This window comes from Brachycentrus maculatus, unplaced genomic scaffold (genome assembly GCF_059751285.1).
Source record: "Brachycentrus maculatus isolate JH-2025_06_01 unplaced genomic scaffold, ASM5975128v1 h1tg000077l, whole genome shotgun sequence".
Taxonomy (NCBI): domain Eukaryota; kingdom Metazoa; phylum Arthropoda; class Insecta; order Trichoptera; family Brachycentridae; genus Brachycentrus; species Brachycentrus maculatus.
The window spans coordinates 1,038,605-1,326,962 of NW_028280831.1; the positions used below are offsets into that span (position 1 = coordinate 1,038,605).

At 31.9% G+C, this 288,358-nt stretch overlaps 4 protein-coding genes and 1 long non-coding RNA gene across 12 annotated transcripts in view; 2 read left to right on the plus strand and 3 right to left on the minus strand.

The window, feature by feature from the left end:
• Positions 1 to 51,346: 51,346 nt before the first annotated feature.
• On the minus strand, positions 51,347 to 100,542 carry LOC148311089 (progestin and adipoQ receptor family member 3). The gene is made up of 6 exons (XM_088257244.1): positions 100,099 to 100,542; positions 60,400 to 60,638; positions 57,736 to 57,892; positions 55,324 to 55,476; positions 53,292 to 53,480; positions 51,347 to 53,117 (listed from the first exon to the last, which is right to left on the minus strand). The coding sequence occupies exons 1-6, from the start codon at positions 100,183 to 100,185 to the stop codon at positions 52,884 to 52,886; spliced, it is 1,059 nt and encodes a 352-aa protein (XP_088113370.1). The 5' UTR covers positions 100,186 to 100,542; the 3' UTR covers positions 51,347 to 52,883.
• Positions 100,543 to 103,800: 3,258 nt separating this feature from the next.
• On the plus strand, positions 103,801 to 113,638 carry eff (ubiquitin-conjugating enzyme E2 eff). Its single transcript, XM_088257287.1, has 5 exons — positions 103,801 to 104,119; positions 104,741 to 104,804; positions 108,730 to 108,761; positions 110,833 to 111,016; positions 112,743 to 113,638. Exons 1-5 carry the CDS (start codon positions 104,096 to 104,098, stop codon positions 112,880 to 112,882), a joined length of 444 nt encoding a protein of 147 aa, XP_088113413.1. The 5' UTR covers positions 103,801 to 104,095; the 3' UTR covers positions 112,883 to 113,638.
• A 1,576-nt stretch (positions 113,639 to 115,214) lies between these two features.
• On the minus strand, positions 115,215 to 181,788 carry Cad88C (cadherin 88C). Its single transcript, XM_088257289.1, has 28 exons — positions 181,549 to 181,788; positions 147,219 to 147,819; positions 140,170 to 140,321; positions 139,035 to 139,253; positions 138,018 to 138,309; positions 137,000 to 137,172; positions 136,119 to 136,316; positions 135,174 to 135,367; positions 134,532 to 134,732; positions 133,625 to 133,902; positions 132,555 to 132,712; positions 132,035 to 132,190; positions 130,981 to 131,160; positions 130,722 to 130,856; positions 129,767 to 130,046; positions 129,098 to 129,262; positions 128,249 to 128,412; positions 127,331 to 127,498; positions 127,088 to 127,245; positions 124,961 to 125,142; positions 124,072 to 124,301; positions 123,579 to 123,767; positions 122,514 to 122,800; positions 121,514 to 121,766; positions 118,843 to 119,028; positions 117,461 to 117,796; positions 116,362 to 116,560; positions 115,215 to 116,022 (listed from the first exon to the last, which is right to left on the minus strand). The coding sequence occupies exons 2-28, from the start codon at positions 147,595 to 147,597 to the stop codon at positions 115,667 to 115,669; spliced, it is 5,868 nt and encodes a 1,955-aa protein (XP_088113415.1). The 5' UTR covers positions 147,598 to 147,819; positions 181,549 to 181,788; the 3' UTR covers positions 115,215 to 115,666.
• Positions 137,031 to 187,654, plus strand: LOC148311092 (uncharacterized). Its single transcript, XR_015837313.1, has 4 exons — positions 137,031 to 137,964; positions 140,546 to 140,689; positions 187,086 to 187,162; positions 187,234 to 187,654. It is a non-coding gene; the product is annotated as an uncharacterized LOC148311092 (long non-coding RNA).
• Positions 187,655 to 194,347: 6,693 nt separating this feature from the next.
• The window catches only part of LOC148311093 (tyrosine-protein phosphatase non-receptor type 13-like), a 325,348-nt gene continuing 231,337 nt past the window's right edge, over positions 194,348 to 288,358 (minus strand). For 3 of the 8 annotated variants that reach the window (XM_088257290.1, XM_088257295.1, XM_088257294.1), the window contains exons 4-17: positions 238,970 to 239,216; positions 235,763 to 235,938; positions 231,829 to 231,993; positions 210,255 to 210,469; positions 208,710 to 208,967; positions 206,634 to 206,648; positions 205,859 to 206,011; positions 203,962 to 204,146; positions 203,068 to 203,210; positions 202,275 to 202,535; positions 201,505 to 201,798; positions 199,969 to 200,108; positions 197,983 to 198,138; positions 194,348 to 196,431 (exon numbers count right to left, since the gene is read on the minus strand). In XM_088257290.1, coding sequence (XP_088113416.1) covers positions 196,333 to 196,431; positions 197,983 to 198,138; positions 199,969 to 200,108; positions 201,505 to 201,798; positions 202,275 to 202,535; positions 203,068 to 203,210; positions 203,962 to 204,146; positions 205,859 to 206,011; positions 206,634 to 206,648; positions 208,710 to 208,967; positions 210,255 to 210,469; positions 231,829 to 231,993; positions 235,763 to 235,938; positions 238,970 to 239,216 — 2,507 coding nt within the window. In that variant the 3' untranslated portion in view covers positions 194,348 to 196,332. Of the gene's footprint in view, positions 196,432 to 197,982; positions 198,139 to 199,713; positions 199,778 to 199,968; positions 200,109 to 201,504; positions 201,799 to 202,274; positions 202,536 to 203,067; positions 203,211 to 203,961; positions 204,147 to 205,858; positions 206,012 to 206,633; positions 206,649 to 208,709; positions 208,968 to 210,254; positions 210,470 to 231,828; positions 231,994 to 235,762; positions 235,939 to 238,969; positions 239,217 to 288,358 lie in introns of those variants that run through there. The other 5 variants (XM_088257293.1, XM_088257296.1, XR_015837312.1 and 2 more) reach the window with 4 other exon arrangements.

Consider the following 288,358-nt stretch of genomic DNA (forward strand, 5'->3'; position numbering starts at 1 on the left):
ATCCGTTTTATAAAAATAGGTTTTAAAAAAAAAGAAAATGTGAACACTGTATTTAGATATAAATAAACAATACAAAACACAAATGAAAATTACTGTCTTCGAACACCCGTCGTGAAGTGACGTTGCTGTTTGTTATCGACGCGCTTGCTTTCGGTAATCCTGCTTTGGAAAAAGAATCAAGTTTTGTTTGCACTTAAGAAGTTTGTTTTATTTTTGTTTCGTTATTTACTCCCTAAAATTAGTTAAATGCGTAAATATATTAAAGTTTGTTATCTGACGAATAGTCAATAAATGTTATAAGATGATCAAGAAACACCCTTGAGGGCGCTTCTTGATCATCCTATAACTGAGCCTTAATCAAACTTGCCTCTTTTACAAGGCATTAGGTTCGCACTGCCGAGGACGACCACTGCTGACAATCCGTCGGCAGTTCTCGTCTGAACTTCGTGACGCGGACCTGACTTGGGAAGATGCAAGGGAGCTGGCAGCCGACAGAAAAGCCGAAAAAGACTTTGTGGACTCCACATGCTTCATATATAGGGAGCGGATATGGTAAAAGAAGGAGAAAAAGATATCCGTAGTTTGTGAAAAAGAGGTCCGTTATATCGAGGTTTTACTGTACGCCTTTTTCCATTCAAGAATCTTGAATCGTATTTGAATGAGATATACACACAAACAGACCTAAATACGCCGAGCCTGAGAAACGCGCTATTGAAGCGACAATCAACTGTAGAAAATATTAAGAATGATGGATGACTGTTGACAAGACGGTTATACGGCGGATAAATAAAGCAACGAACTGCTGTTTTCCCGCCGAAAATTTCAACTGTTTTATTCTACTCTCGCGTTAAAAAATACCCCCCCCAAAAATAGAAAGATTTTCTTTTAAAACTCATAATAAAACTTATAGCGCGTCGCTCAGAATACTGTAGTTACGGACCACTGACGCCACCTCTTGACGATTTTCATCCCTACAGAGGCGTGACGTCACAAGATGCAATTTTTCATATATCATCATTATCTCCGACTAAAGCTGACAACAGGGCTTTATATTGGGAAACTGAACCTCACGGGATATTGATGACTTTTTAATGGGTCAGAAAATTGTTTCGTATGCTTGGATATTTTCTTTGAATAAAACTTTTAATGAATCAAACTTAGGCATACGTACAAATATAAAACATGCTTGGTACAGTTATAAAATATTTTCGAATCTTATTTATGACTGTATTTCTTCCATAAATTACCTCAAAAAAATTCTTGTAAAATATTAATTTTTATAAACTTAACTGAATAATAAAAATGGCCTTCGTAATGTAGCGATAATAGCAATAGAATGACGAAGAAAATTACTTTTATTCAATAAAATAAATAATAAAACCCTTATCTGCACCCCAATGGTGCATAGGGCACTGCGTCATATAAATGCAGTGTTATCTTTATCGTTTTACACGTGAAGGAAAGGTGATCAGCCCTCCGCTTCAGGTACCAGTCTAGGGTAATATTGAATAAATATTACAGTGAAAAAATCACTTATATTTATTTTACCACCCTTACGAATCGAACCCGGGACCTCCAGAACAGTAACCGAGCATGCTGACCATTACACTACGGAGGCGGACATTAAGAATAATAATTAAATAAAACTAATTAAAAAACATCTACAATAAGGACACTCGAGGTAGCATACCGGTATACGTATAAGCTCGTTAATGAGTACAACTCCGTTGGGGCTAATTTAAATGTATATTAATATTTATCATAATAAATTTATATATTACTTATATAAAATCAAGAAAATATATTTCTATACAACAGCTGCTTTGATTTGTAAAATTCAATTAAGAAATAAATAAATAGTTTAAAAAAAATAATTTGTAAAACTTTAAACAGCTCTTCCAAATAATTATTTCAGTGATGATTTAGTTTTTGTACAATCAGAAAATACAACATTTTGAGTGTGTCCAAATATATTTTTTTTAAATCTCACAAATCTGGATTATCTCCAATTAAAGGGGTTATTTTAGTATGATTCGATATAATCCACATTTGTAAATATGTATTTGAGAAAACTTAAAATGTTCTAAATCAATTAACTGGTCAAATTATGAGCTAAATTAATAAAATGAAAATGAAAGAGTTTCTCCTCAATGAAAAATCTTACTTCATCTCACCATAGATGTCTCTAGTGAAATTCTAGTGATTCAAGCACTATGATTCGAATTTGAACAATATATGTATATAGAAGTTCCAAGAATCTAGAATAGTATGGTTGTCAATCATGGGTGAAATTGGTGAATCTTACACGTGTGAAAAGTGATCACTTAAACCACCATATGATGGTCGTAAGCCCCGTTAATGCTCAGACTTCCATATTCTTCTTCATTTAACTTGAGATGTCAAAAAAATACAATCAGAGTTAATTTACACGTCTGCCAACCGTAATCTATCCCAATTCTAATGACGCAATCGGTGGTCAAAGTACTGTTTTAAAAGTTGATAGATTAGCTCCACGTATAAAGTATTAGAAGTATACACGTTAGTATATTAGGTATACAACGTTCACATGCATAAAGTACAAATTTGGCTTGTTGTCCAGCCTACAGAAGCAGCCTTATAAATACCGTGTACGGAGGCAGAATACAGAGAGAGGGGTGGGGGTAGCAGACATGATTGCATTACATCATGAGCTGACAGGGTGGGAAGCAGGAAGACTGATGTTCGGTTGCCAGGCAACCCCGCCGTACGTACTTCGGTCATCTTTCAAGGGCCTATGAGTACGTAGATACGAAGGGTGTTTTAACGTGGAACTGCGCAATAGATTACCCGGGTAGGAAGGTTAAGATAATTTAGTTATAAATATATTTTATTGGGATTATTTTTTTAATTTTTAAGGGCCTATGAGTACGTAGATAGGAAGGGTATTTTAACGTGGAACTGCGCAATAGATTACCCGGGTAGGAAGGTTAAGATAATTTAGTTATAAATATATTTTATTGGGATTATTTATTTAATTTTTAAGGGCCTATGAGTACGTAGATAGGAAGGGTATTTTAACGTGGAACTGCGCAATAGATTACCCGGGTTGGGAAGTTAAGATAATTTAGTTATAATTATATATTAATTTGAGATAATTTATATATTTTTTGACATCTCAACAAAGATGAAGGAGAATATGAAAGTCCGTTAATGCCCAGACTTCCATATTCAGAATTTGAAAATTGCGAGTTTTCCCTTAATATAAATACCTATCATAGCTAGGTATCACTCAGAGGGGTAACATAAAGTGAAAGTTTTGACATCTCTACATAGACGAAGAAGAATATGGAAGTCTGGGCATTTACGGGGCTTACGACCCTCATAGGTTGGTTTAAGTGATTACTTTACACACGTGTAACATTCAATAATTATATATATATATATATATATATATATATATATATATATATATATATATATATATATATATATATATATATATATATATATATATATATATATATATATATATATATATATATGTATATATATATATATATATATAAATATATATATATATATATATATAAAAATATATATATATATATATATATATATATATATATATATATATATATATATATATATATATATATATAAAATCCAATTTTCAAGAATCAATAGAATTTTCACTAGTGATATCTATTGGTGAGACGAAGAAGTTTTTTTATTGAGCAGAAACTCTTATATTTGTATGTGAGGTCTGAATCCTAGATTATAATCACATACATGAGAAACGCCAGAAAATATCTAGTGAGACAATTTAGTTATAAAAATCATGATATTCACCGCTTCTACATTTGTGTATCTCTTTATACATGCTAGCCGATTATGTATTTCGACTACTAATTCAAGTCAGGAGTCGATAATCGAATAATCGACGGGTATCTACGAGTATACCAGTAGTTAGACACTTTCAAGTGCTTGAAATACTTCATCATACTACGTTCCGTTCTTCCTCTGCTTCTATTACTAACCACATTCGCCTCATGTTTTACTATTCTTTACTCATTTGATTCACATTCCCAAACCATCTCAACACATCATTCTTCATTTAATCGATTGTGATTATCCTTAGCCTTACATTATTTCCTTATATCAGCATTTGAACATCATCATACAAAGTTTTCCGCACCTTCGTCTGAGAGAACGCATTTTAACTGCATTCAGTGTTCTTCTATCCTTTTTTAGCCAACTTCATGATTACTCCATACATTAGCTTTGGAACCAAGACTCCATTTAGCTTAATGAACGTAATTTAACTAACCAGTTTCATCTCACCAATAGGTGTCTCAAGTGAAATTCTAGTGATTCAAGCACAATGTTTCGAAATTGGATCATATATATAGAACTTCCAAGAATAGGTTGTTAGTCATGGGTAGAATTGATGAATGTTACATGTTACACGTGTGTAAAGTGATCACTTAAACCAGCGTATGACGGTTGTAAGGCTTCCATATTTTTCTTCGGCTATGTTGAGATGTCAAAAAATAATACAATGTACTTAAAATGAAAGTCAAGTGAACAGTCTTATATTTTATATCCCAGTCCAGGATAATCTCCGGTCAGTCATGGCAGTCAAGTGTTGTAGTGATAATAGTCCATTTGATGTTATTACTTACCTTAAAAAATGATGGATAAAATTCAACAAAAATTCCAGTCATCAGAAAACCTGCTTTACATAAAGTCTCTTATTTTACGCCGTCCTAAACTCCAGTTTAGTGCGCTATTTCACAAAAAGATCCTCGAAATGTAATATTTTGCTCTCCACCGTCGGTAATGAATTTTAGGAATAAACATTTTAATAGAAGGAGAGAGAAAACTAGACAAAGAATAAATTAGTCTCTCGTATTAGAGAGCTTTCGCAAATACCGTAGATATTTGTACCGAGAGAAAAGCACTGCCATCTACCGTAATCAAATCACAATAAAAGCGCGCCATGTCAATATTTACGCGCTCTTTTTTCCCGCGCTATCCTCTATGGTCGTAAAAAAGGAGATGAGGGTTTAAATTTAAATGAAAAAGACCGAAGCGAAACGCAAATTTGCCATATGAAAACGAAGACTCCGGGAAAAGCGCGCGAATGAATTTAATAATGGCGGATCGAGGATTTCGGGTTTTAAACTCTGAGCACACTCATTCGGGAATATTTATTGCTATTGGAGAGCTTATTGAATCATTTAGAGAAAATTATTTGACTTAAAAGGAAAAAAAAACACTCAACGTTTTTTTAGCGTATTTTCGAAGATTATTCAAATATGGTAATATGTACATCGTTATACTCCATTTACGATTATTTGCAAATAAATTTATTTCGAATATGTTAATATTTTTAAAATTATTTTGAAACCTTTTTGAGCATCTAGATAGTGCATATGGCACTGTATCGATTGAACTGGTGTTACATTCATCAGATTCTTGCATGTTGAGTGGAATACAAATGACGGAAGTGAAAGAGCACAGGGTGAAGGACATGACTGTTATACGGAAAAGGAAATAGTAGAGGAAAAGCAGAATATAAACAATGGATAGAGTAGCCGGATACTAGTACAACACTAAATTGAGTAACTTTAACACTACTTATACGCGCCAGGTAAAATTACTAATATTTTGAAGTATTTATTTTATTTCACCAGTGACCGGGTTTTGTCGTTATCGACATTGTCAGACTGGTGAGAACTACACAAAATTATATGTTGTAAATGTTAAAATAAAATAAATACGGTAAAAAAGTATACAGTTGTTTTTTTTGTATACATAAATTGCAGTTCTACCAAGAAATGTCAGTAGAGCATATAAATTGTATTTTGTATTTATAAAACGCAGTTCAACTTAAATGTAACCAAAATACTCGTTTATGATTTGTAAAATTAAACCATTGAAATGTGTTGCTTCAAACAAAAAAAAACTGTTCGCTCGTTGCAGTCATCTAAGTAAAAGTACTTTACTGTCTGTATTTAGTGCTGTGTTGCCATGTTTTTGTAAATAAAAGTCCCCATATGGAATGATTACATTGTGAAATAGGGGACACTTCCTTGGATAAAGCAGCACCAATGGGAGCGAACATAAAAGTGACGTTCTCGCACTTAAAAAAAACTATTCACCGCTGTGATTTTCTCTGTATCAAAAAAGGTTTTAGTATTTTTTACAAATGTTTCGTTCTCTTTAAATATTTGTGACAAATAAATTCAATTAATTATACTTTGTATATTAAAAGCATTGTTAACATTGTGGTATGGTAATATAACACTCTCCTTATCATTCATCGTTCGCTTTCTGTAATACCACTTTTATTAATGTGGTATAACACAAAGTGAACGATGAATGATAAGGAGAGTGTTCAATTAGTCATTGTTAAAAGTAAACTAAGCAATACAACATATTTCATAAAACGCTTTTAAAAGCTTTTTGCCTTTTTTAATATGTGTCAGTTAATAGTAACCATTTTTTAAACATATTTTTTTCTGATATTCTCAATGCTAACATTGATAATCAAAGTTACTGATATCTAAGATTGCAAGGAATAATATTTTATTTTAAATATTAAAATCAAATACTGATTTAAGTCTACTAAGTTGCATATTTTATATTTTACAAAAAACATTTTAAAAAAAAATTCATTACAATCAATAAATAATACATTAATAAATTTTACCTGTTACGTATTTGAATAAAATTATTTTGAATTGTTACATATACTAAATATAAATGTTATTTTTACTCTTACATTTATTAAATATTGCCCTGGACTGGAGTGGTATAAAAGCAAAACCTTGCCACTATACAATTGACGATCAACTAAGAGACAGAGAAAACCCTTATCCGCACCCCAATGGTGCAAAGGGTACTGCGTCATATAAACGCAGTATTATCTTGATCGTTTACACACGAAGGAAAGGTGATCAACCCTCCGCTTCAGGTATCAGACTAGGGTAATATTGAATACATATTACAGTGAAAAAATCACTTATATTTATTTGACCCCCCTTGGGAATCGAACCCGGGATCAGAACGGTAGCCGAGCGTGCTGACCATTACACTACGGAGGCGGACGATCAACTAAACATTACATTAACTTTACGCAGTGCGGATATAGGTGAATAGTAGTTATAAATGTCGACATTAATAAGTAGCATTATTATTTAGAATCTCTCTAGAAGATTACAATCTACTCAGTTTTATTAAAAATATTAGAAGAACCTTGTACCGATTTACAGAAATAATATTGAGAGGAAAAAAGAAAAGGAAAAGCGTGTGTATTTGTAAGACGTAAGAATGGGGGATGGAAAATTAGGGGAGGGGGGAAATATATAACAAGACAGGTTTGCGACATGATTATATTGTCATATTTTTCCATTCCCGTATTTTTTCCTCTCTTGATTTTTTTTCGTGATAAAATATTTGAGAGTTTTTCTCGACTAGGGTGACAACACTGAATTTATTTGTCGGGAAACAAAGTTTTGTTAAATATATACATATTCATATTTAATGTGCAAAAATTACTGAATCATGTCGACGCGTGTTGTGCTTTCTTGAAGTGATTTCTTGATTATTAAATACACGAAATCAAGGTAATAAGTACAAGTTCGGGTAGAAAGGGAAAAGAGAAATCATTTATGTATTTACAATAATCTATCATAATTATTTAAATCCAAGAAAATTGAACTCAGGCCACAACTCGCTAGCTAAACTTTCTAACAACCGTACTAAGGAGGCCGACCTTTCATTAATATATTATACGAGTACATATATTAACATAAACATATCGTGTTTAAATAACTAAAAATAACATAACTTTTTGATAAGATTTAGTATGTTTAGTATCGTATAGTATAAATTAGGCGATTTTTTTCAGTTCAATTTTTTCATTGGTATTTGTAACAATTTATATGAAGTTATATAAAATGTCCATTTCATTTTTTTTAATCTTCGAAATGATTACAGACCTACAAACATTTATTTAGGCATACAATGTATTTATAAAACAAGCATTTCATTTAGAATACTTGAAGAATGTCAAAAAAACTACTAACATATGTATTATTATGTATGTACTTTAGTTTTCTTTTGGTAGTATTGTGTTCTTAATTTCATTTAAAAAGTAATTTTACCAGCCATATACTTACCCTAGCAACATAAACATCCCACAATACGTCTGGCGCACGTTTCCTTGTGTTGCCAACAATAAGTAAATATACGGGGTGGAATTTTTATGCCATTTTTTAATGGAAAACGCAAGCAATGGTAAAATACTTGAAGAGAAATGGGGAGGCACACAAGTGCGGCGCGAATCGTAAAAAAGTCACGAACTCGTTTCACAAAAATGTTATTTTTCTTTAGACAGACGTGTTGAAATATATGGCCTCAAGATTTACAAGAAAAGCAGTGAATATTATATTTTAAGATGGAGCTTACCTGAATACGGAATGTGGAACTTTACTTGTCTTATTCAAGGATATAACAGTCCTTTTAAACCTTTAAAATATCTCTTATATATTTCTTTAGGTGCATTTTATTAACAGATATCTTATATTCTTAAAATGATCCCACAAATTACAATTTTTATCGGAATATCATACCATAACACATTTTATTTCATGCAATACCAAATAATAATGTAAACTTAATGGTTCCTCCATTAACTTTGTCATTCTGATTACAATTTATATAAAATAAATAGAATAAACTAACATAAATAGGATCAAAGAAGTGTACTCTGTTATGCATTTAAATAAACTTGGAGAAAAATACAATAAAACACAACATCCATTTTAAGTTCTAAAATCACATCTAAATTCACGCAATCAACACTTTTTTAACTAATTTACTTTTACTTAGGTACTTTTTAAACATATCCAAAATAACAAATGCGGTTTTTAAACAGCTTGAAAGTGAAGTTTATATTTTAATAATTACAAGCATTTTTTTAAAAATCATTGGTGAATCAAAATATTACAAATATATTTTTAAAACATTTTACAATTTATATCCTGGTAGATAAACTTACGTTACTGTTTTTTTTTAAATACTTTATCATTTGGTGGCAAGTAATTTATCACTCGGATAATATTAAGGCATTTGCAAAACCAGACAGCATTTCATCACTTTTGCATTTTTAATTTATTAACTGATTAGATTAACGATTTGAACCTTTATAATTTTACCGCCTCACCGAAAGATTAACGTTCACGTTTTATTTAATGACAGTTTTCTCTTTAAGATAGATTGATTACTTAATTGAATAAACTACTTGAAATCATAATATATGTATACTAAAATATGTACTATTATTCCTTCAAATTTGATGTATGAAACATACTTTTACATACTTAAAAAAAATCCTTCCCTACTACTTAATTTGTTTTTAATTTTTTTTTAAATACGCACATATTTTCTATTTAACTGTTTCAAGTATGCCTACCTACCTACTCCATAGCACCTACTTTAGGCAACTAGAAACTGCTGAAATGCGAATGCTTAGATTTTAGATGGTCAGCTGGAGTGTCCCTTAGAGACAACATAAAGAGTTCCTTTATGTTGTCTCTAAGGGACAAGAAGCCTGGGTGTAACTGACATCAATAGTAAGGTAGAGGAAAGGCAATAAGATAGTATAGACACATAGGATGTAAAAACCTGAACATATTGTTAACTAAGCGATTACAAAGGATCTTCCTCGAAAGATCTTGGAAGACCAAAAAATAATGGATGCTACAGAAGGTAACATAATTCGAAGGCATGACCTAGGTAACGTTGTATATGATAGAAGAACCGACAACCTGAGGACGAGATGAGCTGACTCTAACAGTCTACAAATATGATAAGTTGGGATCGAGCCAGGAAGAATAAGTATTCCTACCCACCACCACCTACAGTAGTGAAGTGGTTGGTTCGTTTGGCGACAGTGATTAAGGTCTCAAGGTTCAAGCGAAAGAGATTGATCTGCATGACATTCATGAAGAAATTTCCACATGAACTTTGAAGTTACCAATACTTTTTTTGATAAATCTCTCATATTTTAACCTAATCTCCATCCAATGGTGCATAGGTCACTGCATATTACAGAAGCAGTGCTTTCTTGATCGTTAAATAGTTTTATACCTTAATGAATATAAATACATAAAAAACAATAGTACCATATACACCAATGGGTGCGAATGAGGGTGAGAAGAAAAGAAAAATAAAGTTTATCAGCCTTGCGCTTCAGGTACCTTTTCAGGGTTATAATATTTTTTTTTCAGGGTAATATTTATAAATATTGAATAAATGATGGAAAATCACTTCCACTTACTTTTATCCCCTTAAGATTGGAACCCGGGACATCCAGCGCGGTAGTCAAATGTGCTGATGCGGAAAAAATCCAAAAAAGCCATTAGGCTTTATTAGGAATTATCTTTAGTAAAAATCTGACATGTGTCGTGTGTTGCATAAATTACGTTAAAGACTTTCGCGTACGTCAGTAGTTTGAGCTTTAGCTAGTTTAGTTTTGTAAATCTTCGATCACTTCTTAGTTAATACTCGGAACGTTGACATAATGAAAACATGGAGATAAAGAGATTTGTAATAATGAGCCAAGTGCAGCATACATTATGATCCTTTTACTTAAGCCAGAGACTGTAAACTTTTACAGTTTGTCTGAGAGGATATTTTATTTTATTTGACGGTTGGCCTTGAGTTATTAAAGTCAAAATTTATTTAGATCTAATTTAACGGTATTTATCAGGTATTTTTATTTATTTACTTTTTTTTATTAATATAAAATATTTATTATACAACTTTCGAATGAATTTTAATGCATTTCTCTATATTCATTCATAACCCTCTTTAATTTTCAAGTGTTTACTGTATCTACAAGAAATACTGACAAATATGGGTATTTTATGTACCATGTTGGATGATTGGACCACTTTAAAGTCTCTTAAAACGTATGTTTTTAGTATGTGTTTTTTATGTTTTTTATATCTATATGATACATTTATTCAAATATGTTGACATATATTTAATTAGGAATGCATTCAAACATATATTTCAATTAACATATAGAACGCAAACTAGTAGTAGTAACTAACTAAAGTAGTAAACAAAACAGCATGAAAAATTATTGATATCTTGAACAGAGATGAAGCACATTATGTGTTACAATTTCGACTCCACTAAACGTCCTTAATGTAAAAAGTACTTGGATATAAATTAATTAAATTAATGTTGTACATTATGTTCGATGATGGGTAAGTTTAGTTTATAAAGTCTATGAATTTATCACAAGGCAAATCGTAAGCTCTGTAAATGTCAAAAACTTCTATATTCAATTCCCTTTCGAAAATGGCAAAGATACAACAGAAAATATCTTTTCTTTTGTTAATATTCGTTTTTGATTGAGCAAATTACTTTTATGAACTGTTGTATGCAACATGGATGGCTGCATTATTTAATCCTCTTTTTTTTACGATTAGTATAAACTTAATAATCTCTTAAGAGAATGTTTCAAACTGCTGATAGTTTTGGTCATTCTGATCGAGAGAAAAAAAATCATTAATCGAATCTCGATATTTTTTCAATCGATTATTTCTCTTAAAAAATCAAAACAACTAGCCGTCTATTGGGTTAACTATGTAGATCTATTCTTACAATACAATTCGCTTGTTAATCTACAAACAAACAAACGAAACAATTTAAGAGTCTGCACAAAAAAGTATCGATTTATCTAAAGAAGTAAATATGTTTATTCAGATTTTTTGCTAGGTGGCCGCGGCTGAATGGAAAAGTTTTTTTATTTGATCCTTCGACTTTCAAGACTGCTGACTGCGTGGCGGGAGTTAAGACTTAATCTTTTTAAGCGTGCCCTTCCCGCCGAGGAGAATCCTTTAAGAGCCAACTGATCCTGCTAAACCTTATCCTGGGCCCTGCGAGCTGTCGGAAGAGCCCACCTTGAAATTTACAGACTACACACCTGGCCCTGGCGACATTGGGGATGGTCGCGGAGTGTCGCACTGACAACAGAATGACAGGGAATGATGCATCGCGAGTGTTGCACGCGACCAAAAAAGAACATGAAATATGGTACACTCACGTACCTATTTATTTTGTTGATATCGCTCACTCCTTTCATGAACGTCATAAATCAAAAATCGAAAATTTTCAGTTGTGCATGTTTTCGAAATGCCCAGAAAATGTACTATATCCCAGCAAAAGAGACATTTTAAACTTAATATTTATCCGCTACAGGAGAGAAAGTGTTGCTTTTGCATTTTGAAGAAAAGGTATTGTTTAATAATTTTTTTAAATATACTTAATATTTTTCAAATGGAGAAAAAACATTCATGTTTTACCTAAAAAGATATGTTGCACAGTAAAAAGTTCAATAAATGGCTTGATATTTATTTTTCATACATTGTAAAATATTTTTAAACTTTAAAAACGATCTCCTAAAAAATCAAGTTTTTTGATTTATGAAAGCAAAGTATTAATTTAAGTTTTGAGAATGTAGGTATTTTGGAAATGTAGGTATTTACAGGGCTTAAGACCTGTAATAGACTGGAGTATCAATAAAGGGTCAGGGGTCAGGAGTCGAAATAATCAGCAGGTATGTATGAGAAGATGCATGAACGTGGAAGAGGCTAAAAATGCTTGCAAAGACAGGGTGGTATGGCGTTCTATTATCTCTGCCTACTCTCTGCCAGCGTGATGGTTAATTAGTTATTTAGTTAATAAAATATTTACTTTATAATTGACTTGTCATTATGAACAGCCAAATTTAAACGCAACTTTTCTTTTAAAGTGTGCAGGATTATTAAAATAATTATTTGAAATATCAAGAACATTATATCCAAAGTTATCTGATAAGAAATGTCTGAAATAAATTATATCATATCTACGAACAAAAAAAACCCCGAGAAAGAGTTGCTAATCCCGTAAAATACTATCAAACAAAAAAAACTGCCATTAATCACGCGAGCAGTGTTGTAAAAAGACCGGGAAAATTATCAATTGGAAATTTAAAATGAAGCTGTGTTCCATTATCGTCGAGTCGTCGCCGCTAGCGCCATATTCTCACCTGTGTGCGGCGCGTAATGGCGGCGAACATCGCGCGCTAATCTGGCTAATCGATACACAATTGAAAAATAAAAATGCAGATGGCGCCCTTATAACACAGTTAGCGGGCATAAATGCCCCGTAAGCCCCACCCCCGGGCACGGAACACCTTTCCCAGCCGCGGGAGCTAATATTGAAAGCAAATCCGCGGCTAAATCCTTAAATCGCGCCGCTTCACCCACCTGGAAAATTCGAATCGAATCGCAATTCTTTTACAGTCGGTTTTCCCGCGTGTGTAACGTATTTTGGCGCCGAATTTATGGAGTGCGCGCTATTTTCTGGATGTGTTCAGATTGGTTCGTATATATGGAGTCTTATTCCAAACCAAGCTATAACGTAAATGACCTTTAAACGCAGTCTTAAGATTTTTTAAATGATTTTAATTGAAAGAATGCATTTTTTGATATATGTTTTTATTAAATACCACTTTTTCTTGAAATCTATTATCCATTTCTAACAAATCTATTATATCAAATCATGCCTAAAACCTTTGGCATAACTTACATGTAATTATTATTATAATACAATACTTAAACTCATTCAATTTAAATTAATTTTGTCAGAAAATTTATATAAAATCATGGTTTCCCGGTAATTTTAATATACAAAATCTTATAATGACCCTTGTTTTGATGTATTCCGCATTATTTTCAAACACCGGATTTGAAGCTCGAAGCCTGAATTTTAGAATTGTGTCCTTTTAATGAAACGGTAAAATGAATCCTGAAATATTTGTTTATATATAAAAGAATACAAAAACAATAAACCAAAAAAGTTAACTTTATATGAGAAGTATATTAAAGATGTAGTTTTTCAATAAATAACCAAATACAACCCGTTTTTTAAAAATATGTACATTAATTTTTTTTTTAATCATTACTTTTTAAAACTATTTATTAATACAACGAAAACATAATTTGATGATGATTCATTCATGAATTATCTTATTAAAATCAAATGCATATTTGTAACTTTTTTTACAAATGATTACAATATCATATATTTACTAACGTATTTCCCAATATACTGACTTCGTACAAAAAAAACACATTCTAACTTTGTTTGGTTGTAAGACCCACATCAAATATATGCATACTTAACCAGAATCTAAAAATGTAAATAAAGTTATACTTTTTCCTATTCAATATCCTTCCTGAACGTATTGATAAATGAGAATTCCTTATTATTAAGTTATTCAAAATATACATATATTACGGAAAATATTTTTTCTAGCTCGATTTATCTTTTAGACTGATGTAAAAATTATTATCTATTACAATCAGTCTTCTATTCATAATATTACGATTGATGATTTTTATAATTATTTTTCAGCCATTTATACCTCAAAAACAATATAAATGGTCATAAAATGAAAGTTAAAACCTACAACATTTTGTATGTCGCTCACTCCTTTCAAGAAAGTCATATATCAAAAATCGTCAATTTTCAGTTGTACATGTTTTTGGAATGCCCAGAAAATGTACTATATCCTAGCAAAAGAGGCATATTTTAAAATTAATACTTACCCGCTACAGGACAGAAATTGTTGTTTTTGAATTTTGAAGAAAAGGGTTTGTTTAATTATTTTTTTAAATATAATAAATATTTTTCAAACCTTTAGGTTTTACCTTAAAAGATCTGTTGCACAGTAAAAAGTTCAATAAGGAGCTTGATATTTATTTTTAGTACATTGTATTATATTTTTAAACTTTAAAAACGTTCTCCTGAAAAATCAAGTTTTTTGATTTATGACGTTCTTGAAAAGAGTGAGCGATGTGACCAAATATATGGAGTGTATACATAAATAAATTGGTCAAATTATAAGCTAAAATAAATTAAAAATCATGTTTTTAAGCGTTACTCGAGTATGTGAATATAATCCTGGATTCAGACCTCTCAAACAAATCGATCTCAAAGCCTCAGCATAATAAAAGATTTCCTAATCCCACCATAAATGGCTATTGTGACTTGCGCATACTGTTTTACAAGTTTGATCAATATATCTAGATGTTTTGAAAATTTGAGTAGTGTGGCTTTCAATCATGGGTAGAATTGTTGAATGTTACACGTGTGTAAAATGTTAACCTAACCTAACCTAGCGTAAGACGGATGTTAAATGCCCAGACTTCTATATTTTTCTTCGTCTTTGTTGATATGGCAAAAAAAGTGATTGTTTTTAATTACCTAACGTCCAAGTGACTCTGAAATCTAGCTAGGGCTTATGCAACACCGTTTATCATGTCCCTACTCAGGCTTCAACTTTATAAGTTTCATAGCCTATCCCAACTTGTGAGTGGATTTACTCTTTATGTTTAAAGTTACTATAATTTCATGTAATTCATGAGTAAAAAATTCTAATGAAAGTTACTACAATTTCATGTAATTCATGAGTGAAAACACTCGCTAAAAAAGAGTGAAAACAAACAGTTTATAGTATACTTTTTCGTAAATGAGTTGTTTACCGGATTTCAGTAAAATCGTTATACCGCTGTATCCAAATTTCATTGAAAATCCAATCGGTTGTCTCCAGTAACAATTATTGTAATTGCGGCGGATTACAGACCGATAACGGCACTTTTACATCTCCGCGCGCTAATATTAACGCGATAATTTCATTTTTTACCTGCCCCGACTCGCTTCCGCCGGACCGTTTTTTTTTTCAATTTTTTTCTCCTCCGGCTTAAAGGCAATTTGTTTTATTTGTAGGAATTAAGGTATCCGCGCTGATTGTTTGCGGTGTTTATTGGCGATACAAGCTTTTCGCTGATTATTACGAATGTCAGCGACCGTTTGATTAATTTTCTGAATGTTTTTTTTACGAAATAAAGTAAGCACATTTTAATTTTAATTTGCTGAAGTCTTTTATATAGTTTATTACTCCTTACATAATAATCCGCCTCCGTAGTGTAATGGTCAGCATGCTCGGCTACCGTTCTGGAGGTCCTGGGTTCGATTCCCAGGGGGGTTTAATATATATAAGTAATTTTTTCACTCCAATATTTATTCAATATTACACTGGTACCTGAAGTGGAGGGCTAATCACCTTTCCTTCATGTGTAAACGATCAAGATAACACTGCGTTTAAATGAAGCAGTGCCCTATGCACCATTGGGGTGCGGTAAGGGTTTTATTTACATAATAATAATGACTTGAAAAATATAATTTATTTGAAATCTTACTAACGATTGAAATGAATAACATCTTGCATATGATTACCCTTTATATTTTTAAGCGTGCTCTCTATGTCAAGTTAGTTAAAAAGAATCCTTCCTTTACATCGATGCTTTAGACTTTAGAGAGTAAAAATACTATTTTCATAGTTTGGGTTTACTATTTATTGTTTCAGAAATGCTCTTCATCTATTTTTTTATCAAAAAAATTTACAGCCTTTTTTAAAGGAATAAGTACATTTAAATTAACGTATACGTAGGAGAATTTTTTAGCGAATAATTTCTCTGATATCATTAAATTCTATCGGAAATGTAAAAAAACACTGCCGTTTAATACGAGTGTCCTGAAAAAATGCTTAAAAATTTTACACAACTCGGTTAAGTGATATTTCTTTCATATATTTAAAAGTCTCGTCTCTTTTATGTAGTTATTACTTACTTAAGTAATATATTTAATGAAATGTAATATATTTAATATATTTATGTAATATATTGAATCATCACATTAGCATTCCTTATTATTACTAGTATTTTAAATTCCTCTTTTGGTAAATTTACAAACTTTTCATTTTAAATTTCTCTTCATTAACATCATTATCAAATACTGAGTCACTATAGATAGATTTTAATAAAGAGTTGTCGTTGCCAATATTTTTATTTTATTAAAAATACTGAATCAATTAATGAAATTTGCCCTCTTAATCTATGATTTATCATCCTAAGTAATGTTGAAAAAATTCTCTATGATAAATAATAACTAACTTGACTTTCACGATAGTGCGTTTGCAAATATTTGTATCGATTTATTAGAGAGATAAAAAAAATCAATCTTTAAATGTAAAACGGTTTTGTTTGATGTTTTCTAGTAGTTCAAAGTTACCCAAAATTGAATGTGACATTTTTTTTTAAACAAAGCTATTTGAACTTTTTAAATAAGCAAACAATCATATATGTACAAGTATTAACTACTTAGCTTTAAAAATATTTTAACGCCATAAGACTATTACTCTAATAAATAAAAATATACATTAACGTAAATCCATGTATTTAAAAATGGTAAAAAAATAACAAACAGTGTGAAATAATTACTTCCAAAAATGTAGTATTGAGATAACATTAAAAATTTTCACTCGGTAAGTTTAACAAGTTTGTTTTGATATCTTTAATTTAAATTATTATAAAAATATTCCGGAAAAAAATGTCAAACAGCATTCCGTAGCGAGACGAACTTCATCCGACGGCGGCGGCATCGCAGATAGGTATTTTCAAGATCTCTAGATACAGTTTTCCACTCTCACTTTTCTGCGTACCTGCGATGAAAATTCTTATATACGGAGTAGATAGTATAAGGTTAGGGGCGAGAGAGGATCGGGTTCAGTCGGGTTCATTCGGCTTTCCTCGGATCCGTCTGGAGTAGAGCTAAACGAGCAGAGAAATCCCGAGCACATTATTCTCGTATACAACATGTGCCAGTAGCTTTCCTGTCTTACTTACCTATTCCTGTGCCCTTCGTATGGGAAACCCAATAGATTTGTTCAACCGAGAGGGACCCTAAACACTTCCATTTCTTTTTTCCGCAAAACGAAATTGTCATAAAAAAATACGTTCGTAATTGAAATGCTAAAATGCATTTTTATTAACTTATAAATAAATAAAATAAAACATTGTTTTTTAGTCAGTACATTGAGTAAAATATTGTTTAAAAGTACCAAAAGGTTACCATCGAATGTTAATAAAGTAAGTATTTGTTTTTGCTTACATACTTTTAAAGTAAAATTTAATTAATCTACAATATGTACACAAAGTCTTTGTAAACCCATCCCTGGAACTTAGTAGGCACTTTTATAAATACGTGTTATATGTAGCATTAATATATTTAATTTTAGTAAAGAAAAATCAAATAAATGGACAACCAGTTTAAAAATAGCGAAGTTATCAAAAATAAATGTCAAGAATGACGCAAATAAGGTTGTTCTAGTACAACGAGTTCATAATTTGGTTTAAATTTACGAGTTACAAATTACACCCTATTTAATTGAACTTCATTTTTTTCAATCTATATTGTTTTTGTTTGTTTTCTTTCTGGTTGCATCGCACTCTTTCGATTCACCCACCGTACATTGTTATTGCCTATACCCCTCCCAATGGTTGCAAACACCTTTTTCCCTCACTGTATAGCCGAACAAGCTTTCAGGCCAGTAGGTATATATTAATATAACGGAGGTTTGCCTTCGAAAATCTCTAGGGATTCGAAAGGATTTTGATATAAGGTATATTCGTTTTTTCATCCTCCCTCCAAGGCCAGTCCCGATTGAATTTGAATGCGCTTAAAATCCGATTGTTCCATCGCGTACTTTATCGGGTATTTTCAGTGCGTCAATACAGAAACAAGGGCTGCAATTATTCATACTTAAACTCCCTTCACATTTCTTGTCTATTGCTGTAAATTTATTATGTATCTCGAAGGATTTCACTTCGTTTGATCAAATATCTCAAGAATTTACCATGCACAGGTTTATACTACAATATTAATAAACAAACCGCGTTTTAGATAAATTATTTTAGAGGAAAATGTACTTTTGAGTAACATATTTTCATAACATTTCAAAACCAATAGTTTGAACGTTGCACTTCATAATATTTAATACCGAAGATGTAAATGACCTACCTATGAATACCTTTTTTTCTATTAGATACACGTATTACGGTGATATGGTAAAAACCCTGAAAATATCTCTGAAAATCTTCCGAAGCATTGATAGTTTTACAGTTTAGTATTCTGAAATGTAGTTATTAGTTGAAACAGCTATTCAACTTTCAAGACTTCAAGTTTGTATTTTTCTTTTACTGTATTTCTTTAAAAGGTTTTATAAAGTTATTAAACTTCTCTTAAATTATTTTTTTAATTAAATCAAAAAAATATGTATTTAAGATGTTAAAATGATGCTTTGATTTATTACCGGAATTAAAATATATGAAGATCAGGAATTAGAGGAATCTATGATGTATATCGAATTGCGCTGGATAAAGATGGATTCGCCGTGATGACCAATAGCCAATATCTTGGTGACTGGACTTAAAGAAGAAGACGAATCGTGTGATAAAAATTTACGGCAAACAAACATGAAAACAAATTTCAGGCAATACGAGATACTAATTTTTTATGTAGTTGTCATATTATGGTTCTCCCTTTATTTGTTTAAAAATCTAATAACGCATGTATTTTCGTATATCATTGTTTGTCAGTAAACAGATCCGAAGCAATACTATTTTAGTAGGGAATGTATAACATTCGTTGGAGCACTTGAGATAAATCAATTATATTAATTTCCCATGTACCAACACTAGACATATTGCGCTCGAGTGTCGAGGCAAATAATAAATTCATATCCTGTGCCGTTTTCAGGGAATTGTTACTAACGACACTTTTAATTAATCGAGGGATCGTTCCCACTTGTATATTGCTTCATGAATCAATGTATAATTGTATTAATTACAGACATCTGTACGCTAAAATGTTCCTGTGCTATTTTTATTTATCCGCGTGATATATGAACAAACACTTGAAAGAAATATATTGATTTAGACAGATAATTCATTAAGGATATTAATGTTCAAAAATACAAATTTTACCGGTAAACTAACAAGGAAATAACTAAAGCGGATTTTATTTTAATGTCCTTTTTTCTCATATTGTTTATCAAACCTGCTTTATTTTATTTATTTCATTTGTTCGGGAATTGTACAGCTTTACATTTAAAAAAGTATATAACAAACAAAAGTTACATTAACAATAATAAACATTACATTACATTAACAAAAATAGTTACATTATTAAAAATAAAGCCAATTTTACATTTATGTTGTATTACAATACTTTGTTTTTTGTAAAATAATATGGCAGATTAAATATTGGTCCCAGTACTTAGTCAAGCCGGAGTGAACTGTTACTACAAATTATGATTGCAACAGTGAAAAGTACGTGTTAATTTATTCACGTTACTGTCATGTACCAAATGAGCACCGACAAAATAATAAACACAAAATTACTATCGGATTGATAAACTGTGAATTTTTTTTTTTTTTCATCATACACATATATTTTTATTTATTTTTAATTATAATGTTTTAATAATAATGCAACATAACTGGGTTTTCCCATGACGAAGGCACATTTTACAATATTTGAAGTTACTTTTCTATCATTAGTCTTGCAATCATGGATTACGTGGCCGATTGACACAACACAGTTCATATCTACCCACTTCCATTACCCAATCATTAATAACTCTTTTATATGTATTAAATCCGTTATTTAATGACTTTATGGATAGTGGGTACAGGATAATAGATTTTGTAAAACGAATCCATACAAATTTCAGTTTGTTTTATCGTTAAAATCGTTTTTTAAATTCTATACGAATAAAAATGCTCGCTGGACCAAAACCTCAAATCTCCTTAAGTTATCAAACGATTGCTTTGAAATTTGACACAGCATTGCATTATGATGTATGCGAATTTTATTAAGTTCTTCTCTTTCTATTCCATTTAACCACAACAACGCGCAGCTAGACACAGCTAGTTATAGTAAACTTTTTTCTGTCATTTGGCAGAAATAAAACATGAAATGAGATGACAATTCCATTATATGTAATTACAATGTGATCATTAAATATAAATAATGCATTACGACCCTTTTTCGTATTAAATACTACCCCGTTATCGATAAAATAACTCTTAACTAAGACGTTAAGGATATTAAAGGTCACGTTAATACCATCTTTGTTGTATATCAATTTATCTTTTAATTTAGAAAGTCCACCATGTTTCTGACTAATTAGCATAATTTATTATGTAACAAATTATATTTTGAAAATTAAAAATTTTTTGAAATAATTTATTTACTTAAAATTATTTAAGAAAAAATAAATGTAATATAACTACATAAATATGTTTGATAAATATTTTATATTTTAATTTTTTTATTTCTACTTTTATTCTTTTGTCAGATAATTGTATCTTTCCGGTAATGATAGGTTCATATATTACAATGATAAATATTTATCTTTATGATGTTGTGCTATCAAATTTAATCAACACTTATGACAGTTTACATAATTAGTTACATTTATTTATACACACATTTAAGCACAAACAACATATTTTAGACATTTATCAAAAGTATAAATTTAAAAGCACCAACTTAGTTTGTCAGCAAATATGAAGAATGTTTGAAGAAGATTTTTAAGACTCTGCTTTCTCAAAACATACATAATACTTAGGAAATCAGTCTACATAATATACATAACGCTCACTCCTTTCAAGAACGTCATAAATAAAATAAAAAGATTTTTCAGGAGAACGTTTTTAAAGTTTCAAATCATAATACAATGTATTAAAAATAAATATCAAGTCACTTATTGAAGTTTTACTGTGCAACAGATCTTTTTAGGTAAAACCTGAAGGTTTTTTCTCCATTTGAAAAATATTAAGTATATTTAAAAAAAAACAATTAAATAATACCTTTTCTTCAAAATGCAAAAACAACACTTTCTGCCCTGTAGCGGTTAAATATTAAGTTAAAAATATGCCGCTTTTGCTGGGATATAGTACATTTTCTGGGCATTTTGAAAACATGCACATCTGAAAATCGTCTATTTTTGATTTATGACGTTCTTGAAAGGAGTGAGCTATAAGTCACTAACTCATTTTTTTCAAAAATGACGGGATACTCTTTACACACCTGTCTTTGGTAAGAATATTTTCTAATAATATTATTTATTACTTTTATTAATTGATTTGGCTGTCACATAGTGGTAAAATCAATCCATTTTTAATTTAAGTTTTACTTAGTAAATACAGCTATTTCTTAAAATCATTTCGATGCATTTCGCATCATTTTTAAGCACTGTATTTGATATATCGTATTATATACGATGATTGAAAATGATGTGGAATGCATCGAAACACGTGTCAAAACAGATTTTTGGAAATATTGGCATTTACTATGTAAAACTGATTAAATTAATTGTTTATTCCCTTAAAATTCTCTTTCGATTTTCGTCACCCAAGATTATTAATCAAATTTCTAAAAATCCTGATATCAATTTTGTTAAATTTTGTAGTACTACAGTTAAAAAGTTGAAAGATCGTAACGGGTAGATGGCAAGTATTATATTTGTTACAAAAAAGTACGAAAATATAAGCAAACAATACTGAGAATTCGTTTTTCCTTATATTTTCGATATAATACTTACATACATTCAACAGCGTGAACACGTGAATATATATTATTTTTTGACATTTCATCAAAGATGAAGAAGAATATGGAAGTCTGGGCATTTACGGGGCTTACGACCGTCATAGGCTGGTTTGAGTGATCACTTTACACACGTGTAACATTCACCAATTCTACCCATTATTGACAACCACACTACTCAAATTCTTCGAAGTTCTATATATATGAACCAATTTAGAAACTTTGTTCTTGAATCACTAGAACTTCACTAGAGACATCTATTGGTGAGATGTAAAGAAGCTTTTTTACTAAGCAGAAACTCTTATATTAGTATGTGAGATCCGAATCCCGGATTATGTCAAAAAATAATATGAAAATAACTCCTGTAATTGGAGATAATCCAGATTTTGTGAACAAGTATTTGGACACACTCAAAATGTTGTAAACGTGAATATATTTTAACAAACAAGTCAATTAACGCGTGTATTTACAAATTTTTAAGACGATGTATTACTTCTTCCTATATACTACAACAAATGAGAGTTTTCCTGTTCCTGCACTCCTTAAATCGGCTTAAGTGGTGGGTATATATGAATTACTGATGATAACATATCCAATTTTAAACATGACAATTATTAATAATGAATAAAAACATGAAATAGAACTAATTGTATTAAAAAAAATAAAAAATGTTTTAGAATCACCAAAGCTACTTTAGACAATGTTTAATGTCTTGATACTTACACAAATATGTCGTATATACACATATATTAGGTTATAAATATTCATATTAAGGAAAGTTTTAGACTTAATTAATATGTTTTGCTCAATGTTTGCAGTTTATGAGAAAGTTTAAGCATACGCCCTTGCATGTTCTAATTTGGTATGTACATATATAGTTTCCACTGAGAAGTCTCCCGCCCCACGTCTAAGGGAAGTTGTGTGTATTATCGGAGCCTCCCCTCCCTTCCAAGGGGTGGGATTAACGTGATGACGTCACTGGACGACGCAAGGGTTATAGTATAGATATGTCTGTCCGTATATTCGTGTTTTCATTATTCGACTCCATTTAACAATACACTTTAATTATAATTTAAGAAGCGTGTCATCGTATATATATACGATAAAGTAACTATATACAGTTGGAGAATTCAACCAAAAAAAACGGGTTTTTTAAATTATCTTATCCAAAAGAAATACTTTTAACGTCGATATCACGAATTTCTTGAATAAATTTTGTATAAAATTTTTAAAACCAATCAGTAGTGATTTGTAAAAAAAAATTCTTGTTCAATATATTCCGATGGAAAAATGACAATCCAATGATTTTCCAAATCAGGTTTTCCTATTTGTTGCTTGATTTTTCCAACACAATTTTTTTTATAAATATCTTGAGAAAGATAATGAAATTATTATAAAACCTGGTTACAAGATATATATTTAGAATGTCGTTATTTCAATGTTTTATCTACACTTTCTATGTTCAAAACATTTTTAGTTGGTTCAGTCTTTGTATAAGATTTTTATTGATATAAGTATATCTCCACAAATAAAGAAAATATGGCGATGAGAATAGAAAAGTCTGGGGATATACGGAGTCAATTAATTTGTACAACAAATAGAAAATAAAACCTTTTCACGTTTTCCTTAAAGCGTGAAATATATCTGAAAGAATCTTATATGCATAAAAAAAGTTTCAGGTTTACATTGAAAGTATAAACAATTTTGAAATAAACATAGAAATTAGTATGTTATTTTTTAATTTTTTCCAAATGGAAAAATCGTGTATACACTCGTAATATAATTAATCCAGAAATGTCAAATGATGTTTTAAGTACAAACGTACGCACAAGGTTGAAGTTTTTCATTTCCTTTTTTGTTTAATTTAAAATTACAAATTAAATATAAAAAAATACTCTCTGTAAAAGCGGGAAGAGTAAAAAATTGGTATTCTAGTTAGTGATTCGATTAACCCTATAAAATATGTGATCTTGTTGACTTGTTTTTTAATATTACCGTATACTACAGTTGATTGTTTTTACAAAAGACTTTTTCGGAATTAATCAAGCAAATGAGACGAAAACTGACTGTCAGCGACTTTCAAAAATAACACAAAGCTTTTACAGAAAATATAGTAAGAATACCAAAGAGTTAGCATGCAAGTTTGTAGCTTTGCCAAGCAAATATGATATCAAAATTTTCATGAATTCAAAAAATTTTATTTTTTTAAAATATAATTAGAGTTTGGTTATTATGAAAAAATAATTGAAAAACTAACTTTTAGTGAAACCCTTACAAGTTCAACAAAAAAATGCAATTTCTAAATAAAAAAGTAGGATAATTTTTAGTCGCTCGGTTTTAATTTTCTCTACTATTTTTTTTATATAAAGGTTACCTTAGTGTATAATTTTGTATACTTGTAAAAATAATTAAGTAGAACTCAACCCGAAGCTGGTGATCCCAAATACAAACATTTTCTGTCTCATTAACCATCCACCAGAATTCGGTTATCTTACTTATTACAATTGCAGTAGCTCAGAGAGCCAGACCAAACAATCAGAAGCGGCCAGATATGGAAAAGGGACCACCCTTGAGGGCTCAACTAGGATTAGACCAACGACAACCAATCAAGGATAACTGGACCGTATATTACTATCTCGAACCTAAGAGACGAGAACGAATTTCAGCAACTTCCTGCCCTAAGAACTGCGCCGGATGGTCGCTTTTCCAATTCACCCCCTCCCCGACAGCGGGTGACCAGTTTTACGAGGGTCGCAAACATCGGGTGAACTCTGCAAGACTATAGTTGTACGTCGTAACACAAGTAAAATACCGCCATTAAAATTAATTCCACGGAGTAAAAATGGATCAAACAAAGCCCAAGTAACAACGATCTTACTAAGAAAATGATTTAATTTTATGATAAGCATCTAAAACTCCCGTCGGCTTTAAGTTTTACTTGCAAAGAGTTAGGCTAGATGAAAATTATTCGAGTATATGTCCACATATTCTGTGATCCGTCTGTCTGCCGCCGACTGAAAATATATAGAAAAAATGATTTTTGAAAAATATACAAACATATGTGTATGGTATCAATATTACAGTTGACAATATATTCTATATATTTATAATACGTATCGCAGGCTTAGACCGAATAACTCATGAGAAATTTGATGGGAATTCATCGTTCCGAATTAAAATACTCGTATACGTTTCTTATTTAAAATAAGAGTATTATGGTGCACAGTAAACAATAAATGAATAAAATTAGCTAGACGTACAAAATTTAAAAAAAATGTATGTTAAAGTATTATTATGTATCTTATATTTGTTACAAAACAAAATTTTTGTGAATTACAAAAAAATCTGATACAATTTTATCAATCAATTTATTTAATATATAAATATATATATAAATATATATATATATATATATATATATATTTATATATATATATATATATATATATATATATATATATATATATATATATATATATATATATATATATATATATATATATATATATATATATATATATATATATATATTTATATATATATATATTTATATATATATATATATATATATACATATATATATATATATATATATATATATATATATATATATATATATATATATATATATATATATATATATATATATATGTATATATATATATATATAATATATATATATATATATATATATATATATATATATATATATATATATATATATATATATATATATATATATATATATATATATATATTTATATATATATTTTTTTATTTAATTGTAATATTGATACCATACACATATGTTTGTATATTTTTCAAAATTTTTTTTTTCTATATATTTTCAGTCGGCGGCAGACAGACGGATCACAGAATACGATCATAATACATATGGACATAAAAACCTTAAAAAAACGAATCCATCGGTTATAATATAGATTAAACTTTAACGTGACAGTATTTAGTATGATTATCATTTACATACTTATATAGATATCATTAATATGGTAGGTGATGTACATGTCAACTCCATTATTTCGACTTCTAAAACGCAAATCATCAAGAATCACGACTTTCATTAAATAATGAAAATATTTATACATGGCAGTGTACTTTAAAATACGAACAAACTTAATAGTTTATTGGTTGATGTCGTAAAGAGACTTTACATATCGCTCACTCCTTTCAAGAACGGCATAAATCAAAAACCGTCAATTTTCAGTTGTGCATGTTTTCGGAATGCCCAGAAAATGTACTGTACTCCCAGCAAAAGAGGCATATTTTTAACTTAAAATTTACCTGCTAGAGGGCAGAAAGTATTGTTTTTGTATTTTTAAAAAAAGGTATTGTTTAATTATTTTTTTAAATATACTTGATATTTTTCAAATGGAAAAAAAACCTTAAGATTTTACTTAAAAAGATGTGTTGCAAAGTAAAAAGTTCAATAAGTGGCTTGATATTTATTTTTAATATATTGTATTATATTCTTAAACTTTAAATACGTTCTCCTGAAAAATCAAGTTTTTTGATTTATGACGTCCTTGAAAGCAGTGAGCGATATATTCGTAGATATTTATTAAACCAAACACATTAATTGATTCCCCAGTCACTTTGTGGTAAAATCTATTAATTTTACTGTACATTTTACTTGATTTACTATTTCTTAAAATTAATTGTGATTATATGATATAGAACACACGATATTGAAAATGATGCATTTCGCATCATTTTCAAACACTGTATGTGAAGAGACTAATTCTAAATATTAAAATTACATTTAAATACGGTATAAATACTGTAAACAGCTTAAAAAAATTACCTCGGATAGTGAGAATAATAAAAAAATGTATGAAAACTTTACGTATAAAATTAGTCATTTGTACAATACATTTTTGGTCGATGTTGATAAATATATTACTCGGATATTAAAAGTTTATTGTACAAGAAATACGAATAAAAATACATGCATTTCTGCATTACCACTATCAGAATGATACTTAATTTTTCATAAAAAACTAATTACGTTCATTTAAACACATAGCAAATAATATGTTATGTATTTTAAAATTGTATCTTTAAAACAGCAAATCTCTTCTCTGTAACTGAGCCAATTTGGTTTATTTTTAAGTGAAATAGTTTGCCATAGTTTTACTGTCATCCTTAGCGACAGGAGCGAAGGAATAAGAAAGGAGAAATAAATAGAAGAGGACGTAGATTTATTGCAAACACTACACACTCACGAGATATATTGTTCAAGAAACAGACTGCACGGGGTAGTGAGGCGGAGGAGTGAGTAGGGGTGAGAGGAAGAGGGCACTTTTCCCTAAAATACCAGGGCTTGGAAAAGAAAAATTATAAAGCATCCCACTGAACCAACTTATAAATACAAATAATATTTATAACATAAAACAACTTTGTTTTAAACACTTTTTATTGGTACACTTTGTCCAATCGATTTCGACAAGAACTTCATCGACAAGTCATCATCAGGGTTTATGTACATTGAAATACTCATAGTTAGGTTATAATAAATTACCCTTCCCCTACGATACCAAAAACTTCCACGCACTCCGTACACCATATGAAAATATGATTTGAAAAATATGTTTTAAAAAACTCTTAGGAGTTGCTTTTATCAATAAAATAATTCGTATTCGCTGCGCAATGCTTGAGCATTGCGCAGCGAATACGTCAACTCCGGATGACAACTTGTGAGCTACGAATGGAATCGTCCAAAACAGTAAGGTTATTAATTATAACCTAACTATGAGTATTTCAAAGTTTTAGAATTTAGTACATAAACCCTGATGATGACAAGGTTCTTGTCGAAACCGGTTGGATAAAGTGTACCAATAAAAAGTGGTTAAAACAAAGTTGTTTTATTTTATAAAGTTTATAAAATGTGCCACACAGTATCGGCTAAAAACATTCAAGAAACGAATGATGTTGACCATATTTTCAATCTGTTTATTCTTTTATCCTTAAATGTCAATTCTTCAGAAATTTTGGATTTAACCCTTCTTAAAAGTTTTTAAATGAAGATGTCATTCAATAATTTATTGAGAGGGGAATGTTAAGATACTTTTTTTAATAAAACAATACCACTACAATATTGGGGTAAAAGCCAGCGTTGTCAACAAATTGCATATTATGATAATCGAAAACAATTTTTTTTCAGGCGTTCCCTAGTATATGAAACAGTTTTGTAAGAATTTTGCATTCATAAATAGTTTTTTTGCTCAGTTACTGCCTTTACTAATTAACAACTTTTAAAAATATATGTCGATCATGAAGAAATTTAAATTTGTTGAAATTGTGAGTGTGTGTTGCTGTTAATCGAAAATATGAACAATTTTCCGAAATTTTGGTATTATGATTGTCAATCATAATTAGAATAGTGAATGATACACATTGTATAAATTAATCATTAAAACCACCCAATAATTGGTATTAAGCTTTGATTACGCTTAGGTTTCCAAATTTTCATTTCAATATAAAAATTCCTTAAAAAATAAAAATAGTTTTAATCGTAATCGTTTTAATACTTTAATTTACCATATACTCGTATTTTGTCTTTTGTCGTTGTTAAAACATCTGAGATACATATTTTAAAGTCAAATAAGAAGAAATAAATACCTCAATGTGTTTTGTTTCGTATTAAAATTTTAAACTGAAAATCATTTATTAACAGACTGCACCCATTATTGTTAGAACGTATGTGATTAAATTATCCAGACATCAGTGCCCTATGCACCATCGGGTGCGGATAAAGGTAAGTCTAATAGTTGGTCACATAGGCTGCTGAAGGAAAAGCACTGTCGGCAGCCCTGTCCTCTGCAAGAATGGAAGGAAAAGGACAGAATGGAGATTTATGAGGCTGCCATAACGAGACAGGCGAGTACCAACCCCCCCCCCCGCTCCCTGGTGCCCGCACCCATCCCCGCCCCCCGCCCCGAGAGTGCCGTAAAGCCTGGGAGCTAGTCCCGATGATGAGGAATTCTCAGTTTAATAGCCAACCATTAGTGATTTCTGGGCGCCTGGTAGCAACCGGCTCTATAAGTTAAACCAGCGCAATATGAGTGCCTTAAATGTTTTTTACCAAATTGTTTCTTCATTTTAATTTTTATTTTTTAATTATTTTTCTTTGAATAAAAATACAAATAATAACAGATTCAAATAAAATACTTTTTTTAGCTGGAAGAAACTGAAATTTGCTTAGTAATCTATAAGCCTTGTACATAGTAAGAAAAGTACACCATAAATATAACTTCCATCTAAAAAAATATAAAAATCTGTAATTATTTATTGTCCGCCTCCTTGGTGTTATGGTTAGCGTGTGTAGCTACCGTGCTGGATTCCCGGATTCGATTCTTAGGAGAGAGAGGTGAAAATAAATACAGTAATAATTTAATAAGTTTGAATAAGTTAATTTACATTATAATATTTATTTAATCTTACCCTGGACTGGTCCCTGAAACGCAGGAGTTATCACCTTGCCTTTATGTAAGTAACGATCAAGATAACGCTGCGTTTATATGATGCAGTGCCCTTTGCACTATAGGATGTGGATGAGAGTTTGAAGAAGAAGAAGATGAAACGAAAATCACTAAATAATCTGTAAGCCTTGTACATAATGAACAAGGTAAATAATAAATTCAAATCCCATAATTTTTATTTGATTTTTTATTTATTGCATCATTAATATAATTGTGCGTCATGTGCCCTTACTGAGTAATCCCATGCCGATGACACATTTCACAATATTTATTTATAAAATTATAGTGAAACATTTTTTTTGCCATAAAATACAACATGACCGAATGATACGATTTATTTCAGAAATTTTTTCCCCGTATTTTTCAAAACCCTTCTGTTTGCCACTCCTTCTAGTGATTGTTTCGTTACCACAATAGACTAACCTTTACTCAAGACATTTGATTTAGTAATTATATACTAAATAATATTAACTTAGAATTATAAAATTAAACATTTTAATAGATAAACACAGACTACCTCTTAAAATAATGAATTTAGAGCATTCAGAAATTTATCAAATATTCACTAATTGTCCTTGAATTATTTTCTGACAAAAAAGTTAAGAAATTTAAATCTCTGAATGTTTCTTGATAGTTATTATAACATAAATGTGGAATTGTTTAATTGGCTTTATTTTTATTAATGTAACTATTTTTTGTTAATGTAATGTAATGTTTATTATTGTAAATGTATCTATTGTTTATTCCATACTTTTTTATATGTACAACTGTACAATAAATAAATAAATAATAAATTGTGCAAATAATAATTGTAAGCACTTTATAGTTCATCTTAACTAATCCAATTAATCAGAGCTTACAGCCCCAATTTCGTCTATTGTAATTCCGCGGCTGACTGTCTCCTTAACTTTTATTGTCGCCTGGTAGCGTTCGCCGAAATTCGCTTAGCGCAGAGCGTATAATTTCAATTATTTTTTCACTAAGTTAAGCAAACATTGACCGTAATCGCGTCACGCCGCTATCAAGATCCAATTTGATTCGTAATCATTGTGCGGAAGCTGTGGAGCGCCTCTAGTATCTACCGGGAGCATGTTACGGAAGAGGGATTATTCCGCCTATACCCAGCGCAGAGTGAAGAGACCGGGTTTCACAGCTTAGGAGGAAATTTACTCTTTCAATTTATGTAGTCCCGATATATTCCACCTATGAGAAATTGAAGAAAAAAATGTTTCTCGTGGAAATTTATCCAGAAATTTAAAATTTAGTTATAAGGCACGAAAAATAAATAAAAATACAAATTTTCGATGACTTTTCCGTATCTTCTTTAAACCTCACAGTATTTGTTAAAATATCTATTAAACCATAATTGAAGACATATAGTATATCATTTAATTGTTATTCATATTTTAGGAAACATATTTTTTTCTCGTATACTCATATATCGTAGTCGTACAGGAGAAAGTGACCAACTAACAAAAGGTAAAATGTTCAGGAGGGCCATTTAAGGCACTTTTGCTTGGCAAGAAAATAAACATCAATGCAGTTAGTCATTTTTAACAAGTTAATATTATACTCCAAGTTTAAAATCTTTTGGGATTTTTTCAGGGCAATATTAAGCTGGTAAGATAGCAAATAGTTAATGATCACGTCTTTGTAAAAAATGCACTAAGTCACTTTCTCCTGTATGACTACGATATGTACATTATATAAATAAAAATACAATATTTTTTTCTTACCAGCAGATCATACCAGTAATAGAAAATCCTCACTTATCCCATGTCTTATAATAATTATTATCATTTATGAATCCATATTATATATATATATATATATATATATATATATATATATATATATATATATATATATATATATATATATATATATATATATATATATATATATATATATATATATATATATATATATATATATATATATATATATATATATATATATATATATATATATATATATATATACATATATATATATATATATATATATATATATATATATATATATATATATATATATATATATATATATATATATATATATATATATATATATATATATATATATATATATATATATATATATATATATATATATATATATATATATATATATATGTATGTATATATATGTATATATATATATATATATATATATATATATATATATATACATATATATATATATATATATATATATATATATATATATATATACTACTACTACTACTACTACTACCATCACGTCGTTTCCCACACTCTTCTGTCCTGACATACACTCCTTGCCTCCTTCACATCCATACATCTAGTCATACATGCCCTCCGATTACGCAGACTTTTGACACCACCAGATTTTAGGTTTCTATTTCATCATATCATATTTGATTGCTGTTTTATGTAGTCTATGTAATTAATTAATTAAATTAACTAAGTCAATGTAATAAATTTTTACGTATTCCACTATCGTACCCTCCAGTATAGGGACCTCTTGTGCAGGCAAACAAAAGCGTTCACCACTATGCCACATGACACTATACACCAGGATTAAGGGAATCATTATAAAATAATTATTTTCTATCAGGAATGTGTGCAATTAATTTGAACAACAATGGTCTCTTACCTAATGAGTGAAATTCTTCAGGTTGGTGTAAGTGACTTCCCCAAATACCAGAAAATGATCTCAATCAATCGTACCCCAATCCCCCGTCTTGCGAGTTCCTTCTACCGTCTTCTATTTTCCACCTTCCACCCCCCTATTCTCATCCCTTAGATGGCGCTAGTTTGGGATTAATGGCGCAGAAACTAGATTATTATTGCCGCCGACGAAACGCCAGAGCTAACTTTATGGAACTTGCGTTTACTAACTATACGAGTACCTATTGCAACCATATTCACTCGAGCGACAGTTCTAACACCCAAGATCAATAATTAAAAAAAAGATATTGGGTTTTTCAAAATAAAACTATGACACAACTTTATTGGTGACACAAAAAAAAACATTTTATTAATACTCGTATTTATTTATAAACTCGTTTTTAATTTAACGTTTTAAAAAGTAGGTTATTCCCTTCTTCTTTAAACCCTTATCCGTACCCCATGGTGTTATCTTGATCGCTAGCATTTGAAGGAAAGGTGATCAGCCCTCCGCTGAGAATTCATGGTTAATATTGAATAAATATTAGAGTTAAAACATCACTTATATTTATTTGACCCCCCTTGGCAATCGAATCCGGAACCTCCAGTACGGTAACTGAGTGTGTTGTCCATTACACTATAGAGGAGGACTGATGATGAAAAATTAAGTCATATTTACATACAATGTTTACATGTTTCAAAAATACTTTTGTACATTGTATTTTTCTGTCAGTACGGAATTTTCGTTTGAAAAATAATATATGGCTTTGCCAAAACAAGTTTAAATGTGGGTACATTTTTAGCACAAAAGTTTTTGAAATACTCATTTATATCCTTGAACAAATAAAAGAAAGACGAATAAATTAACCAAATAATGTTTCGTACAATCTCAAAATTAATTATCACATAATAGTTGTCATTATCACAAGATCGAGATACGTGACAACAAGCAGGTTCGCCTCCCGAAAGAAGACTGAGATAAATGCTAAAGTTTTACATCAAATAAACTGATTTACAATCTTGTAAAAAATAAACGTACATTGTAAATTATTTAAAGCTTCCCATGACCGGCGAGATTTAATCGGACAGTCCGACGAACAAAATCTCTGATGTGACAAAAAAAATACAAAACATTTTATTTTAGGAATTTTGTTAAAACCAGTCACATCTTGAGTCTGTGGGATATTATTTACATAAGTGTAAACGGTACATTTACTGGACACTAAAGGAAATTTTCTCATTCGTCAGTCGTTATTGAAATGTATTTTCTCCGAATATTTAATATACTCTTATCGATATACAGGTAACAAAAAAAATTCTATCAATAAAAAAGACACCTCTTTTTTATTTAGAGTAAGAACAATAAGAGATTAATGTTTCGGTATTTGGTTCGCAAACAAGGAAAAACAATATAACATTAATTTTAATTATTTTTTAAACAGCCAATTCTCATCAATTAATTACATTTGAACATAGATTGAAAGCACACAAATAGAAACAACATAAAAATGGATTTATAATTTTTATTTGAATTATAATAAAATAAAAATAAAATCATAGTGACACGCCGCCCGACAAAATGCGAGTCATTTTTAATTAATTTTTTTAAATTTGTGTGAAGATATCGTAACGCCATTGCCAGAGGGAAAGACTGGGGGTGTGAGTAACAACCCCAAGATAAAGCTTGCCAGGAGTTTGGTCCACTCCATTTTTCTCTATGCTGCTGAAACATGGACCATAAAAGCAGCAGAAAGGAGACAAATTGACGCGTGTGAAATGTGGTGTTGGAGGTGCATGCTCCGAATTCCATGGACAGCTAAACACACCAACGAGTCCATTCGTCAGGGTTACACTTGGATGACTTGACTCTGGCCAATGTCTGTACAGGACGGATACTTCAGTTCTTTGGACACGTTGCGCGTGGCAATGAGGATAGCCTGGAACGACTGGTTGTGATCGGTAGCTAGGTAGGGAAGAGAGGGAAAAGAAGATCCCCTCACGATGGACCGATCAAGTTAAGGCAGCAGCAGGTGGTTGGAGCGCTACTTGAAGCGCAGTAAAGGCATAACTGGAGAAGGGTCATTGCTTCGACAAGGGTCACAACCCTCAGTAATGAGGACTAAGACGGGGTAGAGAAGTGTGTGAATGGTGCAACGGTAGTGTCGAGTAATATTTTTAGCACGTTGATTGTCCCGACGAAGAGACGGGTGCGTCTTGAAACCGGTATTTTATTAAGCAAAAACCCTTCTATTAGTATGTGAGGTCCATATTCTTCTTCATCTTTGATGAGAAGTCAAAAAATAATATGAAAATAACTAGTGTAATTGGAGATAATCCATATTTTGTGAACAAGTATATGGATACATTCAAAATATTGTAAATAAATTATCTGGTCAAATTATAAGCTTAAATAATAAAAATGAAAATGATATTTTCTTGCGTTTCCCAAGTGAGTGATTATAATCCATGATTCGGACCTCACATACTAATAAAAGAGTTTCTGCTCAATAAAAAGCTTCTTTTCATCTCACCAATAGATGTCTCCAGTAAAGTCCTAGTGATTCAAGAATAATGTTTCAAAATTTGTTCATATACATAGAACTTCCAAGTATTTGAGTAGTGTGGTTGTCAATAATGGGTTGAATTGGTGAATGTTACACGTGTGTAAAATGATAACTTAAACCAGCCTACGACGGTCGTCAGCCCCGTAAATGCCCAGACTTCTATATCCTTCTTCATCTTTGATAAGATGTCAAAAGATATGAGATAATCCAGATTTTGTGAACAAGTATTTGGACACACTCAAAATGTTATAAAATCATGTAGTTAACTAATAACGTGTCGATATTTTAGTAGTTTAGAGTCGGGCGGCTTGCAGCGGGCGCTGACGGGAGCACGGGAGTTATGGCGGCACTTTCCGCGCACCTAATTGTGCCTCGTGCCGTGCGGAGAGTACACGCTACATTATTTGTAACACATAACACGTTTTACATTAGTCGTCCCGGTGACGGCGCCCCCCTCCCCCGCGCCCCACGTGACTAATTTGGGGATTAAACAGTTTTGCAACTCAATTTGTATTCACTAAAGGGCCTCGTCTCCAGGGCAACGGGTGAGGGCTTTTTTTTAAACAAAGCCCGGGAAGACGCCGGATAGCTATTTTGAGTTTTGAATCGAAATTTTCAAGAGCTGAATTCTTAATTGTTACAAGATGTCCGCTTGACTATGTACCTCTTCTTGATACCTGTTTGAAAAATGTTTTTTTCAACAGAAAATCGAATCCGCAGCAACAATTTTGATATTTTTTTTACGAAACAACACCTGACGAAGAAAATTTATTTAAAAAAAATGTATAACAATTCAGTGAACTTTGATTGTTCAATATTTTATTTTAGTATACCCGGCCCCGCGTTGCTGAGTTTTACTAAAAATATATTTAATAATTTTCCATTCAAATATAAAAAAATGATATTAATCTTTAGGAAATCACCTTTATTTTACTTTTTTTTCTTTTTTTAAAATTCTTTAGCATTACTTGACATGAATTCAAATACAAAAAAAATATGAATAAAATATAAATATAAATACAAAAAAAATCCCACAAAGGCGTGGCATGTGTGTGGATATAGAATATAATTTAGGTCGTAGTAAAATTAATTATAAGTCATGTGTCACAGAAAGGTAAAGATGTGTTGAGATGGTTTGGCTATGTGAATCGAAAAAGAAATAATAATTTAAATTTATGAGGCCAATTTGGTTGGCAAAAGAAGTACAGAAAGATTGAAGAAAACTAGGAATAATCAATTATTTCAAATACTTGAAAGTTGTCAGGTAAGATAAGATTAGGATATAGTCGTGGTAATCGGCGGGCATATATGAGGAGATATATGAATGTAGATTGTTTGCAAAGCTAGATTAGTGTGACGTTATATTCTCTCATCCTACTCCTGCGCAAATGGAGATGGTAATTTAGTTAGTTAGCTTTTTAATCGTAGAAAATGGTCGATAATGTAATAAAACGACATGTTCGCGTATAGCCGAGGTTTTAATTTTAATCAACATCAAATCGTACGAGAAAGTAACTTGTGAGGATAAAACAAATGAATGAAGAGGCAATAAAAAAATAATACTACAAAGTTCTTACCTCTGGAGATAGTCGGGAAGGGAGGAAAGGGGAGTTATGTGCTGAGTTAGTGCAGAGAACGGCAGAGGCAATCATGCAAATTGGACCGAAGTGGAAAGAAAGTTGTATTAAACGCGCGGGATAATGCCCCTTAATGACCGCAGCCTTAGCCGGCCAAATCCCGTACATCTCTATTGCTTCGTGGTTATTTCATTAATAGGGGGTTTCTTTATAAAAAAAGAAAACTTAGTGCTCTCGTGGAGAGTGCCAGATTTTGAATAGAAGCGGTTTTTGCGATATTTATGCGCCACTTATTTGCTCAAGAAATTGTAATGAAAAAGCTCGAGGGGGAATTATCTGAGTATTCGGCTACTGAAACGGAATTTATAATTTTACGAATAAACTTATTCTTCCCTTTATTTTCATATTTGGCACATTTTACACGGAATTAGATGGTTGCCGAATAGTTGAGGATAATTACAAATACCGAAGAAAATAATATTCTTATTTGTAAAACAATTAAATTTTCTAATTGAAATGTAACTTTGTTTTAAAATTTATGGTGATTTTAAAACAAAGTTACATTTTAATTATAAAATGGAAAATCACAAAGTTAGTGCTTTAAATATAAATTATAATTAAACTATCGTTAATTGATTTAGCAGTTACTTTGTGGCAAAATCTATTAATTTTTAATTTAAGTTTTATTTAATAAATACCACTATCTCTTAAAATCTACTGTGATACGGTGTTTCAAAATGATGCGGAATGCATCGAAAAACGTGTCACAGTAGATTTTAAGAAAAAGTGGTATTAACTAAGTAAAATTTAAATTAAAAATTAGATTTTTATTCGAAATGTTGGTATGTGTTGCGTGGTCAGGTGGTTTAAGATTATCGGTGAAAGATTACTAGTTTTTTTTTTTATTTCGGTTCATTTAATATTTAAGGTTTATGAAATAAAATAACTTTGCTTTAACCACTTTTTATTGGTACACGTTTTCCTACCGGTTTCAGTACCGATAAAAAGTGGTTAAAACAAAGTTGTTTTATTTTATAAAGTTCATAAAATGTGCCACAAAGTATCTGCGAAAAATATTCAAGAAACTATATTTAAGTCATTAGGAGCTCTACGTAAGTGACTGCTTGTAAGGAGACACTATTCTAGAATGTATGTATGGTATATACATATGTACATTCTAGAAAAGAAGAGATTATTCTAGAATGTAAATACAGTGCAGTCTTCACCATCTAGGTTTTCTGAGGTGCCATTGAAAAAATCAATATTTTACCCAATTGAATCGCAAAAAAGATAACCCAAGGGAGGAAGAAAGACTGACAGATTTTTTTATTTTTAAAAGAAAGAAAGAACGAATATATCATTGATAATACAGTAAAGTATATTGAAGTATACAGATTTTACACATATCTCTGTTATAAACCTCGAGTGCCGAGTATTAGCAAAGCTCACATGAACAGTACTGTAAAGTTATATAGAAAACGTTTTCAAAAATTTATTCAAACTAACGTTATTTGTAGTGATCTTCTAAGGAACTAATTACGTATAAAATAATATATTCCGACCGATTTCAACCGACTGGCGTGTTTGTTTGTTTAAGGTACAAAATTACACAAATCTCTTAAATTCGCGTAAGCTCCGCTCCGAACAATAGTTAAGTTTAATTTACACCGTGATCGAGTAATGAGGATTGCATTACAAGCTACGAGCTTAATATAATATCTTTCATTAACCTATCTTTCGCCCGAGTGAACTACAAGTGGTATTCCGTTCTACTATTTACCTTCTCAATCTACCGTAAGATATTTCCGCTCCGGAATCTTACGCAAGGGAAGCTTATTTGCGATTTCTATTAATTAGAACAGGTTCGGCGATTTGAATAGTCTAGGGAAGGTAAAGTAAATACGAGACTGGAGGTACACAGAACAGTGCTGGGAGGTTTAGGAAAGTAATCCTCGTAGCTCTGTACCTAATTGTTCTATCCGAGTCGATGGTATTACACCTGGAATACGATGTTCCCCTACACATACCTCTGAAGAACGACGCTTTTCTGGAGATTTACAGTTGACTTTATAAGCATAAGAAGCACTGCTATCCACTTAACAAATGTAATAATATTTATAAGTGAAAATATGAATATTTAGTATTTAAAAGACATGTTACGTAGAATTACTCTTACATACATATAACAAGAAAGCAACATCCAGCAAAGCAAACAAATCATAATTAACACACTTTATGGAATTATACTTTTCTTTTTTCAAACCTTTATTCGCATCCAATGGTGCATAGGGCACTGCATCGTATTGACTCAGGTCAGGAGTCTAAATAATTGGCGGGTATCTATGATGAGATGCATGAATTCGGAAGAAGCGAAGATTGTTTGCATAGACAGATTGGTGTGCGCATAGGACATTGTAATGACGCAGTGTTATCTTGATAGTCACTTACACGAAAGGAAGGTAATCACTCCTGCGCTTCAGGGACCAGTTAATGGTAATATTAAATAAATATTAGAGTTTAAAATTACTAATATTTAATTTCATCCCCCTTGGGAATCCAACCCGAGACGTCCAGCACGGTAGCTAAACACGCTAACAATTACACCACGGAGGCGGACATAGACTCTAAAATATCACAAGAAAGCACTTCTCAGAAAAGCGCACAATTAACACACTTTATGAAAATTATTGATCCACATGATCCAAAACACATCAAAGCTCAAGCATCAAATACACTTACCTCTTTTGGTCAAAAAAACTTCGATTATTATGCAATAAAGTAGTACAATCTACTTCCATTATCCATAAAGTAATTAAATTACGAAAGTAAGTATAAAAGAGATTTTTATAAATAGATCATGGAAGTAAGTACGTCTGAAATATCGCTCACTCCTTTCAAGAACGTCATAAATCAAAAATCGTCAATTTTCAGTTGTGCGTGTTTTCGGAATGCCCAGAAAATGTACTATATCCCAGCAAAAGAGGCATTTTTTAACTTAATATTTACTCGCTACAGGGCAGAAAGTGTTGTTTTTGCATTTTGAAAAAAAGGTCTCGTTTAATATTTTTTTTTAAATATATTAAATATTTTTCAAATGGAGAAAAAACCTTCAGGTTTTACCTAAAAAGATCTGGTGTACAGTAAAAAGTTCAATAAATGGCTTGATATTTATTTTTAATACATTGTGTTATATTTTTAAACTTTAAAAACGTTCTCCTGAAAAATGAAGTTTTTTGATTTATGACGTTCTTGAAAGGAGTGAGCGATATGTTAGTTCACATCATTCGGCCATGTCTTAATTGATGACATTTCATATAATTTAATATCATTTTTTAAATTTAAAATATAAATTTAAAAAACAATTATTGTAAACGTATAAATGTCTCCTGATGCAATTGCATTTGGTTTACGAATTTACTTTTTATTATTATTCTTTTATTAAGCCTCTACTCGTATACGAGTTATTTAAAAAATTTAATTGATTAAGATATCATAATTCTTGTGATTGTACAAAAATGATATCCTCGTTACTTTCAATTAGGATATCATTATTTTTACAATCGTCAATCATAGGTGACTAGCCTATGACAGGTGGTAAGCCCTGTAAATACCCAGACATCCATATTCTTCTCCATCTATGTTGTGATATCAATATCATTATACATTATATTTATCCGTCTCGGTCAAGCGGGCAACACTTTATTGTCCAGGATAGTGATCCAGGTGCTATTAAGCAAAAAATAAATATAAAGAATTCGCAAGGTTAAATTAATAATAGGTAGGTTGTTATTTTATTAGTTTTCATATTTTATTTATTGCCATTGTTATGGAATAAAACCGACTAACCCAACCGGACAACCTATATTAATGTAACCTTAATGAGAAACAATAGATAGCGCTGAACGCTCTCAGCTAAATGGTTAAATCTTTACCGAGGAGAAGGGGGATTATTGTGTACAACGAGAGAACAAAAAACAATATAATGTAACTAACTTGAAGGTAAGGAACATGATTAATTATACAAAACTAGTTTACATAAATTGTCCATACTCGAGATAATAAAATGAAGTTTATTTAGCTAAATGACGTCTGAATATTTATTCCTTAGATTAAATATTCATATGTAAATTACATATGAATATTTAATCTAAGGAATAAATGGTATGTCGTTTAAAAGGTGTGTTTTTACATGTCTAAGAATTTTAAAAGATCAAATTCCAACTACATCCTTTGGTCACATTAATTGATTCGGCAGTCACTTTGTGACGATATCTATGTATTATTTCATTTAAGTTTAACTTGGTAAATACCACTATTTCTTTAAATCTATATAAATCGTTTTATATATATATATATATATATATATATATATATATATATATATATATATATATATATATATATATATATATATATATATATATATATATATATATATATATATATATATATATATATATATATATATATATATAAAACGATGCGAACCACTCGTTATGAGAGGATCCACTGTATTTAAATTGAAATAAACCTTGTAAATTCCTCTTAAATATTTTTTTCGACGCACTAACATTTAACATTAGGTAAATACACTTGAAACTCTTAAGATAAAAATTATCATATTTGCCCTTCAGTGGGCCTTGCCTCTCCTTCCTCTTCGTAACTTTCTCTTGCCCGCTCCTTGCGTTGTTCCTTTGCCATTCACATAATTAACTTGCCCCACTCCTACCCCTGGTATTAAGGGCTCTACGCCTCCCGCAGGCGCACCCCGCACCCGCCCGAACAACTTGAGCGCAATCACTTGCTGAGAAATTATAAGGTCTAAAAGGGTTATTTGTTTGGTGGGTGGAATGTAATAGGACTATTTAGAGAAAGGAGTCACTTCAGTGTAGATAAAATAAATCGGATCCTCTTTTAAACACATATACTTTAATAAAATTCCAACAAAATGTATTGTAGTTTATGAACAGTATAACAATGCGATTATTAACAATAAAGTAGTTTTAAAATTGTATTTAAAATAGGAAATACTTTATTCAAATGTATTTAATTTTATTTGGACATTTTACATAAAACACGACATAAATAGATACATTTAAATTAATAAGTAACAAAAAACTGGTATTTGGAGCATTCCATTTACTAAATTTCACAAATCTCTCACTCCTTTCAACAACGTCATGAATAAAAAAAAATGATTTTTCAGGTGATCGTTTTTAAAGTTTAAGAATATAATCAAATGTATTAAAAATAAATATCAAGCCACTTATTAAACTTTTTAATGTGCAAAAGATCTTTTTAAGTAAAACCAGGATGTTTTTTTCCATTTGAATGATGGTAATATGAAATAAATGGTCCAGGGTAATATGAAATAAATACTGAAGTGTAAAATCACTCATATTATTTTCAACCCCCCTGGAAATCGAACCCGGGACCTCCAGCACGGTAGCTGCTAACCATTACACCACGGAGGCAGAAAATAAATTAATGCAGTAGTATTATATTTGCAATCATCAGTTATTTTTCATGGTTTCATATTCGAAAGTTTGAGGTGAATAAACTACATCAGATTTGTAACAGATTCAAAGTGGGATTCAAGAAAAAAGCCGTGCGAATGGGGGCTTGCTATAATGATACCAACTTTATAAAGTTCTCGATTTTCAAAGACAATACATAAAACAATACACATTACACATATCTAAGGTGTATTACATTAAAATTAAATTACTGTAACGCAGATTTTCGGATAGTTATAAAGATTTGTATTAATTGTTAAATCAAATACAGATTTTTTAATCAGCTTAGTTTGATTTTATTGTTAAAAATCACATAAAAACTCCTTTTGTGACTGCCAGTCCTTATATAGTTATACAGTGTTAGGTTGATTTAAAAGCTAAAACATAAATTAAAATGGAGTTTAGTCTACAAATGAAGAGCCAAATGAATAAATAAGTTATAAAGATATTTATTCAATAAAAAAAAAAGTAAAACATAAATCAGTTGAATTGTTGGTAATATAAATTATATGATTCAGTGCCCTATGCACAACTGGGGTGCGGATAAGGGTTTGAAGACGAAAATATATTAGTAATATAAAGTGCATTTTATTCATATATGAAGAAAAAAAAACCAGTTTGAAAACCAATATCCTTCACCTAACCAAAAACTATGAACGTATAACGTTTATGCATTACTTTATACAAACTAATTCGTTATGTTTTAATTTTAAAGGTTTTCATATTATTTTTTAAAAATTATATTTCCAATATTATATTTTCTTTCAGGGAAAAGGAGAACATAAAACAGATAGCCGTTTACCATCTTAACTTTTCAAATCGATGTCTCTATTTTCTTCCCAAGTTATTCTTCCTTTACTTGAGACCATCAGAGTGGGCTTTACAGGCCGCACTGTTCAAAGCTAACGGAACGCAAAGCTTTAAAAAGCTTCGAGTTTTAAAGATTCGCGCTTTCAAATACCAGTTGTCTATTGGCAGTTTCTCGGAAGCACTTTCTATCGCTCTTCAGTATATAAATCAATATTCAATATACTCGGAAGCGTTTAAAATTCGCTGTACATTTACTCCGCTTTTTTTTAGTGATGAAACTTCATAATATGCTAAATGTAATTTAATTTTTATTATAATTTGAATTTTGCTACTAAATCGAAATATTTAATTCATATAATGATTATAAATGTAATTTTTTCCTTAATAATAGAATTTTTAAATTCTATTATTGGAAATCGCTCACTTTTTTCAACAACGTCATATTTAAAAAAAACTCGATTTTTCAGGAGAGCGTTTTTATAGTTTAAAAATATAATAAAATGTATTGAAAATAAATATCAAGCCACTTATTGAACTTTTTACTGTGCAACAGATATTTTAAGGTAAAATCTGAATGTTTTTTCTCCATTTGAAAAATTTTCAGTTTATTTTTAAAAAATAATTAAACAATACCTTTCCTTCAAAATGCAAAAACAACTCTTTCTGCCCTGTAGCGGGTAAATATTAAGTTAAAAATATGCTGCTTTTGCTGGAATATTGTACATTTTCTGGGCATTCTGAAAACACGCACAACTGAAAATTTACGATTTTTGATATTTGACGTTGTTGAAAGGAGTGAGCGATATGTGAAAAATAAAGGTACTTTGACTCGTTTGAGAAATTAAAGACGATTAATAATTCGAAGAAATAAAAGACGATTAATATTTTTTTTATTTAAAGGTTATTTTTTCCCAAATAATAGAAGTTCAAAAAACATTTCTTCAAATATAATGTAGGGCGTATGAGAATTTTAAATTGATATTTTAAATCAGTGGATTTTAATAATGTATTTAATTGATTTTTTTTTCAAATAATATGAGGTTAAAAAATGTGTGTCCAAAATATTATAGAATTTAATAAGTATAATAAATAAAAATGGATTATGGAAACGAAATATTGAATTTACCTGTATGTATTAAATATTTTAGTTATTTTTTCCCAAATAAGAGATGTTTAAAAAATAATATTTTGAATGTGCAAAGTATAATTTGGCTAGTATTAGAATTTAAAGTCCCAAACCTTTGACTCATTAATTCATTAGTAAGGCAAAAATAAATTTAGGTGATTTTTATTTGCGAGCCATTAAAAAGATCCGGTGGCGTCTGAAATAATTTGAAATAAATTCAGTATTTAATTAGACGCCATGCGCCGCGCTGGCCCGCGTTCCCCATTTCACTTTATTCTTTTTAATGGTATTTTTTAATGTGCGTCAATTAATTTACCCTCGTTGTGGGGTTCTTATTTCTTACCTGCGCCCACCCCACCCCGCCTTAAGATCTATTGCTCGCAAACAAAGCGGTAAACATTAATTTAACGATACTGGATAACTAAAATTTTTGCGGTTACCACAGCTTCCATCGGAGTACTGAGTACTGAAACCTTTTTTTCACAATCATTCCTGATTTTTAATACACCGTCAATATCTTTTTCACTCGCCCATTTGCGAATATCGTTTTGAAGAAGAATACCTTCACCACACATTCTTTGTTTGCCCAACATACGACAAAATGCCAACATTTTTCAAGACTTTGGCCCCGATCATTCCTCTCCCGACAAATATCCAACTTTCTTAAGTATTCAACCTATTACTTACTTTTTTATTTATTTATTTATTTAATGGAGTCAATTTAAAGTCAAATAATAAGTTTAACGTGATTTACAATATAATAAAACAACATTATTTAACTTGACATTGGCGAAAGTATTAAATTCTATATGCATATCATTAAAAAATATGTATATTTGTATATACATTCCTTTGTTGTTGCAGACCAATCAACAGTATTGAGACTACAAAAGAAGAGGACATTTAGGTTTCATTTTTTTGTTGTTGGTAGAATTGCATTTTAATTTTACAATCCAATATTAATAACATTAAGTTTACTAAAACTCACAGACGGCTTTTTTAGATGTATCTGCACTTGTATTTTTTTCTACTTTGTTAACATAATTTTAATTTAATTATTTTTAAATGGGTTGTAAAATCTTTATGATAATTAATTTCATCCTTACTAAAAGAATAAAATAATAAAAACAGAATTCAGACTTTTAATTCATCAATCATTAATAATTTACATTAAAGAAAATTCAAAGAAGGTAAACGTATGTATGATATACCACAAGTACCTACTTGAAACAGATTTTATAAAATATAATAAATTTTATTTGGTTTAGATTCTTTTGTTTATCATATCGCTCACTGCTTTCAACAACATCATATTTTAAAAACTTGATTTTCCAGGAGATTGTTTTTAACGTTTAAAATATAATAAAATGTGTTAAAAATAAATATCAAGCCACTTATTGAACTTTTTACTGTGCAACAGATATTTTTAGGTAAAACTTGACGGTTTTTTCTAAATTTGAAAAATATTTAGTACATTAAAAAAAAATTAAACAATACCTTTTCTACAAAATGCAAAAACAACACTTTCTGCCCTGTAGCGGGTAAATGTTAAGTTAAAAAAATATGCCACTTTTGTTGGGATATAGTACATTTTCTGGGCATTCCGAAAACATGCACAACTGAAAATAGACAATTTTTGATATATGACGTTGTTGAAAGGAGTGAGCGATATATCATTATAGTTCGAACCTTTAGACAAAAGTTGTTTTAAGCCGGAAAATAACATATTGCAACATATTTAAATGAAATATATAATTTGGTATTTTATCTATTGGTATTCTCAAAACCAGGCACAAATAAACTAAGTGCGATTTAAAATGAGGCACAGAGGAGCGTGCACCATTCTGATCTCGGTTATCCTTACCACACGCACAGGGCTGTCTTACCCCTCACAGGACAAAATGGCGCTTAAGGGATGGCTCTGGCGGAGGGGCGGGGGAGGCGAGGGAGGAGTGCTGTTGCCATGGCAACACCTGCAGCAGCCTGCATTTCGTAGGGGCCAAGTTACACCTATGTTTATACTAGACTTGTACCTACTTTAAACCCACCAAATATTTTCAAGGTAGGTACGTGGAGAAGGGTGAAAATGTACGGAGAAATTTTGGGGTAAGGAATAAATAGGCAGTATTGCATTTTCTTTTTATCATAATCGTATGATTCCATTTTCGTACAATACATACAGTACAATACATATGAATACGAGAATCATTTAATATTTTTATTTAAACATCTATAAATCCATGGTAAACAAATTATTCAGCTAAAATATATACTCGATGTATAAACTTAATGGTCAGCACGTTTGGCTACCGTACTGGAGGTCCCGGGTTCGATTCCCAGGAGGAGGTCCAATAAATATAAGTTATTTTTTCACTCATATTTATTCAATATTACCTTGGACTGGTTCCTGAAACGGATGGCTGATCACCTTTCCTTCATGTGTTAACGATCAAGATAACGGTGCTCTTATATGGTGCAGTGCACCATCAAGAGCGAATGAAGGTTTGAAGAAAATACAACCTCGATTTACGAACGAAATAATATTATTAAACAGAAAGTTTGTTAAATTATAAAGTAGGTTTTTCAAATATGTTTTTTACCAAGTCGGAGCAGCAGAGCTAAGAATGTTTCCGATTTTTTTTTAAATGTAGATGAAGTGAACATTTTTTTTAAAAAAAACAGTTAATTAGTTACCACATGTCAAAATTTGGACACTTTATATTAATAACTTTGCTTCAAATAAAAAATATGCATACCATTACATGTCGACATTTTCCCTGGGAAAACGTCGTAAACGCCACATAGGTACTTATTAGATTATTTACTTTGGTAAATGTGTTCATAGTCTTTACTTATATATGCATAATTTTGAAAAAGCCGTACACTTCGTAGGAATTTAAAGATACCCTTAGGATACTTTAAAGTGTGTGATTTTTAGCAGATTTATTTCAACAAAATAATACTAACATAACCAACGTTTACAATGTTTTAACAAGAAAGGGTTGATACATATGTAAGTACTGATATATGTTATTTATTGATTTGGCACCAACTTACAGGAATAACATTTTGATTTAAACATGAAATAAAACTGTCGGTATTTTCACCTGTTGATAAGAACATCTATCGTTCTAAAAAATAATCGTATTTTCATTGATAAACTTAAAAAATAGCCTTAGACAAGTTATGTTTGTTTTATTTTAACATTAAAATGCTAATTAAAGTAATAAACAATTGTATTATTGATTGATTGTATTATTGATGATTCGATTATTGTACATTTAAGATTTATTGACACCTGAAAATTGTATTAAATGTAACCCTTTGTGTTATACCACTTAAAAACTCTGTCTACCTTATGATTACCGGTTTCGGAATAACATTTTATTATCAGGTCAATTGTAGACTACATTTGACCCGATGATCGAATAGTCAATCCTAAAGCGGTAGTCAAGAAGTAGTGTTTTTAGGTGGTGTACATAAATTAAACGATGAATGATAAGGGGAGTATTTTGCATTTTAAAAGCGTTGTGGTATAGTATTACAACCATCTTCTTTATCATCCATCGTTCACTTTGTGTAGTACCATTTCTTTAAACACTCCCAGACTACCGGTTACTGAATAATCGTTCCATTATCAGGTCAAATGTAGACATTTTATGAAGTTCACACTTGACCTGATGATGTAATGATTATTCAGAAACCGGTAGTCAAGGAGAAGTATTTTTTAAGTCGTACTACACGTTAGCGATAATTGGTAAAGAGAGTAATATACTTATGTCTTTAGAGATTCTTGACGATTATATTTTGTTAGAGTCAGTACGGATATGTAAAATATATTTCCCATTCTGGACACTGGTCCTTTTATCAACCACCATATTATTTAATGTAATTGCGTTATTATTATTTGGTGAAATTCACGATTCACAGAGTGAAAGTAGAGTAAATCAGCCGTAAGACGGAAAGAGCGTAACATAAGTCCACATTTCGCTCGAGTACGGCGGCGGCTCGGGCGCCGGTATCGCAACACGCTACCTGCGACACCAAGTGGCTTTCCGGCGGCGGGCAATAAAGAAGAGTTATGGCTGGTAAAAGGAAACCCGCCGCCTTATCCCGGCTCCTCGGGAACATGAACATCCTTACGGGAAGGGATCAGGGGATCAAGAGATCGGCGGAGAGGGGTGTTAATCATCATTCCGGGCTGACCGGCGCGAGGAGCACTCGCTTCTGCAAACTGGCTCATTGTCTATGCCATTGTATTGCCATAACAACTAAATACAAGTAGGTACTTTTTGCTTTTCGCATTTCTGCATTTCGTGGGGGCCAAGTTACACATATGTTTATACTAGACTTGTACCTACTTTAAACCCACCAAGTATTTTCAAGTTAAAAACGTGGTGAAGGGTGAAAATGTCTGGGGTAAGGAATAAATAGGCAGTATTGCTGACCGCCGCGACGAGCACTCACTTCTGCAAACTGCCTCATTGTCTATGCTATTGTATTACCATAACAACTAAATACTCACAAGTAGGTACTTTTAACATACTAACTTGTTCATTATGCGCGTGTGGAGAGGAGGATGAGACTGCTGATCACATATTATTTAACTGCCCCTTACTCCCTAACCTTGAGTTCATTCAGGACATTCGCTCGGAGGGTTTGTTCTTCCCGCTGAATGTCCAACACCTCTTATCAATTAACTCCCAAAATATCAATAGTGCGATCATAAAACATTTAAAAAAGTATGGCAAAAACGTTTAAGTCACCTCAATATATTATACAACCATAATGAATTGAAAATAATTTTAAATTGTGAAATAATAAAGGATTTTAATATTATATCCTGAGATCCTTACAGTACTTATTCGCAAAATATAGCAAACCTTGGTTCCCTCCCGCGCGCATATAAAAAATTCGGCTGCTATATTTTTTTACTACGACTTCAAAAGTTTTAGTTTCAAAAGAAAATTCAAGCAAAAGTACGTAAATGTGTTAAATTTCACATCGATTCCACGAAGAAAGTTTGTCAAAACGGCTATCATTTTTGGACGATAGGAAACCCACTGTGAAATAGTTTTAGTAACTTTTTTATATTTAAATTTTTTTTAAATGTTGCAAGTGTCCGGTTAATATATAAACCGGATATAAATATAATATTTTAAAGGATCACGCATAATCGGGAGTGTTTGGCACACTATTCATTTTACATATTAACATTTTCTAAGTATGAAGCACGTGACAGAAAAAGATTGAACCGCATACATTTATTCGATTAGAATGTAATATTTGAAAGTTCGTGCGACTTTTAGCCATCTATCGGTGAAAAAGTAGAACTTATTTTTATATTGCAAGAATGGTTGGAATTGAGAATCTCTTGATATTATTTTTCAATAAAATAAATAGATGTCGCTAGTAGTATTATAAAAATGAAAATAATTTTATTTGCAAATATTTGGTATTACACATTCTATTTTCCCCCCTTTTTATATTAGCATATCAATGACTGCCAAATTATACACATCATAACATATTTCGAAAGTAAATAACGATGTCGATGGAAACTTTATATGTAAATACATTATTTTGTTTAGTCATATTGTGCCACCGAAATATCCTAATTACAATAAATGTAATAGTCGTTTTTACTGTACATATAGAAGTATTTATTTTTTTAATTCTTCAAATGTGTGCATTGGTTTCTTATTATTTTAATGTTCCTTACCATATCTTTTCCCCCTACAGTTCAACAGTATCAACTCTTATTAATTATTTTTCTATACTATACTTATTATCTTATTTCTCTTTTGATTATTGAAATTCCTTTTTTTCGACTGCTGTAATAATTATTATTATGTGACATTATTTATTTTGATTTGGGTAATAGATCTTCCTTTATTATGGTTATTATAATTATTACTTTTATGGTGTTATCATTTGTTATTTATTATTTATATGTGTATTTTTGTAACATTTATAAATAAAGGAATTTCGGTCCCTTGAGGATGTTGCAAAAATTATGGATTTTTTACTCAAAAGTAGCAACAACATGGTAAAGATATACATGTATAATATTTATGTATGGAAAGTCCACAAAGGAAATAGTGCTCCACATGGTGTTATGTTACAAATGAAGATAAATTACTCACATTTTCTCATGAATGTATGCTAGATACAGTGTTCACCCAAGGTCTGATGGTCTAAAATGTAGCAAGTAGTGGTAGCAAGTAACACAATTTGTGAAAGCCAATACAGTTACAGGTAATCTCACATAATGCAATTGTACTGTGTGAAGTTAGCTAAAGGTGTGCAAAATATTTATCTGCATGCAGAATTGGTAAAAACAGTAATTGTAACAAGAATTTCATTTAACAGAATAATGATTTTGTAGATATATAAAAAAAAATCACCAATTTGTAAGCTACAACGACTTGGAGATCTGGACCATTCACGTAGAGATTGATTTAATCTAGACAGATTAACATCGAGGAAGTCCAATCTTGTCTCCAATTTATAATATGACACACAGAAGGCATAACTTGATAAGTAAATAACATTAATATGACAAGTGCTCTCAAAATTCAGACATGCTAGAATACTTTCGGTTGTATAAATATTAAGCAATATGATGCACAAAACAACTCCGCGCATTCTGCAAACGTTACAATCATAGTGTACCTTTGTAGTGATAGAATCATATGTAGACTACATTCTTTATTCATCGATGTAATTTTTCTCATCGCTTGTAAATTTTTTTTTAAGTAGTTATACCTACCTACATCATCAATCTTAATCATACCAAGGTATTCAGCATGATGATGAATAACCTTCTTTCTATTCTTTTAAAGTGGTTTATGATGCAGCTTCCATTTGTAGGAATTCATCATACCTGTGAGATCACTGAGGGACACCACATATTTTTTATGGTTCATATATTCTTACTTGTAATAAGATAACTATAAGTATTTCAGTAAATAAATTGGCAGTAATAAATTTGCCATGTTAGTAAAACAGTTTTAAGGTTCCGATAAATCGAAAAACATACAAAATATAATCTTTAATTTTTTTATTAAAACAATAATCAATAATGTAACAAACAAAAAAATAGGTAAGAAGGAAAAAGGTGTGAATATAAATGAAGTGGTAGTTATTTAAATACAAAGAAAAATCGATTTTGAAAGATTACTTAAAATAATGTCACTTAAAATATGTTAGTAAATTAAATAATTTAAATAGGTAGGTACAAGCATTTTACTAAAAGTAACAGAAATGAATTTTTTGAAAGATGTCATATGCATAATTGCTTCTATATTTCCGTAAGAAGAAAAATTATTACATTTTGTATATACAGTTCACCCTGTAAGTATTTACTAGTATATATCCACAACAAAATACGAAATTGCATTTTTTACACCAAATACCTTTATAAGAACGAAATTAATCAATTTTATTAAAACAAAAAAAAGTGAGTTAAATAAAATAAAAACTATGACACCACAATTCTCTTTTTTTATTGTGATTTTTTATAAAAATCTGTTTCAAGTAGGTGATATAAAACATTTTTAATCTATAAAACATACTTTATAACAGAATTTTGAAAATGAAATAAAAAATAATGATTCTCATAAAATAAATAATTTTAAAAAAGTAAATAATAGGTACATGGTTCTTACATCAATGCCGTAGAGAAAAAACATATTTTTTAAAACTTTATTGGTATTTTAAAAGTTAAAAACAATTTAAAGTTGAACAAATAGCAACAAAAACTGCGCTTAGCCTTAGTGTTTATTCATTGATCATTGAATATAGTACTTAACTAACCACAAGCATCCTAACTATTACTGCCGTTAAGTGGTTCCTACCTACAATTTCTCCTACATTTCCTTTCCTGTACAGCAGTAATGTCTTTTCCACAAAGATCCTTTATTTACACTGTCTATATTCTATTAAATAAACTCCTCTCCAGGCTGGACTGATTGCCTTGAATTTATGTTATAATTTATCAAGTTTATTCATGTTATTCCAAAGCAGTTCTCCTTGCACTATACGGATGCAAATAATGATTAAATAAAATAAATAAATTTTTGTCAAGGGAAAATATCTATAAAATGCAAAAAATTGCAACAATTAAAATAAATACCACCAAAAAAAGTTTTATCACTAAAATGCTAAACGTTTCCATGCACATAAGTATTTCTTGTTGGTAAAATAATTGATAGATTTTGTTAAATTTGTGCAAATATTCAAAGAAACATCTTTATGCTGAATAATTATTTGTCTGTAGTAAAATAAATGTGCTTCTGCTTTTTATGCAGAATGATATAAAATTTTAGCATTATTACATACATTGAGTAGAGAGCGTGAATGATTTTTTTTCAATATTTATAGGTTGAAAACACTAAATCATTTAACTACATAGTATGTTTGCCTCGTTAGGCATCGATGCAAAAGAGAGGTAATTTGCGTTATGATTTTCTAACGCTTTGAGATTCTATGCCATTTTGATATGTGCCATCTTTATAAGATTTTGTAACTTTAATAATTTATCACAGAATAGAAGTTCAGGTATTTTCAATTAACTAATGGTTAAAATATTCTCATACTATGGGCGCAGCCGTGATTCATTCTGTACTGCACGTACATCATTCCAGAGTTGTGCCAATAGTAGAGGGCAAGAACCACAAACAGGTGCCACCACTGATGGGAGTGGCCGATGAAATCAAACTTCCCGGCACACCACCGCTCCGGGATTTTGAATAAATAGATCACAAATGCCATCCCGCTGATTGTGTACATTCCAATGACTCGAGGGAACAACAGCTGGAAAGAAATAAGAAGTAGATGAGATTCGTGATAGATTTAACCACGTCAATGCTTTTGAACAAGCAGTGTTGTTTGTATTATATAAGACAAATAACCAAACTCAGCTTGCCAGTTGCCACTTGACACATTTTATTGGAACATATTTGTATAATAATTAAATAATAACAATACCTGAACCATTGGATTATCGAATCCTCCCATGGCAACAGCCCAATGGAATGTAGGCAGTACTCCATATGCAGCCCATGCAACAAATATCAGCATTTTGATGTTCGCATGGATCTTGAACTGTGGAAGTTGTACAACCATGGCCACCAAAAAGATAACAGTGACAGTGATCATGTAAAACCATTTTAACTCCTGGAAAATAAGGAAAAATAATTTTAAAAAATTATAGTAAAACTATAAGACAACAATGTACTATTGACTACTGGTAAAACATTCCTTCACAAAGATTTCCTTAACTTTTCTCAAGTGATATACTTCTACAGGGAGCTACTGTGGATAACTCAGTAACTAAAAAAAATACTTCAAAATTGTTTGAACAAAAATAATTGACATAATTTATTAACACTATTACAATTCATTTTGCTTAGGTATGAAAAAATATATTCTGAGGATGGCATTAATAAATAAACCTTAGTTTATTTTCAGCATATTGTAAGATGAGTCGCAGTGTTTCCTCTCACACTACTGAAATCATAATTTTTAGATCAGGAAGACACTGACGCTTCAAAACGCAATGAACATACCGTGATTTTCAGATAATACTATGAAAACATGTATATCTATACAAGTATATCAAATCAGGCGACTAGGAAGGCTAAGTGGCCATTCGATATCACCAAATTTCAAAACGACACGTTCACAAAACATTTTATCCAAAACTATAGGAAAATAATTTAAGGATTTCTGCTCATTGTTTTGCTGTATATCGATTCATAATCTGGAGGTGTTGTGGTGTACAAACTGGACTAAGAAATGTCAAGAATTGTGAACAAAAATCACAATAATTTTTGATCATTTACTTAAAACAATGGCTCACCCTGAAGGTTTATATTTTAAACCTTTTCAAAACTAGAATCTTATGAAACAAAATAGACTTCTCTATTGTTAATTTGAAATAACCATTTCTTATGATATTGTCATACTGAAAGCAGCGATGTAGTTGGAGGTATATGGAGGAATAGCCCATATACAGTAAAGTAATTAGTTAGTTAGTTTTTAATATAGTATAGTAAACCCTCTGTTATATTGGGCGGATTTTGGAAAACTCAAACAGATTCTACAAAAGAAGGAGATTCCGACAAGAAAAAGAAAAGTTTATGAAGCTTGCATACTGCCAGTGAGTACATATGCACTAGAGAATATGGCTCTGACAAAGAGAAATGCAGAGAAGCTCAAGTGCACACAGCGATCCATGGAAAAATCCATGCTTGGTTTTAGCCTGAAGGATAAAATTAAAAATGAATATACCAGGAAAAAAAACAATGTACAGGACATCATGGATCGCGTGGCAAAACTCAAATGGCAGTGGGCAGGACATATTGCGAGACAGGACCCCACAAGATGGACCCCAAGAACTCTACGATGGAGACCTTGGGAGAACAAAAGAGGTGTCGGAAGACCCCAAAAGAGATGGTCTGACGACATTGTCGCTGTGGGGTGTAAAAACTGGCTGCAAGCTACAACCAACTGGAAGAAATGGAAAGAAGGGGAAGAGGCTTATATCCAGCAGTGGAGGTCAGAGGGCTCATAAAGATAAAGAAGAAGAAGAACACTCTGTTATAGTTGTATAAATAGCATATACCCTTTTAGATTTATAGTCACAGTGGTGACAGATTTGGTAATAAAGTGCATTTTTGGCACTTTGCAACTATATTAGTAGCTACAATGACCAGAAATGTTACATAAGTACCCTTGGGTAAGTTAAAATTAATTTCAATATGATATTGCACAAAAAGTGAGTACACACTTTGCGAGACATATCACTACGGCACTATTGATAAGTTATGTTTACATTATGGATATGAAAGTCAGAAATGGCAAGTCTATCAGCACAATACAAATATGCTTAAAACATGTTTATGAGTTAATAACAGCACGGTGCCTATAACAAGAATGATCAATAAGCATCTAAGAGCAATGGCTAACTTTCTTACAAATCCTAATGTTATGATTGAGAAATGCAAATGTAACTTACATTGTGACACCAGAAGGCATAGTATATTCCAGATGTGTAGATGGCCAGAAGTGAGAGAGCGATGCCAAACAGATCATACATTAAGAAGCACTCAAACGTGTTTTCAGATCTACATGAAAATGTGTGGTAGAGACTTGATAGAATCATGCATGCCTGAAATAAAACAGAATATAATTATATTTTGACTTTTATTATTAACTACAATTATTCACAACATTTTGAGTGTGTCCAAATACTTGTTCACAAAATCTGGATTATCTCCAATTACAGGAGTTATTTTCATATTATTTTTTGACATCTCATCAAAGATGAAGAAGAATATGGAAGTCTGGGCATTTACGGGGCTGACGACCGTCATCGGCTGGTTTAAGTGGCCACTTTACACACGTGTAACATTCACCAATTCTACCCATTACATCTCACCAATAGATGTCTCTAGTGAAGTTCTAGTGATTCAAGAACAACTTTTCTAAATTGGTTCATATATATAGAACTTCCAAGAATTTGAGTAGTGTGGTTGTCAATAATGGGTAGAATTGGTGACTGTTACACGTGTGTAAAGTGGCCACTTAAACCAGCCGATGACGGTCGTCAGCCCCGTAAATGCCCATTCTTCCATATTGTTCTTCATCTTTGATGAGATGTCAAAAAATAATATAATTATTCACATTATTTTTTGATATCTCATCGAAGATGAAGAAGAATACAAACCAGCCTATGATGGTCGTCAGCCCAGTAAACGCCCAGACTTCCATATTCTTCTTCATCTTTGATGAGATGTCAAATAATTAAATGAAAAATAACTCCTATAATTGGAGATAATCCAGATTTGTTAACAAGTATTTGGACTCACTCAAAATGTTGTAAAACTATTATTTGTGAATAAACCGGTAACTGCACAAAAATGTAACTTTCTAGTACTTAATATTATAATATAATCTATAACGTAATCATTCAATCTTTGCACATATTTTAGAAAATCTATCAATACTCTGGACTTAAGTATAATATTTTGGTCGGTAACAACCAAAATTATTTATGTCCAGGGAAACGTTTAGCATTTTCGTCATTCAAAATTTTGCAACATTTATCCTTTACTATAATCATAACTTTTTTTACTTGATCCCTTTTTGCAAACAGATTGTAATGAATTAAAATAAATCTTTGTTGTAACTTGTTTTTTACAAGCACTATCTGGCCATTTATTTCAAACAGCTGTAAAAGGTACAAACCTTAGATTGGCTGTCCAAACTTAAAACACAGTAAGGGACATTTTTTTTGTAGTACGTTTTTTTTTGCATTTTTGTACTAAGTAGAATCTACTTAGTCCAAACATGTAAAAAATACGTACCTATTACAAAAAAATGTCCCTTGCTGTGTTTTGAATTTGGACTGCCTATATCACTAGTATGTTTTTGTTGGTTGGATGGTATTGCTTCTTAGCATAAGCCCACCGAAGTACATTTATTGTGTATAAGAAGTTTGATGAATAAATAAATAAAAGAGGCGATAATCTCCCTCCACAAAATGCAATGTGTACCACACGTTTGTACAGAATATTGTAAATAAAACAACGATTGCTACGTCACGGACTTTGTAGCACGCGAAAATATCCTTCGTGGGTGATTTGAAAGATCCGAAAAAAAACTAATATAAACATACTTTTGGAGCTTTTAGAAAATTAATTTAAAATCGTCTGGTTGTTAAATGTTGCCAGATATATCGCGCGGCCATAATTTAGAAATTGTATTGCTGACAAAAAATAGCTGTGTGCAGTATGGAATGGACAGAGTGCCAACTCTTTAGACAAAAAGATTAATAGACACATTTTTCATGGCACATGATTCGCTTTAGTGCTGAAAATAGTGAAAGAAATTTAATATATTTTTTACCGGTATTAAAGTCGCTGCCCACCGACAAACAATTACACCGACCTTTCGGCTACTTTCTCCAAATTGGCTGCGTTCTCGTCTCTCCTGGGCGTTTCGTAATATTCCGGTTATTGTTATAAATATTATAAAAGCCAAGAATGGCGGTTTTATGACACTCTTGTGGTAATTTAATTGCGAATTTTAACAGCAGTGACCTGAGCGAATCCTTGATAAACATATAAATACTGACCGCCAAAGTAGACAGGTATCTGTAAAGCCTAATGAATTTTATTAAATGAGACGAAGAAACCTTCAGTGTCTTGAAAATCAACTCATACATATTTTTAGAAATTAAACACGACCATAAGATACTCAAAACATCAAAATTTTTAAACTTGTATTATATTTTTGAAATCGATTGTTTTGCCCTGTAAAATATTAATATGTATAAATTATGATTTATACATATAAAAGGAGAGTGTTATATTACCATACCACAAAGTAAACAATGCTTTTAATATTCAAAATACTATTTTTTTACCTGAAAACAGCATAACAGGATAGCAACAACAAGCTTGTCGAGCAGGGAAGCATGTATACTGAGGAGTATCAAGTCATTGATGGTCAGCCCGAGGAACAGAAACCACCCAAACACGTGGGACCAGATGTTGATAGTCTCGTTCGTCCACCAAAATACACTGAAACCAAAACCAGAGAAGGTTTTTTACGGAATGCTCCAGAATTTCACGATATCAATTTATCATTACTATCATCTTGGCCATGCTGCAGCCCAAGAAGACCGAGAAGCAGGAGCAATAATACGGCGGCTCCACTTCCCCCCTTCAGACTCAACCGATTGACAAATTTTTCCTTTAATATTTTTTTATGTGTTATTTTCATTTTCATATCAAAACTGCCTTAGCTACATAAGTTCGCCTCCGTAGTGTAATGGTCAGCACGCTCGGCTACCGTTCTGGAGGTCCCGGGTTCGATTCCCAGGGGGGGAAAATAAATATAAGTGATTTTTTCACTGTACTATTTATTCAATGTTACCCTGGACTGGTACCTGAAGCGGAGGGCCGATCACCTTTCCTTCATGTGTAAAATGATCGAGATAACACTGCGTTTGTATTACGCAGTGCCCTATGCAGCATTGGGGTGCGGATAAGGGTTTTATTTTTATTATTATTATCATAATCCATATCTGTATAAGCGCCCTTGAGGTAGTATTTTACGAAAATGGCGCTATTTAAATCATCCAAAATTATTATTATTATTATTTGTGAGAATTTTAGAAAGGTGTGTTGAGATGATTTGGAACTAATGAGGAGGAAAAAACATAAAAGTGAAACCAATTAGAGGCAAATATAGTTAGAAATAGGAACAAAGGAAGACCGATGTATTTAAATCAAGTATTTTTTTAAAAATGGTAAGGTCAGTACCCGGGGGTACCCGGGTTCGATTCCCAGGGGGGGTCAAATAAATAAAAGTGATTTTTTCACTCTTATATTTATTCAATATTACCTTGGACTGGTACCGGAAGCCGAGGGCTGATCACCTTTCCTTCTCGTGTTAACGATCAAGCTAACACTGCGTTTATATGATGCAGTGCGCTATGCACCATTGGGGTGCGGATAAGGGTTTGAATGAATGAATGAAGGTCAGTAGATGGAATAGTCGGCAGGTATGTATGAAGAGTTGCGAGAATATGGAAATGGCGAAGATTGTAAAAAAATAGTAAAGACAATGTTAAAGAGACCAGAACCAGCGAAAACAAAATTTCTTCTAAGAGGAAATGAGGACATTAAGCCTCATGCGATGTCGATTCCCATTCAAGAACGTCATAAATCAAAAATCGTCAATTTTCAATTGTGCATGTTTTCGGAATGCCCAGAAAATTTACTATATCCCAGAAAAAGCGGCATATTTTTAACTTAATGTTTACCAGCTACATTGCAGAAAGTGTTGTTTTTGCATTTTGAAGAAAATATATTATTTAATTTTTTTTAAATATATTAAATATTTTTCAAATGGAGAAAAAACCTTCAGGCTTTACCTAAAAAGATCTGTTGCACAGTAAAAAGTTCAATAAGCGGCTTGATATTTATTTTTAATGTATTGTATTATATTTTTAAACTTTAAAAACGTTCTCCTGAAAAATAAAGTTTTATTTTATTTATGACGTTCTTGAAAGATGTGACCGATATGTTAATCCATCTCTTTGGTGGTCTGCCTACCATGGGACGTCTACCATGGGATGCAATGCCAATGCAACATCTGGGAGTCTGGATGGTTCCACTCTCTTCATATGTGAATACCATTGTCTTCTTATTCGGTGTCTTCCCCATCTAACGACATTTACGATCTCGCATATTTCTCTTATCCTGGCGTTCCTATCTTGTAGACCCTTGCCAGATATGGTCCTTATAGTCTTCATTTCCGACACTCTTAGCGCGTTTTTTGTTACTGCGGTGACCGTTCTGAATTCGATACCATATTTCATGATGGGCTGCACACAAGTTTTATATATCGCACCCCTAGATCAAAAGAGTATCAACTAGAAAAAACTGTTTTTTCGGGAGATACGAAAAACGTATAGTGATGTCGCCTAATGTAATAGAAGTTTCCTGTTTTCTTTTATGAATGGACAATGCATATTAAAGAATATTTACACTAAAACATTTCTTACAAACTAACTAACTAACCATCACGCCGCTACTCTGAAGGGGTAAGCAGAGAGAATCGAACTCTTTTATTAACCAAAAGTAACATATCGTAGTCATACAGGAGAAAGTGACCAAGTGCATTTCTTACAAAAACGTGATCATTGACTACGAGTATTTGATATCTTACTAGCTTAATATTGCCCTGAAAAACATCCCAAAGGATTTTAAACTTGGAAGTATAATATATTGGCTTGGTAAAAATGACTAACTGCATTGATGTTTATTTTCTTGCCAAGCAAAAGTGACTTAAATGGCCCCCCTTAACATTTTATCTTTTGTTAGTTGGTCACTTTCTCCTGTACGATATAGTGCTATATTGTGAAGAATATTTATGATATTGGCAAATCGGATAAATTGATATATTATGCGTCTTCGTTTGTTGAATCCGAATAAGCGATTATCTAAAAAAAAATCATAATTTTTGAGTTGACAAAGTTTTGATCTAGGTGTGCGATATTTTAATAACACATTAAGGTTACCTTTCCCAGCAAAGTTTGGTTGGCAGGAATTTCCTATAACCAGATCTGATGTAAGGGTTGTGTTGAAGGTACGCCGGGGCCTGTTCATAAGGAATCAGCTCCCGCAGCTTCATGAACTCCAGATCTTGGGCACTGATCTTGGTGGCTACGTCATCAGGTCCCGAGTTGCAGCACCTCTGCACCTTGCATAGGCAAACCTTGGAACACCTCTCTCTCAAGCTCTTCACAGCAATGTCGTTCTGCAACAAAGTAATTTCATATTTTAATATTTCAATAATAATGCCAATTACCCTACATTTCTAGCACTACTTTCTACACTTCATATTTTTATTAATTGCCATAATTTTTCCAACGCTTGTTTTTACTGCGGTGTGCTATGTTTTTCTATCTGCTTTACTCGCATACGCTTCTTTAAAAACTCAATATTAGTTTTTTTTTAAATCAATACCCTTTACTCCTGAAAAATAAAGAAATACAAATGTACCTTCCGTTGCGCATATAATTTTTTTGTAAATCTATTTTTTAGACAGCAAATGTGTTTGAAAAAAGGTAATTAATGAATATTTTACACATACATAGCATATAACTATAAACTTATACTTATAACATATAACTTAATAACTTAATGTTAGAATATTACACTACCAGGGAGGTAGGAAACGTTAAGAGCATATTCAACACAATTATACGTGTACAAGGCTAGGTCACCTCTAATTGGAAACAAAACATTATATATTATAACACATGTATGTATAATAAAATTTGAATGAATACTGTGTTCAGGAAATCACTTAAATTTGGTGTTTAATAATTTACTAATACTAATTTGTTTTAAATACTTGTTATTTTGCGTTTAGAGAAATGATCAAATAAATCGGTTATCAGAGAGGGGCGTACATTCCATTTAGGCAGAAAACAGTGCCTACCCTATTTACGTGCTATATAGGAACACATCAACATAAAAGGTGCCTACCCTATCTTACTTAGTAGTGCCTACCTTACCTTACTACCCACTTCTATAGCCTCCCTCTCTGTGCACGCCACTCGATACGCACATACCTAGTAGATTTAGAGTAACTAAAAAAAATCAAATTCCACTTGCCATTGCTTCAAAAAATGTTAAAATATAACTGCCTAAAAAAACAGCAAGCCGATGCGAAACCCCACCTCCTAACTTTTAAAGAGGATAAAATAGACAATATATGAAAATAAAACAATATTATGTTGGCATAAATAATTATTAAGTTGATCAAATCCAGGATTTGAAAACAAACGTTTGAATACAGAAAAACAATTGTTAATTTGTTTCTTTTTTTGTCCTAATTGTACGTTACTCTTACATTGGTGGGTTTATTGGTATAAAGCAACAGTTTCCAACTTATCAACTATTTCGTATGTTTTCATAAATTAAAAAAAAAAACAAACAAAAAACTTCAAAACGTTTTTTGTGAATGTAGATCTGCGTTGTATCTTTTTTTCAACTCAAGGGCGATTAGTACTTAAACATTTTTGTTTAAGTATGTTTTCATCTACATTACAATTCCAATGCATTTCAAGAGAAAATAAGAGAACGAATCAAAATGAAAGGAGCTCAAATAATTGAGATCAAATTCCAATAAATTTGTTGTAAGATATTTAAATTTTGAGTGTGTCCAAATACTTGTTCACAAATCTGGACTATTTTCAATCAAGAATTATTTGTTTACATTATTTTTTGACATAGATGAAGAAGATAAAGATCGAGGGATAACTGGAGAAGAATTTTGGAATTCTGGACATTTATATTCTTCATCATCTATGTTGAGATGTCAAAAAATAATGTTATGAGACAAATTGATTGGAAATTCTAAACCAATTTTATTTATAACAAGGGTCAATTTATATAGCGCGTGTTTGTTGAAAAATCGTCTCAAGGACGCTCACAATCTATAAATTTACATGAAGCCCTGCATAGAAACATAATGTCTTTTTGTCATCATTAATGACTGCGCATGAGATAGTATTTTCTGTAATTTTCTCATGCAAGTGTGAACACATTTCGTGCGTGAACTGAATAAGTAGGAAAGTGTGCGCAATTGCCCTTGAGCGCGTTTGCGTAAACATGCACGCGACCTGAAAGCGAAAACGGAAGATTTCCTCATTCCGTTTATTGACATTCTTCTCCAAAACCTTCGCACTAATGTCTGCTTGCTTTCGTAATTTGCACCAAATCCCGTACAAAATGCCGAAACGCAATATTTTGTTCCACATATCGCTCACTCAAGAACGTCATAAATCAAAAAACTTGATTTTTCAGGAGAACGTTTTTTAAGTTAAAAAATATAATATAATGTATTAAAAATAAATATCAAGCAACTTACTGAACTTTTTACTGTGCAACAGATCTTTTTAAGTAAAACCTGAAGGTTTTTTCTCCATTTGAAAAATATTTAGTTTATTTTAAAAAAATAATTAAACAATACCTTTTCTTCAAAATGCAAAAACAACACTTTCTGCCCTGTAGCGGGTAAATATTAAGTTAAAATTATGCCGCTTTTGCTGGGATATAGTACATTTTTGGGAATTACGAAGACATGCACAACTGAAAATTGACGATTTTCGATTTATGACGTTCTTGAAAGGAGTGAGCGATATGTTAAAATGTTGACATTGGCACTGGCGAGGACAACACAGCGAAAATGGCATACAAAATGTCATTTTTGGGAAATGATTTTCTTCCTTATGGCATAGTTATGTATCACCTTGAATAACCTTCACACTGGTAGAACGATGAAATTAAATTAAGTCAACGACACAATTATATTTTATTTTTTATTTAAGTTTTACCACTGTTTCTTAAAATCTATTGTGATACATGTTTCGATACATTCCGCATCATTTTCACCCACCTTATTTGATTACGGTGTTTGAAAATGATGCGGAATGCATCGAAACACGTGTCTAAGTAAATCTTAAATTAAAAATGGACAGATTTTACCACAAAGTGACAAAGTTACCGCAATAATTAATTAATTGATATTTTAATTTAATAAAAAAAAATGGTATATTGCAAAAATAAATAAACACATAACGAACTTTGACTGTATAAATTTATTATTTTGTTGTATTAGCAAAAAATACCGTTTACTCAAAAATAATTTAATGAATAATTTTGAACAACTATTTAATGTAGATATCTTTTAAAGTTTCAAATAAAATAAATAAAATAATTATAATTTGAAATTCTGATTGGTTTAACTAACTTCCACCACAAAAATTGTTTAAAGTCATCCAGAATGGTAAGTTCATTCTGAATTAAATATTTACATAAATAAGCCACATTTCATAATAGGCAGCGATTACTCAATACGTTTTTGTATTAACCTTTAACATAAAAAAATATTTTACCAAAAAAAGTATAATAAAAGTGTGCTTTATAAAATATGATAATAATAGGGTGGCCGGTAAGCATTGTGTAAAATCTATTAATAAAATAAATCTCATTTAACTGTTAAGCTTACATATCAACTTTTTTTTTAAAGTTTTAATGCAAAATTTAAAAATTAATAAGGTGAGTGTACTATCACTACGCTTCTTATTAAGTCAGGGTCAATGAGTAACAATATGTGTGCTGGATGCGTACATAGATACGCACTAATGTCTAGCGATCGCGTGCATACAAAACGAAATGAGTGCTCATTTTAATTCAGGTGAAATTAATATTGGAGATATTAGGTGGCGTAAAACTTATAGGCACCAACATATAATGTCATATCTACAACAAAAATAAAGTTTTTTTTGTGTTTTTGTTTAATACAGTTACAAAAAATAATACCATTTATTTCCTTTACTAGATATTTCAACATATAAAATATTACAATGCAATTCATCAACTAGATATTTATTTATAAAATTAAACAACTTTGTTTTTACCACTTTTCTTATTATAAGTACTCTTTAACCAACCGGTTTCGACAAGAACCTTGTCATCATCAGGGTTCATTAAATTCTAAAACATTAAAATACTCATAGTTAATTACAATCCCTTACCAAAAACTTCCACACACTCCGTACACCATATGACAAAGTTGTTTAATTTTATAAAGTTTATAAAATGTGTCACAAAGTATCTGCGAAAAACATTCAAGAAATATATGTATATTTCTACTTATAAAATATATAATACTAGTTACGCTATGGCTTTCCATAAAAGAGACTAAACTCTTGTGCTTGGAGAGAGACTTACTCTCAATTTTGAATGAAGGATTTAGTATTCTTTTTTCTTCGTATTATTTTTTTTACATCTCAACATAGATGATGAAAAATACGGAAGTCTGGGTATTTACAGTGCTTATGACCTGTAACAGGCTGGTTAAGTCACTTTACACACATGCAACATTCACCATTCTACCCATGATTGACAAGTACACTACTCAAATTTTTGAAACTCCTACAAATATTATTGATCTCATGACACAATACAAATAAATCATAAATTATTTCAAGAAACCATTTGAAAATTTTCACTAAATAACACCTATCATTTACAGCTCGTCGTGTAGGTATATATTGCAAATTGTAACATACACCATCGATTATACACAATAATGGTACCTACTGTGACTTCCACAGATAGCAATACCGTGACAGAGGAACTATTACATCAAATACACTAGAGCACATACCTAATGTTTACAAGGGACAAAAGTTTCACGTATAAATTTGTGATGTAACTTTTTTCACGGTAACCTAATTTTTTTTTATACTACATATTCTAATATTTTTATGAACGTCTCGACAAGCAAACTCGTTGATCTATTTATATATATATATATATATATATATATATATATATATATATATATATATATATATATATATATATATATATATATATATATATATATATATATATATATATATATATATATATATATATATATATATATATATATATATATATATATATATATATATATATATATATATATATATATATATAAATTCTTTAATCTGTTTCAAATAGCTATTAACGACGAATTTTACTATTTTATAGCGAAAAATTGTCCAAAAAAATCATAAGCAATTTTTTTTTCAGACAGGCGCTGTGGTGTAGTTGGGTAGACGCTCCGCGGGTTCGATTCCCGCCAATTGCAAAATGAATTCAAGATTTATTTTCAATTGGTCTGGGTGTTTGTGAAAATGTGTAAGTATTTCAAAAGGAACTTAAAGCTCTTTTTTTCATAAATGCAAATAACTGCCGAAATATTTTTCCGAGTAACATTATACAAATCAGCTTACTGACTTTTATAACGTTTTCAATTATAACCCTTTCAATTATGACATGTTCACTATTCGAGTACATTTTTTTATTACTATATGAGTTTTATAGCAACAGTAGTTTGCGTGCAATGAATAAATTATAAAAAAAATAGCCAAATTATATAATACCAAGGAAAATTTGTTTCTTACAATTTCTCTTAATAATCAATTATGAGTAATTTATAACATATTTGAGCTATTGATAGCGTGACTTAAGAAAATTAAATTAAATGTATTTTATGAAATCTATAATTTCAAATACCTGAATAATAGTTTTATATATTTTTATGCCATCTCATAGCAGTGGATAAAAAATTAATACTTCGACTTATTAACCGTCTTCAATTTCTCAAACGAGTCAAATTACCTTTATATTTCACATATCGCTCACTCCTTTCAACAACGTCATATATAAAAAATCGTAAATTTTTACTGTGCATGTTTTCGGAATGCCCAGATAATGTGCTATATCCCAGCAAAAGCGGCTTATTTTTAACTTAATATTTACCCGCTACAGGGTAAAAAGTGTTGTTTTTGCATTTTTAAGAAAAGGTAATGTTTAATTATTTTTTTAAATATACGAAATATTTTTTAAATGGAGTAAAAACCTTCAGGTTTTACCTAAAAAGATCTGTTGCACAGTAAAAGTTCAATAAGTGGCTTGATATTTATTTTTAATAAATTTTTTTATATTCTTAAAAAACGATTTCCTGAAAAATCACGTTATTTAAATATGACGTTGTTGAAAGGAGTGAGCGATATGTCAGGTTCATACTTTCATTTAAAGAGCTTGCAAAAACGTAATTTTTGCATTTTATCATCGTCGAAATATATAACTGAAAACAAACGATCTGTTCATTCAGTGATTGATTCATTTTGGGGTACGAAATTGTAAGCTGATATTTAATGACTTACTTTGTAATAAATATTTTTATCCACGAAATATTTTATATCAGTTTTATTTTCAGGTAAGTCTTACCAGTACTTATTTGAAAATACTATCAAATCAAATTTTGGCCGAGTTTAGGACTTTAGTTTAGTAGGAGTTTAGGACTAATCACCGGACCAAATTCTGACTTAAATGTTTACATAATTATTTAAGTATTCAAACATTTGTGTTACATTATATTATTGTCAAATTAGTTTTCGTAATTATTTTGACAATAATTGTGTCAACGTAAACAATAATATAATTTATTATTTGCTAAGCAGTTTATATTTCTTATACATGATAATATTAGTAGACACGCAAATTCCTGAAATATAAATGTTTTCCATAGACAACAATATTTACCGGATATTGCAGGAAAATAAGTAATAAAATACTTAAGACGTAGTAATAGATAAATAAAAACATTATTATGCTATGATTTGAACTGAGCCAATGTCAATCCTTGATATCTCTTCCTTCCGATAACTACAATACGTGCAATCAACGTACATCCATATTGCATGCAGTTATGACGATGGGTAATATGTAAGTTTAAAATAACAATAATCATTTGTTCATGTGAAATAATATTGCACGCGAGCTACATACTCTCACGATTTGAATACACGTGCTTAGATTTCGGTATTCGATCGTGGAAGAAGGTTTAATCTAGAAATCTCCAGTAAGATTTCGATTTTATATCGAACATTTCTAGAAAAAAACATGTCCAAATGACAAAACCCAATGATTCTTAAAGTGTGACCAGCGGCTCCCCTGGAGCTGCGTTGTCGTCATAAGGGCGCCGCGAAATGTTTAATCAAACAAGTCAACAAATTTCTTGGAATTTCCAACTCTCCAAATTTTTGCGCCAACATTCGTGTATAGTGACGAAATTTCGAGAATTCCTTATTAGGTTTTCCTGATATTTTAAGGGAGTAAAAAGTTTTTTATGTAAAGATTTTTCCGCGTAAAAATGTGATATATTTAGGGAACCGCAAAACGAAAAATATTGGAATCCTATAATATAACCCATATTTTTTCTTCTGCTTTAGTTAGGACTGTGTCCTGTTGTTCTCGGAGGCTGCTTCTGGGAGGTGGATATCCAGCTATTCCTCCATCGTTTGAGTGTTCTCATGGTGGTGTATGTACTTGTCTCCTGCTATCCTCACCACTCCATCCGAACTCGCTCTCCTCACGTGATCTCTTCAAAAGCGTCTTCTTGCTTTTCTTCATCGTACAACATCTTTGGCAATACAGATTTTCCTTTTTTCCGTTATTCTTACGTCATGAAGTGTTACGCCTGTGATGGGTCGTAGAATCTTCATCTCAGTGGTTCTGGAGGTGCCAGATTTTATTTCTATGCCGTATTTCATAACCCATACAATATTATTAATTCAAACAATTTATGGTTTGTTATATAACACGTGAAGAATAATACGCATTACTTCCATCGTTGTTGTAAACAGAGTTATAATAATTGACTTTTAATTTATGGAAATTGTAATGGCAAAAAAATGTTGACACAGAGTATTGACGGTCTGAAGGAGGAAAAGATTTTTAAAAAATAGAAGTTTGAGGTATATAAATGAGGTTTGAAGTGGAGACATCTGTAAGCGTTTTCTTGCATCATTGCGCTAGTGTTGCTAATATGTGGTTAGGCAGATACTTAACGCAGGTACACACCACCTTTTTGAGATTCAATGGTTCCACATATGAGCCAAATGGATCGCCAAAAAGTCATAATATGGAATTATGTGTTAAATCGTATTCATAGGTACATTTTCATTGAAAATGGTACCTCCGTACAATAAAAGATAATACTTTCATAAGCTTAAAAAGTGCTCGTTACAAACTGCATATTTATTTTTAGATCGCAAGATTGATCAAATACGAATACAATAATATAAGTTCCATTCGTGTTAAATTTTACTTTCATTTATACGCAGAAGTGTAATTCTTAAATTCTGTAAATTTAACAAAATTCAAACATAAGAAATGAAATTTATTATTTTAATAGAGAAAATTATCTATGTACCAAATATTACCTACATTATGAAAATACTCGTATAAAACAACACCTATCTGTAAATCCGTATAAATATTGATCTTAACACATTTTTACTCATACTGATAAATGATTATATTTTGTCTGGCTTTGTGTCGATGATAAAAATAAAATTATGATTTCTTCTTGGTTGAATATGACAAAATTTATTTAAAAAACTAGAATATGCAAGCTTTAAATTTATTATAAAACTGTATTTTAAAATCAAAACAAAGCAAAGATTATTTTAAAAATATGAGTCATTTCTTACCCAATAACATTAATAAAAAAAACTACATAATTTTTGTAATTGCTTACATTATCATTATTGGTTGAATTAATTAAAAACAACAAATACAATACACATCTTACACCAGCTAAATATATTTTCTAAAAATAGTTTTATAATTTCTAATCCAAACGCATTTGTTGCAAAAAAATACGTTGTTATTTACATTTTATGCGTTATTACAAATTTGCGGAAGAAATTACTTCTCTCTTACTCCAGTAACCACATAATATAATATTTGAATGAGTTTTACACGACTAATAGAACTACAAATTTGTCATTTTAAATTATCTTTAATTTAGTACATTGAATTATTTATACTTAATTCAATCACATTTTAATTTTGAGTTCATATTACTTTAAATAATAATATGCAATAATACTTTACATAGTAATATGCAAAAGTAATTTGAAATCAATGAGATGCTGTTTTTAATGCATTAATGAATACTGTCCTAATTAACTTTCGTTGGATACTTTTTAAAAGGTCAAAAACCTTTGTTATATTTTAATTAAGGTCTTATAATCATTGAAAGACTATTTTAATTTTTATATTAATTGCTTATTCTATTATTTTGGGTAATTGGAGGCCTGCAATCATGAATGATTAAATCTTAAATTGATTAAAAAATTGAACTTGTCATCATTTTTTAAAGTAAGGGCGTTTTATCATGGATTGGATTCCCAGGGTGTTCAAAATAAGTATTGGCTATTTTTCAAATGAATATCAATTTAATTACACTTTGAAAGACCAAGACTTATCTCGTTACCTTCGTTCAATAAACGATCAAAATAACACTATGATGCAGTTAATACCCTTTAAACTATTGCGAATAAGGGTTGTAGCAATAAGGTTTTACAGGAATTTCAAAGTGTTCGTTATTTACAAATAACACTAGTTTCTACTTGATAATCAAATGAGTGAAGAAAGAAAAATAAATCAAATTTGTGAGGTGAATGTAGATGGTATTAGAAGCAAAGAAAGACCGAAGAAAACTTCAATTTCAAATACTTACTTGGTCAAGTATTTCAAAAACCATTAAAAAATAAAAAAAAATGGTCAGGTCAGGAGTCGTAATGATCGACGGGTATGTATGTGGAGATGCATGAAAGAGGCGTAGATTATTTGCAAAGAGAAATCGGTGTGGCGTTATATTCTCTCCGCCTACTCCCGCAAGGAAACAGCGTAATGGTTAGTTATCAAATAATTTTTACTTTTTTGTTTTGCAAATAAATAAATTTTTACTAACCTTTTTTCTAATTAATATTGATTTATTCATACATTCATTTAACAGTGAAGACTCGGCAAGTAGGTACTCATTAAATTATATTCAATTCGTACATATAATGCATTGTGTGGAAACCATCTGTAACGATTACAGTACCTATATTATTTATTACTTAATAATAATTATTATAAGTACGTAAGACTCGTTTGTATCCGCACTACGCAATACTATTATATTTTAAAGAACTTGCCACAGATAGAAATTTTATTAAGAAATTATATTGAACTGCAAATTTAATATGTCAATAGATTTTTAAGTACAATATAAAATAACTAGGCGGTGCATATTTATAATGGTTTTGGACAATAGGGTCAAAGAGGTGCTCGACAAGCGTTGATTGAGCCCTACTTTCGTTCGTAAACTAACGTAAATAGAAGTTCTTTAAATTATTGAGTTAGATCAGTGGTTCTTAACCTTTCCAGGAGTACAATAATTGCAGTCCGACTTTCTCTGGGGAGTTGTTTTTTTTTACATTCAATATGTATTTTTTTTAAATAAAATCTTAATATTGTGAAGATAGAAATTATATAAAAATAATTTAAAATAAAAAAAATATGCTCACCATCTCTAGGTTTTATTTTATGACAAAGTTAAATACAAATATCCACAGATGTCATTACTATACAAATAACATAATACCAACTGACAGATAGAATTCGACGTTAATTAATGTCGATACTCCTTTGACGAAAATTCGAACCGACGTTCAATTACGTCCATACTCCAAGAAAGGTTAACCGGTGCTCCGCTTGGCACTGGTGCTCCGCGAGCTTGTTGCAAGTGCTCCGCAAAATTATGAGAACCATAATTTAATATTGGCTCATTTATTGTGCAATTTGAGTTGCAAATATAATGACAAGATGGCAGCACCCTTGCAAAGTGAAGTTGTATACGCTCACCTCACAACAGCAGTCAAGATATCTTTGATTCTATATCATCGTACTTAGAACCATTGAAAATATCATGGGAATTACGTGTAGGAATTTGTACAGACGGTGCTCCATCAATGGTAGGTTGATTGAAAGGATTTGTGACCCTTGATTTGTGAACCTTAGCTCAGCAATTTTGATGAAGAAATGAAAGTAGCTTTATTAAATATTAGACCTAATATCGCTGAAATTTGTAAAAGCCAACAATATCAAGTGTCACATTAAATCATTTTCGCCGCAAAAAGTTTCGTTAGAGTATTTATTTTTTTAATATATTGTTTTTTAATTAAAAAATGGTAAGTTTTTTTTTTTATAAAAGTTATCTTTGTATGTTTTTTGGATCTTTAGTTTTGGTGCACCGCGAATTTTCCTTATGATCAAAAGTGCTCCCTGACATCAAAAAGGTTCAGAGCCACTGAGTTAGATGGATTAAATTTAGGCTGTTCAAGGGGCTCCGTCTAATAATAAAACTAACAGGAATACTAATATAAAAATAAATGTAAATAACGTAGATAAAAAAATACAAGAGCGGTAGAGTGAAAAGCTATAAATGAAAAAAAAAACGAAGGGGCTTTGTCGAATAAAATGATAATAAGTACGAAGATACACAATAAACGAATATAAGATTAAAATTTCTTCAGTTCGAATCTGACCTTTTATTAATATCTTACGTAACTTACAATTTCCAACCTTATATGGCAACCCTAAGTTTGTATTAAAAATGTAAAATGTTTCAATCTCTTGAAATATAAAGAATTATCGAAATTTATGTTATTTGGTTTTCAATCATGGGTAGAATGGTGAATCATACACAGTGTTTACAGCTCACTTAAAACAATTAAAAATAGGATTTTGGCCCTGTAAAAACCTAGACTTCCATATTTCCTACATGACAATTATTTCATCTTTGTCGAGATTTCAATAAATAAATAAATTAAAAATTAAAAAAAAATGTTTCAATTCATGTTTATTGACGTTAGTCGCTTTAATTTCATGGAATTCTGGAATGAAAAATTGTAGGCAAAAACAATCTCAGTTGTACGGCTGTCCAAACTCATAACACAGTAAGTATTTTTTTTGTAGTACGTTTTTTTTGCATTTTTGGACTAAGTAGATTCTACAAAAATAATGTCCCTTACTGTGTTTTAAGTTTGGACAGCCGTGTACCCACAAGCATTGTGAAATTAATCTTTAGAAAATGTGTGCTTTCTCTTTCTTTCTCTTCTAATTAACCTAACTGATCCAAATGTATAAAATAATCATGATTATTAAAGGAAAAACCCCCGTTTTTTCATCGATTTACAATTCCTGTTCACGTTGCGCAACCCTTTATACTCGTTAATCCCTTTAGAGATGCTTCCGATAAACAGATCACTTAGCATATCGCTCACTCCTTTCAAGAACACCATAAATCAAAAAACTTGATTTTTCACGAGAACGTTTTTAAAGTTCAAACATAAAATACAATGTATTAAAAATAAATATCAAGCCACTTATTTAACTTTTTACTGTGCAACAGATCTTTTTAGGTAAAACCTGAATATTTTTTCTCCATTTGAAAAATATTTAGTTTATTTAAAAAAATAATTAAACAATACATTTTCTTCAAAATGCAAAAACAACTCTTTCTGCCCTGTAGCGGGTAAATATTAAGTTAAAATTATGCCGCTTTTGCTGGGATATAGTACATTTTCTGCAAAACATGCACAACTCAAAATTGACGATTTTTGATTTATGACGTTCTTGAAAGGAGTGAGCGATATGTAAGATGGACAGTACCTTGTCATCGGAACATTATATTATGTGCCAACATATCGTAAATAACAGGTCAGTTGCGGTTGCAGACAGTAGCAATTCGATACAAGACCTAAATTCCGATAGCTGGACGGTATCATTGAAACCAATTGGAAGATGATAGGCCACTAACACATTCAGTGCGTATGGAATACCTAGCGACATATCTACAGACAAATTGAAAATTTTACAATTTTTGAAAACCCATAACTTTGTCAAAAATCAAATCCCACTTTCTATTTCATGAAACCTAACACACACCTCTTTTGTTTTGAATATTGAAAGCATTAATTTTGTGGATCATATTGATATATTATTTCGAGAAATAAAAATACTTTGTGTTCTGATCCACTCACATTTTTATTAACCAACTAGTTTCGGCAACAACCTGTTGCCCTCTTCAGGTTTTATTTATTATTTATTATTAGTAATAAATAAACCCTGAAGAGGGCAACAGGTTGTTGCCGAAACTAGTTGGTTAATAAAAATATGAGTGGATCAGAACACAAAGTATTTTTATTTCTCGAAATAACAAACCTCTTTTGGTCAAAAGAACTTTGATTGTTATGCAATACATACCCACTTCCATTATAAAGTTATTAATAAAGGAAACTGAATATGAAAGAGCTATTCATACATGAACAATAGAGGTGTGTAGATCTGAAATAGGTCGTATTTGATTGCATGTCACAAACGATGTTCTTTCATATAGTTTATAAATAAGTAGTAAAATGTGCCCTCGGCACGGGAAAAATCAGTGAGGGCACATTATTGTAATTTGTAATTATGTGTTTGATGAAATATAAATAAATAATAATAATAATAATAAAACCCTTATCCGCACCCGAATGGTGCATAGGGCACTGTGTCATATAAACGCAGTGTTATCTTGATCATTATCACATGAAGGAAAGGTGATCAGCCCTCCGCTTCAGGTATGGTTCACCAATCCATGGTAATATTGAATAAATATTACAGTGAAAAAATCAGTTATATTTATTTTACCCCCCTTGGGAATCGAACCCGGGACCTCCAGAACGGTAGCCGAGCGTGCTGACCATTACACTACGGAGGCGGACAATAAATATTATAAATAAATAATATATGAATATATTCCTTTGTATTTTCAAAACACTCAACAAGTATTTTGCAACTAAAAATATCGTTTACCATACGAATTATATTTGTATGTGTCTGGACAACAATATGAGTGTATAAGTTTATCATTAAAACTGCCACTTGCGGCTGATCGGCACGAAATATGACACAATGAAGAGTACATATGTGGAGGTCCTCACCAAAACTTAACATTTTCATTATAAATGATTTTTGCGGGTTATTCCTTCTTTTTTTAAGTGTTCAGGAATTCTAGCTTGTAAAATTGTTACGTTTTGGTGCGATTTCATAAAAGTTTAACTCAGGATTGGTCACGTTTTGTGGCAACTTTAATTAATATTTCGATAGAATACAGTAAAAAGAACAGATTTGCATTTAAAGGGTTTTTTGTGCAATATTGGAAATATAACGTTATGGTGAGGACCTCCACATATGTAGTTACACTAATTATTTTCCTGTAGTTTTGAAGCAACGGTATAATATTTTATATTCAAATGCATGGTAAAAATACATCTCCCGTTTCTGCTATATTTGTATGGACACGGGAGCCGTGTTCAACGTACAGGACTTGTAATACCCTATACTTTCAAAGAGTATTATATTACCAAGCGGTATTTCTTAATCCTGATAGACTTTATATGGAAATACGAAGTACTCGATCGGCGATATACGTATTTGAATTATTATAGGTCGGTTTGACTGTACCAGGCTCGAGTATGGCAGTGGGTAATACTCGTAATTGATGGGTAACTGGTATCCATATCGCAATGCGTGTAAATCGAATTCAGGTGCAAATTTGAAGTGCAATATATCAGGGGCATTCATGCTTATTAGTGGATATTTGTGATGGAGGTTCACGCAATGCGAATGATGTACAAATGATAAAGATCACTAGAAATAATATTCATCGATTATTAAATCAAGTTGTATTATTTCACTATTTCCGTAATTTAAAAAAATAATGATAAATGTTTTAAATAATTAATAAATTTGTTGTTATTTTATAAGTAAAATGTGCTGGCTTAGTTATTAGAAATAAATAAATTACAGATATTCCCTTTTACACGCGTTTGCTAAAATGAAATTTTGTTTTGTATATTTTAATCAAAGCATTTTTTCTCCCTATTAAAAAACGTTTCATAGATTTTTACCAGTCTTATAAAGCAGACAATGTGTATTTTACTGTACAAATCTGGACTTTGATGTTTTTTTAATCACGAGTTATTTTATCGATGAAAAAAGTTTTTTATTTTTATTTATTAAAAAAAGTACTATTTAAACCTAGAATATACTGTAAATTCTATTCTATTACGGGTAGGTACTTTTATAATTTATGACAAATCGTAGATGTCATTTTGACATACAGGTAGTTACAGAATAATGTCAAGAACTATACCTGTCAAGCTCTTTATCAAATGCGTGAATCGTAAATTGCCGTTTGAGATTTTGGAATTCTGAGTGTTTACATGGCTTAAGACTTGTCATTACTGGGTTAAGCTACTATTTCATACATTGTGTAATATTTACCATCGTACATTGATTGACAACAAAAAAAATTGTAGTGAAAAGTTAACAAAACCCAATTAAATAAACTTCTTTATTTATGCTGTATTATTAAAATATTTGAAATAAATACATCAAAAGTGGATCAAATCCAGCATTTGTAAAGAAAGATTTTCAATCATCAATTTAACAAACTCTTTCAGTAATTCCTAAAGTTTCAAGACTTCGTTTTTTTCCTAACCACTATACCTCAGTAACTCCATTACATTTGAAGGGAAACCGTGAAAACCTAGCAAAATTTAATATTAACGACGGAATACAATAGCCATAACTATCTACAATATAATTAAAAACATAAACTCATCTTTAAATTTGTATTTTCAAAACATGTCAGCTTTGAAAAGCTTTAATATACCTAATGACATGACACCGCAATATATTGTGAAATACACGAGAGTAAAATATACAATTTCTATGACATTAAGTTTTAGTTAATTTTAACCGGACATTGAACAAGTAGGTCTTGATGTGCATTCACTTTCTACGGAAGTTTTGAATAACCGAGCGTTTATGTAAAAATGTTTCGAGGCACGTTTCGTTATTCTGCGATTATAAAAGTGTGCGACTGAGTAGAAATTCAGAAGCATTAATCTTCTCATATCTTAATTCTCCCGAACAATTTCTAAATTATAAATGCAAATATTACACTTATACATATATGTATTTCAGATCATGTAAGAGAAATGTGTTGCATACTTTGGAAATGAGTAGAATGAGCTAATTATTAAAGAAAAAATAAAATATTTCAATTTTATTTTTTCTTGCTAAATACCACTATTTCTTGAAATCTATTGTGACACGTGCTTCGATGCATTCCGCAACATTTTAAAACACCGTACGTAAATACGGTGTTTGAAAATGATGTGGAATGCGTCAAAACACGTGAAAAATAGTGGTACTTACCGAGTAAATTATTCCTTAAAGTATTACTCATCGGGAATATTATATGTATATATGACTTATGTATGTAACATGTTTTGAAATAAATAAAACTTAAATTAAAACTGGATAGATATTTCCACAAAGCGACTGCCGACTCAATTAATAAAACAATTAAAACATTGGAAATGGATTTTCGCTTAAAGACTGACTTTTTTATAATGTATGATATTTAAAACAGAAATACATAAAATTTAAAATGGGATAAACTTATATATTATATTTTGAAAATTTACAACGTCAATTATTTTCCACAATAACGTGTAATTCTTAGGGATTGAGTAAAAATTACGGTTGTTAATTTTACTTATATTAGAAAGTTAAACAATTATTGCCATTGTTTCGTTTCCTCGTGGTTCGAAATGTGTACAAATACTTACAAAAATTTAGTGTACGGGTGGGGAAACTATTCATTTATAAAAGCCACATTCATTTATCTAATTCAATATAAGGCTGCGTTTGTTAAAAAAATCATGTCAATCCATCAACTACTTTTCGAATATTGCGGATACAAATACACGGTAAATGAATTTTTATATGTAAACATATTCAGTCATTATTTTTTAATTGGCGAAAGACTGTATCAGAGTAGCCAAGGGACCAAAGGTTCTCCACCCCTGATTTATTGCATTAAAAATATCATACAGTGCAAGGGCAATATAAAAGGTTGTACTATTTTAAATAGGCTACGCTTACGAGTTGAAATAATTATATTAAAATACTGATGTAGTCAACTTACAGCTTTAATATTTTATTTTCATAAAAAATAATAAATATTTGTGTGCTTACGACACATAAGTATTTCAATTCGATATTATGTGTTATCAGGTAAGATTAAGCGGGTTGTATTTGAAAATAGGAATCAAGTTGCGGTAGAGCATTTTACTTTCAGCCCGCGATACTCACCACGGGACTACGACTACCATATTGAATTAAATAATTAATTGAATTGAAATTATTGTGCACAAAACATAAAAACGTTTATAAAAATCAGAATTATTCGATGTAAAATCTGTTAAGATATGGGGCTTTTAAAATGGCAGAAAAACACAGAGATATTACAAATTTAAAAAATCCAATTCCCTTTAAAAATCATGCGATCTCGAGACATGATTGGCTTGCACACGCCACGAGAATAAAGGGAACACTTTTTTAATGACATTGTAAATATCAACACGAGGTTCCAGCGCACGGATGATACAATATATCACCAACATCATAAAATTGTGTTTTCCAGTAATCCAACATTGCAAAGAAAATGGTGAATAAAATATTGGACATTATGGATTTTCGTAAATAAGATACCATAATCTTAAAAAAAAATCCGTTTGTAAAGTAGAGTATGACAAATTCATTAATTGAATCAGCCGTTACTTTATAATATCTATCCATTTTTAAGATAATTTTTACTTGGTAAATACCTCTTCTTTATAGCTATATATTATGACATGTGTTTTGATTCATTCCGCATTATTTTTAAACACCGTATGTGAAGCTATTTAAATCTAAATTTAAGATGACGTTGAAGGGTGAAGAGGAAGTAGGAGCTGTTTCTTTTTTTATGATCATATTGTGAACCACCATCGATGAAACAGATCATATTGTGAACCAGACAATCACCATAAATCTTCCTCCAAAGACACCTAGAAGTAGACCAACAATTTCATGGATGCTACAGAAAAGTAACATAATTCGAAGGCTTGGCCTAGGTGACGTTTACCATGATAGAAGGACCTACAACCCGAGACGAGGAGAGCTGACTCCAACAGTCAACAAAGACGATAATTTGGGATGGAGCCAGGAAGATTTTTTCTGACTGATCCATTACTATTGGCAACTTTTTAAAAAATTAATGAAAGGATGTACCTGTTTGTACACATGTTTAAAAATCGTTTCCATTTTTTTACCCTAATCTAATTAATATCTTCATAATAATATTTTAGGACCATCATAAAAGTCATTATAAATATAATATGACACGTTATTTTTATCCTTTGACTTTCATATTACCGATATAGATGGAACATGCCGGAGAATGCCACACTTGTTAAATATTCACGAACTATTACTTGATTCTTTTCCCAGTCGATAAAGTAAATTATACTTTTTCATTAATTATTTCATTTATTTAGTCGATATTGTGGAACAGGGCTGTCTAAACCAAATACAATCCCGGGCCAGGCTAAATAAGTAAATAGATTGGAGGTCCACAAAAACAAATATTTTTAAATTTTGAAGAAAAAAAATACAAAGAAATATACATTTCGAAAATTGAAAGGTAGCCCTAGAAATAATGACTTGTTACCATTTGAATATATATTTTACTATTTTTTAGGCATCTTGACATGACTTCCATATCTTCTTCATCCATGTTGATATGTCAAAAAAAATGTAAAAAATAATTCCTAAGTGGAAAAACCCAGATTTTTAAAGAAATATTTGCATCTTTGTATTAATTTTAAATCAAACACAGATTTTTTGAGTCTACTAAGTTGTATTTTATCAACAAAAACACATAAAAAATTATATTGTGACAATTGTTTCGTTTGATATTTGAGATGAAATATGAGACATTCGTTTGATGATGCCCTAAGAAGGCGAAACAATTGTCACAATATAATTTTTTATGTGTTTTTGTTAATAAAATACAAGTTAGTACACTCAAAAAATCTGTGTTTGATTTAAAATTAATACATAAATTAAAATGGAGTTCTACAAATTAAACGCCAAATCAGTAAATAAAGAAATATTTGCACACGCTCAAATGTTAAAGAAATGTTTCATTAATTTATTTGGGATCCCATACAAATGAGGTAATGTTACGAAATAAATTGTGTAAAAGGAAAAATTACATATTTATGGTAGATCAAAAACACTTCGCGGGCCGCACAAATGTTTGGACAGCTCTGGTGTGGAAAACAATCATTACGTATTTGGAATTTTCGTTTTTGTACGCCGTACTTAAAATGTTTAACATTTCAAAAGACATGACGCTTAAGCGCCGTTAATTGACGTACGACACGTATATTTATTTTGACCCCCCTGGGAATCAAACCCGGGATTTCCAGCGCGGTAGCCAAACGTGCTGACCACCGGGGGTGTGCATTTCATTTACGCAGAAAACCAGTGCCTATCCTAACTTACCCGCTTGACATATAAAAACGCACCCAGTATCTACCCTACCTTACTAAATAGTACATAGCTTACCTTACTACCTAACTCTACTGCCTACCCTAGTGTGTAGTACCAGCTTACCTTACTACCTATCTCTACTGGCTACCCTAATAAATTACCAAAGGCGATAAAACTTAATCAAGTTTAGCTGCTTTCCATTGTAGTTTGAAGTTCAAATAATATTGACTAAACCAAATAATAAAACCTAACATGATATCAAAAGTTCAGTAAATAATATAGGCAGATTACATTTCATACGACAGGTAGAGATGAAATAACTCTAACTAATATACAGACGCAAAGTGAAAGGAGAGAGTTTTAACCAGGTACCTACTTAAAAATCACGTTACATTAAATTTGAGATAAACTCACCACGTGGTTTATAAAGATTTCTAATATATGTATTAAAATGTTGATACAAGCCTACGATTTTTGTAATTGCTCGAATTCAAGTTCAATGTTTTTCATCTCATTTTTATTGCTAGAAGGTGTGTAATTAAAATAATAACATGTCTAGAAAGACTACTTCATCTATCATGCCAGCCTCTCTCGTTTGCGCCTGTGTCGTCAAAGACGAGTTATATTGACGACAGCTTATTATGCAACCTAATATTGGAATCTTTTATACTAATGCAAATATTATGGCGTTATGACTTGTAGTTATGACTGAGTTTCACTGTGAGAAAATATGTTATATAAATTAATATATTATACTATAATTTCCGTTAAGTCAATCCTTATTTGCATGCGTGTCATTTGACAAGTATATTCCTGAAGTATTTTCCCGTTATCTAAAATTTCTACGGGAAAAACCCACTCTCAAGAAAAAAAACCCTTTCAAGAAAAATGACTTATATTTGACTTCTGTGGAACGAATTTGGATTAAATTAAAATATTGATTGAATTATAGACATAAAAAAGTTAGTTTTTCCATCATTTTTTCAGAGACTATGTTACTCCTATCCACACCCAATGCTGCAAAGGGCACTGCATCGTACTGATGCAGTGTTATCTTGGTCGATACTTACATGAAGGCAAGGTGATCAATTCGGCGTTTCAGGTTCCAGCCTAAGGTAGTATTGAATAAATATTAGAGTGAAAATCTCTGACAATATAGAAATGAATGAGAGACATATAGAAACACAAAAAAATGTATTTGAAAAAGGCGGAATAAGTTTAAGTACACTTACTTATTTAAAATTCATGTACAAAAAAGAAGTAAGTACATTTGCGGGCTTATTGCCAAAGAGTGATATCTTCCAACCAACCAAAAACAGATTAGTGATATTGATCAAACCCTTTGATACCATATATATAGCTGTTAGCAATCAAAGGTTAGATAGTTCTTACTTGAACATTAATAAAACATAAATTGATGATAATAAGGAAGGAAAAATAAAAAGAGAGAAAAAGGTAATATTTATAAAGATTTTCTGTTGACAAGTTCTGTTCTATAAGATAATGATATAAAAATCCCTTTATTTTCCGTTTTAATTCGCCCCTTGGCGAACGATTAATATATCTACAACATTTTGAGTGTGTCCAAATACTTGTTCACAAAATCTGGATTATCTCCAGAAAACTCTTTTATTAGTATGTTTCTCCTAGATAAAAAGCTTCTTTTCATCTCACCAATAGATGTCTCTAGTGAAGTTCTAGTGATTCAAGAATAATATTTCAAAATTGGTTCATGATAAATACCCAGACTTCCATATTCTTCTTCATCTTTGATGAGATGTCAAAAAATAATATGATGATTATATCATTACCTTTTACAATGAGCCTTCTTCTGGTCAAGATGCAAATATTTCATTGACGTTTTCTGATCAAATCATTCTCGAAATGTATTGCTTAAATCATTTTTCCAACTGCTCACAAACTTAATAGCCTCAGGCGTAAGTTTCACTTTTAATGTAGTACCTACTGCCGAAATTGCTACACACCGTACGCTATTCAACTAATGCGTTGATATTTTACTTAATGCATGGCAAATATTTATACACATATTAAAATATTACTTAAATATTACTAATTCTTAATAAATAATACCTTTAGTAACTCATATTGTCAGAAACTTATTGTTATACTATTTCTATAAAATAATACCATACAATACTTTTTAAACACGGTTGAAGTCTGGTAAAAACGCTTTTTTAATTTAATTAATAAGTCTTTAAATACGCTCTTGATTCAAGTATTATGAATTCAAATATTACTTAAATATAACTAATTTATAATAAATAATACCTTAAGTAGCTCATATTATCTGGAACTTATTGTTAGCCTGTTTCTAAAATACAGTATAGTATAATACATAGTATAGTATAATATAAGAGTTTCTGCTTAATAAAAAGCTTCTTTACATCTCACCAATAGATGTCTCTAGTGAAGTTCTAGTGATTCATGAACAATGTTTCTAAATTGGTTCATATATATAGAACTTCCAAGAATTTGAGTAGTGTGGTTGTCAATAATGGGTAGAATTGGTGAATGTTACACGTGTGTAAAGTGATCACTTAAACCAGCCTATGACGGTCGTAAGCCCCGTAAATGCCCAGACTTCCATATTCTTCTTCATCTTTGATGAGATATCAAAAAATAATATAGTATAATACTATTCAAATACGGGCGAAGTCGGACAAAACACAACTTTTAGAAAGATAATATTTAGTTTTTTTAATACATCTTTTTTACACGCTCTTGAAAATATAACGAATTCAAATAATACTTAAATATACCTCATTTCCAATAAAAAAAATAGCTCTAGTAGCTCATATTGTCCTGTACTTATAGATTGTTTTTACAAAATAATATAATACAATACGATCTAAATACGGGAGAAGAGAAAAACGTTAGTTTTATATAAAAACATATATTTTTTTAACACACTCTTAATAGTTATCTTATAAATTCAAATATTATTTAAATATTAATTATAATAAATAATACCGCAAGCAGCTCATATTTTCATACACATTTTTTTTTCATTTTAAAACACCGTAACATACGGCGTTTGAAAATGATGCGGAATGCATCGAAACACGTGTCACAACAGATTTTAAGAAAGAGCAGTATTTATGTACTATGTAAACTTTAAATTGAAAATGGATAGATTTTACCACAAACTGACCGCCGAATCAATTAATGAAAATTTCTGAATACAATTTATTCGCACATTTTGAGAAAAATCCATAAACGCTCGTACATTTTGAGAAAAATCCATAAACGTCCAAATTAAAGAATCCATAAACTTTTTCATACATCAAAAACAAACACAAAAATATTTAAAATTTTCATGGTTACGTTACTGACCTGAATGTAGAGTCAAGTTCCATTATAGTATTATCGGATCGCCCAGTACTTTCATTACCACACAATAAATAAGTCAAGAATCAAGAGAGAGTTGTTATAAACAAAAAGTTTTTTTTAAATTTATTTTTAAGTATGCAGAAGTAAAAGTAAAATGCCAAGAAAAATGAATTTCTCATTGCCTTTAAAGTTGTAAGATAGATATATTAGAAACCATTCAATCAACAGTTCACAATATTTTGAGTGTGTCCAAATCTTTGTCCACGAATTTGGATTTTGTCCATTTAGGAGTTACATTTTTTATGTTGACATCTCCGCATAGTATGCGGAGATACATGAATGTGAAAGAGGCGAAGAATTTTTACAAAGACAAATAGATGTGACTATTTTACTCTCTACCCACCCCTGCGTGATGGCGTGATGGTATGTCTCCTTTTTTCAATGTTTGGTAATTAAGAAAAAAAAAACTTAAATTATTATATATTACGGTAAAAGAGAGTTTTTTCGTGATGTAGATATAAAAAGTTCCATTATATCCTATTTTTTTAAACTGTGCATACTATTTTTAACCAGTGAATGGCATGATAGCGATAATATTATATTAAACGTGTAATTTAATTAATCCCCTTCACTTAAATTTTCTCTAATAGTTGTTTGAGAATAATTAAACTATTAATCTACCTCATCATAATACTTCCAATTTGATTCTAACGTCCATACATATTATCTTCTCGTTAACGTAACATGTCAAGTTTACATGACATTTAAATATAATTTATTTGATTATATTTTTATTTCATCTTTACACTTCGCTTTATACCTTTTGGAAATGCAATGTAACGTTTCGCTTATATGCCACAGATAAGGAAATAGCAGATCTCATTATCTGAATGGAGTTCTGGTTCCAACCCTTATGTATGGAAGCGAAGCATGGAGTTGGCAAAAGAAGGATGAAAGCAGACTGAATGCAGTCGAAATGCGATCCCTCAGACGAATGTGTGGCAAAACGATGTTTGATAGATGTTCGAATGATGAAATAAGGAAAGAATGTAAGGCTGAGATAAGAATTATCGATAAAATTAAGAAAGGTGTGTTGAGATGGTTTGGACATGTGGAGCGTATGAGTGAAGAAAGAACGGTTAAACAAATTTATGAGGCGAATGTAGTAAAATAATGTGGAAAAAGAAGCAGAGGACGACCGAGGAAAACTTGGCACAATCAGGTATGTCAAATACTTGAAAGCGGCCGGGTCAGGAGTCGTAATAATCGTCGGGTATGTATGAGGAGATGCATGAATGTAGAAGAGGCAAAGAATGTTTGCAAAGACAGAGTGGTGTGGCGTTCAATTCTCTCTGCCTACCCCTGCGGGGAAGCGGCGTGATGGTTAGTTAGTTAGTTAGTTGGTATCCTTATCGGTAAAAAATAAATCTTATTTGAATCTATCTAAACTCAAAATGTAAATTTTCACACATTAAATACGTCCCAAAGATATTTAACAAATGTTTGAAATTTCTACACAACGTTACATACGCGTTTTTTTATAGGTGTGATAGGGAAACAACATATTCTGAATAACAACTTTTTAACCAAAATATGGCGCCATCTGTTAAACATAACAGCAACCCACACAATACTAAACATTGCAAATGGCGGACAGCTTGCGTCTTGACACCTGCTGTATCTTAAAAATTTTATTACTTTCAATTGCATTGTCGTGTCATATTTTTAACATTTTCATTGCCTTACTAGCATTAAAAAAAAAAAAACATTTAAAAAATTGTGTGCTTTCGATTTTCTTTTTTTTTCATTTAATCAGACTGAGCCACAACAACGCGTATCTGAGTACGGCTAGTAAAATAACAAAAATAAAACACTAAAATTTTCGTACCTATATTAATTTTGTTTAATGTCCGCCTCCGTAGTGTAATGCATGCTCGGCTACCATTCTGGAGGTCCCGGGTTCGATTCCCAGGGGGGTTTAATAAATATAAATGATTTTTTCACTCTAATATTTATTCAATATTACACTGTACTGGTACCTGAAGTGGAGGGCTGATCACCTTTCCTTCATGTGTAAACGATCGAGATAACACTGCGTTTATATGAAGCAGTGCCCTATGCACCATTGGGGTGCGGTAAGGGTTTTATTATTTATTATTATTAATGAAGTTTGCAAGTAGAATTACTCGCTAACAAAAAAGATCACTTTGTTCATTCTTTCATTCAAAATCTTGTTGCATTTCTTCATAAAGTTTCCTAATAATATAAGCATTCATTTTTATACTATGGGATACAGATAATACAGCAGGTATTTTATACTGTATTTCGTAATGATATTATTGAAAACGAATACAAAATAAATATTATTTCATCATCAATTTCTTTGCCAAATTGAGAGGCGTTTGGGAGACATTGCAGCATAGTATTTTCAAAGATTGTACCATTTTTTTTTGGCAAAGCACCCAATTTTGTGTGATACCTGCCATACTAGTGATTTTACTTAAACAATTTTTTTTTTTTGGGTCACACGCTTTTGCCATACTTTTTTATATGTTTAATGATCGCACCGTTAACATTTTTGGAGTTGATTGACAATAGGTGTTGGACATTCAGCGGGAAGGACAAACCCTCCGACCGAATGTCCTGAATGAACTCGAGGTTAGGGAGTAAGGGGCAGTTGAAAAATATGTGGTCAGCAGTCTCATCCTCCTCTCCACACGCGCACAACGAACAAGATTGTATCATAGACATAGTAGGGGAGAGTGCCCATAAGTGGGACAGAGGATGAATGGGACAATCGTCCTCCAGCCCAAACTATTGTTACAAAAAAAAATTAAAAATTACCCAACATGAACGCTACGATATTAGACAGATTAATCCTCAAACCTCAGTTCTCGACTGACAGTGAAGCGAGTAAGACGTGTTACATTTTTTTTGCGTCAAAAAGTAAATTATGTACTGCAATTTGAATTTGTTTGTACATATAGGTTATGATAAGTGCTGCAATTCATATATACAATTATTTAAGTTGGTTCTCTCAGGATATTATAAAGTATGTTTCATCAAATTTACTTTAGCATAAATGTATCGATTTATTTATTTTTCTAAAAATCACGCATTTCCTTGAATGGGACGCGCGCAGTGATCATGAATGGGACGGTCCCACTCAAGGGAAAATTGTCCCATTCATGGCGAATACTTTTAATTTACATTAAAAATCGTTTGTACTCGTTTGTATTACACGCATTGTAAACATTATATTGTTTTTAGGTTATAATGCCAAAAACACGCCATCGTTCACCAACCATCAATCACCAACGTTCCAATTGAAGCTTCTGTAGAAGAGGTTTTAAATAAAAGCAAAATATTAGGTCGGTTGCAAAGACATATGCAATAGGAAAATCTTCTCTTTATAGACATGTCAAACAAGTAAAGGCTGATAGGAAATAAAAGAGCCTATCAGCGGAATCTAAACTGGCAGTGCATAACAGAGTCCTGGTTCTAACTCTAATGTATGGAAGTGAAACATGGAGTTGGCAAAATAAGGATGAAAGTAGACTGAATGCAGTCAAAATGCGATCTCTCAGAACAATGTGCGACAAAACGATGTATGATAGATGTTCGAATAGTGAAATAAGGAAGGAATGCAAAGCTTAGATAAGCAACGCCAAGTCAATAAATAATCGATTAAATTAAGAAAAATGTGTTGAGATGGTTTGGACATGTAGAACGAATGAGTGAGGATAGAACGGTTAAACAAATTTACTAGGCGAATGTTATTGGAAAAAGGAGCAGAGGAAGACCGAGAAAAACATGGCACGATCAGGTAAGCCAAATAGTTGAAAGTGGTCAGGTTAGGAGTCGTAACAATCGGCGGGTATGTATGAGGAGATGCATGAACGTGGAAGAGGCGAAAATAATGTTTGCAAAGACAGAGTGGTGTGGCGTTCTATTCTTTCTACCTATCCCTGCGGGGAAGCGGCGTGATAGTAAGTTAGTTTTTTTAGTTAGTTTAGTCTGAAGCGAGAAGAAATACTTTCCACGTATTTAAATTCAGCTGGAAGAATATGTTCTACAGTACAGAAATAAATCAGTAAGGGGAAATCAAGTATAATATCTGACACTTCAGAAAAGGACACGTTTTTGAAAATACAATTATTGAAGAATGAAAAATGAAAACCTATAGATAGAGCAAAAAATAAGCCTTACGCTAAAAGAGTTTTTAAAAAAACTCAGTTTTCAACAAAATATTTCAATGAGTGATGACAGAGGTTCAGATAAATCAGTTGAAATAGAAGGTGTATCACTGACAAAAACAAAAAGAAAGGAGGATAATAAGTGTCACATATGTGAAGGAGAATATCAATACAGTTTTATGTAATGGCTTAAATGTAAATTTCGTGGCCCATGAAAATTGTGGAATATTAAGATATCTGAACTTTTTTTGCCAAAAATGTTGCAAAAACGTTTAATAAAATTTCTTTTACATGTGTCTACGTAATATACGAAAGTGTCTACAGATGATTTTCGTTTTAAAACATAATTATCCCATCAATCTAGCATTTTAATTAATGTCCCATTCCTGGTATACTGGTGTCCCTCTCATGGGAAGGTGTTTATGAATGGGACATTTTAGGACATTATTTGAAATCGATTTTTCAGGCAGTTAGGTTAATTTTTTTAGAAAACAAAGTATGGCATATTTGTAGCTAAAAGATTGAATAAAGAGAAACCACGTTTACTTTTTGTGATTTATTTTACAGAGAAGAACTAGAGAGGCAAAATCAAAAACGTCCCATCCATGGGCACTCTCCCCTACTTACGAATGCTGCATGATTTGAAAAATTTGATTTCAAAACATGCAAAAAAAAATCTAATTATTAATTCATGAACGTCTACTAGTTTTAAAATCCCATCATTTATATTTTAGAGTTCTTTATGCAACAATTTTCAACTTTTTCAACCCTTATCCGATGGTTCATAGGACACTGCATTTTAAAGAAGCAGAAGCAATATTATCTTGATCGTTAAATACATTTTTTTAAAGGAATAACCCGTAAAGACTCTGTTTTTAGAGGCTTGTCTGCAGGTAGGATAGTAAGGAGTAATTGTGAAAAATACATCACAAACACCCAGGCCAAGTGAAAATAAATCTATCTTGAATTTATTTTGCAATTGACGGGAATCGAACCCGCGACGCCAGTTTCGCATTCGAGCGTCTACCCAAGTACGCCACGGCACCTGTCACATGAAATCAGCCCTACATTTACTACTTCTACTTGGGTACCTACTTCTAGAAAATTTTGTGGTGGATTTACAAACTTATTTATTTTGATTGGCAGTGACAATGATATTGAAAGCTTTTAAATGTAAATTCACAGTAAAATCGGGATACGATTTTATTTTGTTTCACATTTTCAATAAATTTCCAAACTTAGTTATAAAAAAATTGCTTGATGCTGATGAAGAGAAGGTCTGTCAGGAAGCCTAAATACTTCTGGGGATCAGATCTGGGAATGCGTTGGGACAGCTTTCAATAGCCCTACACCTAAGGTAAATATTACCTTAAAATAAACATTAGCGTGAAAATGACTAGTAAATACTTAAGATAATTTGTTTTTTTGGTCTAATTTACTTAAATATTTTCGTAAGTAAAGAGTTGACGTTAAAATATGTATATATGATTTACATAAGATTTTTGCTCCAACTACAGCCGTTCGCGCTCACGAAGAAGAGAAAGTTGGTATCTCGCGCGATTCAACAGAGATGTATGTGTGTGAAATATCTGTATATTAAAGAATTCATTATTGCATCTGTGTGTGATGGTATTTTTTTAGCATCAGCAAGAGAAAGGTACCTACTTGGGTTGATGCCCGGTAATGGGCCATGATTTCTAAAACAGTTAAGATAAAACTAGAAATAAAAATTATATATATCTAACTAACCATCACGACACTCCCCCGCAGAGGTAGGCAGAGAGAAAAGAACGCCACACCAATCTGCCTTTGCGAACAATATTCGCCTCTTCCACATTCATGCATCTCTTCATACATACCCGCTGATTATTCCGACTCCTGACCAGATTACCTTAAAGTATTTGACGTACTCGATCATGCCAAGTTTTCCTCGGTCTTCCTCTGCTTCTATTACTAACCATATTTGCCTCATAATTTTGTGTATAACCTGCTTTCATTATCTATAAAGTCAATAAAAAAATTAACTTAATATAGAAGAGTTATTTATTAATGGATAATGAAAGTGGGTAGATCTGAAATAGATCGTGTCATTCGGCCATGACGCATTTGATTGCATGACATAAATAAATATTGTCGATGTGCCCTCGGCACTGGAAAACTCACTGAGGGCACATTTTTGTGATTTGTAATTACGTGTATCATGAAATACTTATAATGAAATTAAATAAATAATAATTATAAATAAATGTAATCATTTTAGATAGTTTTGACGTTTATACAATACAATATTACAAATTAACTTTCAACTTAAAAATCAGCATGTTCACATTTTTAAAACGTAGTTAAAATATCGACTGGTTTCTAAGCCTTTCTTAATTTTTTGTAATTTTAATTATTCTCGGGGAGGAAACGGTTAGCTGAAAAACCAACATCATAATTTTGTTGCGATAAAACAAATAGTGTTATTAAATTTATTATAAAATATAAAATCATTTATGTTAGGTTAAAAAATATATTTTACATAAATTAATTTCCACCGGTTATTTTTATGTTTTCACCAGTTTAAATTATTAGTAACAATTTGTATTATTCGCCTGTTGTGAATTTAAAATTTTAATACCAAAAAAGTTAAAGCTATGTTTTTTAATAGAAATTTAGCTTTACAATTAATTTATGTAACATTATTCAAAATAAAATAGACAAATAACTTATATAACCCGAAAAACAATACGTATATGATTACTTAAGGAAATTAACGAATTGAGATATTTTTATGTAGAATTATAAATAAACTTAAAAATAAAAAATTGTTTTGTTCATTTTTTTTCTTTTAAAACAAATATTAATATATTCAAAACTTTTTCCCTATTCTACCTATTCTGGTACGTTTAAATTCATACAAATGAGGTTTTCTAGGTTTCTGTTAGTTGTAGATATTCTAACACATGCGATTTATTAATATGAAATTGATTTTACTCTTGACTTTCATTTTATATTCAACATTTATGAGGATTGATCCGATCGATATTTGTGGTTATTAGAAGGTCTTTGGGAAGAAAATAAGGCATGGACAGAAAATACAATACAAAAATAAAAATAAATTCAAATTTAAGGTGTGTGTATTTTTAAAATAAAATTATAATGAAATGCGATCTGTTTCAGATCTGCTCACTTCCATTATCCAATAGTGAATAGGACATTTATATTTAGTTTATATTTTTAATGACTTTATAGATAATAGAAGCAGTTTGTACAACTTTATTGCATAGTAATCAAAGTTCTTTTCATCAGAATGATAGATTTTGTTTGATCGTCAAAATTATTCCGTTTTCTAAATTCAAGAATCTGGAGCGAAGAACTAATTCCCCTGCCTTCATATATTCGATGACCAGGTTTTATCCACGTCGATCCGATGCAATATCCTACACATCATTTCGGTATGGATAAGTACCTACTGTTATTATGTTACAGTTAGCAGAAATCCCACCCGATAGGGCAATTTTCCCAACAACTGTACTTAATCGATACCTATAAATAGCGTCATTATAAAATAAATAAAATCAATATTTTAAATAATTACTATTTTCAAGTACTTCCATGTATCGCCCTTCAAGGAATCTTTGAAGGACGCAGACCCCCAGGCAGACCTCCAAAAAGGTGGAAAGATAGCTGGGAGTCAACATCCCAAGAGCGACCTTAGAGATCCTAGGAATCTTCAAAAAAAAGAAGAAGAAGAAGAATACTTTTTTCAATCAAGCTACATCAGGTTGATTGTAAGATAGGATTCAAGTTGTGGTAAAGTGCTTCGAACCTAGAAACTCCGAGAAAGTTTCCACGATACTGACCCCGGGCAACAACAAAATCTTAAATTTTACGATCATTTAATTTTAACTAGTACCCTCACCTATAACAAATGTTAGAAATACAGATATGGAAGTAACTAAGTATGTATATTTAAGTAATATAAATACATGTAGGTACGTATGTATGTAGGTGTATGTGTAATCTGAATAGTGTAATTCAACCTGCAAAGAATTTCGTAAGACGGAAATTGTGATACGAGTTCATTTTGGATTTTTAATCGCTTAAATTGGTTGTAAAAACATAAGAACTTTAATCATACGTTAACCATATTTTTTTATATATTACAATCGTTTGAGACTTCTCAAAGCTATATATTTATTTTAGTAAACCTTTAATTTATTTTGTGCGACAAACTTTAAGCTTCACAAAAATTTAAATATAATTTTTTTCTTATTTCAGTGTATTTTTTAAACAGATTATAAAGCAGCTCAAATATGGTACAATGGATATAATGGAAATCATCGATGATTTTCTACTAAAATTCAACGTTGTATACCAATGTAATTGTAAAGGTAGCGTAGAGTTGAAATAGAGATATTCATTGTAGAGAGATATACTAGCTAGTAACTAGAAGTATGTTGACCTCCTTCAAAAACGTGACGATAATAATAAATCATAACTACCTGATTGCTTACGAGTACTTGCACAGTCGCTCATTTTTAATTGCAATAAGAAATAATTACATTTATTCAACAAAATGGCAAACTGACACTATTGAAGAATACAAATAAAGCAGAGACAAAGATGCCCGATTACACTTGCGTTTCCTCATTACAAACAAAGAAATACTTTGCTCTTCTGTTATTCATGGATTATCTATTATGTATAATACAGCAATTGACAGATGCCAGTAATGACTACTAAATGACATAGATTGAGTATAGAAATAATTGTTTGCAAACGAAAAATAGCGTTGTTGTCAAGGAAGAGATGACCAACGCGCTAATAGACGTGGATATGAAAAGAAAGAAACAGGTTTCCAAAATTTGGGTTAGATTACTAAACTGGTAGAGTATTTTATACAGCCGATAAAAAATAATATGAATTATATTATTTCGTACTGAGTTTTATTAACTCCTACAAATACTACAAGTACTTGCAATAAGTAGGTACTTATAATTTGAATACACCAATAAACATGCATCACGAGCCTACTATTAATAATGCTACAATATTTTATATTAATTTCAATTTAACTTTTTTAAGTGGCATAAAAAAATTCCGCTAAGGGGAGTCGCATAAAAAATTCGCACAAAAAAAGACTTGAACTACATGCAAAACTGGGGATGGGTTCCATTATTTTTTAAAACCAAAGATCACATAAAAAAGGTTTTTAAAAAATCATAAAAATAAAAACAGACGAGCTTTTTCTTTAATTACATATCCACATATGGGAAATCGTTTTTTAGATACACCTTCAATCCAAATTACAAGTGCTTTTTCTGTTTTTTACAGTAAAGTACCTCATGAATACGATGTGAGATTCGAGCTTATCCTTGTGCCAGTGACACAATCACACTTTAACGGTTATAACCAGCACAAGTCTAAATTTTAGATTTTTTTAATGCAGATTCGCATAAAAAAAGACTTGAACTACATACAAATATAAGGGATAGGTTCCATTACATTTGAAAATCGTATAACTTCAAAATCGCATAAAAAAGATCCGTATAAAAACAGACCCAAGTGTACTTAAAATATTTAACTGTAAATAATCATGCTTTCATTGTGTGGTTTCATGTATGAGTACAGAAGTACCCATTTTCGTGGAACATGCATAAAAAGGTATGAAATCAATGCAGCCTTTTTATACTTTTCTGCGCGGGTTCTGCGTGTATTGGAGACCTCGCGCGACGCGTCTCGCCTGGAGCTAGCTACGCGTAACTTTTATACTTTTCCTCATGATGGAAACTAAACCACAATCTCCAGTTATTATTGTTGTTTATTGAGTGTACATTGAACCTCAAATTCACGAAAAGGCACTGACATCTACAATCTACATACTAAATTGAACGAGCATGTTCACGATTGTAACGAAAAAAAATGATAGAGATATGGGTAAGTAACGATTTGGAGATTACGATATTTTTTATTCGTACGTAATCCTGCATATGAAAGAATGTTTTGTTTTTTTATTAGAAATCTAATTTAATAAGAAATCTGTGTTATACAGTTGTTTAATATGTATTTAGTAAATTTTATGATTTTTTTAAACGTACCATTAAATAACTAAAAAAATCTTCATAGCATCGCACGAGTATGACGGTTTTTTTTTAAATTAATTTAATACTTTCTGCACCCGGCAACGCGTTGCTGTGGCTCAGTCTGAATTAATTATTAATTAATTAATATGCTTATTTTCACAATGTTTTTTATGGCATTAATATTAAAATTATATGAAATAACAATGCGATCGAAAATATGGAAAACGCTAAGTGACAAAAGCTGTTAAGCTTCATAGCATCGCACGAGTATGACGGTTTTTTTTTTAAATTTATTTAATACTTTCTGCACCCGGCAACGCGTTGCTGTGGCTCAGTCTGAATTAATTATTAATTAATTAATATGCTTATTTTCACAATGTTTTTTATGCCATTAATATTAAAATTATATGAAATAATAATGCGATCGAAAATATGGAAAACGCTAAGTGACAAAAGCTGTTAAGAAGCATGCGCTCTGCCTTGTGAAATGTTTCTTATTCGCATGTGTTTCTGTAACGTTCAACAGATGGTGCTGCAATTGTTGTAAAAAAATCTGTTTTAAAATAAAAAAAACATGTTTTTACCACAGATAAAAATACCTATCACATGTACATACATAAAAGCACACACATATTCAAAAGCAACGGTATATCAACAGTTTTAAGAAATCGGTGAATATCTTAAGGAGATTTAAGATTTTGAATAATCGGACAATTACATTTTTATCTATATAAATTATTTTCGACTGATCACCGCGCCTGCATTTATTGAATGATCGATGGGGTGCCCAATGCACCTTTATCTGATTCGTACAAAAATTATTTTTGTTCCTTCACACTGTATCTCGGCACATTAATTTAACTAACCAATATTTTACAATGCGACAAACTTGTCGCTATCGCTGAAACATATGCTCTTCAATTTTGATAATTCTACTAATATAATAGTTAGGGCATATGAAAGTAGAAAGGTAGGTATTTTAAAAGTATCTTGATAATCCTGTAGATATGTAATTAAGAATTCTGAAAAAAAACTTAATGTTTCGATATGTTATGTATATATGTTTATGTTTGAACTTACTTATTGTCACCAAATTGGAATCAATTAATCTAAATTAAATCAATAAATTATAGAACTGTCCGATTGAATATCTTCGTTATTCTATCGGCATACATTATCAGAATGACGATGTAAATAAGTATTCTGATAAAAATAACACTGCAAGACGTAGAACAATTTTATAATAACTCCAAAAATATTATAATTTAATTCTGTTGTCAATTTAAACATAGAAGTTTCTTCTTATTTCCATTCCAAAGTACAAAATCTGTCGTGAATTGTTCTCAAATCATAAATATGTAAGAAGAATGCAAAAATATTCTCGCAGCTTATACGCGTAAGAGGATTCTGAACACTTATATGTTATGTTATACACATAAATATATATATATATATAACGTGGTAATATTTTCCTTTTGAAAATTAAGTGTAAATAATATGTAAAGTGGGTGTATAATAATAAAATAAACAATGTGTTGCTTTGTAATTAAAGAAACGACAATAAAAGTTTATTCTTAATTAATCTTTATAATAATTTTTATATCTATCTATCTATCTATCTATCTTATTCTGACAGTTAATAAAATTATCGGAAGTCTTTTGTTTAATTCTGTGCGACGCATGCGGCATCTGGTGGTAGAACTGTTTTATGTAGGTACTTTTTGTAAGTACTTAATAAAATGTATAGGTAGGTACCTAGGTATTTTATTACATCTCCCCCCTTGGGGATGAAAATTCATAGTAAAATTTTCACTCGTCCTCCGTAACATCTTCTTGTAGTGAAGGGACTGGTATAAGCTTAGTGATATGATAAAGTTTTTTTTTTTTCTTTCTTTCTTTCTTTTTTCCTTCTTTTTTTTTCTTTTTTTTTCTTTCTTGTTTTTTTTTTCTTTCTTTTTTTTCCGTTCTTTTTTTTCCTTTCTTTTTTTTTTTTATTTTTTTTTCTTCTTGACCCTTTTAAAGTAGACACAGTTTTTTTTCAATCCATTTGTTTTTATCTTTTGAATTCCTTCATTTTTATTCTGACCTCTTAAAGTATCTTCTAATCTAACCAAATTTACAACTTTTAATTGTTCATCTGCATTTTCATTCGAGTTTAATACTGGATTCCTACTTAGACAATCTACTTCTAAATTCTTCTTTCCTGGAGAATATTTTATTTTATCTTTCGTAGAAGTTTTTTCTACTTTATTTTTATTTTTCAAGCACTGTTTCTGTGTTATTTGTATGTCTTCATTTTTATTCTGATCTTTGAAAATATCTTCTAATTTAACCAAATTTACAACTTTTAATTGTTCATTTGCATTTTCCTTCGATTCTAATACTGGATTCCTGCTCACACAATCTGCTTCGAAATTCTTCTTTTCTGGAGTATATTTTATTTTATATTTTGTAGAAATTTTTTTCACATGATTTTTATTTTTAATTTTATCACTGGTTCTTAAATTTCCACGTCTTCTTTGACTATCTTCTAATCGTTTTCTTTGATCATCTTCTAATTTTTCTCTCTCACTCCGAACATATTGTAGTAATTGTTTTAATACATCTAATGTTTCATAATCCATTTCCAATTAACAAAATTGTCGTTTTATAACGTGGTAATATTTTCCTTTTGAAAATTAAGTGTAAATAATATGTAAAGTGGGTGTATAATAATAAAATAAACAATGTGTTGCTTTGTAATTAAAGAAACGACAATAAAAGTTTATTCTTAATTAATCTTTATAATAATTTTTATATCTATCTATCTATCTATCTATCTTATTCTGACAGTTAATAAAATTATCGGAAGTCTTTTGTTTAATTCTGTGCGACGCATGCGGCATCTGGTGGTAGAACTGTTTTATGTAGGTACTTTTTGTAAGTACTTAATAAAATGTATAGGTAGGTACCTAGGTATTTTATTACATATATATATATATATATATATATATATATATATATATATATATATATATATATATATGATTTTTTTTAATCATATGTACTAATTCCAAATAATAAAAGCTTCAAAACAAATACGAGTATTTAAAAAGTACAAAATATTTTATACAATAATTTGGTTCGTAGAAGAATTTAAAGTCGATTATAAAATCGAAGTAATGAATTTATATAATGAATATATTTATTTATTTATTAAATAATGTTTTTTTTGCTGGCCGGAAGGTAAGTCTGCATAAAATGGCGAATATTCCTTTAAAATATTCTGTCAACCTGTTATATATTACATATTTACAGCATTCACTTCCTCTTAGGTGACCTCTGGATTCTAAGAGTCAAACGGATAAGTAATCATTATAAAAACAGCACTAACTTGTCGACCATGAAATCTAAAGTTTGGACACCATAGACTCAGCCAAAGAAAATAACATGTACATACAATAATGTTACATCTTTTCAAGCAAAAATACCGATCGAAAATCCTTGGAAATTACATACGATACAATGTGGACGGCTAGTTGTTAATAATACGTTCTCGTAGAATCCACTTCCTTTTAGGAAGTATTTCTAATTAGTTGTAGAAATGTACATAATATATTATAGTGGTACGAGTAATATTAAGTAACTTTTTTCTTTCTTTTTGCTGTAGAGAATCTGATCTTGGACAACAGATACTATGATCGTGAATAAACACTGCGTGTATTATTTTATATACGTTGACTTATCGCTCACTCCTTTCAAGAACGTCATAAATCAAAAATCGTCAATTTTGAGTTGTGCATGTTATCGTAATGCCCAGAAAATGTACTATAATCCCAGCAAAAGAGGCATATTTTTAACTTCATATTTACCTGCTACAGGGCAGAAAGTGTTATTTTAACATTTTGAAGAAAAGGTATTGTTTAATTATTTTTTTAAATATACTAAATATTTTTCAAACGGAGAAAAAATATTCTGGTTTTACCTAAAAAGATCTGTTGCACAGTAAAAAGTTAAATAAGTGCCTTGATATTTATTTTTAAAGCATTGTATTTTATGTTTGAACTTTAAAAACGTTCTCCTGAAAAATCAAGTTTTTTTATTTATGACGTTCTTGAAAGGAGTGAGCGTTATGTCATTATTGACAGAAACAAAATATAAAATAAAATGATATTGCGATTTCTTGAATTTTATGTTACTTGTTATTGATATTGTTATTTACTTATTTACCATATATACGCCCAGTGTTCTTTTACATCGAAAATGGGCAGTATTATGAATTTAACGTGTTACTGTACAGTATAATTTTATTTAAAGAATGAAAATAAAGACAAACAAAACAAAACGAAATCATAAAATTAATTGCAATTCGAAATATACGAGATAAAATAGTGAAAAAACTATTCACCACACGTCTTTAAATTTGAAATGCAAATCTCTTTCATATAACAAGGAAATACAGTGGTTTCATTGTCAATTTTTTTTTTATACAATGAAAATTGACATTTTATTATGTTTTTTGTGACATACGAGTACATGTAAACATAATAACTCAACTGGACCATTGTTTATTTACATTTTTGATAATATTAAAATATGCAAGTACCCATATAAACTTAAATATATTAACATATTTATTATTATTATTTAGTACTAAGTACTATGAATTTATGTTTCGTCTTTATGCTGTTTTTTTTATAAAAATAAAAAAAGTTAAACCCCTTAACGCGAGCGAAAAATTATTTGGACAAAAAACTAACCATCACGTCGCTTAGGGACACGCACCACTCTACCTTTCACACATTCTTCGCCTCTTCCACATTAATGCATCTCTTCATACTCCACATTTGAGTATTTGAAATACTTGATAGTGCCAAGTCTTCCTCGGTCTTCCTTTTCTCCTATTTCCAACTATATTCGCCTGGTAAATTTGTATTACCGTTCTTTCCTCACTAATTCGTTCCACATGTCCCGACCATCACGACACACCTTTCTTAATTGTATCGATAATGCTTATCTCAATCTTGCATTATTTCTTTATTTACCATTCGAATGTTTATCATACATCATTAAGTTTTGCCGCACATTCGTCTGAGCGATCGCGTTTCGTCCGCATTCATTGGTCGTTTGGACAATAAAAGTGCCGAAAAGGTTTCTGTAGTGTGTATGGATTTTTTTATTGTTACGCATGTGCATTTCGCTTCCATTTCCAGTAGTGTCTGGATCGCTGTTTCAGTGGTCCTCCTTTAGTAGGCTTGATACAATCATTTCCATTACATTAAAATAGTTTTTTTAATCCTTATTTGATGAGATCACTCCTCTCAAGGGATCTCTGCAAAAACGAATTTCAAACCCTGACTCGCTCGAGTGAATAAATTGTAATGAGGCTCAAGAAAGCTTGTCAGAGCTCTCGATGATAAATTATGTAAATATTCTGTTGAAAAAATTACAATTTTAATATGTTCATAAAATAAAGTACTTAACCGTCAAAATAGCAAAGGAACTTTTTCTAACGAATTACATAAAAAAAAATGAAGTGGTTAAATAAAAGCATTGCCATATTTATTAATAAAAAAGCAGCATTGAATAATTCATTTTCATTGGACATCATTAGGAGTTGTTTTTGTGTCGCTCGTGTTAATATTGTGTATTGTGTACATATTATCATATGTGTAGATACGTTTTATACCGCTACGTCAGAACTAGACTGTGATAAGTCGTAAAACTGCTTAGAGGTCGGAGGTATTTTAATTTGAAGATAAATATACATATGTACCTTTGCCTCTAAAACGAAAGCAAAATCGATTGAATGTTACAACAATAAATCGAAAAATAAATACAGCTTTCTGTCATTATCTCACAATCTGCATTCCTCGACATGGAATTAGGTATGATTTCTCTTACACTTTCAAATGGGTAGATATTTACCACAAAAATATAATTGATTTCTCAGTTTACCCAATTAAATTAGGTTTTTGTGAAGAAGTAAACATTAAAAAAAACATTATTTAAATAATAAATTGCAGATCATTATAATTATTAGACAAACAAACACAATAATATTTTTAAGGAATATATATATATTTTTTTTTATAAAAATCAATCGATATCATTAAAAATATAAATCAAAACAGGATTAATAGTAACATCAATAATCTATTAAATTGTACAAAGTAAACGTCAAATAAAATAATAAAATGAATGGATATCATTTATTCTGTAAAAGAGTAAAAAAAGTATGTTTTATTGCTATAGGTTTAAACATTGTATTTTCTTATTGTTTTTTTAAATTTAAATAAGGGGCTTGCCAATCAAGCTCAAATTTAACAAAGAGCTCGTGCAAGCCCTTTTGAGCCCCTTACAGTTCACTTTACAATAATACACCAAAGAAACTGTATTTAAAATACATTTTTGCATAATACGATACAGAATTATCTATAGGTAATATTCTCAATACAATTATTAACATTTTATGTAGTTAAGTGTGTAAATAGTGCTATGGTAGTGACGTGTAGTATTGTTTGCATGCTGTTGTAGTGATTGTCCTGACGAAGAGACGGGAGCGTCTCGAAACCGGTAGACAAAAATATCTCGGTGTTTGGCTATACTCTAATATTACTAAATTTTTTGTTAAAAAAATATAAACATAATTATCTGATTATATGTAGGTATCTACTGTGAAGTATTGTATCTTTTATTTATTTTTTATATTCTTCCTTCATTAAGTACAATTAACAGTAAAGAAAAGTAACGTTAAAAAAAAAGAAACTTTACTTACGTTTTCCCCAAAAAGTCCATCAAATGGAGAAAAGTCAATTTCCTCAGTACATTCCACTTCGTTAGTGACTGTTTTAGTGATTGACATTTTATCCGTTAATTTTTATGTAACTATCAGAAAATAATTATTTGCGAAAAAATAATACTACTGACGTTTAGTTCTCTATAGAACTGACATAATTGCAGAGACAACTTAACAATAATTATTACGTTGTTTCGTTTTTTGTTTGTTCTAACAAAAGAGGAAAACTAACACTTGTCATTAATAAAAAGGCATTGGTTCGCGTGGCGAATTGATAAAATGTTACTAAAATTGAGATTCAAAAACAAAGTTCAATTGGCCGATTTGCCTTTTCATATTATTTACTAAGAATAAAATTCCGAGAAGTGAACGTCAAACGGAACCGCGCGACGAACAACTCCCGACGAATTCTGTTTCAGAACTAAAACTTGTTTCTTGTTTATCAACTCATTGAGAAACGGAACCTTTTGTGCAATGATATACGTCTGCAAATAACAAGCTGAAAAGTAATTTGCGGGAGTTTTAAACCAATTTATAGAAAATGCATTTCCATATAGATGAATCAAAATGAACTACTCGAAATGAAATAGATCTTTTTTAATATTTTTGTATTAACCTTTCTTTTCTTCATATCATTACGTTTTTCTTGGATTTCGACGGATCGACGCGTTATAACAGAGAAATTGACGCAAAAGCGAAAGGATAAATTATCCGGTGAAATACGATATTTAATTAAATATAGATAAACTGTTGAGGATAATTATTTAAAGCTACAGTTTTAAAGTGAAAATCCAAGTTATTATTTTCAAATAATAAAAAGGCGTAAAATTTTAAGAATTAATTAAATACTTAGGATATATTATATACCGCACATATCGCTCACTCCTTTCAAGAACGTCATAAATCAAAAATCGTGAATTTTGAGTTGAGCATGTTTTCGGAATGCCCAGAAAATGTATTATATCCCAGCAAAAGAGGCATATTATAAACTTTATATTTACCCGCTACAGGGCAGAAAATGTTGTTTTTGCATTTTGATGAAAAGGTATGGTTTAATTATTTTTTTTAAATACAATAAATATTTTTCAAATGGAGAAAAAAACTTCAGATTTTACCTAAAAAGATCTGTTGCATAGTAAAAAGTTCAGTAAGTGGCTTCATATTTATTTTTAATACATTGTATTATACTTTTCAATTTTAAAAACGTTCTCCTGAAAAATCAAGTTTTTTCATTTATGACGTTCTTGAAAGGAGTGAGCGATATATCAAGGGATAAAACTGCGTGAATGCAGGTGACCTTTTCTTCCCAACATATTTAAAATGTGGTATCTCCAAATATTCCTAAAATTAAAGTGACCCACACCCATGTGCATTTAAAATGACATTCCAAAAAAATCAGGGTATTTTCTAAATTCGGTGATTTAAAAGATGTATGTGTATTACATACTAAGTATTTTATAATGTATAAATGATGTTTTGTTTATATATGATAATACATATTTTAAGTCCCTTAGTATATTAAAATATATACATATAAGTACTTATGTACAATTAAAAAAATAAAAGTAAAATATTAAATTTTAGATACGATAGAAATAACGTGAGTGAAGTAGCTCAGAATGGACATTACAAATACTTAGGAAAGGAAATGGAAGGGAATTAGCATGTAGGAAAAGAAGAATAGTAGCAATGTCACTCGTAGTCGTACTAGGTTGTATATTTATGTTGTCAACTGCTTATTTGTGAAAATTGTAGACGATAAAATTCATAAGTCGCTATAAATTTTCCATTCTAAAGAAAACAAGGAATAATAAAAGCATTTCGTTGATGATTTTGCAAACTTACAAAGTATCTGAGAAATATAAAAATTTACAGGAGACTAAATAATGTAAATATTATTTGTACTCATTTTTTCGATTGCATTGTTGAGGCCCGAATAATCGAAAGTATGCTGTATTTAGTTTCTGACACATCGAAAGAGGCTGCTTTTTGACACCATTACTTTATAATAGCAAAGACGCAAACCATTTTAAAATCGCAAACATTAGTGTTGAATAATTACGCAACTAATTTTACGAACAAAATCGTACGTCATATTAATTTGCATGGTGAAAACGTTATTGAAAATTATAGGGTTTTTTTCAGGTATTTTTTAAGAATATTTATTAAGAAATTAATTAAAACAATGACGGTAGCATTTTTTTATGTTGCGACATGAATGAAATTTTCGCACTTTACAAATTTCGTGGTGTCACATTTTATTGTATAAGACTGCATATTTAAGGAAAAACTGAAATCTTTCGTATTTATTTGTATTGGTAATTCAATTTAATTTACCTATTGAATCCACTTAATCATAAAATGATAAATACTTAAAAATTAAATAATCTTTTAAATTATACTTAAAATTTAATTGTTACTTCTCCAGAGGTCGTAGGGGTTGTCGCGCGGTGAGAGGGCGGGAGAGATGCTGCAAAGCTCTTGACGATAATTTTATATCGAGACGTTTAAAATACCCTCACTTAAAAAAAATCATAAATGGAAACATAATAATCATACACTTATGATAACATCAATAAAATATAAAATGTGCTTTATGTATTCAATACAGATTTATACAATTTAAAATAAAACATTTTCCTCCTTCAATTATTTTGTCATATTTTTTAGTTTTCATGTGTGGTGAGTTCGATATACGAATCCAAAGTAGATAAATTTGATCAAGCACTATTTTAAAAAAAAAAAAATCAAGGTTGGTTTTGTGAAATACTTATTTTTTTATTCATACAACTGCCATTTATTAAATTAAATTAAAAATTTGATAGGGTAGTTTTTCTCTCTCTCTCTCTATCTTCTATATGGTTGATTACTATTGGGCACTGCAGTAATCAACTAACATCTACTTTAATTCAATTTACAACAGCATACTTATATACTTTTTTTCCATATTCAAATAGAAGCGTTTCCCGTGTTCCAATATAAAGATGAAAAATATTCAAATAGGAGTCCATTAAGTGAATTTTTAATGACAATAGCAACCAAATTAAGCAATGTTTAAAAAAATCGTAGTCACATCAATATTTCGGTTATCTTTTGGATATAATTTTTTAAACTTTCACTTTTGTTTCTTTTATATCATCTGGCATTTTAATAATTAAATACGTAATTATAACACGTATGTTATTAAACCTGGGTAACATTCAACCATGATGCACAACATGTAACTAATGATGATTTTAAAAATGTGGAATTTTTATTTGACCAAGCGTATTTTGTTGAAAATTACAACCGCTGAAAAAGAATACCTCCGTTGTCAAAACCTCGTGTTTCCTAAAGTGCCAAAAATACGAGGAATTTAAGAGCGAACCAAAAATAGCGCTGTTACGCGATTGACGTCATTTCCACATGATATTGCATATCGTTTTTAGACTGGCAATAATTTACTCAATTTCAAGGTAGTTCCTACCCAAGCGTTCATAATGTAATAACAATTTACAATTGTAAAATGTTTCTATTTCCAATAACTACATAATATTACATTTTTTACAAGTATTTACCGGAATATATCATATTTGTCATCCCAAAAACATTCTCGAAGAGACCACGATTCTGTGTTTCGTTAAATTTACGAACAGATTTGTCATAATGTGTAGCATTTATGAGCAATTTTTAAGGCCAGTCGATTTCCCCGTTTGAGCTACGCAGTGGTTGTAGGAAATACGTTTCTCGTAAAACGCGTTAAAATTTGAGTGGTCGTCAGGCCTGTGCTTGTTTTCTTAAATAATATAATTATTTTATATTTTTGGGTGGGATGCAATTTTCGTAGTAACTTCGATTTATACGGCAAGAAAAGACATTCGACTTGAGTAGTAGCCTGCGTTTAGAAGGGAGCCATCTTGCAATCTAATCAAAGGTCTTCGGCTCGCTGTCCTATTGTCTGGTGGAAAGCCAGTTTATTACAGTATAATATAATAAAATGGCGTTAAAACGAATTAATAAGGTACAGTACAATTCGATATATAACTTTTATAATCTTCTTTCAGTTTTCGGACGCCGTAGATTACATCTATTTTACGCCCTGCCGAATGTTTTACCGATGTGAATAACATTGAAATTCCTTCTCGATAATTCCGAGCATTCGCATGGCTCATAGTGTCGTGGCTTGACAACTTGTCATTTTGTAATTTTAAGTTTCATTAATAGTTCAACGTCGATGTAAGGAATAGGTGGAATATTCACTTCGGATTAACTGCCGCGAGGGTCTCGCCGTATTCTAAAATGTCGGAATTGAAGTATAACGACAATTATTATTAATTCGCTGCCCGTTTTAATTTCAGCAAATTTTTCGTAATTGGTTTATCTAATGTAAAAATTTCGCAACGACGGATCAATAAGTGTGTTGCAAATTGTGGTTTTATGTGAAATGTGGCAAAATGTATTGTTTCGGTTTCCTCTGATGTAATTAGTAATTCTCGAAGTACTTGTGAAAGCTTCAGTGACATCTGTAGAATGAGACCGCTGTGATGAGCTACGGAAGTAAGAGCTCTCAGTGCCGGGAAAGGGGACAAAGTGTCGATACAGCTGTGACACCATCACCTGACTGAATTGTTATATGTTGTAGGAACTACAAGACCTTGGCAGGGATCCACCTGCACAATGTTCTGCAGGTCCACACGGAGAAGACTGTAAGTTCCTATTCCTCTTCTTACTATCACTCCATACCTATATCTTTATTTCAGTGCCGATGATTCATTCTCATAGAAGCTATTTACATAAGATTACATGAATTATTTATATACACATACATTATTTATAAGTGTTTATTTTGTTGATAGTTGGTAACGTTAGACTGTTTAGTAGTCCTTTGTCATTGTGAGAATTTTCAACCAATTCATTATCATCAATAACTTATCATATAAGAAGAATTTTCTTTACAAATAAATAAACATTGATGTTCATTCCGGGAACACATTTTTATCTCTTAAAAGTAGCCCGTGTTGCTTTATAACTTAATACATTTAGTATTTTGATTCATGACTTACATTGGTAAAAACCAATGTAGAAATAACAAATTAAAAATAGCAATTGGTAGTATATTTTAAATAATGGGTAATTGTTAACAATATAGTAATAGAAATGTAATGAGTTTGAAGGTTAGTGATGGTGAATTCATGATTTTCTACGGAAACCAAGTTTTTGACATTGTTTTGTATGGCATTTCATTGTTAAGACATGTGTTAGGTTCAATGACCCTAACTTTTTCCATCTAATTTTCAAATATCATGCGCCACTCCCTGGTAAAATGCACTTTTAATACTAAAAATTTGCATATGACATGACTGATCTCATCATCAAAAAGTTATATATTTTTTTGTTGATTAATTGGGTTCAATAATACTTTTTTTATGTTTTACTAGCTTACACTTTTACTTTTTGTTTGTTTTTGTATACCATTAGATAAAATTGTAATCAGTATTGGAGAGAATAATTAAAAATTAAAACTTAGTAATTAGAAATTAGTCTTCAAATTTCTGCATTCATTAAAAATATTTTTGATTTACAAATGGAGGTTTGTTCAATGGAAGTTGAACTGTTTATTCAATATTTACACCTTCTATTTTAAAAATGAAAAATAATGTAGACAAAACTATTCCGCTGTTTTTCCTACTTCTTACTCGTGGAAATGAAAATGAAAGCTTAGAAATGCTTCATAGAGGTGTTGGGACATATTTTGTTTACTTTTTTTTGCAAAATAGTGCATATCACTTAAGCCATGTCTTTAAAATCCAAAAGTAGTACTTCAATAAATAAAACATGTCATTACCGTAGTGTGCTGTTCATATATTTGAATTTTAGAAATTTATAATGTAACACCCTATTTCATATGGTGGTTATGTTCCAATAAATTCCAGCATCTAAACGAAAAAGTGTGAAATGAGGTCATCTTAAAACGTACATACTTATGTCTTAACACATACTGTAACGATATCAAAAGTGCTGCAAGACGACATGTGAATATCAAAGCAACAAAATTTCACCCGATTTTCGGAAATATCGATACCACATTCAATTTTAGGGAATACCAATACTACAGAGTAATACTGAAATCAAAGCAGAGTTTAGCGGGTCTTACTATATTATAGTCTAAATTTATATATATTGGGTGCAATGAGTACATTATTGAAGAAAAAAGCATAAAGGCACAAAGAAAGTAATATAATACATATTATTTATTGACATCTCATCAAAGATGAAGAAGAAAATGGAAGTCTGGGCATTTACGGGGCTGACGACCGTCATAGGCTGGTTTAAGTGATCACTTTACACACGTGTAACATAATGATTCAAGAATAATGTTTCAAAAATTGGTTCATATATATAGAACTTCCAAGAATTTGAGTGGTGTGGTTGTCAATAATGGGTAGAATTTGTGAATGTTACACGTGTGTAAAGTGATCACTTAAACCAGCCTATGACGGCCGTCAGTCCCGTAAATGCCCAGACTTCCATATTCTTCTTCATCTTTGATGAGATGTCGAAAAATAATATGGAAATAACTCCTATAATTGGACATAATCCAGATGTTGTGAAAAAGTATTTGGACACACTAAAAATGTTGTAATATAATACAGACTATTAAAGACTATTATTGGTTGGTTGGAAGATATTGCTTTATAGCAATAAGCCCGCCAATGTACACACATATTGTACAAAAGTACAAATAAATAAATAAAGAATTTCCCCTTTGAATTTTAAATATTTTCCATATTAAATTGATCGAAAGGTAATTTTATTGACAATTTATGAGCGTTCTATAAGATTAGGAACCATAAAACTACTCTACTAAAAAGTAGATAGAAGCTATAGTTTTGGTATGATTTTGGATTGCATACATATAGAAAACATCAAAATATTATATTCCATACCAAATTGAGTTCAGATTCTAATTGATAATATGGGAGGAGGTATTTCTCATTGAATAATTACTAAAAGTATTGAGTATATTTTCTGATGTCACTGATCTTATTCAATATTAAAGATGTTGAGTGTGGGTTTTTTTATTTTTTGTATATGTATAGCTTTTTGCGAGTAAGTTTAGTTTTTATACTGTCAATGTGAGATTTTTATGGAAAGTTTAGTCAAAATCTGTCAATTCAATCTGGGATCAATGTCAAACCTCTCACATTATTTTCACTGATTCTTTTGACCTTGGAAATTATGAATATATATTAAAGAAATTTTTGCCATACAATTTAAATCTGGTAAGTTACATTTCTATGGTTGATGACATCTAAGACCTTGTTTCAAGGTGAAACATCTATGGGGTTAAAAAAGTTATGAGAATTTCCCATTAGAATGAGATATCGCAGGAAATTGTTGGTTTTAAGTAAAGTCACTTAACCATCAAATTTTTTAATGAACCACATATTTTTGGTTTCAAATTTTAATATTTTATCCAATAGAGATTTGTTATGGAAAAAAAAATTGAATTTTATTTTGAAAATTTTAAAGCGTACACATCAGGAGTGCTCCCGCAAAACCACCGATACTTGGCTCGGTTCAAGGTCTCCAGTGACGGGGTCTGTTAGTGATTTGCGTTTCATTGCATAATTTGGCCATTGCTGACAATCTATCGGCTTTCGTTCATGCACCAATTGCACCTTGTATGGGTACATTGTATGTGTATTTGCATGCGCCGCAACAAAGTCAGTAAGATTGTAAACTTCGAGGACAACACGGGTAGATGTTCCCGGTTCTCCCGGAGTCCTCTGCTACGCCTCTCCGTGCAAACTAAAGATAACCTCCCGGCTCTTGGCGAATCACCGGCACACCCTTAATGTTTAAAATATTTAACTAAATGATGTATTCGTGGTTTTGTGGGCGCACTGTGGACATGCGCTTTCTCTATAAGAGCTAATTTTCCAAAATTATTTAAAAGCTTTACAATTTTAAGTGTAAAAGCAACTCGTGGACCCGGTGTTGTATATTAACTGCTACATTTTTGTTGTTGCAACTATAGATAAAATGAGATACATGCAAAAATGCTAATTTTTAATAGAGGAAACGATTACAATACCATCAAATAATTATATCTTAGAAAAAAAATATTGTCTACTCCTGGATGCAGATGTCACGTCCGCTGCTCTACTGATCGAGTTAAACAATTTCGAGATTCGAACTTCTATATATATATAATTATTTCATATTATGATCGTTTCCCTTTTTGTTAATTGTTGTGTGAAATGTTTATAATTTTTTATAATTTTATTTATTTAGATATTTTATAAACTTTATTTGCAGATGAACTATGTGTATTGTTTTTTACACGTAAAATACATATGAATAACTTAAAAATTTGTCAATTTGTAGATAATGGTAGTATGTACTTGTAAAAGGGGTGGATATCTTTTCCTTCATAAAATGAATCACCCATCTGACATTTACTTTCTCCTTTACGCTTTTGTCCTTAAATTTAAAATTTCAATGACTAATTCTCTGCACAAATTTGTCATGTTGTGTGTCGATTAATATGGTGATGCATAATAACACATTTTTCTCTGCATTTCTTAAATTATGTGTTCTTAATTTTCATTTTTCTTTTCTTTTTAGTATTCCACTGGCAAGCCACAATAATGGGACCGGTAAGTTTGTCATGTTCACTTAAAACAATATTCAGTAAAAAAGGTATTTAAAGAGGCTGTACTGTTAATTATCATTACTTGTAAATGAATTTGGGGTAGTATCAGTTTTGGGTTTTCTATCTTAAATGGAATAAAACTAATATATTTTTTTTTAAATCCTAAAAAATACTCGTCAACAACTACTGCTAACGGCAGCAAATATAACACTGCACTCGGTTGTCATTTTAAGGTCATATATCGTAGTCGTACAGGAGAATGTGACCAAGTACCAAAACGTAAAATGTTCAGGAGGGCCATTTAAGTCACTATTGCTTGGCAAGAAAATAAACACCAATGCAGTTAGTCATTTTTAACTAGTCAATATATTATACTTCCAAGTTTAAAATCCTTTGGGATTTTTTCAGGGCAATATTAACCTAGTAAGATGTCAAATAGTCAGTGATCACGTTTTTGTAAAACAATACAGTCGGTCACTTTCTCCTGTATGACTACGGTATGTCTAGCTGGCAAAACTGATGCATTTTATCATTGTAAATCTCATTTATAAAATGTACACGTTAGCCTACCGACATATCGTCAAGTGTGCAATACGAGGCTAGCACGTCCTTGGCAATCAATGTGTGAAAACATTTTTTTTGCTTTATTATTTTCTTTAAGTTAATCTACTTTATCTTAAATAAATATCTTTTAAAACTATTTAAAAGGGAAAGAAACCTGTAACTTCGAATCCTTAGAATATAATAATTTTTAATAATTGGTTACACGACAAAAAAAAAAAACAAATTCCATTATTGGTTTTCTAATTAAGTGATAATTAACTTATTTGATTTCATCATTGTTATGTTAACCCTTTGTTGAGCCAAATTCTCTATTTTGTTTTCTTATTCGCACATTTTTTTATCACACAATGAAGCTCCTTAATTTGAAATCGAAGGTACTAACATTTGAAAAATTGAAAAGAAGTCATTTATTTTTCATTTTATAAACCGGTGCTTGTGGATGTTCTGGAAGAAATTACAAGTAGCAATTCAAATTGGTAATTTGAATAAATTAAAACTAAATAAGTAAAAAATTTATCGATATAAAAACCTCTTTTCTGATAATTACCTTTATTAACGAGCTCTTTCTGTATTGGGTTCATTCAATAAATTTTCTTTTCATAATTTTTTGACCTGTAAGAAGAAAAAAAAATTGTTTTTCTTGTACTGTTCCGATACATGTACAATAAGAAAAAAAAAGTATTCTGAACGTAGCAACAAACTAAATTGTGTGTTCCCTTTATAAATCGAATTATGTAATTATTTATTTTTTTCTGACTTTTATCCATACTTAATGGTGCATAGGGCACTGATCGATGCATAGATCGATACAATGTCAACTTGATTATTAATTATATGAAAGTAATGTCATCAATCCTGCACTTCAGGTATCAGTCCACAGCAATAGAAAGTACTCCCAAGTGTCGCCAACTTTGCACAGTAATGTTTAATGAATAATAAATGAAACTCCGTTTGTAATGTTATTTTTTTAAATATTGATATTTAGTGTTTTTTTATGTTTAGTTTGTCTATTGTTTCAAATTTTTAATTTAAAAAAAGAACTTAGATATGCTCAAGATATTGATTTAATTTCCACTATCCCGCAATCATTAATATGTATAGCCCCCTTATCTAATTAGATTGAAAGCGATGATATTAATTATTTATACAAAATTCAAATGGTTCCGTATATCATCTTGATTGACTTGTATAATAAGATAGCTAAAACATTTGTTTCATGGTATCCGTATCAACTAAACCTCAGAATGGCTGTTAAATTGGCGTGTGGAAAGAGCCAAAGTGCAATTCGGTTAGCTCCAAATATGGACAAAATCATGCGGTATTGACTCCATCTGAACATATCCTAAGGGGAACTTATTAGTTGGTTAGTACTATTTTTATAGTGCGCTGTGAGTTTCATCTTGTAGGTTTTATCCATTCAAATTAAGTTTCTTCAAAATTGATTTACAGATTCTGTCATCTTGCTAACGATTTCAAATTATCATATTTAATGATGTTTTTGTTGTTTCCAGGTTGACAGCCCTTATCAAGGAGGTGTATTCTTCCTCACCATACACTTCCCGACAGACTATCCATTTAAGCCACCTAAAGTAGCTTTCACAACAAGGATCTATCATCCCAATATTAACAGCAATGGCTCCATCTGTTTGGATATATTACGTTCTCAGTGGTCACCAGCACTTACCATTTCAAAAGGTAATCCATACATTGTTAATTTAAATTACCATAGAACGTCCATTGTCCGGATTATACAAGACGATTTGATATTGAAAAAAGACAGCTAGTTTTAAACTGAATACTTTTATTTTCTGCAAACATTAAATTATAAATGTGCATTTATATTTCAATGACCTTTTTCTCTTCTCAATCAAATGTCTTATCAGTGTCATGCCAATTAAATATGTAAAGTCATTTATCAATATGGTCCCGAGTTTTTGCATTATGGCAGAATGCAAAAACCTAAAAAATAATTTCAATATTATCACTATATATTTACTCGCCTATAAAGCCGAATGTGTTACAATGCTTTAAGTGATGTTCCGCATATACATGTGGATAATGGAAATATAATTAGCAATAGTCAATAAAATATTTGTCCATTTCATGATATTTATACTTTATTCTCGGAAAGATTTTTGTAATCATCAATAAAATATATTTTACCGAGTCTTGCTGATCTGTTATCACAGAATAAGTTAAGTGATAAATAGTTACACAACGTTTTCATTTATTTTTAAATATGTAGATTGTATGTACATTTAACCTGAATCAGGAATTTCTTTTCTTTTCTCACTCACACTCACTTCTTAAAACTAAGACAACAAATTCATATCCGATACGGAGCAAAGTTTTATTATTATTACAATTCTGAATTGTGGTTTGATGAAAGCTCTAATGGGGTTAGATGTGAAACCCATGTCTTATTTTCAAATAAACTTACTATGAACTGATAATTGTTGATATAATACTGATAACCTCATGTTTGGTTAAAGAGCACTTCATACGTTTCTCTTATCGATTCCGATGGTGAATCGAGCAAGACTTCTGAAAAAATGTCTTTATTTGACACACATTTTTGACATTTATAACTATTTTTTTCAATTAAAGAATTTAACAAGTCAGTTACATTCAGTTTTAAACGTATGTGATTACATAACAAGCACTTGTGGTGGCCAGCACAATTTATTTGCACACATATTTAGAAACCTTTTTACTTGCTCTTCTTACTGGGAGGGGGACATGAGGTAGAGATCAAAGCTAAAAAGTCAATGATAAAATGCAAAAACAAGGAACACCACAATATTAATGTTAGCTCATATTGAAGGATCTCACCTTATAAACGATCTCAGATTGTAAAAGAAAAGTCAATTTTAATGTCACTTACCAACTATGTAATTCACTTCTTAGTCCTCCTTGCATCCAATGGTGTATAAAGCACCACATTATTGATTGACGAGGTGTTAATTTACAAGTTTGTTAATTATATCAATGCAAGGAGTGGAATGTATTAGGCGGGAAAATTTATGATATACTCAAAGGACATTATTACTCTATATGGGAAAGGTAAAGGTGGAGGGCTAGTAGGTAATTTTAATTTAAAAAAAATAATAGCGCAGCTCCGAGTTGATATGAAAGAAAAGTGTCCTAAATATTTGACAATTGAGGTTTGCTGGTCATGATTTATACGGGTATACGCAATCATAAAAAAATTAAAATCATTGGGAAAGAATAACTTTTATACATTTATGTTAACATACTGTGCTCTGTTTCTCATTTGATATTCTGCAGATATATATTAATTCTAATCAATAACATGTACTTTCCTATGTCCTTGCTAAGTCAGACTCTACTAATGTAGTTTATATTTAGACATGTATAGCATGTGTGGATAATTTAACGAGCGAGTTATGTTTGGTTGCAGTACTGCTGTCCATCTGCTCACTGCTGTGCGACCCCAATCCCGACGACCCGCTGGTGCCGGAGATCGCTAGGATATACAAAACGGATCGCGAGAAATATAACGAATTAGCTCGAGAGTGGACCAGGAAGTACGCCATGTGATGAGTCGGCCGGACGCACTTCACTCCCCTCCCCAGCCAGCCCCGCCCCCCCGCCGCCCTCCGCCGCCACCCACACCTCTCGGGCCGCAGAGGGAGCGACCCGAGCCCTAAATTACTACTTGTTTACCAGTTAGCTCTATTTTATGTATTAAGTATCAAATAGCTTTTGTTCATTATGGCATTCTTATAATATAATTGAATATATTGCGGTTGTAAGGAGACTGGCGTATTGATTTCCCCGGTGGGGCCGTCCGCCCCTGTTTTGTGCCCAGTTGGTCCGATAGCCGATAGCTGTTCGCATCTCCCGGGGGCTAGCTGCTAGGATCGGTCAAGTGTTGCCAGTCGTGTTACACCTACCACTCATCTGTCTCGATGTAGCGTATAAGATTTTTTCTAATTGTAAACGAGTAATGAATAATTGCGACGAGACGTGTCGGATCTTGTGTAGAGTTTGCCGTGTAAAGTTATACAATCACCTCACTGATACTCCTTCGGGATTATGTGAAATTATTTATTTCTTCTGCTCAAATAGAAAATTCACTTGTGATACTACTATATATGTTTGCTAAACAGAGACTTAAATCTCCTTGAATAAAAACAGTACTTGAATAAAACAGTTTAACCACATTAGTTTGACTTTTTGTAATATATATTTAAACATATGTATGTTGTCTTTGCTGATCAGTGGGCATAAAATATTTATGTAAGGATTATTAATTAACAATAATAAAATGCAAATTCATTTTGCTTGAATTTTTATGATTTGTTATTGGATTATGATTTTATTATTACCTTTTGTAATTTCTCTTCTCCAGGTCATCTTCCCTCGTGTACTATTATTACTTTTGTAAACATCATCCTCAATCTCCTCATAGCATTACTTGTTATTTTATTAATATCTGTGATAATCACTTAATAAACTATTGTTATTAACAGATATTGAATATCAATCTATTGTTATTTTCAATATGAGATTTACTCTTTGCTTCTTCGGCGCTTCTGCAAGAACAAATATCTCTTAAAATTCTAGATATCGCACATGACCAAGTAAAGTATAATGAAGTAGTTGACATCACTTCAGCTCTCTGATTTAGATATTTTAGGGAGAGCATTTAAATAGACTCAAAAATACAGTTGTAAAATTATCACAATTTTTATAGGTTGGATTAAATTATTGAAGGCTTAAAAAAAAACCAATGAATAAACGAGACGCGTTGTAATTTTCTTTAATATATTATGAATAAAAGAGTCCCAAAAGCTTATTTTTCAGGAGGAAGTAACAAATGATATTGTAACAATTTAAGAATATTTTACTTAGTGAAGAATTTTTTACTACTACATTTTTGTTAGTGAAAAAAAATTTCATAAATATATCAACAAGCTAATTGCAAAATACTTGAGTAATAATGTTATTCCACAGGTGTTTCAGCATTTTTTTTTCGTGTGCAGTAAAAGTTCATTGATCTCGGAGGGTATTAGCGAATCTCATCATCTAAACTGAATTAGTCCTGAAGGAGAACGGATGAGAGGTTACATCTGTGCATATAATTCAAGGACATTGTGAACTTTTTCTCAAAGTTAACAACTCCACAATTAAAATTTTAATAAACCGCTTGTTTTGACAAATCCTATGGTTGAAAATAATTGTAAACTGCTGTCAGTTAATATTTTTATTCATAAAATTAGTTGTTTTTTTTTTTAAATCTTTGTAATCATCAAAAATGTAAAAAATATTAACATCATAAGAACGCATTTGAATACAATTTACTTCCCCGAGAGTTTAATTGAAACGAAATACTTTTTTTTATTAATTTACAAGCACAACAGCATAATTTGAGAAATTTTACTAATTTCAGATGTGCAATGGTAGAACTTGCATACATTTTTACTGTCGGTTTACTCCAAAAATAATGTAAAAAAAACATCCAAAATAACTTGCAATGTTGACCGAGTTTAAAGTAAACAGCTTCTTGGCCAAGAATTATTAATACAAAACTATCTAACGTATAAAAATTCAAATATTTGGTTGTTAGAAGAAGCACTTCTATTTGATATTTTGTTAAGTAAGAATGTTTTTTTTAGTACTGACACATTGTTATCAGGTGGTATTTTCATCAACCCCGACCCTAATTAGTATTCTAATTGAGGTTGTGTTCTAATCACAAGTAACCGCAAACCCAATTCCGATCTGTACACTGTTTTTTGGCGTCTCGCGCTCTACCAAAAGTAAGCAAATAGAACGCTTATAAGCGTGTCCTGCTCTCTACTAACAGTATGTAAAAGACGCATTTAGGCGTTTCCCGCAAACAATGTGTTAATAATTCTTGGCCAAGAAGCTGTTTGTTCTGAAACTGGTTAAAATTATAAGATATGCAAATAGTGATCTTTGTTGACATGAAAATTTGACTATATTTGTTGTACGGATATTCTTTTAGGAACATAATCTGGCTCCGTGATGTAATGGTTAGCATGTTTAGCTACCGTGCTGGAGGTCTCGGGGTCCGATTCCCAGCGGGGGGTGAAAATAAATATTAGTGATATTACACTCTAATATTTATTATATGTTACTCCGGACTGGAGCAGCATATAATAAATATTAGAGCGCAGGAGTGATCACCTTCCCTTCATGTAAGTAACGATCGAGATAACACAGCGTCAATACAATGCAGTGCCCTATGCACTATTGGGTGCGGATAAGGGTTAGAAGAAGACACAGGTGGGGTAATTTTTTAATTTGTTTTTTAAAAAAGAAAATTCACACATTCAAATTCTTTATTCGTTAAAGTTACAATTCGGTTGTTTCGAGATTTTTGGCATTATTTATTTGTTCGATCTGTTGGTAGACATTATATTTGGAGTGGTTTCTTTGGGGATCGCTGCACAGGGAGTTGTCCGGGGATGGGAAGTGCTCGGTGGTGATGAAGTAGGGTTTCTCGGTGGCCAGGTGTTCTCCCACGACATTCTCGTCCAGGGAGTCCCTCTCGGACTGGCTGACCTGGTCTTCGTCGTTCTTGTACCAATCGTTCTCATAAGCCCGGAGCCAGATGGGGTTACTGCCCTGCGTGCTGTGCTTGTTGGTGTTCGGAACTCTGCCTCCAGCGCTGCGAATTGTCATATCTGATTCTCCGGGAACAGTGGATTCTGAAATATGCAAATTCTCATTATTTTGCAAATTTATTATTTTTTTAAAGAGAAATATTAGTGTATTTGTTATTTACACAAATATACAGTCCAGGGTAATATTGAATAAATATTAAAGTGAAAAAATCACTTATATTTATTTGACCCCCCCTGGGAATCGAACCCGGGACCTCCAAAACGGTAGCCGAGCATGCTGACTATTACACTACGGAGGCAGATTACATAGTTGTTATTTTATTATATCTTCCGATAGCGTGATAAAATTTGTGCCACCTGTTTAAGGGGAGAGAATGCTAAAGTTGACAGTATTGACTTGATAAATAATGGCGTAAGACATACCATAAGCTGTGGCAGTCGCAGCTTTCAATCTCCTAATGTAGCTGGCTCTCTGTGTGAGGCACAGCATAAGGCACAGGATCAACAGGACTCCGAGGAACAGGCTGACGGACACCAGCCAGAACACGGTCTGGTTGGCTGTCACCATATCCACCGACAGTGGCTGGTACTCCGCAGGTTGGGTGTCCAGCACGTTGAATTCCTGAATCACATACAAATTAAAGAGATGTATTCAAATATTTTTTTAACTCACATATTTTCTGTCAATAAAAAGGTATTTTACGGGTACAAATTGTATTAAAATTACTACTGTGATGGAGCAGTTTTGCACATTTGCAAAAAAAAAGCATTGTTTTTGAAAAATAGCCATAAATTTTAAACTAGTAGGAATTTTTAAACAAGAATTTCAGAGATATTTCTTCATAATCCAAAGTATTTAAATTATAATGTATTTTTGAGGTTCCCTGGTTAATAATATCCTTCTACTGACATGCGTGGGCAAAATCTTATAGAAATATTGCTCTTACCCAACTTTTTTTACGTTCAAAGTATGACATAAGCAAAGACTCATACGAGTCATCCTTGTTTCTTACAAGAAATCTTAAAGATTTGTATATGCGTCATCCGTGGCGAATGTGTTAAATTAAATAATAGTTTGATACACTGTACCTTTATTCACTTTCAATGTTTTTTATATAAAAAGTGAAATTTTTGACTTTTCAATAATTTTCTATAGAATGATACATAAATAAAGATTTTTTTTAAAAATATATAAATAATAAAATTTCTTTAAAATAGAAATATCAATGATTTTTCATTGATACTGTTCATCTCCCATGTAACATGTAGATAAAACATTATTATATTTAGTTTTTTGAACACATGTGTCCAATGTATTGCACATATTGTGGGCGTGCATGCTGTAAAAACCGACGAGTAAAACATTAAAAGTTGATGACCATGATTTGGAATTAATATGTGACTTATATCAATTCCAAATCATAGTTGTCAGTTCAGATAAAAGTTTTAAACCTTAATAAATAAGAAAAACTAGAAGGCTGACACCTATCATATTACCAAGAGTATACTTGTAAAATTTTACCTTAAATAATGAGTCCAATTGCTCAATGTTTTTGTCAACAAGAGTCAGCACTTCATCCACCTCCAATACGGAGTGATCTTTACCATTTACAAGATGCATATAAAGATCAGTTTTGGTCCCGTCAACGGACCCATCCTTATTTTCATGCACTTTGAACTCATCCACGTTGACAATAGCTCCCGTCACATTGGCCAAACTCTCTCGGAAAGGACGAACTCTGTCCCGCACTTCGAATGGATGTTGGCGTAGTACAAATCTGACACGCTGATCTTCCCGTAGTAAGTATATAAATACTCTGGCAACGTCCTGCAATCCTCCTGTATCATTTGCAAGCACCTAACAAATACAAAGTAATCAATTAAACATTTATCAAATGCATACAATCAATCTGGGTAATTTTATGTTCCCGGATCAAAGGAAGTTCAAATGTGAATTTTTATCTCTGAGATTAATGGCAGCATAGTCAATACAAAAATATTTTTTATTAATTTATAAAAAAAACCCAATTTTTTTTATGAAGTATGATTTTTGCAAATATAATTTTTTCTGTTACTATAAATTAAATAAAAGAATTAAAACATGCATATTTGATTTTAAACCGTTTAAAAAAAAATTGCATGCTACATATTTATTTAATAAGTTGCAGTTCTGAATTGTTATTCTTATGTCATACATTATTAATATGTACTACATATCGCTCACTCCTTTCAACATTATATATCAAAAATCTTAAATTTTCAGTTTCAGTCATGTTTTCGGAATGCCGAAAAAATGTACTATATCCCAGCAAAAGCGGCATATTTTTAACTTTTTATTTACCCGCTACAGGGCAGAAAGTGTTGTTTTTGCATTTTGAAGAAAAGGTATTGTTCAATTATTTTTTTTAAATATATTAAATATTTTTCAAATGGAGAAAAAACCTTCAGGTTTTACCTAAAAAGATCTGTTGCACAGTAAAAAGTTCAATATTTTGCTTGATATTTATTTTTAATACATTTCATTATAGGTATTCTTAAACTTTAAAAATGATCTCAAAAATCAAGTTTTTTTTATATACGACGTTGTTGAAAGGAGTGAGCGATATACAGTTTTATTATGATTTACAATAATATTTACGATCAGATGATCTCGACTCGAAAACTGAAATTCTTGTTGGAAAGGTAGTATATTTGATGTACAATTCATAAAATATATGCCTAATTGTAAGTAATTGATTGTATCTTTCATAACAAAAATGTAAAGTTATTCGTGTTGACTATATAATTAATTATAAGTAATTAGACTGCATAAAATATGCACGTGTTTCAAGAATAATTTATTAGAATAATCAGAAACAGAAAACAGTATTTAAAGAAATGGTAAATAACATTAAAAATACTCACCATGAAGTCAAAGTATCCTTTCATACCCTTTTGCGGGTCAAAATTTAACTGAACGGCTCCCGTAGTCTTGTTGACTAGAAACGGGGGTCCTTGTAAACTATCTAATCCTTCTGACAGAGTGCGCTGTATATCTCCTATCTGGTAATATGTTACTTGAGCATTCTCACCATCGTCTGGATCTAAAGCCTAAAAAATAAAAATATACTTGTACATATAAAAATGGTGATAATTTCATGTATGTGTTTCCTCAGGAATGTCCCATATTAACACACTATCTGCGGGTGGATTCGCGCGCTAACTACTACGTGGGGCGGGCGAAAATAAGGGTGTTGCGGAAATAATGTGTATTTTTTTAAAATCGCTATATCTGTAAAAGTAATGGGTATTTTGCCTTAAAATTTTTTGTGTGATACTCACCATAGCCGGTACCGTGTAAATACATTGTTAGACACACACATTGACGTTGGAAAATTGTATATTTAAATATCAAAAAAAAATATATTCATTCTCTCATAGTTTTTAAAATTAAAACATTAATTTATTTTGAAAATCCTTTTAAATAAATTTAATATCGAGTCAGAGTGTGATATTTCTCAAAACATTCACCCCTATGAAGAGGAATAGAACAAAACTTGCACATATTGCACGTTAAACTTTTTTTTTATGCGTCGCGCAAACACGACATTGCCGCTGAGGGTTTTTCTTCCGGATGTCACTATTTTTTCTAAACAATGTTTCCTCAAATCCATCGATAATCTTCCAGGGGGTTCAATATTCCGGGTTCTTCTTGTAGTCTGAGGGGTGGATGGTCCCGGTTCTTGCTCATCTGCTGCGGAATGTTCAGGAATGCTGTCAGATATCCAGTGTTGTGCACATTATGCAAAAAAGATTTGTATCTTATTTTACGCCTATTCAGTGACTTATAAACTCTAAAAGCATTAAATAGAGCTGAGTTTATTATCTTGGAGAATATCGGAGTTTCGATAGTCGGATCTATTCACCAATAATCATCTCTATTATCTTTCCGGACCTGACCCATTAGTAAAATTAGACCTAAAAACTTTTTTAACTCCGCAACACATATTGGCTTCCATTTTACGGACTTCCTTGTTTCTCTAATTAGGTCAACATTTTGGGAGTGGTATCTGTTGCTCTCTTCCACCATTAGGTCCAATAAATCCTCCCCAATAAACAGATGAATCACATCCATTATATTTTGCGGGTTATTTGGCAGAATGTTAATGCCAGTTCAGCCTAAGAATGGTTCTACCTCAGGAGGATTATCTCTTTGAGACCACTCTTCAATATCTTCCTCGCTCGAACTTGATTCAGAATCGCTGAATTGCAAGGGTATTACAGGGATTCTTCAGTGTGGAATCACTTCACTTTCACTCGAATTTTCACTATCATTGTCAAATGCAGGTAAACTACAGTCTTCCGAATTATTTGATAAGTTATCTGCAAATATTTCCTCATCAGCCGAAGCCATTTTATCATGGGAATGAAAAATAAATAAAATCTCATCATCATCTTCTAAAGGCAGCGCCTTGTAGTGTCAGCCACTTGTCTCTGTCAGTCGCCATCCTCTTGAGCTGCGAATAGGAGGAGACGTCCATGAGCCGCTTCAAATCCTGGAAGTATGAAGTTCTTGGGCGGCCTCTTGTTCGTTTTCCCAAGATTCTTCCTTCGAAGATGTTGCTAAGAAAGGTGCTATGTCTAATTGAGTGCCCTATTGAATAAAATCTACACTAAAAGTATTCCTCGATCTAAATTTCAACCGTATCTTCTGACGTAAAGAAATGAACTGATTTATTATTAGATTAAAACCAATATTTTTAGCTTTTCCACTTTTTTATTTGACCAGCGACCGGGTTTCGTCGTTACCGACATCATCAGACTGGTCGACATCAGACGTCAGACGAAACCCGGTCGCTGGTCAAATAAAAAAGTGGAAAAGCTAAAAATATTGGTTTTAATCTAATAATAAATTAAAAATGCAATTCCATCACGAAGTGTCAGTGGATAATATAAATCTATTAAAAAGAAATGAACTGATATGGAAACAAGTGTTAGAATGGTAACAAAATTTAAATGTAAACAACTCGTAAATTATAAATTATAATTGTTTTCTCTTGTCCCAAACATAACATTAAAGATAAGTGGTCTGAAGCGTCCTAAGGAACGCCGGTGTCATATGACTCGTTGGCTCGAATTTTTATGTTGCTCATTGAGTTCGTATTACTCATAATAGAGATAAACATCTCTGAAAAGAAGTGATAACACTTAACCATACTGTATACATCGATATGAGATCAAAAGATACCGCTAAAGTCATGCATAAAAATAACTTACACGCAATTTATGATGGGTCGAGTGAAAAGGTAAAATTACCCTTCCCGCCGAATACCACCAGTCGAGTGAAAGGGTAAAATTACCCTTCCCGCAGATAGTGTGTTAATAGAATTCTTGTCAGAACAATCAAGATAACACTGCGTTGCTACGATGCAGTACCCTATGCACCATTGGGTGCAGATAAGAGTTAAAAGAAAAGTATTATTTAATTCCTTTTAAAATTATTACAGCAATTGTGGTTTGCTTTAGTGTTGGTTTGGGTAATCTGAATGATTTCATATGATGCGTGTGAGTAGACGATTATAGACAATATTCTTACTTTGACATGCATGAAATGCGTCCCGAAATCCGCTGCCGTGGTAACGCCGCCGGTGAACACTTCATTCACAAATTTCGGAGGGTTGTCATTTATATCTGTCACATTTACGTAGACCGTAATGATTGTGTCCTCAAACATTTCTAGGTCGTCGGAATCTAGAACCTTCGGTTGGATGATGCAGTCCTCAGTTGCATGCACAATGAGAGAGTGACCCGATTCAATCTCTCTGTCTATTTCTTTGGCCAGCGAAAGTCTAGAACAATAAAATTAACGGGTGTTATGATTATTTTATACAGCTTTTTCAATTAATTTTTTTACTTAATTCTTTTTCATATTCAGTGCACTAATTTTGATGCGTATTTCCAGTAACATTTTTGACACTGATATTGATTTCCACTTGGCCATATACCTATGTAGGCTATAAATCTGTGTTCGGATGGGTTTAAGTAAAAAAATATATATATATAGAGAGAAGAAACTACACGTATTCAACGATGTAATTTAGACATAAGCTCATGTAAATGGTTAAAAACTGTCAATTATGTGAATTTGTTTTTCACATTCTATTTTAGTTAAAGCTTTACAGAATTTGTGGAAAATGATTCAGAATTCAGTAATGGTAATTCAAAGTTTTATTCTGTCAGTTTTAATAATAAGCTCTCAATGGGTGTTTGTTCACTACATGGAATTTTACCGTCCGGCAGTCCGGTTTTGAAAAATGAAAGCGACTACGACAGTTTAACGCGATGAAATTTACGCGCAACGTGTTCACGCACCGATCCGACGAAAGATGGACAAAAGCACAAGCCAATCCAAGCCAATAATCGTTTGAAAACGCTTATTTACGTGACGGACGGTAAAAATTCCATGTAGTGCACAAACACCCTATAAGTATCATGTAAAAATTATCTCTTTTTTTCACAAATCATAAAGCACTGCATGACAATAATATTAACTTACAAAGTCAGAAAAAAGTGAACATGTTTATGTTAAGTCTTACCTGTGTGAATTCTGGTCCAAATCAAACAGCTCCTTGTGATTTCCTCTGATGAGGAAGTAGCACACCGGCACCGTGGGATCGTCTAGAATATCCACTTCGTCCCTTTCTATGACCGGAGGTAGCACAACCCACTCCTCGCCCGGTGTGGAATGCTCCGTGAAGTTGACCAGCACCGTATTTTGCACGAATCTCGGCTTGTAGTGGTTTACATTTTGTACGTAAATTGTCAGATCTAGATCCGAACTCAGAGGAGTAGGAACTCCCAAGTCATAGGCTTCGACTCTTATCTGGAAAATACAGAAATTAGCAATTTTAATAAAATTATTATTTTCTTTCATAAAATAAAACTTTAAACAAATAACAAATACATTTAAAACAATATGAAAAACTACAAAGGATTAAATCCATAGAAATCATTACAATATTGATTCATGTTAATACAATGTATAACATTCATCATTCTGCCATTGGGAAATTTTTCTTGGAGACTGCTGTTTTTTTTTAAGTAATATCCAGGGGGATATGAAAAATGATCATAATTTGATATCTCGAGAAGTTTTTAATTACATTTTAAAACATCATTTGTTCAGTTGCTAAAATGTGTAACTAGCTGATAAATGATTTAATTGTGTTGTATTATCAATAGATGGCGTTGGTAGTCTAATACCCGACATAATCTGGAACTAGAAATAATCACTACGCCCCAAATGCGGGGCCACACGCTATCTGACCTAGTACTTAATAGCCATAGAGCGCTTGTGTATTACACGGAATTTCACCGTTCGGCAGTCCGTTTTTTCTAAATAAAAGCGGCTACAACAGTTTAGCGTGATCGAATTTACGCGCACCGTGTTCACGCACCAATCCGAAGAAAGACGGCCAAAAGCACAAGGCAATCTAAGCCAATCATCCGTTTTCCCATGCTAACCGGACTGCACTCATACTGCTGGGGCGGTACGCACAGAGAGGTTAAGTATAATTTTTTGTGTTCTACTCCAAATCTAGATTTATCAATATAACCCTTAAGCAATCAAATAGCGGGACAAACAAAACAATGACACTTACATCGTAAATCTTTTGTTTTTCTCTATCCAGCGGTTGTTTGAGTTGTATTATCCCAGTGATGGAGTCTATGGAGAATACTCTCCAATTACCCATAACATCCTGCTTCATGCGATATCGCACGGCACCATTGGGTCCAATATCACCATCTATAGCGTGGACCTCTACAACATTACTCCCGATTGTTGCATTCTACAAATGTATAAAGTTAATATAATAACATGGATGAGGTTAATATATAAAAATATTCAATTAATAATTAAGTCGAATAAAAATCACAATTCATCTTTTAATCTATTTTTATTTCTGATATCTATTGTATTCTTACCAGTGCCTTTTATTGTAACCTAAAATCAAATGTATATATGACACACAGGCAATGCCTTTGTGGGATCTTTTTTTGTGTTAATATAATTTTTTTTACTTGTAATTATAATACATATATTGTGAAATGCAAAAAAAGAATAATAATTATTGAGGGTGTTTCTCTAGTTACCTCGGGAATTCTTATGGTGACATTTTGTGGCGGGCTGACAAATAGTGGGGCGTGGTCATTGTAATCCGTCACACAGATGGACATTTCCCCGGTGACCTTATTCTGCGGCTCTCCGAGATCCCGGGCCTCAATAATCAGCGAGTAGTTTCCATATCTATCCTTCAGTATCCTGCCGGCTGTTATTTGGGCACTAGAGAAGTCGTTCGGCAACTGGTTCACACGGAATAATTCTGAAAAAAATATAAATATAAAAATCTCTATAAGGCTTTATAAAGTTATTCACTAATTGCTTTAAATTGTTTGACGCGACGTTGCATTTGAATATGCGCAAATTTTATTTATCTATATAAATTAAAAGTAACAGGTGACACATGAAAAAAAACTTTTTCTGAAAAATATATATTTTTACCGCAATGGCAGCGCCATCTGTTAAACGTAACAGCAACACTAATACTAAACATTGCTCACGGCGGACAGCGTGCTTCTTGACAGCTGCTTGCATTTTCGATTACATTTCAATGTTGTTTCAAAGATTTTCAATATTTTCATCGCTTCACAAGTATCGTGAAATTATAATTACATGTGTGTTTTCTATTTCATTTCTTTACCATTTAACCAGACTGAGCCACAGTAACGCGTAGCTGGGTACAGCTAGTACAGAATAAAAATAAATGATATTTCTTACATGAATCTTATAATTCAAATTAATCAAATAGTAACAGGTTGATATTTTGATTAATTTAGTTTGAACTCAATAACTGGTCGCATTCCTCTCACATAAAGTAGACAATATATATTACATTTTTTTTTTAAAAAAAACATGAGTTTGGAGTGGATATACATTTTGGAACAGTTTTTGGTAAAAGCAATATTCAAATATGAAACATACCAAAACCGGTTCCACCAACAATGCTGAATTTAACTTGGCCATTGCCGATTTCCGGGTCATCAGCGTCTGTTGCGTGAATTGTGGTGATGGAATCTCGGGTGGAGTGGAATTCTGTTACAGTGGCACATTCCTTAGGGAGGGTGAGCACCGGAGCATTGTCATTCACATCCTCAATGTTGATTCTGGAATTTACAATACATTAGCCCAGGGGTTCCCAAAGTGTGCCCCGCGGCGCCCTGGTGCGCCGTAGAAAGTAAAGAGGGGCGCCGTGAGTCGATCCTCTGTCATTATCCGAAACCACAAGTATTTTCTTTTTTTTTGTTCTCTGTATCAATTTTTAATTCTTTTAAATATAATAAAACTCAATTTCACATTGATTTTTGTGCCTATCTACCCAACTACTATTATTGTAGGTACCTATTTTTTACGACTATAATATATACAAGATCTTTCATTGAGTGCTTTCAATCTTTAACCCGATGGTTGCCAGAGACGAGATATCTCGGCAAATGGCGGAGTGCCCGTATGGCCAGAGACGAGATATCTCGTCAGTACTTTTGATGACGTATTACTCCGCAGTTTTAACTCATATTGACAATCTGTCAAAAACGGAACATACATTGCCATCAGTTGAAGTTGTCACAAAATATTTTATAAAGTTTTTAAATACTTTTAAGTGATTTATCGGTATCACTTTCAGCTGACAGTTGACAGATGTCATTAGGGCTACCACTCAAACCACTTGAAATATTGATTATTTTAATCGATTGTTTTGAACGCCAGGGGTTTTTATTTTGCTCAATTTTTTTGTGTTTTTCTTATTATTTTAAAATATTCCATTGATAAATAATAGTTGTGTGTTAATATTAAATTTAATAAAAACTTGCGTGTGCGACTTAGTGTGACAACCCTGAAAATTTGAAACTGGTTTAACTTCAAGAATAAAACTCTAACAATCGATGCGGGATATAATATTTGGTAAGTAAATTATAATTCAATAAAAACAACAAAAAAAAAATCTTTAGACAACTTTTTTTTTTCAAAAAAATACTTGGCCTGTTGAGCACTGCGGCGTAATTTATTTGCGGCTATGAAAAGGTTAAATTATAATAAAACAAAATATGCGTCTGAGATGCAGCATCAACAATATGGTCGCTATCAACTGTGAAAGTTTGAAAGTCTTTATTGAAAGACCCTTTATATAGTCACTATATCTATTCCAAATAGCTTACTAATGGAGGGCGCCGTGACAAAATACTAAGCTTGTAAGTGTGCCGCGGGCTGAAAAAGATTGGTAACCCCTGCATTAGCCACTTTATGCTTTAGAAAAGCATTACTCGCGAAATTGTGTTGTAGTTTACCATTTGAGTTGTGGTTGTTGTTTACATTCTACACCATTTCAAAAATTTACTTTATTTTAATTTATTAACAACAATAAAGAAATATCCTTTTTACAAAATAAAAAATAATTAAAAAGCTCTAACATGAAGTGGTTAATAATTCTAGTTGTAAATATATTTATTGAATTAGCAATTACTTTGCGGAATAAAATGATGATTTAATTATAAAAATATAACACTTGTATAAGACTACTTTTGAATTTATTCATGAAAACACGACTAGTTTCAAGAACAACAAACGTTGCCATCAACAGTGTGTATTTTTACCTGTTAATGAGAACATCTGTAGTGTATACAGGATTAAATAAAAACTGGTCTTATTCAAGTGTTTTATTTTTATAATCTAATCCAGCTATAAACACTAACATAGTTTTCAATTAATATTTCTTTTTAAATTGCAAACATATTTTGCATTAAAAGCCAAAAATATTTACAATAATAAACAAATACAAATTGACACTGAAATTGCTCCAATTAAATGAGATGTTTGCTCATCACATAGGTCTTGAGCATACAAAATCTCTTTGTATGAAATCTAAAAATCCCAAGCCTGATGATGTTAGTGTGACTTTTTTTGTGAAGCATGAAATGTGAGTACTGACCTAAACTATTTTTTTTAAAATTATTATAAGTACTATGGGTAATTGCCGTAAATTTAAGAATTTTTTGTGGTGTAAGTCATGTAAAAATTGTGGTTGGAAGAGAAAAAAATTACAGAATAACTTACATAATTTGTTTAAATGCATTTCTACTTTCCCCACTGATGTAACCAAACTGATAGTTATCCCAGGCTTCAATAACCAGAGTGTAAAATGGCTGTGTTTCTCTATCCAGCCAATCAGACACACTTAGTGTGCCATTATCCGGATTAATCAAGAATTTTCCCTGCAAAATTAAAAGATCAAAAGAAATGAACAAATTATATAATTTTTTATTTGGATCAAATTGATTTTTATTATGAAATACATACCTGAGTAGTAATCCGGTCCATCAAATATGTAATTTTTCCGAATTCTCCAGAGTCTGAATCCCGGGCTGCAATAACAGCCAACGGAGTTCCGGGAGGAGTATTTTCCAATACGTTAATAGTTCCAGACTCAAATATAAAGTATGGATTGTTGTCATTTTCATCCAAAACCTTAAATAGAGAAATAGGCATTAAATTCTAAGAGCCATAACATAAAGCTTAATTTAGCGGCTAAAATAATTCTCATTAATTAAATTAGATTTCATAGTTAAGCAAGAATTATTCCCTTTTACGCCATGCATATAACACTGCAAATCAAACAACTCCTGACCTAATTTACGATATCCAGTGTTGACAGAAATAGTGAAAGGGTTGCAGCAACTATTGTAAAAATAATAATATTTATATGTTTTTAGTTGTGCAATATATGCATTATATTTGTATCAAATTTGTTGCAAATTGTTATTATTTAAAAATGTATCTATTTTAATAATATCACTGCTTTACACGAGTTACTTTTCACGGAAACAAAATAGGTTAAATGTGCTTTGTTTTTCTCATTTTTGTATGTTTTATATTACAACTATGTAATTGTAAGATAATAATGATTATTTAATTCTAAATTTCGATGTATAACTTATTAAAAAAAAAAGAATCGACAAGAAATTCACAACCCTAACTGTTCAAAATATATCTGATACTTTTCTAAATCATGACGTCAGAACCGACGGATCCGGTATTTCTCGCTAGAGTGCCGAAAGCCAATATATCGGATTTTGGTAACCAAAGGGTTAATAAAATATAATTCCTACCATATTAACTTATACACTATTTGATATTTTCCTTGAAAATTGAAGATTGATATTGACAAAAATCTTACAAAAACATTTACGCGATTGACCTTGGTTAATTTTTAAATACCTGAATAAACAAATCAACCAGAGAAGATCTCGGAGGTACTCCGGAGTCCGTTGCTCGCACGGTGAGGTTTATGGAGGGGTATGTTTCATGATCTATCTTATTAGCCACTAACACCTCTCCAGTATCCGGCTCTAGGTATACTAACTTCATCATTTCTTCTGGCCCTAAAACATTCACATTATTCACAGATTTAGCCATTTATAAGATCACAAATTAATACATAATAAACTTTAAATACATCAAACATTCGGTAATTGCGAAACAGGAATAATGTTTGTATTCCGTTGAGTTATAATTTTTTAGGAATCGACATCGCAGGAGGCTAATCCCTCTTAAAAAACAGGGCCTACAACAAGATGAAGAAGAAGATAATTTTTTATACTTATTGGACTCGTTTCTAGTTTCTAATCCAGTGATAAATACATAAAATACGCTTTTAAATAATGTTTTATATAGATAAAACTTTTAAATCATGTTTTTTTTTTATTATCACCAAATGAATAATAAAAAACTGATAGTTATATGTTATGTTCACTCATTTGTATTACTAAAAGTATTTTGTATCTGTAATAATACTAAGAAATCGTTCTAAATAATGGCCTCAGTATGTAACTTATAGCAGCAAATAAAGATACACCAATTATGGATTTTTAAAACCGAGCCACATACTAACATTATATAATTATCAATATTATATATAATGTCTAAAATAAATGTCAGTGCTATAAACTGACAAAAAAATGATAGATCATTGACACTCTATTATGAGGGCAAAAAAAAAATACAGTGAGAAACTTGTATTTTTTCTCCAAAAAGTTTAATTGAGCTAATAAAATTTGTATAACATACCTTCCAAGGAATAAGTGATTGATCTATTTTTATCGACGTCATCCGCTACAACATTTGCGATAGTAGCTCCATTTTTTGTATTCTCCGTGATAGACTTTTTGTAAAAAGGTCTTCGAAATCTAGGGTTGTTATCATTCTCGTCTTCGATAATGATCGTCAGGGATGCTATCCAACAAAAACGAAAGCACAAATATTAACAGAAATATAGTATTAAATATTAAGTAAGTCATTTTAATTATAAGAAAATATTTTCTATAGCGGTTATAATGTTATTTAAAGGGCACTGGCACACGAACTGTTATGGTGGGGACTAACCGGAGCCATTTCGTCATAACGTAACACGTTACGATGCGAGCATTCGTTATAGCCGAGTGTTCCGTCCATAGTCAGAGTGCTCAACGCGAGCCAAGTTACGACGTTACATTACGACAAAATGCTGCGGTCAGTCCCCACCATTAAAGAAATTCGAATTTAACACACTATGGACGGGAAAGGTATTTCTACCCGTTCGGTCAATTGATGCTTAAGGATGGTATTTCTACCTTCTGCGATATTTAGAAACCTTTGATCATAGTATAGTTGGTCAAGCAATAGACAACCACGCTTATACCGTGGTGGGAATTCTAATATTTAAGCACTTAAATTTAACTATCTAAATTACATCCTTACCAGAAGCAGTTTGTTTTGGTCCACCATTCACAGCCGCGATGTCCTCTACGATTAGTCCCAATCTAATATATTCCACTTTTTCTCTATCTAAAAGCCGTATAACTCTAAGCATTCCATCCAATGGATTCAAGTCCCACGGAGCCATATAGTCGTATTCTGATATCTTGACAATCGTGCCTTCTTCATTCTTAGCTATGCTGCTCTCGGGATCCAAGTGATAGCGGAGTACCGGCATATCGTCGGGGTCATTTGCTACAGCTCGGAAAACAAAAGTTCCCACCTGAAAAAATTCAATCAAATCAAAATATAGAAAATAATATAATATAATAAAATAATCAAACAATTTTTTTCCACTTAATGTATTTTTTATACTCACACTAATCGAACTTTATTATAGAAAGATAGTAAATGCTTTAAAATCAAAGTACTGCTAACCTTTTTTCCCGAAAAAGTATAACATTCTTAGCATATAGAGATGTGACTAATGTTATTTTTTAATTTACCTGGTCTGGTTGGTATTGGTTACTTTTTTGCAGTTTATTTATTTTTCTAGTTATTTTTTTATTTATTTCAAATTGCCAAATATATTAAGAGCTAGAAATATGCAATACGCAACTAAATTTGTGCACTGATTGGTATGAGTGGCTTTAAATGATGTAATGAAAAAATCAAATTTATAATTAATATGACTTCCGCAAAAATAATTATTAATTATTTGAAAAAATGGATTGCCCATGTCTACAAGCATATTATTTCGCATTCCCTCTTTCTGGTGATATTTCAATTTTAATAACCTCATTAAGAACACAATTAGTAGTAAAAATAAATAAACAGCAAAATGCAGTAGAAGATACAGCAGAAACCTGCTAGTGACAAGATATTTGTGTGGAAAAATGACGTATGGGGTCTGGAAAGTCTCCGTGCTAAAGGTAAAAGATGATAAAGAAAAACAAACCTGAGTATTCTCGCGTACTGTTATGGTTCCTGGGTCTATGAAGATGGGAGGTTTATTATTGACATCGACAATAGAAATATTCACTAGAACAGCAGCATTTAATTGCTGGTCACCGATGCCTCCATCAAAAGCAATCTAGAAAACAATCACACTCAATGGAATACTGGAATATATGTATTTAGTTGACAATGATGACAAATTGAAAAATATAGTATTTTTAAGTTAAAATTCAGTGAGAACGTAGACAATTGAAACTTACGACAGTCAATCCATATTTATTGCTTTTGGGATCTGTTCTATCAGGATCTAGAGCTGAACCAGGAGCAACAGAGATGATCCCGCTCTCAGGACCAATCACAAATTTATCCCCTGCTCCTCTTTGAATTCTGTAAACCACTTGGTTGTTTGGAGCTGATCCATCACTGTCAAATGCTTTTACCTATAAATTACAAAATAAAATATAGAAGAAAAATAATATGAAAATATAGAAGAGTAAAACAGGGAGTTATAGGTTTAACTGATTTTGTGTGTAAATATATTATCTGATTTCAGACACAAACATATTAAAAGATTGAGAATCTCATTTGTATACCATAAAAATATTGCCCATGATAGCGATGATGTTTCTGTTAAATTTTGTCTGTTAGTTGATTTATATATAAATATTTTAACTGATGTTTTTAATGTTTTTTCCAACTGCAATATGTATTAAATTAATGTATCATGAGTTTTACGAGCTATATACATTTTAGTATCAAAGATGAAAACAGTCTATTTTACCCCATATATGTAAAACCAAATAAATGTGTTTACAATCTAGTATGTCCATTTTTAATTGCAAATATAAATAATTTTACTAGTAATATCGATATGATGAACGATTTATTGGAAAATCAATAATGTCTCCACCAGTCTTCTTAGGGTTCACTCTTTAAAATATTGTATCTAAAAATTACATCAATTGCTATCATCTAGTTCATTGCTATCATATAAATAACTTAATTGGCAGTCTGAACATCTCTAAAAGGAATAAAAACAAAATAGCACAAACTACACATAAATGACATGATATCAATAAAATATACAGCGATACCCCACTTAACACTGTTTAAGCCTTACGCGGTAAAATTAATATTCCCTAAAATCAGGTGCAATTTTATTGCTTTGATACTCGCATGCAGACTCCAGGCACACTTGATATCATCACAGACTTTCTTTAAGTGCGTTTTATTTAGCACTAGAGCTTATCGGAACATATCTCCCATGTCAAGCGGGGTGATACTGTATTTTTATCAAAAGATCTTTTTTCTGACCTCTAAAATGGGTGTTCCACCCGGCATATCTTCAGGTATCGATCGTTTGTAAATCATTTGTTGGAAAAGTGGGGCATGATCGTTAACATCCTGCACGAATATGGTAACTGGGACTTCCGCTGATAATGGGGGTACTCCAAAGTCTCGGGCACGAACCTTCAAATTTAACAGAAAATATATAGAACATTTATAACATTTTTAGTGCGTTTTAATCTTCATACATAAATATTAGATTTAAAATTGCAAGTGTTGTTATAAAGATTTTTATTGATATCTCAACAGAGACAACCTGAGATGAGACTTTGAAAGTCTAAGCATTTACAGGACTAACACCTGTCGTTGACTGGTTTAAAAATAACTTTATACAATGTGTAGCATTCACCATTCTACCCGCGATTGAACCACCATATTATTCATATTTTGATAGTAGCCTTGTAAGTACAGTATTAAGTACACATTAAATATAGTATTCACTCGACATGTAAAAATTTTGTATTCGATAGATAAAAAAAAACAATACCGTGAGATGTATGGGGCGGATATTGCTGTTATCACCAGGGAGCTGTTCAAAATCCATTGGAGCAACCGGCTTCAATACTCCTGTATGTACGTCTACTGTGAAATTCTCCTTATATTCACCATTCACTATGTAGTAATCAACTCGACTATTTCTTGTTCCTGCCAAAACCAAATGTAACGTCTGAGATTTTTTTTAGTTTTATAAAATGGTCGGTTGAGAGCAGCAAATTTATTTTTCATGTTATGAACTAATCATTTAAATTAAATTATGTTTTCGCGCCATGATAATCACAAGCTGGGTGATATAATCACCAATAGGTTGGTACCCCTGATTATATGTCTATGGGAAGCATATAGGTTGGTACCCCTGATTAAATGTCTATGGGAAGCTTGTAAGTTGGTACCCTTGATTATTTGTCTATGGGAAGCATGTAGGTCGGTACGCTTGATTATGGAAAGCATAGCATACCAAGAATACAGTATTTATTATTTTATTTTAGTATTAGCATTATGGTTATTTTGGTTTAAAACCGACAAACTGCAGTTGTACTTATTATCCAGGAATAAACAATAAAAATATTAAAATTGTGCAGATGTAAGAAGTTAATTACATCACAAGGAAATGTATTTATGAATATGCATAGATTTGAAAAAAAGTGAAATAAGGATAAAATGTAGATGAAAAATATTTTCAAGAGTTGCATTGATAATTTTCAGATATATTTATTCATTATCAAATTATCAATGAATGACTTCAAACCTAGTTAGGATAAATATATAATCAGTATATCATAACAAAATATATCATTATTAATCTTTTAATAATAATGATATTATTGAAAAGTATATCATTAATATTAAAACATGAGATTGTTTTTTGATGATACCAAAAATGAATCATATCACAAAATAAAATCTTTTTAAAATTGTCTACATTATAGAATAATCTCAGCTTATCAATTTTAGTTTTTCTCTGAAGTGACTCAAATTACAAATTATTCACGTCAAATCTCGATTTTCATGCGATATTTCTATTCCGGGGAAAATTTTTCATATGGCCCTATTTATTACCATTCAAATCGGCATCTCTCGCTTCCAGGATAAGAGGTATTTCAAAATCATTTTCGCCCTCCAATAATCTGGCCTCGTATTTGTTGAGCAAAAATATCGGAGGGTTGTCGTTTACATCCTCTATGTTGACAACCAGCTGTACCGTGTTTCTGTTACCCTGACCGAGGTCATCTCGCGCTTCCACAGTCAAGAAGTGTCGGGAAATAAGTTCTCTGTCGAAACTGTTTCCTCCGGCAAGTTTTACTGTTATTATTCCAGACACAGAGTTGAGATGTAATCTGAAGAGAAAAATGGTTTGATTGAACATAATAAAAAATATTTAACAAAAAAAAATTTATATTTTACCGTCTCCAATAAGAAGATCGTACAAAGAGTGTTATTGTATCAAAATCAATATTTTTTTAAATTTAAATTATACCTTTTTTATTACAAAATAACAATGACTATTTCTGCTATCTTAATAAATCCACACAAGACTAAGTCACGCGTAGTTTTGTCAAGACAACAAATAACCTTAAACTCAATGCTGTACCGACAATGTAAAAATTAAATATTAAAAGAAATCTATTAGACTTCATTTGATACCACAGCACTGTGCTCATTGACAGAAATTTACGTATACAATCATTACTCCATTAAAACTGGATTGATATCTTAAGGAATAATTGGTACTTTCACAAACCTTAATTTAATAACAGAAGGTTAATTTAAGTAGGATTTTTTCCCATTAAATATATCAATGGCTTAGTGCACAAAGATACTATGTACATAATTCCAGTGATTGTATTTTTTATTTATTTATCAGCAGTACAGTTATAAAAAATATCAATTCTATGAGACCTTCAGTCTTGAGAAAAGAAAGCACTGGGCCACAGAACTAACAAAATATATTTGAAAAAAATCTTACAGATGTGCAATGCCTCCACCGAGGTTGGTATATCGGATTCCTCGTGTGCCAAAGTTTCCCGAATCGTCATCCATGGCCTGAACCCACGCCACCGTAGTTCCAACTCCACAATTCTCCGGAACGGAAACATCGTACATGGGCTCTGTGAACTCCGGGAAGTTATCATTTCCATCTCGTATATGAACCGTGATCGGGACGACACTAAAAAAAATCAGAAAAATTTCAATGGTGTCTTTAAAATAACATCTCTTAAATGGTATCCTGAGACATCAATTTTTATTTTATTACAACCACATAGCAATGAGACTAGAATGATTACAGATTTTTAGATAGTGAAAACTTATTGAAAACTGTTCCCTTTAAAACAAGATATATACTATGCATAATTTTTTTTTCGTAAATTATACAAAATCTCCCTTCATTAAGACTTATTTAAAAAAACTAAGAAAAAAATGTGTTTTCATCATATAAAAGATAAGAGGATAAAATGCTGGCATTTTAAATGAATCTTATTTTCTTCCAAAACAGGAATTATCCAGCACATTTTTGAAAATGTAAAATGTGAAGAAAATGTAGTTCAATTATATTGCGTAGGCATTTTTTCTCATAATATAGCAGGATGGAATTGATTTATTAAAATACCTCTTCTTTGGTTGAGATGCAACAGTCTCCTTGGCCACGAGTGAAAAATTCATAACCGTGACTTGTTCATAGTCCAGGTAGGATGGTTTGGCCACTCTGATCAGAAAGGAAGCCTCATTGACACCACGAGATGGGGTCACCTCAAACACGCCGTTGTCTCCTTCCAAGTACAACTCAAATGTTCCATTTTTCCCCTAAGAATTTAGTAAAATGATATAATTGTCATAAATACACTTTCCAGGGCTATTTTTAGGAAATGTCGTGATTTTTTAAGTGCAGATATCTTATTTTGGTAGATAATAAATGTCCGCCTCCATAATTCAGTGGTTGCCGCGTTAAGCTAGTGTGCTGAAGTCCCGGAAGGGATTTTTTCACTCTAATATTTACTAAATATTACCCTTGACAAGTTCAGGACTGATCACTATTCTGTATTTAGCACTGCTTCTATATAATGCAGTGCTCTATGCACTATTAAGTGCGGATAAGGATTAAATGAAGAAGAAGAAAGATAATGTTGACAAAACAGCATTTACTACATATTTTAGAAATAAAATCAGAAACACAATTTTGTCAATAATTTACAGATATATTAAAAGATAGGTACATTAAGCATTATATGGTATAAAGTACATTTATTTATCATGACTATAACAGTTGATCAGATTTTTGTTTGTTTTTTTTGTTTAAAGGGATAACTCGCAAAGCCTCTACTTTAAGAGGCTTGTCTGCAGGTAGGATAGTAAGGATACGGAAGGTTAATGTGAAAAATACATGACAAACACCCAGACCAATTGAAAATAAATATTTCTTGAATTTATTTTGCAATTGGCGGGAATCAAACCCTTGACACCAGTTTCGGAGTCCAGCGTCTACCCAACTACGCCACGGCGGCTGTCTGTTCATCTAAAATAAATAAAAACAATATAGGGATTTTATATATCTCACCTGATCATAATCGAAAACTTCTGGGATAGCATCCTGAAGGAATGTGATGGGAGTATTTTGCTGGGCATTTTCCACTACCTCGCAGATATATCTCTTACTACGGAACTGGGGTGTCTCATCATTGACATCGGTCAGTATTATGGTAACTTCGGTGGATGCTGTAGGAAGAGGATCAATCTCTTGTGATTCTTCAGTTGCCTTGAAAAAAAATAGTAATAAAGAAAACTGATAAAAAAAGACAGAGAGATAAAGAAATTATGCTCAATCGGAATCAATGGAATGGCAGTGATATTTACACATGGGAGACTGACTGGCTATTTAACCAGGCAATAACAAGTCATAAGCCATGTAAATGCCTATATTTTCATATTCCCATCTCAATTACAACTGGAGGGGTCCATAATATTGTAATCTAGACATCTTCGAGCCATGTTTGTGAAAATGAGCCCTAGTCCAAAAACTAGTAGCTAGCATATAAAAAGGTATAGTTCAAAGCAAACCACAACTTAATAAGGATTTCTTAAACTAAATTATTATCTCATTAATTGATTCGGCACTCACTTTGTGGGAATATCTATCCATTTTTATTTCAGTTTTACTTGGTAAATACTACTATTTCTTAAAATCTACTGTGACATGTTTTGATGCATTCCGCATCATTTGCATAATTTTCAATCATCATACGAAACACCGCATAATTATGTACCGCATAATAACACCGTATGGTGTTTAAAAATGACGCAGAATGCGTCGAAAAACGTGTCACAATACAATAGATTTTAAGAAATAGTGGTATTTACCAAGTAAAACATAAATTAAAAATAAAATATTATCATTACACTCTCTAAATAGAATCCAGTGAGAAATAATTAAATAGTTACAAGTATTTCCAAAATATAGGCTCCATTATTGTTCTCTGGGTCTTCTCTGTCCAATGAATTGATAGTATAAATGACTCCGGAGGTACCATCGATGTCGAATTGATCTTCGCCACCCGAAATTATGCTGTAAGATATTCTGTTGTTGACACCTCGGTCGCCATCGATTGCATGAACTGAAATTTAGGTTAACAGCGAATTTCAAACAAAAATTTAAAACAATCGAGTATGGCAAATATGTTGCTAAAGAAAACAGACTGCTTAATCAGACTGATAAAATAATAGCAAAAATTACGACGAAAGATTACCTAAGTTAAATACTGTGCCAAATGTCAAAATCAAACGTCACATATGGACCAGTGTCAAATTAACAACATAACAATATCTGAGGTACTTGTATATGTTTTTTTTGCTTTTAAATTGCAAATATGTAATAATTTACATTTAAAAAATTCTGCAATTAGTTGAATCATATTAGCCACATCAAAATAAGTCACTGATTTGATATAAAGGCAAATAATGTAAATACTCCCTGCGTTTGAATTTTCAGGCGAAGAGATATTGTTGTTACAGTTTTTTTTAATCGCACAAAAAAAATCACAGCACCAAATTATGTTGTTTTGTGTTATTTGGATTGAGTTGTAAAGTCACAGACTTTCGTTTAACGCAGTTTATTTAGCACTGGAACATATTGGAACACATATCCCCCGTATTAAGTGCGTTGTTACTGTATTTTGGTGTTGTGTTGTTACAGTTTAAAAAAAACGAATTCACAAAAAAGTAATGGGCGCACCAAATTGTGTTATTTTGTGTAATTTGGATTGAATGTAAAGTCGTTTAAAGTGTAGCATAATTTACCCAAGCATTCTCACTATACCCAAGAATCTGGCACGTAGGACTGATTACCTTGCCTTCATGTAATTGTTGATCAAATTGACACCGCATCGATCTTGATACCACTGATAAAGGTAAAAAAAATATTTTGACCTTCTGTATTATTATTATGTAGGTACCTGCTTACCTTCTAAAACAGATGTCCCAACTGGCGAATCCTCGCTTATTCTTGTAACTGGGGTAACTCCAACAAACTCTGGAGGTTGATCTTCGACATCTTGAACTTTTATTAAAATTGCTGCTGTTCCTGTATTTACGCGGCCCTGATTGGCTCTATCTGTAGCTAATATTCTTAACTGGTATAATGATTTCTTCTCGTAATCTAAGCTACCCACGAGACGAATAATTCCCTTTCCATTTTGAGTTTGAATGGAAAATAAATCGGATTCTCCGTCAAGTTCTTGAAGATTGTATACAACCTGAAAGCATAGTTTCATTTATAGTAAAACCGTCATTTTTACTAAGTAACAACAGTCGTCTCCTTTTATAATTTATCTTCTTTTCAGTGGACTTACGTTTTTGTTGCCATTGATTAGAAAAAATGTGAAAATATGAATTATGCTACTTGGCGTAGGTACTAAAGCAACGCCTCCTAGATAACGAATACAATGTCGTGCTTAAATATTAGAAATTTTCGTGCCGTCATAGTAACGATATATATATTGTTATTGGTTGAAAATAAAATAGATTAGATATATCAATCGAAAAACTTAAAGAAAATATCGATTTCGTAAATAAAAAAAAAACAACGTGCATAAATATAAATTTTAAATATAACACGTAAAATTTTTATACGTAAGTTTTATCCACTCAAAGATTGAAATAATAAGTAAATCTATTTTTTAAATGAAAATAAACATGCAGATAGTCTTGAAAAATTAAATGTTGTGGTGTAGCTACCTATTTATAAATTGAAAAAACCTACCAACCGTTTAAAACAATGCTGTTAAAAATGTTAAGTTCAGTATTTTCTTTTTACATATAGAAGACACATGCTTTTAAAAGTTCTCCAAAAATAGTGCGTTGATATTTTGGGCTGGGTGTTCTCAGCAAATTAAAAAAATTCTGTTAATGAAGGTAGCATTCATCAAATTGTGGGTTGGAAGGTTTCTGCACAACATGGTCCGTTTATAAAGGTACCTACCTGACCATAAGCCCCTTCGTCTAAATCCGTAGCTTCCACGGAAGTTAATATACTCGGGGACGCATCTTCTTTGATAGTGATGGCAGAAGGGTATGGCTTGAATACGGGTTCGTTGTCATTGACGTCCTCCACAAGAAGTAAAAAGCTCTGCGTTATAAAATTTCCTTCGCCAAGATGACCGTCTGTGAGAGTAAGCACCAAGGCGTACTCGTCCCTTGTCTAAAACAACAAATTATCATTTTAATAACACATTAAGATTTCTAGATCAAAGCAGATCGAAGTCGAAAGGAACGCCATTTTGATTTATTCCCGCGTTACAAAAGTTTTGATGGATAACGGAAATAAGTTTCAAAGTGATGACCCGTGAAGGAAATCTTTTTCATGCGAAGAAAATCAATGTAGCGCTTTTTTCGGATCCATTTCTTCGAGTATTTACGTGCGAATCTAATTTTACTTCGAACGACAGTTTATTTTTGTTTTTATAATAAATTATTACATTCGGAACATGACATTGTGTCCGATTGCATCATTTATGTTATATGGGTCATCCAAATCTAGCTGTATTTTTGTAAAATATAAATGAACCTTAGAGGCTTGTATACATCACCCCAATGTTTGGTATAAAGATAAAAAAAATATTCCTTCATTTATATTCCTAGAATATTCCTTAGAAAATGTAAAAAAGGAGAGTTATTTTTTATCCAATGATTAAAATAAAAAACATTTTTTTCAAAATAGGTGTTTCACATTTACTTTTGGTTTTCCTTACAAATTACGATTCTTGTTGTTGTTTGTCTATTTTAACTTTTTTTATCGGCAATTATATTAATATACCTAAAACATTATTGTTAGGTTACTTTAAAATGATTTTATTTTTATTAAAATTAATAATAAAATAGAACCTTTTCACAAAACATTTAATAAGTTGAAAAAAATTTGTGTGGGATTCCTCAAAGAATGTTATGAATTAGGACAACGTTGGCTTACTTTGAAAAGGATTTGACTTATATTTTTTTTCCTAAAAAGCTAGGAACAGTTAAAAGTAATGAATAATTAGAAGGGTACTCAATCTGTGAAATATTATAATCCCATTGAGTTTGTTGATACTTAAACATTAAGGTAATGGAAAAAATACCTCTCTATCCAGTTCCTTGGCAAGAAAGACGTTGGCTTCGTTGGATGAAATGGACTCTATTCTCAATATATCGCTTCTGTGCTGATCTCGGATACCGAAATGCAGATCGTCTCCATCGGGATCCACTCCTCGGAGGCGGTATATTAAACTACCTGTTAAATAAAGTTTTTTTTTTAAATGTTTTCCAATGGCGACTTCTAGTGGGAGCGAGGAGCAGAAGACGTCCGTAGATACACTGGGACAACGACCTTAAAAGGCAGTACCGATCCTATCACAGGTCCATTTGGCAAAGACGTCCAGGCACTTACTAACAAGGGAGGAGATAAAAATATGTTCGTATTAATTTACAAACGTGTATATTCCCGTCTCTTTTCAGTAAGTGGCGGGCAGCTAAATCCCGTTATATCGTCGACGCTGTTGGGTGCTGAATTGGGATGGATGCGATCTGCCTTGCCTAAAACAGGAACCACTTGCGGAGTTACAGGAAGGCATATACCATATAGCCAAAACGGGACCTGAAGTAAGTTGAAATAAATAATTTTTACGTTAATTATGTACGTACATTAAACGTTTTATCACGGTATTATCTATCAAGTATGTATTAGATTTGTAATAGACCTATTATGGATAACAATAAATTATTGTACCGGATGTATCAATAACGTGTCGTATGCCAAGAATCGGAAATGATGATCTGAATATGTAGGTAACCGGTTTCTTAAGATGATAGATGAAAGAAGATCGAAAAGAAAGCTTCTCAACTGCATTTTAATGAAATACGTTAATTTTCGGTTAAATCACTTAACGTCTACAAAACTGTAATCTATGTATCTACGGGTTGCGACATTTTCCCATTTAGATGAAAACTTTACAATTTTCGTCACATATTCTTGATGTTTGCATATTAGTATTAAATGATTTTATTTTAGCTGAGATAATTTCATACAATTCATTTAAAATAATTGTTTTATCATTCACATTTCATTATGTTCAGTATAGTCTAGTGTTCGGCAAATTCATTAGTCAACAGACCCAAATGTCCACAGTATAACGATTGAGGTTTCTTTTGAGAGACTAGTAAGGCAAAAATCCATTTTTCGCTCTTATGATTGTGTTGATCATATGATTCAGAAACCAGATGGTAAAAATCATCATGTCTTCTCTGGATCTTTCAAAGCCGACCACATGTGCTGTGAAAAAAGTCGATATTTCTTTTTCACTAATATTTCCATATCAGCACAGAGTGTGGGTTGCGCACATTTGTGGCTAAGCCATACTCATATGGCCAAAGAACCGCCTTCGGCTCGCGAGCCGCAGTTTGTCGACCGCTGGTATAGTGGAAGACTTCCGTTTATGGTCTTTGATTCGATTCTCCACGTTCTCTCGATTTAATTTATATTTTCCATCACCTTACGTTTGGTAACATTTTAAGAAAATACAAATATTTTTATATGAATATGTAAACAACCCAATCACTGTCAAGTTATAAAATTTGCATGCAAATTATGAATTCAGCGTATAGTTTTTCCTTGGTGAGTAATTGGTTTGGTGTTATTTATGAAATGTGTCTGCTCTAATTATTACAAATGTTTGCCTAGTAAAAATCGAATAATCTCTAAGAAAAATCAACATTTTCACAACCGTAAATAAAAATGAAAATTTTTCGATGAAAATGGAAGACCAATAAAAAAGACCAATTAATATTTTCGGACATATTTGTGTTAATTGGAATTAATTATATGAAAACAGCCGCCCATAAACAGAATTTAATTAGCATAAATAACAATATTATGAGAAAAAAAACAATGCATTATATTATATCTACTAGGATGTAATGAGTATGCATAGAAATATTAAATTTTAAGAAATTAAATGATAAATATTTATAAACATATACGAACTGTTTGTATTTTCACCTGTTGGTGAGAACATTCGTAGTTTTTTTAAACTATTCGTGTTTACATTAATAAATTCAAAAGTGGTCTTATGCAAGTGTTTTTTTAGTTTTTTTTTAAGGAATAACCCGCAAAGCCACTACTTTAAGAGGTTTGTCTACAGTTAGAGTAGTAAGGAGTACAGTAGGGAAGGTAAATGTGAAAAATATATCGCAAACGCCCAGACCAACTGAAAATAAATCTTTCTTGAATTCATTTGGCAATTGGCGGGAATCGAACCCGCGACGCCAGTTTCGCAGTCTAGCGTCTACCCAACTACGCCACGGCACCTGTATATATATTTTTTATATTTATTAAATTAACAAATTATGGAATAGATTTATATTATCCACTGACACTTCGTGATGGAATTGCATTTTTAATTTATTATTAGATTAAAACCAATATTTTTAGCTTTTCCACTTTTTTATTTGACCAGCGACCGGGTTTCGTCGTTACCGACATCATGTTGTACATGAACGCAAATATAAAAAAAATAGCTAGTTCGTCGAAAATATTCAAGATATCGTAAAGTGCATCGAAGGAATATAATAAATTTTATTTATTCATAAAAATGCCCTGGATACGGCGTAGCCCATCAAAGCTAGATGATTGTGAAATTAACAAAGAAGATAATAATACAGTATTATTACAATAACTGTACACAATGCCACAAATTACGTTGTCATTTATAATCTTCAGCTTTGAAGACCAGAGCACAAGTGCAACGGTTGCAATTATAAATAAATCAGCTTTCCTATCAAAAGTGAATCGGTAGATGCACATCAACCTGACGTGCCTAATTACTATCAATCACCTAACACCATTAGTCGATTCCATGACCTACAAGTCGGTTGAATCAAATCGTCCGAGTCAATTTACCCTGTAACAATCGTCAATCTCTACACCAGTGGCTCTTAACCAGTGCTCCGCGAGCTTGTTGCTAGTGCTCCGCGAAATTATGAAAACAAATATGTTGGCTAATTTAATATTCGAGTTTGTTTGCAAATATCAAGAAGAATAACAAATAATTACTCTATTAACAGATCGTACTCTAAAAACAAAATTATCAGAGATATTATTTTTTGACATCTCATCAAAGATGAAGAAGAATATGGAAGTCTGGGCATTTACGGGACTGACGACCGTCATAGGCTGGTTTAACACACGTGTAACATTCACCAATTCTACCCATTATTGACAACCACACTACTCAAATTCTCGGAAGTTCTATATATATGAACCAATTTTGAAACATTGTTCTTGAACCACTAGAACTTCACTAGAGACATTTATTGGTGAGATGAAAAGAAGCTTTTTATTGAGCAGAAACTTTTTTTATCAGTATGTGTGGTTCGAATCCTGGATTATAACCACACAGAATGTATTTATCAAATTATCAGAGATAACTCTGAATGAATTTTGGATTTTTGTTTAGGACGAATACCCAGCTCTCTCCACAGGGTAGGTACTGAAAAAAATATTACAGTGTTCAACCTCATATTTCTGTTAGCTAGGTTTCTCGACATTTAAACGAAGAAACGCGAAAGGCTTAGCAATTTGGATGAAGAAATAAGAGCAGCTGAAATTTGTAAAAACAGACAGCTTAGGTGTCACATTAAATAATTTTCGCCGGAAAAAAGTTTCATTGGAGTATTTATGTTTTTATGTATTAAAAAAAAAAATATTATTTTAAACTTATCTGTAGTAAAATAATCACTGTTATTTTTAATAAAAGTTATCTTTGTTTGATTTTTTAATCTTTGGTGTACCGCGAATTTTCCTTGCGATGAAAAGTGCTCCCTGACTTCAAAAAGGTTCAGAACCACTGCTCTGCACAGTACATCAATACGAAATTAGTTTTGACTTCAATAAGGTTCCAAATTGATTTTCAGAAGCAGAGTTAATGGATTGTGGTTTTAATGTTGTTGATATTCTGACATTCGCGCAATGTAGACCAATAATTGCAATTTCGAGTGATCTAAATCGTATATTCTAGATCTGTGGACATTTAAAAATATGTAGACATTTTATCTAATTGAATTTATGTTAGGGTAACGGTAGTACAATATTTATTGTAATCGCGTAGCCCCTTTCTATACGATGAAGTTGAGTAAATGGTATTGTAAGGCGAACGCTTTTAATCGTTTGAAAATTACATTTCACAACATTGCATGTATACAACTTTCAAAATCGAGAAAATATGCATGTTTAATAAAATAGTTAAAATTTATGTACGTTATACAAAGTAGGTAATCATTTAAGTCAGCCAATAAGCCAGGCCGTAAGCACTGTGAGTTTCCAGACTTTCATAGTACCTTCGTATATTCGATATTGTTTATTTTATGTTGTATTTACAACTAGGCAGGTACTCGTATAACCTTAATTATCCTTATTTTATTTTATTTTGAAATAAACAAACCTTTTAAACATCCTTTTCTGGACATACTCCGTTTCCATAGGAATATTGAATAAAAATATAGGGGTAACTCGTATCCATACGAGGCTACAATGGAAAATGTAAATACTAACACAGTAACCCATACAAAATGTGGTGTTAGTATAGGTACTTCCATATTTTAAACAGGGACCAGATAATATTAGGTGCAAATTAATTTATGCAACTTAATTTAGTTTATTGTGATAAAACTTTTCATTAATAATTTATCACATTCTTATTTTTTATTGTAGTTTATTAAACATCACGTAAAAACCACAGAATGTTTAATTTGATAACTGTAAAGTAAAGAATTTTAACGGTGAACCATTTTTTAACATCAATTTTAATTTGTCAATTTCTGATGTGTTGGACTTGAAAAAATCTTGTGGTAAATTTTATTGCGGTTTCAATTATCTATAAATTACTGTAATTAAGTTCTTCTTCACCTATTTCTAGTCGTGACCGTTAAAAAGATGATTAATTCAGAATTGGACCAACTTAGCAGAACGGAACCATGTAAGATTTGAGTATTCGAAAAGTAATGACAAAATATTTTATATCCTTTATTCAATGAATTACACCTTCAAAATTCAATCGTCCATTTCTAAAATTTGTTAAAACGATAAATTATATGATTTTTAAAAAATTAACCGAATGTTTTTTCGTTCAATCAGTATTTGATTAAGAAATGTGAGTTATAATATTATGCAGTTATACTTATTTACAAGACAATTTTTTTAAAGATTATTTTTAAGTGGAAACACAGGTTTCTAATTACACAATTGTTTTTTTTTATTATTATTATATCTTGTTACTTTTATGAAAATTTGGTTTTCCAAAAAATAAAGAAATATGTATAAAGGTAGGGACTGACGGGAGCATTTCGTCGTAACGTAACGTCGTAACATCGCTCGCGGCGAGCATCAGCGAGCATCCTAAACTATGGATGGAGCTCTCGGCTTGCTGTACTGACTATACGAATGCTCGCATCGTAACGTGTTACGATACGACGAAAGGGCTCCAGTCAGTCCCCACCATTATACATATGAACATTATAACTTAAACAATTTTGAAGCAAACATTAAATAATTTATTACGTTAAAATTGATAATCTTTGTAGCATAGCGTATATTATTTACTTGAAATCTATTGAACGCAAAAAAACGCACTGTGGATATGGTTTCATTTTTACTAATAATTGCTTCAATTATGTAATAATAAAAAAAATGTCAGTGCGTGCTATATAATTTTAAAAGTACTCATGTACACTAATGACGATTTTACTTTGATACGCATTTTATATTGTTTTAAGTTTTCGAGATAGGAAATGAGGAAGCTAGAGAATCCAAATTAGAAATAGAAATGGTATTTTTAATAACAATACTAACTTATCTTTTTGTGTTTGACACCATGTGCGTAACTAAGTATGAAACAGGTAGGTAATTTTGGCAAAGGCACAGCAGTTAATGGCGAATTATTATTGTCATAAGTATTGTTATGTCACAATGGAATAAAAAAAGGGATATAATTGTGATCAAGAGCAAAAATACGCATGTGACGCATAGTGACGTAATGTTGAAAATCAATTGCCTAGGTTCTTATCATTCACACAAAATAATACTCATAAATTTAACAAAACAAATGATAATTGCTTTGATATTATTTTTTTTAAAATAAGAATTAAAACCTATTAGAAATCAATAAAAAATTGCACAAAATATGTCAATTTTTATTGACTTCCGGGGGATTGTAATCAAGATATGTTATAGAGGTCTCAACAGAGATGAGGTACTTGAATGAATTACTACATTTGTAAAGTTAAAGTCAGTCAAAATCAGGAAATATAACCTATTTTTCGGTATTTTGTTTAAATTTTCCCTATGAAAATACTAAAGACATCTATTATTAGTGAGATGAAAAGAAGCTTTTTATTGAGCAGAAACTCTTTTATTAGAATGTGAGGTCCGAATCCTGGATTATAATCACATAAGCAAAATATCATTTTCATTTTTATTAAAAGTTTATAATTTGACCAAGCGAAGTTCTAGTGATTCAAGAACAATGTTTCAAAATTGGTTCGTATATAAAGAACTTCCAAGAATTTGAGAATACAAGAATACAAGAAGTGTGGTTGTCAATAATGGGTAGAATTGGTGAACGTTACACGTGTGTAAAGTGATCACTTAAACCAGCCTATGACGGTCGTCGGCCCCGTAAATGCCCAGACTTCCATATTCTTCTTCATCTTTGATGAGATATCAAAAAATAATTAAGACAAACACCAAACTTATTGATGGAGAAGTTTTGATGCCACTAATTACAACCCTTTGATTAAACCTCTGATAATTACGGAAAATACAGGAAATGGGAATGTTTAATACCTACCTTTTTATAATAAGGTATATTTAATTTAAAATAACTCCTATAACTGGAGATAATCCAGATTTGTGAATAAGTATTTGAACACACTCAAAATGTTGTAAAGATATAATATCTACTAAGATTACATTTTTCATTCATTTTTCATAATTTGTATTGGAACACTTTCGTATAATACCACCTTAAGGTGGCTTTGATTAAATACCGTTGATCGAGTATGGTTGACATGATGTGATATCACATGTGGCATTGAATAATGACGATTCCCGATAAGAAAGTTGTGTAACAGCTCTTACCGATCGGAGTTTCCGGTCCTTCTTTCAGTCTTATGACAATTTCCGTCTGCCCATCGATGAGGAATCTCGGCGGTTTGTTAGCAGCGACTCCGCCCGCCGCAGCAGCTAAGACACTCAACACAGCGCACGCCAAGAGCACTCGGCTGCTCGCTCCCGCCCTCGCCTTTGTTCTCTTCTCCAGTTTCTGTTGCCCGGATCCATTATAAAACGCTAAATTACACTTAAAACTATTTTTATATTTTTCCAACTTATTGAGCATTTTATCGCGTTGCTCGTCATCACTAAACTTGACATCTCGAAGTTTTTGCGATCTCTTTAACCTGACTTTTGCGACAGCGCCATCCATCGTAAGTATTTTCGTATTTTCCCGCGGGTTCATCGCTACAGCTCATCTCTTTTATCGTGGATATACCTCGCATTGTCTCTGTGTCGCCCTTGCGCGGTGTCGTTTCCCATTTCTATAATGGCTACCGCAACACAATGTGGAAAGTTACAGTCATTCGGTAATTGGCGCGCTCGTATGTCATGGCTATGAGACAATCGAGATGAAAGTCGCGGGTGCTGACGATGCTCGCTCGGAAGTCGGAAGGGAAGGAGATACCTGGAACAATAGGATGCAACTAGATCAGTATTATTTGCTACAATTTGTAATAAAGAAACAAAATTCGCACGTGTTTCGTGATGCACATGCGTGATCTAGATATCTTTGCATCATACGTGAGAGCAGATCATGCGAATGACAATTACAATTAGCTGCTTATTATACAATAATTTATTTTTAAATTCTTATGTTTGAACATGATTATTATTTTTTTGTTAGTGTACACACATACAAACAATGAAGACCTTGGACAAAAACTGCACATGTCCAATTTTTTTAGTCTCTTTATTTTTTCCATTTTTGGATTCTTTGTCTGTTATAAAACAACCGTATGTCTCTTAAATAAGGGGTGGGTGAACATATGCTGTGCTATGTAATATGTAAAGAGGGTCAACACAACGAAGTGTTCTCATTTAAATTTATTCTAGAATAAACTCTTTATTTGCATGGCATCCGAAAGCATTTATGTCTTAATTTATAAGCTACACAGGAGCATAATATTCATAAAATATATATGTATGTAGCTAGAAATGCGGTACCTGTCGGTGAACATAAGAAAAAACTTATAGTTATATAACGAGTCCATGTAGTGGATATGCCGAGGCTACATATAGTAATTCAGCTTTTATATTAATTTTGCTTTACGAAATCAAAGTAAGTTATGTGTTATCGTAAGATAAGAAGTGTAAGTAATAGGGTAAGAAGATTTGGTGATAACCAAATTATTATCGTTATTTGTGTTAATTAACTCGTATTTCGCCTGTATAAAATTTTCATAATTCACTTCCCCATGACATACTCGTAGTATGATATATTCCCTCTTTCAAATTGATGAATTAATCATATAATTACACACCATGAAGACATTAATAAATTTCCTCGATACGTATGTAAATGGATTCGTAACTGAAAATGTAACGGTCGGTTATGTGAAGTGCTATATTAGGAACTTGACCGTTTTGGCTAAAGATGACAACTGGAGCGTGTAGAAGATGAAAACTGTATTTAGCGTTCATATTTTCGCATTGATTGGGCAGTCGGAATAATGACAGACGACAGACTACCAGCGACACAAGTAATGATGGCTTTCTACAATATTATCAGTAATGGATCTACCCATTGACGTTCAGTGAACTGTGATAATGTAGGTATAACATTTAAAGCAGTTATCATATTGTTTTGCCTTCGCTCTAGATATACCTAGGAGCATGGCCGATCTATCCATGAATGATGCCTATAACTCCAAGTTAGATTAGGTTGATCGGTGGTTCCTGATCTTTTTTTAGACAAAAAATTGTTTGGTATTAGAGATGGAGTGTCTTCGTAGTTTTTTTGACAATCCTTAAAAAAGCTTGAATATATATCGTAGTATTCATTTTATTTTCATATTATCTTTTGACATCTCAACATAGATTAATATTTCCATATTCTTCTTCATCTATGTTATGATCTCAACAAATAATATAAATAACTCCTATAATTGGAGATAATAGAAATTTGTGAACAAGTATATGGACGCACAAAATGTTCTAGATTTCATTTTTATTATTACTGTGAACGTGTCATTTTCCTCAACAAACTTGTGCACATTTCCATTGTTCACAAGCTTGTACAATACTGGTATGTAACCCCGCATGCCCATTATTTCATCCCTCTTCACTTTCCTACACGTATCTCTATAATATTAATTTATCTAAATTATGTAGCAGAAATGTACCTGAGGGGTGAAGGGTTTGAGTGTTTTCACGCTCTCTGTGTTGCATGCTATTGATTTTGTTCCCTTTTTCTAAAAATTAAAAATTCGAAATTCAAAACGGCTCGCAGTCGAGTAGATGACGTGCGAGTAGAAAAGGATTTATATGAAAAAGAAATATTTTATTTATATCAACGTGAACATTTTTTTTACTTATATCAAAATTTTAACACACATCGCATTCGCGGTACTACTCAAAGTAAAAATAACTAGAAAAGTTTCCGAATATTTTATATTTATGTTAATATTCAATGTATGATTACAATAAAAATTCGCTTGTTTTTTTAAAGAGATGCAAATATTTTTTTTCTGTCAGTCGTGATAGCTATCTCATTAGCGAATTTTGAAAAATGGATATCATATTTGAAGAGAAATTGCGCATCTTTTTTTAATGTAAATTAAAATAAAATATTTTCATCATTATGTATGTAGGTATATAATACATTTATATTTCAAATTTACATTTTTCATTCAAGCGATTCTGATTTCACACTACTTTTTGGATACTACTTATGTGTGTGTCATAAATTTTGGCGAAATGTGTCTGTGATGATTAATATAGCAATACGATTAGCACTAGTAAAAAAATATTATAATTGTATTCATTGTTTTGCTAATCAAAACGTTTCTAATGCAAAATCATCACAATTACAGGTACAATTTATTTAGTGTAAAGTCATATTTCCAGTCCAATTAAAATTTACTTTCATATTAATTTCTATATTATCAAAAATTACTTCTATCCATTTTAGTATAAAAAAATGTAGAGGATATTTACTGAACGTGCTAAATATACAGTTCATAAACTAAATACTCGTATTTGGCAATCAAAAAGATTATTGTCTCAAAAGTATAATAATTCACGTATTTGCCAATTTCAATTGATACATCTTTTTATTCATAAATATGTATTTTAATTGTTAAGTAATATAAATTAAACTACAAATCAATTAAACACATTCAATTAAAGCAGTTCATTTGTAAATTTCAGGAAAATCCTTTAATCGCTATATTTCAAAGTTGAGAAAGTAATTTTTAATCAACAATTTTTATGAAAAAATAAATGGATTACGGCATTTGTAGGACATTTCAGTGCACTAATTCTTGCAATTAGACTAACGCTGCATTCATATGCTGACTGTTCTGCTTATATTGTGGATTAAGACCAAATTGGATTACACTCAGATAATTCTATAGGATATAATTAATTACCTAACATATAATATATTTTTTTCGCAATATCTTTAGAGCACAAAATATAGAATTGAAAACATTGTGTTTAAATAGTAGATTGTGTAGGCCAAGTTATGACGATGTGGGATTCGGATATTTAAATCTAAAATATAAATGTGTGTATTATTTCGAGAAATAAAAATACTTTGTGTTCTGATCCACTCACATTTTTATTTAACCAACTAGTTTTGGCAACAACCTGTTGCCCTCTTCAGGGTTACATTTATTATGTAACCCTGAAGAGGGCAACAGGTTGTTGCCGAAACTAGTTGGTTGAATAAAAATGTGAGTGGATCAGAACACAAAGTATTTTTATTTCTCGAAATAATATATCAAGATGATCCACAAAGTTAATGCTTTCAATATTCAAAATATAAATGTGTGGTTGTGGTCTCGTGGTTAGTGTCGCGGACTCTTAAGTCAGAGTTTCTCGGTTCAAACCCACTCTACCACAATTTGATACCTATTTTTAAGAATGAGCCGCTTTGGCTTGCAGATATACATAGTATGAAATTGAAGTATTTTTGTAAGTAATAAAAAACACATGAAAATATTGCAAGGGTAGAGGATCATTAACTTAACATTTGCCCCTAGTTCCCGAATTGAAAGTCGATGAAATAAATTTTTAAAAGTTAAATTATAATTTCATTGTTTGTAATGAATTCCCTCAATTAACGTATCCAATCCAAATTGTAATATTGATGTTATGAATCATAATAAATTATTTATATCTTATATCTGAATCACTCAATTTATGGTAAAATTTACGTTGATTCAAAGAAAATTAAAGAATACTTAAAATATTCCATTAATAAATTTTAAAATAATGTTCTCGGTTTGAAAATGCGATTTTTTCGTATTTGCGCATGCTCAGTTGCTGTTCAGTCAACGGCTACAGGCAGCGGTGCGTTAAACGCTCACCAAGATCCAGCAACGTTATTATACGTGGGCGGGTAAAGAGCTGTTATGGCGGTTATGACCACTGGCCGAAAACAATCGGGGCGACTGACCGCCCTGCTGAATCGGGACACTGCGAGCGATCGCGAGCAGCCTCTACGGTACCAGGGCACGGATGGGAGACCGCGGGCTTTTACGAACACCCTCGTTGAATAAATTCACCAAATCCGAGTTGGAGCGAGAGTATTCGAGAATAAATTGAAAACAATCTAATGCAGATTTTAGCACACAAAAAGTGAACTACTTTAACGAAACGAATAAACAAAAAATAGATTAAGCTAATCCTCACTATAGTATACAACCTCCATCCATTTAAAATCGTAATTTTCTTTAATAAATTACTGGGGATCGAGACGCAAGCATTAGAAAAAAACCTTTGCAAACGTATTTGTTCATGATCAATCAGAATAAAGTATTCACCTACTTCTAGAAATATTACGTAATTGTCCATGGTATATGAAATAAAGATAAAAAGAAATACATAGATATATCAACAACAAAAATAATTAATATACCTAATTTGAAGCACTAACTTTGTGATTTTCCATTTTATAATTAAAATGTAATTTAAAAAAACGTTAAAATTATATTTAGTATTAATCAGTCTTTATAATGAAGCGATTAGATTCGAAACCGGTAGACATTATAATTAAGTTATAACAAAATATTAATAGTGATTTTTAAACAAAGTTACATTTTAATTATTAAAATAATGAAACAGTAATTATTGTTTTGAAAATAGTTTGATCGTTTATTTAATATTACTCATAACTTTATTTTTCAATTTATGATTAATATAAATAATTCTTAAATTTTAATCGTAAGACATGATTTAAGAATTTAGCTGAATACAAAATGAAAACATAGGACATCTTAGAATTTTCACTGAACTTTACTTTTGTGGTGGCAAAAAATATTAGTAAATATATATTTCAAGTATAAAATAATTCGGTTGAACGTCATTTATAAAAAAAAAAAAAAAACAGAATTTTAATCGTAATTAAGTGAATGACTACGTGATATACTGATATAAGTCCCAATCAGTATTGTATGGATTTGAAATAAATTTAATTGTTGATGAAAAGACCAAAGTTTTATTCAAAACCATATGAATTTGATAATGAACTCAAAAATACCACATTCGTGTCAAAAATGTTATTTTTTTAGTCTTATGGGTATTATTTATGAGTTGTTACAATCTGGATGTTATGGCAAAACACATTTAAAGAAAGAAAAATTTATGTTGCTTACAAATATTAAAATAATCAATCTTGAAAACTTTCGTAAGGGAACGCTTTAAAAAACGGATTTTTATTAGATACCAACAATCAACAGATTTTTTTTATTAACCGAGATAAATCTACGCGGAAAACCCCAGAATAAACCTACATCGTAATCTAATAAAAAATAATTTCAATGGTTAAAATTGGCAACTAAGACAATTCGACTTTCTGATGACGATATTATATTTGACGTTTGTGATCTGCTAAAATATTATTGTCAGGAATTAGTATGAAGCCATTTGAGAACAGAAGCCTCAGTTTCGTATCAAATTTCTCAATCGATAGTAATAAATATGAAACAGACGTATTTCAACCTTAGAAAGTTTTCAGCTGACCTAAAGGAAAAGCGAAAATGAATGTTATATTATATTATGAGGAGATAATGTGAAATTTTATCTGTTCGTTATGCAGAAATAATGATACGCATAAGTAATTATTATTCATTGACTTCTGTGTAATAAATAAATTGTATTAAGTGCTTTTTCCGCCTCCTCAGTGTAATGGTCAGCACACTTGGCTACCGTACTGGAGGTCCCGGATTCGATTCCTAAGGTGAAGTCAAATAAATATAAGTAATTTTTGCACTCTAATATTTATTCAATAATACCCTAGACAGGTACCTGAAGCGGAGGGCTGATCGCCTTTCCTTCATGAGTTAACGATCAAGATAACACTGCGTTTATACGATGCAGTATGGTCGGGTATGCATCGGGTACGGATAAGAGTTTGAAGAAATCCATGTAATATTTAACACAACTGTTTTTTTTCTGCATTAAAAGTTTTTCTTCGTAATAATTATATGGTTTTGAAAAGAAAAATGTTTGAAAGGTGAGGAGTTTTAAAAAAATTGAAAATATTTTTTCTTCATATATTCTAAAAAACAATAAAAAATCTTATACACGCGTACATTCTTTTAAAAAATCGGTGACTTCTCCGGTGGTCGGCCGGTGATTAAATTCTGTGTTTGCGAATACCTTCTTAAACGAAATAATGTTTTGTTTGATCCCATAAAGAAAGAGCTATATTTACTTATCAGAAGAGAGTGTCGATTCATCCCACCGGATATTCGACTATTATTTGGGCATTATTATGAGTGGTCACGGATGAGAAGTGTCGAATCATTACGGTAGACCATTTCTCGGAAAGGTGCTTATTTTATTGTTGTCGAGTGTATTGTGAGGTGAAAGCATTACCTATCGCGATCAAAATAAAGATGTTGAAAAAGTATTGATGGTACATCAATTTATATAATAGTTTCAACGTAAAGTGTTTTTATTTCACAATCTTTTAAGTCCAAATTTTTGTTTACAAATTCTAGATTTTCTCCACGTAAGAGTTATTTTATGAATATTTAAAAAAATATACATAGTTACAATTTTATACAATTTCCATACACTTCTAATTAATTCATTTTTTATTATTTTTGTTGCGCTGAGCACTCTCCAAAAAAGAGACTGAGCTCTTGTGCTTGGGGAGGGTTTTTTTGTTTTTTTTTTTTAATACATAAATTAAATACAAAAAATTTAATACATAAATTATAACTTTAAAAAATATGTTATAAAATTATTATATAAATCAATATTTTTAGTTGAACATTATACGAGATGGCGAGTGTTTTTGTCTAGAATTTTCACTCATAAATTACATTAAACTATTGTACCTAACTTTAAACATTGGAATTTTGGGATCTAACTAGCATTTCATGAAGGCTAGTAAAAACTTACACCTACTCAAACTTACCGTACTTATTTCAACCATAGATGTCACCGACGAAGTAAAATTTGATTGATCTTTTTAATTCAAGCGTTCCAAATACTCTTCCAAAATTTGTGTTATGTCAATCGTGGGCAAAATGGTGAATATAACATAGGGCGTAAAGAAAGATCACTTAAAACCAGCCAATGACAAGTTGTAAGTTCTAAAAATTTCCATACTTCCATATTCTTCTTCATCTATTTTGACATATAAATAAAATGAAAATCTTGCTGTTTAGAGCTGCCCATGACAGTGTGCATATACTCTCAAGTGATAGTTGACGTCGGAGGAAATGGTATATAAAAAAGAAGAAGAAGAAGATATTTACACTTTCTCTACATTTTGTTTAAACTAGACTATTAAAAATAATAATGTCGTATTGAAGTTTTGTTATGGGAAATGAAGTCATTGCAATAATTTCCTTGACTAATCAAGCTCTAAATTTTTTGATATTTAAATATTACGTCATTTCTTTCAGTGAAAAGCGTAACGGTTATGTAAAAACGATGTCGTTTTCTTTATAATGAGCAAAAAGGTGTTAAGTATGCAATTTCTTAATAAATCTATCCTTTCCATGATTTCAAAACAAAATAGTATTTTGAAAAGATTAAACCATAACTATGATGTAATCTAATTAAAAAAAACGAATATATTGTATAATATGAATATCATAAAAGGAATTCCTAATGTAAACGTATATAGGACTAAAAATGCAAATTGATAAGTATAGACGTTGTTAGAAGCAAACTGCATTTAAAGATCAAAATATAAATTTGAGTTATTGATGGTGACGTTTAATTTAGTTAAGCTGATGATGAAGTTAATTTAATATGACATAACCGTAAAAACAAAAGGGTTTGAAAACAATTAAAATTTTAAAGAACATTCAAAACGTATAAAATTCTTTATAGCTTTTTGTGGATGTCTCAGAAACTCTTGTACTGGAATGTTCTAATTTTGTATTAAACGATCAAATTAACATTATATCAATTTTATGCATTGTCTAATGCTCTATTAGGTGCGGTGTAAGGCTCAGAATAAGTTTTTTAAGCTAATAATTGAATTATTAACCAATAATCAATACACAATATGAAGAAAATACAGGCTTAGGGCGTTTGTCCACTACACGGGATTTCACCGTCCGGCAGTCCGGTTTTGAAAAATGAAAACGACTGCGACAGTTTAGCGTGATCGAATTTACGCGCAATGTGTTCACGCGCCGATCAAGAGCTCCGATCCGAAGAAAGATGGACAAAAGCCAAGGCAATTGTTTTAAAACGCTAACTAACGTGCCGGACGGTAAAATTACACGGAATTACACAAAATTCCAGGTAGTGGACAAGCGCCCTTATACTAAGTAATAAATATGGTTTACTCCAAGGGTAATAAATATTCCATATCATAAATATTCTTAGTTAAGAGACGAATATAAATTATCTTAAATTTAATTCAATAAATTTGATAATGTTTCTGGCTCAGACGTTTGCCGAAAATAATATGCTTTGTAAAAAAATATATAAAAATAATATCAAACGTTTAAAGCAACGTATTATACAAGGAGTATTTTTGTATGAATATTCACCGAGCATGCAGTGTTATTATCTCCGCAAGCACTTAGATTTAATATGTAATACAAACGCTAGATCCAGAGACACATTGTTATGTTTTTATTCAATCTTAATCCAAATATCGTTTTTAATGGTTTCATAACGCTGCTCCTAGCGCAGTCGTGCTGTAAAGATGTTATGATATGTAGATGCCGGTACGAAACAATGATGATGACAGAAACCCGCGTTATGGTTTACTTTGAGAAATTTATTTTGTTCCACTTACCCGCAGTCGAGAAACTCGCTGTTCTCAGGCTTCTATTAATTCTGTGTGCTTTTTAATTAATCCATGGCTAAATTTTGATTAAGGCACCCATAGAATTATTTCCAACAAGGTAATACGCACAACATAAGTGCTTTATACCTTTTACCGTTCGTTTTGGGCTATAAAGTTTAATTTGAAATTCTATATTTCTAATTGGCACTTATTTAGTTAGTAGTTTATAATTACATAATAGTAAAGTGGTACTGTGTTGAAGGTCTGGGGTTTGATTTATAAAGAGGTTTAAATAAATACAAGTGTTTTAAACACTAATATTATTTTATATTAACCTACTCCAAATCTAAAATATATATTTAAATTTTATTGTTTTTTTTTGTTTCTTGTTCTATCTTCTCTTCATCCTTTTTTTTTATTTTTACAATTAATTTTGTTTGTAAGAGCCAAATTCACTCGCAAACGAGTGGAGGCTTCAAGAAACCTACTCTGAAACTCATGGCTGATCACCTTTTCTTCATGTATTTAACGTTTAAAGTAACACTTGGATATGCGATGTAGTGTCCTATGCACCATTGGGTGCAGATAAAGGTTAGAAAAAGTAAACACGATGGCATGATTAATTTTTATTTATATAAATTGAAAAAATAATGACCTCAAGTACTTACGCTTTAACAGTTTACAAGTTATAAATGGCATGATTAAATATTTTTATTTATTTATATTAACTAAAAAAAAATAATGACCTTACGTACTCTTTAGCAGTTTATAAGTAACAAAGGCTGATACGAGTCCCCCACACATTACTTTCATTTGTCTTTATCCATCTATTATTTTTCCTTCATTTCCTTTCCCATATAACAATAATGCCCTACACCCTGAACTTTTTCACTTTCTTCATCTCTATCAAATTTCTTAATCCAAGAATTTGGAGCGCAGAACTGTCTTACGCTTTTATAAGTATTAAATATCTAACGATGAAAGATATGAGAATAATCCGATAATTTCAAAACAGCGGACTTTTTAAGACGACAACCGAAAGAAGGAAGTATCCCTGTCTTACTAGGTATCTATGTCTGAACCGCCAGACAATTCAGTGTTTGTCAACCGAGAAGTACTGCTCCTCACCACCACCAAGGCCGAGGTAAGTGAAGCGAGAAAAACAAAACTTAGTAAAGGAAGATGGCATTACTAATTCAGGGACATTGACACTGTAATTACTATTATTATTTTATCTTTGCGCTTCCTTATATGTACAGTGGGACTTCATCATTCGTCTCTCAATTTCGCAGACATAAAGAAATTCAATAATGAGGAGAAAAAATCTTGATTCATTCTACTTTCACGAGCGAACGGCACCTACTTATGCTTGCAGTGGATGTTTTGAAAACATATAGTTCGGACATGCAAATAAACTAGATACCCAACAATCAGAAGTGGCTTTAGTTCCGATTTTCATCTTCTTTCTTCTTATAGATCCTAGGATCTGTTTGTTCCGTTATCCGTCTCTTGTGATGAAGACTGCCAGCTGTCACGCCATCGCTTTGGAGGTCTTCCAGGTGGTCTTCTTCTGTCTGGGTTCTCTTGATGAGTAATTCGAGCTAGTCTATTTTCTTGCATTCTATTGACACGTGCATTCCAGAATCGTCTTCCCCGTCTGACTATATCCTCCGTACTATACACTTTCCGAATTTCCGTATTCTTTATTCGGTATCTTAACGTGTTTTCGGTAATGCACCTCAATGTCCTCATTTCTGTTCCTGTTCTTAGAAGAGATTTGGTTATTGCTGTATTTGTCTGCTCTGGTCTCTATCCCATATGTGGCAATCAGTCTTACACATGTCGTCTATATTGTTACCTTGTTTTCAATACTCATGTGTTTATTCTTCCAATAAATAACATTATTAATAATAATAAAAACGGATACCTGATCAATATTAGATGAAAACATATTGTTTTATTATCTACGACACCTACGCAAAAAGTTAAGAAAATTGATAGATAGTAACAATACAGTGTAAAATAATGAAATCTCATCCCTGTTTTTAGACTATTATTCATTATTCTTTAATTAATTGTTAAATATACTCATTATTGTCTTAGTTGACAATGGGGCCAGCACATACCATACTTCTTACACATAACTAAGTGTTTGAAGCTATAATCCCTTGATTTGTTAAAATACTCACGTACAAAAATAATGAGCATGTTCCTTGTAAACAGAAGGTTGTCACACTTTATTCAAGACTAAAAGAATTATGATAAAATCATAATAATACTACACACTTTGCTATCTTGCTATTTTGATACCACTGGACAATGTAATCAACAATTTTAACGATGTAATAATTTAATTAAGTACTTATTTAATATACAGCTTTATCCTAAGCGTGTCCAAGTACATACACAAAACAATAGTGATTCCAAAATAGCAAATGCATCAAGGAATTGCGTATAACAAAAAAAACCTTGCCTACATTCTAAATGAGATTTTCCACAAACTGTCCGTGAACGATCTGATAATGATCACGAAACACGAATAATGCCACTTCTTTGTTTTTGTATTAATTAATGATCAATATAAAATTGCAATTTCTCATTCGAGAACATACTATATAAATATTGGTGTAAAACATTGTATTTTGAATTAAATGATATTAGGACACAATAATAAATAATATTTAATGACTCACGAGTATATTTTTTTACTGTAATTTAAGATTACAGCTAGCACTATTGCATAACTTTGGTTATAGAAATACATAAAAATACACTTGCTGTATTTTTTGCTTGTATAAAAAATTGCCATAAAACATTTTCAGAATCACGTGTATTCACTGTTTTACTATTTTTAAAGACCATCGGTAATATTTAATACCTTTTTACGAATCTAATGATCAGTTAGTAATGGAAAGTGCTAATTATATATAATATTAACTAAACAAATGTCTAACCATCATACCGTTTCAATGCAGGAGTAGGCAGAGAGAAATGAAAGCCATACCACATACCACTCTGTCTTGGCAAACATTCATCACCTCTTCTACAATCATGCATTTCCTCAAACATACCCGCCGATTATTTTCGACTCATAATATTTCAACTTATAATATTACAATTAATGTATTACACAATTGCAGATGAAGATTTATGTTACCAATCGGTATTAGAAAATTTTCACACATCTTAGAAAATATCACGCATAGCTGTGTGTATGCAGAAAGCTGTGCATTTCCTCTTTGTGTGCGACGCACATAATAGTGAGTACGTAGATATATCGGAAGCAGGTAGGGACGTGAGAAATCCTATTCACCTATCTGCTGTCGATCAGCACACTTTTATTCGGAGCAAGGGCAAACGTTTACCTCTTTTGTTTAGCGTATTCATCACCTATGTGCCAACTACTCTCTGCTATGTGTGACATGAGAGAACCACATTGGAAAGTGTATTATGCGGTAAATGGTCCATTTAAATTCTGTGTAGATCAATCTAGATTTTGACGTCGAATAGATGATCCAAATGTCTAAAATAGCCGTACAACATTTTGAGTGTGTCCAAATACTTGTTCACAAATCTGGATTATCTCCAATTATAGGTGTTGTAACACGTATCCATACGAGGCTGCAATGGAAAATTTAAATACTAACACAGTGCCCATACAGAATGTAGTTTTAGTATATTTCCATATTTTAAACAGGAACCAAATAATATTAGGTGCAACTAAATTTATGCAATTTAATTTAATTTAATTTAATTTGATTAAACTTTTCATTAATTATTTTTTTACGATCTTATTTCTTATTATTTTTTGACATCTAAATATAGATGAATAAGAATATGGAAGTCTGGGCATTCACGGGGCTTACGACCGTCAAAGACTGGTTTAAGTGATCACTTTACACACGTGTATCATTCACCAATTCTACCCATGATTGATCATTCATGGGTAGAATTGGTTAATGTTACACATATGCAAAGTTACGCGTTTTGCAAGTATTTAATAGTGATTTAAATCAATGATAATACACGCGCTATATTGACTTAAGACCTTACTCGCAAACGTAGAATTCAGAAATCGACTAGCTGCACAAAGGCCCACACTTAACGAGCATTTTTTTAAAAGAATATGTTGAAATTGATTTTTTAATAGAATATTTATTGAATTTTTTTAAAAATCCTTACCTCTCAATACTCTTTTCTTTTCAAAATCATATATTAAAAAAAATATATATTTTTCATTAAAAAAACAGTGTTTTAAGCAAAAAATTCAATTACATCAAATAGTACCTGGGTTTAAACAATATTGAGTTAAGGGCTATTGATACTGAGCCTTAACTAAATTGAGCTTTTTCTCATTTTAAAAATAATAACTATGTAGAAACATGTATGAAAATTTTAACTTCTTCCGCACACAATGGTGTATAGGGAGCTGCATCGCATCGACCCAGTGATATATGTCTTGAACTTCAATTGTGAACGTGAACGTCAGGTGATCAGTCTTGTGTTTCAGGCCTTGCGGTCCACGATGGTTAAAATAAAACAGAAAAAAATATTTATATTTATTTTGAACCCATTAGGAATCAAACCCAGGATCTCTAAAACCGAACCCAAAAGCTGTAACAATTACATTATGGAAGTGAACAATATTTGAAAAAAGTAATTTGTTTTATTAAAAATGATAAATGAAATTCTCAATATTAATTTTTTATATGGCCATGGGTAAAGATTACATCAGATAAGAGAATTTTGTGTAAGTGACCATAGGATAATAGGGTTCACACGCAAAGTCAGAAAACTGTATACAAGGTTGTTGTCTGTTTATGTCTGGGAGGAGCCATCGAAAATAAATGTGGAGGTCCTCACCAAAACGTTACATTTCTATTAGCAGTGAATTACAACATTTTGAGTGTGTCCAATTACTTGTTCACAAATCTGGATTATCTCCAATTATAGGAGTTATTTTTCATAAGTTACATGAGTTTTTTGACATTGTCAGAAAATAATATGAAAAATGACTCCTATAATTGGAGATAATCCAGATTTGTGAACAAGTATTTGGACACACTCAAAATGTTGTAAATAAATTAACTTGCTAAATTATAAGCTTAAATAATAAAAATGAAAGTGAAAATGATATTATCTGGCGTTTCTCTATCCAGGATTCGGACCTCACACACTAATTTAAGAGTTTCTGCTCAATAAAAAGCTTCTTTTCATCTCACCAATAAATGTCTCTAGCGAAGTTCTAATGATTCAAGAACAACGTTTCGAAATTGGTTCATATATTTGAGTAGTGTGGCTGTCAATAATGGGTAGAATCGGTGAATGTTACACGTGTGTAAGGTGATCACTTCAACCAGCCTATGACGGTCGTCAGCCCCGTAAATGCCCAGACTTCCATATTCTTCTTCATCTTTTATGAGATGCCAAAAAATAATATTATAACAAAATAAGTTAAACACAAGAATTGAGTTGAACAAACTATTTAACCTGTGTAATTAAGTACCTACGTGTGTTATTATACGAGTAAACCAGTTAAACGAACCCGCACACCTGCCGCGTTGGACATTACTCTCTATGGCCTCCTGGCATAGTGCCTAGTGTAGTATGAACCCGTTCCGCGTGGCTGCGCGGACGGGAAGTGCAGTGACGTCCCTCGCCAGACCGGAAGTGACGTCATGCACTTCCCCTCTGGTGTCTGCCGATATTATTCACCCTCTGACGCCGCACGGACCGATGCACCGGCGATGGTATAATTATTATATCCGTTATGGGTGCTTTACGATTATATTTTGTTGGTTCGAAATAAAAATTCGGATTGACAAACACGAAACAAATATATTGATTGACGTGGTGTTTAGTTTACAATCAAAGTAATATATGTACGTCTGCCCCCCAGTTACAACCATTTACAAAAAGGGCATTGAATAAAATTAATCTTCTTCTTCTTCTTCTGCTTGGTGTAGGGCTTGTTGCCTGTTTTTAAGAGGGATTAGCGTCCTGCGATGTCGATTCCCAGCTGTCGATTCATCTCTTTGGTGGTCTGCCCGGGAGTCGTCTACCTTGGGGTTGGCCGGACAGTGCAATGTGGGGGAAGTCTGGATGGTTTTATTCTCCTCGCATGCGCATACCATTAATGCGGTGTTTATTTATTACTCAGGGTAAACTGATTGGGAGATCAGTATCTTTACTCAATTGTATATCTTTGTATGTGAATAGAGCACTGTGCGCTGTTTATTACTCAGGGGAAACCGATTGGGAGAGCAGTATCTTTACTCAATTGTATCTCCTTGTACGTGAATAAAGCACTGTGCGCTGTTTATTACTCAGGGTAAACCGATTGGGAGAGCATTATCTTTACTCAATTGTATCTCCTTGTACGTGAATAGAGCACTGTGCGCTGTTTATTACTCAGGGTAAACCGATTGGGAGAGCAGTATCTTTACTCAATTGTATCTCCTTGTATGTGAATACAGCACTGTGCGCTGTTTATTACTCAGGGTAAACCGATTGGGAGAGCATTATCTTTACTCAATTGTATCTTTTATGTAAAAAGGGAATTTTCATAAATATCGCGTTTATTATTTCCTTGTACGTAGGAAGAGACATTGTAAATGTCGATATAGTCTATAAATTCATTGCGGAAGTATTGCATTCGATGCATTTGTTTAAAATCCTAACACTGTCCGTCTGCTGTTATGGTAATTTCCAAAAAATTAAGAATAAGGTACACTTTAAAGACGGACAATAAATGTACGTAGTTATCGATATTTTATGCGTCTTAGTCATATAATGTACGTGTACTTTCACATTTATCGTATTACCAGAGTACTTGCACCTACGTGGGGGTGATGTACCTAAAAAGTCTAACTAAATTCCGTTGCCAAAGTAACTAGTCTCAAAACACGACAAAAAATCAATAGCTTCCAAGAAAAGTTTAAATCAAGAAATCGGTGAAGATAAATTCAATTAAAAATTAAACACATTTTTATCTTGAAATACGTTTTCCACATTTTTAATAATTAGTTGTACCTAGCCATGCGTTGTTGTGGCTCAGTCTGGTCAAAAGAAAAAACAAAACACACACACACACAAACATTTCTAAAATGTTTAATTTTACTATGTTTGTGAAATAAAGAAAATAATAAAAATCTACGGAACAATAATTTATTCGAAAACATTAAAAGCGACAGCAGCTGTCAAGAAGTACACTGTCCGCTATGATCAATGTTTATTATTGTGTGAGTTGCTGTTATATTCAACAGATGGCGCTGCCATATATGTATTTATGATAAAAATAAAAATTAAACTTACATGAACTTTAGAAGAGTAAAGATTTTTACTAAACCAACATTGATATTTTCAATTTGTAAATCAAATGTACGTTTACGAAAAATCGCGTTTATTCGAATAAAATGTTGTTTCTAAATTTCAAAGCAATTGGTAAATAACTTTTGAAGATGTCAGATTTTGAACAAACTTACATTAACTTTTTATTTGAATAGATTTTGTGATGAAATAGCCTTAATATCTCTCACATAAGTGAAATACGTTCTTAGATAACTAAGTACATATTAAACACCATCGTATAAAATTGTAAAATTTTCACAATACTTTGTTGAAAAGTTAATGTGATTTGATGTTTACAAATGACATTGCGGAATAAAGAATGTGACATTTGAGTTAGTTGTTTTTACGAGATTATGAAAATGTCAAAACGTATATAAAAACACACATTCTAAATCGCTCAATAAGTAATGAGGGTAAATAAGAAAAAAAACTTGTTACTTTGCACACTTTTCTATGAATATTCTGACACATCGCTCACTCCTTTCAACAACGTCATATATAAAAAAAATCGACAATTTTCAGTTGTGCATGTTTTCGGAATGCCCAAAAAATGTACTATATCCCAGTAAAAGCGGCATGTTTTTAACTTAATATTTACCCGCTACAGGGCAGAGAGTGTTGTTTTTGCATTTTGAAGAAAAGGTATTGTTTAATAATTTTTTTAAATAAACTAAATATTTTTCGTATGGAGAAAACTCCTTCAGGTTTTACCTAAAAAGATCTGTTGCACAGTAAAAAGTTCAATAAGTGGCTTATATTTATTTTTAATACATTTTATTATATTCTTAAACTTTAAAAACGATCTTCTGAAAAATAAAGTTTTTTGATATTTGACGTTGTTGAAAGGAGTGAGCGACATATTTTCCTTTAAAAAACTGCTACTGATAAAAGTACTTAAATTTCTGTAAGAGGCCAGTCTTGTTATGCGACTTCCATATTCTTCTTCTCTTCTTCGTGAGCCCTCTGACTTCCACTACTGGATGTAGGCCTCTTCCCCTTCTTTTCATTTCCTCCGGTCGGTTGCTGCTTGCAGCCAGTTTTTACCCCCCACAGTGACTATATCGTGGGACCATCTTTTTTGGGGTCTTCCGACATCCCTTTTGTTCTCCCAAGGTCTCCATCGTAAAATTCTTGGGGTCCATCTTGTGAGGTCCTGTCTTGAAATATGTCCTGTCCATTGCTATTTAAGTTTTGCCACGTGATCCATGATATCCTGCACTTTGTTTTTTATTCCTGGTAAATTAATTATTTATTTTATCCATCAGACTTAAACCAAGCATTGATGTTTCTATGGATCGCTGTGTGCACTTGAGCTCCTGTGCATTTCTCTTTGTCAGAGCCATAGTCTCTGGTGCATTTGTGTTCACTGGCAGTGTGCAGGATTTGTACACTTTTCTTTTTAGACCGGAATCTCCTTATTTTGCAGTGCAAAAAGCCGCCCAACTCAATCCTATTCTTCTTGGCAGCTCTGTCGTTTGGTTTTCCTTTCCCAGTTTTATCTTTTGTCCAAGATATATGTATTCGTCTACTATTTTTAGGTTTTCTGATGATCTGGTTTTCGGGACTATAATTTTTGTTTTCGTGATGTTCAGACCGATTTTACAAGAAGCCTTATACAATTCTTTTACAACATTTTGAGTGTGTCCAAATACTTGTTCACAAAATCTGGATTATCTCCAATTACAGGAGTTATTTTCATATTACTTTTTGACATCTCATCAAAGATGAAGAAGAACATGGAAGTCTGGGCGTTTACGGGGCTTACGACCGTCATAGGCTGGTTTAAGTGATCACTTGTGTGTGTGTGTGTGTGTAAAGTGATCACTTAAACCAGCCTATGACGGTCGTAAGCCCCGTAAATGCCCAGACTTCCATGTTCCTCTTCATCTTTGATGAGATGTCAAAAAGTAATACAATTCTTTTATCTTAAGACTTAATTCATCAATGCTTTAACTTATTCTCTGTTCTGTTCAGTATTTCGTCGATAAAATTTTTCATGTGGTGGTACCATAAGTAAAACCGATAAATTTCAATAACTTCCAAATATACTACAGCATGATAAGTCTCGTTGTCTACTTATTACGGTTATCGCCCCCTATTCGGTGATAGGGCATAAACGGACTTTAAATTACCTCCAATTCAATAGTGGGAGACTCAAAATTGACTGTAATAATGATGAAGAATATTACAGTTCCCCACGCCTTGATATCATACAATAATCTATTTAATTTTATTGTTTCTGAAGTGCTTAGGATATGTTGAGAATATCATTGTATCCCACATTATTACAACTAATCAAATAAAAGTGAGGTTTATTTCCAAGCCACGCTATAATCGAAAATGGCCAAAATGAATTATGACCTTTGATAACAGTCGAATAATAAACCCCCAAAAATCCTGTTATTAATGTATTTTATGAAAAAAACTAAAATGCAAAAAAAATGGCAATATTATTTTTCATGAAAAACCAATTTATTAGATTGAAAATGAAGTGATACCTGTATGATTACCAAAAAGGTACAATGATTAAAGAAAACAATAAATAAAATAACAATAAATACAATACCAAAAAGGTATATTTAAAAAAAACAATAATAATTTGTATGGAGAAACCGAAACACAGAGCAGTTATCTTTTATTGCAAACATTTTTATTTTATTTCCAAGAGCAAATTTGCTATAAATTTTATTTAAATATATTGAGTAATTAAAAATAAAACATATAATTTGTTAAAATCTTATATTTTTTTGACATCTCAACATACATAAAATACATTGGAAATCTGGATATTTACAGGGCTTATGACCTGTCATAGGCTGGTTAAATAATAACTTTAAACACATGCAATATTCACCATTCTACCTATGACTGACAACCACACTAAAAAAAAATTTTGGAACTCACACAATACATCGCCTCACATTACATTGTCTTGCATACGTCCAAAAGGGTCTCTGCTAAAAAAATGGTTTTTCATCCAACATAGATGGCTATTTTGAACTCATATGTAATGTGTCATGAGATTGATCAGTATACCTAGGAGTTCCGAAAATTGGAGTGGTGTGGTTGTCAATCATGGGTAGAAAGGTAAATGTGGCGAAGAATCACTTAAACAGACTATGACAGGTCATAAACAATCTCCGCTTGGAATAAAGTTTAAAACATAAATTTCTCTTTTGTTTGTGCATTTTTTGTGCAGTGTCGGTTGTGTAACCGAGTCCGGAACGAACCATCTTACGGAGTACTTACCTCGCGAGATTCATTATCTCGGGTAACCATAACGATAACGTAACGAGTAACAATTTGGAAAAAAAGTAAAAGGTTATAATCGATGCGTAAGATGGTTGAACACGTCTGAAATTACCATGTCTTGGCGGTTACAACCGTTCATTTTCAACGAGAATTATCCGCGGATAATCTAAACAGAAAGCATTATAAATTGATTACATAACTTTATAGTGATTTAAAAAGGTATGTTATTTCTGAAATCTTACACGGTTTAACGATATCGTTTATTTTGATAATTATCAAATGTAAACAATTTGCACATAATAACTTTTACAAAAATTTCTTTATAGGTGTTTCAAGTAGTGAAAGCTTTATATTTCAATCATTCCTCACACAACTGAAGCAGTGGTGTAAATACACTTAAAATATTGTAGTTTACATAGTATCATGCTTAATAATGATCTTATTTGGATCCAAATCAAATTATGACTGACAAACGCTTAATTTATTGGCTTTATAGGTTATTTTTTATAATTTTTTTTACTTAAGGCACGATTCCAGATTCTCATCAATTATGTAAAACAATTTCTCATTCTTCTCTTGATAAGGTAAATGCTCAAAAAATATCGTTTTAATGAATGTAGAACCGAAAAGGGAAGTACTAGAATTTCAACTGATCATACATATTATATCCGCCTCCGTAGTGTAATGGTCAGCACGCTCGGATACCGTACTGGAGGTTCCGGGTTCGATTCCCAGGGGGCGTCAAATAAATATAATAATTTTTTTTACTCTTATATTTATTCAATATTACCTTGGACTGGCACCGGAAGCGGAGGGCTGATCACCTTTACTTCATGTGTTAACGATCAAGATAACACTACGTTTATATGATGCAGTGCCTTAGGCACCATTGGGGTGCAGATAAGGGTTTGATGAATGAATGAATACATATTATTTTTTTCACATCTCAACATAGATGAAGAAGAAATGGAAATCTGGATAATTACTTTAAGACTTCTATATTCTTCTTCATCCATGTAGATATGTCAAAAAATAATATGATAATAACTTCTATAGTTGGAGATAATCCAGATTTTATAACAAGTATTTGGATACACTACATACTAATACATAATTCATAACAGGCGACATTGAGTCTCGTTTTAAAAAAGGTTCAGATCAAAAATATATTTAATGGTTCTTTATATTGCATAATCTGTGGGACCAACCTTTCGGACGAACAAGGTATCGATCGGGTAGATTTGTGATTTGTGAGTCGCACTCAATGGCCCAGAGAGTCACACGCTACGAGCCGCAGTTTGACGACCTCTGTATATACATGTATATAATAATTAACACTTCAGCGTCAAAACAAGTGCTCTAAAAAAAACTGGGCGTAGAATAAGATTGAATCTAATTGTACTATATGTTACAAAATGTGTGAAAATTCAAGCTTTGCATAAAATAAAATTACTACGTTCTAGTAAACAGACAGCTGAAAAACCCGTGACTAAAAAACACGAATAATAGCCAAAGTTTTCTCTTAAACTTATACATTATTTTGGCTTCTGATACGATCCTTCTATTGAAATCGAGATGTAGATGTGCAATAACTGTAATAAAACGTGAGCGAATTTGCTAGCACATAAAAACTATAAAAATTATTTTCTGTTTTATGGGAACTTGTTGGCACGGTGATTTACATCTCGATAAAATTTTGACCAATGAACAACGTGACTGAAGATAAAATAAACTTATTAAATATTGGTGTTCACCAAAACCATATATATTTTTTTCAATAGAATGCCAAAAATGTATTTAATTTATTCTTTCATTTCGCTGGTATTAAATAAACGTATAAATATTGGTAAATACACTTATTAAATATTGGTGTTCACATATATTTTTTTTCAATAGAATGCTAAAAATGTATTTAATTTGTTTATTCATTTCGCTGATAATAAATAAACTTATAAATATTTTTAAATAAACATATGAAATATTGGTGCTCACCATTAAACATACAAATATTATATTTTTCTCAATAGAATGGCAAAAATGTATTTAATTTATTTATTCATTTCGCTGGTATTAAATAATAATAATAATGATAAAACCCTTATCCGCACCCCAATGGTGCATAGGGCACTGCGACATATAAACGCAGTGTTATCTTGATCGTTTTACACATGCAGGAAAGGTGATCAGCCCTCCGGTTCAGGTACCAGTCCAGGGTAATATTGAATAAATATGACAGTGAAAAAATGACTTGTATTTATTTTACCCCCCTTGGGGATCGAACCCGGGACCTCCAGAACGGTAGCCGAGCGTGCTGACCATTACACTACGGAGGCGGACAAAACATGGTATTAAATAAACGTTTAAATATTGGTAAATAAACTTATTGAATATTGGTGTTCACCAAAAACATGCCAAAAATGTATTTAATTTACTCACTCATTTGGCTGGTATTTCATTATTTTGACAATTTATTTGATCTTAAGTCGTGATGGAAGTAGCAGTGGTAGCAGTAGTCTTGCCATTTCTTCAAAGCAATCGGTGATTAACTATAGGAGATTTGAGATTTTGAGCAAACCAACATTTACATTTTTATTAACATAGATATCGAACCATTACAAATTCATATAAAACTCGTGAGAAAAAAATTCTTTCATTTTCCATCCGTCGATCAAATAGGATGGTACCTAACAATGTGTTTATATTTTCTCCATTATTACGGATTAAAATCAAACAAAACTGTTCATCACGCCAATGTTATACGTACAGTTTCGAATAGATTAATAGAATAGAATAATTGAAACAATTTTTTTTGTTTTGAATATTGAAAGCATTAACTTTGTGGATCATATTGATATATTATTTTGAGAAATAAATTAATAAAATAAATTAAACCTTGAAGAAGGCAACAGGTTGTTGCCGAAACTAGTTGGTTGTTAGTAAAAATGTGAGTGGATCAAAAAACAAAGTCTTTTTATTTCTCAAAATAATAAAAAACTTTTTTGTTGTATTTTCGTAAAAAGTTTTGTAAAATCTTATGTTTATTAGTTATATCACAAATTAATATTTAATATGATCTCATTTGGGCTTAATCAATTATTTTACTCTTGGCATATATAAGGTTTTAGCACGTTGATGCATTTTTTTCGTCTCGAAACCATAACTGAATTATGAACAAAATGAGCTTTTCCACCGTAATTTTGAAGAGCCGATTCTTACAGATTGCCGATAGGTTTTTAATTAGGTTTATGTCTGGCAAAATTCTTGACTAGTCCAACACGGTTCATTGTTTTTGTGTGAAAGTTTCCTCCTGCTGAAATATTCCATTACCATTTGACCTTCGTTTTTGTATCTCTGGTAGTATCTTTTCCAGTAGAATTGGGTGATACTTATCGCTATTCATCATCGCAGTCACTGAAAGAAGCAGCCCTGGTCCATAATACGATGAACACCCTCAAAACATTTTTTTGGAGGGTGTAGAAAATACGAATAAAAGTTTTGTTTCAATTAATCTGTTCGATACTGTATTTCTATCAGGCCAGGTCTGAATGTTGAACAGGTATTATTTTGTTATTGTTCGCTGATTCCGTGAGAAATATTTTCTGATTAATCTATTGTTAATGAAACCGTCAATTTGAGTTGGAAATATCCAATGAATCTTTTTCAATAGACTTTCATAATAGAAAGCGTCTTATCTGGAAGTAATGTCAAACCGTGACCCCGTCGTGTCGAACGAAATACAGAGATTTGCATGTCTTGTTCGCGAATCTTTTTCATTATAATTTAAATAATATCATACTATTTTGTAAATATAATAAAATAACAACTACTAATGTAGTTTTTATCACGTGAATTTTATTTCACCAGTAACCAGGTTTCATCGTAACCGACATCACCAGTCTGAAGATGTCGGTTACGACGAAATCCGGTTGCTGGTCAAATAAAATTCTTATGGAAAATACTTCATAGTTATATTTTATTCTATAAAATGCAGTTCCACCAAGAAATGTCAGTAAAAAACTTAAATGTATTGGCAATGTTACTTTTACGGTGAATAAGGATGGTTAAATTCGAACCCGGTGATAATAAAATCGTTTTGGAACAAAGTATTACTGACTTAATGGAACTTTTCGGTTGGCAAGTATTCTTCGCCTCCACCACATTCATGCACTTTCTCATACATACCCGCCGATTATTCATAATCTTAATCTGACCACATTAAAATATTTGACATATTTGATCATGTCAAGTTTTCCTGGGTTTTACTCTCCTTCTATTTTCAACTACCTTCGCCTCATAAATTTGTTAAACCGTTCTTTCCTCACTCATACGTTCCACATTTCCAAACCATCTCAACACACCTTTCTTAAGTTCATCGATACTGTTTATCTTAGCCTTTCATTCGAACATCTGTCATGCGTCGTTTTGCCGCACATTCATCTATGAGATCGCATATCTAGGAATTTTTGTCTACTTTCGTCCTTCTTTTGCCAACTCCATGCTTCACTTCCGTACATTAGGGTTGGTATCAGGACCCTAATGAGTTTCCTTAGAAAGTTAATTTATTTCTGAAACCAGCAAATAATGCTTCCGGATATCGCAAGCAAATGATCTAGATCCGATTCGTTACGGAGCGGGTTAAGATCAACAAAAGTTGATTTCTACTTATTGACTTAATTAAAACTTAGGTATCAACGCATTTACGTCAGAATGGTATCCTGTCTCGGAATTTAAGTGTTGCATTGAGAACAACATCGTAATAATTTGCCGATAGTAATTAATAATTCTCATTCTCATCTAGTAAATATTTGAGTGAAAAATCGCTTATGTTTGATTTGACCCCTCTCATGAGAATCGAACCCGGGGCCTTAAGTATGGTAGTCAAACGCGCTAACCATTATACCACGGAGGCGGACATCTTTACCCATAACACAATAGGGAATATAGTCGCACATATAATAATAAATATTCAAATAATTATTATTTTACTCCATCCTTTTATTTCGTATTTTTAAATCACGGTCAAAATAATTATTAAAGCCCAACATAAAATAAGTAGCAACATTTTTTTTAAACCCAAGCAAAATTTGACGTAATTTATTTATTTTTGCTTAAAATACTTTTTTTGTGTTGAAAAAATAAGTTTTTCTTCAAAACAAATATACAGTTTTAAAAATAAGTTGTTGAAGAGTAAGGTGTTATAAATTTTTTTTTTCAATATACATTTATTCTGAATAAAGCAATTTCAAACATAAATTTTAATGAAAAATGGGTGTGGAGAGACGTGTGGCCTCTCTGGCAGCCGGCCGCTTACTGAATTCTGTTTGCGAGCAAGACCGAAAGTAATTTTTCCAACTAATATTTATTTTATAATATCTTGGACTGTTATCTTCGCATCATGTACGATATGACCACGATAACACTGCGTCAATCCGATGCAGTACCCTATACACCATTCTATGCAGATAAGGGTAAATAAATCAGATTACAAAAATTGCACCTCACTATGTTGGTAAACAGATAAGAAGGGTAAGAAGAATAAAATAAATGAATAAAAGAAACGGTGGCAATAAAATGACTTAAACTTTTTTGTGATTTTTGTTCTAATTTAGTTTGACGGAAAAGTCCTAAATTTTCGCATGAACGGAATGGTTCAGTGATCTCTTTTCGCCTATAACTGAACGTAGTTTCGGTCCAAAGACGATCTTAACGAGAACTGTTTAATTGTATGCACGCCGGTTTAGTGAATTATTCTACTATTGAGATCGAGCGCCCGATGGTTTTATTGTTTTAAAATTCGGCACAAACACACGGCAAGGTATTTCCTGTGAGTGCGCATATTGTTCAACTTGTATAGGGTGTTTTTTTAGAGGTTTCCCGCAATAAATTGATGGTGGCACCCGTCGTGCAGCATGTTGAAACCACAGCTCTGTCACGTCAATGCCATTCAACTGACGAAGAAGTCAGTAACCATGGTTCTGTTTAACATCATTGTTCAACAGGGTGTTTCTTAAGAGGTATACAAATTCAAATAAATTAATGGTGGCACCCGCCTTGTGTCATGTTGTGCGATATTGTTGAAACCACAGTTCTATCACATAAATGCCATGCTGTGTCACAAAACTGTGGTACAAAAAAGTCGGTAATTATGGTTCTGTAGCGCTCTCCATTGACCGTAACATTCTGGCCGGCACACAGTGTGAGAAACAGCCAATCTAGCTGTACTAAAGTCCTAAAATGAATATCTTCATTTAGTATTAATTGTATGTCTTATATGATTTTGAAAGGTTGATCTATATAAAACTTAAAAATTTTGATTTGTAAAAATCTATGTGTTAGTTTGGCAGCGTCGTAAACTATGTTATGGCGGAAGTGCTGTGAGTTTTTAGTTATCAGTCAGATTTTATTAGTGCGTTCGGATGATTGTTTTATGCGCTGTGGTGATTATTTTTACGAAAACTGTCATGGAGTCTACAAAACAAGGTATATTCTCTATTATTTATATTAAAAAAATGTCAAATATATAATCGATCCATTTTAAATAAAATTATAACAAAATTACAAAATCAATTTTTTTTTTATAAGCTTTTGCCAAATTGAATAGACTTTAGAAAAAAACTTCTTCGAACACCACTCTAAAAGTATCACTATATTATATTTTCATTCTTTATCTATTTAGGCCCGTAGATTTTTGCTGCCAAAAGGTGCAAACCTTAATTTTTTTCCCTTTTTTCAGTGAGCGGGCGAACTTTTATTCGGAGTGAATTGTTTAAGCTTTGGCGTGATATCGATGAAGCATCGCGAAAAGAAAATATTTGCACTTACATAATGAACTTCTATGGTTTTTCTTTGTGCAATAAAACTACTTAAATATATTTAAATAATTTTGTGAGTGCTTTTTGTTGCAAATTTTATGTTTGTTGGCAAAAAAGTAAGAGAAATATTACTACATTCTTGAAATACAATTTTTAATGGCTCAATGTATCAGTTACTTTGCCAAAGCATATTCTTAGTACTATGCCGTCTGTTAGTCAACCGTATCATAACACTCGCACTAGGATTGGACGACCACTGAAAAATTTCGAAGAAACATGTGAGAGGGTAAAAAAATTCAACTGAAATTAAGGTGAATAAAAATCACAAAATGTTATTTACGATGGTAGATGGACAAATTTGTAGCACTCTTTCATCATAAAAATCTTCAAACAAATGCTATATTTGTGGTGCAACTCCTCGAGAGATGAACAATGACAATTTTATCACCAAAATTCCAGATCAAAATATGTATTCATTTGGAATATCTCTCCTCCATGCGTGGATTCGATTTTTCGCATGTCTCCTGCATATTGCATATCGTTTGAATATTAAAAAATGGCAAATTAGAGATAAGAGTGATGAAGAAAACCTTCAATTAAGAAAAATGGTTTTACAAGAAAAATTCAGGGAAGAAATGGGTGTTTTAGTGGACATACCTAAACATGGTACTGGCAATACAAATGACGGCAATACTGCAAGTAAATTTCTAAAAATTCCTCAAAAACAGCAGCTATTACAGGGTTAAATGAAGAATTGATCCAACGATTTAAAACTGTTTTAGAGGTTTTATCTTGTGGATATGACATAAATATTAATGCTTTTGATAAGTTTGCGTGAGAGACAAGACTAATTTTTTAAAAACATTATTCTTGGTTTTACATGCCTGCAAGTGTCCATAAAATTTTAGTACACGGTAAAGAAATTATAGACTCTTGTATTCTACCTATCGGTAAACTTTCGGAAGAAGCACAAGTAGCTAGACAAAAAGATATTAAAAGATTTAGAAGGGACAATACGAGTAAAATATCAAGAATGGATACAAAAAGAGATTTGCTGCACATCCTTTTTATATCTTCTGACCCTTTCATAAGAGGAATCTTTCACAAAAAAAGCTGTAAATTATCTTCTGATTTTCTACGTTTATTAAAAACTCCCGAAGAACCATATTCCGGTTCATCTGATAGTGAAAATAGCAAAAGTGACTGAATCACAGTGATTTATAAACATTATTTTAAATATATCCTATTTGAGTTAAAAAATTTTGGCTTTATTTTTGTTAGAGCTTTTATTGTATTTCTGTTTTCAATTACCAATATTAAAAACGTGATAAATTGAATGTATTATTTTATTAAGTGAAACAATAATTTATTTTTAAAACGATTATGTACAATGGAAGGTTCATCGAATAATATCTCGACCTTTGAATGACATACTTTTACCGTGTACTTACACATTTTAATAAAACTATTTCTAATCTCTATTCTTGGTTTCATTACCTTTAAAATGATGTATCACACATAGTATACATAACTAAGGTTAGGGAGTTATTAATTTAGTACAGCTAGATTAGCTGATTCTCACACTGTGCGGCATCGTCTTTAAAAGCATATGGGCCAATAATTCCACCTGCCCATAAAGTACACCAAACAGTGACTTTTAATGGATGTAAGGGCGTCTCGACGGAGGCTTCTGGGATTTCTCCACTCCAAATTTGGCTATTTTGCTTTTTGACATAGTTAATAATTAACCAAAAATGTGCATCATGTAATAAATTTTCGATTGAAAAATAGTATCAAGGTAAATATTGTTTGGTCCCATTCATCGAACCTACGACGCGCATAATGGCCATTCAGTGTGTTCATGGTAAAATGGCAAAACATTCTGTCTACAAATCAACTGTCAACTGTCAAATTTACAGTCTGTAGAAACAATGGTGCCAGTTCAAAAGCCAAACCTCTAAAAACAACATCCTATACGTGTTTGTAAACACACACAGCCTTGTGAATTTTCATTGTATACGTATAGGTCTAATCAATACATGCGAAAAATATCACTGCCAAAATTCCCACGAGTATTGCAACGTAGAAATTGTGGCAAAAAATCGACTGAATTAATGTGTAGCAAGGATTTTTATTTGATTAATTAACGGAATAATTATTGTAATCAATGAGAAACCGGTTTCAATTAATATTTATATTTAAATTTTCATGTCACAATTTCACAATGGAGCATTTATAATAATTAGTATCAAATCTCGAGTAGGTACGAGTATGCTAATTTAGTATTTTTTATGTTGGTATTCATGCGTGGTATGCAATATTAACGTCAATTAATATTGATAATTTTTAATCATCAAAAGAAATCAAATAGGATTAATTAATTAATTATCAAAAATATTAACTACAGATCTCGTCGAGGAAGTAGCATGCTCAAGATGTTTTCAATTGAAACATAAAGTATAAATTTGATTGGTGTGTTTTCAATCTTGGGTTGAATAGTAAATGCTACGCGTACATAAAGTAATCTCTTAAACTAGCCTATGAATGGTCGTAATCCTTGTAAATGCTCCATATTCTTCTTCATATATTAATTTTATTTTAATTTTAAAAAGAGAAACATTTGTTTTTTTTTTATTATTTACAAAAATACTTCAATTTTATACTATTTTTATGAGCCTAAGCGGCTCATTAGAAATAGGTATAAAATGGTGGTAGAGTGGGTTCGAACCGAGAAATCAGAAGAGTTCGCGACACTAACCACGGGACCACAACCGACACTTATGTTGACAGCGACGATATGTTGATATATTAATGAAAAAAAGTATTAATAACTCCTTAAATGGAGTAAATAATAATAATAATAATAAAACCCTTATCCGCACACCTATGGTGAATAGGGCACTGCTTCAAATAAACGCAGTGTTAACTTGATCGATTACACATGAAGGAAAGGTGATCAGCCCTCCGCTTCAGGTACCAGTCCAGGGTCATATTGAATAAATATTACAGTGAAAAAATCACTTATATTTATTTGACCCCCCCTGGGAATCGAACCCGGGACCTCCAGAACGGTAATTGAGTAATAAATAGCTCTTAATTAAGATCCAGAATTTGTGAACAATTTTTTTTTAAATTTAGCACACTTATTTTTTATAACCGTTTTAAAACACCATTTTCTTCCAATTTACGAGGTTTGTACCTACTTATGTATGTATGTAAGACGTTTTCAAAGTAAAACGTTTTTTCGTAGGTTAACTACCTATTATTTAATATCTTAAATTATAAAATTACCATGTCTGTATTTCTGTTACCAGTTTTGAATCTATTCAAGCGTGATTACGGAGGCCATAACAAAATCATACATTATCCGTTCAAATGTAAAAGAATAAAGAATGATAGAAATAAAAATAAATATGGTTAAAAATTGATGGTTTAAAAATAAACAATTAGCGTGATAAATATAACTATGTTTACTAAAAAACAGGTTGGGACTCTAACCAGCGGATTTTCACTCCATTTTTAATTAAAATTTTACTTAGTAAATACAACTAATAAATAGTGGTATTTACTACATAAGTAAAATAAATTAATTAAAAATGGATAGGTTTTACCACAAAGTGACTGCCGAATCAATTAATGAGATTTTCACTCCGTTAAAAAAATATAATTATAACTTCTGCACTCAGGGCAGGTATGAATAGGAATGTATTCATCTAAGTTTGACTAGTAAATACCACTTAAAAAACTTTAAAAAATGATTTTACCACAAATCAATTAATGAAAAAATGTATTAATCTATTAAATATTGACTTTGATATTGCTGAAAAAATATGAAAAGGCGTGGGATCAAAATTGTTGTACTCGGAATTAAAATCAGTCACTCTACCCTAAAATGAATTTCACCTTAAAAAATAACAAACAAATAAAATCGTTATCACAAGATAACTTTTACAAATAAATCATATTATCATTCACAATATTTTTGGATGGGATCAAATTCTTGTTCACGAATCTGGGTTTCTCAACTTTAAACTTATTTTTACGTTTTGCCAAATCAACACAGATGTATCTTCGCCTCTTCCACATTCATGCATCTCCATACATACCCGCCGATTATTCCGATTACTGACCTGACCACTTTCAAATATTTGAAATATGCCAAGGATTCCTCGGTCTTTCTCTGCTTCCATTACCAACCACATTCGCCTCATTAATTTGTTTTACTGTTCTTTCTTCACTCATTCGATTCACATGCCCAAGCCATCTCAACACACCTTTCTTAATTTTATTCAATTAAAACAGAACGTTACGAATATTGACATACCAATTGACTATAATTAATTCAACATTTTAATTGAACTACTTGAATACATACGTCTAATCAATTAATATTGTTTTATAAATTTGTAGGTGGGTATGTAAATTGTTAACATATCGCTCACGCCTTTCAAAAACGTCATATAAAAAATCGACAATTTTCAGTTGTGCATGTTTTCGGAATGCCCAAAAAATGTACTATATCCCAGCAAAAGCGGCATATTTTTAACTTAATATTTACCCGCTACAGGACAGAAAGTGTTGTTTTTGCATTTTGAAGAAAGGGTATTGTTTAATTATTTTTTAAAATATACTAAATATTTTTCAAATGGAGAAAATACATTCACGTTTTACCTAAATCTGTTGCACAGTAAAAAGTTCAATAAGTGGCTTGATATTTATTTTTAATACATTTTATTATATTTTTAAACTTTAAAAACGATTTCCTGAAAAATCAAGTTTTTTGATATATGACGTTGAAAGGAGTGAGCGATATGGTGTTCGAAAATGATTGAAATACATCAAAACACGTGTCACAATAGATTTTAAGAAATAGTGGTACTTATTTACTAAACATTTTATTCATTGATAAAAATTTTTTGAACGAAATGAATCTGTTGCACAGTAAAAATTTCAATAAGTGGCTTGATATTTCTTACATTTCATTATATTTTTAAACATTAAAAACGATCTCCTGAAAAATCATGTTTTTCGATATATGACGTTGCTGAAAGGAGTGAGCGATGTGTTTGTTATATTCGCAGTATCCGGTAACAAGAACCGGCATATCTTGAGTTCACATGTTTTAATAGTAGTATGCTACATAATTTAATTTATTATCGTGCATAGATTCTGTAAATTCCTGAACAAATTGCAGAAGAATTATGTTTATCTCGAGGAATTTTCTCCTGAGAAGAGTGGAGCGATAGACCAGGGATGGGCAACTAGAACGTCGTGGGTCAAAGACATAAAAACAAAAAAATCGGGAGGTGTTTGGCAATAAAAAGTAATAAAATATATGTCGTCAATCATTTTTAAGCAGGGAATTAAATGGATGATTTCATCGTTTTTACAAAAAAAAATACCGTGTCCTTAGCATATTTACCATAAATTTAGAGTGTAAGAACGAACAACGAATCTCAAGTTTAAAAGTTCATGACCTTACCACAGAACTATAACCCAACTCCAAATTTAATTTGTTTATTTTTATTTGTAAATTTAGCATTAGGTACAATTTATTAAATATATTGAATCTGATGTTGTATAGGGCATAGCACAGTATAAAAGCAGTGTTATCTTGATCGTTAAAAATTGAAGGAACGTTGATTAGCCTGCGCATCACATACCAGTCGAGAGTCAAAATAAATAAATATAATAGAGTGAAATTCAGCTTTATTTATTTTGCGTCCCTGGGAATCAAACCCAGCTTGGTAGCCAAACGTGCTTACCACTACACTACAAAGGCGTACAAACTCAACTGGAATAATTTCGAGTACTTTATTAAAATGATTATTTTTTATGATTTGAACATCTTTTAAACTACTAGATATAATATTAACCTATTAACCATACCATTAGGTTAGTTCCGCTTATCGGATAACGTTCAAGAAACCATCTAAGTTCTCAGTTTACAATATTGCGCTTAACTGGAATCCAATTTTGTATATTAAAATCTATTTAGCAGATTAAAATAAACATACATCGCTCACTCCTTTCAAGAACGTCATAAATCAAAAAACTTGATTTATCAGGAGAACGTTTTTAAAGTTTAAGAATATAACACAATGTATTCAACATAAATATCAAGCCACTTATTGAACTTTTTACTGTGCAACACATGTTTTTAGGTAAAACCTGAATGTTTTTTCTCCATTTGAAAAATATTTAACATATTTAAAAAAATAATTAAACAATACCTTTTCTTCAAAATGCAAAAACAACATTTTTTGCCCTGTAGCGGTAAATATTAAGTTTAAAATATGCCTCTTTTGCTGGGATAAAGTACATTTTCTAGGCATTCCGAAAACATGCAAAACTGAAAATTGACGATTTTTGATTTATGACGTTCTTGAAAGGAGTGAGCGACATGTAAATACGTATTCTACAGATACGGGCCGTGGCTTAGATGGCCGTGGGGTTTACTAGAGGCTTTCTGAGGTCAACTGTCAACTTGCTTCTACATTTTACAAATCTTAAAAATGATTGTATGAAAACTAGGAAAACGATTAAGGGGATACATTATGTATATTTTTATTCTTAAAGTATAACTTTACATTGTATTTATAAGGTTTGATGAACACAATTACATTCTAGTCAGGTCTATAAGCTTATTGTTATTTTTATTTATTAAATTTATTGTTCAGAAAATATGAACGTTGGCGAGCTTATTACTAAAAAAGAAAGCCTTTCATCTAATCAAAAACAGACTACTGATACAAGTCAAAGTTTGAATCTTAAACAGCCATTTAAAATAAAAGGGGCAATACGGCTGTCCAAACTTAAAACACAGTAAGGGACATTTTATGTAGCACGTTTTTTTTGCATTTTTGGACTAAGTAGAATCTACTTAGTCCAAAAATGCAATAAAAACGTACTACAAAAAAAATGTCCCTTACTGTGTTTTGAGTTTGGACAGCCGAATAGTGATTGAACATAAGGATAAACGAAAAAACGAATTGCTATTATTCACGTATTTAGTATGAATGAAAAAAATAATTTCAATTTTATGAATTAATGAATCTGCAATTAGACGTAGATCTTGTAAACAGAATCTTGTAACGAAAATGTGTTTTACTATATTTCATAAAATATTCATATATGAATTCAAACAAACCATTAAATTATTCACAAAAACTATATGCGTTAATGTTTTCTCTTGTAAAATCGTTAATATAATAAGACATAATCATATATGAATTTTACATAATCATGTAGGTTGTTATATCTTTGAATATATTTATATTACATACACTCAGCCAAAAAACATTTTATTCATACAGCAAATAACGAAAAGATACGTTTTTATATATTTAATTAACATCGGTTAGATTTTATAAACGTTGTGCATTCAAAATACATAAATCATTTATGGATCTAATATTTTTAAATGTACACCAAATATGCAAACTATTGTATATATGACGGGAAGCTTAAAGAATAATATTACAATAAATCGTAAGATTTCCTTCCTTACCTTTTTCGATGATTCAGTTTCCTTATTTTAAAATCACTATTTAAATTAGCACTAAAAATGCATAAAAATTCGATATGTTTCTTAAATAAAACTTCACAAAATAGTTTCTCACTTTGCCTTAAAAAAGTTTGTTTTTAACATATTTTTTCAAAATAGTTCTTGTACATCTTAGATGATAGACAGATAAAACGCGTGGTATTGTGGTGAGTGTCAGTGACTCGTGGACTCGGGCAGAACCACTAACCGCCACTGCGCAGCGGCAACTAAACTCTACAATGGTCAGTAAAGAACTGAAAGAAAACTAAACTAAACTAAGCTAACAACTAACCGCAAAAGTGTTTCCCCCGCGCTAACAAAATCACCTGCATGACGCTTCAGCTGACAGCTACAGGGCTATTCTGTTACAACGCGTGATATTAAAAGTAGACCTTTTTATACTAACAAAATACTGTCGGGTTGCGGTCCCGTGGTTAGTGTCGCGGACTCTTAAGTCAAAGTTTCTGGCTTCGAGCCCACTCAATCATAATTTGATACCTATTTTTAATATTGAGCTGTTTAGGCCCACAAAAATAGTATAAAACTCAGTAACTAAAGTATTTTTGTAAATAATAAAAACACAAATATTTCTCTTATAAAATATGGTACAGTAAAAACCTCGAAAGTACAGTAAAACCTCGATATAACGGACCCCTATTTTACGAACTTCGGACAAAAAATCCAGTCAAAAGTAAAAAAATATTAACGTCCTGTTAATATAACACATGCTTAAATTTAAGTGTCGCCGGCTTTGACAGTACATATAGTATGTATATAAAAAAAATCACGTTTATACATTTTTGGTGCAACATATGTAAAATTTTAACATTAACTAAACGTATAAATATTATGGCAAATAAAAGCCTAACACCAAAAGTTAAACTGGCAGTACCTACACAATGGAGTCCTGGCACGAGACATAATGTAAGGAAGTGAAGCTTGGAGTTGGCAAAAAGGATCAAAGTAGGCTGACTGCAGTCGAAATGCGATCTCTTAGAAGAATTGTGCGGCAAAGAGATGTGTGATAGATGTTGGAATGGAATAAGGAAAGAACGCGAGGCTCAGATAAGCAATACCGATAAAATTAAGAAAGGTGTGTTGAGATGGTTTGGGCATATGGAACGAATGAGGGAGGAAAGAACGGTAAAACAAATTAATGAGGCTTATATAGTTGGAATTAGGACCAGAGGAAGACTTAACATGATCAAGTTAATCCATCGCCGGGTATGTAAGACGAGAGATGAGACGCATTAACGTGGAAGAGGCGAAGAATGTTTGCAAGCACAAGAGTGGTATGGCATTCTATTCTCTCTGCCAACTCCCTTAGTTAGTGACAGTATATACATTTATGATTATTATTATGTATAGCAGTGTTCCGCAAAACTTTTTCTATTCAAGGTACACCTACCAATTTAAGAAATTTCAGAGGTGCATATTTACCATATAGTAGTCATACAGGATAAAGTGACCAAGTTCATTTTTTACAAAAACGTGATTATTGACTATTTGATATCTTACTAGCTTAATATTGCCCTGAAAAAATCCCAAAGCGAGTTCAAACTTGGAAGTATGATATATTGACTTGTTAAAAATGACTAACTGCATAGATGTTTATTTTCTTGCCAAGCAAAAGTGACTAAAATGGCCCTGTTGAACATTTTACGTTTTGTTAGTTGGTCACTTTCTTCTGTACGACTACGATATAATGGTAACATATTTAAAATGTTATGTTTAATGCCTACTTAACTGAGTACAGGCAATCAAAATTTGGAGCAATTGTGTTATTTCCACAAAACTAGACCCTTTTCCGCGGCACACCAACTAATCTCCACGGTACACCAGTGTGCCACGGCACACACTTTGCGGAACAGTGATGTATAGTATGCATTATAATAAGTATGAACTTTTCGTGTATTTTCAATCGTGGTGCCTTTAGTCACGAGTCACGACCCTTTCTCCCACGGTACTAGCTACATATTACAAAGCCAGACTAATCATCTAAAAACAATTATTTCTTTGGTTGCAATACAAAATAAGGGAATGATCCTTACAAAGATGAATAAATCCAAACATAAAAGTACTCTTCACACTTTTATACATACCAGTTTTACTATTTTCTAGCCGTAAACATCTATTATCGATATTGGATATTCGTAAATCCTTATTTTCTGGGAAATTTTCTTCTCGCACATGCGAAATGAAGCATTCAGCACGAAATGTCAAAAATGATTGAGTTGTAATTTACGTTTGCAAATAAAATACGTACATCAAGCATGTTTTGCAAAGCGGAGATGGAAAGATGACGTAACACCGGGATACGTAAATAATTGGATAAATATCCAATCGTTTGTGGAATCTCTCATTTTATGACTAAACTTATAGATATACGAGTACATATGTATAATACTACTAACAACATGGCATAAATACACTTTCAATTCGTGGTAATATAAAGTTACATACTATATTTTTAATGAAAGTTTTACTTGCTTAATGACACTATTTCTATAAACCTATTATAACACGTGTTACGATGCATTCCGCACCATTTTCAATTAAAGAAATAGTGCGGAATGCACCGAAACACGTGTCACAATAGATTTTTAGATAAAGTAGTATTTACCATGTAAAACTTATATTAAAAATGGATAGATATTATTTCGAAAGGAGTGCCGAATCAATTAATGAATATAACATATATAAACAATATGTAAGGTATATAAAAGGTATTTTGAAAACATTTGAAGTCCACCCATTGCGTAATATAGGGTAGAGATTGCATTGGGAAATTTGACCATGTAGTGTAGATATTCTTCTAACCTTTATCTGCACCCACTGGTGCATAGAGCACTGCATAGTAGTAATGCAGTACTTTCTTGATCGTTGCTTACATGAGGGGATTACCTCTGCGTTTCAGATACTAGTCAAGGGCAATATGAAATCAATTTGAAAGGAAAAAATCGCTGATATTTATTTTGAGCCCCCTGGGAATCGAACCCGGGACTTTCAGCGTGGTAGCGAAACACACTAACCATTACACTGTGGAGGCGAAAATTGCTTCTGCTTTTTTATATGTGATGGATTTGGCATTTGGAAATATCAGGAAGGTTTAGGTAGGTACCGAAAATATTTTTAAAGTTTTATTTTACCGAATACAAACAAAATGAAAGTGACTTGCATTACGAAGTTAAAACATTAACTTCTGCGTTGGTTATTTGTTAAAATCACAAGGTTAAATCCGGAAAACACCATTATAATTTATCACTACTTAAGTATTTAAACACATAGTAATAAATATTAATTATTTACCGTACATTATTTTAATTTTATTGTCACCTTTATAATGCAACATTGCGTGATCGTTTTGACAATAACGTGCTTTCTGGATTGGAGCTACATAACTTATTCATTAAATAAATGGAAAAATGTTTGCAATTAAAATATTTACGTGTGCGACATTGATTTAGAACAAATGGTGAGCTTTCGTGGCATGTCAAGTGCACGATACATCTATGTGATTCGAGGTCTAATGCTTCCTGTTATTGCAACTTGATTTAGTTGTAAACTTAAAGCTCTACCGAAAGTATGTTAATATATTGATTGACTGACTTAAAATATCAAGAATCAATATACTATTTTAATGTAGAACTTATTATTTGATAAGTGTAGAATTTTTTAAAAATGCTTAATAAATTTTTACCTTTTTCAATTCTACTCATAATGTTGAATTTGCATATCAGTATTTCATTATCTCATTTCGAAAACTTTCGTCTGCCCATAGGGAGTAAAAAAGTGTCAAAATGGCTCGTCGAAAAGATGCTGTTTTCAAAATCAGTAAATATAATTACGAATAGAGGAAGTAATGATAAGTATTTATCCACACATCAAGAAAGAATGGTCATTTATATTTTAAAAGTATTAAGTGATAAAAGTTTTTATATAACAAATATAGAGAGTGAGAATCAATCGAACTTTTCAGCTAAAACACCGAGTATTTATTTGATAGAAGAAAGTTTTAATTACGATATTTTTCATCAATATTTAAACGTAGATTCGATATTTTTCATTATTGAAATAACGGAAAACTGTAAAAAAGAGTTAAATTATATACGAGCAGCCAACGAAAGTTTTAATGAAAAACGAAGTATCTTTATCATAAGATATTGTACCGACCAAAAAAGGGGTCAATTTAAATCCATTTTAAACGTGAAGTATTTCATGAATTTTGAAATAGTTGAAACATTCAATGTATCGAATGCAGTGAGTGAAAATTATAAACAGAATATCGTTTCATTTAATGAATTATTTTGCTTTAAAACGTTTTACAGAAATTACATAACGAAAGCGCAAAAAGCATCAATAAAAGCGTTTAATTTCTCGTATCAAAATGCTACAAATTCGGTAATACTAATCGAGGTAGACGACAGTAATAATGCGTCTACGGACAGTTCAATAAAGAGATTTAATAAATCTGCTCATTTTTACATAGTTCAAAACATTTCTCAGATTAGCGATTTTGATGCCAATGACTTCGAGATCGGCGTATCGATTTTCAGACAACGTTGCCCAATATTGTGTAAAGAAACCACGAATCCGATCCATAAGCTAGTATTACGCAGTATCCATTACACTACGTGGATATGCCTTGCCGCATGGCTGCTTGTCTCTATGCTCTTTTCTGAATTCATTAACGATATGCAGAGCAAGATGAGGAAGGATAAGCGAGTGTGTACATCGAGGGATTTGGAAAGAAATCCTTGGCAACTAGATGTGTTTATGCTAATTACAATGATTCTCAAACAACCGATTCGATTTTTCTCGTCGAATTCTGCGGATAAAATTTTCATGGGGAGTTTGCTGATCATTTGTGCGATCTTCTACGAATCTGCATACGTAAGAAAAACAAATAAAAATAAAACACTTGTATGGACCACTTCTTTTATAGTTTTAACCATGACTAGTTTAAAAAACTACAGATGTTCTCAGAAACAGGTTAAAATATAAACTGCTTGTTATTTTTACCTGTTGATGCGAATATCTATAATTCTCGAAACTAGTTGTGTTTACATTAAAAAACTAAAAATTAATATATTTCAATTATTCTTTCTTATTATTATTTAAACCATGTTATTTCACGGAGTTATTACCAAATCAATAAATAAAATAAGAAAAAAATATTTCCATAATTGCTGGTTATCTTCAAACGAATTGACCATAAAGCCTTCATATTTCATTCGCATAAAAAATATGTTTCTAACGTATATAACGGGGAAATTAATTTTATCGATTAAATAGTATACTTTCCTTTTTACTTGTAAAATTTTTAATTAAAACATTATTTAAAATCAATTGATATTAAAATTTTATTATTACTTTAACAACAATTTTTTTTTCATTTTATTCTAGAATCTTGCATTAATAACGCGGGAAAAAACTTAATTTTTCGACTAGTACATTATTGTATCTTTTGTTATTAACACATTTCCTACTTTTCATTTCAGATCATTTTAATGCAAAACATTACATCAAAAGTATATTTCGACCATCAGGATTTATTCAGAAAATCACCAACTAACGGGTAAGTCAAATACAAATAGAATGACATACTTTTAAAATCGTATTTCAAATATTTTTTTAATATTATTTTAGATTTCAAAAAAATACGTTATCCGAAGAAAAGTCGCGTGAAAATGATGAAAATTCACTGACCATCGTCTTCCCAAAATACTCGCAATATTTTGAAGGCTTCAACAGTCAGTTGAATAGGCTAATTAGCGCTGGACTATTCAAACAATGGGAAAATGAGTATTGTGGGGAACAAAGACTTCAAATTAATTCATTTGTAGTATGGAAAAATCGACCGGAATCAGATATCAGAGTGTTAATGGTCATACTGTTTATTGGATTGTTTGTGGCTTGTTTAACATTATTTATTGAAGTTTGTCATAGTAAAACTCCTTATCCTCGTCCCGATAAAACCCCAATTCGAAAAATGTAGGAGAAAATTATTGGAAGAAATTCCATTATATTGGGGTAAATTGTATAAAAGTGGTCAGCAATTATTTTAAACATAACAAGACAGTGAAAAAAATAGAATATAGAATTAAACCCATCACAACATTTCGCTCACTCCTTTCAAGAACGTCATAAATCAAAAATCGTCAATTTTTAGTTGTGCATGTTTTCGGAATGCCCATAATATGTACTATATGATATAGTGGTGGGATATAGTCTATATCCCACCAAAAGAGGCATATTTTAAACTTAATTTTTACCCGCTACAGGGTAGATAGTGTTGTTTTTGCATTTTGAAGAAAAGTATTGTTTAATTTTTTTTTTTAATTGAACTAGTTTTTTTCAAATGGAGAAAAAACCTTCTGGTCTAACCTAAAAAGATCTATTGCACAGTAAAAAGTTAAATAAGTGGCTTGATGTTTATTTTTAATAAATTGTATTATATTTTTAAACTTTAAAAACGTTCTCCTGAAAAATGAAGTTTTTTGATTTATGACGTTCTTGAAAGGAGTGAGCGATTTGTCGAATGAGGATGGGACATTGCTGTACGAGAGAGCACCTTGCGAAGATTGGTGTCTTTGACTCCCCATTTGCGAGTGTCGGTTTGAAGAGGAAGACCTTAACCACATATTCTTTGTTTGCCCAATAAATGACCAAATGCCAACCTTTTTTAAAACTCTGGCCCCGCCTATTAGCGAGGGGTCCCTACAGATATCCATCTCATCCTGGCGAGCAGGAACCCAATTATCTACAAACTTTTAGGTATTTTTTTAGAAAATTGAACGGAATTAATTTAAAGTTTAAAATATATAATATATAATAATCATATTTGATAATTGAGTAATATTATTTAATTAACTTGACATTAGCAAAAGCAATTTATTTTATATGCAACGTCATTACATATTTAAAAAAAAAACATCGCCACCAAGATTTTTTAAATTGATATCTCTAGGGTCACAATGACAAATCGTAAACGCTTACGTTACGCACAATGACAAAGCTTAAACTTTCTAATAACTTATTTGTCTCTGTTGAGATATCACATTAAAAAGATTTCCTTGCTAAATACCTTTATTTGTTGAAATCTGTTTTGACACGTGTTTTAATGCAGTTCACTTCATTTTCAAACACCGTATTTTAATTAAATTGAAATTAAAAATCGATAGATATTATCACAAAGTCACTACCGAATCAATTAATGAAAACAATTATGATTTATTGAATGTTTCTTGCGTTTTATGCTTAAAGAGGAATATGAACTGTAACTGATTCCAGTAAATCATTTATTCTGATGTAAGCACTTATCATCTCTTCAATATATATCTTAATCATATCAACCCTCAAATAATAAAAGAATTTTACCATGTTCATAGACTTTCACCAATTTACGTTACAAACTCTCATCAGAACTATATGTACCTACTTATAACTGTAAAACTCAAGACCCCATCAAGTATCCCTTTCACTTAATTAGTTTTACATAATAAACATTTTTCTGGCTTTTTACGAGCTTATACGAGTATGGGTGTATATATATATATGTATATCTCAAGTGGCACTGTCAACATTCTTCTTTTACAACAAACATTCATTTACAACCTCAGTAGTTATGGCCAGATTATGGTTAGATCTAGCTGCAGCCGATTTGCGATTATTGATCTCAGTATCAATGTTACTCTTCTCACTGATGAAACTGCCAAGGTAATTGTGTTCCTGTATGTATTTGATCAATGTTCTATCGATGAACAACTGGTGTCCGTCTTAAGAGATATTACTTTGGTCTTCGTGGTATTAACTTTCACACTGAGACCATTATAAGCCCTAGAAAAGGCGTTTACTGTTGTCTGGAGAGCTTGAGCAGAGTGGGCTAGGAGAGTGCAAGCATCCGTGTACTGCAAGTTGCCTATATATATTTCCATAACTTTAGTTCTGACTTTGAACCATTTCAAATTAAACAATGCACCATCCAGGCGATAACGCAAACCTATACCTATGTCAATCAGCTTTCTGTCAACAATAGTTGTGAGTGCTGTAGTGAACAGACTAAAGAGAAGTGGCGCCAGCAAGCAGCCTTGTCTCACTCAGTTGTCTAAAGCAGCTTTGTCTCAGTTGTTGTTTGGAAAAATTAAATGAGATCTCCGCTCTTATCCCTTTTACATGCGGGTAGCATTTTCAATAGGTTTGTAAGTTTGGCTGATTGTGGCGCCATCCGTAGAGATTTTTTGTTTTGTTATAAATAATAGTTCATATAAAAAGTCTGCGGTTTTTTGCCACTAGATGATGTTGATGCCCATATATCAGGCAACACTCACCCGATTGTTTTAAATGAACATGTGCTTAAAAGATGATATTTTAGTCTACATTTTTGAAACAATTGATTTCCAATTCATTGCTTTTGTAAAAAAAGTTATATTGATTTGAAAATGAATTAAATATCTGAAGAAATACACTATGTGATGGCTTTTTAATATAAAAAGGGTAACAACGTTCAAAATTGCCGAAAATTTTGTGAAATGTACGGTGAGAATGCTTTGAGTAAACGAAGGATCCAGGACTTATTTGTTCGATCCCGTGCCTGAAATTTCAATGTCGAAAATGCATCTCCCTCCGGTCGGCTAGTCATAGAAAAAGTCAATGAAATTTTTTAACCGGCGAAGCAAGACTGACATGCAAGCTGTCAAGAAATAGCGCAGACACTAAAAATCAACCACATGGCAGTTTGAAATCGTTTGAAAAGAGCAAGCTACAATAAGAAGGGCAACGTTTGGGTGCCATATGAATTAACCCAAATAAATTTTACTGAACGAATTACCATTAGTTAAATGCTGCTGAAACACGACGAAATCGAACCATTTTTGCAGCAAATCATTAAAGACTATAAAAAAATGGGTGAAATACGAGAATATCAAATGCATGTGATCATGGTCAAATGCTGGTGACCCTCCACAAACGACATCAAAGCCTGGATTTTCGGCAAACAATGTTATGTTAGGTGGGATTGGAAGGGAGTTGCCCATTATGAGTTGTTGTACCTGGCGAAACCATCATCTCAGTCCTGTACTGTGCACAACTTGACCGTTTGAACGCAGTAATCCAGAAAGAACGACCAGAATTGGCTAACAGAATGGGAGATATGTTCCATCATGACAATGCCCGGCCACACATCTTTGATGACTCTGAACTAATTGATGGTACTTGGTTTAAAGTTTTGATGCATCTACCATATAGTCCGGATCTTACACTGTCTGACTACCATTTGTTTCGGTATCTGTAAAAATCCCTTGATGGTAAAAATTGGTCGACCGAAGAGCCGTTGAAAATCACATGGGCAAGTTTTTCCATGATAAACCATAGAAGTATGAAGCTACCCGGAAAATGACAAAAGGTCACAAATAATAGTGGTCAATACATATGGTACTTGATTCAATTTGATTTTCAATAAGGAAAATTTTTGTTCAAAAATTTACCAAAAAATCGCACAGACTTTTTATATGACCCAATACATGTATAGCTAGAATGGTTCCTATATTGGTTAATAATAAAAGATATATAACATAACATTTATATTTATTTTGACAACAATAATATCAGTCTAAAGACAAAAGAAATTCACTACCCTGAAATTAAGTGGTAAAATAATTAAACGACTCATTAAAATAATTATTCATCTAAAAATTTTGAATCTTTCGGATAAATATACGGATATTACTACTGTAAAATTATATAATGTGTATCTATAATAATTTTTATTTACATAACAATATAAATTATAGTATCGCCTTAAGTTACATGACTAATATTTCTATAATATATAAAGATTTCATAAAACATGTAATTTTTATTATATAATATTATCACTGGAGGAATATAATACGATTTAGAATATGTTTTGTTTGCCTATATTAATATCAACCCTTGATGTATTTTAGAGTTGAATTAAGTAAAATCAAATGATTTAATATATTAATAATGTATTTACTATATATTACAATTAAATAAATAAAATAAAAAAGGCTCTGAAAATCTATGAAAATAAAATAGTTATCATATTAACACACTAAGGACGGGAATACCTTTTGGGTCGATTGATGATTGACGCAGGGATAGGTATATTTACCTTCTGCGCCGGCTTCATTTCAAAGGCAGAAAAGTAGGAATTATTTAATGTTTTTACATAAATATTATATACCAATCTCTTTATTGAGGTCTTAACTATATATGTACACAATTATCGAATCCCTTGTTATTTTACGTGTTATTTTACGCCTGCGGAGGCAGGCGTAAAATGACACCCGTTCTTAGTGTGTTAAGCTTACATAATTCTTTTTAATTTAATTTAAATTATTAATATTCAAACAGAAAAATCTTATGTTAAAATATGAATTATTATTGCTTTGTTTACTTTCCTATATATGTATCAATTTATTTTAAAAATACCTATGTAATTTTTTATCTATGTATATGTATATATAATACATTGGAGACATATATTGAGAAAAATAATCATAAAAATAGATTCCATACTCTAAGTCTTAGTCGGCTACATACGATTGAACAATTTTTTTAGTATAAATGCCTGGTCACCTGGTTTATTTATGATGCTCCGTTCCAACGATATTCTGTTATTTCTGTATTTCTGTAAGCACATTATTATTTTTGTCAGCATTTACATGAAGCTAAAACAACACATTAAGAATTACCGTCAAAAAATAAGATAAAACTTTTCATACTCACAGAGAGAAAATTTTACTGCCACCAAAAATCACAGATAAATCTGATGACCCACCATTTTGATTCGAAATTTGTTCGATTGTGAGTAGCAGGCATTAGGAATAAAAATGTTATAATTTTACATATCTGTGTTATTAATATTAAAATATATATACGTATAATATTTTTTTTTTGTATGATACATTAATTAATTATTTAAAACTATTAAATTTTATATTCTTGATTAAATGTATAATGGACTGCTCGGTGAAAGGAGAAAATGCATTCTTTCTTAAGTATTCCTGATTATTTTATAGTATTAACATAAAATATTAATTATTTATTTTTGAGAAAATTTTCAAATGTTGGCAAATTACGATTATTAGGAATTATTGTTTTTTTTTATAATTACATTAATTATTTATACAATTCACACTTCAGATAATTCATCTAAATTTTAAAATAAAAGGGTCTACTTTTATCAGAGTTTTTAAGTAATAATAATATCCATATTTATGAAATGAAAAAATTATTAATACACACTGAATTTCAGTAGTCAATAATTTTACTATGGTAACTATAAATTAATTTTAATTCTGAACATTTTACTAGATAAAACTAATTACCTAAACTAAATTGAATGATAAAAGGTTTTCCAAGTGACACACTAATTTACATGACATAAAGTTGGTATTTTGTTATTTATTTTAATGAGAGAATCTTGTGCCTACAAAACACTAAAAATTGACTGCATCTTAAAATAAAATAAGCGTAAAACATTATTCAACGTAACTGTACGCATATTATTAGATAAAATAGTGAATAAATTTATCAAATGAATAAATAATTATGGAGAGCAACAAGGATTTAAGTGCAATTTTGATATCTTTAGCATAGATCTTGGTTTCCTGAATTTGTACAATAAAATTAGTACCTTGTAAGCATTTGAAAGATGTAACGTCACTGGAAAGCTAATTTTACTAAGGAGACTATAAAGTCATATCATAAGATAAATATATTTTTGTTTTTTTAATTTTTATTTAACATTTGCATCCAAAACTTTGGAAATAATGTAACCGATTTTCTACCTAACTTTGTCACTAATGACATTTTTGCTGTGTCAAATGATTCTCAGGTAAAATGACGGATCAAAGTAGAGTATACTCGACTGATAATGATCGATATATCGACCATTATCAGCCAAATGGGCAAGAATGACAAATTGCCTTATTAGAATTAGTTTGAACCGTTTCACTCATAGAGCAATGTTGAGTTGGGTGTGTATTTGGAGTCTTGGCATAACTGTAAACTAGGTAAGATTCTTTTAGTTAATGTTAAGTCCCAAGTTACTCACAAGTGTCTTGGTTCAATCCAATTATACTAATATGAAACGGTTTCATTTTAGGAGACGCATTTGAAGCGCTATAACTTTGTTAGATAGTCTGCCGATCGAAGTGTTACCAAGACTTTGTTCCTTTGAATTATTACAAGTATTTTTCTTCTTTTTTCGGCCCCTATCCGTACTCGAGTGATGCTTAGGGCATCGCATGAAAGCAGGGCGATCTGCGCCCCGGATTCATATATAAGGGTGTGGACTATTTTTGATGGGATTCAGATGACACACCAAGGACATAACTGCTATATGGGAAAGGGCAATAGAAGATACTATAGGAGAGGTAAATTATTATAGCAGCAATGGCTAGGATACTAGGGTTTGCATATTTGTACTTATAGTTTGTGTAGTACAAGTATGTGAGTTGCACACTGCCCATATGTATGATGAGATAATAAAATAGCAAAGCAACATATAAAATAAGTCATGGCGTTCAAATGCGTCTCCTGAAAATTACCCTAGGTAAATACTACCCTAAAATATTCTACATCACTTTTACCACTCAATATACTTACCTATTAAAAAATTAAACATGCACGGAGGCGAAGCTATAAATCAAAATGGTATTGTTCTTCTTTGGTCTATTCCAGAAATTAAAAAAAAATCTAGCCAAATAAAAGGGAAAAGCAAATAAAACGAATATTCAATTCTAAGTCTTTATTGACATGAAAATACCGAGGAAATAAAACTTATACACTAGCTGCGAAACTACTTAAAATGAATGTGAATAAAATAATAATTAATGTTTATTAAAAATGTATCATGACTTATATTATATTCCTAGTTTAGGTGGATTTATAAAATATTTTTTCTAGGTATAAATAAACATGCAAGCAGTTATTTTAAAACAAACATATCTACCATTTTCTGGCAGAACATAGTACATGCCAACTTGAAGAGAATACTCAATTATAAAACAGACTAGATCTAACTGTTCAAACTGACAGTCATCGAATTTGCTATTTCAATGAGATTTTTTAATTGAAACTGCAGAATACCAAACTCCAGCAGCTTAAATTAGTTGACTATGAAAAGTTTAGAATTGTTGCATGTATACAGTAATAAAATAAAACATATCCCTTCAATTGAAACTAATAAGTTTTATACCATCTTTCAATGTCTCAAAATGATTCTCCTCAAATTGGCATATATATATTCTGGATAAGATTCTGTTGGGATGGGTTGATATGCTCAACGGAAATTATAGAGTGCAAAATATGAGTGTATATAAATCAGAATATATTAATCAGTTTTATCTATAGATATAGCTACAAGTCAATTCCATTCATTCATTGAAGTTCCACTTAAGTGTTAGTTATAAAACCCACAGTGGATAGAACAAAAAAAAATACTTAATGCAACCTACTGTTGACATACAAATATAATAAATAATTATCTTCTTCTCACATATTATGTATATCTCTTCATGAACCATAATTATTAAAAGCTAATTACATGAAACGAACAACAATTTGCAATAAATTCACTTTAAAGTAATTAGCTTGTAAAACCAAGCCAAAGGTACACATGCCACTTACGTTATAGATGTAAATATACATATATTATTTTTAATATCGTTTAAAAAACAATTCTATATGTGCACACAAGTAAAAACCAGTAAGAAAAATGATATCACACTAAATATTAAAACCTATAATTGTAGCAAGAACTACAAACAAGTTTTCAAGTAAAACGATATGAGCATTAAGTAAAATTGAGGAATGATTTGTTTTTCAGTTGGAAAAAGCAGTGAATGCTCTTCTAAAAAAAAATATTTAGAAATATTTAACTTTGTGTAAATGACATTTTAAATAATCAAAAGATTTAACATAGTTTAGGACAATCGAAATATGTCTAAAGATATCGCGTTTCAATACAACAAAATTACATAAAATTTTAATAATTAAAATCTACGAATCTGGCAGTGTACCTGTTGTTTATAATAATCTTTTTATTTATGCATTATGTTACATATTATTTACATATTTAGTTATGAGATTCTTAGAATATGTGTAAAGTTCTAAAGGCAAGCTGCATTGTGAAATGGAAATAAAAGATCAATGAACACATAACAACAAAAAAGTTACATCAAAACTTGAAGAAATCAATCAATAAATACCATTCAAAGGACATTTTAAAAATAAAAAAAGGGCTAATTTAATTAAAGTCACTCAAAGACAATTTAAACGCGGTAACAATGTTTCAAATAACAAAGAAATTCACAACTATATAACATCTAATGTAACGAGTCTTAAGATTTTTTTAATAACAATGAGAGAACAATTAAGCATAAGTCAGTTGATAAAATTAAACATAATATTATGTACAAGTTATAAAAATTGTATACATATCACAAATTTACTAAGGATGTAGCGTCTGTCCATTTTCTAACACAATTCACTAGATTCATCTTGCAACTTTACTTACTTTAGAATATAACATTAATATTTTAATATTAAATTACTAATATATTGGAAACAACACCATTTGGTAGAAGTTATTAAAAAAAAATCAATTGAAAAATCACAATATGGTATAAAATTATGACTGAATTAAACAAATACTGTTTGGAAATGAGATCACATAATTTGATGCATATTTTGATATATAAGCTAACCAAAATGACATTATTGCCGTAGGACTGTTATGCAGATAGAACCACGTAATATCCTCAGCAGATCTATCACCTGAGGAGTGGTCATCGACGTGATATTCTCATCATTCACCTAGAAAAAGATATATATAGTTTTAATAAGAAAACAGGCAGTTATGATGAAATTATTAGTTATTTTTAACCTGTTAACCGGGCGGTCTGCTGTCCAATTACGCAACTTGTGACGGGCGCGAATACTGATTCACTCCGTATCTTAAATTCATGTCGAGACATGTATGGAGATGACTAATACCTTTGTTGTTCGAAAAATATACGTCCATATATATATATATATATATATATATATATATATATATATATATATATATATATATATATATATATAAATATATATATATATATATATATATATATATATATAAATATATATATATATATATATATATATATATATATATATATATATATATGTATATATATATATATATATATATATAAATAAATATATATATATATATATATATATATATATATATATATATATATATATATATATATATATATATATATATATATATATATATATATATATATATATATATATATATATATATATATATATATATATATATATATATATATATATATATATATATATATAATATAAACATATATTTCAAGGACGTATTCATATGTCCTTCCCATACCCGATTTTGTTTACATTCGACGTATTTATGCGTCCCGCCCGGTTAACAGGTTAAAGAATAATTGTTTTTAACAAAGAATGATAAAATGCTTCATCAATTTACTTCACTATAAATAGATTTGTGTTGTAAGAAATCTTAGTAAAATTGCTATGAAATTGTTATATTTTCTTTGGTCCTATTTATTCTTCTGTCTTGACTCTCTCCCGCCACCTAGGGTACCACATCACATCAATGCAGTGTTTACTCAGTTGTACACAACAATTGTACATCATTCTAGGGTAGACTGATCACCTTGGTTGTAATCATACACAACCAAGGGGATCAGTCTACCCTAGAGATCTGAAAGTGGAGTGGAATGCATTCGATGGAAGGTGTATAATGTGTGCAAGGAAAGTGATTTGCTGATGAATGTTAACAAATTCAATGTTAGGGTTTTAGAAAGAGATGATTTTGTGTAATTGTGAAGTATTTTTTGTTTTAATCGAAATATTGACGTAGCATCCTATTCTCTGCCTACCCCTGGGGAGAGCTAAATATTGGTTAGAGTTAGTTTTGTTAGTTAATAAGTAAGATCTGGACCACCATCCTTCACATGATGAGTTTAACCCTCAAATTAATCTTTGTAAAATAAGTATTTCGGCTATAAGATATTCATTTCATTCAAACCCTTATCCGCACCCCAAAGGTGCATAGGGCACTGCATCATATAAACACAGTGTTATCTTGATTGTTCACCATGAAAGAAAGGTGATTAGCCCTCTGCTTCAGGTACCAGTCCAGCATAATATTAAATAAATATTAGAGTGAAAAAATCACATGATATTCATTTGACCACCCCTGGGAATCCAACCCAGGACCTCCAGAATGGCAGGCGAGTGTGCTGATCATTACACTATGGAGGCGGACAAATGATGATAAATGATGATTCAAATATTGACGTGGTGAATAATTATTACCTGAAGGATGATGTCCCCTTGCCGCAACCGACCATCCTTAGCAGCGACGCTGTCACTGTATATGGCCGATATGAAGCTCTGTCCAGAGTCCGGGTGACACTGCACACTGAATCCTAAACGGCTATTCCATCCTCTGTTGAGTTCCACAGTCAAGATCTGGGCGCAACACACAATTATGAGACACACATAACAATCTTAAGTGCACACAGTAATGAGAAGCGGTGCCAAACACATTAGTTAATTGGTCCACACGGTAAAGCAATAAAAAAACAAGCTACCATATAAATATTACAATCATAACTGCGTAATAAGAGATTTTGTATCTTTAATTTATGTGGGAGTCCAAGAAGGAGGCCTCTGTTCAATACTGGACACAAGAAAAAGACTGAAGTGAGAAGTAAGTAATTTATGGGGACCAAAACATAGTATTTATATATATTTTATTTTATTAAGGTAACATATCGTAAATGGCCACACCAATTGAAAAGGAATATTTCAAGAATTCAACATACAACTGGTGGGAATTGATTCCTCAATGACAGTTTTGCTGTCTCTGCCACGGTGCCTACCAAAAATTAATGAAGAAGTCTAAAAATAATCATTATTATTTCATTTTAACATTATTTGACATATCGCTCACTCCTTTCAAGAACGTCATAAATCAAAAAACGTCAATTTTCAGTTGTGCATGTTTTCAGAATGCCCAGAAAATGTACTACGTCCCAGAATAAGAGGCATATTTTTAACTTAATATTTACCCGTTACAGGGCAGAAAGTGTTGTTTTTTCATTTTGAAGAAAAGGTATTGTTTAATTATTTTTTTAAATATACTAAATATTTTTTAAATGGAGAAAAAGCATTCAGGTTTTACCTAAAAAGATCTGTTGCACAGTAAAAAGTTCAATAAGTGGCTTGGTATTTATTTTTAATACATTGTATTATATTTTTAAACTTTAAAAACGTTCTCCTGAAAAATTAAGTATTTTGATTTATGACGTTCTTGAAAGGAGTGAGCGATATCTAATTTTAATAGATTTAGAACTAGAACTTGTATGGTGAGCTATTACCTATTGAAGCTGAAATTAACAATTTTAAATATAAAAATAAAACACTTCTATAATACTAATTTTAAGTTTATTAATGCGAATATGACTAGTTTCGATAGATGTTCTTTTTAACAGGTGAAAAAAAACTGCATTTTACAGTTTGTATTTTCACCTGTTAATGAGAACATCTGTATTTCTCGAAGCTAGTCGTGTTTACCAATGTAAACTAAAAAGTGGTATTTATATTTGAGTCATCATGTTATTCCACAAAGTTAATGCCACATCAATAAATAATGAAATTAACTGCATTGCTTAGTAGATAAATATATTTATGATCGGGGTGAAAAATGTATTTAAATATCTAATAATAACCGATGAATGTTTTAAGCGGGCAGAATTAAAGAAAAAAAAACATAATTTAATTGATGTTGTGTTCATGACCAGATCTCTTTAGTGATAATCGTTTGGATTTTCTGAATGACCTAATATCAAAATACCGCATATGTATCCATATATTTTAAAAGTAAAAAATATTTAAACATTAAAAAACGTGTTTAAAATTTTTAATAGATGGATTCATTATTTAGATTAACATGCCCCATGAATTATTTGTTGTTAGTGGAAAAAAAAGAAACATTTTGTCACCAGGATCACAACTGGTCATATCCAATACCAAATCCCTTACTTGATTCCGACAGAAGAAGTTGGATCGCAGAGGAGGTGAAAGATGATCAACATCACTCCTTAGACTTTTGAAAATAGGATAAAATAAACAAGGAATTAAAATAAAGGAAAATAAATAAAAAATAAACTAGATACATTATAAATTGTGTCATCAGCCATTTGATATAGTTTAACAAAGAAAAATATGAGAAGTTATTTTTTTAAAGATTCTCAATCAATATGGACACAATTTGAAGACTCATTTGTAGAAACTTACCCTTGGTTCACTGGTTCCCGGATCCCTGTTCTCATCCGGGTAATGGACTATTTTTGGCTTCTCCGGTTCCTCTTTTTGCTCGATTTTGGCTTTTCGCTCATTTTCTGGGGAGAGCATCACACATTTCCATTTTTTGATTCCTGTAGTAGGATATTGATAGAGGTATAATAGATTTGCCTAAATATGTTGGGACATTTATATCATGTTTAAAACACAAAACATAAAACATACTAAAATATACCAAGAGAATGGTGGTCTGCACAGAGTTTTAAATGAGGGTAGGCAAAGTTTAAGTTTATTAAGCCTTATAAACTAAAACATTTTAATAATCTTTACAATAATAGAAAAATATGTTTATAATACTTAAGCGAGAATTCTGAAATACAAACGAAATGAAAATTGAAATATTGGATCTGGAAGGTATCTGTAAGGCACGTGTGTGAAAGGGATGGTTGATAGCAGTGGCGTGCACACAGTTTTTTTAAATCAGAGTAGGCAGTAGGGTTGGGTAAGGTACATAGTAGGCACTGGTGCGTTTCTATATGGAACGCAAGTAATCCAGGATAGGCACTGCTTTTCTGCCTATATAAAATGCACGCCTCTGTATGGGAGTGTATACCCCCCCTGGGAATCAAACCCAGAACCTCCATCACAGTAGCCAAATGTACTATCCAATATACAATGAAGAATTTGTATATTTTTTTCATTAACTAAGGTAAAATAATCCGAAAAAAATGGAAGGATATGTATTGTATCAATATTTAAAAAAAAATATATGGATTCCAATATTATCACAAGATTCGTAAGTGAAGTTCACCAGTTTTTCATAAATTTTAATGCACCAAGTATAATTTTTACCAGTCTGAAGATGCCTGCCATTCGGTGAAAGTGCTCATTGGTAAATGAAAATGTAGACTTTTACCAAGAACTTATATAATAGTATAAATCAATAACCATTACAATTAAATTCCATCAAGTAATGTTAATAAATAAATTCAAAGTATATTTTTGCATATTAAAAGCATTGATAACTTTGTGGTATGGTAATAAAACACTATCCTAACCATCTATTGTTTACTTTGTGTAATACCACTTTTTTAAACACTTATTTATGACTACCGGTTGCGGAAAATTATTCCATCATCAGGTCATTAAAATAAAATTATTACGATTTGACAATTGTATAAAAATAAAATTTTTGAAAGAGAGAATGATGACAAATGAATTACAGTGGGAATATTTTGAAATGTGGACTCGAAGTCAAATATAGTTGGTTTTTTACTACGGATAAGTCTTTATTGATTGCTTTACTTATTTCTAATTTTGAGACCATTGTCGTCTTTCTCTCTTTCAAAAATTTTATTTTTGTACAAATGTCAAATCGTAATAATTTTATTTTAATGAACTGCTGATGGAATAATTTTCCAAAACCGCTAGTCACAAATAAGGTGGTATTACACAAAGTAAAGAATGGATGGTAAGGAGAGCGTTTTTTTATTAGAAATTTAAAGTAGTACTTAATAGATTTTTTTTTACCATCATCTTTATTGGATTCTGACGGACCATTGTTCATTTGATTATTGGTGGAATGGTGAACTACAGCACTTTGGTAAGCCGGATTTTTGTGACTAAACCTCGCAGCGTCCCCTGAGGTAACATTCAAATCAATCGGCATGGACATCGGTTCATTTGACATTTCCGAATTGATTTGATGATTTGGATTAGAAGAAAGATAACCCGCTCCTCCGTTCATTGTGATGTCTTGGTAAACATTAGGAGCATCTAGGAGATCGTTATCCAGGTTGTTAAGTTCGTATCCGTGAGCCGCTACTAAAATTTGACAAAATAATAATAAATATTACAAGCTGTTAAAATATTACGCGACAGGAAGAAAACATTTATTTCAGTTCTAAATAGTTGAATAATTTGATTAAACAGAGTACCTTTCATGGACAGTTTTGTTGTAATCATATGAAAATTGGGTGCATAAAAAGAAACATGCAATGATAGTTCATTCCACAGCATGCACATATATAAAATGAATCATTGGTGCGAGAATAACCCTTCACCGAAACGTCTACATCTATACTGTATACCTACACTATAGCGCAAGCAAGTAAGAGAAGTGCATAGAGGAAAAGAAAGATAAGGTAGATTAATAAAATGCGGCAAGGTGTGGTTATTGTGCAAAACATGCGTAATCAAGCTAGTAGAGGTAGAAGAGGAAAAACAAGGAGATTCAGAGCAGTGGAAGCATCATGCACGAAGAACATTTCATTCCCGCTTTCCTTATATCAAAACTCTACCTGAAAAATGCAGCCTCTGTTTTCTATTATTAACAGGCGTCGGAGGACCACCCAAATCCAAGAAATCAGGTCTGGCGGGTTTGGTATTATCGAATGATTGCCCGTTAAAGCAAGTCGGTCTGAGAGGTTTCCTGTCTGCTACTACAGAGTATGTGGTATCTGCCGTATCGGTCGATCGGTACGATAACGTCTGACTTTGCTCATTGTCTGAGTTTTCAGCCGTTGTGCTTGGACAATTTACGGAGTACGGGTGCGTGGTATCTGTAAAAATGTACCATTACTCGCTATTCGCAGTGTAAGCGCTTCCGGGGAAGTAATGTCGGCGGTCAAATCGATCGTAGCTGTGAACATGCACTTTGTGAACTTTAAAAACAAATTATAAATATTCAGAATGGAATTTATGATGTGCGAGTTGTCTACACACTTTCTTATCGCTAATATATATCCTATCATACATAAGTGATAGGTGTGGAATGTGCCGATGTGTGTTTGAGGCGTGTGACTGACACTCGGTGTCTAATTTATATTACACTGAACGTGGTGTCGATGTGTACTTACATGTTTGTGAAAGTTGATTCATGAAATTTGTGTGTAGATTTTTAACAGACCTGATTTCTGAGGAAATATACAAATAAAGAAGTCTTATAGTAATTATATTATAATATTAAATTTTGTAATATCTAAAAGTACTGGACTGTCAAATGCTAAAAAGAAAGAATTACTAACTTGAAAGACAAAAAGCAGACACATGGAAACATCGATTGCTGAACAACACAGATGTATGAAAACTTACCGCTGTTTTGTGAATACCCGGTGCTATTTCTTGTGAGTTTCTTATATCTCCGGGGAGACAAGCACGGTGACCGTGAACCGTTCCCATCGTCCGGAGTCAGTTTCCTGGCCGCAATATCACAAAGCATATTAACCGCTTCTTGCCTGTCAGAAAAAGAAAGAATAAGGATATTTATACAGATATACAAGCTGGCTTAGGGTCCAAAATTGTTGGCCTCTGTAGTTCCTCAATGAAATTTCTTGCTAAATAGAATAACCATAATTCTCTAAAGGTGGAGACTGACCGGAGCATTTCGTCGTGACGTAACACGTTACGATGCGAGCATTCAGGCAGTTAGTACACTGAGCCGAGCGCTCCATCCATAGTTTCGGATGCTCGGTGATGCTCGCCACGAGCGATGTTACGACGAAATGCTCCGGTGAGTCTCCAACTTAACAAATCATACATTACCCATTCACATGGGATTCAGTGTACATATAAAATCTTGACATGACAGATAATAAAAGAGAATAAAAGATTTTGGAATAGTTTGCACTCTGTCAAAACCTATTTAAGTATTTTTTAAACAAAAAAAGTCATAGGACTCACTTCATGTCACATCAGTTTTTTTACTAAAAAAATAGTTAATTTCAATACCATATTTAATCATTTTGACGAATTATAAAAATACAGATTGTAATAACAAAAGCACAAATATAGTTATCTCATTGATTTTGAAGGTTAAAAATACAAAAAATATCAGTGAAAAAAAGAACATGGAAAAAAGCCCTGGTACATATTTACTTTCATAATAATAATTTATTGAGAACAAAATTTAACCTAAAAAAAGGATCAAAATGTCAAAAATTATAAGATGCATATTGAGTAGTAGGTTTTATATTTGTTTGTTGTTACCGTAGCGGTGGTTTAGGCCTGGTAATGAGGGTGGTATCAGACTCAGTAGTCGGAGAACAGGCCGAGGGAGACGGAGGTGTTCCGCAGTGATCTCGGTACAGCCTCAGTCTGGCCACTGGACCACACCTCCGCAGGAAGGAAACTGCTTCACCGTGCGATAAAGTGGACATGGGAACATCGTTCACCTGAAAACACAAAAACACCAAATTTACTTATTTATTTTTTTACAAAAATCTACCGGTTTCGAGACGTACCCGTCTCTTCGTCAGGACAATCACGAATCACTGACGAAGAGACGGGTACGTCTCAAAACCGGTGGACAAAAAAATCTTGGTGAGTGGTTATATACTATGTTAATAATAATAGTGTATAACCACTCACCAAGATTTTTTAGTCTACCGGTTTCGAGACGTACCCGTCTCTTCGTCAGGACAATCACGAATCACTGACGAAGAGACGGGTACGTCTCGAAACCGGTGGACAAAAAAATCTCGGTGAGTGGTTATATACTATTGTTATTAACATTTTTGTAAAAAATTAAATAAGTAAAAATGACTAACCACAAAGTAAATGCTTTAAATATTAATAATATTGAGAATATAACACCAAATTAGCTATACATTAGACATAATTCATTTAAACTAATTATTAATGAATGGGTGGAGTTTTCAGTTAAATAACTATCCTAATAAAATATAAGAAATGCTAGTTTGGAAAGGATATGAATCATTGGCAGAGTATAAAGAAAGTCGATATTCAAAGCTGGGTACAAAACAGCTACTGAAAATAAAAAGAGAGCCAAAAAGCCACTTCAAATTCGTGATCAGGAGAAGAACATTCATCAAGCTTAAAAATATGAAAATTTTAGTAATATATATTTTACACTATGCAGCATTACATTCCTATCTAATATCTTCATTTTTAATTGTCATAAATCATTTTTCCACACATTAGTCTGAGGGAACATATTTCAAAGGCGTTTACTCTGCTTTCATCCTTCCTTTCCCAATTACATGTTTCGCTTCCATACATCAATGTCTGTGAAAGTGTCAGTTATATCTATTTTTTTTTACCATTATCAGTGCCCTACGCAGCCTTACATTCCTTTCTAATATCTTCATTTTTCATTCTATTACGATTTTCCACACTGGCATTCACTCTGCTTTTATCTTTCCTTTGCCAATTCCATATTTCGCTCCCATACATCAGTGTCTGATGTCAGTGCCAGCATTCGCTATGAAGCACCAGTTTAGCTTCCATGGACATATTCTTATTTGCATTTTTTTTGATCTTCGAAATATTTAATTAATTAGAAATAAACACACGCTTAGAGACATGAAGACTCAAAGAAGCATATCTGGCAAGAGTCTACGAAACAGAATAAGGAACGCCAGGATAAGGAAAATATGCAAGATCGAAGATGTCATTAGTTGGGGAAGGCAGCGAAGAAGACAATGGTATGCGCATGTGAGAAGAATGGATCCATTCAGACTCCCCACATTGTACTGCACGGTCAACATCAAGTCGACGACTCCAAGGCAAACCACCAAAGAGATTTGATTCACAGCTGGAAATCGACAGCGCAAGAAGGTAATCCCTCTTAACCTGTTAACCAGGCGGGATGCATAAATACGTCAAACGTAAACAATATCGGGTACGGGTAGGACATATGAATACGTCCTTGAAATATATGTTGCGCCCTGGAACGGGCGGGAGGTTTTCAAACAACAAAGGTATTAGTCATCCATACATGTCTCCACATGAATTTAAGACACGGAGTGAATCAGTATGGCGCCCATTAAAAGTTGCGTAATTGGACAGCGGACCGCCCGGTTAACAGGTTTAAAACAGGCCACAAAGCCTACACCAAGCAGAAGAAGGAATAAACAATACATACTGCAACAATTCTGTCGCCGGGCTGAATTCTACCATCACTGAGGGCCGGTTCCCTGACTAGAGCTCGAACGTAGTGTCCCAAAGCGCTGTGGTCTTCCTTCCTTAACGTGAAGCCAAGAGATCCATTCACTTTTGTCATCACAATGTCGAATTCCTGTTAAAATAAAAATAAAATGAAACATATTTTAAAAATGGATACAATCAATTAATCTGACTAAATAAAAAAATTCTATGAACATAAGTTATTAACCAGCTTGCCAGGAAAAAATCATCATTATTCATAAATCTTCACATCATGTAATAAATGTCGTCATCTCTGAATTACAGTTTTTTTTATATTTATTTTCAGCCACCCGCAAAGCCTCTACTTTTAGAGACTTATCTGCATATACTATGGGGGAAGTAAATGTGAAAAATACATCACAAACCCCTAGACGAAATGAAAATAAATCTTTCGTGGATTTATTTTGCAATTGGAGGGAATCGAACTCGCAATGCCAGTTTCGCAGTTAAGCATTTACCCAACTACGCCACAGCGCCTATCTTAGTTCATATTTGTGTTAAATTTAATTTTTTATTTATACAATATATAAATAAGGCATACACATACATTGTTTCTGCAAAATATAAGCTGGTGATTTTCTTTTGTAAGCCTTTCATATAATATAATGTTTTATGTGGTGAAATTGAATTTGTAACATGAATACCATTATAAAAATGGTTTTAGAGGTATGTGAAAATAATATTAGAATAAGAAAGCACTATGTATATCATACCACTGATCCGTCTTCCTAAAGGATGCACAAAAAGAAAAGAAATATATATTTGATAATGTCACAAAGAGCCGTGTAATCTTATAATCTCTTTAAGGGGAGGCGGACAAAGGGAACTTGGTTAGGCACGAGTATAATACGAGGAAGGGTTTTAGGGAAATGTAAAGCAATGTGGGAACCAGAATATAATTTACTATTCATGAGTGTGTGCAGTTCATAAATTATATATTACGATTCGGAGTGGTCCTTGATTTATTTTAAACAAGAGAACGATATTACCATACCATAAAAAGAATAAAGATTTCATAAAACTTAAAAAAAAAGAAAATGTAGACAAGGAAACTCCTTTTTAATATAACTCATTTGATTATTTATTGATTCGGCATTAACTTTGTGAAATGACATGATTATTTTATTAAAATAAAACACTTGAATAAACCACTTTAATGAGTTTTATTTATATTTACTATAATATAAATAAAAGTCATTAAAGTGGTTTATTCAAGTGTTTAATTTTAATAAAATAACTCATTTGAAGTATGTAAATTATTGCTGTTTTTCAATCAGATAAGCAGTATTTTGACCTAAGTGATGGGGTAAATTGTACAATTAAATTATTTAGGAGATATAAGTTTTGTACTGAGATTTCTTGGTGGAACTGAATTATATATAATAAAATAACAAAAGTTTTTCCCACATATCGTTCACTCCTTTCAACAACGTCATATATCGAAAATAGTCAATTTTCAGTTGTGTATGTTTTCGGAATGTCCAAAAAATGTACTATATCCCAGCAAAAGCGGCATGTTTTTGACTTAATTTACCCACTTACCTTTACCCACTACAGGGCAATAAGTGTTGTTTTTGCATTTTGAAGAAAAGGTATTGTTTAATTATTTATTTAAATTTATTAAATATTATTCAAATGGAGAAAAAACATTCAGGTTTTACCTAAAAAGATCTGTTGCACACTAAAAGATTCAATAAGTGGCATGATATTTATTTTTAATCCATTTTATTATATTTTTAAACTTTAAAAACGATCTCCTGAAAAATGAAGTTTTTTGATATATGACGTTGTTGAAAGGAGTGAGCGATATGTTTTATTTGACCGGTGACCGGGTTTCGTTATTTCCGACATCATTAGACTGGGATGATGTCAGCAACAACTAGTCTGATTTTGTCGGTAATGAAGAAACGCAGTGACTGGTCCAATAAGCTATTTGTGGAAAAGTTGTTATTTATTATATTTTTAGGAGAGATTTATTTTGACAAAAAAAGTGTCTTTAAAGTACCTCAAAAGAGATTATGTCGCAACACACGAGTACATACCGTTCCACTTTTTTTTAAAAAGATAGAATTACAATTATTATTTATCTTGCTAATTATGTACAAATTTAATCAGTTTCTTGTTTATTTATTGTTTTTGCTGTGTTGGGATCACGAGGGATATTCTGTTGTAGGGATATCCGGAATGTCTTATCATTTGCTTTTGTAAAGAGAAAGCCACTAAAAACTTATAAGAAGAAGTTGGTCCGTTTGGTGTCGTCAACAGGCCTTCTGTTCTAATGGAACAGGGCAGCTCTGGTTAAGTTGCACAGTCAAATGCATAAATTTCATCAGTTCACAATTGAGAAATGTTGATAGGCAGTGACAGGGATATTGAAAGCTCTTTAATGTAAATTCACAGTAAAAACGGGATACAATTTTGTTTCACATTTTGAATAAATTTCACAGCTTAGTTAAAAAAAAATTGCTTTGCAAGAGAAGGTCTGTCAGGAAGCCTAGATGCTTTTGCATCAGATCTGGGAATGCGGTGGGACAGCTTTCAATGTAAAAAATTGAGAAATGTACATACTCCATATTTGACATCGTATATGTATGCATGGAGTGTAAAGTCACAGTAAAAACGGGATACAATTTTGCTTCACATTTGTACTAAATTTCACAACTTAGTTAAAAAAAATAAACAAAATTGCTTAAAACGAGAGAGTCCATCGGGAAGCCTAGATGCTTCTGTATCAGATCTGGTATGGCGGTGGGATAGATTTCAAGGTAAAAATTGATAAATTTACTTACTCCATATTTGACATCATATATGGGATTAGGCTCCTCGTAATCGGACACGTTGTTGGCCGGCGGAGGTGACGAGGAGGGCGGGGTGGGTGCTGGGGCGCGCGGGCGGGGCGCGTGCAGGTTGAGGGGGTCCGGGGGGGGCTGGCGGATGGGGGGCGCCGGGGGCTCCCCGGGGCTCACTCGGCCCAGCAGCTCGGGACCCGGCCGACACACCACCAGCTCCACTATGGGGGGAGTTGTTCTCAGCACTTCTAGGGCTTCCTGAAATAAAAAATGGAAAATTATTATTTTTTATATTAAAAGCATGAACTTTGTGGTATTGTAATATCCACTCTACACATTTCACTCTAATATTCAATCTCTCTTATCATTCATCGATCACATTGTGTAATACTACTTTTATAAACATTTATTTGTGACTACTGGTGTAATACCACTTTTACAAATAATTGTTTATAAAAGTGGTATTACACAAAGTGAACGATGAATGATAAGCAGAGTGTTTTGGATAATAAATCTTTTTTTAAACCAGCATCCACCCGCTACAGGGTGAAGGTTTCTTCATTGCCTGTGACTACTAGTTGCGCCCATTGAGGTAGTGTTTTACGAAAATGGCGCTATAGAAATTATCCAAAATTTCTATAGCGCCAGTGAAGTTACTAAGGTGTATGATTTTAGTTCTATGATTTTACATGTGAGTTTACTACATAGGGCGCTTGTACACTACATGGAATTTTACTGTCCGGCAGTCCGGTTTTTTCAAATAAAAGCGACTACGACAGTTTAGCGTAATCGAATTTACGTGCACCATGATCACGCACCGATCAAGCGCACCGATCCGAAGAAAGACGGCCAAAAGCACAAGTCAATCATCCGTTTTATCATGCTGTGGTGAACGCCCCGCACGTTTACGAACATATAGTGTGATGTCACCATGTCCTTATAAACCAAAGCGAGCAGAGTGCGTCCTCTCTGCGAGTGTTTTTGCCTAGAATTTTCACTCATGAATTACATGAAATTATAGTAACTTTAAACATAAAGAGTAAATCCACTCACAAGTAAAACTTATAAAGCTGAAGCCTGAGTAGGGACATGATAAACGGTGTTGCATAAGCCGTAGCTAGATTTCAGTCACTTGGACGTAAGGTAATTTAAAAAAAAAGTACGTCCTCTCTTTCCCCACCGAAGCTGCAATGTGACTGTCGATACGTCCTACACCCGTGTCTTGTTGTAACCAAAATTTTGTTACATTTTATTAATATATTTTTGTGGATATCAGTGTATAGAGTAAGAAAATCTGTAAATTTCAAGTTAAATTATAACCAAAAATCTTTTGTGCAAAATAATCGCGGATTTCCAAGTACGTTTATCCTTTTTATGATTTCATATAATAATCAATTGCAACCTCTGAGGAGATAGTGAACGTGTGGGCCCGTGATCAGTGCCAACGAGCTAACAACGCTTCCACAATGCTAACCGGATTGCCGGAAGGCAAAATTCCGTGTAGTGCACAAGCGCCTATAGGATGTGAGTTTGGTCGCTACGTACGTAGGTGGTGAGGCCGGCCAGCGAGACGCCGTTGGCGGCCAGCAGCAGGTCGCCGGGGCGCAGGCGGCCCGTGGACCAGGCCGGCTGCGAGGGGTACAGGCGCCGGATGCGCACCAGCCCGGCCGCGCCGCCGCCCCCGCCGCTGTCCGCGCCGCCCGCCACGCTCAGCCCCAGCCCGCGCCGGTCCTTCTCCACGCGCACCGTGAACGTGTTGTCTGCAAGGGAACATCGTACATTACCACAGTTTCACAGTTGACAGGTATATTGAAAGCTTTAACCCTTCACTGCATAGTGTAACAAATTTGTTACATACCAAAAAGTTAGTGTTAAAACGTTCTTTAAAAATAAAAGCAAACATTCTTTGTTGTTACTGATTAGATACATTCATAACTCACGTATATAGTTCATAATTTAGCCAAAAGATGCGCTATGAACGCCAAAATAATGACTTCACTTGTCTCTCGAAGACGAACTGTCAATGCAGTCATGCAAAAAAAAGTCATGCAGTGAAGGGTTAAATGTAAATTCACAGTAAAATCGGGATACAATTTTATATTGTTTCACATTTGCAATGAATTTCGCAACTTAGTTTAAAAAAATAGCTTAGCAAGAGCAGATCTGTCAGGAATCCTAGATGTATCAGATCTGGGCATGCGGTGGGACAGCTTTCGATTACCACAGTTTCATAGTATTATGCATAGTTTCAGCAACCTCGTTTTGCGGTGGTGGCGCACATTACTGCGCAATTCGGTTACCTTCAACTTCGTTTATAAAAAAAAAATTAGGGGTTACTCGCAAACATCCAATTTAGTAAGCGATCGGCCGCGCGAGAGGCCAGACGTGTCCCCATATATATTTGTTTTTAGTACATCGAAAAAATATTTTTATAATTTATAATATATATATATTTTTTAAATATAATTAACATTGGTCGTGAACCAATATGTAAACCTCATTGATTATTTTGAACATTTATCTATTTTTGTAGGGTAAAGGTTAAGGGGCATCTCGCAATCTGGATGATTCAGTATGCGTTCGGCTGCGCGAGAAGCCGGTTGTGTCTCTGCGTACGATTTTTAAAATAAAAATTGGAATTTGAATTTACATATAAGTATACTGGAAAAATATTTTTAATATATTTTTAACTGTTTACCTTTCAATAGTCCTTATCTCTTCAAAGTCGTATTTTTATTTCGAAGAAAAACTAATATTTTCAATACAAAACCGGCATTTTAAGCAAAACCGACATTTTAAGCAAAACATTCAATTATATCAAATTTACCTGGGGTCGAAGAAAATTAAGTTGCGATCTATCGTATATTGGTCATTAACACGAAACAATAAGAAAATAAAATGAAAATTATTTAAATGCAGCCAACAGCCATATATATCATGGTTACCGAACGCAGACGATAATGGTGCCATTTGTATAGAGAGCTGGTAGTGACGTAAATAGGCAATGCTGTACGAGCCAAATAATATTGCTGGAATTCAAGTGAAATATGAAGGAGAGCTGCACTTTGAATATTTGAAAAATTGGCTCACTTTACAACGCAGTGTGGCTGTGAGTCAATAAAACGAGTAATACGCGTACAACACACTTCTCACATACATGTTATAAGCGCTGCTTTGTGAATGGATTAGGGAATCATGCTGGGGCCTTTGAAAAATTATAAAAAAACGGCGATTGATTATTTTATAATGAAAAATAATCTTTGAAGAAAAAAGTTTGTTGGGTTGTACTCGCGGACTCTGAATCAAAGATTATAGGTTCAAATACACTCTACCACAATTTGATACCTACTCGTATGATACGTCATGAGCCTAATAGGCTTACGAAAATGATATGAAATTTAAATATTTGTGCATGTAAAAAATTATATGTACATAGTAAAGAAACAAAAAATAAATAAAGCTTTAAAAAAAACGGGGCTACACATGGAATATCGGATAATAAAATTTACAAAGTATATTCAATACGATATTTTTTGTATAAGATAAACCTATACATACGAGTATATGTTTAAACATATGTAACTATATTTTATATACTTATTTTTCCTAATGACTAATTTTAAACCGTACAATAGAATAAAAATATACCTACAATACTATTTGCATATAATACTTAAAGACTTGCTTCTTTTTAATGTACGACACAATTTAAAATTTTAATTAAGAAAATTGAATGCTGTTTTTGATGACATGTAATAAACTGAGCTATATCTTATGTAGGTCATTTGGGGTGAATTAAACCATAATGCATTTAATTTCCAGACCGTAACAGGCCTAAAGCGGAAGGGGATATTTGAGTGAACAAAATACCAAACCGGATACAATAGTTCATTTATATGCCTAATAATTTTAGTTATCAATCAGCTTGCCATTTCCAGCCCGCAGTGATCGACAAATATTTACCGAAAATGATCAGTTCGGGGTTTGGGGCTATAACAATTGCAGCATAATGACCGAAATGGACAAATATTGTAGCTAATCATTCGACAGACATCACAGAGGCAATCAACATTAACGCAAAACACATTTTGAAAGGAATCGATACGCGATGTATTTGGAAATATTTGAAATATTCAAATACGTATAGAAAACTGTTTCCACAATTTTCGAGAATGTTGACAGAAAATTTGTATCGTTAAACATGGTCGTAAAAAATTGTGCCCGGTTTTATGATGGCATTGATAATTTAAAAAAAAAAGATATCGAAGGGTCCTCAAATATTATAGTTAAGTTATACATTAAAGCTACAATCAAAACGTTGAAAAAATCATTCTTAGCTTCCTAAAATGTCAGTTTTTTAAAAGGCAAATTTTATTAAAGGTATGAATATGAAAAACTAAAAATGTAGTAAACATATACCTACAGATACTAATGATAAGATTAATTGAATGATTTTTAAGGTCGAATAATTATAATTCGGGTCATAATATTATTCGATTATTCTATTCCCGAGTCGAAAAACCTTGAAATATATTAATTATTTTATTAACCTAGTTTTAAAACTAGCCACTTATAGCTGATATAATTTTTTTTAAAGATTAAAATGACACTTTTTTCTTGGTAAATATAATAATATTTCTTTACTAATATTTCTTAAAACCTATTCTAAAGTGTGTTTCGATGTATTCCCCATCATTTTCAAACACTGTTTAAGAAAATGAGAGATATTACTACAAAGTAACTGCAGTATCAATTAATTTAATTAAAATTTTAGGTTTGCGTTTCATAAAAAAAGGTAAATCGTACATAGTACCTTCATAATGTTTTATGTTTTGTACATGTCGCTCACTCCTTTCAAGAACGTCATAAATCAAAACTCATCAACTTACAGTTGAGCATGTTTTCGGAATGCCCAGAAAATGTACCATATCCCAAACGAGGCATATTTTTAACTTAATGTTTACCCGCTACAGGGCAGAAAGTGTTGTTTTTGCATTTTGAAGAAAACGTATTGTTTAATTATTTTTTTTAAATATACTAAATATTTTTGAAATAGAGATAAAACCTTCAGGTTTTACTTAAAAAGACCTGTTGCATAGTAAAAAGTTCAATAAGCGGCTTGATATTTATTTTTAATACATTATATTATATTTTTAAACTTTAAAAACGTTCTCCTGAAAAATCAACTTTTTTGATTTATGACGTTCTTGAAAGGAGTGAGCGATATCTGAACTATGCCTACATTATTTGAATTTATATTTATTCATAAATGGTCAAATCCCGTTTCAGCTTGCCTCTACGTTGTAGCAGTGAAAATACATTTCGCGATTGCAGATAACAGTAACAAATTGGGACATAAAAATAAAAAGCAACGATTCAGTAGAAAAAAATGTTCAACACAACAAAACAGGCACTTAGTTGAATCGTAAATAAAATGCCATATCAGCACTTTGGAGCAAAACAAAATTTAAAAAAAGTGCAATGTCTATCCATTTAAAAGATAATTGTTTTCACTGCTGTCGTAGGGGTGAGAAATGAAACGATAGAGCTATTTTTATTTAATATTTGACTGATGTAATGACGTGAAAACTGATGCATTTTATGTTGCGTGCCGATAGTAAAACAAAAGAAATTTAATATGAACTTAATACAATAGCAATAAAGCTCAAATTGACTACATTTTAGTTAGAAAACGTTTGTATGGGAAAAAGAAAAGGGCTGTTTTAAGGGTTTTTCCGGCAGTTATTCGAATTTTTCTCGCCGTAAAAACCATCCTTGAACTCCAACGAACATTTGAAAAAAAATTGGCCAAATTGGTCCAGGCGTTGTTGAGTTATGCGCTTACCAACACATTTTGCGATTCATTTTTATACTATAGATTTTATTTAATATTGGACTGTACAACACAGAATCTCAATTGTTTGAGAAAAATTTACTTGGATTATTTAGGTGATGTCGTAAACTAAACAATTCTCCATTTAGCATCTGGAAAATAAGTTTTTTTTTTTTTTTCACTTTTAAAACCACTTTTAAAAAAAGCGGAATACTGCTTTAAAATTGAAAATTGCTTTGTGCAATAACACAAAGTAAACAATGGATGGTAAGGAGAGTGTTTTATTACCTTACCATAAAGTTATCAATGCTTTTAATGTACAATTTTTTATTTATTTATACTACGACGTTAAAAATATAAGTTTGCTAAACTTTAGATTGATTAATTAAGGGGAGTAATTTAAGACGATAGATCGATACTCGATATTCATAAATAATAAAGGGTATTAAAAAATAAGTATTTGTGTACACAATTTCCTTTGAATGCAGATATGGAATCAGTACTCTATTTACGGTATAACAATGTTGGTAGGAACGTAGATCTACCCCCGGGCGCAGAGCCGGGGTATTCTTCAGGGGGTCGGTTGTCGTTCCGCTCTTATATTTTCAATCAACCACCAAAACCGTGACGTCATAACGCCGAGCCACTCCAAATATGATTTCCTCTCAGAGTTCACTCGAAAATTGCCACGGAAAGGCAGAAACCCGACACGAAATGGCCTCCGACCGAAATCTCGACGTTCTGAGGGTTGTCAAAATATTTTCACAGCGGAACTTACAGAAATGTCGCAATAATGAGACGGGAAACGGAGCTGTAAAAAGGGGGGAGATTTCTGTATTTGTGCCAACTCAACCCCCTTGCATTTCGTCTCGGAAAAGCATGTTAACATAACTGGATTCTGACCAAAACTGCTTACTATATATTCCTGCGCACGGAGCAAATATTATCGCTATAATAATGATATTTTTTCTTTAAAAATTCGTACACATTACTGTATGCAAATTATCGAAGCTCATACGAGTAAAGTTATGCAACCATGATTCCCTTAGTCATTGCTGATATTTTTCTCTTCCGCTTACTACAATTTTTTTCCGTCATTTCCATTTTCATATAGTATGCAGTAGTATCCATCACTTACGTCATCTATAACGCTGTTTTATTTCAGATTTGAAGCAACGGACTCACCGAATGGTCTTTATAACATCAAAGATTAACTTAACAGTCAACACCGCGTCCATTTAATCCATTGCTTTGGACAATTTGGCCAAGAATTTGTGAAAGATTAAATACATACTTTTGATAATCTAATGAATATGTATATTGAATGTATCTATGTATTATGAAAATAAATAAATAAAAATAAATAAATCTAAAAGACCACTTTAACGTTTATTTTACATGACCGACTCAAACTAGTGATGGGATATCAAATGAAAAGACCGAAAAAGTAAAAAAATTCTTTAAAATAATTCGTAATTTATTTTTTTGTTGTTGCTTCAATCACTTAAAACTAATCATGTCGATCAGTGGTTTGCGCATTGCGTTTCTCTAACTCCTATGATATATTTGATAATTTAACAAAAACAAGACAAACTGACTAATTAACCATCACACTGCTTCCCCGCAGGGGTAGGCGGGCACTATGGTCTGAGAGATTGCATTTCGACTGCATTCAGTGAACTTTCATCCTTCTTTTGCCAACACCATGCTTCAATTCCATACAATGAGGTTGCAAAAAATTGTTAAGCTGTAAAAAAATATTAACCGAGAAAACGTAACAAATATCATCCAAATCGGGTGACTAAAAAGTAACAGTTATCCATTAGGCATATATCTAACTCCAACACTATCACCGTGACGTGTGGAGCTAGAGCGAGCGACAGTTTGGGAGTCACAGAGCTGGAAGATAAGATATAGTCAGAGTGAGGAGATAAGATAACCCAGGGGCGGGTGGCGATGAGGGTGGTGGAATAGCGTAGCGTTGAGGGGAAGGTAGAAGGTACAGTCACAGCGGGTGACAGCCTCTGAGCGGGGTGTGGGAAAACAACGTCAATCGCACAGAATGTATGTCGAGGGCTAACAGAGGCACATCTCCCGAAAGTTACTCCGTAAGATATTGGTGCGGGAATGAAATCAGAAATTAGATAGTGTTGTGATAGATAATGGAGCGACACAAGATAATACATAATGTAGATCAGTTGACACGCGAACAGACTGCTTGAGTACAGTGGCGTGCACAGTTATTAATCACTGTAACCTAGTAATAGAAAAAACAGCGTTTTATTGTTTATGGTATATTTTAATACTTTTCCGTCATAAAACACTCTCCTTATCATCCATTGTTCACTTTGTGATAATACCACTTTTATAAACACTTATTCGTGACATTTATTTGATATTTGTATAAAAATAAACTTTTGAAAGAGAGAATGAAGACAAATGAATCTCAATGGGAATATTTTTAAAAGTGGACTCGAAGATAAATTTAGTTGGTTATTTTATGGGTAAGTCTTTATTGAATGCTTCACTTATCTGTCATAACTCTAATAATGCGTGTTTTGTCGCGGAGGAATAACTAAAAAAACTTTTAGTTTTTTTAAATCTTTATTTTCATTTTATTACTATTACAGTTCTCTATATTTTTTCCATTCCATAATGGTAAGCACTGCTTATGTCCCTATATGAAATGCACGCCACTGCTTGGGTGTTTGTGTCTAGTAGCGGCATCGACAAAATAATATGCGAAACTGTGCAAAAACACGGGGAACAACCCTATGTAAACAGTTTTGGGTGACATCTGTGGACAGAGATATCAATCAACTATTCATCAGAGCCATCTCTATTTGCAGTGCGTCATTATGATGTTCTCGTGTCAACGTCTTTTCTCTGCTATTTGAGTATTTAAATTATGTACTAATTTTACGTATTTAAATATTTTGTAAAAAAGAGACAAAGTTCTTGGTTATCACCACTTGTCTACTGTAAGAAATATTTGGACACCTTACTGACATATCGCAGTGTCAGTGAAAATAGCAGATAAAGGAGCGTATAATGATTTTGAGTATTTGATTTATAAACATAAATTGAAATTTTAAACAAAAGTAAATATTATTTTTTGACATCTCATCAAAGATGAAGAAGAATATGAAGTCTGGGCATTTACGGGGCTGACGACCGTCATAGGCTGGTTTAAGCGATCACTTTACACAGGTGTAACATTCACCAATTTTACCCATTATTGACAACCACACTACTCAAATTCTTGGAAGTACACGTGTGTAAAGTGATCACTTAAACCAGCCTATGACGGTCGTCAGCCCCGTAAATGCCCAGACTTCCATATTATTCTTCATCTTTGATGATATGTCAAAAAAAAATATGAAAATAACTCTTGTAATTGGAGATAATCCAGATTTTGTGAACAAGTATTTGGACACACTCAAAATGTTGTAAAAGTAATTATGTTTAAAAAAATCAAGGCGATAGATAAAGAATAATATTCTTGCATTAATTCGAATTCTAGCATGTTCAAAATAAGATCAGGTAACATGAATTAAAAATTCTTCAGAAACAAATTGTATGTTTTGTATTTACAAAGAAAAGTGGAAAGTCTGAGCAAATGATCAGACTTTCCAAAATAGCTTCTCATAAAACTTCTTCGTTTCTATTGGGATATTTAAAAATATATTGCTGAAAATCCTTCATGGTTAAATCCAGTATTTGAGTAAAAAATACTATTAGTAAGAACTTTGATTGAAAACCCAGTTTAAATTATTTTATTATTTCATACTACTACTACTACTACTACCATCACGCCGTTTCCCCGCAGGGGTAGGCAGAGAGGATGGAACGCCACACTCTTCTGTCCTGACATACACTCCTAGCCTCCTTCACATCCATACATCTAGTCATACATGCCCTCCGATTACGCAGACTTTTGACACCGCCAGATTTTAGGTTCTGATTGATCTGATCGTGCCAAGTCTTTTTCGGTCGTCCACGTTCTGTTTTCCCTCTCACATTCGCCACATATATTTTCTTAGTCATTCTCTCGCTATCCATTCGCTCCACATGTCCATACCACCGCAAAGAGCTCTTTCTAATCTTTTCAATTATTCCTCGTTCAGCCTTACATTCCTTTCTTATATCATCGTTTTTAATTCTGTCATACAATGATTTTCCACACATTCGTCTGAGGGAGCGCATTTCAACAGCATTCACTCTGCTTTCATCCTTCCTTTGCCAGTTCCATGTTTCGCTTCCATACATTAGTGTCGGTACTAGCACGCCGTTGTGAACCGCTAGCTCGGCTTCCATGGACATATTCTTATTCCCAATCACTCTGTTAAAAGCACCATTTATTCTATTCCCTGCATTCACTCTTCTCTCAATATCCTTATCCACTTTTCCATCCCTTGTGAACATGCTTCCTAGATATAAAAATTCTTGCACCTGTTCTAGGGATTCATTGTGTACGATAATCTTGCATTCTGTCAAATCATTCTCTCTTTCAAACACCATGACCTTTGACTTACCTTCATTCATTGCCAGATCATTTTCCATACATACATCGTACATTCTTGACACTATTAGTTGCAAGTCCTCCGCGCTGCTCGCTAGCAGTACGGCGTCATCCGCATACAGCAAGCAACTAACAGTTATATTCATCATTTTCGCTCCGACTCCCATACTTTCAATCTCTTTCATACAATGGTCCATATAGAGATTAAACAACCATGGTGACATTACACATCCCTGCTTTACGCCTTTGGATATTGCAAACCATGATGTAATGTCCCCATTCACTCTTATACTAGCTGTGCTGCCCTCGTAGAGGGAATTATTTCATGAAGTGTGAAATTCAACAAAAATACTAAAATATCAAGAGAATAACGTAAGTGAAAATTGTGAAGCCTTGAGACACACATTATTAGATTCCAAATATGATTCAATTTAAGAAATTGTCTAGAAATTTTATATCAACACCTACGTATATCAAAGTTTCCAAGGGAACAAACTATACGCACGTTACTATACTTATAGTTCGTGCACGTTACTATACATATTATCGAACCACTTTTCGCCGGTAGAAAACCAGCAAAAATCTAATTTGAAGGCCGATCACTTCACATTTTCTCGTCACTGGATGTCAAGAAGACATAAAATCACCATAAAAATATAGATGGTGTTGAAGAAAATTTACATAATTGTAACCCTTTTCACTCTCAAGACATTGCTCAAGATTCAGCAGTTACTTTGGGATAATATCCATCTATTTTTAATTTATATTTTACATGGTAATTACCATTATTTCTTAAGTTATTGTGACACGTGTTTCGATACATTCCGCATCATTTTCAAACACCATTTTTAAACACGATTTCAAAACCATTTCAAATACTCTCAAACATACGGTAGGTATTTGAAAATGATGCAGAATGCATAGAGAAACACATGTCATAATAGATTTGAAGAAATAGTAGTATTAATCAAGTAAATCCTAAATTATAAATAAAGATAACACATTTGCTTATTTCTATATAACATTCTCAGCCTACCCGAGCAAAGTACACCCACATTTAATTTTTTTTTTTTAAAATCACATTTACAAAAAAAAATGTCGTAATTTACACATTTTATCAGAAATTTACAAAAAATTAATTACTTTAATGAGAGCTTCCTACGAGTGAAAAATTTTCGTGTCAAAATCCCAGGCTCGCAGATTGGAGTAGGTTAAATTATAAAATAAAACGAGCGCTGCAAGACTGAGGTATCAAAAGCACGCGTCGAAATATGAACGAGAAACACCGCAGATCAACGTGCTCGATAAGCAAACGTATGTTTACTGAATATAGCGACGACGGTGCATTTTTCCGTATCAAGCGTTCCGCACATGAGATGTTATGTATCTCGTATCGTGGCATGTACTACCCACGGCGTACGTTGAAAGCAAACTACACGCTACTAATGTTGCAACTGCCTACCGCCTACCGCCAGTTCTTCATGGCTTCGACTCCCCCTGGAATTGGCTAAGTGCCATTCTCGCGAGCGGAAAGCTTGAAATTCATTATGTCCGTGACTACAATGTGTCGGAGTGGAGTAGTACAGTTCTAGTGCACTGTAGGAGCTGTACGTAATGCACATATGCACCGGCGCACCACCAGCGCGCTCGCGATGCCCGCAACGTGTAACCCAGTAACCGGCGTGTTGTGCGACATCTGGGTCTATTTTTGCGCACTGAAAGGCTAACGCAAAACTAACTGGGTTAAACTAATAGGTCACGGTCAGGAATTGAAGACTTGCGTAAAGAAAATACAGCAAAACCTCGATATAACGGACCTTCATAGTGCTGAGCTTATTTTCGCATAAATTGCTAATTGCTTTTCATCATCACTACTTGACGAATTTGACATTATGTTGGTAGAAATAAAAAACTTTTACTTAAAAAAAATACTAAAATCTATGTTAAATTCACAGCAAATAATTTTAAATGGTTATTTATAAACGTTTTTAACTTATTAAAAACGTTATAATGCGCGCGCTAAGACACGTCCGTATAGTTCGATACCTAAATCAAATTGCGCAATAGTCGGTATTCCGACGCTCCGCACTTTATACGCATTGATAGAGTCGATCTATCGACGGTTCGCACGCTAAGGGTTAACGAACCAAAAAAAATAGATGGGGATTCCATTAATTATTTACCTTGCTTATTATGTACAAAGTTCATAGATCATAAAGTGGATTTTTGTTTGTTCTATTTTATTTTAAATTTTAATCTGTGTTGGGAACAGGAGGGATAATCTATTGTGGCCTAATCAGGAACATCTCAGCATTTGCTCATTGCTGGGAGGAAACCACGTACAGCTCCTAATTTTAGAGAAGAAGGCTATTTGACGCACTTCAGATACAACGAACAAATTTCAAAATTGCAAACAAAACTTGATTCCTTTTTCATAGTCGGATAACCGAAAGCCGAAATCAAACCGTAACGTCATTTCACGACTAATAGTGACTACTATCGGCCTCTTCGTATAAAAGTTTAACGTAAAAGAGGAAGCGAGACCTCTTAAAATTTAACCGACATGTCACCAGTCTGATGATATTGCAACCGACAAAACCCGGTTGTTGATCAATTAAAATTCATGTGGAAAAAATGACATACTTGTTATTTTATTCTGTAAAATAGGTGTTGTTTTGATCGTAATAAGTCTGGATCGACAAAAGAATGCAAAATAGTAGAAAATGTACAAAACGCACGGAAAAGTCAGCCAATGGAGCGGGCTCCGTTTTGTAATCGGTCGGTCGAATTTCCATGAATACAATGCGCTCAGTATGCGCATATTGATGCAAAGCTATTGTATTTAATATCATCCACAACAACGCTCCGCTGGGTCGGGAATACTCGTACACTCGGCTCACAGGTCTACGTGAAACCAGCCATGTATTTATTTATTCCATACAAAGTATTCGTTTTGAATAATTTGCTATTTAACTCAAAGCCCAATAAATCTTCATAAACATTTGAAGTTTTTTAAGGAAAAACCTGCTTCTATTATCCATAAAGTCATTAAAATATCCAAACCCTTATCCGCACCCCAATGCCCTCATAAATAACTAATTAAATTTAACTACAAGTCCACTTTAAAAAAATATTCCCAGTGATTCATTAGCCTTCTTTTTGTATTTAATTTTTTTTTGTACGAATGTCAGACCGTAACAATTTCATTTTATTCTACATTTGACCTGATGATGGAATGATTATTCCAAAACCGATAGTCACGAAGTAGCGTTTTTTAAAGAGGTATTACACAAAGTAAACGATGAATGATAAGGTAAAGGACAGTCTTAAATATTTTATCGTTTAAGTTTTAGCTATTAAAATATAAACAGAATAATTTGTTTCATTAATTGATTCGGTAACTTTTGAAAATTTCGGACTTTGTGGTAAAATCTATCTATTTATAATTAACGTTTTACTTAGTAAGTACCACTATTTCTTAAAATCTACTGTAACACGTGTTTCGATGCATTCCGCATCATTTACGGTGTTTGAAAATGATGCGGAATCCATCGAAACACGTGTCACGGTAGATTTAAAGAAATAGTGGTATTTACTAAGTAAAACATTAATTAAAAACAAATAATTTGTGATACATGAGGCAGGAATGGATCCCTCGACAAATGATCAAAGTATCAGTTATTCTAGAAAAAAAGTACTATAAGAGAACGTGGAGGCTGATTACGTATTCATTCGGTGAAAAGTAAAACAAAGCTATTCTAGAACTAGAATTCCTCTGAGAATCTATTAGGTCTCCAAACATTTCACACATGCAAAGGGTACTAACATGCGAAAGTTTGCCGTTTAAATCTAATTCATGTTGTACGCATGCGTGGGTATTGGATATTTATGTTGTAGCGAGGCCACCCTTATTTTCATGTTAAAATTTCATCTTATGGTGAACGAACCATTTTATAAACATGTACTCGTATGCTTCCTTGAGTTTGATCGTCAACCGACCTTTGTGAATACAAAATAAACAATATAATCGACGTAGAGTAAACAGTTGTTGGCATTTTAAACATTCTATGTAATATTTGAGCAAACGTTTTGTACTAAGCAGTAATGCAAATACGAGTACGCCCATATTCATAGAATTTGAGTATGAAAATGAGTTGTTAAAAACCTATTGAAAATACAGATAACCTATAAAAAGCTAAGTATTGCGCTAGTGAATTTTGTACGCCCCCGTGATGTGGTTGTTAGCGCGTTAGGAGGCCACGAGTTCGATTCCCAGTGAGGTTTTACTCATTTTTCGATTCCCAGTGAAATTTTACTCATTTTTTTTACTAATTATCCAGTTTTTAAAAATGATAAACATAAAGTAACACATTTTTAGCACACGAAAATTATTATGAAAAAATATATGAAAGGCGGATAGAAATAAGAACAATATACAATAGAAATAATTCCGACTCAATAAATAAAACCGTTGTGCATTAAGGTCTTTTTTAATACTTTTTTATACTAAATATTTTAATAGTCTTTTATTTCAGCCCTTGTCCGCACCAAATGGTGCATTAGGCATATAGACATCATATTAATGCAGTGTGATTTGATTGTTACTTACGCGAAGGCAAGGTAATCAATTCTGCACTTCAGGTACAAGTCCACGGTAATATTAAATAAATAAAATATTGAAAAATCACTAACATTCATTCCTACTCCCCTTGGGAATGAAACCCGGGGCTTCCAGCAAGGTAGCCAAATGCACTCACCATTACATTATAGAGGCGAATAGTCTAATACAAGATAATATTGAAAGGTATGACAAATCAGTGGGGCCAACTAACCTTTGTACTAATTTATATTAATCTTGAAGTAAAATATCTACTTTTAGTATGAAAAAGATAAACACAAACATGGTTGTACAATATAAGGCAACATTTAATATGAACAGTAGAACAGTAAATTTGAAAGGATTTTTATGGATTAAACACTGTAATCTAGTCTCGTCCATCTCGACTACCCTTAAACGTTGGTGGAAAACATATTATTACACGATTTAACCCCTATAATCCGAGGTTGCTTTGGAAGCTTCGGAAGAAGATATTGAGATGAATAAAATGCGAAAACATTCTAAATAAGGAGGTAATCGAGTTAGGAATTTTTTATCGAATGTGAAAACCGAAATTCAATTTTGTTTAATGCACATTTCTGCGAATACAAAATTTACAGCAATTCAAAATCGTTTTGCCTTTGACGTAATAGAAGAAAAGCCGTAAATTATCTCCCAACAATCCTTAGAGCATATTTTTCTAACAATTGAGCCAAAAGCAGAACACAAAAAGGAAATAAAGTATGGAAACACACAGGAAGCGTTCAGAAGCTTACGTAAATCAGAAAAGAGATCAATCATTTAATTTCAACGCAATAACTCAAGCACGAAGCGGTGGTACAAAGTGCGTGAAAAACAAGCGTATTTTTAGTTGCCACCCGATCGATTTAAAACACCATTAAACCCCTCAAAATAAAAAAGCACGACCTGATATACTATAGAAAGACAGCGATCTAGCAGGCGAAAAGGATTTTGTATTTAAGGCCATCAAATTTTTCTGGGAGTTGTGAGAATTCAAAGGTAAAGGCGATGAGAAAAGACCGGGTAGAGGAATAACGAATCGCCGTTATCAATCTCACGTATAAATCCTAACAATTCCTGTTATTTGAAGATATGCTCTTACAATGGGTAGCCAATTTTCCTTAAGTAAGGATTAAGAGGGATATTTATAAATCTACTAGACGGCGCTCAGGAGGAATCAATCACACATTTTTTTATCATTGGGAACTCTGGAGATTACACGTATTATTTTCAAGATTATGTGTCATGTGGAGAGATAAACCATTTATTTGTAAACGGTTTATGAAATGCCTATTCTTTGTATGTATTTATGACCTTGTTAACCCATTATTGTTTACCTTGTATAATGTTGGTATTTAGAGAAATGATTGGGAAAATACTAGATAATTTAAAAATAGTTCAACATTTTGAGTGTGTCCAAATACTTGTTCACAAAATCTGGATTATCTCCAATTACAGGAGTTATTTTCATATTGTTTTTTGACATCTCATCAAAGATGAAGAAGAATGTGGAAATATGGAATATGTCAACCCCGTAAATGCCCAGACTTCCATATTCTTCTTCATCTTTGATAAGATGTCAAAAAATAATATAAAAATAGTTCAATGAAAAAATAAAATTTATAATAAAACTAAACTTTTATGTATTAAATGTTAAATCACATACTCATTTTCTGAGTCTTGTCAAACGAATGACATTCGTTTTAAAATGCCATAACTAGGCGAAACAATTGTCACAGAATTGATTTGTTTTATTTTTTAAATTAAATAAAACTTAGTAGACTCAAAAAATCAGTATTTGATTTAACATTTAATACGTAAATAAAAATGTTCTACAAATTAAACGTCAAATTTTTAATTAAATGAAACCCCATTTAACGCTGTGTGTATTTAAGCATATTGATGATTCCGTTTAAAGTTGTTTTGTATAACGTTAAATTTATTAAAAATTATCCCCTGCGTCAAGCGGGGTTGCAAATGTTTTATTGACCTGCATAATGTTTTATTGACTTCTTTAAAAAAAAAACTAAACAAATCTTTGACGAATTCAATATTATTTCAAAGAAAAAGACTTCAAAATAATAATTTTGTATCACGATTTAGGACACACTTAGTTTCAGGTAACATTATATGATTTTAAAAATAAAACTGATTCGATTGGTTGAGAAAACATCATTCACTAGACAGTAACTTTGAATGTCCTTAATTGGTTCAGCGCGTGCCCAATATCGGAACAACTCCCCTATGTTCCTATTTATTAGCATTGAGAAAATAAAAATAACAAGACCCTTAATTTTTTTTGGCAAAAGTCGCATGGGAATCGGCGGTTTTTGGAGGTTGAAAATATGCTCGTGCAAGATGATCGAATAAGAAAAATTCGTAGAAATTTGAACAATATGATTGATCATTCCTCAAGGGAACATGTTATTACGGTTAGGGAGTGGGTTCAAATTAAAAGTACATTTTTGAAATTACTGTTTTACTTGTAAATAATCGGCGCGTAAAAATAACAATTATTTAAAATATTAAACTGTTATGTTTATTGATCTGGCATTTACTTAGGAAGGCAGAGAAAAGACATTTGAGATGGTATGGGCATACAGGACGCAGAGAACCCGAACGTAAATACGGAACGTAAATTCAGGAAATAGAAATGGATATTTCTCAAAAGTTATATAGAGGAATGCCAAGGAATTCATAGGTGCTGCAGAAATAAAACATGATTCAAAGGCATGGCCCTAGGTGACGTTATCCAGGACAGAAGGACATATAGCCTGGGGACGAAGAGAGCTGACCCCAGCAGTCTGCAAGGACAATAAGCCGGGATGTATATTTGCTTTGTGGAATAACATGATAATTTAAATATTTAAACTTCGTTTTTCTACCTTTAGATGAGAATATCTGTAGCTCTCGAAACTAGTCTAGTATATTTTAATAAACTCAAAAGTGGTCTATTTCAAGTTTTTTATTGTTATATTTACATAAAACTGTTAAATTGGTTATTGTAATGAAAAAATGTAATGTAAGTTATTCGAGGATAAAGTAAGGAGATAATTATTAATGCAAAGAAAAGTTATATTTCTATGTCGTTAAAATGAATAATCAAGTGCATTTTTAAGACATCTCAAGAGATTTACATAGTTTTTTTAGAATAGGCACTTAGTTTACTAGGGGCTTACTTTATACGTACATTGACTTATGATCACTTTATACACTGTATAACATACAACATTTTTGTAAATCTTTTCGCTTGGCGCTGTACAGCTGCCGGCCAAAGCTGCTTCATAAGTTTAAATAGATTCCCTCAGATATTTGCATCTTAAGTCCGTATTTTTTTGCATACATAGAAATACTGTGATTACTGATAAATTAAAATAGTTAAAAGTGAAAAAAGTTCTACAGCTTAGCTGTTATTTGAGAAAAATGCATCAATAATGCAACTGAAGTTAGCTTGGTCCGTGATGCAGTCCATTTCTCGGAACAAATAACACGTGTTAAATGCATTCCTACGGCCTTGTCAATATTGTGTATACAATAAACAATAGCGATCCAAAAACATGCGTTTACTCCAACTTCTATTTGTGCTATTTATTATTAAAGCTTAACGAAAAAATATCTTTACAGTAAAAAAACATATAAAATTATAAACTTTATGAAATGCAGGGTCAGTTTAAACACCCAAAACTTTTCCATATTATAATCCATTCTGTATAAGCGCCCTTGAGGTAGTATTTTACGAAAATGGCGCTGTATAAATCATCCAAAATTATTATTATTATTATAGCATTTTGTTAACGATTAAACTTTTATATTAATTTTGAATAGATTTTTTTTCTTTTTAGAACAAACCACATTTGAGTCTTTACCGCCATCAGTGAAAAATTAGCTATTTGATTTTTCTTACAAGGCTTCTTTAGTGGTCAAGTAAAAACCTATTTAAATATTGTTACGAAAATTAAAACAATGATAAATTCATACTTCCGTTTAATTAAGTACTAAAATACAAATTTCCGTAACTTAATTTATTGAAGATGTTAAGAACCGTTTGTGAATAAATAATATTACATTATTCCGCATTTACAAAAGGGCTGAATAATAATATTCAAAGGGTTAATATTATATTTAGAAGCCCACCAAAAACTGAAACCCTAAAAGTATCTTTGTTCTGGATCTATCCTATAAAAGTGCTTAGTAATTAATTTTAACGTAACAAATACAGTAAAAAATGCACCTTTCAATATTAAAAAAATAATTTTGGATACTTTATGCAGTGCCATTCTCGTGAAATACTACGTCAAGGGCAATTCGTTGTGGTATTATATGATATATTGTTTATTCTTGGACAAAACAATAATAAAAGTTGAATCGAGGGTAAACCTTCATTTAGGCACTGTTGCAGATTGCCTGGTAAACTTTGTCGCGTCTGGCTCGGGTCCTTTAGGGACGTATAGTCACCAAACGCACATTAATTATATAAAAAAAATGTCTCGTTTATTTTTTATGGAGCGTGTCGAAAGGGTTAAAGTAAAGTCACTCGTCTTCAATTTTCATTGTGTCTTTAATCCTTCATTTTTTCCAGGGAGTTAAAAAATATCCGCCCTCATAGTTAGGCGCGCATTAGGCTACAGTGATGAAAGTTCCAGATTTGATTCTCAGGAGGGTGATTATTCTTGATTTTTTATTCTATTGTTACCCAGGTCTGATCCGATTTCCTTCGTGTAATTATATGATCAAGGTAACACTGCTCCTATACGATTAAGTGCCCTATGCACCATTGGGTGCTGATAAGGGTTAGAAAGACAATATATTTTTCTTATGGTACAGTTCAGGAATCGAATAAAGGTAAATGAATAGCGAATTAATTAAGACGCTGTCAATCTGATGCTTCTTAAACGAACATACAGTATTAATAAATTGGGTTATTTTTCTACTAATTGCCGCATTTGGTTGCATTTATTCCTGTTCATTGGCACATATGTAGGTAGGTACTGTAATTAAGTGCAAAATCGAAAATATTTTGAATAAAAAGGGTGAAATATACCGGGGAAGATGTATTTTTTTTTTAAATGAAGATAATATTTAAGGTGAACGCTTAATTAAATTAATATAATTTTTATGCTTAAAAAAAACAGGAACGTTATTTCTGAGAGTTGATTTGATAATTTTCCTCTTGTATTTGAATATTTATTTACCCGGTATAAAACATTCTATCTGCAGCGTATTTCAGAAGATTTCAGAAGTATAAAAATAAATCTCTTTATCATTCGTTTGGTACAAAAGAGGATGAAGTCGAAAGCAAATTTCAGGATTTGATATAAAAGTACCAGAGTTAATTATTATAAGAAAAATGCGATAAATTCACCAAAAATGCTAGCCTACCATTACTTTATACGTTTTAAAGATTGGAATATGCTTGTATTAGATAATGCGCAAAATAAAATTGTATATTTCGGTATACATATTCATAATAAAACCGGAAAGTACTATATATTCTTTACTATTGATAAGTAATAATTTAATTTAAATTAAAGAGCAGTGTGTAAGATTTTGTATATTAAAAGCATTGTTAACTTTGTGGTGTGGTAATATAACACTCTCCTTATCATTCATCGTTCACTTTGTGTAATAATGTGAAGTAGTGTTTTTTAAAGTGGTATTATACAAAGCGAACGATGAATGATAAGGAGAGTGTGTGTAAGATTGTCTCAAATATTCTTTTTTTCTTTAAACTCCATTATCCCAGAATATATTTGTATGAATAAATGTATTCTGCTAGTATGTCCTCAATATTTATTTAGAAATTTATCTGCAATATTATAAAAATGCTTTACATTTTAATGTTAAATATACAATGTTTTAAATATATTTTTAAAATTAAATTATTACAAAAATACAACTGATTTATAATGTTTTTTTAAATGTACGCTCGGTTACCTCACTGGAGGTCCCGGGTTCGATTCCCAGGGGGGAGGTCAAACAAATATAAGAGATTTTTCACAATAATATTTATTCAATATTATTCTGGACTGATACCTGAAGCGGAGGGCTGATCACCTTTCCTTCATGAGTTAACAATCAGGATAACACTGCATTTATATCAGCAGTGCCCTATGCACCATCGAGTGTGAATAAAGGTTGAATGTATGTTATTCATAATGTTATACTAACCTGCATTAAAATTTATTAAATATATAAAATATGTACATAGGTACATCATATAAAGCGGGAATGTACGTTAAAGTCATCGTGTCAAAAACCTCCACAACTAAGTGTTTTGTTACACTTTCGATGAAGTTTGTCTTTGAAATGGGATATTTTGAAGACTATAAGCCAAAATATAAATTCTGAGATTTAATCCTAGTAAAAACACTATAATCTCGAAGCTGAACAATATAAACTAACAGCCTAACTAAAATAAATTCAAAGGGCTATTGATTTCCGATAGTATAAAATGCTCGACTTTAACCGTATAATACGAAAACACGGGTTTCTCAGCCTTTGCAACGGTACAATTCTACTGATTTATAGGAAAAAACTGATAGGTCATAATAAAACACCATATCAATACCTAAATTCGAGGATCAAGCTTTCAAAATCTAATCCCGAGTGCTGTGAGCGGCATTAAAAATGGTTTCGTGGTTGGAATTAAGGTCGGAAACCCCTAATGTAGTTATGTCGATACAGTGACGGGTGGTGCTTTAACTGATGAAAAAAGTTGGTTGGGAAACTTTTATATTAAAATTTTACATCGACCCGGTCTACGAGCGCCACTGGCACAAGAAAACGAGAAAAAATAAGCGTTCTTACGAGAAAGATTGAAGGATTTATATATAACTAAAAAAATCATCCGCGTTATTTGAAAACTCTTTCGATGAGTGCACAAAACTTGGCAAATCTAGAGCCAGAGAGCTCCAGCACTTATCGTTTAACATAAACATACTTTGTGAATATAATGAAATTAACAGATACTAAAGCGATAAAAGTACATCTCCTTTATAAAGTTGAGATACTGTGAAAATATCTATATTGATGTTTTAATTTGTATAGCCAAGAAAATCTGAACTTTATGAAGCGGCTTCAAATTACTTTCGAGAGATACATTCAAAATATTTTATTTATTACAAAAATATAGCATGTAAAATGGGGAGGTGATGCATTTATTTCTTTACTAGTGTAAATGATTTAAGTGGCTTTTAAGATTTATTTTGATTCAGATTTTATTTATTTATTTATTTATTATAAACTATTGATTTAAGAATGAAACATATATTTATAAGATAAGATCAATAAAAAGGAGATTTCCGTCAACCATATTTCAATATCATACCACAATTATTTTTTAAAGCTTAAGCTCAAGCTCTTTCTAGAAGCATAATCGAAGCTTTAGAGTTGTGCCCTTTTGACATTGAAGGATGAAAGACGGGTAGACGCTGTTTCTTGTATTTCAGTGTTTCCACTGATAAAAAAAAGAAACAGCTTCTACCCTCTCTTAATTCATCTACATTCCAAGGGCACAACGCTGAAATTTAAACTAAACATAAAAAAAACAATCTTCATACATCAAGTTTGTTCAATTCATTTTAAGATACACAACATCAATACTAGCTTATCACATGCGAGGCAAAATATATATTAAAAAAAATATAATAGGCAGAGGACAATTGGCACACGGACGAATTATACTCAAATACTTCAAAATATTATACACAGTAACTCGGGATAAACTAATCAACAGCGATAATCTATAAAGCTTTAAAAAAAAGGAAATTTGATCATACACAAAATAAAAACACAAAAAATCTGAATATTGCTAGGTGTCTTCGTGGACGGAGCGAGAGATGAATGAAAGAAAAATGATTAATTTTTATACGCAGTGTTTGTCCTAGATCTGTAGCATCGGATGCACTTATAGCGGACTATACCACTGTTATGGTAAACATAACTTTATTACTGTTATATATAATATATCACTGTTATGGTATAACCGATGGGTGTAATAACTGAATCAGAAACAAAATTGTTGGCTTGAAAATTCGTTCGCATCTGTGGCTGTTGACAATGGAGATCGATGGTGGTCATAATGTCAGGGGTGAGTATTTATAAAGGCAAAATATGACAAAACAGGTGGAGATTATGTGAGGTTTACCGTCGTTGATGAACGGATACATCTGCCTGAGGTCCACCTCCTGATCGTCAAAGTCCTCGTCAACCGGCATAGCTGGAGGGAACTCCTCTTCTGGTGACCTCTCAGAGCCGTACCCTTGGTCGCAGCCAGGATCCTGGAGCTTCCACACCGGGTCCAGATCCCCTGCTGCAAAACCACCCAAGGTCAGTAAGAGTTGTGCTAGCCGCGGACTGATTCGAGTGGTGCGTTCGAGCGAGAGATACCGTTGCTAACGACGCCACGACGATATTAACAATCACCGATTGAAAATGGTTTTGAACGAAATATCTGAAACTGTATGAGTTAATAAACTAAGATCAATGAAAAAATATAAAAATATTATAATTAAGAAAAAAATCATGCGATAAAGGATATAAAAATATGAAAACCGATAAATAATAGATGAAGTATTATCTTGTAAAGTAAAATAAATTTTTAAAAATTACAAGGGAGCCTCCCTTGTATGTTAGTTTAAAAACGCATAAAATCTAAACTTTCGAATAAAATTATTTAAAAAAATTGTAAACATACATATAAACTAAATATAAGAGTCTTTTGCACATTATTTTAACATACATTGTTTTTTTTATAAGTGACTCAAGTGTCGTATGTATGTACGTATGTGTATATTTACATATATGTATATATATATATAAATATATATATATATATATATATATATATATATATATATATATATATATATATATATATATATATATATATATATATGTATATTTATATAAATGTATATATATTCATATATATATATATATATATATATATATATATATATATATATATATATATATATATATATATATATATATATATATATATATATATATATATATATATATATATACGTACACATGTATGTGTGTATGTTTATACAATGTAGATGTATTAAAGTATGTGTTTAACTTAATATAAGCAAATTTTTAAAAAGAATGTGGCATATTTCCGTTTCTTTAGAACTTGTACATATAAAAGTGACTGCATATATGCGAGTACCGCATAATACGATAAATACTCTTTCCGTTTCTTGCTTTGATTGCTCGAGAAAATTCTGAACCTCAGGTTATTTATGCAATTTTTAAATTGACTAGGGATCTTTGCCCGATTGCTTAGTTCGCACTGAGACTATTGCCGGAAGACTTCGACTGGATACACACATTAATCCCAGCGTGAATTCGCGAGAATTGAAATCTTGAGAGAATTGAAAAACGTTTGCGCCAACGAAGTAATAAGGAGAGAATAAATTAAGTCGGGAGTAAAGGACATAACGTGTTTCTACGAAAAGCGAGTGAGAAGAAGTCAATAACAGTACATTAAACAAACATTTAATACAATATGTACAAACAGTGGGAAATATCTGTTAGGAGTCATGCTTGCAAATATACAAAGATGTTTATAATACAGCGAAAATCGTCGAAAAACGAAAGTACGGAGCCAAACATGATATTATTCGTCATATACATATCGTAGTCATACAGGAGAAAGTGACCAAGTGCATTTTATACAAAAACATGATCATTGACTATTTGCTATCTTACTAGCTTAATATTGCCCTGTGTTATGGTAATTTAACACTCTCCTTATCATTCATCGTTCACTTTGTATAAAACCACTTTAAAAAACTTATAAACCGTTTTAAAAAATCAAATTTGTATTACACTAAGTGAACGATGAATGATAAGGAGAGTGTTAGTAAACATGTTATTTAAATTACACACAAAACTATTATTAATTAATAACACAAAAAAAGAGAAAAAATGTATGCACTGAGATTATTTACACATTTATATATATATGTAAATATTTGTATTTCAAATAGTTTAATTCAATGTTTTGTATTTACATATTCAGGTATACATTATTCGATTTTTCATAAAATAAATTAGGTGTATGAAAACATACTCGTATACCTGACATTTCGTCGCCACTAGAATATATTTTCGCATTGCTTGATTCTTAGAGTAAAAATTATTCGTTTTAGACGATTTCCACTGTATTAATAAAATGATAACTTAAATTAATATAAAACACATACATACAAGCTTTACACAGTAATAAATCATGCATCAATAATTTGTTTCTGTTTTATATGTTTATAATCTTATACAAGAGCGATGAAAAGTTCGTTTTTGGAAAGTCTTCTCTCTTTTGTATGGCGAATATTATAATCCTGTCGAGCATTGTAAAGTTCGCAAACTAAAGGATTGTTATCAATGTAACGACTGTTACAAGATTCAAGATTGTTCAAATTCCAGTAGATTAGTTTAAGTTTATTAAGCCTAATAAACTAAAACATTTTAATAATCTTTACAACAACAGAGAAAAATGTATATAATAGTTAAGCGAGAATTCTTAAATACAAACGAAATGAAAATTTGAATATTGGATCTGGAAGGTATCTGTAAGGCATGTGTGTGAAAGGGATGGTTGATAGCAGTGGCGTGCACAAAGTTTTTTTTTTATCAAGGAGGCAGTAAGGTTGGGTAAGGATAAGGCAAAGTAGGCACTGGTCATGTTTTTATAGTGAACGCGAGTAGTCCAGCGTAGGCACTGATTTTATGCCTATATAGAATACATGCTTCTGGTTGATAGATAATGACAGAACGATGATATGACACTGGCTATAACACCCAAGATGGGTAAAAAGCCATTAAAAAAGAAGAAGAAGAAGAACGATGATATGAAGTAGCATGCTGAATGAGGGAGCACCATTCTGGCATTGAACCACTGCGTTATCCCTACTGCAGCTTTAGAAATAAAGCTTAAATAATCACATTGTAGCTTTGATCCGCAATATGACGATTCAGACTAATTTACATTATCAAATGGACTATAGTGAAACTGGACTCAACGAGGTACATATTACATATGGGATCGAATGCAGAACAGACACCGCAGTAACAAAAAACATGCTAAGAGTGTCAGAAATGAAGACTCTAAGGAGCATATCTGGCAAGAGTCTACGAAATGGAATAAAGAACACCAGGATGAGAGATATGCGAGATCGAAGATGTTGTTAGGTGGGTAAGGCAAGGAAGGAGACAATGGTATGCACATGTGAAGAGAACGGAACCATCCAGACTTCCCAACATTGCACAACACGGCCAACAAAAAAAGGTATAATCGAAGATGTTGTTAGGTGGGGAAGGCAACGAAGGAGACAATGGTATGCACATGTGAAGAGAACGGAACCGTCCAGACTTCCCAACACGGCCAACCAAAAAAAGGTATAATCGAAGATGTTGTTAGGTGGGGAAGGCAACGAAGGAGACAATGGTATGCACATGTGAAGAGAACGGAACCGTCCAGACTTCCCCACATTGCACAACACGGCCAACCAAAAAAAGTTATAATCGAAGATGTTGTTAGGTGGGGAAGGCAACGAAGGAGACAATGGTATGCACATGTGAACGGAACCATCCAGACTTCCCCACATTGCACAGCACGACCAAGCAAACAAAAGGTAGACGACCCCCAAGCAGACCACCAAAGAGATGGATTGACAGCTGGGAATCGACATCGCAGGAAGCTTATCCCTCTTAAAAACAGGCCACAAGGCCTACACCAAGCAGAAGAAGAACTATTAATTATGTAAATAAACAAATAAATGCCAAATTGGACGGTTAACTTTAACTTAAGTTTGCTGCTTAATCCCTACATATTTCCCGATCGCTTATCGATGAAAACTTTCCAAGGAGAAGAAGAACTATTAATTATGTAAATAAACAAAGAAATACCAAATTGGACGGTTAACTTTAACTCAAGTTTGCTGCTTAATCTCTCAACACATTTTCCGATCGCTTATCGATGAAAACTTTCCAAGCTAAAAATTAGAAGTAGAAATTAGCAGTTTTTAGCCTACTTCATGCTAGGTTGTGGGAGTGGTAGCACAACTCACCTAGCTTGCAGCCGTACTGGTGGCTGAACTTGCGGTGGTGGCGGTGGTGGGCGGGGCGCCCGAAGGAGCGCGTGTGGTGGTTGTAGCTGTTCCCCGAAGGGGCGCAGTCCGCGCAGCGACCGCAGCCTCCGCAGGCGAGCCTCCGCCGACCGTCCAGGTGACTAGGAAGAGATCTACTGCAAAAAGGATAATGAGGTAAAGTAAAACAACACGATCGCAATGCAAAATGTACAGAAATGGTCGAAAAAATAATGATTTGGTGTACATTTACTGTCCGCCTCCATAGTGTAATGGTCAGTACGCTGGGCTACCGTACTGGAGGTCCCGGGTTCAATTCTCAAGAGGGTCAAATAAATGAAAGTGTATTTTTCACTTTAATATTGATTTAATATTACCCTGGACTGGTACCTGAAGCGGAGGGCTGATCACCTTTCCTTCTAATGTGATCAAGATAACACTGTGTTTATATGATGCAGTGCCCAATGCACCATTGGGTGCGGATAAGGGTTAGAAGAAGAATAAGTATTTGGAGTTTCTGTTTATTGTGACTGTAGACAACAATAAAAGAAGCACCCTTAAGGGGGGATAGTTGGTAGCCCGCATCTTATTTTTTTTTAAACTCTGGTACCATTAAACGTTGTTGAATATTTTTCGTAAAACACCGTTTTTGTATTGAAAAAAAAATTAGTTTTTCGTCGGAATAAATATATGGTTTTCAAAAGTAAAGACTTATTGTGTGCAGACAACAAGTGTGGACAACATGTCGGCTGTCTAAACTTAATACATAGTAAGGGATATTTTTTTTGTAGTACGTTTTTTTGCATTTTTGGACTAAGTAGAATCTACTTGAAAAAAATGTCCCTTACTGTGTTTTAAGTTTGGACAGCCGATGTGTGGATGTACGAAAGTGTGTGTTAGTACAAACGAGAGTGGCATTCCATCCTCCCTGCCCACCCATAAAAAAAACAGCGTGATGGTGTTTGAAATACACGAAGTAGGATAATATCGAAATCTAGAAATAGTTTATATTATAATCCTATTTCTTAAAATCTATTGTGACACGTGTTTCGATGCATTCCGTATCATTTCAAACACAAAATTTGAAATAAGGTGTTTGAAAATGATGCGGAATGCATTGAAATACAAGTCACAATAGATTTGACGTAATAGTGGTATTTACCGAGTAAAACTAAAATTAAAAATGAATACATATTACCACAAAGTGAGTGCCGAATCAATTAATGAAACTAATCAAGCGATCATGGAATTTTGCGAACTGGCTTTAATAGGAGTAAACTAAAGTTATCCTTACATAAATCAACAAAAGATAGAAAAATAAAGCGTATTTTTTTTGGATGCCATTAAAAATCACAAAGAGTAAGAAGAGAAAAGGAATAAAGGAGTTTACTGTATATAAAGCATTATTCTTTCTTCTACAACATAAAGTATTGCATTATGTATGTTAAGATTTAAATTAATGGACGGATAAGAAATGGATAAAAGCGTGATCGAGTGAATACAATTATTATGTTGATACCGGGCCAAAGTAGTGCGTGTTATCTATCCGCGTACCGAAGATTCGATAAAACACGATGAATCATTGACGCTTCAATCAATCACAGCCGCAATGTGACTGGCCAGATATTTAACAAGAGGGAGAAGTAAAAAATATATTGGCTTATAAAGGATTTTCCAGAAAATAATTGAGAAGGCCATAAAAGATTTGAAACTCAATAAGATGAATGATGAAAATGTTTGGCTTATTTGTGAGACTTCTAACTATTAAATATTTATTTTTAATTTTAGTTTAACTTAGTTTTAGTTTTACTTGTCCGCCTCCGTAGTGTAATGGTCAGCACACTCGGCTACCATTCTGGAGGTCCCGGGTTCGATTTCCAGGGGGGGTGAAATAAATATAAGTGATTTTTTCACTGTAATATTTATTCAATATGAACCTGGACTGGTACCTGAAGCGGAGGGCTGATCACCTTTCCTTCATGTGTAAACGATCAAGATAACACTGCGTTTATATGATGCAGTGCCCTATGCACCATTGGGTGCGGATAAGGGTTTTATTATTATTATTATTATAGTTTTAGTAAATACCACTATTTCTTCAAATTGATTGTGACTAGTGTTTCGATGCATTCCGCATCATTTTCAAACACCGTGGTATTTTTCAAACACCATACGGTGACTACCGGATCAATGAATGAAATTATCAAATATTTAATAACTAAATAAAACACTTGTTTTTTTTACTACTTGAGTTTATTTAGGACAAGCTAGTTTCGGAAGCTAAGCTGCCATCTTCAGGTCTAAATGTAAACTGAAACTAGTAACTTACCACAAAGTAAATGCCGAAACAATAAATAAAATATTTAATTATTTTTTGGGTAAGCCGTTTGGGATGCGAGAGCATTGTCAAATTGTGTCGAAAAAAACAAATTTCAGTAAGTTTTTTTTCTGAAAATGGTAATAAAGATAGATTGTGTTATTATAATAGTGTATTGTTGTATCAAATGTATAAAATATACAAGTAAGGTTAGTTATTGAAAGGTAAGGAGTTTCACATTATGAAATATTTTTTCATTTTAAGAAATTAAAAAACAAAAAACAAATCCAATACATTATTTTAAAAAATCGCGCGTAAAGAAAAGTGTAACCTCTAGGGCGGTTGGCCGCTATTATTTATTTATTTAAGCTTTATGTAGAGAAAAGGAATAAGTACATTGGCGGGCTTATTGCTAAAAAGCAATATCATCCAACCAACCGAAAATATACTAGTGATATTGATCAAAACATTTGATACCATTTATAGCTGTTGCAATCAGAGGGTAGTTAGTACGTAGTTAGAACATAAAAAAATACTAATTGACACGTAAATTACAAAATATGATAATAAGGAGGGGAGAGGAAAAAGGGAGTTTAGGGAAGGAGGTGGAGGGAAAAACTAAGGGTTTGATGGACAGTTAGGATTCTTACGTTAAAAATAATGTCTCAGACGTATTTCAAAAGTTATTAGAGAAGGTGCATTTTTTACAAGGAGAGGTAATTCATTCTATAGTCTGGCCGCTTGGACAGAGAAGGAATTACTGAAGAATGATGAATAGTGAATCTAATAATAAATAGTAATATGAATTCTGTGTTTGCGAGTAAGGCCGTACTATATAAAATATGTAAGTTAGTATGCATTGGCATATGTACCTGTTCCACGTGGCCGCGTCCGACACGGAGCCGGCCACGGAGCACGAGTCCCGGAGCGAGCCGACGTCGGGCGCGCCGCACAGGTCGCCGCTGGACTGCGCGCGCCGCCGCCCGCCGCCCTCGCCGCCGCCGCTGCCGCGGCCGTGCCGCCCCACGCTGGCGCCCATGCCGGGCGGCTCAGCCGGCTCTACGCCATCGCGGCCGCGAGCCTCGCCCGGCGCCCGGAGCGAGGCCGAAGCGCAGCTTGCTGCAAGGGAAAACAAAAAAATCAACCAGTTGGTAACCACCACTTCTAAAAATCTATTTTTTTTTTATAGATTGCACAACTCTATTTTAATTTATATATTAAATATTAAAATAAAACAAGAAAAAGAAAGAAAAACAGAACGAGGACGACCGAAAAAGACTTGGCATGATCAGATCAATCAGAACCTAAAATCTGGCGGTGACAAAAGTCTGCGTAATCGGAGGGCATGTATGACTAGATGTATGGATGTGAAGGAGGCGAGGAGTGTATGTCAGGACAGAAGAGTGTGGCGTTCCATCCTCTCTGCCTACCCCTGCGGGAAACGGCGTGATGGTAGTAGTAGTAGTAGTAGTAGTAGTAAAATAAAACATTGATAATTAAAATGTAACTATGTTTTAAAATCACTCTAAATATATTACTATAATTTAATTATAATGTCTACCGGTTTCGAAGCAGACCGCTTCTTCTTCAAGACTGATTAATAAAATAATAATAAAACCCTTATCCATACCCCAATGGTGCATAGGGCACTGCTTCATATAAACGCAGTGTTATCTTGATCGTTTACACAAGAAAGAAAGGTGATCAGCACTCCACTTCAGGTATCAGTCCAGGGTAATAATGAAAAAATATAACACTGAAAAAATCAATTATATTGTCAAATAAGACCCCCCCTGGGAATCGATCCCGGGACATTCAGAACGGTAGCCGAGCGTGCTGAACATCACACTACGGAGGCGGACAAAAATAGTAATAATGTGTAGTATTAATCAGTCTTAAAAAGCGGTTAGCTTCGAAACCGGTAAAAATTATAATTAAGTTATAATAAAATATTTATGGTGAGTTTAAAACAAAGTTGTATTTTCATAATAAAAATTACTTGGTAAACTCCGCCATTTCTTAATTTTAGAGTTGTGTTCTTGTGACGTTAATATGGATAGATACAGGTTTTACACCTTAAGTTGGACGTTTTACAAAATAAATCGGACGTTTTATGTATTTATAGTAACATTTTAAAATGTATATTTAATGTAGTACTCATGATTCAAAGCAATATTGAAAAGTCTGAAAATACAAATCGCGCGCCCATATGACATGACTATGACAGCGCGCCGCGCAGCCTTGTCAACTTGACTATTAACGCACTTGCTATTCTTATGAATAAAATATGTGGGCAGGTATTCACACTGACGGCATATGTACTACTAATACGATTTTTTTTTTAAATTCCAACTTTACAAAATACAATACAACATATAATATGATTTGTTAAATATCCGATTTGACTTGAAAGGCGTCCAATTTGGTTTGTAAAACGTCCAATTCTCAGTAAAAAAAAACTTACCACAAAAAATATTGAACCAATTAATGACAAAAAAATAGATAAAAGTAAAGCATGCTTTACCGGTTAGTGTTGCTAGATAAAAGTAAAAATAACCGGTATTTATAGCGGTATTTGCAATCCCAAAAATCTTTTCCATGATTAGTAGCGAGATTTTGATTGATAAAAACTGATTACCGTTAAATTTTATTCATGTCAAAAAATACAAAACATAAAACTAGAAAAAGATATTATATAAGCACAAAATACGTCCAGTGTAATTTTTTATTACACTAAAGCAAAATGTGAGCTGAAAAGTGGTACGATATTTACTAAAAACACCCTCGGGCAAATTCAAAAGACGGCCGCGTGTTTGAATAACTTGGGAACAAAATTACTCCTTGACAGAAATTTCTGCAAAACATTTTGATAGGATTTTTTTGTTATAATTCCGGAGCAAGTTCAAATATAAAGTTCCACAAACTCAAACATAAAACTTTTTCCCAGAAGATATTTCCGTTTTGTTTTAAAGATATTTTACGCAATTTCGAAATAAAAAATTAACTCCGTAATTGCTTTCAAAGTTACGAAATGAAAATTGGTGAAATGATATTGAAAAATAATCCAAACTGCGGAGCCCAAAAAAAAGTGGAATTTAAAAATATGGTAAAAAGAGAGACATTTTAAAATCTTGTTTTTACAGCGAATATAAATAAATTAATGCATAGGAATATTTTGTTGATTCATTTTTCCTACGTCGATAGTAAACAATAATATTATCCACTGAGGTACAACGATATTATCCACTCAGGTATATTATAATATGTTTAGAAGCTATTTCGCGAAAATTCTGCGGATGAATTAAAGACAAGTCATAACACGATTAAGAAGACTATCTTAAAAAAACCTGGGAGTAGAAATATGTAATCACACCACTTCGATTTTAGAAGTATAAATCAATTGCCTTGTGACGTTGCATGCTTTGTAATAAAGGAAATATTTTTTTGGAACTTAATTCTTAACAAACTGTATATGTAGGTACATATAATATGTAAAATTTCATAATATTTATCGGTATGCAATACATCAACAGCTGTAAAAAAGCACGCTGATTGCAAGGAGCAATGTTTAGTATTGCGTCTGTTGTTGTTGTTGTCGTCGTCGTCGTCGTCGTCGTCGTCATCGTCGTCGTCGTCGTCGTCGTCGTCGTCGTCGTCGTCGTCGTCGTCGTCGTCGTCGTCGTCGTCGTCGTCGTCGTCGTCGTCGTCGTCGTCGTCGTCGTCGTCGTCGTCGTCGTCGTCGTCGTCGTCGTCGTTGTGTTCAACAGATGGCACTGCCATTTCATTAAAAATACCTATCATCAATTATATTTTTATTTATATAGAAAAATAAAACTATGCGCATATTCAAACGCAACACTATGTATAAATATCAAAACAATCGCTTGATAACTTGAAAAGTTTTAAAATTTTGACCATACGAATATTTATATGTATATAAATATTATTATTTCTATATTGACATGCGAAAATTTTGACCATACATAATTATAAATTACAATACTGTAACTCTCACTGAGTTTTCCTGTAACGAGGACAAATTTTACAGCATTTATTTTTGAAATATATGAAAGAAAATTGTTCAGGATATGCATTCAAATAAGACATGCCTGAATGAGGCGATCTATTTCAGATTAACCAACTTCCATTATCCATTTATGAAAAGCTATTTTTTATTGGCTTCCGATTTTATTTCAAAGCAGCCCGAGATTCCGAAATAACCTGTATATATAAAAACTAACTAACTAACTCACCATCACGCCGCTTCCCCGCAGGGGTAGGCAGAGAGAATAGAGCGCCACACCACTCTGTCCTTGCAAACATTCTTCGCCTCTTCCACGTTCATGCATCTCCTCATACATACCCGCCGATTGTTACGACTCCTAAGCTGACCACTTTCAAGTATTTGGCATACCTGATCGTGCCATGTTTTTCTCGGTATTCCTCTGCTGTATATATCTGCTGTATATATAATTGTTATGGAAATGCGTAAACAAGAAAATTAACTAAAAACCGTGTTCAAAATTGCACAACGACCGTAAAATTCAGGGCTGAAATAGCTATTTTCAGAGGCAGAATATACGTTATCGATTTGCAAAAAGGAATAAACCACATAGTACAAGAGCCTGAGCCCGTAATCTTCTCGACTGAGCTGGGCAATTTCGGTAAATGTCAGCGTTCGACGTAGGACGTGAAATTCTCCATTTTCTAGTGGAGTTCACTGCATTTGCCGTAAAAGAAAGGCCTTTTTAGTGGCCGCGCTGAAAGTCAAGTGCCCAACCCCTAGATTCGTTTTCCGAGACTGAATAAACACACTACTTTGTATCATTTCTTATTGTTTTCTAATATAAGCTCTTAACATTTTTTTGTAAACAGGTTAATATCCTTCACTTTTATTCAGTAAATAGCGGTCGAATATCGATATAATTATAAAAATTGAAGTTTGATATTATATATATATATATATATGTATATATATATGTATATATATAAATATATAAATATATATACATATATATATATATATATATACACACACACACATATATATATATATATATATATATATATATATATATATATATATATATATATATATATATATATATATATATATATATATATATGTATATATATATATATATATATATATATATATATATATATATATATATATATATATATATATATATATATATACATATATATATATATATATATATATATATATATATATATAAAGTACATATTTTGATGAGATAATAAATTCTTAAATACAACCACTAGTATGTTATTCCTCTCGGAGTATATTTTACAAAATGTTGATTACCCAAATTGAGGTTTTCCACATCGATATACATAATACAAACGACGTGTGTTTATCACACTACATCAATGTGATCCTTGGTATTTCTTACTATCAAAATTGTTGATTAAATTTCCAATCACAAAATGAATGGTTAACATCCTAACAACCCTAAGGTAACATTCCGGGTTTTGATAAGACTACCAACTGATAATAATATAATTGTTGTATAAAGGATGAGAAATTTCATCCGCAGGAATTCCTTCGGATTAGTATTTGAACTCCGGGATAATGTCCTCAGAAAGTTTCGAGAGACGGAAACTTTACTCGTAAGATATTCTCAGTACAGAAACTTTCACCGGGACTCCCACCGAGTAATGAAAAATGTTGCTAAATTATAACGTACACAGTAGGTACCTCATATAGCGTTCTCGCTTTGAGATTTGGTGTAAACGTCATTACGGTTTATTAAATTGCGTTCCCGAAATTACATCCGAGATGGATTAGCGGAAACGATTCAAAGGACGGAAACGGTTACGGTTAAGTCGGAAACAATTAACTACACTTTATTTTGGTAAGCAATTTAAACTTCACGATTGTCGCCTTTTTAAATTCATAAACAACTATGAAAAAACTCGAAATAATATTTTCTGTTATTTATTTATTTATTTTCACTTCATGTATAGAGCAATGTTCATACGTAAGCGGGGTTTTTGCTAAGAAGCGACATCTTCCAAACAAACAAAAACAGACAAGTGTTATTGGTCAAAAAGTTTGATACCTTATATAGCTGTAAAATAAAGTCGATTTAAATTTGATACCTTTTTAAGATTAACCTTTATAAAGAATCAGAGACCATAATTCTTATCTTAATTTCAATACCTAATTCAATCTTTAAGATTCTAGACCACGTGTCGAAATGAGGGTAAATGCTTAAAATATATAAGTCGAAGGAGGGCATTGAGTCTAGAGTATTGAATATCACAACTGGACATAAACTCTTCCTACGCTACTGTGTATACCTTAAAAATCTGTTATCCTTTCAGGATTTACGTTAGTTTCCTTGAAGCTTGTCTCTTCGACCTTTGATGCCTTTTCTATGGAAACCATCACAGTCATCTCGACCTTTGAGGAAACCAGTGACCATGACCATCGGCTCAAATACATAAACCAAAAAATCAAATGAATTTGTAAAGCAACAGTTAGTGAAAGCATTTTGATGAGTGGGTGAGCTTAGCAGCGGGTGAAAATACGAGAAAATTAATATCTATTATCTTAATTCCGGTTTCGTCCACAGGGGGCAGGAGCTTCCGCTTTCCGGTCCCTCCGGCTTGGGAACGGAAACACCCAAAACATTATTATCAGAGGAATGTTTTCATGCAAAATATGGAGTCTCATTGGAGCGCGGTTCTAGAGACAAGGAGAGTGATGAAAGCTTTGTCGCCCATTTGATGAATTTGAAATTTCAGACAAAGTTTGAGTTTGTTTAGTTTGAGAGATGATGATAAAAAAGCAATTCCGACTTTCAAATTTGAGTGAAAGCAATCGATCACAATATAATATATAATATGAAACATCAGATTTCGTATATTTTTGTATAATTCAGTTTTTACAAAAGGTTTGATAATTTTCGCACGCCACAACTTTGTAATTTTTATTATTATATATGCTTACGTATTTTAAGAGCAATAAACAGAAATTTAAAACAGTGTAACGTACAAACGTGTAAGATAATAACTACTATTTCGGCCAAAATCTGTGTATTTTTCAGAATAATTTATGTATTAAAATAGTATTCATAAATGTACGCGAGAACAAAGAGACGCAGTTTATCGACTTTTATTTTGTTTATAATATTGTCCCCACCACGTGTAACTCCTTTCAAATCGTATATAAGGGGTGGCGGACAAATTTTTGTGTGCTCAGATTAAATAATATTCAAAACGTGTATACGCCGCTCTCGCTCTGTTTTTATATTGGTGTCGCTTTGTTCTTCTCGCCCTTGTGTTTTGTAATTTTAGATTGATACTTGATTACTTGACATGTAAAGTTCGTTAAAAAGATATAGCTAGAATAAATTTAAATAATTACTTGAAATTAAGGTTCTAGCATTTTTTTACAGTTAACAGTACCTAAGACTGCTACAAAATGTTTGTACAACATTCATAGGTTTTTGAAACATGAGCAAAAATAATATTTGAATCAAATAAAACAATTTTATACATGGTAAAAATATTCGTGTTTCATGGTTTATGTGAAAATAAATTGAAGTGTGTTATAAGTATGAATCCCAGGGTGAATGCATAAAAAATCGGTTCATAACCAGGTGGAAAGGAAGTTTGCAGTTTCGCAGGCGTGTGTGGAGATCGGGCGCTTCCGGAGGAAGTGGGGGGGCGCTTTCAACTTTTACATTAGCGAGCCAGAGAGCGGGCAGGAAATGGAACGGAAGTGTGGACCGCAGGGTGGACGAGGAGTGCTCCTGGCAATTAGGGGCTGCATCTTGCCGGCGTCCATGTGCCGCCCTGCGCCCTAATGGCAGCCGTAAAGGGATGATTAAGTGCGCTCACATAAAAGGGGATAAAAATCTAATTTAACCAGAAGTCAAGTTAAATTCAAGTTTTACAAACTTTTAAACCATTTTTACTCTTATTTTTGTTTTCTTTGATATTTTTTTTCCGTGGGCAAGGCTAACGTTTATCATTTTCTTTGAATCAAAAGATTAAAAAAAAGGAATAACCCGCAAAGCCAAAAGAGGCTCTTCTGCAGATAAGACAGTAAGGATAGGGAAGTTAAATGTGAAAAATACATCTCAAATACCCAGACCAATTGAAAATAAATATTTCTTGAATTCATTTTGCAATTGGCGGGAATCGAGCCCGCGACGTCAGTTTCGCAGTCGAGCGTCTACCCAACTACGCCACTTCTTCGTCTATGTTAAGATATCAAAAAAAAACTTGAAAACCATACGTGAAGCGAATCTAGCATTTGTAAACAAAAATTGAGACACTCTTAAAAATAAAACAAATCTCTTAAAAGGCAAAATAAATTTGAAAATGATATTTTCAGTCGTCTCGTAGTATATAATTCGGGAAAGAATCATACATATACAATATGAAGGTTTCCGATAGTAAAAAAAAAACTTTATTTTAACCATAGATGTCGCAAACAAATATTGCTAAAAAAATGCAGTTGATCTTTTCAATTGAAGCATGTATACAACATTCCGAAATTTGATTAATGTGACAATCAAACACAAGTAGAATGAAGGTTTGTAAAGTGATCATCTAAACCAGTCAATGACAGGTCGTAAGCACTGTAAATACCCAGTCATATATTTTCCCATCACAATGTACTTCATCAAATATGTTATTTTTTCATAACCCATATCCGCACCTAATGGTGCATAGGGCACTGCATCAAACTGACGCAGTCTTATCTTGATCATTACTTACATGAAGGCAAGGTGATCACTCTTGCGCTTCAGGAACCAGTCCAGGGTAATATTAAATAAATATAATAGTGTTAAATCACTATTATTTCTTTTCACCTCCCCCCCTGGGAATCGAACCCGGGACCTCCAGCACGGTAGCTAAACACGCTGACCATTACACCACGGAGGCGGACAAAACTATGTTTAGATATCAATAAATATATTGATATAAACAACTCTACAGTAAAAAAAAATTTTGTCACATTCAAAATGTTGAGAGAAAAGTTTGATTGGGTGACGATGAAGAATCGCTTTATAGTGAGGAAATTCGTTACGTAACGCGACATGGTTATTTTTAACTGGCTTCAAACACGATTATATTTACAAAACTAATACCCAAGTCAATATACTGTGTTTGCAGAGTAGGGTGATCAACTCACCCTTATTCATCATCAACTTACCCTGTATTCATTATCGAATTGCCCTTTATTTGTACCGTTTGGACATATGAAGGAAAATATATATTTTTTAAGCTCTAAAGATATTATGGCGATTGGTACGATCCGAGTGAGCTTCAAATAAAAATAACCATAAACACAAATAGTAACTATTAATACAAAACTTTAAACACAATATTTATCTACGAACATAAAAGTTAACAAGACTTAATTGAAAATTGTGACATTGTATGAAGGTGTTTTAAAATTTGAGTACAAATATTGCATTTAACCCTTTGAATAATTGTTATGAAGAAAATAAAATAATAGTTCTATTACATTACAGCTATTTAAAAAAATGGCGCCTCGACGTCAAGCTCGCATGTGGTTCGTTTTTAATCATATAGAATAATGTTTTATTAATCATGGGTATTCTATTTAATTTAGGGGTAGAAAATGGCTGCAAGCAGCAACCAACTGGAGTAAATGGAAAGAAGGGGAAGAGGCCTGTATCCAGCAGTTAGAGGTCAGAGGGCTCGTAAAGAAGAAGAAGAAGAATTCCATTTAATTAGATTTAAGTTTTGTACTAACATTTCTTGGTAGAACTGTATTTTGTCGAATAAAATAATAACTATGTAATTTTTTCTACATGAATTTTATTTGACAAGCAACCGGGTTTCGACCTAACCGACATCATCAGACTGGTGGATGGTTTATGTAGAAAAAATTACAAAGTTGTTATTTTTTGTATATTCTATTCAATAATTAGAATGGTGAATGTAACTCACTGTATAAAATGATCACTTCAACCATTCCATGACGGATCGTGAGCTGTGTGTATGCTCACTCTTCAACATGCAATATGTTTCTGATGGGATATCTATACAACTATTATACATATGTGTAATATTAACTAATTAACTAACTAACCATCACGCCGCTTCTCTGCAGGGGTAGGCAGAGAGAATCGAACGCCACACCACTGTCTTTCCAAACATTCTTCGCCTCTTCTACATCATTCATGCATTCATGCATCTCCTCATACATACCTGACGATTATTACGACTCCCGACCCGGCCGCATTCAAGTATTTGACATATCTGATTGTGCCAAGTTTTCCTCGGTCTTCCTCTGCTTCTTTTTCCAACTACATTCGCCTCATAAATTTGTTTAACAGTTCTTTACTCACTCATACAGTATCTACTCAATGAATTAGGGCCACCCATTATTTTTTTGAATACTCTGAAATCTTTTGGATTATTATATTTATTTTACATAAATACTTTAAGTTTTCTATTGACATCTAATATCGTGTATATTACCTTCAATAATATGTAAAATATACCTGGATTATTTAAGCCTTTACAAATTTTCAAACCCTTTTTCTGAGAAAGGTCCCTAATTAGTACAGGTAGACAGATAGTTGAAAGTTCTAAAAATAGTCCTATCTCATTTATTAGTGAAGTTTCTTGAGTTCTGGTTGTTGTTTTGTTCAGAGAGGTTATATAGTTATCGTGTCTTGTGAAAAAAACTTAATTTTTAATTTTAGTTCATAAAGTATAATTTTTTTTTGTAAACACAAGTGTTTTTTTTGAAAAGGACAAAATGGGAAAAAGTAAAGACATTTCTGAGGAAAAAAAGTCTAGTGTTATAGTGCTACAGAAATTAGGAATACTATCTAATAGAGAAATTTCAAAAAAAGAAAACGTTTCTCGTCAAACAGTGGACAGAATTTCAAAATCAATAAAAAATCAGTCACCCGCCACCAGCAATCGGCGAAAGAACTGTCGTAGGATTAGAAAAACAACACCGAGGACTGATTGAAAAATCGTTCAAAGTGCCTTAGAAAACCGTAGTGCATCAGCAAAAACATTAAAAATAAAATTGGAAGAAGAGGGTATAAATATATCGGTATCAACACTGAGGCGACGTCTTTACGAAGTAAATCTGAAATGCAGGCGCCCTGTAAAAGTACCAAAATTGACACCACGAATGAAAGCGGATCGATTAAAATGGGCCAGGCTACATCGAAATTACTCGGTAGATGATTGGAAAAAGGTATTTATTTAAATTGAATTTTCAACATATCATTTTAGTAAATAAACTTATATATTTGAATTAAACTTAAATTTTCATTATTTTTCAGGTCATCTTTAGTGATGAGTGCCGGTTAGAAGCCGTGACAGAGAGCCGTCGATTCGTCAGGAGAACACCAATGGAACGTTACAATGAGGCCTGTGTGGTAAAAGTTATCAAACACCCCACTGCAACAATGATATGGCCATGTATTATTAACAATTTACCTGCGCCGTTGTTTTTCGTGGAAGGAACAATGAACCAAAATTCCTATAAGCAGGTCCTCGAACGAATTTTATTGCCCTTCTACCATACACTCGACCCAACAGAAGGTCCATACACCTTCATGCAGGATGGGGCACCTTGCCACCGGGCTAAATCAATAATAAAATTTTTGTCTAACAAAAATCTGCCTTTGCTCCCCTGTCCTGGAAATTCTCCGGGCCTTAATCCTATAGAAAACGTATGGAGCATGTTAAAAAATAAGGTATACTCATTTCCAAATCCGACAGTAGACTGTCTAAAAAAAAATATTCAAAAAATTTGGTCAGAAGACGAAGAAATAAAAAACATGATAAAACAGTGCATTTTAAGTATGCCAAAAAGAATTGAGGCAGTTATTTCTGCCAAAGGTGGAAATACTAAATACTAACTATATTTATATGAAAATATATGCATAATTTAAGCGTAATAAAGTGTTCATGTGTAAATAAAATTCAATGTTGTTTTATTCAAGGTTTTCTCTGAGTTATTCCTGTTTGAATTGAGAAATTGCGCGAAATTCTGCGTGGCCCTAATTCATTGAGTAGATACTGTACGTTCCACATGTCCAAACCATCACGAAACACCTTTCTTAATAGATTTATATTATCCACTGACACTTCGTGATGGAATTGCATATTTAATTTATTATTAGATTAAAACCAATATTTTTAGCTTTTCCACTTTTTTATTTGACCAGCGACCGGGTTTCGTCGTTACCGACATCATCAGACTAGTATCAGGATCAGACCAGTCTGATGATGTCGGTAACGACGAAACCCGGTCGCTGGTCAAATAAAAAAGTGGAAAAGCTAAAAATATTGGTTTTAATCTGATAATAAACCTTTCTTAATTTTATCGATAATGATTATCTTAGCCCTGCATTCTTTCCTTATTTCATCATTCATGTGTAATATTTAGCGTGCTTATACCGTCTGGTATAACACGCTAACTTTATAATGATCAATTTATACGTATCTATTGGAAATCAGATATTTGACGTAATCATAATTAAAAGAAAATTAATTAATGAAAATTTACAAAACTTGGGAAAAGCTGCAATGTTTTTCTTTTGCGCCATAGAACGAAAACGTGACTTTGTCGATAAGTAAATCGATCGTGTAATAAAACTCGCATAGCGCGGTTAATCGAGCGAAGATTTAACGATTCTTCGGAGCAGAGCAGCCCTTTGGGCTATAGGTTTACGATTTTAATGTGCCCTAAATAAAAATCAGGGTTGTACGGCCTGCCAGGGGGTGGATAACACCTTGCGACCAGAATCACAGTTCAGGCAAATCCAAAAAAAATTAACAATTATTCTTTTTCTTTAGCATTCTGTCCTCCACTGCTCGATATATCGCTCACTCCTTTCAAGAACGTCATAAATAAAAAAAAAAGATTTTTCAGGAGAACGTTTTTAAAGTTTAAAAATATAATACAATGTTTTAAAAATAAATATGAAGCCACTTATTGAACTTTTTGCTGTACAACAGATCTTTTTAGGTAAAACCTGAAGGTTTTTTCTCCCCTTTAAAAAATATTTAGTATATTTAAAAAAATAACTAAACAATACCTTTTCTTCAAAATGCAAAAACAAAACTTGCTACCCTGTAGCGGGTAAATATTAAGTTAAAAATATGCCGCTTTTGCTGGGATAAAGTACATTTTCTGGGCATTCCGAAAACATGCACAACTGAAAATTGACGATTTTTGATTTATGACGTTCTTGAAAGGAGTGAGCGATATGTATCTTCCGTATCCTTTTTTTTTTGCTCTGTTACTGCTTGCAGACAAAGGACGATTATTATTAATACTTAATATTTTACTTGGTAAATACCTATATCTAAAAATCTGTGACATGTATTTCGGTGAATCATTATCAAACATCGTATGCGAAGCATAATCTAAATTTTAAAATTATTCCCTTGATACATTGAAAGATGAAGGAGGGTAGAAGGTGTTTCAGTAGGAACATGGAAAATGGACCAAGATTTTTTTAAATAAATAGATTCGGTGGTCACTTTGTAGTTATACCTATCCATTATTTTATCTAAGTTTTACTTGGTAAATACAATAAACTCTGTGTTGGAAAGGGTTAAGGTACCTTACCCCGACTAAGCGGCGCAACGGGACGTGATTCTAAAGCCAACGAAATTGAAAATGTGAAATATTGAACGAAATATAAAACAAGGAATTTTGTATTATTTTCGTAATTATAAATACCGCAAAAAGGGCCACTTAAATATTTGATGACCCTACAATATTGTATTACAAGTATAATAATAGAATATCCCTCAAAAAGAAAAACCTTAATATACCGTACAATATACTAAAAAAATATATTAAGACGATGGGGTGAAAAATACCCGAGCAATTTTATTTTTGGAATTCAAATCTTTGCGTGTTCGCTGGGATTTTTGGTATTCATGAGATTTTTCGGGTTACTTTTAATTTAAAAGAGGGTGATATTAAGTATTCATTGAATTGTATTTTACTTTGCCGAGTTCCATAATCTATTATTACTGATGTAAATTGAAACACGATTCAAGAGTCAGTAATACCTTGTATCGTGTTTTGATTTAAAATAATAATAATTATAATATTAACTATAATATATATTAGACTGTGAGAAATATTAAATAAATAAATAGTAAAAACAGTCTACACCTTTCTCATTCTTCAACATTGAAAGGGCATACTCTAAACAAAAGGCTAAGATTGGCATACGGTGTAATAACGATGTTGAGTGTGTCGAAACACGTGTCGCAGTATAGCTTAAAAAGTCGTATATATATATATATATATATATATATATATATATATATATATATATATATATATATATATATATATATATATATATATATATATATACATATAAAAGATAAAAGGTGTCTCAACTAAGACGATATTTTTATACGAAAGAAAAATTTATGTAAGTCTGTGACTCGAATTTTTGGGACTCCTAAATATATTGATCAAACTCGTGACACAGTACATGTGAGTTCACAACAGCCATATTCCAATATAGATGGCTGTTGTGTGTCACATGTACTATGTCACGACTTTCATCAATATATCTAGAAGTTCCAAAAAATAAAATAGTGTGGTTGTCAATTGTGGATACAATGGTACACGTGTGTAAAGTTATCACTCAACACGTATGACGGTCGTAAGCCATGTAAATACCCAGGCTTCCATAATAATCTTCAACTATGTTGAGATTTCAAAAATATATAAAAAAAAAAACTCTTAAGCGGAGATAATCCAGATTCGTGAACAAGTATTTGGACACACAAAATGTCATAATACCGGCTAAAGTTTGAACCTTTTACGGCCATTTGAAATTTTAGAGGGCAGATAGTGCTTATACATCGTGATAAAGTGCTTATAAGTGATAAAATAGCAACGAAAAAAACAGCATATATTACAATTTAAGATGCCAGATGGCGAATGATATTTTTGTAAATTTAAGCAACATATTTTTGCATTTATATATATAAAGGTTGTAGACAAAACGAATACATATGTATAAGCGGTATCGGTTATTAATGCTCCGGTAATACTGTTACATTTTAAAATGATTCATTCGGGGCGCATAAATTTGGAAAACGTGTTTGATAAACCGCAAAATGTTTCCTCCCGAAGCGGCGGTAATGCTAGGCGAACAAATTAATCTCATTTCGGATTAATAAATAGCCCAAATTTAAATTTAAAGCGAAAAAATGAATAGCGCTCTACCTCATTGGACGCATTATTAAAATGAACTCAGAGTGTGCTAGTAAATTTATAATGATTACTAGCGAGTACCAGTAAAAATTAGGAGATATTCGTAACTAACTAACCATCACGCCGCTTCACCGCAGGGGTAGGCAGAGAGAATAGAACGCCACACCACTCTGTCTTTGTAAACATTCTTCGCATCTTCCACGTTCATGCATCTCCTCATACATACCCACCGATTGTTTCGACTCTTAACCTGACCGCTTTCAAGTATTTGGCATACCTGATCGTGCCAAGTTTTTCTCGGTCTTCCTCTGCTCCTTTTTCCAATTAAATTCGCCTCATAAATTTGTTTTACCGTTCTTTCTACACTCATTCGTTCTACATGTCCAAACCATCTCAACACGCCTTTCTTAATTTTATCTATAATGCTTGTCTCAGCTTTGCATTTCTTCCTTATTTCACTATTGGAACATCTATCATACATCGTTTTGTCGCAGTTTCTTCTGAGAGATCGCATTATGACTGCATTCAGTATGCTTTCATCATTTTTTTACCAAAGAGACATTCATTATTGTCAAATAATGAATGTCCCTTGATGTTGATGTTATATTTATTGAACTTAACAACATCCATTAGGCATTAAAAGTTTAAAAAAATGTTTTACTTAGTAAATACCACTATTTGCATATTCTATTGTGACAGATATCTCTGCATCATTTTTAAACGCATTGAATGATGTGATATGCATCGAATCACTTCAATTGAATCTTGTGTATTTTTTTCTGTTAAAAAGGAATATATCTTAAATTATTTTTTGACATTTGTAATAAAAAAGTAACAATATATTTAAAAAAAAAACATATGTGCATCGCTCCCTCTTTTCAACAACGTCATAGATCAAAAATCGTCAATTTTTAGTTGTGCATGTTTTCGGAACGCCCAGAAAATGTACTATATCCCAGCAAAAGCAGCATATTTTTAACTTAATATTTACCCGCTACAGGGCAGAAAATGTTGTTTTTGCATTTTGAAGAAAAGGCATAGTTTAATTTTTTTTAAATACTTAAACTTAATATTTTTCAAATGGAGAAAAAACCTTTAGGTTTTACCTAAAAAGATCTATTGCACAGTAAAATTTCAAAAAGTGGCTCGATATTTATTTTTAATACATTACATTATATTTTTAAACATTAAAAACGATCTCCTGAAAAATCAAGTTTTTTGATATATGACGTTGTTGATAGGAGTGAGCGATATCTTAAACTACTGATGCAATTTGATCTACAGTAATTCGAAACACTTTAAGAACATGTTTTCAATTACATCTGTTATTGCGGAAACGATAGAGTTTTATATTAAAATCTGACACGGATACGCGATACAATATATGACGAAGTTATCGCAGACACGTTCGCTTTATCCGGGATACATTCTTTCCCAGGAGATGTTTACTATATCCTTATATCACTCACACAGGGGAAAGTATCTCACTTAACCTTTGGGGTCGAGAACACCCTTTACTTGTGACGTTATTACTCGCTGTGATACGGAACAGATAACAGCGGAAATGTAGGTTTTTAAAGAAGGTATCCGAACGTTTTTATATCGTCACAATAAAGATATAAAGACCTTTTTGTCGGTTTTTCATTGTGACTTCGGGTAAAAATAAAAATTTCGCAAAAACAATTATAGATAATCCATTAAATGATAATCAAATCATCTTCTAGGGATACTAGTGATGAAAAATTAATAAAACCCAGAAAGAAGATTCGATGCTGGGAACAGAGCGAATGGTGCACTGGAATCAATTTTGGCCAATAAAGTTTACTAATTGATTCGGATAAATTTTATTAATAGTCAGGTCGGGCGTCGAAATAATTGGCGGGTTCGTATGAGGAGATTCATGAATGAAGTTGGAAGAAACGAAGAATGTTAAAATGCAAAGACAGACTGTTGTGGCGTTCTATTCTCTTTACTAACCCCTCCGTGAAAGTGGCATATGGAGGAAGACGAAAGAAAAAAACTGAAACTTTTCGTCAATCAAACATAATAACTTTATGAATAAAGATCGATTAAATGAAGAAATTTGACCACCTCCGTAGTGTTATGGTCAGCACGCGAGGTCCCGGGTTCGATTTCCAGGGGGAGTCAAATAAATATAAGTGATTTTTTCACTCTTAAATTTATTCAATATTACCTTGGACTGGTACCGGAAGCGGAGGGCTGATCACCTTTCCTTCATGTGTTAACGATCAAGATAACACTGCGATTATATGATGCAGTGCCTTATGCATCTTTGGGGTGCAGATAAGGGTTGAATGAATGAAATGAAGAAAACTTAATTTTTTTAGAATCCCGTATGTTTTAGGCTGGTGTTTTGAAATTTTACATTAGAAATAAATTAATTAACCTGTTAATTTTGTCCTATTTGTGTTTTTTCATCTTTGAATTAATAATTAAAAATAATAATGATGAATATTTCCAATTCAGTGTCCCATACACTGTGAGAGCGAGGTTGGAAAATTATAAAATATCGAATAGTATTTTTGGCTTATTAAGGACCGCGATATTCGTGAGTAATTCGCGGTTGCTGTTGTGCTAATAGGTTGGTCACAGAACTGCAGGCAGATTGGCATACAGGGCGATACCGAATCGACTAATTTAGATATATTCCCCCCTGAATCGGTGATCGCTCGACTAACAAATTCGTTCCACTTTACCGACACGAACAATATGTCCAATACCACAGTATGGTCCAAAATCAAAAGGTTGTATCTTAATTTCCTTTCCCAATACAAATAAATAAATTTTCATAAATTTCACCTCATAAAAAACATCGGACGGAGGTTAGAGGTCAAAATAAAATATGGAACAAAGGCAAAATAAAGGAATGGGTAAATGATCAAGAATTAATTCAATGAAAATCGTAAAATAGTTTATATTTTGACTTTTTCTCTCTCTTTTTTACTGTATATTAAGTTAATGTGGATAAAAACAATAAAAAATGTATGTAAAAAGAACTCCACCGACACGACACACAAGGTGGCTTGGTGGGTCTCTGCAATTTTTTTTATTTTTAAAAATATGTAAGTAATTGTTCTTTTAAATAAATGTAAACAATTTATGTAAATAAAAAAACATATATGTACTGTTCTTTCCTAACTTATTTGTTCTACATGTCCAAACCATCCCAACACTCGTTTCTTAATTTTATTGGTGCAGTTCTTATCTCACCCTTGCATTGTGTTTTTTATTTCACCATTCGAACATCTATCATACATTTTTTGCCGCAAGTTCATCTGAGAGATCGCATTTCAACTGCTGCATTCAGTTTACTTTCATCCTCCTGAACTGACTATATTCAAGTTATTACGATATTTGATTTTAATAAGTTTTCCACAGTTTTTCTCTTAAATGCTATGTAAAATATAAATGTTTTTTTTTTCAAATTAGAAGATAACACAAATTCTTAATTTCCGAATCTTAAGGGTGCAGTTTTTTACATCACGTTTCTATTATTTTTTTAATAATAGCAGGAGTAAAGAGTGAAAAATACCATAATAAACTCTTTTTAAAATTTTTGTAAGTCTTGTGTTTTTACCTATGATAAAAACATATGCATTTTGTTACAATACCTTTTTACACGTAATGGCAGCGCCATCTGTTGTAAATAACAGTAACAAACGTAAAATTAAACATTGCTCATGGCGGCCAGCATGCTTCTTGAGAGCTGGTGCCACATAAGATTTTCAGTGTTTTCCCTTAAATTGTTGTTTTATAGACAATACACACAAAAGGATAAACTTATTTACTCGGTAGGTAGTTAGTTAACAGGAATATATTAAGATAACTATAAAGACCGACGTGCAAAACTATTGGTTTACCTACATTATGTAATTGATGAGTAGGTTAATTCAGAACGCGGTTTGAACTACACTATGTAGTTTAACCAATCTGTTGGCAAATAAATGGATACTGCTGATTAATCAAAGCCGCGTGTACCTTGCTCAACCACGCAATTACTGGTGACGTCATGAACTTACAACTTTCATACATGCACGCATACACGCACACATATAAATTTGTACAGTAATTCACCTTCCCTTCCTGGCGTTGTGTACCTACTACACATTGCTTCTAATAAGCATAATATCTCTATAAATATAATAAATACAAGGCTATAGATTTTAGGCATTCCTCCATAACATATTTACGCATTGATTCGAAAAATAAAATTAATAATGATCAGAATTTATCGGGTACATCGGAGGTATTATATATACAAACAGCGCGTGAAAAGTGTGCGGGAACCGCGAAACTATATTCGCATCTCACTCATGCATACATGCACTGTGTAAGCGTGAGGAGCTCAAAGCTCAATGTTCTCTAGTTAGCGGTCAGTTGCTCTTGAGCTCCCGACAAAGCGGACCTATGATTGTTTTGTGAGAGTTGTCAGGTTGTTTTATAATATTTTCAGTAAATAAATCTAAATTACTATAATTGTTGACATCATTTATAATTGATTAAGAGGATTACCTATGAATGTCCGTATTTTTCCAATTTAAAATCGCTAATTTTTTAATGTGTAGTGACTACCCAACACCGGGACGCGCGTTTTAATTTAACACCGGAAGGGAAAGGTTAAGTAACACAATACATTAACCCTTTTTTATTATAAGAATATTTTCAAATGCAATGTTTATCACGCGAATGATTGCCTCAAGATATTATAAAACGGACAATGAATAAATTAGTGAAAATTTTATACATATTATACATTAAAACACACATGACAAAAAAAATATATTCTCGAAACCAACCCCCTGCTGTAGCACCATTTCACAGATTCGTAGTCAGATGCCTACCCAATGCCGTCTTGAGACCGACTGCCTTAATATATTTTTCACTATTTTTCACGCGATTTCAGTTGAGTGATAACTGAAATGATTGTTCCTAATACAAAAAAAAGAAAAATTCACAAAAAGGGGTTCATCACCTCGCACGTTAAGTGGCCACCCGTCAAATTATAAGTACCGTAAAGTGACCGATTCCGTCTTATACTGTTTTTTTTAATTCGAATTGGACGTTATACAAACCAAAAAGGACGCCTTACAAATCGAATTGGACGTTTAAGAAATAACATTGGACGATTTATAAAACAAATTAAACGTTATACTGTATTTTATAAAAATGTACAATATACTAACATGAATTTATTTTTTAGACAGATTTTCAATACTTACTTATGTACTTTATTTATGTAGGTATTTGAAATTATGAGCACAACTTTGAACATATTTCTAAAAATTTAAGATACTGTATTTTATAAAAATGTACAATATACAAACATGAATTTATTTTTAGACAGATTTTCAATACTTACCTACTTATGTACTTTAAATTATAAGAACTGCTTTGTACATATTTCTAAAAATTTAAGATTTTAAAAAATAAAACACAATAAAACGTCTATTTGTTTTATATTGGTTTTTCACTTCAACTTGCTAAACGTCCAAATTGAAGTGAAAACCAATTTATACATTAAATTTCTTGTGGAGCTGTGGATTCAAACCTCTTTAAGCAATACTTTTATTAATTTATTACTGTAATAACTTAACTTTTCATTCATATAACGTAGGCGTTATCGTTAAAGTACTTTAACTTTTATCTCTTTCTTGAGTTCCAAATTTTCTAGTAGGTAGCTATTACAGCGGCTCTCGTGCTACCTAAAGTTGGACAGCCCCGCTCAACAACACAAATATGTAAAAGAAACAATAAAACAAATTTAATTAAGAGCGTAGGTAAGTTTACTCTGCAAACGAATTAAGGCATTCCTGGAAAATAGCGAATATTTAATAATAAAAAATACATTCCCGAGAGAATACGTTTCATAATGAAAAAATAATAAAGAGGAATGTTTTTTTAAAGACCGTCGAATACCATAATCTATTTGGACTTTAATAAGAAGATTTTTTCGTAAATTTATATCGTGAATTTACCATTAGTGAAGATATTTTTGGCAAGAATTTATAAATGAATGAAATAAATGAAAAACATTTTTTTTTGTGTGAGCAATGTTTTACCAAAGTTGAATATAGAAATAAATTATAAATCCACGGTCCCAATATTTATAACAATAAAGCAAAAGTTCGGCATTCAACTTTTAGTTATTTCGATATTAATATTATAACTGCAGGGGTCTACAATTAATAATTAAATTAAATCCACGAAAAACAAAACCTTTTTTATCGTACGAAATAAAAATAATAATGCAAAGTTTTACAAAAGTTCAACATTGAATTAAATAATAAATCCAAGACACCAATATTTAAGTATATAACGCTATAAAACAAACGTTCGGCATTGAACTTTTAGGTGTTTCGATATAAATATTACTACCGAGAAGGGTCAACAGTTTAAAAATGAATGAAAAACAAAACGATTTTTTTTTCATTAAAAAAAAATGTCTTGACAAAGTTCAACATTGAAATAAATAATAAATCCAAGACACCAATATTTAAGTATATAACGCAATAAAACAAGCGATCGGCATTGAACTTTTAGGTGTTTCGATATAAATATTACTACCGAGAAGGGTCTACAGTTTAAAAATCAATGAAAAACAAAACGATTTTTTTTCATTAAAAAAAATAAATATCTTGGCAAAGTTCAATAATAAAATAAATAATAAATCCAAGACACCAATCTTTACGTATATAATGCTATAAAACAAATATTCGGCATTGAACTTTTAGGTGTTTCGATATAAATATTACTACCGAGAAGGGTTTCTAGTTTAAAAATGAATGAAAAACAAAACGATTTTTTTTCATTAAAAAAAATAAATATCTTGGCAAAGTTCAATAATAAAATAAATAATAAATCCAAGACACCAATCTTTACGTATATAATGCTATAAAACAAATATTCGGCATTGAACGTTTAGGTGTTTCGATATAAATATTACTACCGAGAAGGGTTTCTAGTTTAAAAATGAATGAAAAACAAAACGATTTTTTTTTCATTATAAAAAAATAAACACGACCCCAATATTCGTGACACAATAAAACAAAAGTTCGGCATTCAACTTTTAAGTGTTTCGATATTAATATTATTACCGAGAGGGGTCTACGGCCACCCCGCTACCCTACGCCGACTCCACTGTCAAAATATGTCTCTGAAAGGCACACGTGTTCGGGACACTTTTCACATTATTCAAATCCTTGATATAATGAGGCCTGTGAAGTTGGAGTTGTGTTATCCCGCCATTTGATCTGGCCGGGGTTGGGTGCGCCGGATTCTGGCCGGATTGCCAGACGTCCCCCGTCCCACGGCATTTCCACACTATTTACGATTTAATCAACCGGCAATTGTTTCGGATTTATTTCGAAATCACTCCGAATTCGATATCGACGCGATGTAAGGGTATCCAATAACCGGGATAGAATTTTTACGATTTCATTATTTTTTTCTTCGAAATAATAGAAAATAAACGAAAAATAAATATAACTTAGATTTGAAGCACTAACTGTGTGATTTTCCACTTTATAATTAAAAAGTAACTTTGTTTTTAAATCACTATAAATATTTTATTACAAATTAATTATAATGTCTACCGGTTTCGAAGCTAACCGCTTCTTTATCTATACTGATTTGTCAGTCTTGATTATAAGTTATAATATATTTATAACGATTTTAAAACAAAGTTAAATTTTAATTAGAAAAATAAATATATAATGTATGCAGCGAGTATACGACTTATAAAAAACAGTTTTCAATAGTTATCGCTAAAATAAAATTAAACAATAAATAAATATGATGTGTACCAACCCTTATATATGGAAGTGTGGTGTGGAGTTGGCAAAAGAATTATGAAAGTTCTCGTAGACTGAATGCAGTCGAAAAGCGATTTTTCAGACGGATTTTCTCAAAAAAAATGATAGATTACGAATGGTGGAATAAGTATGCGAGGCTGAGATAAGCACTATCGATAAAATAAAAAAAAGATGTGTTGAGATTGTTTGAACTTGTGGAATGAATGAGTAAGAAAAGAACGTAAAAACAAATTTATAAGGCGAATTTAGTTGGAAATAGGAGTAGAGGAAGACCAAGGAAAACTTGACATGATCAAGTATTTCAATTACTTGAAAGCGATTACCTAATGGTCAAAGGTTGGAATAATCGGCGTGTATGTATAAGGAGATGCATAAATGTGGAAGAGACAAAGATCGTTTGGAAAGACAGATTGGTGTGACGTTCTTTTCTCTATGCCGACCCTTGTGGAGAAGCGACGTGATGGTGAGTTTAGTTTTGATTTTAAAATAAATCGTTAAAAGTAAAGAAAGCTGTAATTTTTATTCATTATACAATGGTTTTTAAACCCTTAAGATACAAATAAATTTGTAAGAGAATTCAACTTATTCCTAGGGCCATAAAGACTTATTTCATTAACAAGAAAATTTAATTTTAATTGATGTTTTACTAAGTAAATATAACTATTTCTTAAAATATACTATGACACGTGTTTCGATGCATTTCACATTATTTTAGACCGTAATACGGTGCTACGTCACACGGTGTTTGAAAATGACGCGGAATGCATCGAAACACGTGTCACAGTAGATTATAAGAAATAGTGGTATTTACTAAGTAAAACATTAATTAAAAATGGATAGATTTTACCAGAAAGTGACTGCCGAATCAATTAATGAAATAATATTTGAAAAAGGTAATTAAAAAGATAATTATAAAATTTACGTGAATTTGATGAACAAAAGAACGAGGATTGTATCGTAATCAATTTCAAACAATGAACAAAAATGAGAACGTTCATTGTTAATTTTGGTATTTTATTTTCCAAAAAATAAAATGTACACAAAATTCCGTAACATCCATGTCCACGTTTCTGTTCGATTTTAAAACTTAAGGGTTGAATTCTTCTTTTAAAATGCCTACACGTTGTTAAAGAGAGGCGAAAAGTTCGCATAAAATAATTTATATTCCGCGCAGTGCTCTGGGAAGCTCCTGTCTTGACTAGGGATGTATTCCAAAGGAAAGATAACGCGTTAACTGCGTAGTATAGATAACTTTGAATTTACATTATTTCAGTAAAAGCAAACATTTTTTTGGTAACTTTTACATCCAGAAATATAGTTAAATTCATTTCAACTTGGTAGATAACGAAGTAGTTTTCATTTTAATAATTGAGTCTCAGTCAGTTTGTGATAATATTTATCAATTTTAAAATATAATGCTTGCTTGGTAAATACCAATATTTAATATATTATATTGTGACACGTGTTTCGATGCACTCAACATCATTAACAAATATACGAAAAATTTAAATATTAAAGTAAAAGAGCTAGTATATTTATTTGAGAGGTACAGCGTTTGTAAAAATAATGTACATACATGAGAATATTGTAATACTGTATCGGGTTGTGGTCCCGTGGTTAGTGTCGTAGACTCTTGAGTCAGAGTTTCTGAGTTCGAACTCACTCTACCACACTAATGAGCCGCTTAGGCTCACACAGAAATATTGTAGTATGAAATTGAAGTTTTTTTGTAAGTAATAAAATACTAATATTTTTCTTTTAAATTAAAAATATATATATATATATATATTACTGTGAGAAATATTAAATGTATAAATAGTAAAAAAAAATACACCTTTCTCATTCTTCAACATTACAAGGTCATACTTTAAACAAAAGACTAAGATCGGCAAACGGTGTGATAACGATGTTGAGTGTGTCGAAACACGTGTCGCAATATAGGATAAAAAGTCGTTTGTAAAAAGTCGTCATAAAATTTAAAAAGCTTTATCTTTCGTTTAGAACAGACCTTTAGAACGCTTGTGCACTACACAGAATTTTACCGTCCGGCAGTCCGTTTTTTAAAATAAAAGCGACTACGACAGATTAGAATTAACGTACACCGTGATCACGCACCGATCCGAAGAAAGACGGCCAAAAGCACAAGCTAATCCAAGACAGTCCGTTTTATCATGCTAACCGGACTGCCGGACAGTAAAGCAAAAGTTACGGGATTTGGGACTGGGTGGGTAGAACTCTCTCCTACTTTTAAAAAATAGATACAAACAAAGAATTACGCCATTTGTATTCAGAGCGTCCTGGGGGTAGGTGTTTTGACCAATCACAGAGCTTTGATCTCCATTACCCCATTTAAGCGTGGGTTTTAAATATACATAATTTTATTTAGAAGACAAATATACGTTGGGTAAGGTTTCACGTAAACTAGTGGGCGTATAAATAACGTATGTATAACATGGTAAATTTTTTTAAATAACCTCTTAAAAGAAAGCTTTGATTTTAGTGAATTTACTAGGATATTCGAGGATATATTCTAAAGGAGAAACAATAAGTCTTCTTTTAACCCTTATAGTGCATAGGGCACTGCATCGTATTGACGCAGTGTTATCTTGGTCGTTGGTCGTTCTATGAAGGTGAGGTGACCACTCCTGCGCTTCACACACTAACTATTACACTACGGTGGCGGATAAAGAAGTCGAGTGAATATTGATTTATTTACGAATCAAAAACAAAATTATGTAACGACTTTAAAAAAAAAGAGTTTTTTTGGTTCTTAATCAAATCGCCCATCAATGCTACAAGTGGACTTTGGTTCGAATGTCCACCTAAAAGTCCAATTGGACTAATGTGCCCACTTTTCTCTCAGTATAAATACAGCCAAAGTATTCATCAGGATAGAAGGGGATGTAATCGTGAACACTTTAGAAACACTGGTGTTAAAACTTGGTTAAAAATAAACGTAGGAAATTGATAAATCGCCCTTTCAAATTGCTTTCGAGTGAATTTAATTTTAAGGTTTTTGATTACGAAGGGCGTAAAATCTTGAGTGTTCTTATAAAGCGAAAAATAAATGGAAGTATAAAAAAATTAAGGTCAAATTATGTAAAAAAAATAAAATATCGCGGTATACCGGGGCTCGTGGCCTGAGTGGAATTAAACGTGATAAATTACGGTTGTCTGCAATCCAGGGATCGTCACCGACGCCTCGGGATGAGGGATGAGGGATGTTTTTTATATTGTCGCGGGTGTGAGTATGAAAAGTAGCAACTTTTCCGCCAAATTCAAACTAATGCGATACGCCGCGGAGTTTTCAGATTCTGCGGGAATATCGGGGTGATGAATTGTCGCTACCTTCAAACGTCATAGCGGCCTTTTACGTGGATTTATTAACACTTTTTTATATGTAGCAGTGGTTAATGTGTTAAGGGGCTGGAGGAAATGGAGTGGAAACGAATTATAGATGGCTGTACTTATGAAAATTAGTAAAATGTGTATGAATATTCTTCCCCTATCGATGTGTACGACATATTTCTTATAAAAAAACGTTTTGAATTAAATAATCAATAGGTTTTTTCGGTAATCTTGATTTGGTATGGGAAACTTCTTCTACTGACCCCTATCTATACCCAAATGCTATACAGGGCACTGCATCAAATCAACATAGAGCTACATAACTCAATTGTTAATTCTATGAAGGAAGGGTAATAAGTACTGCGTATAGATTCGTGGACAAAGGAGTTGGGCGTATTAAATGGGATACAGATGATGTAAGTTTCCAGATTTAAGGTGAAGAATAGCACTATCATAAAAGAAGAGTACGAGAACAGTTGCATACCGATACTCGTACTAGCTCGTGTATGTTTTACACTGTTGAAAAGACTACATGAGCTCAAAAGCTATCGCCATTAGTAATTTTGATGAAAATTATATATTTTTGAGAAAAAAAAGATGCTTCAAATCAATTTTCAACTAATTACGTCATTGATATTGAAAAATGCGTAAATATTTATTTTTATTTAAATAAAAGATGCCGTAGAGCATGTTTGAGAGATCAACTGGCAGAGGGTATCTGGAACAAATGTGGACTGTACCTCCTATACATGGCTGAAAAGAATCCCGGAAGACCGAGCGGAGTGTAGGAAGAGATCAGCATTTTTCTAACTACCAATCCCTAGGATTAAAACTAGAGAAGAAGTGCATTTAAACATTTTATTTCCTTTATATTACGTTAAGGGCATTGCGTGAACATTACAAATAAGAAGAGGAAAAAAAACATAATTCTATGATTTAGATCGTTTCGAACTCACCTTAACTGAAATCCCTTTTGCGATAGGACATATATAGTTTACGACAAAAATAGAAGAAGGGCTTAATCGCGATAATCCAGTTTTATCACATATGGGATCGGATGTAAATTATGTCTTTTTACCCTTTTCTAGTCGATATGGCAGATACGAAAAATAAAATAATTTACTACAGGTACTCATATACGCTATTTATATTCATACAGGCAATAACAAGAGTAGATTAGATTATGCAAATAAAACAATATATAGCCGAACACAGACACAACTTTAATGCGAAACGAGGAATGGAATAGGCCACGGCCTGCCGTTCCGTTATACGAGTATTGAGCAAGCTTTTATTACGAAAATATGCGCCTCGCATTCGCGCTTATAAAGCAAGTCGCCCGTGAAAGTTTAAAACAGAACAGGAACAAAATGAAAGCGAGGCGATACATTTTTACTGATCGAATGTAATAGCCACCCTTAAAAACATACCCTTTCAGACTCTCAGGTTTCAATTACGATCGAATTTTGAATTGATACTGTTTACAAATGTGAATACATTATTGGGTGCCTAAAAGAGCCCTTTGTATAATTCTACTTCAAGGGTGAAATTGAATTACTTCTTCAAGGGTGCTATCTTCTTCTTCTTCTAACCCTTATGGTGCATAGGGCACTGCATCATATAGAAGCAGTGTTATCTCGATCGTTTAATACATAAAGGAAAGGTGATCAGCCCTCGGCTTCAGGTACCAGTCCAGGGTCATATTAAATAAATATTGGACTGAAAAATCACAAATATTTATTTTGACCCTCTTGGGTATCGAACCCGGGACCTCCAGCATTATAACCTAGAGTGCTGACTATTACACTACGGAGGCGGGCTTTAATCAAGGGTGCTATAATTAAATTATAAAATAAAAACCGGTGAAGAATCATTGTTTTAGGCACTAAAGTTTAGTGCACTGATTGCAAGCTTGTAAGATTACTCTGATAACTCTGAAGCAGAATTATTATCGATTTACACGTAAAGTAGACGGAATTTATATTCTACCTTTTCGGAACATAGCCAGTGCAGTCATGACGCAGTGAAGTGATGTGAATTTCAAATTCCTGAAATATGTTTCGCTACCACGTATATATATTTATATATATATATATATATATATATATATATATATATATATATATATATATATATATATATATATATATATATATATATATATATATATATATATATATATATATATATATATATATATATATATATATGTATATATATATATATATTTTTTTTAACTCTTTATTCCAGCTTGACTAAGTGGTGGGTGCAATACTTAGTCAGCCATATATGTTTTACAACATTTTATTTAAACAATGAAATTAAAAATAAGAAGGAAATAAGAAATTGAAAGAAAAAAAAAATTATAAAAAACAAAAATAATAATAAAAATAATAATAAATATGGAGAGATGTAGACGAAAATTAGCTCGCTGGCAAACGCAGCACTGCGCTCCAGTGCCGCCACATGTCCAGCCCCCATCTGTGCTCCACAAGCCGCTTTATGATGAGGTTGGAGCTCTTCATCAGCCTCTCCCGGAAGCCTGCCACTCGGTGCCTTAACAGGCCATCCCAATGTGGTAGGCGTGCTGTGGCAAACATACCACTCGCGCTGCAGTGTCGGGGTAACTTCATTAATATATATATTCATTATATATATATATATATATATATATATATATATATATATATATATATATATATATATTTATATATATTTATATATATATATATATATATATAATATATATATATATATATATATACATATATATATATATATATATATATATATATATATATATATATATATATATATATATATATATATATATATATATATATATATATATATATATATATATATATATGTATATAAAGCTGTTGTTTGGTGTAAAAACGTAGCAAAGTTTTCCCTCAAATTCTAGGTTACATTTTGTAAAACTCTCAACTCACGTGTTTATATGTGCTCTAAAACCAAAGTTGTTAAGCTCGTCTTGGCGAGACAAAGCTCGACCCGAGATGTTTCTTGAGGGGAGGTTTGGTTTTCTATTTCGTCTTTTTAGTTGTCGTCTTTGGCTGAGCCTCGGACTTCAGGCAAATGCATATGCCCCAGGGGATACGGTCCGGCTAGAAGTCCTGAATTGATAATATATGTTTTCCATTGGCTTTCCGAATCGGGAATGTCGTAACGGCGTAATCGCTGCTGCAGTTATGTAACCACGAAAAATAAAGTAAACGATAAAAAAGGTAGGCAAAAACCTAATGTGCGGAATTTTTAGGATTTGTGCGCACAGTAGGTTTTTGTGTGTGTGTTCCACTTTATGTATGCGCGCGCGGCTTCATGTTTTTGAGTGATTCCATTAGCTGTTATTTGGGGTTGCTACGCAATGCATAGTAAAAATAACATTTGGGATTTTTTACGGTGTGTGTGGAAGTTTTTGGTAATATAATATAAGGGAATATAATTGAGTATTTTAATGTTTTCAATATTTTAGATTTTAATAAACCCTTATGATAACAAGGTTCTTGTCGAAACCGGTAGGTTAAAAAGTGTACTAATAATAAAAAAAAGTGGTTACAACAAAGTTGTTTAATTTTATACAGTTTGTAAAATGTGCCACAAAGTATTTGCGAAAAACATTAAAGAAATCAATATATCCTTAAAAGATCATAGTATTGCAAAATAAGAAAGTGCTATGTTTAAAACACGATTCGGCAGGATATTGTTCCATTCTTTTGCTTCGCCTATTGTTTCATTCTCGACACAAAGCCTTTTCAAGTACGCTGGCCATAGTATTGATCTTGTGAAAGATTAATAAAGAAATGTCTGTACACTGTAAGGAAAAATAATATCGAGAAATGTCTTATTTAATGGCAAAACGTGCTGGGCTCGGATGGGAACAGGAAATTCGAGAGAGCGAAAATCACGGAAATTAAAATCAACTGTCGAACTAATCAGGTGTAGGAAAAAATAAGATAAAACATATTTTTTTCTATTTCGCGCTAACTTTCAACTACATACGCAGCGTGATAAATAAATACAATATATTTTATAGCTGTCTAAACTCGAGACAAAGATTTTCTAGATTATTTTTCGCAGATACTTTGTGGCACATTTTATAAACCTTATAAAATTAAATAACTTTGTTTTAAACACGTTTTTATTATAAGTACACTTTAAACTACCGGTTTCGACAAGAACCTTGTCACCATCAGGGTTTATTTAATTATAAAACATTAAAATACTCAAAATTAATTACATTCCTTTACCAAAAACTGAAGTGTGTGTGGAAGTTTTTGGAAAGGGAATTAATTTGATAAGGCAATTAATTACGAGTATTTTAATGTTTTTCATGTTTTAGAATTTAAAAAACCCTGATGATGACAAGGTTCTTGTCGAAAACGGTAGGTTGAAGTGTACTTATAATAATAAAAAAAGTGGTCAAATAATTTTATAAACTTTTGAGATAGTGAATCCATGTATAGTATTTTTTTATAGTTTATATAGCGCAATATTTATTTGTAAACTACCTCAAGTTTGCTTCAGAAGATGAAAGTCTGAACATTCCAGGGATTACGACCTGGCATTTGGCTGGCTTAAGTTATCACATTATATACCTGTGTAATGTCCACCATTCTTCGCATTATTGACCATCCAATAAGCACTGTTGTTGAATTTCTTCCGTATGTTGGTTGTAATTTGATATTTTTAGAATTAAGGCTGACCAGCCTGGTGGCGCTTTCAGTTAAGAAATTTGTTAAGATATCTTACTCCAATTGAACATATGAATATCAATACATATACATATTTAAATTGAAGTAAAATGATATATCTATTTGACAAATTTTGCAACTGAAGGTGCCATTATATATGTTAATATAGTTAAATCTTTCAACTCATCGACTTAGGAGTTATTTATATCAAGTTATTTTAATTGATTTCTCAACATAGATGAAGAAGAATATGGAACTATGCCCATTTAGAGGACCTGTCATTGGTTAAATGGAGGAATCTTGAATACATTTCATGAAGGTTCCTGTTCCTGGTTATAAAAACTTATATATTTCAACCATAGAAGTCGTCCACGAAATCAAATGCTTAGATATACTTAAGTAGTGTGGTTGTCAATCATGGGTAGAATGGTGAATGTTACACATTATAAAGTGATCACATAAAAATGTCCATACTTCCATATTATTCTTCCTCTTTGTTAAGATATCAAAAACGATTTATAAACACTGATGAAAAAGTTATTAATCCTTGATAATTTCGAATTGGGATGTATTATTTTTTCACTGAATTCAAAAATATATTTTGTATGTCGCGTCTGCACGAACACTGCTACGCATATCCTTAATATAAACATTCAAGTTTCAAGTATACGACACAGCCGAAAGTCGTAAAACGGAGGTTAATGCTACTATTTGACAAAAAAAGTTTAAAGTTTGCTTGTAAGAAAAGGACGTAAAAGTTCATCCCCTGTTCCTCGGGAACCGGGTCATAAAGTAGTCTGCTCAGTGCCGGTAAGTGAGAAAAATAGTAAAACTGGTACCGATTGCCGTCTTAAACTGGGGATCCGACGAAAAAAGGGGTTTATTAATTACTGGCACAATTCTGTATTGTCATACTGTGGTTTTGTACTTTCTGCGTAGGAGAGTCTGCAAGCGACAACCCGGCGTCGAGTGTGCTCCAAATGAAAAATCCACATTTTCCGTATACTTTTACAACTTTGCCTTGAACGTTTAACATTCCGCGTCCGAAAGGCTTAAATTTTACTCCGTTTTTATATATAGTCCTTCGGAAGACCGTTGGCACGTACTTCCGTCCTTTATGCAAATGCTGTGGAGCCAATTCTACGAGAAAAGAAGATGGATTTAAGTCCTTTTCCGGTGCTCTAAAGGATCCTCTTTCGAGAAAATTCTTAGTCCTTGTTGGTACAATATTCCATCCAGGTGACACTATTCCTAAAGGCATTGAAAAACATTCTACGGCTTTATTAAGAGGTTGGATAAAAACAAGAAAATAATTCAGGTAGAAACTTTGACACATTTACGAGTATAATAAGGATCTGTGCTAAACAAAAAAAGGCTTACTTAACTCAACCATAGATGCCGTTGAATGCGTCTATGTGCATATGAAAGAGGGGATCAATTGAAGGATATATGTGAACTTATATTATACAATATATATATATATATATATATATATATATATATATATATATATATATATATATATATATATACACACACATACAACTTTACAGGTAAGTGTGGTTATTAATCATGGGTAGAATGTAACATGTGTATAAAGTGATCATTTAAACCAGGTCGTAAGTCCTGTGAATACCCAGACTTCCATATTCTTCTTCATATACGTTAAGATACCAATACACTTCTAATATTGCTTTGTGTTATTTGGGGACGTCATGAAAACCCATTTTTAAAGTACAATAATTAAGTTAATTTAATTATGGTATGAATAATTTATTTTTCGATATGTATTTGTTCCATACGCCCCGACGAACACTTTAAAATTAGTAAAACATGGGCCGAAAACGCAAAACTTCCAAGTGCTCGATATAAATATTTATCGAATTCGGCTGCAAAGTTTGGCACTTAGTTAAAAATTCTCAGCCACAAATTGATCCACCGACTAACTGCCAAACCCTGGAGACAGTTTGCATAATCCAGTTAGACCAGGAGCCCAGAAAGTTAGCGGAGTGGTAAGAGCGATACTGTAATTTCATATGGATCGACCCACAAGTAGTTGCCCAATTTGAATAAAGACTGAAGCCGGAAAGTGAAAAAAAAGCAATGAACTGTACACTTTAGGAGTTTCTCTTGCTTTTGTAATATAAATGAATGAAGATTTCCATATAACATACATATATTAAACTAATTAACTAACAAAATAACCATCGCATCGCTTCGCCGCAGGGGTTGGCAGAGAGCATAGAATGCCACACCTATATGCTTAGAAAAAAATCTACGCCCTTTCCTAATTCATGGATTTCCTCATACATACCCGCCGATTATTCCGACTTCTGACTTGATCACTTTCAAGTAAAAGTATTTTACATATATTTTTAATGTGCTATGGATATATTGGTACGTATGCATGTAAGTATTGCTTTCTAGCTAACCATCATGCGTTTCTCCGCAGGGGTATGCAGAGAGTATAAAACGCCACATCACAATATTCGCCTCTTCTATTTTATTATTATTCCAAACTATGTACATTCACCTCATAAATCTGTTTTACTGTTTTTTCTTCACTCATGCGTTTAATTTTTTATACCTTATATCTTTTATTTTTATCAATAATGCTTATCTCAGCCAGGCATTCTTTCCTTATTTAACTTACATCTTACATACATTGTTTTGCTGCATGTTCGTCTAAGAGATCATATTAGTAAAATTAACTTTCAATTTCATACATCGCTCATTCCTTTCAATAACGTCAGATATAAAAAAACTTGATTTTTCAGGAGATCGTTTTTAATGTTTAAGAATATGATAAAATTGATTGAAAATAAATATCTAGCCACTTATTGAACTTTTTAATGTGCAACAGATCTTTTAAGGTAAAACCTGAAGGTTTTTTCTCCATTTGAAAAATATTTAGTAAATTCAAAAAAATTAATAAACAATACCTTTTCTTCAAAATGCAAAAAAAAAACATTTTCTGCCCTGTAGCGGGTAAACATTAAGTTAAAAATATGCCGCTTTTGCTGGGATATAGTACATTTTCTGGGTGAACTGAGAATTGACGTTTTTTGATTTATGACGTTCTTGAAAGGAGTGAGCAATATGTCAATTAATTTTTTTTTAAAGATTTTCCTTGTTTTCTAAAAACTGTGATGACTGAGTCAATTTACCTTTTCCCGAAAATATTCTGGGCATTCCAGAAACATGCAAAACTGAAAATTGACGATTTTTGATATATGACGTTCTTGAAAGGAGTGAGCGACAAGTATGTTATTTAACTTGATTCTTGCGAACATTATAATTTCGCAGATTTTCGGATCTCTTTTTCTATATTTACGCAAATATTTTCGCCAAATATTATATAAATATCCGTCCTGTCGAGAGTCAGTTAATTTATCCCTAGAAGATGTTATGATTTTTTCGTATTGTTTTTAGTAGATATTTTATTTGGAAACATAAGTCAAACCATTTTGAAGGATTTTGTTTTAGTTAAATGAATACAAATAAAGGACAATTCTAACGTATGAGTAAGCCGTTAAAGTAGACAAATATATCACTTTTCATAAACAATAAACGTTTGACCTTCGTTTCCGGTCTAATAATTACACTCATACGTAGTATAGTACAACTAAATATGGGTATCAAGAGCATGTAACATACTAGACATTTTGCGGAGCACGCAAACAGATCTGCAAACAAACATATCGCTCACTCCTTTCAAGAACGTCATAAATCAAAAATCGTCAATTTTCAGTTGCGCATGTTTTCAGAATACCCAGAAAATTTTTTTTTTTTTTTATTCATTTAATATATTTACATTTTTATTTATAACATAATAACATTTGAATCATTTATACATATGTAGAACTTTTATATTTCGATTCGCTGTGCCTCTCCATAAAAGAGTCTGTGCTCTTGTGCTTGGAAAGGGACTTACACTCGTGGTTTAATGTTATATAATAAAAGATATAATAGTTTTTTTAATATATTTTTTTAAAGATTTAAATGTATAGAGCTTTAATTTTTTTCTTGAGGATTTTTATATCATCTATTTTTTTTATTTCTTTAGGGAGTTTATTGAAATGTTTGATTGCCAAATATTTGAAGTTTTGCTGAAATTGCTTGGTGTTGCATTTTGGAATAGAAAAATCGTTTGAGAATCTCGATGATAAATTCTTTGTTAAATTTAAATAGTTGTCACCCTTTAGTATTTGAAAAACTGCAAAATGTACTATATCCCAGCAAAACCGGCATATTTTTACCTTAATATTTACCTGCTACAGGGCAGAAAGTGTTGTTTTTGCATTTTTAAGAAAATGCATTGTTTAATTTTTTATTTACATAAACTAAATGTTTTTCAAATGGAGAAATAACCTTCTGGTTTTACCAAAAAAGATCAGATACACAGTAAAAAGTTCAATAAGTGGCTTGATATTTATTTTTAATACATTGTATTATATTTTTTAACTTTGAAAACGTTCTCCTGAAAAATCAAGTTTTTTTGATTTATGACGTTCTTGAAAGGAGTGAGCGATATAGGAAATTAAAATCAAAATTTATGTTAAAATCAAATTTTGGGCTTTGCGTTTTTTCAATGTGGTAGAATAAAAAACATAAGAAATACTTAAGAACTAACTAAGCATCAAGCTGCTTAGCCACAGGGGAAGGCAGAGAGGATAGAATGCCACTCTGTTTTTGCAAACATATTTAGTCTCTTCCACATGAATGCATATATACTCGACGATTATTTCAATTGCTGATCTGTCCACTTTCAAGTATTTAAAATACTTGGTCAAAGCAAGTTTTTCCCGGTCTTTCTCTGCTTCGATTTCCGAATTCCCCATGTAAATTTGTTTTACGGTTCTTTCCTCATTCATTTGTTCTACATGTTCAAACTATCTCAACAAACCTTTTTAAATTTTATCAATTATGCCTACTTTATCTTAGCCGTGTAATCATTCATTAGTTCACCATTCAAAATCAATCACACATCCTTTTGCCGCAAATTTGTCTTGAATGATCGCATTTCGACTGCATCTAACTTACTTTCATCCTTATTTTGCCAACTCTTTGCTTCACTACCATGTGTTACAGTTGATATGTGTTGCCTACTTTCAAAATCCGCCAGAATTTTATAATATTTTAAAAATAAATACTATGGGAATGCCAATTGTGGGACTTATTGTTTAAAATATTGAAATACTTGAAAAACCTACTAAAAAATACTTAAAAACAGCGTTGCATTTCAAACTCCGCTATATTCATGAAACTTGCCTTCTGACCCATATCGGCCAATCAGAGAGCGGGGGATAAGTTAAAAATTAAGATGACGTCAATATCGGTTTGTCTCGTGTTTTTTTTTAATTACTGAAAAAAAAATCCATAAAAATGGGAAAATTCTCTATTTTATAAAATTTTATCTAATGATAGACAAATGTTTGAAACATAAATGTTACCCGGAGAGTTTGCATTTTTTGTAAAATTGACGTACACGAATCTGGCGGATTTTGAAAGTCGGCGACACATATCTCCGATGGGCGCTGCTAATTTATGTTACGCTGTTTCTGCTTTTGTTTGTTAAAATTGATGAAAGTGCTCCATTTACTCTGTTCCTATCATTTACTCGCCTTTATAAACCTTTATCAATTTTTCCTACCGATAAAGAAAACACACTTCCAAAATATACGAAATCATATATTTATTACACCACTATTTCACACCCACATTATTCATCTCATTGAAAAACCATAACAATTTTTTTTTTAAAAAATATCATCGCTATATCGTCTGCAGAGCTCGTCCGATTCTCTCATTTTAGTGGCTGCTAGGCAGCATATACAATATAGCATACCTATACAGTAACACAATGGATTGTTGCTCTTTATAAAATTTTAATAACAATGGATCTTCTTCGCGCTTAACTGACGTTTGAACAAAAACCAATACGTATCGAGATATATAATCGATATAACATGAACAATTGTACGTTATCATAACGTTAGCCAATAATGTAACAACGCAAAAATATTTTAACGGAAATAATTAATTCAGTAAAATCTACGTTCATAATAATGATATTTCAAGAAAAATAAGGAATTTTATTTATTCTTTGTTGCCAACTACATGTTGATTTTTAATTATTATTATTATTATTTTATTTATAATTTTTTTTATTTGTATACATTTTACATACATTTATTTAAATCACAATTTATACATGTTTAGAACTTTTTTTTTGCAGAGACCCACCAAGCCACCTTGTGTGTCTTGTTGGTGGAGTTCTTTTTTAATACATTTTTTATTGTTCTAACCCTTATCCGCACCCGATTGTGCATTGGGCACTGCATCGTATTGACACAATGTTACCTTGATAGTTACCCTCATGAAGGCAAGGTGATCACTTCTGCGCTTCAGAAACCAGTCCAAGGTAATATTAAATAAATATTAGGGTGTTGAATAACCAATATTTATTTTCAACCCCACTTGGGAATTAAACTTGGGACCTTAAGAACGGTAGCCTGACTCGCTAACCAGTACGCCACAAAGGCGGACAAAAATAAATTTGAACACCAGCAATTAAAAAGTGTGTTCAAATTGAAGATTCGCGATTCAATTAAAATAGTCGATCAAGCAAAAACATTTTATTGATAGTGCCATGGCACTACTATACTCAATATATCAAACGTTTCCCAACAAAAGACCTCTCAACAACACAGAAAAATCAAGGCCGATAGTTGAATGAATAATATTATGTCTGTATAGTCGTACATTTACGAAGTTATATAACATGGAGTAGGTTTAACGTTCGGCGTCTTTATCTGGAATTGTTAAACGCCGCTGTCAAGTCGTTTTGTTAGAATTTGTTCGCCTGTAAAAGCATTTTGTTGTTGATTTCACCACTGAAAGATGTTTTATCTTAAGGCAATGGCTGTGTTTGTTATTCGGTTAGATAAAATGGATACCATTAACTGAGGGAGGAGATATTCAAAGCGGGGATCATGTTTGTTCTGAGACGGTTCAGTTCTTATCCACCGACACATTGAATTTGATTTTCCATTCATGCGAATGCTCGAGATTTTACGGTTTTAAGAGAGAGCCTTTAGTTGAAACGAAACAAAGTATATTTTAAAAATAAATTATCAACGGATTATTGGGGTTTTGGTAAAATAAAATCAAAACTTTGAGAATAAATACTGCAGTGTGTTTTAATTAAACGTCATTAATGAGGATGCTCAGTGCTACTTACAATTGATTAAAAAAATGCATGGTTTTATATATCGTGGGTATACTGGCAATAAATGTTAACTCTAAAATCCGTGTTTGAATAATCCCTATTATTTAAAGCCTGAAGAAAATTCCCACTATTAAACTTAAAGTTGAATTTACTTTTAAAACCACATATATGTGACATTTCAAACTACTAAGTATATTTTTCCAATTTATAGAACGTTGAAAACTTTAAAATATGCATCATCAAGTCAAAATTGCATAATTTCGAGTTAACCATTTTTGTCAGTAGGTACACCCACGATATGTTACGGGTAATGCTATAATAAGAAGTAAATCTAGATTTAATATTCGAAAATGACGAAAAAAATGAATTTGCAGTTTACCTATGTTACCTAGGTCTACCCAACACTGGCCGGGTAGTGTTAGGTTAGGTTAGATTTTTTAAGATTTTTAAAAAATAAAATGTATTAATTCTAATATTTTGTTTGAATTTTCCTTACCCTGACTCTGTACTACTATTGTCTATGTTTTTCTAACATTATCATTATCAATCAGCATTGGGTAGATCAAGATGTACACGGGTAAACTGCGGATTCAAATTTATGTTGTCAGTTTACGCAACGGCATTAACGGGTAATGCTAAGTTAACCCAAATAAACCTAGGTTTACTTCGTATTCTAGCATTACTCGTAACATATATATTTATATATATATATATATATATATATATATATATATATATATATATATATATATATATATAAATATATATATATATATATGTATATATATATATATATATATATATATATATATATATATATATATATATATATATATATATATATATATATATGTTTATATATATATATATATATATATATATATATATATATATATATATATATATATATATATATAAATATATATATATATAAATATATATATATATATATATATATATATATATATATATATATATATATATATATATATATATATATATATATATATCATATATACCATATATTAAAAAAAATCTATGTAACATCGACACAAATACTGGGTGTTAAGAATACATTACAGAGGAAGAGACCTGGATAAAAGCAAAAACTCTTTAAAAGAGAGCTGACTTAGAGTCAAGCCAGTATAATATCCATGCTCTGTAAAACAAAGCAAGGATATAAAAAAGACTTCTTTATAAAAGAGAAATGTCCCGGTCCCTTGGATCTTATATCGAGGTTCGACTATATTCTCAGCAAGCATCATAAGAATCAATTAATACAAAGAAAAATAAGATATTTATATATGAAATGCACACATATATTTTTTTAACGTATTACGTACGATTTTGCACAGAGGTATATTTCAAAGGTAGGAATGGTGCTCGTACATACCTGGAACAAAGAAAATAATAACAATTAGATGACAAACAATATTATAAACAAATGTTTTTTTTTGGTGAAAAACAGAATAAAGTACATAAACGCAAAAGGTTTATTAAACAATAAACTAACAATTAAATCTATTCAGTTCCCAAATAAAAAAATAAAAAACAAAACAAAAAATAGATCCATTCTCAAAAGCTGAAACGAATCTATAAAACGATTTTCGTGAAAAATAATTTGAGTATCTGTTCAAATCTGTATAAGTACTTAATGAACATACTGGATTAATCCATTGAGGGATTGTTATCAAGATATTATTAATATGAATATTATAGACGTTCTCACAGAGACATATTAATCGAGCTATCTGCAGTCATTGATAATAATGGGTTTACCGACGCACATACGTAAAGATTAAAACTTGTTTAACTAAAGATTAAAAGATTAAAAGATGTAATATTATTTTTGCATATGGTGTACAAATATGTAAAAATCTTAAGAAATCTGGTCCAAGAGCATAGGACTGAAACACGCGAAGGAACCAATCACGGGGTACTCGCGAAAATTCACCACAGAAGCTCTAAAGCATAACGAGAAACAAATAAGGATCCTAACCAGAACCTTGACAGGACACTACAGACTGAGGAAGCACGTGTCAAAAATCGGACTATATGATTCCCCAGTCTGCAAATTTTGTATGGAGGATAACGAAACACCAATCCACATTTTCTATAACCATGACGCACTCGCTCGCAATCGAAGTCACATCCTTGCAGACCACTTCTAGATTCCGAGAAGGTGAAGCTCCTACCACCAAGACAGGTCGTGAGCTACATGACACACGTAGGTCTTGAAAGTGAGCTATGAAACAGAGGGAGGTCACAAGTCTTAATATGGTCGCATTGACAAAAGGGATGCAGGATCCCTAGACCTCATAATAAAAAATAGAAAACGTAACACGATAAATAATGAAAATTAAATACGGGTAGGGTTGAGAAATGATTGCTAAATGCAATATTTCAAAGTGATCGCGGTTCTATTTACTGCTTCTAGGTATTCCCAACATTACGGGAAGTAATTCCCGAACATTCCGTGACATAGCGAACGGTTTATATATGTACATTGTATACATTAGCATTGTGTATACTGAATTCCTTGGAAACCGTAATATTGTATTGATAACATTCGTCAAAGGACGGGGGTAAAGGGTGGCATGACATTTGATTGTACACATATGCAACCAAGTGACTGGCCAGATATGCTAACACAAAAAGAGCTATAATTAATACGTTTTTCACGAACTTGTGCATAACTCGTACATTTAAGTAAAATGAAATATTTATTCAGTAGACGAGAAATAATGAAAGACGATATATTTTTGTTGGCATGCACAAACAAGATATTTTATACTTCAAGATGTCGGTTTTTTTTTATTTTCGTACTCATTATTGATTACTTTTTTATACACACATACAAATATAAAAACACTGAGATATTCTTTATTTATTATTTTGATTAATAGATTTTTAGTAGCGTGATACCAAAATACTTTACTTTTACGCAGTGTCAAAATCATAAGTGAAGCTTAAACTGTGCATAAGCAATCATTTTAACTGACTGTGGTAATAACCCTAGACGATTTCGACTCACCCCTGCTAGGGGATATGGCGTGATGGTACATTCGAGTAGAGGATTATAAATTCCGAATGAAAACTTACTTCCGCTAGTAAAATCATCAGACATATTTATCGGTAACACGCTTCGAGCCGCATGAAAGATGTATGAGAACCCACTTAAATATTTACCACATTCGATGGACTTTGAAAACTTGGAAGTTGGTTGTTTCGTTAGTTCGTAACTGCTTAGGCGTAAAAGGGTCGAGACCAGTGATTCCCAACGTGGCCAAAATCGTCCCCCAGTGGACGACTGACGTCGTTTGGGGGGCGATCAAGAGTAGAACGTTTTAGTGGGCGATTTACAATGATTTTAGGCGATAATTAAAGTTTTTGTGTGTTGCTGGATTACAAAGAGGGGTAAAAAAGGATCAGAAAGATATTGTAAAACAATAAGTGATACGACGTACACTCTGTAAGTGGGCCAACAGAAAAGCACAACATATCCCATAAGGCAATGGGCCCAAAAAGGTTGAGATGCTCTGGTCTAGACAGTTTATATTATGACCCATGAAAATAAAGTGAACTCATTTCGAAATCAATTACGTTAAAACACATTTCAATTAAAAAGTGTTCAACATTACAAATTGGGTGAAATGGAATATAAGAATTCACCACACTTTTTTTTCCTTTGGGGGTCAAGGGATCTTGACGCTGTGCCAAGGCATCCCTTATGCCATAGCGTCCATATTAGGTCTATTGTGATTCAGCACACTTATCCATTATGATATAAATAATAATAATAAAAATAATAAAACCCTTATCCGCACCCCAATGGTGCATAGGGCACTGCGTCATATAAACGCAGTTTTATCTTGATCGTTTACACATGAAGGAAAGGTGATCAGCCCTCCGCTTCAGGTACCAGTCCATGGTAGTATTGAATAAATATTACAGTGAATAAATCACTTATATTTATTTTACCCCCCTTGGGAATCGATCCCGGGACCTCCAGAACGGTAGCCGAGCGTGCTGACCATTACACTACGGAGGCGGACAAGAATATAAACACAAAAATATAACATTTATTTTAGAGTACATATTATTTTATAAATTTAGGTGTGTGAGAGATATGTATCTTTTGAATAAGAGTAATAAGGATTTGAATAAGAGGATAGTTCGACCGTAATAATAATAGTAATAATAAATTAGGATTATTTACATATATAGCGTCATTTTCGTAAAATACTACCTCAAGGGCATACAGGATAAAGCTTTGTGTCCTTATACATATCTTAATTACCGTAAAATGTTGATTACTTGATCTCATCATCAAATTATTGATTGACGTACGTTAAATACGAGTATGTAGGTCAAATCAATTGAGATAACAGGTTTATAATTTAGGGAACATAGGGTTACGGGAATCGTTCTCTCACTTAGAAAGCAGATCCCAGACTGAAAATGTTCTGGCAGCACACGCATTTTTATAACTTATATTGAGCATCAATTGTGACATATTTGTTAAACCATTTGTCCGACTCACTTTACCATTTGAAAATGTGATTTTACAATATATTGATATGCATTTAAAAAAAATATCATCATCGCATGGGAAAAAGATGTTTCATAATAAAACCCACGGATATACAGAATCGAACAGATTTATTGGACAACACTTTTTTTTGTATTTTCAACACCCTATAAAAAATGTTTTGGGGGACCTCGTATTATGGACCAGAGCTGCTTCTTTCAGTGACTGAGATAATGAATAACGAAAAGTATCACCCAATTCTACTGGAAAAGATACTACCAGAGATACAAAAACAAAGGTCAAATGGTAATGAAATATTTCAACAGGATTTAAACCCGTGCTACAAATCCAAAAAATATATAAATTTTCACACAAAAACAATGAACTGTGATGGATTGGTCAAGAATTTTGACAGACATACACCTAATTAAAAATCTTTCGGCAATCTGTATGAATCGGCTCTCCAAAATTGATTGCACTACGGTGGAAAAGCTCATTTTGTCCATAATTCAGGTATGGTTTCGAGACGAAAAAATGCCATCTACGTGCCAAAACCTTATTTAATAGATGCCAAGATGAGTAAAATCTTTTATTCAGCCCAAACGAGATCATATTAAATATTAATTTGTGATACAACTAATTAATAAAAGATTTTAGAAAGATTTTTACAAAAATACAATAAAAAAGTTTTGTTTCAATTAATCTGATCGATACTGTACATATCTAGGAAAAAATCGGTGAAAACAGAAGGACTTATAATAACACAAATTAATCAATTTAGGGTACGTAAACTGAATAGATATTCATTTATGGTACCTATTTTCTAAATAAATAAGTATGATATTCGGATGGTTTACTTATGACGAAGAGACACAAATTCTCGAGGCTAATAATCATTATTATCGTATTGTAAACTTCCAAACGGTTGCATTAAATCCGTGTCGGAAGACTGCAACCAATAAAACTTTCTGTAATAACGTTTCGAGTTTCAACGAGGAGTTCGGGGAGATAAATTTAGTTATAGAATTTAGCTAACCAAATTGTATTCCAATACAAATGGCATTGAGTTGGACAAAAATTAAAAGCTCTTAATAAAATAAAACTGGAACTATATTATCCTCGATTAATTCATTCGAAGATTAAACGTTTAAAAGGTATTGGTATTTCAAAAACGTAATTTAGTGCGTTTCAGAAATTAATAAAAATAAATTTGAATCTACGATTTTCAGTGAAAAGTCAGTGAAATACATATATAATAGAATATGATCAGACTTCTTTCGCCAATATATTTTACGTGTCCTACCCCTAGGACAGGTCACAAGCCCAGTAAATACCCAGACGACATTTAAATACATAACTTGAAATAATATACTAGGTCCCTAATATGTGAAATAGTTTGAAAGAATACTTACCAATGTCGCAGTTGTTATGTGACAGTTCCTTCTGTCAATTCCAAATAAACTTATTATTATACTGCATATACTTATATACAACATTAAAAAAATATATGCAATGCAAATTTTGAATAATGGGCAGAATGGTGAATGTTACACGTGTATAAAGTGATCACTTAGAACTTATTTCTTTAATGTTTTTCGCAAATACTTAGTGGCACATTTTATAAACTTTATAAAATTTAACAACTTTGTTTTAACCACTTTTTTATTATAAGTACACTTTTAAACCTACCGGTTTCGACAAGAACCTTGTCATCATCAGGGTTTATTAAATTCTAAAACATTAAAATACTTAATTACATTCCTTTACCAAAAACTTCCATAGACTCCGTAAAAAATCTTAAATGTTATTTTTATAATACATTGCGTGGCAACCCCAAATAACAACTAATGGAATCACCCAAAAACAGTATGAAGCCGCGCGCGCATACATAAAGTGGAACACACACACAAAAACCTACTGTGCGTAAATACCCAGACATCAAAATTCTTTGTATTCAATGTTAAGATGATTATTTTATAAACATGTTATATATTTATGTACAAATTGGCTGCGGCCGTTAATAAAGAAAAAAGAAGATGTCAATATAAATAACTTCTAGACAAGTAGACAAACCTAGATTTGTGAAAAAAGATTTGTTGACACTCAAAATATAGCATTTATTTTCAATTTGACTACATGATTATTGATTTTTATTTTTGAATTCAACAGTGGATATTTTCCCTAAAAACGATATATCAAGTTATATTTTAGGTGTCTTAACAGAAACCAGGCGTTTATGCTTGGATACATAACTTTTAGAGAGGTTTCTGTCGAAAACACCCTTAAACGTTCAATAGCCAATCTAGCCAGGTTCTTCAATACAAAGGCTATTTATTCTGATAAGGAAATGTACAAAAACCATAATACCCCATAAATCGTGGACGAGCAAGATAATTATCCCCCACCAATGTTTGACTGCGGCAATGTGGTTGGAAAATTAAAGTAGACAATAGACATTCCCTGGGGAGAGTTGTAGTTTGTAGTATAATACGAAGACTACACACTGTGTGAATACGCGAACACGGTAATTAACTCGCATGGCCAACTTAGGACATTCAAAGTAAATCGGAAGACTTTGGGATAGAATAGAGGAGCCGTAGAAATTAACAAAGAAAAACAGTTGTAGACCCATTGGGCGCTTGTCCACTACCCGGAATTCCGTGTAATTGCGTGTAATTTTACCGTCCGGCACGTCAGATGGCGTTTTAAAACGACGATTGGCTTGTGTTTTTGTCCATCTTTCTTTGGATTGGAGCTCTTGATCGGTGGGTGAACACGTTGCGCGTAAATTCGATCACGCTAAACTGTCTGAGTCGTTTTCATTTTTCAAAACCGGACTGCCGGACGGTGAAATCCCGTTTAGTGGACAAACGCCCATTATGCGCTGAGCCAGATATTTTACTGGAAATTTTGAAGATACGCCTCACTAATCACATCCCTAGGGCATGTCAGACCTCGGCCTTTAGTGCATTTTGTTCTGAAATCCTTAGTGCATGTTGGTCCTCGGGTCGACCAAAATCGCATATGATTAACATTTTATATAGTATAAAATAACAACTAAGCGTGTAGTTTTTTCTACGTTAATTTTATTTTACCAGCAACCGGGTTTCAACGTAATTGACATCATCAGACTGGTGGATGTCGGTTACGACGTAAGCCGGTTGCTGGTCAAATAACATTCAAAAACTACATACTTAGTTGTTATTTGATTCTGTAAATGCAATCCCACCAAGAAATGTCAAAACAAAACATAAATTTTATGTAGTTGTAAGTGTGTGATTAATGCTATGGTAGTGACGTGAAGTATTGTTTGCATGCTGTTGTAGTGATTGTCCTGACGAAGAGACGGGTACGCCTTGAAACCGGTACACAAAAATCTTGGTAAATGGTTTTATACTAACATTTACTAATTTAATACTATTAACATTTTTATAAAAAAGTACGAAATAAGTATTCTTATTCTTCTTGATGTAGGTCTTGATAGTTTTTAAGGGGGATAGCCTTCTGCGATGTCGATTCCCAGCTGTCAATCCATTACTGTAGTAGTCTGCTTGCGAGTGGTCTACCTTGGAATTGGCCGTGCAATGCAATGTGGGGGAGTTTGGATAGTTCCATTCTCATCATATGCGCATACTATTGTAACATACCGAAACGATATCTCAAAAAAAGGAACACTGGTTTCGGGCAGTAAGGATAAGGTAACACAGGGAAAAAATTATGCATTGATTTTTTTAATCAAACACAGATTTCTTGAGTCTACTAAATTGTATTTTATTGAAAAACACATCAAAATTAATATTTTGACAACTGTTTCACCTAACTATGGCATTTTTAAAAGAATGTTCGTTTCATTCGTTTGAAAATGCCATAACTAGGCGAAACAATTGTCACTATATTAATTTTTATGTGTTTTTTTTAATGAAATACAACTTAGTAGACTCCAAAAATCTGTGTTTGATTTAAAAATTAATACAATGGAGTTCTACAAATTAAACGCCAAATCAATAAATACAGGGAATAAATATTGTAAAAACTATGCCACTCAATTAAATAGGGTAGAATAAATGAAATTGTGATACCGGTAAATGTCTTTTTTATTGCGTGGATTTAATGTTACAAGGTCAAACATTTATCAGGATCACAGAATAGTGCTCAACGTATATTATATAATCTATAATTAATGACTCGGAGGAAACTTGGTGTGGAAGATATTGCGCAAGGTCGCCGGTCGTAGTACACAGCACAATATTATAATGCTCATTGTTTCATTGTGTCCGGTGTACAGAGCGCCGCCCAATGGAGCGGAACAGCCGTGTCGCAGCCGGCCGTCTGATGAATGGCGGCAGAAGAAAACCGTTTTTTTTTTCTCCCGCCCAAATCCTTTTCTTTCCCGCCATTACTCAGCCTTTTGCTCGCAGTCGTTTACCAGCGATGAAAAAATGTCCCGGCAGAGGGGCGTCATCAGATTTACATTATTTACGACCGGCGTCATTCTACGCGATTCGCTAAATAAGAAAAGTTAAAATAAAAAGCGCCCGGAAAGACGTGGCTCGCCTTTTTTGATCTCGGCTGATTCTCGGATCGAGTTATGGAAAAAAATATCGCGAGACAAACGACATTCTGGTTTGATCTATTATCGTTCAAAAAATGTGAAATACATATTTATTATGGAAACGAAGAAAAGAAAAACAATGCCACGATAGCTTGGGCAAATAAATAATGTGATTCAAGTAGATATCACTTTATTTCAGATCATAAATATAATATTTTTTGTTTTCTCGTGTCTTTTTAGACAACGGCGATTGAACAGAAAAAAACTGAAAAAAAATACTATTTTATTTAAATTTAACATGGGAAATACCACTATTTCTGAAAATCTATTCTAGCACATGTTTTGATGCATTCAGAATTATACGGTTTTTGATAATGTTGCTGAATGCATCAAAACATGTGTCATAATACGTTTGAAGAAATAGTGGTTTTAACAAGTAAAATTTCAATTAAAAATGGATGGATAATACCAAAAATTAAATGCTGAATTAATGAAAACGTAATGAATTCTTAAGAAATAATCGATTTTTGTAATTTAACGACTTTTAATCTAATAAAGTTAATTAGTGCACACTACATATATGTGTAGTTGGCAATTCCTAGCTACATATATGTGTAGTTGGCAATTTCAAATAAAAAAATAAGCTTCAAAGAAATGTAAGTTTCGTGTAAAAAATAATACTTAAAAAGAGAATTTTTAACATAAAAGTTAAGGGTCGGATACACAAAATAAAAACAGGGCAATTTTCAAATCGTTGAATGAAAATTGGAACACGAAGTTCGAACACTTAAAAAATACAATTTCGAGGGATCCGTAACGTGTTTTGCGTTAGTGAGGTCGTGAATAACGGTTAAAATAACGAAAAAATATTGTCCCGGAAGCGAAAACTTTAATAAACAGAAAAAGACAAGTCAAGAGAACGAGGAGTGAATCCAAAACAAACAAAATGTGCAAGAAAATTAAATGAAGTTCGAGACCGGGGAATATTTATACGCCAAAGCGGATTTTCCCGCCAGGAAATGCCGAAGTTAGAACGTATTTCTATTTTTTATTTTCCCGCGCAAACAAAATAAGAATTTTGAACGCTGGATGAAGAAAATGGCGTGGTTTCGGAGGAACACACAGTAAGAAATACACAAATAAGAAGGGTATAATAAAAACACACATTTCGATACAAGGAGCACGGCTCGTTCCAGCGGATGCGAGAGTTGTATCATGAGAGTATTCCGAAATATAAAGAAAATCAATCATCGATATTTCTTAGTTTCTTTGGCTGAATGGTGCTTTCATAAGAAGATATAATCGGAACACAAAAGCATTACACAGAAATGTGGAATGAAATAAATTAAGACAAGAATATTTTTGTAGATGGTAAAATTGATATACATTCTTCACTCGGATAACATTTTCAATATGGTTCTCCGTCATTATAACATGATAAATAAATGATGATACAATATTACAGATAGCGGCAATTGTCATATCGGACTGTTAACATATAGAGAGTATTGTTAAAAGTGATAATGTCAATTCATATAAATTTGACAAAAGTTCAATTAAATGGTTGAAAAGAATTCTGTGAATTTATAAAATATATTGTATTATAACCGAATTAGAGTTTTTTTGGGCTTAAAACTATGATAAAAAAAATTAAGCCAAATAAACATATTTGAAATATTTTTTACTTTTCATAATGCTAGCGGTATTTTTTTAAAAACGTGGTAGGTGTTTGATTTTGAGTATTACATTATCGACATATTGTAAACGAGGCGATTGCCATGGATTTTCCTCGTAAGACATTAAGAGGAAGACCGAAACATTCATGGATGCTACAGAAAAATAGCAAGATTTAGAAGGCATGACCTAGGTGACGTTGTATATGATAGAAGGACCTGAGGCCTTAAGACGAGGAGAGCTGACCACAGCAGTCTAAAAAGCCGATAAGTTGGGATGAAGCCAGGAAGAGCTTGTGAATAATTTTCAACAAACATCGATGTTTGCATTTTTTTAAAAATTTTATTATTAGATTAAAACCAATATTTTTAGCTTTTCCACTTTTTTATTTGACCAGCGACCGGGTTTCGTCGTTACCGACATCATCAGACTGGTGATGTCGGTAACGACGAAACCCGGTCGCTGGTCAACCGGTCGCTGGTAACGGCGAAACCCGGTCGCTGGTTACCGACATCACCAGTCTGATGATGTCGGTAACGACGAAACCCGGTCGCTGGTCAAATAAAAAAGTGGAAAAGCTAAAAATATTGGTTTTAATCTAATAATAAATTAAAAATGCAATTCCATCACGAAGTGTCAGTGGATAATATAAATCTATTAAAAAATCGATGTTTGCGTTCGTCTCCATGGTTACGTTTTCAATCAAAATTTTGTAAAACAAAAACATGGCAAAACATTTATATTGATCTTCAGGTAGGTCTACACATCCTGGTACGAGAACGGGAATGGTATACTATTATATCGATACCAAAAAACGAGAAGGGGCAAAGTGTCATTTATACATTTTATATTGTACAGTATTAACTTACCGAAAGAATCATAACTTACAAAGAGTCTCAAGTGTCTTTCCGTATTTTGAAAGCAAAACAGTTGGTTGAAAAGGAAAATTCTTAAAATAACAGCAGGACACAGGTTCTGACTCAAATTGTGAATACGTAACATCATTAGCTAAGCTATTAGCAAGATGGAAACTAGATACTTTTTTTGTGAAAAAAGAAACCGATTGAGATTGCAAAAATAATTTATACCTGTGTCGCTTCGAGTTTTTCGCTTTCCACCATCGATATAGCGGACCAAGTC

What these genes read in the sequence shown, in the direction of transcription:
- LOC148311089 (XM_088257244.1), bottom strand. Translation starts at nt 100,185, where the DNA reads ATGTCAATCACTAAAACAGTCACTAACGAAGTGGAATGTACTGAGGAA. An exon ending in ATGGACTTTTTGGGGAAAAC is followed by an intron (nt 60,639 to 100,098) that starts GTAAGTAAAGTT and finishes ACTTTGTTGCAG; the next exon opens with AACGACATTGCTGTGAAGAG. An exon ending in ATGCCTTCTGGTGTCACAAT is followed by an intron (nt 53,481 to 55,323) that starts GTAAGTTACATT and finishes CTTATTTTCCAG; the next exon opens with GAGTTAAAATGGTTTTACAT.
- eff (XM_088257287.1), top strand. Translation starts at nt 104,096, where the DNA reads ATGGCGTTAAAACGAATTAATAAG. An exon ending in AGGTCCACACGGAGAAGACT is followed by an intron (nt 104,805 to 108,729) that starts GTAAGTTCCTAT and finishes TTTTCTTTTTAG; the next exon opens with TATTCCACTGGCAAGCCACA. An exon ending in AAGCCACAATAATGGGACCG is followed by an intron (nt 108,762 to 110,832) that starts GTAAGTTTGTCA and finishes TGTTGTTTCCAG; the next exon opens with GTTGACAGCCCTTATCAAGG.
- Cad88C (XM_088257289.1), bottom strand. Translation starts at nt 147,597, where the DNA reads ATGAACCCGCGGGAAAATACGAAAATACTTACGATGGATGGCGCTGTC. An exon ending in TGGGACATCTGTTTTAGAAG is followed by an intron (nt 137,173 to 138,017) that starts GTAAGCAGGTAC and finishes CCTAAATTTCAG; the next exon opens with TTCATGCAATCGATGGCGAC. An exon ending in GAGAGATGCCGATTTGAATG is followed by an intron (nt 132,713 to 133,624) that starts GTAATAAATAGG and finishes TGGTTTTGGCAG; the next exon opens with GAACAAGAAATAGTCGAGTT.